The sequence below is a fragment of the Melopsittacus undulatus genome, chromosome 2, assembly GCF_012275295.1.
Source record: "Melopsittacus undulatus isolate bMelUnd1 chromosome 2, bMelUnd1.mat.Z, whole genome shotgun sequence".
Taxonomy (NCBI): domain Eukaryota; kingdom Metazoa; phylum Chordata; class Aves; order Psittaciformes; family Psittaculidae; genus Melopsittacus; species Melopsittacus undulatus.
Window position 1 is genome coordinate 2,911,726 of NC_047528.1, and position 214,932 is coordinate 3,126,657.

Consider the following 214,932-nt stretch of genomic DNA (forward strand, 5'->3'; position numbering starts at 1 on the left):
CCCAGCTCCCTCAGCCCTTCCCCATCACCCTTGGGCTCCAGGCCCTGCTCCAGCTCCATTCCCTTCTCTGGCCCCACTCCAGCCCCTCAAGGTCCCTCTTATAGTGAGGGGCCCAGAGCTGAGCACAGGATTCCAGGTGCAGCCTCCCCAGTGCCCAGCACAGGGGCACAATCCCTGCCCTGGCCCTGCTGCTGCACTGGTGCTGATCCAGGCCAGGATGCTGGGGGCTGCCTGGGCACGAGCTGCTCATGTTCAGCTCCATCAGTCAGCACCCCCAGGTCCTTTTCCATGAGCAGTTTCCAGCCATGATTCCCCAAGCCTGGAGCTTTGCATGGGGTTGTTATAACCCAAATGCACTGGGAGAACCAGTGCAACCTCCCCTCGGTTCCTGCTTGGTGATGCTGCACACAGAGTCACGTCCAAACTCCACAGAGAAGCATTCCCTGAATGCTGGGCTGGGTGAAATCCAGCTTTGCATTTGGAGCCTGCGGCTAACCTGGATCTGAGTAATACTTGGATATTTCCCTGGGGATGAAAACATTGTGGTTGTGTCAAACACCTCCTGCCAACCAGAAAATTCAATTCTGAGCCTGACAATTCCTATTCAGGACTGCAAATTTGCTCACAGCTTTCCTAATTTCCCATTCCCCTCCATAGTCCCCCCTTGCTGTTGCTTTATTCAGCCTGGTCAAAGGCCAAAATTGAAGCTATACACTTGCAACACTTCAACCCCAGTGGCTCTAACCAGAGACCTGTGTGTGCTCAGTGTTGTTACCCACAATAGGAGCAGTTAATGCCACTGTGGCAGAGGAATTAGTGATCCAGCCTGGACTTGTGGTGCTGCATGCATGGAGATGGAGAGGATAATGGAGTCAATGGAGCTGTGATGGATCTGCCTCTGTGGGTCAGTGGGTTACTCCTTTTTGGCTGTGAATCCCAGACTGGTTTGGTTTGGAAGGGACCTTAAAGCTCATCCCATTCCAACCCCCTGCCATAGGCAGGGACATGTTCCACTAGAGCAGCTTGCTCCAAGCATCATCCAACCTGGCCTTGGATGGCCTTCATCTACTGTTAGAAAGCAGAGCAGGTGCCTACAGCTTCAGGTAGGCTCACAGTACATCTGAAGCTGCCTTGTCTAACTACTACTGCTTTTGCAGGTTGCAGTGAGTAAGGACATGTACTTCAAGAAGCTCAAGTGATCTTGGCTTGGCTCTTACCCAGAGGGACCAAGCACTCAACATGCTTCTGTTGAACATGCTTATGCCATCTCTTGGCCTTATGGAAAACAGGACTCGAACTGGCTGCAGGTGGATCTGTGATCAAGTAGCTCTGTGTCCTCAGAGAACATCTTGAGGGCCATCTGCCTCCCCAACAGCTCCTTCTCCAACAGCTTAGGCAAGATAAGCTTGGGTTGCACTGAGATGTAGGTCCAACACCAGATTGGGGTTCAACAGAGCTCCTCTTATGGGTCCTCAATGGGGACAGGACAGACAGAGAACTCCACCACTTGTGCTGGCATCAAGGGAGCATCATCAGAAGCAGGACAAGGTCAAATGTCTGGATTCAGCCTCAGCCAAGAGGGGATAATGTGGTGAGACCTGGACCTCAAGGAGGAACCCTGTGCCCTGAGCATGAACAGACCTGGGATGATGTCCTCATTCACCTTATACCAGCATGGAACTAATGATATTTAGAGCATGATGTGTGATGGATAAAACATCCCATCCTACAACCAGAAACTTCATGGACTTACTTTTTAGACCTATTTTGCAGTCAATGTAGTTAATTCAGCATGCTGGCTCCTAAAGTCCTCACCAAGGTGAGACAGCCCCAAACTGGTACCTCACCTTGCTCCCATCCAAAACCCAAGGGGCTCAGTGCATCACACTTTCCAGCTGCTCCTGCAACCCAAATAGCTCCTGAAATACATTCAACTTCATGAGTCTCCTTCACTGAGACTGACTTGGTCATTTGCATGCAAGAGGCATACTCTGACTTAATGAAATTAGCAGTAATTAATGGCACTGATAAGCACATAGAAAGGAGCAACCGGAGCTTGATGTGTGTGGCTCCTGTGGACCGTGCACCCATAGCACAGCACCTTGAGACACGGAGGGCTCTGAGTGGTTTCTCATCACTTGAGATCAGGTAGATGGATGCTAATGAACAGCAACTAACATGATCCCACAGAGACTGAATTAATTTACTCTGCTGATGTAAACTGATGTCAACCCCCTGATACTGATAGAGCTGCAGTGATTTACGTGGATGCTTAACCTTAGCACTGCTTCTTTCCTCATAGCTGCTGTATTGACTCACTGCTGAACAACAGAACGGAGTAAAGCTGTTGAAATACTGCAGTGTTATAGAAGCCTGGGGACAAGTCCAGCTTCTCAGGTGAGAGAAGTGATGAAGAGGACAGACTAATCCACTCTGCACCCAAACCTGTCCAGTGAGTCATTGCTTAACAGGATTTTACTCCTTTGAAGTCCTCCAAGGGATTTCCTGGTTTTTCCCTTTTTTCCCCTTCTTCTTTGGTGTTTTTTCTTTAATCTTCTCATTTTCAACATCCCACCTGGGCTGCAAGATAAAGTTACACGATGAAAACCAGCGATGAACCCATGAACAAGAGCATCATAGCAGACCTGTTGTAGAAGGGATATCTTATACAGGTGATCTGAAAGGCAAACAAACTCCAGCTGTGTTTGCTTGCTGCTAGCATCAATTGGAGGCAATATGGACTTGTTTCTGCTGAAGATCTCTCAGGTCACTGTCAATCTGCTTTGCAGCCAATGCGCTCATGCAAGGCCCTCCAGAGCAATTGTGGCTCTTCAGTAACACCCAGGACATTTGATACTAGGTTGGTCTGTCAATATGCTCCCATCACATGGTGTTTGTGGTCAGGATGAAGTAAGACCTTTTCCCCATACCATGATCCCTGTTACATCCCAGCAGATCCCTTCCTGGACCAGCAGCCCTGGGTCAGGTTTGCACAACCATCACAGTAACATCCCCAGCCTGAACACATCATGAGACCTCAGCATTGATCAGGCTTTAGGGGAGCTCAGTGTCTAAAGAGCAGCAGCTCAGGGAGGGGATCCTGCCCCTCTGCTGTGCTCTGGGGAGACCTGAGAGCAGCTCCAGTGCCTAAAGGGGCTGCAGGAAAGCTGGAGAGGGGCTTGGGACAAGGGCCTGTAGGGACAGGCCAAGGGGAATGGCTTGAACCTGCCCAAGGGGAGACTGAGATGAGATGTTTTCCCTAGATTATATACAAGCCTTGCCCCTCCTTTGGGCTTTTCTCCTGGTAAGAAGCTGAGTGGGAAGGGGATTTCATCCTCCTCTTCTTCTCTGAACTATTGATGTCACTGAGCTGCATTATTTTAATATCACTGAACTGGATGATAAACACTTCCCCATCTTTCAATTCAGAAATCCTTTTTTCCTCTCTTTTTTGACAAAGACATACAGCAACAAAAGACATTGCATTGCCTGTTTATATAATTAGACCTATTAAAATACCATGTGCAGAGAGGAAACAGTCTGGATGCTTGGGGACGGATTTATATCCTTGGGCAGTGTGAGTTCCCAGCATCACACATAGCAATTGGTCTTTTTGTGCTATATAACCACTGCTGGGTATAGTTTTTCTCCCTTTTTCCCCTTTAAAACACAGGGACACCCATATCAGACAGTGCCATCCTGCTGGGAACACATAGAGCAAAACCAAAGGATGCAGCACCCAGATCAAGCATCCCAAGCACATCCCACTGGCCCCACACAGCAGCAAATACCTCTTTCCACAGCCCAGACCACCTGAGCCCCACTGAAAGCACCATGACAAGCCCCAAGGTTGGATTTAGGCTTCAAACACTCATTGAATCCCAGCCTGGTTTGGGTCGGAAGGGACCTTAAAGCTCATCCAGCTCCAATCCCTGGCATGGGCAGGGACCCCTTCCATGGAGCAGCTGCTCCAAGCCCCTGTGTCCAACCTGGCCTTGAACACTGCCACAAATGGGGCATCTATGATAGAAGAGGCTCTGCTGAGAATTTAAGGCAAAGCTCATCCCTTTGTCTTGGCTTTTCCTTACCCAAAGCTTCACCCAATGCACTTGTTCCCTAATTCACACAGCCCCTTCTTCACAACTGGCAATGAGTGAGATTACTCGAGTTATTAAAGAACTAAGAGCACCTCGGATCATAATGAAGTCCATATCATCACCTAGCTGGCTCCTATTGCCAGCCTGGGGATTAATTGCTTCCCTGCTGATTCAGAGGGAAGAGAGCCAAGCAGTCAATCAGCCCTGCCATGTCTTGCAATACCTCTCTTTTCCCTCGATCTCCTCTCCCAATCCCAGCCAACACTGGCAGTGCTTTGGTACTGGGATCAGGCCTAATCGCAACCCAAGAGTCAGGAGAGAACTGGAGTGACTGCTCTCCCTCCTGCATCCAAACCAGACAACATTAACTCTAAGCTGGGTATATTTTACCCCAAAAGATGGATTAACATTTCCCTTTATTGCAGGATCAAAGGGTTCCTGGGTCCTGCTCTTCCCATGGACTGCACAATGCTGACCCCTTAGGAAAATAACCTAAAACAGGCAAAAGAAGCCCAAATTCTGAGCTCATGGACACTGCCCAGCAGCCAGGACATGCATCCCAATGTGAGTGACAGGAGAGCAGACACAGATGTAATGAGGCAACAGCACCATGGGTCTGCTCAGAGCAGTGCTGTGATTCATTTACTTCACTAATGCAGTTATGCTGTGTGCAGAGCCAAGGAAATGAGGTTTTCAAGCACACAGCTTACTCAGCAGGGTTTGCTGAAGCTTAGATGGGCCTTGGGCATGTCATAGTATTGGGGTTGGTACAGAAGGCTTCCAGGGACACCCCCTGCACTGCAGCACTGTATTCAGAGCATCACAGGGTACACTGCATCCAAATGGACTTGGGACAAGGGGCTGTAAGGCCAGGCCAAGGGGAATGGCTTGAATCTGTCAAAGGGAAGACTCTTCATTAGGGACTGTAGTGATAGGACAAGGGGTAACGGGTTGAAACTTAAACAGCAGAGGTTTAGATTGGATATAAGGAAGAAGTTCTTTATTGTGAGGGTGCTGAGGCACTGGAATGGGTTGCCCAGGGAGGTTGTGAATGCTTCATCCCTGGCAGTGTTCAAGGCCAGGTTGGACACAGGGGCTTGGAGCAGCTGCTCCAGTGGAAGGGGTCCCTGCCCATAGCAGGGGTTGGAGCTGGAGGAGCTTTAAGGTCCCTTCCAACCCAAACCATTCCGGGATTCAAAGATTTGCTCAGGAAAAGCAAATCCCACCTGAGTCCTTCAGAAAGAAGCCACCAGTTTTCACAGTGAGTGTGACTTGAAGGAGGAGAAAGCTGTTATCAAGCAAGGCTCAGTCTCAGCTACCTCAGATCAGCATTTGTACTAACATCAGAAGCTGCTTATGAGCAAGAGCTGTGTGCAAGAGCCTTGATGTGCGGCTCTGCTTTGTGCAGCTCTCTCTGTGTTCTTCAGAGCTGCTGGAAATGGGACCTTCAGAGACCTCAGAGCAGCTTCCAGTGTCTGAAGGGGGCTACAAGGATGCTGGAGAGGGGCTCTTCATCAGGGACTGCAGTGATAGGGCAAGGGGTGATGGGTTCAGACTGAAACAGGGGAAGTTCAGGCTGGATAGAAGGGAGTTTTTTACTGTGAGGGTGCTGAGGCACTGGAATGGGTTGCCCAGGGAGGTTGTGAATGCTCCATCCCTGGCAGTGTTCAAGGCCAGGTTGGACAGAGCCTTGGGTGCCATGGTTTAGTGTGAGGTGTCCCTGCCCATGGCAGGGGGTTGGAACTGGATGATCTTAAGGTCCTTTCCAACCCAAACCATTCTGTGATTCTATATCTCTCTACTGGGAGCAGAAGGCAGAGATGGTGACAGAAAGGGAATAAAACCATCCCAAAGGTGTATTTTTATTGTCTGCCTGGGGTGAAGAAGAGAATCAGCAGGAAAACTGCCTAAGAAGCTCTCAGCATCACTGTCTGGAGTCAGCATTTGTTAGGGCAGCTTCTGACCTGCCATAAACAGAGCAGCTGAGAGGACAGTGATGCCATTTACCCCTTCCCTTCCTTTTTAGCTCCAGGGAAACGGATCGTTGGCAATCAGCTTGTTTTTCAAACCGGCTTGGAGAACCCTATGGAACACTCAAGGTCATTGACTGAACTCCTGTAGTGCTGTCTGCTCCCAAATGGAGCTGCATCCCTGCCAGAGCAGCTGAGCCCTGCTCCCATCCAGCTGTGTGGTGATGGGCAAACCATGACCAAAGTCCTGGAGGGTTTGTGGCCAGGGAATGTGCTGACTTCCAATAGCTCCTATGCTGCTTGTGCCATTAGAAACACTGGGAAGATGGGAGCTCATGGCCAGCACCTTTATCTGTGTCAGGGCTTTGGAAGAGGGCAGGACCCAGAGGTCATTGCTGAATGATACCCACCTGGTCCTGCACTGGGGTGTCAGGAAAGGTTTTGTTCTTTCCAATGGAGGAAGGACTGAAGGAACATGGTTCTAGGAACTGTCATCACCTTCCATTAGAACAGGATGATCCAACCTGGCCTTGAGCACTGCCAGGGATGGGGCAGCCCCAGCTTCTCTGGGCACCCTGTGCCAGTGCCTCAGCACCCTCCCAGGGAACAGCTTCTGCCTAAGAGCTCAGCTCAGTCTCCCCTCTCTTGGGCAGGTTCAAGCCATTCCCCTTGGCCTGTCCCTCCAGGCCCTTGTCCCAAGCCCCTCTCCAGCTTTCCTGCAGCCCCTTTAGGCACTGGAGCTGCTCTCAGCTCTCCCCTTCAGGAGCCTTCTCTTGTCCAGGCTGATCAATGCTCACATCTGCATCCCCCGAGCTGCCCTTTACCCAGGCTGCAAACCCATTGGGGCTTAGCCAGGACTCTTGCCCCAGCCTCATCTCCTTCCATGCAGATAACACCAAGTGCTGCAGGGCTGGGCTGGCACCTTTGGGTTTAACCTTGCAGCGCATCCCTAGGCCAGACTTTACAACACCATCAGCATTTTCCTCTGAAGGCACATATTCATAAGCAGTGCTCACATAGGAGATGGATGGATGGATGGATGGATGGGGGTAGGAAAGCTCTCAGAGTAAGCCCAAAGCTTGGTTTGTGGTACCCAAGTTACCTTCTATAGATATAATGATGTACAACCTTCCCTCTGCTCATTTACCTTGCTGGTTCCAGGAAAAGGCCAATGTCTTAGCATCAATGTGGGACACCTCTCCCAAATCTCAGCTACATCAGCTCCCTGTTCCAGTATAATCCCCTATGTCATGTTCCCATTGCTCTTGCTGTTTGACTTCCGTCTTGCTTCACAGCCCATTAGGAGCTGCCTGATGTGTGGCTGTGCAGAAGGAAGTGCTGATACAGGCAATTAAGTGGAGAATTTAATGCCATGGATTTCCCAGCAGTTATCACTTAGCAGGACCTGTTTCCCAGCCGGATGTGGGGTGGAGCAGGTTTTAATCAGGGCTCATGGTTTACACCTTGCATTATATGCAGAAACAGGGGGGGAAATGGGTCTGCTTATGATGAGATGGATCTTGGGATGGAAAGGTCTCTCTTCTGGCCAGGCACTGCTGCCATTAAACACCTGGCTGCCATCATCATGCTGATCTCCTGTGGGAGGTCATGGAATAAGCTAAAAGGTGTGGATCTGTTTGCTGACAGGGATTAAATGAGTCTTATGAGAAACAGCTGAGGGAGCTGGGGGGTTCAGATGGAGAAGAGAAGGCTCAGGGGGGACCTGATGGCTCCCTCCAAGTGCCTGCAGGAGGATGGAGCCAGGAGGGGCTGGGCTCTGCTCCCATGGAACAAGGGATGGGACAAGAGGAACCGGCCTCAAGCTGCACCAGGGCAGCTTTAGATGGAGCTGAGGAACAATTCCTGCCCCACAGGCTGCTCAGGCATTGGAACAGGCTGCCCAGGGCAGGGCTGCAGGCACCGGCCCTGCAAGGGTTCACAGCCCGTGGAGACGAGGCCTCAGTGCCATGGGGCAGTGCTGGGAATGGTTGGACTGGATGAGCTTAAAGGGCTTTTCCAACCTGGCTGATTCCATGATTCACACGTGCACAGCTTCCTGATTTTCCTGCCTTAGCTGGTCCATGGTAGCAAGGAAATGAAAGGGAGGAGATGACTCTTAGGGTGCCTTTAAACTGTGAGGAAAATGATATTACAAGGTTTAATGGCTGCGAGAAGATGCTGATGGAGTCCAAATGGGAGTTGAAGTACAAGCATTAACAGAAGGGATATGCGGCTACTGAGCTGTCTGCCAAGAGGGGAGCAAACCCTCAGGAAAGGACCCATCTGCTTGAGCAAACAGAGGATCCCATGTGCCCTCTGAGACCTCCACCCCTACTAAGAGCATCCCAGGTTTGTGTGTAAGGAGCTTTGCTGAGTTCAGCCCCAAGATGGGCTTTACAAGGGGGAACTCCCTGGCCTGCTCCTCATGGGGCTCCATGGGGTTTCCATGAGCATCAAATGCTGCCTTTCAATAGCTTCAGCTTCTCCATCATGGAATCATGGAATCATCCAGATTGGAATCCAGTCCAACCATTCCCATCACTGCCCATTCCACCCCTGCCCCATGGCACTGAGGCCTCGTCTCCACGGGCTGTGAACCCTTGCAGGGCCGGTGCCTGCAGCCCTGCCCTGGGCAGCCTGTTCCAATGCCTGAGCACCCTGTGGGGCAGGAATTGTTCCTCAGCTCCATCTAAAGCTGCCCTGGTGCAGCTTGAGGCCGGTTCCTCTTGTCCCATCCCTTGTTCCTTGGGAGCAGAGCCCAGCCCCTCCTGGCTCCATCCTCCTGCAGGCACTTGGAGGGAGCCATCAGGTCCCCCCTGAGCCTTCTCTTCTCCATCTGAACCTCCCTCAGCCATTCCCCATCATGGTCAATAACTACAATTTGCCTTGTTATCCCAGAGCTGCTTGTGCCAAACCAGGAGTTTCTATAGGTCCCTTTTCCATTACCAACTGCTGGTCCTTTGGCCATAATGACCCCATAAATAAAACACCCAACAAATGCCTTTCCCCTCCCAGCAGTGATTGACCATGACCTTGAATGGCATTGCTTTATTTCACTGCCTCCACCATCTATTTCTGACAGCGAGTAACTCAGCATCCTTGTGACCCTGGCCTTGCTTCTCCTCCTGCACTTCCAATGCACAGCAATAGATATATACTTATCTGCAGAGGGACCGAAATGACTCCCATTACTGGAGCATCTAAGGCCTGCTTAAATAAATCAAGTGAGGAGGAGATTATGCTGCAATCATGTGGAGAGGAAAAGGAGAGAATACATTAATGCTATTGCAGAGGCTGAACAAGTTGAACCCAGGAAGATGAGGTTTAATTCCAGTGCAGATGGATGATCACAGGAATCACCATTGGCTCCTTTCTTGGTACCTACAAAGAGGAGCAGAAGATGGGATCAACAGTGCTCAGATGGTTCCTGCTGCAATGGGGCCATTGGAGGTTGTTCCCTGCATCTCCATGGGATGAAGATGAGGATATGGGACCCGTTGCCCATCTGCAGTCATTGTCTCACTTTTCTTACCCATTTTCTCCCTTTTCTCCCCCAAAAACATGCCCTCAGAGGGGGAGATGTGGCCTCATAGAGCAGGGGTGAGCAGTTCTTCACCTCCCATCACCATGGGCAGGCAGACCCTCACCCTGCACCACCCCAGCACCAAACCTCACCTTGTGGGTCCCCTGGTGCACCATAAGGGAGGAAAATCCTCACATCTGCTTTCAAATCCCAGAAGGAAATAGGAAATCCCATTTTGAGGAATCACGGCTGCAGTTTTCCTCCTCTTTGCTTTTTGGCTTATTCCTGCTTATTTTCAGAGCCCAGTTTTAAAGCAATCCTATGTCTTCCTTCCCCCCCTTCCCTGCAGCCCTTGTGTCACCCCCATCACCGCAGCCTCATTTGCACATGGAGGAGCAACACAGCATCATTATAAATCAGATTTACATACTTCTCCTTCCCCTGCTGAGCCTGGAATCCAAACTGCAACCAAAGGCAATCAGGGAGATGTGGGTCTGCAGTGAGAACGGGCTCAGGCTCCACATCCCTTTGGGAACATGGGAACGGCTGCAGACCTTAATTCATCACAGGAGCTTTTCCCTTATGTTTCCCAGCTTTTCCCTAATGCTTTCCTGTTAGCAAAACAAAAGCCAGGCTCCTGCTATTTCATCTCACGGGTGATGCTATTTTCTCTTCTTTTTGGGTTTTCCTTCCTTAAAAGGAAAGGAAAACCTAAGGATTTAGGATTCCTTTCCTCTTTTTAATCACCCATAGGTAACAAATCCCCCCGGTCCCCATGTTCCCAGCAGCACAATGCTCCCCATTAGCAGCTTTGGGCTCAAACAGGTGGAAACCACAACAGGAATGTACTATTTACCTCCAGGGCCGTTGGAGCAAGCCCACAGCAGTGAGCAGGGCAGGAGCAGTGATGGATGATGATCTTCAGTAATTAACACTAATGGAGTGTTACCTCTTTGAAGCACATAGCAAATCAAAACAGGCTCCATGCTCTCCCTGCCCTCCCAAGGAGCAGCAGCAGCAGCAGCATCCATCCCTACCCTGTCTGGTCACTAATGTGGGGCCATTAGTAATGATGTGGGGTCCTAGATACAGGGTCATACAATCACCATAGACTGGTTTGGGTTAAAGGGACCTTAAAGCTCATCCAGTTCCAACCACAGGCAGGGACCCCTTCCACTGGAGCAGCTGCTCCAAGCCCCTGTGTCCAACCTGGCCTTGAGCACTGCCAGGGATGGGGCAGCCACAGCTTCTCTGGGCACCCTGTGCCAGCGCCTCAGCACCCTCCCAGGGAACAGCTTCTGCCTCAGAGCTCAGCTCAGTCTCCCCTCTCTTGGGCAGGTTCAAGCCATTCCCCTTGGCCTGGCCCTAATATTGCAATCAAGGGTTCTTCTCTTGGGCGGTTTTTGATGAAGGGAGAGAAAAGGGGTGTATGAAACCCTTTGTACTGACGTGGTTTTGATCTCAGCAGCCCCAGGATCTATGGGGGAGAAAGGAAAACAAGCAAAGAGAAGGAAAACATTAGAAAATGGCTTTTGCTGCCAAAGAAGGCATTCGTGGAACTGGAGATTTTTAGTTTTCTGTTCCTTCAACTAATAGAGGAATTAGAATAATTGTAACATGAATATTGCAGAAATAATTAAATCATCATAAAATTAACAGGAAAATCACAGAATGGTTTGGGTTGGAAAGCACCTCAAGATCATCCAGTTCCAATCCCCTGCCATGGGCAGGGACACCTCACACTAAACCATGGCACCCAAGGCTCTGTCCAACCTGGCCTTGAACACTGCCAGGGATGGAGCATTCACAGCTTCCCTGGGCAACTCATTCCAGTGCCTCAGCACCCTCACAGTAAAGAACTTCTTCCTTATCTCCAACCTGAACTTCCCCTGTTTCAGTTTGAACCCATCACCCCTTGTCCTATCACTACAGTCCCTGATGAAGAGCCCCTCTCCAGCATCCTTGGAGCCCCCTTTAGACACTGGAAGCTGCTCTGAGGTCTCCACGCAGCTTCTCTTCTCCAGGCTCAACAGCCCCAATGTTCTCAGCCTGGCTCCATACAGGAGCTGCTCCAGCCCCTGCTCATCCCCATAAAACACAAAGGAAACGCACAGAAGGGTTTGGATTTTAAGAAACCTGAGGAAAACTCCGGTCCTAAAGGAGCTGAATCATCCCCATTAGTGCTGCTGACCACATCCAGCTGCAGGTGACCCCTTGGTGGGAACTGGAGCTTGTGCCAGGCCAATTCTCAATCTCCTTTCTAACCTTATCACTGCATCACCCCAGATGTGGTATCCAGATGTTCTTAAGCATCCCCTCTGTCCCTGCCAGGCAACAGCTCCTCCTTAGCCCTGCTTTATCCTGTCTAAAAGAGCCTGATCACCCATCACTTTGGACATGGAAAGTTTATTCCCATCATTTACAATTCCATCATTGCATTCTTTAATTGTTCTTCACTTGCCATCTCTTTTTGGCCCGATTTAGGGTGAACCCTGAATACAGGCATAGAAGCTGGTGCATCACATCCATTACCCGTGTCAGAGGGTCTGTAACACACCACTGGCTCCTTCTTGCCATGGGGAATGCACTTTTGGGTTGGTTTTGTTCATTTTTACCTCTTTGGATGTGTATTTGTGGACTGGGAGTGTGTTTGAAATGGGGGATGTCCCTTTTGCACCCCAGTCCTTCAGGCCCTGATGCTTCTCCCCTGCATCCTCCATGGGTGATGTCCTTATGCACCCCAGCTTCCCTGTGGCCCTGGCATGCCCAGATCCCAGTTTGCCCCATTGCCATCCTGGTGCAAGGTCCAAGGCAGAGCCAGTGGGACCTTGTCCCAGTACCCAGTACCAGGGTGATGCTGGTCCCAGTGGCTGTTCCCAGTTCCCGGTGCCTGGGCAGCCCCCGTTCCCCATCTGGGTGCTTCCAGTCCCCCATTCAAACGATGGTGCCTGGGTGATGCTGGACCCAGGTCCCAGTTCCCAATGGGATTCCCAGTTCACCGGCACCCACCAGTGCCGGTTCCAGTTCCCACCACCGGGAGGTGCCAGTCCCAGTTCCCAGGGCTCGGAGCGCCGCTTCCCGGTGCTCCTATTCCCGGGGCCGCTTCCCGGAGCCTGATTGCGGTGCCGGTCACGGTTCCTATTCCCGGTGCTGGTTCCCATTCCCGGTTCCCGTCCCGGTTCCCATTCCTGCCCCTGGTTCCCATTCCCTGTCCCGGTTCCCATTCCCAGTGCCAGTTCCTGATCCGGGTCCCGCTTCTGGTTCCCATTCCCGCTTCTGGTTCCTATTCCCGGTGCCAGATCCCGACCGGGATCCCGGTTCCCATTCCCACTCCCGGTTCCCATTCCCTATCCGGGCCCCGGTTCCGGTTCCAATCCCAGCTCCTGTTTCCTATTCCCAGCGCCGGTTCCGGTCCCCATTCCCGGGGCCGGATCCCGTTTCCACGGTCCGCTCCCAGTGGCGGTCCTGGTTCCCATTCCCAGTTCCCATTCCCGATCCCTGTCTCCATCCCCGTCCCCATCCCCGGCGCAGGCGCGGCTGCCGCTGCCCTCCCCGTCGGGGCGGTGCTTGCGGGAGCCGAAGCGCTGCGGGCAGCGGCGCCGGCAGCGAGCGGCGGCTGCAGGCAGGTAAGAACCGGGGCTGGATATGGGGGGCAGCGGTTCAGCCCCCCCCATCACTGCCCCTTCTATGGGGAGCGGCTCCGTGCTCGGCCCGAGGGGTCCAGCCCCATAACGGGGATGCTCGGGGCACCTGTGGGACCGGGGCTGTTTGTGTGTGAGTTATGGGGGGGGAACACCCCATAACCGGTCACCAGCATCCATCCTCGCACTGCGTTGTGTGGGGCGTGTTGTGCCTGCAGCGAGCGCTGGGGTGGGTTTGGGGGATGCTGCATGTGGAAGTTGTATCCCGGGTGGTTAAAGCCCCATCGCTGTTCCCAGTGTGGCCGGTTCCTGCTGGTGGAGCCAAGCTGGATGGGAACTTTGGGCAGCGAGGCCTCGGTGCTGGGTGGGAAGTGGGATTTGTGCACCGGGAAGGGAGCCTGAGGTTTCAGTGGTGTTCCTTGATCCATGTTTTTGGGACAAAACCAAAGGGTTTTAGAAAGTCCCATGGAAAGTTAAGGCAAGAGAGAGCTCCTTCCCCTATGGATGCTGCTGGGGCACAGGGCTGATGGGTTTAATGGTTTCCAAGTGGATAAATGGATCTGGATTTCCCATATCCCAGGGGTGGAAGGCACCGTTCCCTTCTTCCTACCCTGAGAAATGTCGTTTTGGACCTGGGAAACCAACCTGGTGCTTCCCAATGAATGGTATCCCATGGGAAGCGGCTCCATCCCTCACCTCCCACTCAGGTAGCTGCTGGGTGAGCACAGGCTGCTCGCCTGGCTCTGCAGACCCACTGTGTGTGTGATGCTTGGATTTGATACCAGGTGTTTATTACCAGTTCCCATCGTGTTCCTGCCTGGATGCTGCGTTAGCTCCAGGCTTGGTGGGGAGAGAGTGCAGGGAAATGGGGATGAAAGCAGGGCAGGAGCATGGAGGATGCTGTTATAAACCCTCAGCTGCTTTTCCTTCTGCATCCAGCAAGGATCTTGCTGCAGACTTTCCCCTCCTTTCATCTCCATCTGCTCCCACATCCCATAGGGTCCTTGCAGGTGCATCTCCCACCCCACATTGTACATGTGGGCAGCTCAAGGCAGATGCAGAGAGCCCGGCTGGACACACTGCTTGGGGTAGCAGTGAGTTAACTGGGGGTTCAGGGGGGACCTGATGGCTCCCTCCAAGTGCCTGCAGGAGGATGGAGCCAGGAGGGGCTGGGCTCTGCTCCCAAGGAACAAGGGATGGGACAAGAGGAACCGGCCTCAAGCTGCACCAGGGCAGGTTTAGATGGAGCTGAGGAACAATTCCTGCCCCACAGGGTGCTCAGGCATTGGAACAGGCTGCCCAGGGCAGGGCTGCAGGCACCGGCCCTGCAAGGGTTCACAGCCCGTGCAGACGAGGCCTCAGTGCCATGGGGCAGGGGTGGCCTGGGCAGTGCTGGGAATGGTTGGACTGGATGAGCTTAAAGGGCTTTTCCAACCTGGATGATTCTGTGATTCCATGACTTGAGGAGGGACAAGCTTATGGATGCAGGCAGGAGCAGGTGTCATGTGTTGGGAGCATCCTTGGGGCTGCAAGAACCAGGGAGGATGAGAAGCAGCAAAGCCAAGCATGGATGGACGAGCACCCTTGTCTCATGCCTGTAGCAAGATGCTGCACCAAGCAGATCTGCCCTGGTGCAATCCACTTCCCTCCTGCCCTTCCTGAGGACATCAGGTGCCTTCTATTTATTCAAGTCATTCTCTAATGTGAACCTTGAGGGGCTCAGCTTCAGCCCACAGGGTTATAGCACCCAAAGAGGACTCATAGGGGCTCTTTTACAGACCCTAAGACATCCTTTGGGGGTGGTTGTGAGGTCTAAATTGCCCCTGCAGTGGGTATCCATGTGCAGATGCTGCTGCGTGCATGGGGACTGCCTTGCTCAGCACCTGGTGCTTGCCAGGAGCCATGTGCCAGAATTGGTTGGGAAAAGCTTTATTGTTGGCAGCAGAGCTGAGGATCAAGGCATTAGCCATAGGAAAAGCAGGTTTTGAGGAAGGCAGCAGGGCTTGGCTGTGGCAGGAGCAGACAGCCCCTTTACATCCCTTAGGGACACCCTGTGTGCAATAATCCTCTCTGCAAAGCAATGACACATAGAGAAGGGGCAAAGTGACAGGATCAATGTGGGAGGGTGAAGTCCAACCCTGTTTTGTGCCACCTGCCCCACATCATTGCCTGCTGTGGTAAGAAATGGCTTAAGTGAGGCTTTGACCTGGCTCTGAGCACAGTGAAATCCCTGCTCAGTTGCTTGTCTGTTCAAGGGAGCTCTTTTGGCTGGTGATGGATGCCCATAGAATCAACCAGGTTGGAAAAGACCTTTAACATCATCAGGGTCTTCAGCATCACCCTTTAACATCCAATTTACCCCAGGACTGACAAGGCCACCACTAAACTATGTCCATGTGGAGAGCATCCCTATCAAATCCATGGACAGCATCCCTATCAAATCCATGGAGAGCATCCTCAGGATGGAGGGAGGTGGAAAACCAGGCTTGTTACCAAAGGGGTCTGTGCTGGACCAACCTGTAGGTAAAGGACCTCAGGTCTCCTGGGTTTGATGTGGCTTCATACTCTTAGGGCATGTGGGAGTGTATCAATGGAGAAGACTTCTGTTGGAGGGGGCAAAGGGACAGATTAACCCCATGCAGAACAGCTTAAAGCCTATGAGGGGAGATCTGAGCCCATTCTCATGCCAAGATTCACCTGCAAAACCAAGCTGAGAGGCACCATCTGCATGGGGTGGATGAGATGCTCTGCTCTGGAATGGGCTGGCCTTGATGGGATGCAGGGTGTGGAGATGTCCCCTAGGACATACATCAGGCCATAGATTGGGGCTTTGTGCTCTGGTTGGTGGTTAAATCACATTGGGATGGTTTTGGTGCTGTGGAAAGGTGGAAAGGAAGCAGGCAAAGGATGCTTGTGGGATAAGGATGTGGAAGAGTTAATGCAGAAGGACCAGGCTCTGAGATCTGGTGCTTGAGACGGATTAACTCAGCCTGGAGCAGGTGCAGGAAACAGGGCTCTGAGGCTGATCAGAGGGATGGAGAGCTATTATGGGAGGCTATAAAAGCCCAGCGAAACAAAGGCAGAGAGGGGATGTGCTCGCTGCCTATAAATACATCCAAGGGGTGAGCACCAGGGAGGCAGAATTGCTATTTCAAGTGGAGGACAGTGTTGGTGTGGGGACAAATGGGTGTGAATGAATTCAGTTTCAGAGGCTTAGCTGGAGACTGCAACTGCATCCCATCGGAGGAGGGGAGGAGACAGGGAACTAGGGCACAGCACCTCTTGTCTGAGGTGATATAAAGAGGATGTGGGGCTTGTTGGTGCAGGAGGTTGGGATTCACTGGTCCAAACAGCCTGAACTGGTATCTCCTTTGGGAAGGGCTGTGTTAGCCAAGCAGGTCTCAGCATCCTCCTAATGGCTTGAAGCAGATGAAGCCTGATCACGTCACCAAGATGATTTTTTGCCTTTGATTATGCCTTAACCCCCCTATACAAATAAATAATCCATCTCTCCCCTCCCTGCTGCACAGATTAGTAACAAAGCATTGATGCTGTAAGAAGGCTTTGGATGTGATCCCAAAGGGAGATTTAGGCAGTGTTTGTGCTGGGGTATGATGATGCTAAGAACGGGCGCATCCTCTAAACCTGCTTGTGCATTCATTACCTCCTGCTCGGTGCAGCATCTTGCTATAGGCACATCTGTCCTGGTGCAATCTGTTCCCCTCCTGCCCTTACCAGGAGCATCAGCTGCCTCCTTCTTAGGTAATTCCTCAATGTGAATTGCCCGGGCTCAGCTCTAGCCCATGAGCTGGTCCACTTCGCTGTAAAACCTAAGGATGCTCTTTGAGATGTGAGGTCTAAATCCCATCCTGCAGAGGTGCCACGTCCCTTCTCCTAACACTGAGTACGAGCAGGGCAGCAGCAGGTTAATAGATGGAGAATGAGAAGGGGATGCAGCTGAGTCTTAAAGGCTGGGATTGGGAGCGATCCCTCCTCATCCTCACTGGTCTCCATAGATATCTGCAGATGTCCAAAGCCTCTTCCTTACCTACAGGAGGGTTTCAGCCCATACAGAGGCACCCATCACCCTTTGCTCATGCCCTGGTGTCGTGGGGCACACTCGGGTACCATTTATTTGCTGCTGTCTTCATGCCTTTACCTCCACCTCCTCTTCTGAGCTGCTCATAGAGCACAAAGGCTCAATGATGGGCTTGCATTGACCTGCTTTGGGCTAGGCTGTGCTCCTCCATCCCCTGGCCCTGCGGGCACCATTGTGGATGGGGAACGAGGTGCAGTGATTGCTATGGCTCTGCTCCCTTCCAGCTGATTACCCAGGGAGAAAGGGCCAGGCCTGGGCACTGCAGGGAATGGACCCATTGGCTTCATGGGGGATGCAGTGGAGCATCTGTATGGCTGCAGCATTAACCCTTCCCCTGCTCTTAGCTCTTCCCTTTGCACCATGGATGAAAATCCATAGGTTTTTCCTGTTAAATAAGCTTATGCTGTAAAAGAGACCCTCATTTTGGTGCCTAAATATAGGGTAACTTCTTGAGGTCATGGTGTCTATAGGAATGATTGCCATGGAGTTTTCCCTTCTTGGGACCAGGGAAGCTTCAGCAGCTTTTGCCTTTCTGCATGATGCAGTTGTTCCCAGCCCATATTGCAGATCCTCCTGCTTTTGGGGATCCTCCTGTGCTGGAGACGTGACAGATGATACCCCTGCAAAGCCGTGCTGGGAGCTTGCAGCATGTAGGTCAGAGAACCAGCTCCTTTGGGCCTGATCCAGCCCTTCAGAAGGGGCTGGATTGAGCTTCTCATCCTCTACCTGCTCCTGCATCCCACAGGCAGCTTTCACATCCCAGTTCAATAACGCTTTGATGCATTTTACCTTAAAATACTCTGCTGGCACTGAAAAGTGCTCCTTGTCCCCTGGTTTGCCCTTGTGCAAAAAGGACCAGTTTTAGTCCTCCCATCATCCAGCCAAGCATCATCTCTTCTCTCTCACATCCTGTGGCTTCAGACAGACATGAATGTGGGTTAAGGGGAGAGGGGATTGTAAAGCATTCAACCACTTTAACTCTGCCCCACACTGTGAGGCTGAACCTTAATGGTTCTGAAATGGTACATGGGATGTGAAATGGTACGTGGGGTGTGAAATGGTACATAGGATGTGAAATGGTACATGGGATGTGAAATGGTACATGGGGTGTGAAATGGTACATGGGTCTGAAATGGTACATGGGATGTGAAATGGTACACGGGATGTGAAATGGTACATGGGTCTGAAATGGTACATGGGATGTGAAATGGTACATGGGTCTGAAATGGTATATGGGATGTGAAATGGTACATGGGGTCTGAAATGGTATATGGGATGTGAAATGGTACATGAGTCTGAAATGGTACATGGGTCTGAAATGGTACATGGGTCTGAAATGGTACATGGGATGTGAAATGGTACATGGGATGTAAAATGGTACATGGGTCTGAAATGGTACATGGGATATGAAATGGTACATGGGATGTGAAATGGTACATGGGATGTGAAATGATGCATGGGCCAGGTCTGCTTTCCCCCATCATGCAGGGACCTCCTTCATGTATTGACTTCTCCTTAGCAAAGTGCCTCCTTGGCTGTCTGCAGCTCATCCTCAGCAGAGGGAGGCTGCAGCCCTGGTTTGTTCCTTCCAGGTTTATCCTGTAATCTGTCCATAACTAATCCAAGAGGACTGTGGCAGCAGAGGGCAGGGCTATGCTATTGCCAGCAGGGAAGGGGACGTGTGATAATGCTTCCTATGGCATTCCAACATGACCGGCAGAAGGTCTCTGTGGTCAGGGGTGAAAAAGGCAAAGGTTCCAGCTGTGCTCCTGGAATATAGAATCATCATGGAATGGTTTGGGTTGGAAGGGACCTTAAAGCTCATCCAGTTCCAATCCCCTGCACTGAGCAGGGACATCCTCAACTCGATCAGGTTGCCCAGAACCACATCCAGCCTAGCCTGGGATGTCTCCACCACCTCTCTGGGCAACCTGTGCCAGTGTTTTACCACCCTCATTGTAAAGGATTCCTTCCTTCCATCCACCCTGAATCTCCCTCTTTTAGTTTAAACCCATCATTCCTCATCCTATCACAACAGGCCCTGCTAAAAGTCTCTCCCCATCTTTCCTTTAGGCCCCTTTTAAGTACTGAAAGGCTGCTCTAAGGTCTCCTTGGTGCCTTCTCTTCTTCAGCCTGAACAAGCCCAACTCAGCCTGGCTCCATAGGAGCCATGTCCCATTCCTCTGACCATATCTGTGGCCCTCCTCTGGACCCTTTCCAACAGGTCCCCAAACAGATCCTCCTGCCTGGCCTTCCCTTAAACCAAGGTGCCACCCCCCCAACTATGTTCTTGTTGCTGCTTTATCTTGTTCTATCTCCACCTAATTCATACATTGAATTCCCTGCATGGGCAAACACATCCCTCCCTTGCATTGAGCATCCCTCCATTCCATCTTCCATTCCATTTCCACTTGTTTGAGGCTCTCTGTCTCTCCTTGGTGCAGGATGCAGGTGGCTCTGCTTGCCTCCATCCCTTCCCAGCCCATCCCGAGCTGTTCCACCACTTCCCCATGCCCCATAGAGAGAAGAAGGAAGCACTCTCTGTTTGTTGCTCAGTGTTTGTGACTGCTTTGGTTTACATTTTGCAAGGCACACCCCAGTAAGCAAGAGCTTCCTATAAGATATCTGCAATGTTGGAGCTCCCAAAGCCTTGCAGAACTGGTCCTGCTGGTTTGAGCATGGGTAAATACGATTAAGGGAGGGGATTTCTCTGCCAAGCAAAGCCTTGCACTGGTAAAAGCTGCTGCAAACCCACTGTTGCAGAGCCAGGCCACCCACTGCTGGTGTGTGTTGGATGGGGATGCTGCCCATGGCTGCTTGCCCAGCAGGGCTTCATGCGGGAGCAGAGAGCAGTGATTTATTGCATCTAACACGGGGCTGTGGCCAGGGCTGCAGCAGGATCCTGTCCTGTGAAGGGAAGTGACACTTGCCCACATCACAGAGTGCATCTCATACATACCCTGGGGTTCAGTGCTCCAGCTCAGGGCTGCTGCAGTGTGAGGGTATCTATAGAGATAAGGAGCAAGGGTTTCCAGTAGGATATGTACTGGGAGAGGAGACAGGCGCTTAATCCCCATCCCAGAGCTTTGTGCTCAAGCCCATGATCCCCTGCTTGTTGTTAACTGTGTGGTAATAGTGTGCCCTGAGCCACCTCCTGCAGACAAGCTGGTGCCCGCTTCGGCTTTGGGCAGGGTTACACAGCATCCCAGACTGGTTTGGGTTGAAGGGACCTTAAAGCTCATCCAGCTCCAACCCCTGCCACAGGCAGGGACCCCTTCCACTGGAGCAGCTGCTCCAAGCCCCTGTGTCCAACCTGGCCTTGAGCACTGCCAGGGATGGGGCAGCCACAGCTTCTCTGGGCACCCTGTGCCAGCGCCTCAGCACCCTCCCAGGGAACAGCTTCTGCCTAAGAGCTCAGCTCAGTCTCCCCTCTCTTGGGCAGGTTCAAGCCATTCCCCTTGGCCTGGCCCTCCAGGCCCTTGTCCCAAGCCCCTCTCCAGCTTTCCTGCAGCCCCTTTAGGCACTGGAGCTGCTCTCAGGTCTCCCCTTCAGGAGCCTTCTCTTGTCCAGGCTGCCCCAGCCCAGCTCTCTCAGCCTGGCTCCAGAGCAGAGCTGCTCCAGCCCTCACAGCAGCTCCATGGCCTTACTCCAGTCTCCATAATGTTGAGCTCTGCCTGCACCAGGGGGTGAAGATGAAGGAGAGAGAAGAAACCCATAACCCTGGGGATGGTGGTGTTGGTGTGATGGGAGCTGCAGGAGGGATGCTGAGGACCAGCCATAGGAACAAGCAGTGCAGTCAGTCTGGGAGGGATGATCCTGTAGCATCCAGCTGCCTCCATTCAGTTACCCACAGTGTAGCTGCAGCCCCGTTATCTGTTCTGCTCCTCGGGTGCTTGTCTCCGCATCTCTTGAAGCTCAATTGCTTTAATTATCCCAGAGGCTGCAGGAGCTCTTGAAGCAGCCTTTGCATGGGGACCTGCTGCATTTACTGTGCTAGTCAGGAGTTTTGTGAATGGATTTGCCTCTTACACAAACCTCTTGATTCAGCACCTCCGTGACCCAGGAGAAAGGCTCCATGAGCTCCCTCTGGGGTTCTTGTGTCCTTCCCTCTCCTGTGTCACAGAGGTACAGATCTGTCATCACTCCATGGTTTGTTTTCCCAGCTGGCAAGAAGACCAGTGCCAGTGTCTTGATGGAGGGCAAAGCATCCAGTGGAGTCAGTGTGACTGGATTTAAAAGAAGCTGGTCCAGACGTTCAATTAGAAGCCCTGCATAAATAATAGGAATGGATGTTCAGTTCACTCCTGCGCAGGCAGCATCCTGGTTTTCCCTTCTTTTTTAGCCAGTGGTGCTCAAAATGGGTGCTGAGAAGGGCACAGCGGTCTGGTAACATCATGGGGTGGGTTCAGTGTGATGCAGATGTGGGGTGACTGCCCTATTGGGAAGACAGGCTGAGAGCACTGGGGCTGTTGAGCCTGGAGAAGATAAGCTGCATGGAGACCTCAGAGAAGCTTCCAGTGTCTGAAGGGGGCTACAAGGATGCTGGAGAGGGACTCTTCATCAGGGACTGCAGTGATAGGACAAGGGGTGATGGGTTCAGACTGAAACAGGGGAAGTTTAGATTGAATCTAAGGCAGCTTATCCCTGTGAGGGTGCTGAGGCGCTGGCACAGGGTGCCCAGAGAAGCTGTGGCTGCCCCATCTGTCATGGTTTAAACCCAGTCAGCCACACAGTCTCTCTCTCACCCCCCCACTTCTTGCTCTCCTCCTGCTCCGGGAGGGATGGAGATGAGAATCGAAGGGATGTAACTCCCATAGGTTGAGATAAGAACAGCCCAGTACCTAAGGTATAACACAAACCACTGCTGCTAACACCAATAATAATGATAGGGGAGATAACAAGGGAAGAGAATACAACTGCTCACCACCTGCTGACCGATACCCAGCCCAACTGAGCACCAACCAATACCTAGTCCAACCACGCAGTGAACCAGCCCTTCCAGGTAACTGCCCCCAGTTTATATAGTGGCCATGACGTGCTCTGGTATGGAATACCTCTTTGGTTAGTTTGGGTCAGGTGTCCTGTCTCTGCTTCCTCCCAGCTTCTCCTCCTCCCTGGCAGAGCATGAGACTCACAAAGTCCTTGGTCAGAGTAAATATTACTGAGCAGTAACTAAAAACATTGGTGTTATCAGCGCTGAAAGTCAAACCCACAGCACTGCACCAGCTACCAAGGAGAGAAATGACTGCTACTGCTGAACCCAGGACCCATCCCTGGCAGTGCTCAAGGCCAGGCTGGACACAGGGGCTTGGAGCAGCTGCTCCAGTGGAAGGGGTCCCTGCCCGTGGCAGCAGTTGGAACTGGGTGAGCTTTAAGGTCTCTTCCAACCCAAACTATTCCATGGTTCTATGAACCCTACCCATGATTCTATAAGCAATCACCATGTGGAGGTGTGTCTATTCTGTGTGCATGATTTGCTCTTCCTAGGCTGTATTTCTGCAGTGCATGAAAACCTGCTCTGTGTGATCAATGCCCTATTTGAACCTAGATCTTGCTCAGTGAGACCAGCCCCATGTCCCTGGGCTGCTCCATCCCAGTTCAAGCTGCCATATATAAACCTGGAGGAGCCCTGGATGAGGTTCCAGCCATCAGGAATGGTTTCTTCTTGGGTTTGGAAGCTTCACTCCTGGGTGAACTGAGGAGCGTTCACTGTTGCTGGTGCTTTGTGCTGCCCCTTGCAATTATTAACCAGGGTCATGGCTGGGGTGCTGGGATGTGGAGGCTGTCTCCAGGGGCTGAGCATTGGCAAAGCCCATTAACTCACCTTCCCATGCTTGCCCTGCAGTCTCTGCTGAGCTACAGGGAGGTTTAACCCTGATATGGCCTGATGAGCAAGCTTGATGTGTCTGCTATGGTAAGGATGGTTTAGGGGTTGAAAAGCACCTGGGGATATATTGGTGGTACCCAAAACGGAGCTTCTCTGTTCTTCCCAAGCCATCAGTGGGTTGGGATGAGCTGGACCATGATGAATGATGAATATCTCCATCTCTCTGTTCCCTTGGCCCATGCTGGTTGCCTGGTGGCATGTTCCATCCTTCCTCTTCCCAGTGCTTTTGGGTCTGTCCTTCTGCCACCTCCTTTTGCTATCCTTCCACCCCTGTCCCTGCTAGTCCTGCATCTCCCCACCCCCTGCATTGGCTGGTCCAGGGGGAGGGATGCTGCCACCAGCTTTGCTTTGAGCTTGTTACTCCTCATTGTGCCAAGATGCCTTCAGACCCGTGTCCTGGTCCCATCTGACCTTAAGATCCATGCTGAGCAGTCTGGCTGGTGCTGCACTGTGTGTGCAGTGCTCTTGCCAGGCAGAGCTTGCTGCCAGCACAGGGTTATTATGGGTTGTGGTGCAGGGCTGCCCTTCCTTCCTGCAGCTCCACCGTGGGCTCTGTTAGCACATGGTGACTCATATCTGCAAGGAATGAGGAACTCCCCAGGCCAAAGGCCTCCCTGTGAGAGTTATCCAAGCAAAAGGGGTGAGTTATCCAAGCGAAAGGCAGCTCCTGGCTATCGCTCCCCCATGGCTCCTGCAGGAGGGGGTTATCCAAGGATGCCTAAACCCTCCCATTAACCCCAACATATCCAAACACTGCCCATCCATGCAAACCCTCTGTCTTTCCCTGTGCTGTCCTGTAGCTGTTAAGCAATGAAAGAGCAATGCTCTGGAGGATAAAAAGCAGAGGAAATAAAGCAAACATGATAAAATCACTGAGCATTGATGAAAACAACATCCAAATGTGACATCTTCTCTGGGGCTGATGTTGTGCAGATGCTGCCGGCCAGGCTTTGGTGGTAGGGAATCACACAGGGATGAGTGACCTTGGCCCTTTCCTTGGCACTGCTGCAAATGCACCTTTTAGTGACAGATTACTTGATGTCTTGAGGTTTCAGCAGTAACAGCCTGGTCTTAGACAGCACCTTCCTCTGTAGGTCTCAGAGTGCTTTGCAGAAGGGACCAGGATCCCTGCAGATTGACAGTGATGCTTTTTCCCACTCTAAAGGAGGACGCATCCACAGGGAGCATTTGCTGTACTTAAGTGCTTGCAAAAATCCCTATCAGTGCAGTGGGTTTGCTCACTCAGAGCAAACAGCCCCTAACCCCATCAGGGTTGTTTTGGAAGCTAAATCCACTACACTGAGGTTTTGATGCCCTATCCCTATGTGCGCACATGCAAAATTAACCCTTCAGCTAAAAGAACATGGAATCATGGAATAGATTGGATTGGGAAGGACCTTAATGGCATCCAGTTCCAATCCCCTGCCATGGGCAGGGATGCTTCACGCTAGACCGTGTCACCCAAGGCTGTGTTCAGGTGTCTGGATTTGGATCCTACCTGTGCTGCAGCAAATCCCTGGCAAAAATCAGAGCTTGACATAAATGTAATTGAGTGAAAATGGTTGTTTCACCTTTAGCCTAGCAGAGTTAGTAGCTTAGATGAGAACAGAGATGCCACCGGATGAAGGGAAGAGATAAAGGCTGGAAAGGGGCACTCATCCTTCCGTTTGTCAATGGGTTTGTTTCAGCAAGTAACCACTTTTAATGCTCTTTAATCTGCATTTTGGCCACAGCAGCTACTCTGGAAGGGTCTCCAGCCCTGCTCAGATGCATCTGGAGATGAGCTACCTGTATCTTCCCATAGGGGCTGGCTCCCCTGTTAACCACAGTCAGGTCTGAGTAGAAATGATGCTTCATTTCCTATGTTCCATCAGTGTAGCTTCAACTTCCAGTCCCTGTGCATGGTGCTAATGCAGGATGCTGTGTGGTGCTGCTGGCTCTGGCCATGCCACTCTTGAGTCCAAAGCATAACTATGGTTGATGCAGAGCTTGGAGTGGGAAAGGGCTTTGGGAATGCTGCTCAGACCTGGTCCTGATGGCCTTTCAATGGGATTATAGCCCTATAGCCTGTGACTTGAGGCTTTCTTTTGCCCATGGAGATGTTGGTTAAGAGGTGTTTTGTCTGTCCTAAAGGCAGACAACTATAGGATCCACAAGCAAGGAGCCCTTTGCTCCTGGCTGGGGTACAGCCTGGTGATAAGCACAGTGATCCCATGCCAGCTCCATTGGTACAGGATCCTCCTGGCTGGAAGTGAAGGGGAGGAAGCAGTTTGTGGGGAGCAAGGAAGAGCCTTTCAGCGAGTATTTGGTCCTGGCCAACACAAGCACTTCCAATCCTTCTCCCCATTGCAGTGCTTGGAATTATGATTGTTACCAGCTGGCAGGAGCTGGATGATGCTGGAGTGAAACGGGGGAGTCCACAACACCCTGAGTCATAACTCTGGCTCAGTCCTCCAAATAAATGCTTTCCTATTTAACTGCTCTGTGGCTGGATTAAGGTTGGGTTCAAACCTCTGTTCCCGATCTCAGCTCTAAGAGGTGTGAGTGCAAGTTCCCCTTCCTGCTCAATGCACGTGGAAGGTTGTTCCTTCCAACGAGGCATGAAAACACCCACTTCTTGTCCTCCTGAAGCATCCTGGCTGGCTGCAAGGAGCCAAAGAGTCATTAGCCCTTGAGCATTTTAATGTGGCAGACCTGATGTTCAGCCTGGTAAGCATGAAATGCTGCAAATTAAAGGGAGTAATGAATTCTAACACTGTCCTCGAAGCACTCCCCACGGCCCCTTCCTTTTAATTATTTCCCAATTAATTTGTGTATTTAAATGATCCTGAACATTATCCCCTCTCTTTCTGCTTGGCATTCCCTCTCCAGCTCAAATCCACCTCCATCATGTGAGAGCAGCAAGGACAGATGGCTCTCGAGGTGATGGTCACTGTATAGTGGATAGCACAGTGAGGAGCTGGTCCTTTTCCCCCAGGCTGGAGCTGCTTGGGAAGAACCATGGTCCTGTTCTCATAGGGATGGATGTTTTGGGTGTCTCATGGATGTCAGTGTTGCGAGGGACATAGGAAAACAGAGCTCCAAGCTGTTGTTGCAGAGCTGGCTGGGGAGGAGCAGGCATTTTATGAATGAGCAGCCAAGTGCCAGCCCTTGGCTATGGGACAGGTTGGGAGCAGGGTGCAGCATCTCCTGCATCAAAGCTGTAACTGCTGCCTTAGCTCAACCGTGGCCTTTAGAAAGACCCCTGCCCCATCCCTGGCAGTGTTCAAGGCCAGGTTGGACACTGGAGCTTGGAGCAGCTGCTCCAGTGGAAGGGGTCCCGATTGGAACTGGATGAGCTTTAAGGTCCCTTCCAACCCAAACCATTCCATGATTCTCTCTGCTCCTCTCCAGGCTTTTCCCCTGGATCTCACTGCTTCTTCCTGCACAACCTCCCATGGAAATGTCCTTTCCCATTCATTTCCCATCTCAGTGAACAGCAGCATCCTTCTCTCTCAGCCTGTGGCATCCATGCAGAAGGCAGCTGCCAACCATCCCTTCCCAGTACTGCCTGTGTCTCTATAGCAGTGGGTGCCACAGCATCTCGATGTTCTGAGCTGCCTTCAAAGGCTCCTGTGTGTGTTCATGCTTGGGTATCAGGCCCTATGCAGGCAAGGTCCTAGCCTTGGTTTCCTAATAGAGTAGGTTATGCAGTACAGTGAAGGCAGAGATGCTCTCCCTGGCTTTGTCCTGCAAATCAACCATCCTGGAGGATCACTAAATGCTCTTCCTCCACACTGGGGATATGGGATTAGAGAGACATTGGAGTCAGTGGGTTGTTGGCCATCCAGTGCCAATGGTCTGCTTGTGGGAGATGCATCTACCTGTCGTCCCAGTCCATTCTATGCAGTCCACACAGTTCAGATCATGTTTAATTAAAAGCACAGTCATTACCAGTCATTGCATCCCAGGGCGTGAGGCTGGGACACACTGTGTGATTTGGGAAGTGCTGGAATCACCATCCCTGGAAGTGTAGATGAGGCCTTCAGTGCCATGGGTTAGTGGTGGCCTTGGCAGTGCTGTAATGGTTGGACTGGATGCTCCTAAAGGTCTTTTCCAACCTATTTGGTTCTATGATTTGGATAAAGGTGGCTGCCTGGCAATGGAGCATCCCAGAAGCTGCTTTAGCTACTGAGACCTGTGGAGCAGCCAACAAGGGGGTTATTTTGGGTTCACTTAAGCTCTGATTGATGAGCCCTTGTGCTGTTAATCAGGCTGATAAACAGCATCAATTAAAACCTGTGCTCTGCTCTCCTGCTTTGCAAAGTGTTTTCATCCCTCCCAGAGGACAGGAGGCTGGATGGTGCTCTCGGAGCATTGCTCTGATAGGCACAGGCATTGGTTGAGCTCTCAAACAACTTCCCTTCAGCTAATCCCACTGATTCATTAACAGGGATCTGACTGCTCCCAAATTGATGCCCAACTGTAAGTGATCATATAATCCCACGGATTTGGGATCTTTACAGATCAGCTGCTTCCAATTAGCCTTTAGTGCAGCATCTGTGCCCCACCATATGTGATGGGATGATAAGCATATGGTTTCTCTATGTCTCTTAGGGAGCAGTGAGAGGTCAGCTTGCTGGATGCACCTGGGGCATCCTTTGTTATACCATGGATGGTGTTGGAGACCACAGCTCTAGGGTTATGTGGCACAGATCTCCACTTTAGGAAACCAGACTCGATGTTTTCCAGCTAGAGTCACTGATGGTCAGCATTTTGGAAAGGATGTCCCATTTTGGGGAGAGGGATGGATTGTACATATCTGTTATAAATACAGAGAAATATAGGGAAAGAGCTTTGGAAAAAGATCTATGATTTAGTAGAATCATAGAATGGTTTGGGTTGGAAAGGACCTTAAGATCATCCAGTTCCAACCCCCTGCCATGGGCAGGGACACCTCACACTAAACCATGGCACCCAAGGCTCTGTCCAACCTGGCCTTGAACACTGCCAGGGATGGAGCATTCACAGCTTCCCTGGGCAACCCATTCCAGTGCCTCAGCACCTTCACTGTAGAGCACCCCTTTTCCTTGTGCCTGCTGTGGGGACAAGGTGACTTGACCTGCAGGGTGAAGAGGTGGGGACCTGAGCAAAGGGGTTGGTACCCAGTGGCCAACAGGCAGCGGTGATGGAGAGGTGATGGAAAGCTGATGGAGAGGTGATGGAGAGGTGCAGCTCTCAATCCAGGAGGCATTTGGGCAGAGGTTTCCTGCTGTTTTCTGGATTGCTAAATGTACATCTGTGCCCAGGCACTGTCAGGACACAATAATTAATCCAGAAACACACGGCAGGCTGCCAGGAGGCCTTCTTTTAATTAAACCCAGATCTGCTAAAGTCTGCTGAGAGGCTGTGTCTGATGAGATCATGGAATGTGTGTCCATGACTGGAAGAGGGAGACTGAGCTGAGCTCTTAGGCAGAAGCTGTTCCCTGTGAGGGTGCTGAGGCGCTGGCACAGGGTGCCCAGAGAAGCTGTGGCTGCCCCATCCCTGGCAGTGCTCAAGGCCAGGTTGGACACAGGGGCTTGGAGCAGCTGCTCCAGTGGAAGGGGTCCCTGCCCGTGACAGGGGTTGGAGCTGGATGAGCTTTAAGGTCCCTTCCAACACAAACCAGTCTCTGATTCAAGGCTGCAGGGTGAGGGTGCTCTGGGTAGGGCTCAGCCCCATGAAACATGTCTTGCAGGGAATGTGTTCTCCTCCTTTGCTTCTGGGGGCTGTGTTTTTCCCAAAGGTGTTACAAATTCACTAAGAGGCAGGTCACTGGCTGTCATCTGCTGTGCCTGTTTTGATGGTGTATGGCCAACTTCAGGGTGAAATAGCAATCCTGTATGCAGGGGACCATCAAGGTATGCTGGGGCTTACAGGAGATATTGGTCCCTCTTCATTTCTATGTATGATTTTCCCTGCCTGTTTAAACTGGTGATGAAGCACTGGGGAGGCTGCACCTCGAGTCCTGTGCTCAGCTCTGGGCCCCTCATTATAAGAGAGACCTTGAGGGGCTGGAGAGGGGCCAGAGAAGGGAATGGAGCTGGTGCAGGGCCTGGAGCCCAAGGGTGATGGGGAAGGGCTGAGGGAGCTGGGGGGTTCAGATGGAGAAGAGAAGGCTCAGGGGGGACCTGATGGCTCCCTCCAAGTGCCTGCCAGGAGGATGGAGCCAGGAGGGGCTGGGCTCTGCTCCCAAGGAACAAGGGATGGGACAAGAGGAACCGGCCTCAAGCTGCACCAGGGCAGGTTTAGATGGAGCTGAGGAACAATTCCTGCCCCACAGGGTGCTCAGGCATTGGAACAGGCTGCCCAGGGCAGGGCTGCAGGCACCGGCCCTGCAAGGGTTCACAGCCCATGGTGACGAGGCCTCAGTGCCATGGGGCAGGGGTGGCCTGGGCACTGGTGGGGAATGGTTGGACTGGATGAGCTTAAAGGGCTTTTCCAAACCAATTGACTCCATGATTCTATGATCCATTCAGGAGTGAGCCAGGGCTGCTTCATGGGACTACAGAAGCGGGGTCTAGTGATGTAGATGAGCCACAATGTCTTGACCCTGCCACACAGATGCTGCAGGGGAGGACTGAGCATCCCTGGGCAGACCCTGCCCCATCTCATTCCCACTGTTCCTGTCCTCCAGGGCCGGCAGGGAAGGATGTTCTCCTCGGTGAAGCCCTATGAGAACCAGCGCTACACCTCCCTGAAGAAGGAATGTCAGCGGCGGAAGCAGCTCTTCGAGGACCCACTTTTCCCTGCCAATGATGATTCCCTGTTCTACAAGTCAAGGATCCAGGGCATCCAATGGAAGCGACCCAAAGTAAGTGCACCCATCCCAACGCAGCCTTCCACCATCGCTGCTCTCAAGCATCCCCATATGCACAGTGCATCCTTCACCAAGGGCTCCAAGCCTCAGCCAACGTTTCCTCTCCCCTTGTTTGTCCTGGTGTTGTGAGCCTTTGGGATGCCAGTGAGATCTAATGCACCCAGGTCCAGGCTGCTCTTCCCCCAATGAGGGCCAAGGGCAAAGGAGGCTTCTCTGTGACTCAGTTTCTCCATGCATAAAACAGAGAGATGGTTTGCAGCCAGCTTGGTGTTGGGTACTCTTGTGAAGCCTGATGGGTCCAGCAGAGCAAAGTGTTATCTATGGATACTCTTGATGGTCCATTTGACAAGGAAAAGCAGATAAGCTTTGGGTAAGTTAGATATAAAACAAGTCAGATATAAGGGTGGATATAAAGGAGCTCTTCCCTGTGAGGGTGCTGAGCGCTGGCCCAGGGTGCCCAGAGAAGCTGTGGCTGCCCCATCCCTGGCAGTGCTCAAGGCTAGGTTGGACACAGGGGCTTGGAGCAGCTGCTCCAGTGGAAGGGGTCCCTGCCCATGGCAGGGGTTGGAGCTGGATGAGCTTTAAGGTCCCTTCCAACACAAACCAGTCTGGGATTCTCAGTGATGTGCTTGGGGGGTCTTTGGGATCTGAGTGTTCTTAACCCATCCTTCCTCTCCTTGTCCATGGAGTATGAGCATCCCACATGTCCTCCATGTGCTCTGTCATGGAGGCAGGTTCTGGGAGCCTGGGGGTAACATTGCCTGTCCCCAGTGCTGCCTGTGCCCCTTCTGCTGCCTCAGTGCCTGCCCAAAGGATGCACAATCAGGTCTTGAGGGCAGTGTGGGGACTTTGCATGTCCTGGCATGGCCATCTGCTTGGGGTTGATCCTACAACCATGGAATCAACCAGGTTGGGAAAGACCTTTAAGATCATCAAATCCAACCATTCCCCAGCACTACCAAGGCCATGAGGGTGTTTCTCTGATTGCCATGAAGTACAACAGCCCCAGAGGGCAATGATAACTGTGGATGGAGAGAGGCAGCATCACCGCATTGAGCACAGTGGGGTTTCCTTCTTGCCTGCAAGGAGAAGCAGTCCAGTGCTGTTTTACATGCAGCTTGGTGGCATCTCAGCATGGCAGGGTGAGCTGCTCTCGTCATCTTCATCCCCTCTGGCAGCACAGGAAAGCATCTGCCCTTTTGCAGGACAGTGCTGGGTCTGTGTTGGGTGAGGGCAGTCTGGGGCCGAGGACAAAAAGCCTTTGTGTGAAGGGAGGGATGGAGCTGAACTGAGCTTCTGTGTGCAGCATCCCACCAGGCTCTGCCTTGGGCTCTCCCTCATCAGCTCTGTGTGGATGCAGGCTTTGTGCCAAGCTCTCTATGGGTTTTAGTTTATTACCCTTATGTGCTGGATGAGGATGCTCCATGCACTGCTGCCTGCTGAAGGCAGGGCCCACCATGGTTTGGTTTCATTGTGGGAGACAACATCAGCACGCTTTACATCCCATTAATATAGCACATAGGTGATGCCTAAGACTTTCTAAACATCTTTGGGACTAAAGAATAGGGATGTATTTGCACCCCCTTGCTGGGGTTTGCATTCAGACAGACACATTCAGACCTATGTCTGATGACAGGGAGTTTGGTTCACTTGTAGAAGGGCAAAGTTTGCTCATCTTCTGCCAAGCATCAATGGCTCAGAGCTGTTCTCCATCTGCTCTTCTGGCTTTCAGCTCACTCGGTGTTCAGACATGTAGCATCCACTCGTGCTTACAAGGACATGAGGTCTGACAGCAAGGTACCATCAGCATGAGGACTTTATAAGGAAGCTTTCTGACCTCCTGGTCTTCACTTGAATGGTGTTGCGCTCATCTAATCCAAGCCCATCCCTGCTGAAGCATGGAATGGATTCAAGCTCTTTCCAACCAGCCAGCTCTGCTGTTTCATAGGCTCATAGAACAGTTTGGGTGGAAGGCACCTTTAAAGCAATGGTTGAATAGAAGCTTCTTCTGGCAGAGGCTGGTAGTAGGAATGGGTGCTGGAATCGAGTCCTACATATAAGCTATCTAAATGCCTTGACCCCAAAATCACCATAAAAACCAGAATGTGAGCTCACATCAGCCCTGGTTACAGCTGAACATTCTGGAAGCCTCTTTCTCTACACATATCTCCAGGTTTCAGTTGTTCATTTTGGCAAAAGTGAGTGAATTTCATGGGGGAAGGACTGCTTTGTGCCCACCAGCCAATGCAAAGTGATGTTTTTAGTGGCTGAACCCAATTCTGACTGAATTCATACCAGCTCTCCGAAGGAGAAAGCCCAGCAAAAGGTCCCAGCATCTTCTGCCAGAGTGCAAATGTGGTGCACCTGGGTGTTAGGGATTTTGATTTATATCCCTATATATGGATATATATATGGGTATATATATGAGAAATACATATATCATATCTATATATGGTATTGCCATTGTATATATGAGTTATACATATATCATATATATATGATATTGCCATCATATATATGAGATATACATATATCATATATATATGTATGTGTATATATGTGTGTGTGTATATATATGTATATGTATACATACATATCATATATATATGATAATCCCATTGTATATATGAGATATACATATATATATATATGATATTCCCATCATATATATATGATGGGAAACACCATCAGCTTCTCCAGTTTAACGCAACATCCCGCTGGGTCCAAAGTGTCCATGAAATTCCAACCAACTGCTCTCTTATGTAGTAATTGGATGGTGCAGTTATTAAGCCACACTTAAGTCCCTACAGCATCCTCCTCCTGTCACAACCAACAAATCACTCCTTAGGCAATCCCGTTTTCTTCTTGCTTATAAAAGCCAAACAGAGGGATGCTCCCAGCTTTTGGAATGTGCTGCATGGGGACTTCCTGACACAGAAATGGAGTGTGTCAGTCCCAGGGATGCTGTGTACACACATCTCTTATCTCTCAGGGCCATGGCCATGGTTTTGGAGAGTCATAGCACACCAGTTTCAGCTGGAAGTGCATGATAAAACACAGGAGCTCCCCATGCCTCAGCTGTGCTGTGAGAGTGGAAGTAAAAGCCCTCAGCTATTAGAAGCACTGTTTGCTGTTGTCGATGATCCATGCTGAGAAGTGGAACATCAGAGCTAAGTTCTTCAGGCAAAGCACTTGGAAAGTAAATGCGCTGAGCTCACTGGTGTGCTGGGAATGAGCTTTGGCAGAGGCAGGATCTCATTCCCATGTATTCACATGGAACTAGTACAGACCTAAAGAGCCCATCCCTCGTGTGTGCATCCCTTCTCAACCAGGACCTGCCCTTATCCCTTCTGCTCCTTCACAAGCTTCCAAAAACTGGGACTGCTTTGGGAATAGTAAAAGCAACTTCTGCAGTGTTCCTGCTCTTGCTTAAGGTCCTTCTGGGCAGGGGGCAAAGGGGATGCTGAAGGGCTTTGTTGAAACAGCTCATGGATAACCCTTCCTAGGCTGTTTTGCTTCAGCCTCTGGTGTTGCAGCCTTTGGAATGGGCTCTCCAGTGGGGTGTCCTCCCTCCTTCCTTCCCTCCCTTCCTCCCCTGGCCCTGAGCCCTGCTCTGGATGCCAGGGCTTTGCAGAGGCAGCAGCTGTTTGAGCCCTCTCATGGGGCTTTGGCTGCAGTGGTTGTTTGCCTTCGTCATGCAGTGCAGGGAAGCCAGAGGACTGATGCTTGAATGCGTTGGAGGGAGGGAAACCATAATATAGAGTTATAGAATCAATTGGGTTGGAAAAGCCCTTTAAACCCATCCAGTATAACCCTTCCCCATCACTGCCCATTCCACCCCTGCCCCATGGCACTGAGGCCTCGTCTCCACGGGCTGTGAACCCTTGCAGGGCCGGTGCCTGCAGCCCTGCCCTGGGCAGCCTGTTCCAATGCCTGAGCACCCTGCGGGGCAGGAATTGTTCCTCAGCTCCATCTAAACCTGCCCTGGTGCAGCTTGAGGCCGGTTCCTCTTGTCCCATCCCTTGTTCCTTGGGAGCAGAGCCCAGCCCCTCCTGGCTCCATCCTCCTGCAGGCACTTGGAGGGAGCCATCAGGTCCCCCCTGAGCCTTCTCTTCTCCATCTGAACCCCCCAGCTCCCTCAGCCCTTCCCCATCACCCTTGGGCTCCAGGCCCTGCACCAGCTCCATTCCCTTCTCTGGCCCCACTCCAGCCCCTCAAGGTCTCTCTTCTAGTGAGGGGCCCAGAGCTGAGCACAGGATTCCAGGTACAGCCTCCCCAGAGCATCAGCCTGAGCTGGGAAGTGAGTTCTGAAGAGCACTGGTTTAGTGCATCCATTTAAGTGATTTGGCTGCTCATTGCTGAGCCAAAGCAGGTTTTGGAGCTGGTGAGGGCAGCATCAGCATCTCTGTCTGGCAGCAGTACTTGGCTATTGCATTAGAAATTAAACCCAGCTTTTTGTTCTAAGCCCAGATTCCAGTACCTTGCTTGAAACTCCTTTCCCTTGGTATCATACAAAGGAGATGGAGATCTCTATATTCAAGCATGGAGAAAGTCTTAGTCTGAACCTCACAGCCCTCCCTGTTTGAGACAGAAATCATGTCAGTGCAGCACAGGAGATGGAGCTTTAGTCTATGCATTAGGTGGGCTGGTTTGGGCTTTTAGGAGCTGGGTAAATGGGAATGAATGGCACTGAGAAGAGGGAAAGGGGATGGATGAGATGCAGTCTGGGTGGCAGAGATGATGGGGTCTGGTACACTCGGTTGTGGCTGTTGATGCCCTGGGGTAAAAACAGTGATGGTCCAGTATTATTCATTTACCCTATGGGAAAACAGCTCTTCTCTTCTAATCATCACTGTCCCAGACCCTCTTCTTGGGTACAGGCTGCTTCCAATGGTGCCGTGGGATTGGTACAGGGATAAATAAGGGTCATTAATATCCCTATTAATATTAATAGGGCTTGTTTTCTCTCTGCAGGAAGGGACAGGGCATATGGTTCAGGTTCAGTCCTTCGAGCAACAACCTGCTGCTGAGACTGATAGCCAAGAGAAATTTGGGCATCACTATGCACCTATGGGAAGCAAATGAAGCCTGGATGGAGGCTTACACCACGTGCAGATGTGATGTTGAGCCATGTGAACTGCATGCTCTGGTCCTTCAGCTCTTCCTAGGGAGCAGGGTTGAGCATGGAGAAGGGTTTTAACTCCCTGTCCTGTGAGGCAGATGGGGCTGTTGTATGCTGAGTGTTTCCCCATCCATAGCAGTGTGAAACAGGACCTAACTCATGGTGTTCCCTAAGGTGCAGAGTGGTTGGGACAAAGATACTTGCAAGGGGCCAAGTGGCAATTCAGTGATGAGCTGCACTAAAGGTGAGGATTAAACAGTGTAAAGGTAGATTCCTTCTAAATGGCAATGTTGCTTTATGTGGGTGAAGGCAATGCCCTTTGGAGGGGAAAGTGATAGAGGAGCTCTGGGTAAGAAAGAGAAGTCAGGTATTTTGGGAAGGGTTTTGGGAAGCAGGAGGACTTAGGGCAGCAGGGCCATGGCATTTTCAAGCACTGGGGACTGATGCTCTCATTCACAGCCCAGTTTTGGGGGTTTTATCCAGCCAGACAAGAGGAATCTTGGTTTAGATATGGAGAAAACACTATTTTCCAGTAGCCACTTTCCTGTCAGTCTGATATAGATCAACCTGACTTCTGTATAGCATTTTTGTCCATTATATCTGTTGTCTCCTGTATCCTATGCTGTTGTGTTTGGAGGATGAGGAGGTGTTGCAGGATGGGAGCATCTCTCAGAGCCTCTTTCCTTTGCGTTATTAAGCACTTAGCTCCTTCCACTTGCAGAGTGAGGGTTATACAGGCATTCCCCATGGGGTTTTCCTGGAAGGGGAAAGGAGTCAATGAACCAATTCACTAAAAGCAAGACCAGGCTCTAAGATTCTGCATTAAAAGGTCTTTTTCTCAGTGCATAGCACAGGCTGGAAGCTGGCAAGAACACAAGGCTGAAGATAATGGAGAAGAGAGAGGTCAAGTCCTTGTGGTTCTTTGCTCTGAGGGCTCAACTGAAGCAGACACATGGAGGCAATTAGGGTGGTAATGGTCATGGGGAGACAAGAACCTTATGGTGCCCTGCTTGGAGCTTCTGCCAGTAATAACAACCTCTGCCCCTTGGCTCCAGGATGTCTTTGCTCAGCTTTTTGGTGTGTCTCACTCGGTTTTGGTCCAAAGGATGCTCATGGTTACACTGATGCTGTGGCTCCTTTGTGCTGCTGGATGGACTGAGGGATCATCTCCTCCGAGCAGTCTGTGATCCATCACAGCAGTCGGAGTCCTTCCAGACCTTTGTGTTCCAAAGCTTAGGAATTTATGAGCCTCTCTCCTCTTAATTTATCTGCTGCTTGCAGGACAGCCTGGAGCTGGTTGCCAGTCTGGTCACTCCTTGCCAAGAACGGATTTGGTCTCCACTTAATGCAAGCTCTGAACTGACCTTGTTTGTGTGTTTCTAAGCCATTCACAGGCTCCCAATTCCCCTCAAGGATGGACAAGAGACTTTTTGTTATCATTTATATGAAGGGGGTACAAAGATGCTGGATGGGGGCTCTTCATCAGGGACTGCAGTGATAGGACAAGGGGTGATGGGTTCAGACTGAAACAGGGGAAGTTCAGGTTGGAGATAAAGAAGAAGTTCTTCCCTGTGAGGGTGCTGAGGCACTGGAATGGGTTGCCCAGGGAGGTTGTGAATGCTCCATCCCTGTCAGTGTTCAAGGCCAGGTTGGACACAGGGGCTTGGAGCAGCTGCTCCAGTGGAAGGGGTCCCTGCCTGTGGCAGGGGTTGGAGCTGGATGAGCTTTAAGGTCCCTTCCAACACAAACCAGTCTGATTCTGTGATTGCATGAAGATAAAACAGGAGGTTTGGTTACACCAAGGGCTGAGTCCGGCTGGTGCAAGAAGTGGTTAAGAGGAAGAAACAAACAGGAGGAAGCGTTGGTGGGAGGACAAAAGCCAGAGCCCTGCAGCTGGAGCAGAAAGGGAGCTGTTTCCTTGGTCTGGCAAATACAAAGCCTGAGGGAAGCACTGTGGATGTGTCAGCTGGTTTCTGTGTAATGAGGTCTCTTCCTTGAATTAACTCCCCATTGAACTAATCCTGACCCTCTTCCTCTGAGCACCATCCAGTTTTGTTCTTCTGGGAGAGGACAACACACTGTGGCTCTGGATCACTTGCTCTAATGATGGGTTGCTGCCTCAGGATGTGCTTTTTTGAGGGTCTGGTGTGGTTTTTGGTGTGAATTGGCTTAGTTTTGGCATACACCCCTTGCCTCTTTGGCTCATGGCTTCTGCATTCCTGTTCCCTCTATCTATATGGTAACCCTGTAATGCATATGTGGTTGAGCCTGAAGGATACCTACACCTGTAAAGAAGCAGGAACAAACCCTCTCTCCATCATCTTTCCTTCTTGCCTCACTCCTGTTCAGTCCAGGACCATCAATGGCTTGACCAGGAATGAATCAATGCAGCTCATGTCTGCCTTTATAAACCCTCCAGGGCAAGGGCTTGTCCTTTCCTTGCTGCCAAAGCGCTTGTCACCACCTGAATTATTTGTACAGAGCAATAAATTCTTCACGTCGTCCTTGTTTAAAATAAAACCCCAATGCAATTTGAGAGGGAGTGCAATGGCACTGGTTCTCCTCTGATAGATATATAGATATGTATTATATATATATAACACAGAGGCTCATGGCCATCTGTTCCCAACCTGCATGCTGTCTTGGTGCCACATATGGTTGTAGACATCCAGTGCATAGCTTCCTGCCATGCCCCAGGCACCCCTATGGACAAGATAGTCCTGAACTGGGGCACATGGAGAAGTGAAGGAGACTCATTGAATGGTTTGGGTTGGAAGACACCTTCAGAGGTCATCTTGTCCATTCCCCTTCCAATGCAAAGCATCCTTGGGAAAGCCTTTAGGTGCTGGCAGTATCCAAATGCACAGTGCTTGGTCCTTGGTGGTTTAGCTCAACAGCTCAATACCCATAATTGGGTATTGGTGCTAACTTGTGTGATCTGTTGACCCCATCACATCCTCATCTGGATGCTCATTTCTATGAACCCACCAACAGGGTCACTTTTAAACTATCCTTGAGCATAGGAAGTGCAGCCAAAACCAGCACCCCAGGATGATGCTCCTATGGGAGCTCTGGCTTCCCAAGTGCCTCAAGATCAGTGCTTCAGCCACTGGTCCTGATCCCTGGGGCTTGTAGTGTCTTGCTTAGATCCCACAAGAAGAAATCAGGTCAGCAAAGACGAGCTGAAACAATCACCCTTTGGGTAATAGCTGAGGCCAACAGGAGCTTCATTGACCAACAAGGCAAGAGACTGCACCATGGGAGGGGTGACCCATGTACTCACATAGAGATGATACAAAGCATCCCATATCTCTGGTGTTTCTGGATCTTTGGGAAGAAGCCACCACTCAGTGATGCATTCTTCCCAGTTCCCCTCCAAGAAGGAAAAGGGTGGACAAGCCATCTTAATGGAGAGTGGTGATGGATAGTTCTTATGGAGGAATTAATGATGGAAAGCTTAAACAGAGTGCTTAATAACTGGAGAAACTGGCTAAAAGTCTAACTATAGATGTTTAAGTTGTTAAGATGTTAAGCCCATGTAAACCAGGTAGTGAGTTTGTGTGGAGACCTTGTGCTACCTACTCCTGGGAGAGCTTGTGCATGTTCCTGTCTTGGAGCTGCTGTATCTCCATTGTTGTGTCTCACTAAACTGGTAGCAAACTGAGCATGAGTTGAAGGCTTCAGTCTCATCTGGAAATGCTGGGCATTGCCTGTTATTGGGAATGTCAGGCAGGTCAGGAGGAAATCACTGTAAGGGAAAGGGATGTTCTCAAGGAGAGATGAAGCTTGCTTGGATCTGATGGCTCTGGGATACCAACACCCGCAAAGAAACAAGGGTAAACCCTCTCTCCATCATCTTTCCTTCTTGCCTCACTTAGCAGAGCCTGAACTCCTCTCCAGGACCATCAATGGCTTGACCAGGGATGGTCATGTCTGTCTCTATAAACACCCCAGGGCAAGGACTTGTCCTTTCCTTGCTGCAGTTTCATGACTGGAGCCCATGGCTTCCTTGGGAGATCCCTGTTGTTAAATGCAGGCGTCATTCTTTTTGGTGACCACCCCATTGGAGGTGGCTGGATGCTTATGGCCAACCCTGCTGCCAAGTTCCTCTCCACTTCCTTCTCTTAACAACAGCAGAGCTCAGCCTTTTCCTGCTGACCTCCTGTTGAATCACTTCATATAAGGCTCCTTTTTGCTCCTTCTCCCAGCTAACGGAAGCTGCTGAGCCCATATTTATAGAGGGTGGTTTCCCCATAAAGCGGGTTTCTCTGTGAAGTTACAGCCAGGGTTTGGATAACCAGAATAGGTGTGGGCTGGGAGTCATTTCTTTCAATGGCTTAAACTCATGATAACCTCTTCATCGTCATTGCATAGTCAGAGATTAACTCGGACTGTGATGGGGGAAAGTCCTGGTCTGGGGTTGAGGTGCTGGTGTGCTATAAATGTGACACAATGGCAAACCAAAGGGCAATTCCTCATTGCTTTAGGGGTGTAGGAGATATCCCCATGGAAAGGTAGTTAGGAAGCTTTCATCTGCGATATGCATGTGGGAAGTGTAGGTAATTTTCCTTTGCAGCTCCAGGTTGTTTTCCCATCAATAACTTGGCTTTTAGGATAATTAAAAACCAAACCAAAACCCCACATGATTTGGATTCCTAAATCCTGTTTAGAAGCTTGGCTTTCAGGGAGGCACAGGAATTGGGATGCAGGGAGGGCAGCATTCAGCAGGCACAAGTGCCAAACCTGTATTACATTGCCTGGAGGCAGAAATGATGCAGCTGAGATTGGGGCCACATCATTTTGCTCTGGGATGTAACAATAGCTCTGTGATGAGAGGGGGGGTTGGGTCATTCCTTCCCAAATACAGTGGTTTCTCACAGCAGGGCTTACTTGAATAGGTTCCTTCCTTTCCACCAATGCATCTCCACCACCATGTCCTCCAGGATGGGGACTGATGGCTCCAAAGCAGTACAAGCGGTGGAACAGCCTCATGTTTGTGGTTCATAGTCCCTCACTTGTACCAATGTGAACCCCAAGAACAAGTCTGGGGCCTGATATAGATAGTTTCAAGCCAAAGCAGCTCCTCTGGCTGAGGTTAGACCCAACAGCTACGAGTGCTGGTGTAACTGAGGGTGCAGGGTGCTATGGTAAGAGGATGGGCTTTGGAGGGTGGGTGTATTTTGAACCCATGATGCTGCTAAACCAGGGTTGTTCCTCACCCTGCAAGTCCTTAGCACCATCTCAAGGGAGCTTGGTCGAAGGAAATCCCTAGGAGAGCTCAAGACTGGGACATGATGGGAGATGGAGGACTCAGGAGAAGGTGGCCAGCAGCACTGTAGTGAATCAGAGGGTGTATCTGTTGTAGGATGTTAAACAAACATGGGAGCTTGGTTTTGGTGTGGCTCCCTCAAGTCCATGCCTCCATGGAAGGAGATCCAGGTGGAGCTCTCTCTGAGAGCTGATGGGTTTACTCCTTCCCGTCTCAAGGCTGTAGTTGTGTGCACTTGAAGGGTCAGGTTGGTTCAGGTGATACAGCATGAAAAGGAGCCAGGTGACACTGTTCCCCTAAAGGAATGATGGTTTGGGTGGTGATCAGACTGTGTTGGGACTTAAAAACAAGAGGGACCCCTTCTGCTTATGGATAGGGTAACCTGGTGCACATCATCACACTGCTCTGAGCATCTCACCCCCAGCTTGTCAGCAAGGCATGTGAAGACTTGGGCACTGAGATCTGCAGATCTGTCAGGATCCAGGGAATGCTTTTCCTTAGCAGCTCTGCAACCAGACACATCAAAACAGCTCAGTGGGAGAGGCAGCCTGGGGGATGGCTGCATCTGAATGCATGGAGATGCTCTGGGGGCCTCTGCATCGGTCTTGGCTGGGTAGAGACTGAAGAAGTCCTGGGCTGAGTAATGAGGAGGCTTTCCAAGAGTGCATCCTTGGGGAATGCAGGTGGGAGGAACGGGAACAGCGGGTCCAAGGTCTCTGCACTTATTCCTCCTCCCCATCCTCCCTCTCCATCTGCTCCTGGCGAGATGCTGCGCTCACAGCAAGTTGTGTCTGTTCACATCTCACTGCTTTAACAGAGACCTCTTTGCTGCCTCTGTACCTTGGCTATGCAGAAGGTAAAACCACAGAGGGACTTGTCAAGGCTGCTAAGCCTGCAAATTGACCTTTAGATCTTGTTTGCCAACGTCCCCTGCTCTTTCTGGTGCCAAAACAAACAGCACAGTGTGGTGCTGAGCTACACGAGCAGAGTCATGGGGTTGGTGGGGAGGGTATTTGTGTGATGCCTTCTTTTACATGCAAGTCCTGTTTGCTGTGGGTGGAGTGTCCAACGCCCTGTGTATGGTGTGGGAGCTGATAACAGATACAAATGTGTGTACATTGAGATATAATGGGTGCATTAGCAGGAAGGATGTCTGACTGGGGCAATAGAAACCATCTCAGTTTTACAGGGTGCAGGTATTACCAACCAAACCTACCCTTCCATGTATGTGATTTTTAGTAGGGGCTGTCACAATAGGACAAAGGGGAATGGCTTTAACCTGCCCAAGGGGAGACCCATGGCAGGGGTTGGAACTGGATGAGCTTTAAGGTCCCTTCCAACCATTCCATGATTCTATGGTTCTATAATAATCCCCCTTTAAACACAGACCCCTGGTTTTCTAACCTCACCCTATTTCCCTTCACCCCATTCCCATCACCCCAGTGCAAAATCACATCCCAGCAGCTAAAACCACCTTTGTGTCAGCACCATCACCATTACCATTGCTCTTTGTGCTTGGATACCTCCTGCTCTCTGAGTTGTGTGAATGACATTTAAAACCCAGCATCCTTCCATTGCCCAGGCTGGGGAAGCACAGCCACAGCAATAGATTGCATTGCTGATATTGCAAGGCTGAGGGAAATCACTGCTCTGGAGTCAGCCAGGGCTCTGCAGTGCAATTACACTCGTCTGCTCCTTGCAAAGTCTTGTTAGCAGGAAACGGTCCTGGCATGCAGCAGATGTTGTCTCTCACATGGTTATTTCCCCCTCTTAGCTCTCTCCCTCCCTGCAGCTGCCTTGACATGATCCAGATCCCCAATGACTCTAAAGCTCAGTTCTGCACTGAGAAACGTTTGTGATAAGCCAGTCACTGCTTATAAAGGCAATTAAAGGGCGATTTGCTCATTACTACCCCAGGTGGACTTGGACTATGAGGAGAAGATGAGGATGATGATGCAGGTTTAAATGCACTTGTGTGTGTTGGGGGCAGAAAGTAGCAAAGGGGAGAAACCCACATGCTGTTTGGGGGGAGCAAAAGCACATCAAGTGCAAGCTAATTGCACTGATTGAGTCTTTTTCTTCCCTTTAATGGACTTCAACAGCCCAAAGCCAAACTGACCTGTTCTGGGCTCCCATGAACCTGGTACCTCTGCATCAGCCTCTCATCGACAGGGATCTCACAGTCCTCTCCCAGCCCTGGCTCTGATTTCCACCTCTGTCCCACATCCCTGGCAAGACAAAGGATGTGGGAAGGAATACATTAATCACCATGGCTTTGAATCATGGGGTTGGCCCTCCCGGTGTTATCAGGCTGTATCTTTTGATAGGACCATCCACACTGGCTTCCTCTAAGCTGTATTTTGCTGCCTGGAGCTCAGCAGCTACTTCAGCAGGGATTGTCAGGGAGGGAAAGTCATCTCTGATGGTGCTCAAGATCCTTGGGATCCTCCAAGACAGGTTCTGCTTGAGGGTAAAGAGGCATGGATGGCTCTCATGGCCAAGGTGGTGCAATGGCTTTTGGCTTTCCCCTACCATTCTTTGCTGTTCAGGGGGTTGGAACTGGATGTACTTTAAGGTCCCTTCAACCCAAACCAGTCTGGGATGCTATGGACTCACTGTTTGCTGAAGCCTCAGGTGCCAGGGGCAGTTTGAGCTGGTTCTGTGGTGGTGGCTGATACCTGAACCCAAAAGGCCCCCAGGCTGTGTGTGTGTTTATGGGTGTTCATGCTGCTCTTTCCTCTTGGGGTCATGGTGCTGGGAGGGTGATGCTGTGTTTGCTTGTTGGAGAAGCACCTGCATGGGTAAACCTCATTGCTCACCTGGTTTCTGTCTTCTGCACAGGAGGGGGGGGAGGAAGCCGAGGTGGTGATATTCTGTGATCAGAGCATCTCTGCTTCCCTCCCTTGCACATACAGACTGCAGCCACTGCAGAACAAGCTCTTTATCCTTATGAGACATCTCTGTCCATAGGGAAAGGAAAACTTCAGTGCTTTTATTAGAATCCCAGACTGGTTTGGGTTGGAAGGGACCTTAAAGCTCCTCCAGCTCCAACCCCTGCCACGGGCAGGGACCCCTTCCACTGGAGCAGCTGCTCCAAGCCCCTGTGTCCAACCTGGCCTTGAGCACTGCCAGGGATGGGGCAGCCACAGCTTCTCTGGGCACCCTGTGCCAGCGCCTCAGCACCCTCCCAGGGAACAGCTTCTGCCTAAGAGCTCAGCTCAGTCTCCCCTCTCTTGGGCAGGTTCAAGCCATTCCCCTTGGCCTGTCCCTACAGGCCCTTGTCCCAAGCCCCTCTCCAGCTTTCCTTGGCTCTTTTTTACCTAGTTCCCACTGGTCCCTAGTTTATCACCCACCCCTGTATGGGATGGGCATGGTGCTCCATGGCTTTGGTGCGCTTTGCACCCTGAAGGTGCTGAATCAAAGCCCAATGTACTGAATGCAGTCCCATGGGCACTGCAGCCTTATTGAAGCAACATCTTGGTCTCTTGCTCTGTAGGGGCTGTACTGGACCAAAAGCACTTTAAAATGCCACATCCAAGTGTGTACCTGAATGGGAAGCACCTACTGCAGCATCTGAAGAGCTGCCTGAGTGAATCCTTCAAGAGCAATATGCCCTTAGGGACCCATCTGGGGTAGTGACAAGAGGAACTGAGGGTAATGAGAGCTGTGATTTGCAGAGGGAGCCTGCCCCTGTTGTTTCCAGCCATAGCACCTTCATTGCTGCCATGGGTGCAAGAGTAGTTTCTAATGGTTCTACCCCTTGTCTATCAATGCAGGCTGCTTTTTGATGACTGCAAAGGGCTTCTCTGTATTAAAATGGGCAACCAGAGTGTTTTAGTTTGCAAACTCTTTCCTGGTGATGGGGAAATCCCAGCTAACTGCAGCTCTGCTCAGGGAGATGGGCCCCTGAACATCCGACATGCTTTACCCTGTGCTGATTTCTGCCAAGCAGGATATGGTTTTCATGCTTTCATGTTCTCCCCTGTTGATCTAATACAAGCAACATCCTTTGTCTACACTGCAGATTCACCTAAAGGTAGAAAGAGCAGCCGTGGTCCTTAGATGGGGCAAACCCAGTGCCTCTGCCACCCACAACAGCACCATTGAGCACTGATCTTGCAGACCTCCCCATCACCAACACACAGGAGGGATGCATCCCCTGCTGCTGGTGTGAAGCAGGAGCTAAACCCCACTGCTGCTCTCCCATCCCTGTCTGCACTCGGATGCTGGGAAGCACTGTCAGCTTACCTCCCTCTAGTGCTTATCCCAACCTCCTGCAGCTGGGAAGGGATTACTCCTCTCCCTTGGGTTTCATCCCTGCCCTGTTTGTCCGGATGGAGCTCCGGTTATCATTCAGGTGTATGGTGCTGGCTGGGTTAGGTGGGAATAACGGGAGGTGCTTGTGAACCAGCAATTCCTGATCCTCCCTGTGATGGGTAATGGCAATACAAACCCCTGTGTTCACAGTTTTGGGGGGAACGTGTTATTCTGGGTGCAACCAGCTTGAAAACCTGGGAGCAGAAGGGAAATCTGCTTTTCCCTTCCCCCCAATACAATTAAATGTAATAACAAAGGGGAACCAATTCCTTCAGCTCTTTGGCCCATCTGCTCCCAGCCTCCAGCTGTACAGGACCTTCCAACCTGGGCTGAGAAGAAGAAAAGCTTAAAAGAAGCAGTGTTTCTCAATACCCTCTGTTGTTTTAGTGCTTTCTTGGCCAGGCTCTAAGTGGGATTGGGAAGGGAGGGCAGCCTGGCAGGAGCTGGATGGAATAACAGGGATGTGATTGGTGCCTTAATGGTTGGAGGGATGAACCCAGCTCTTAGCTACCTCCTCCCCAAACTTCTCCATTCATGGTGCCCATGTGCTATCCACCATCCTGCTTTTGGGGTCACAATGAGCATTGAACCATCCTGGCCCAGCTACAAGGCTTTTAGCTCACTGGATTCTCCCCATCTGGTGTACTAAGACCTGGAAGGTCCTGGGTGAGGATACTTGTCTTCTTGCAGCCAAGACTGAGCCCTCAATGTGTGTTGAGCTTTCCTGGGTGCACTGATTTAGACACTGTGATTCCTCAGCTGGATGCCTGGCTCTGCCCTTCTGCATGCTTTCAGTTTCAGATGGATCCACAAGTTCCAGTATGGGAGATGGTGGGGTTGAGTGATGCTCTCCAGAGTAAGAGAGGGGGAAGCTTGTAAAGCAGTCATGGGATAGAAGAGATGAGAGGCTGATAAGAAATAACAGAGTGGATTTAGAAGAGGAGCTGGAATGGCAGGGGATTGGAACTGGATGATCTTAAGGTCCTTTCCAACTCTATTCCATGATTCTGTGTCCTGGTGAGAGCAGAAGGCAGGACAAGGTCCTCCTGCTACCAACCATGATGAGAGAGGCCAGCAGAAAGCTGCAGGTTTAAATGGAGCCTGAGGAAGAGAAGAATAGAGTTTCCTTTGCCAAGAAGCCTGGATCCTGGTTTCCCTGTCTCCTCCCTTACTCAGTGCATCTGTTTCTGTTCTGTCCCACAGGAAATCTGCAATGATCCACACCTCTTTGTGGATGGGATCAGCTCCCATGACTTACACCAAGGCCAGGTTGGGAACTGCTGGTTCGTGGCTGCCTGCTCCTCGCTGGCATCCCGGGAGTCTCTGTGGCAGAAGGTAAGAGATTCCCCATGGCAGGGGAATGCCTGTTGTTAACACCTTGGCTTTGCATTGTGTTTGTTCAGCTCAAAACCTGGTTCTTCAGGGATGCCTCAGGTTCCCAAAATGGTTCATGTGCAAAACCCTCCCTTAATGGACTGTCCTTCAAGGGGAATCATCATCACTGCAGTCACATCACACTTGAGACAAACCCTTGGATGGTTTCTCTTTAGCCAGGTAGATCAAGTCCCATCTTCTCTTCTAGATCCCAAATCTGGTCCTTGCCACTCCAAAATCACCTAAAAGACAAGAAGAACAGAACTCAGGATGCTCCTCTGCAGCATTTGGCCCTGTTTCCTTAATTCCCATGGTGTTACCTTTCTTTGGCTTCTCAGTGTGTGCCCACCTTGGCAATGAGATACCTTGCACTGGAGGAGGTGGAGTGATTTGAGGATCTTAGCATCTTTCCCAAGGCACAGGTTCCCTAAAGCATCCATCCCTGGTGTGTCCCATGGCTGGATTGCACCTTGTAGCAGTCATCCTTCAGTGTGGTGTCCAAAGGGATTGTGTTAGGGACCAGAAAGGCACCAAAGAGCTGCACTAGATCCAGGGAGCAATTGCATAGGTACAGGGAAGGAGGTGCTCAGTGCCATGTCCCTGGCCTCTCTGTGCCTAAATACACTGTGGCCACTGCTATAGAAGTCAGTCCTGTGAAAGCAAAAGCAGGAGAGCCTCAGACCGTGGTACAGGCATGTTTCCTTGCAGGACAAGAGCCCAGCAAGCTGCAATCACCTTTCCATAGATTTTAGCCCAAAACACCACCAAAGCCCTTCAGTGTGTGCAGACAGCATCACTGCTTCACACACAGCCTCTTGGTGTGCTGCCAATGGACCTAAAAGGGACCCCTCCACCCTACACCTTTGCATCTGCTCTGTGTGCTGCAGTACCTGCAGGCTCTGTTGTGTGTGTGGTTTTGAGATGATGAACATGAAGTTCATGAGTTTGTGTTTGTTGCAGTGTCCCCATTGTCTATTCAACTCGAGGTTTCTCTTCATATGGGAACAGGATAGCTGTTGTTGGTTTCTGAATAAGCAGCGATGTGTGCTCCCATCGTGGAAGCAGTGACTGTTGTGGTACAAGGGGTTGTTTAGCTTAGCTTCTACCTCTGCACTGACACCTCCCAAGGGGGACCAGGCACATTTTCCTCCCTCCTCACCATTCACTTCCAGCCCTGCCTTGGGAAACACCAAGCAAACAGAACTGGGTCCTTTAGGACACCTCATTATTTCCATTTGCCCCCAGCATTGCGTTTCCTCCCTTGGCACTTTGGCTGTGGGTGTTTGTGACCTCTCATTTTCCATCCCTTAGCTCTCAGATGCTCTTCTTTGCCTGCCTCCTCTTCCTTACTGAAAGCCTTGTTTCCTGGCCAAAGCTGCAGCTCTCCCCAGGCCTTCCCTCCCAGTTATGTTCAGTTTGCTGTAGTGATGGAGACCTATGAATTAGACAGGTCCTTTGCTAACACTTCATGTGATGCTCTGAGGGCTTAGGATGAATTGGAAGGAGAAAACGTGGCTGTGAACTGCAGCAGCAACTGTTAAAGCAAAATGGAAGATGCCAAGTGCACAGATTAACCCTTTGGTCCAGGGAGACACCAGATCTGCTGGGATTAGAGTCTGGTCCTTGCTGAACATCTGAGAGACCAGAAGTAACCATAGACTGGTTTGGGTTGGAAGGGACCTTAAAGCTCATCCAGTCCCAACACCCTGCCACAGGCAGGGACACCTTCCACTAGAGCAGGTTACTCAATGCCCAATCCAAGTAATCTGCAAATACCTAATGGAAGGGTATGGGATAAGACGGAGCCAGACTCTTGCTTTCTTGCTTGGGATGCACATTCACAGGACAGAAGATAACGGCAGAAGCTGTAGCTTATCTTCAGCACTGAGCATGGTCAAACAGTGAAACAGGGGGCCAGAGAAACTGTATGGATCTCCATTCATGGAGATACTCAAAGATAGAGTGCACAAAGCCCTAAGCAACCTGATTTAACCTTGAACTAAGTCCTGCTTTGAGCTGCAGGTTGGACCAAACCCTTCCAGAGCCTCCTTCCAACCTGAATTATCCTTCTTTCAGAGAGAGCCCTGCTGCCCAGACCTGTTGGGTCACATAGAATCAACCAGGTTGGAAAAGACCTTTAAGATCATCATCCCTGGCTGCATGCCTTCATTTTGGGATAACGAGCTGTGGTTGTCAGGCAGGTTGCCAGGGAGGCTGACATCAAACATCCCTTCCCTATAGATTACCATGCACGGTAGCACCATCAGTTCCTAATCTGCAAAGAGACACACAGAGGAAGCCCTGGAGGGTGTTCTGCGTCACTGGCCCGGGTTGCTTAGCACCAGTGGACCATGAAGAGGTGGCTTGGCAGCTTTTTTCCCTCTGTGTGTCCTATTGGAGAGCCAAACACAGCAACGGAGCAGCGGAGGTGATGGCAGTGCAGGCAGGGATGCTCGAGCTGCCCTTCATCCATGATGACCAGCTCACCCGGTGCATGAGGCTGCGATTCCAGAGCCTGCAGCAGAAGAAGGGGAGGCCCCAGGATGGTGAGAAGCTGCTGCATCCCAATGAGCACATCTACAGAGTGGATTTCATCCGGCAGCACAACCTGCGCTTCCTCCGCTGGGATATACAGCTGGAGAGACCTGGGAAGGTCACAGTGACCGGTACATCCCAGCACTGGACTCCTGATCTCACCCACCTTATGAACAGGCAGCTGCTGGAGCCGGTGGGTGTCTTCTGGAAGAAGCCAGGGGCTGAGGATGTGGAATGCAATGAAGCAGATGCCCAGGAATTTGGGGAGCGGATAGCAGAGTTAGCCCGCATCCGTAAGGTGATGTATTTCCTCCTCGCTTTCACTGATGGCCTCGAACCAGCTCAGCTGCAGGGCTCCATTGTTTTTAAAGCCTGATCCCCTCCTGCTCTTCCCTTCTCCCTCCAGCTGTGCTTTTGTCTTTGTATTCCTTTTAGTTTGGTTTTCGGTTCAGTTTTTATGTGGTTCTTTATGAGGGATGGCATCACTGAAAAGGACAGCACTTCTGGAGCCTCTCAGCCCTGTGAAACATTCCCATACGTGCTGTCCTTTGGATGATGGGGAGCAAGGGGCCATGAGCTTGCTGCTGTATTTGCTTAGTGTGTGTAAATTCAGCAGGGATCCTTCAGGTCTGACTGGTGCAGGATCTTGCTGGCTTGGAAATATGAGGCTGCTCTAAGCCCTCCAACTGTGGCAACTGCACAGCAAAAACATGATGGAAAACCATGAAACTGCCATCCCAGGAACAGGAGAGAGAGCCTGGAGAGAGCCCTGGTTTCCAGTTTCCATCCTACCTATTACAAAGGAAAAGCTTGTTTGAGATGCAGTGCTTCTCCTTGCAAGGATGCTGAATGCTGCGACTGAGGCTGGTTGGTGTCCCTGAAGACCAGTTCCATGGAGGACCAGCTGCAGTACATTTGGACACGCTGTGTTCTGCAGATGGCAAACCCCATGGACAAACTGATGCAGGGAGGCTGGAGCATCCTTTCTCTGACAGCCACCACCATTTCTGTGGGGAGATGTACTGCAGCACCTTGCTCATCTGGACACTGTTGGTCCTCAGATGGGTTGGAGCAGGCATTCCTGTGTGTGCAACAGCTTGGATCAGGCTGTAGGTCTGTGCCAGCAGTGACTGCCCTGCAGCAAAAGCAATCTGTGCATTGCTGTGGCCTTAAAGCACACATGAATAGGTTTGTTATGAAGCATCTAAAGAGCCAGGAGGCTGCAGGGCACATTGCAAACCACAGAGCAGGAACCTGCTGCTGCTGTCTCCTACCCACTACAGGCAGGGACTGGTGTCTGGGTGGCCATGGGGGTGGAAGGGAGATGCAAGTTGAGGAGCAGGAGGGTGTCTGGCTTGTTCTATGACTGTGAATAAACTGCTTTGGACATTCCCTTTTCCTCCAGCAATAAGGTATTTTGGTGAAGCTTCTTGAGATCCACAGATAGAAATGTCCTTTGAAAGAGTCAAGTATTCCTACAATGGGGTCTTTGCTGGAATTGCACTCCAGTGTGGGTGAATGCTCCTCAAGGTATGGCCTGAGGTTGTCCTATAGAGAGGGCAGTGATGGGACTTTGTACCCATGGCCTGACTTAAGTGGACCATCCCCAATAGAGTCCAACCTTTTCAAAGCCTCCAGGGATGCAGACTCCATGCCCTCCTCAGCACAGCAATAAGGTGTAAAATGATAAGCACAAGCTAATCCAGGCAGAGAGGAGAAGGAAAGGAGGAAGATCAGTTACTAGCTGAGATGCTGGGAGCTTTGAGCCTTACCCACAACCAAAGCTCAGCACCCACCGAATCACACAGCCATGGGCATTGCTGGAGAAATTGATGTCTTCAGTAGACCTCAAGCAATGCTGGACTCAGAGAGGAGAGCTAAAAATGGATGTATCCCATCCCTGGCAGTGTTCAAGGCCAGGTTGGACACAGGGAGCAAGCTGCTCCAGTGGAAGGTGTCCCTGCCCATAGCAGGGATTGGAACTGGATGAGCTTTAAGGTCCCTTCCAACCCAAACCAGTCTGGGATTCTGCTTGGCCATAGCATGGATCCACTATGGGCCAAACCCACTTCTAGGATCCTGTCAGACTTTCCCATAGGAGACCTTGTTTGTGTATCCCAGACTACAAACCACATTAGACCCAACAGCAGGAGCCACTTCCAATATCCCAAGGGGTTTTTGCATTCCAGGTCTCTCGCTATGCCATTGCTAAGCTGCTGGTTGCTGGGGTAGAGTTCTTGCTGCTGATACCTTGCTGGGTATTGATGTACCACAGTAAATAAAAGCCTAATCAACAGGGTTTCCCTTAAGGCCTGAGGCTGTGCATGTCTTCTTATCCTAATCCTGCACACAATAAAGCACCAAGCACCAATTTCAAACTCACTGTTGGTATTTCTGAGCACCTTTTCATCTCCTGTAAGCAGTAAAATGAACATTTACCTTCTGTTTTTGCTTGGTGTGAGAAGCTTAATGGAGCATTTAACAGGCTTGTGTGGTTTGGGAAGGGTTTGAAGGGAAATGATCCTCAGGTGAATCCTCCTTTCCATGAGAGCTGAGAGGTAAATGGAGCAGTGTGATCACCCCTCTGCTGTAGGGAAGATGAGCCTCTTATACCAGCCACTGGAACTCTCCCTACACGGTTTCAGCATCCCATAAAGGCTTCCAGATACACCACTCTGTCCCATCTACCAGGGAGATTTCATCCATGGTTCAGCAGATTGGCACAGGAAGGTCTCTCCCTCCTTTTCCTGAGCTGGTAAGTTCCTAACAGAAGAGCCCTTGCTTGGAGGAATCAGCATCTACCAATTCCTCCTAAGCAGGGACATTTCCCCAGGATCATAGGTGTTTATGGGCTCCCAATTTACCCATTTCTGACCCCTTTCACTGTAAATTGTCCCAGTGAAGGGTGTCACAGCTCTAGATTTGGGAACCCCTAAGCCAAAAGCACAGTTGGGTGAATGAGAATGATGGGGACCAATATTTCCACTGCCTCAGTGTCACCCAAGCAAGTTGAGTCTGGGACTCAGTGGGATCCTGGGATGGGTGGTCCATGGCATGTTCTCCAGCATCCACTGGGGAGGGATGGAGATGCCTGAGGAGGTTTCCTGGGAATGGGTGGGAGCTATGGACCTCAGTTGCATGATGATCTCCATGAGAGCTCCAGCTGCTGCTGGGGTTTGTGGATGTGCCCCATGTTAATCCTCCAGGTAATACACAGTGTCAGGTCACAAACAGGGGTTGTGCTCTGTGCCTTCAAGTGTGGTGTCCCAATAGGCACCACATCCAGTGCTTCTACCTTTCCCCTATAGCTAAGGGAGTCACAGATGCCTTGGCCAGAGGGTGAAGCAACAGGAGGGATCCTTGGCCTGGTTGGGATGCTGTGCTCTGAGGGAGAAACCTGGTGTTTGAGCTCACACCTTGCCCTTTGGGATGCTGAGGACAGGTTGGGATCTGGAGATCAGGCTCCTCTCATTCCCCTTGGGTTGGTGTGGAAGTACATCCAGTCTTGGATCCTGGTCTAGTGGTCCAACCACTTTTGCTGCCTTCGAGAGGATGATGATGGGGACTGCTGCCTCCTGCCACCACTGACAGAAGTGGCAAGCCTCAGACCCAGCCAGCTGGAAGCTGGCTCTGCTGCCTCTAATCAATGCCATCATCATTTCTAAGCCCACATTAATAGCAAATTGATTAGCACAATGGTCCTCTAGGACAATTCATTAGGATGAGCTCCAGTCAGGAGGAAATCGATGGGGACTGATGGAAGATTGTCTGACCATGCCTGGCACTCTCCCAATGGGAGTCTGGGACATGGTTGTCAGCACTCCTGGAAAACACCAAACCCTCCAAAAGCAGCTCTTTTCCATGGCTCTGTCTACTCTTCCTCCATTGATCCAGACAGCTCAGGAGTGCCAGTGAGTGAAGGCATCATTAATATTGCAGCACAGGAGCATTAAAAGCTTCAGGCTGGATCATTGCTGGTAGTTAAGGAGTCAGTGGACTCTCCAGAGGGAAATATATCTGCAGGGTTATGGCTTTGTGACAGCAGCCAGAAGGTAAAAGCTGAAGGTTCTGGCAGCTAGACAAGGGCCAAGGCACAATGAAGGGGGTCTCACCATGGCACAGGGCTTTCTGAAGAGCCTTTTACCATGCAGTGTAGCTGTGTCCTGTCCTATCTCACCCCAATACCCACATCTGTCTCCACAGGACAGTGATTATTTGGTGTATTGGAGCACGGTTTTCCTTTTAGGAATGTTGGGTTTGTTCCTTGCTTAGGTCATGATGCTTTGGGAGCAGGTAAAAAGCCAAGGTGTGGACAGTCGGTCACATTAATGCAGCTGAGTTGGTCAATACTATCGACTACTTTACATAGACATTGGCCTCACAGCCCACCCTGGCTATGAAGTGAAGCCACGTTACCTTCATCCTCAACAGGAGCTGAACTGTGATGGGGCAGTTCCTGGCTGTGTGCTTCTATGTCCTGGTTCTCTATAAAACATTGACCCTTCTAAATGGAGCATCTGTGCATGGCTGGGCCTGTTTCTGTCCCATCTTTTGGGTGGCTTTTCCATCCAAACCAAAGCTGGTGGTGCCTAAAGCCAGGAAGGACTGTGGACGTTGTTACCCCTTGCTCATGTCCCACTGGCAGTGCAGATGGCAGTGACACCAAACCTGCATTCCTTCAGCCCCTCAGCTGCTCTAGGGTTTCTTTCACTCCAGGCTCTCTTTTCCATGTCCTTGCTTGGATGAATATGGTAGCTCTTGATAGGGAAGAATGGAGATGTTGTGGGGATGAGGATCTTGCTTTTCCCACTTTAGCAGAGTATGTGTACACAGTGTGTCTGGTCTCTGTTCATTGCCAACAGGTAGATGAACACAACACTTACTCTTGAGCCCGGTAGGTCACACCAGAATCAAGTAACAGCATCAAAGAAGGTGCCTTCACTTAATGGTACCCTACTGACAATATAGTTAACAAAAATGTGGTCATCAAAATCACCATCCCTGGTCAGACCAAGGACCCTCTGCTCCATTAGCCTGTCTGCAGCTGTAGATGGCAGCAGATGTCCAGGGCAGAGTGAGAAGAAAGAGGAACAAGGATCTTCCAAAGTGAGATGAAGTCTAAGCTATTCCAGTATACATTAATCTAGGATATATTGAAGGAGCCAGGTCCAAAACCTGTTCCAACAAGACATAAGCATGTCCATCCAACTCATACTTTTCCTTGTCTTTGATATTGAGCCCTACAAGGATGCTGGAGAGGGACTCTTCATCAGGGACTGCAGTGATAGGACAAGGGGTGATGGGTTCAGACTGAAACAGGGGAAGTTCTGGTTAGATATAAGGAAGAAGTTCTTTACTGTGAGGGTGCTGAGGCACTGGAATGGGTTGCCCAGGGAGGTTGTGAATGCTCCGTCCCTGGCAGTGTTCAAGGCCAGGTTGGACAGAGCCTTGGGTGACCTGTTCTAGTGTGAGGTGTCCCTGCCCATGGCAATGGACAAAGGAACTGGATGATCTTGAGGTCCTTTCCAACCCTAACTATTCTATGATTCTATATTGCCTTTGTTAGTTCCAGAATGAGAGTCAAATCCACCATGATGCGCATGCCTCCTCTCTTGCAGGTCATCCCAGACTGGAAGGAGCAGGAATGGAATGCAGAGAAACCGGAGAACTATGCAGGGATCTTCCACTTCCAGTTCTGGCGTTTCGGTCAGTGGCTGGACGTGGTGATCGATGACCGCCTGCCCACACTCCACAACCAGCTCATCTACTGCCACTCCAACTCCAAGAACGAGTTCTGGTGCGCCTTGGTGGAGAAAGCTTATGCCAAGTAGGTATCTGAGTGGTTGCAGGACAAACTGGGACCTGGGTACCCTGGTTTTCATCTCTGTTCATTCACCAGTTGGTTTGCACCAATGGAAACAACAGGTTTCCTGGAGGGAAGTAGGACGTATCTCAAACAGACAAAGATTGTAAGGAAAAAGCCCTTCTTGTAGCAAAAGATCTTCCAACTCCACATTAGTTTCAATAATACCTATCCTAGAGATTTCAAGTTCCTATTACTTTGTCCTATGACAACAAGACTGCTGCATGCAGCATGGATCTTACTTTTTTACCCTACTTTGCTATCTTCACCCACTAGAAGTCTTATTACATATCCAGCCTGCCCCAAGAGCTGTCCCAAACCTCTTCAAATGTCAATCCAGTGTTGTCATGCCATCCCTGTCACTCTCTTTCAGGTTGTCAGGCTGTTACGAGGCCCTGGATGGAGGCAACACAGCTGATGCCCTGGTAGACTTCACTGGTGGGGTGTCTGAACCTATTGACCTGACCGAAGGGGACTACATTGCTGATGAAGCCAAGCGAAACCTCCTCTTTGAGCGTGTGTTGAAGGTGCACAACCGGGGAGGCCTCATCAGCTGCTCCATCAAAGTAAGCAATGTTCCTTGCACTGTCTGGGGTTCATGGGAATAGGCATTTGAATGGTCTCTTATACTGTGGGAGACTTCTAAATTAGATCAGATAAATTATGGCCAAGGGTCCCTACTTCTTATGGATGGCAAAAGGAGTCAAGCATGGATGCCAGCCCTCATTCGTGTGTTGAAGAGCCTAGATTCATTCCATCACTCTTCAAATGTTAGGAGGGGATTTGCTCCCAGAGGAAGGTGTTTTGGTGTTTGCATGTGGACATCTCCACAAACACTGGGTGCCAAACCTCCCATTATAACCAGTAGAATGAAATCTATTGGTTGACACTATGAGAGCTCAGATGCCTCATGCAGCAGGTGGAAACCATGAAGGATTTAGCACCTGAAATCAGAATCCCAGACTGGTTTGGGTTGGAAGGGACCTTAAAGCTCATCCAGCTCCAACCTTGCCACTAGTTGGGACACCTTCCACTGGAGCAGCTTGCTCCAAGCCCCATACATTCACATCCCCCTGGTACAGTGTCTATGTCCCCTGCCCAGGCCACCTCAGCAGCAGACATGGAAGCCCGCCTGGCCTGTGGACTGGTGAAGGGCCATGCATATGCGGTGACGGATGTGCGGAAGGTGCGCCTGGGCCATGGCCTCCTGTCCTTCTTCAAGTCAGAGAAGCTGGATATGATCCGCATGCGCAACCCGTGGGGCGAGAGGGAATGGAATGGCCCTTGGAGTGACACGTGAGTTAGGATGGGGACCAGCACCACCTCTCTTCGGGGGGAAAAGTGGATGGATGGGAGCAAGGCTGTGCCATGAGACAGTCTGACTGCGTCCACAGCGATAGGTTAACATCATATGGGATGCTGCTTCAACCCATGTCCTAAACCTACTATTTCATTATAGTGTAGATTCATTCTTTGCCTTGGGGTCTTGGAGGTCAGCAGAAGGGTGGTTGAGCTTGACAAACCTTCTCATTAGTGCTCTGGTGGGTGTTGTGGTGAGATTGCAATCCTGTTGTACTCTACATTCACACTAGTGAAGGATGATTATAGCTCACCTTTCTGCTCCCTGTCTTGTTCCAGCAAAAATAGCACCCAACAGAATCAATCTCTGCCCCCACTGACTGCTGTGGTGTCTGTGGATGGGATGAGGGAACCAAGGGCTGGTGTAACCAGAGCCTTTAGCTAGAGTTCAGTTTGTTATCTTCATTGATAGGGTTGTGATTGCACTGGCCAAACAAAGTCTTGCCAAGCTGGATTCAGGTCCACTGGTTAGGAATCTCCAAGCCATGCTGCACTCCCCCCATGTCTGAAAGATGAGCTAACCAGAGCATGGGGGAACTGGTTTATATAGACCTCGTGCCCTTGACAGACCTGCTGAGGCCAAGTAGCCTCTTGAATTCCTGTTTATCCCCATGTCCTCACAGTAATGATCCTGAACTCTTCCCACAGCTCCGAGGAGTGGCAGAAAGTGAGTAAAAGTGAAAGAGAGAAGATGGGGATGACGGTGGAAGACGATGGAGAGTTCTGGTGAGTCCCTCCTGGGGTTGTCACCATGGATCATACCTACAAAGTCCTCCCAGGGAAGCATGTGGGTCATTTCCATACATACAGCTATCAAGAACAAACAGCCTTTCAAGCCCTAGGATGTTTAGTGATTCCTCCTCTTTGAGCCCATGGGTGTTAGCTTTGAATGGCCATGACCCTAGGATTGCAAGGTGCTCCGTATCACACTGGGTCCAAGCTATTTAATCAGGGTACTTGCAACCTGTTATGGGTTAACTTAATATCCTCACCAGGTATGTTTCAATACAACAGGTACCCATGTGTGTAGGAAGGGCCACTCCTCTGCTTCTCCCACTGCAAAACACATAACTCTACTGTTTAAACTGAACAAGTATTTTCTGCATACATGGAGAAAGGTGTCTCCATCTCTTCCATTATTCAGCAGCCATCAGAGGCTACTCAAACATTGTCTCTGTCTATGATAGGGTGTCTGTGATAGGGTGATCAAGTATTGGAACAGGTTGCTCAGGGCAATGATGGAATCACCATCCCTGCAAGTGTTCACACACTGTGGAGACAAGGCCCTCAGTGCCATGGGTTAGTGGTGGCCTTGGCAGTGCTGGGGTAATGGTTGATGAGCTTAAAGGGCTTTTCCAACCCAACTGATTCCATGATTCTATGATCCTTCAGTGTACTGTTGAGTACAGTATAACCCAGCTCTGCCCTTTCCTGACTTAGGATGACCTTTGAGGATTTCTGCAAGTACTTCACGGACATCATCAAGTGCCGTCTCATCAACACATCCTACCTGAGCATCCACAAGACCTGGGAGGAGGCAGTGCTACACGGGGCATGGACCAGAAACAGTGACCCCTTGAAGAACCGCTGTGGAGGCTGTATCAACCACAAGGACACCTTTCTGCAGAACCCTCAGGTAAGTCATGGAGCAGAGGAACTTCTGGAGCCTCTACATGTGTTTCTAAGTGCTTAAATCTCCTATAGGGACCTAGAAGGGAAAACCAGGTTACAGACCTCTGGTAGATTAAATGTGCTCATGACCATTCTGTGGCTGAGACCTCTGGCACAGCATGACCTGCATCCAGGCCAGCTCTATTAACCTTGTCCCTCTTATGAGGGAGACTGCATCCAAGTGCCTGGTGTAGAGCATCTTGGCACAAGCAAACAGCAAGCTGTGGCACAGGGTAGCGGTGTTAGCTGGTGCCAGTCAAACAGAGCTATTTCCAACAGTATGTATGCCTGAATCATCAAGCCCCAGTTCTTTTGTCCAAATCTTGGTACTATTATATTCATCATGGCAGGTGTAGTCTATAGGGTCATTTCCTTCTAGCTTGGCCTTCAAAAAGGTCCTGCTCTGAAGTTCATCTCCTGGAAGAAGCTCTTCCATCCTGTACTGCTCTGAACTGGGATTCTCAGTAACATGAGACAAGTTCTTGTAAGTCCTTCATCTAACAGGCTGTTAATGTCATGAAGGATGAAGGATGGTCTGGTCCATTGCAAGAGTTGTCACCAAGGATGTGGGACAGTTGTTTCCTGCTTCCAGCTCTGTATTAGTCTTCATCTTAGGTGTCTGTGAGCATAAATTCCTCCTTCCATGCCTCATAGGAGGACTTGTGGCAGACTGCAAGGGGTGAAAGTCTCTGGTATGAGACCACATCTAGACCCCTTGGAATATGATGAGCAATTGAGAGACTGGATTTTCCAGTTTTTTCTAAGATGAGCCAAAAAGGTCTTGGCAGGATGATGCCAGTTCCCAAGAGGAATGGGTATAGGCTGTCAGTGCTGGTACTGAAGCAATGAGGTGGGTGAGGAGAAGCTGAGGTTAAATCTACTCTGTGTCACCCCACCTGTACCCAGTGATCCTATCTTAAAAGTCCTCCCTTACCTTCCTTCTTTTGTTCCTAGTACGTATTTGATGTGAAGAAGGCAGAAGATGAAGTGCTGATCTCCATCCAGCAGAAGCCAAAAAGGACCAGTCGCAAAGAGGGCAAAGGAGAGAACTTGGCCATAGGTTTTGATATCCATAAGGTAGACCATGGTTCCTGCATCTTGGCCTGAATACCCCAGTACATTTGTGATGGAGTAGTACCTCTGTCCTGCATGACCAATTGTTCATTTAAGCTTTATCTGGGTGCCTCTGGGGTGCTTCAGCACAGTGTGCTCCTCTATAGAGATTTCAGAGGTGAGCAGCGACAGCATGGACAAGTTCTCCTTGCTAAAAGCAATGCTCTGTTATCTCCAGATGCTGAAACCCATTAGACTTATGTGTTGCTTGATGGGTCCCCAGTGTCAAGCCGGGATACAAGAGACAAGAAGTTCCTGAGCCAACCGAGTTGGGATAACCACATCCATACTTGTTTTCCATCCAGCCCAGTTGGGACCATTTTACTGGTTGCCTCAACTCTGTCTCTCCCAGCACTGTGGCGTCAGCCCCAAGGTGGATCCAAATCCATTGTCATACACTGTGCTGTCCTTCTGACCATCCCACTGTGGTGTCTTCCCAGGTGGAGCTGAACAGGAACTACCGGATGCACACCCTGCAGCAGAAGGTGGCCAGCTCCATTTACATCAACTCCCGCAGTGTCTTCCTGAGGACAGACCTAAAGGAAGGCCGCTATGTCATCATCCCCACCACTTTTGACCCCGGTCATGTAGGCGAGTTCCTTCTCAGGATATTCACAGATGTGCCTTCAGATTGCAGGTAAGGAGCAAGAGCAGCAATGGGGAGGAGCTGACTGTTGTGAGACATGGTTTTCCTGGTTGGAATTGGTCATAGCCTTGCCTGGAGATGGTGTTTAGTTTCCTTTCAAGAGACAGGAACAGAAGCTCCCACTCTGCTCCTAAGTGTGACATGGGAGAGCATCCCAAACCCCGGTTGAGGAGAGCGCATAGTTAGAATCATAGAATCACAGAATGGTTTGGGTTGGAAAGGACCTTAAGATCATCCAGTTCCAATCCCCCTGCCATGGGCAGGGACACCTCACACTAATCCATGGCACCCAAGGCTTCATCCAACCTGGCCTTGAACACCACTATGGATGGAGCATTCACAACCTCCCTGGGCAACCCATTCCAGTGCCTCAGCACCCTAACAGTAAATAATTTCTTCCTTATCTCCAATCTAAACCTCTGCTTTTTAAGTTTCAATCCATCACCCCTTGTCCTATCACTGCAGTCCCTGATGAAGAGCCCCTCTCCAGCATCCTTGTAACCCCCTTCAGACACTGGAAGCTGCTCTGAGGTCTCCACACAGCTTCTCTTCTCCAGGCTCAACAGCCCCAATGTTCTCAGCCTGTCTCCATACAGGAGCTGCTCCAGTCTCTGAGCATCCTCATGGCCTCCTCTGGACTTGTTCTCCCATCCTGCTAGAGCAAACTCTCTGGTGTGCCCATGGGATAAGACTGGGCACCTCTCAAAGGGCACATGTCTTTCCTTGCAGAGAGCTGACACTGGATGAGCCACCCCATACCTGCTGGAGTGGGATGTGTGGTTACCCACAAGTGGTATCCCAGATCCACGTCCTCGCTGCAGCCGGGCTCAAGAATCAGGACTCTCAAGGAGGTACTGGTCTTCCCCTCTCTATTCCTGTGGGAGCTGGGAGGTGGTTGTTCCAATGGGAAGAGGAGGAGGTGGTTCCATGAGGTGAGAGGTTGCTGAGATTTGTTATATCCTCAGATATGTTTTTCAGTGAACAGGCCTGATTCAGACACCAGGGGAGAAAGTCCATGGAGAATCAATGTGGACATGATCTGGAAGCTGTTATATTTAAGTTGCTGTGTAAGATCCTTGGGAGATCCTCCTGAAACTTCTCCAGTGCCTTTAGCAGTGGTCCTATAGAAATCCAGGCTTTCTTCCCAAGTATAAGTAGCTTTAAAAGTCAGGAATCGTGTTTAGAGGCATTTTACTAGGAAGAACAGAGGAGCAATGGGACAGGCTGATGTGTTGGGGTAGTGTTCATCACCAGAGGCTGGATAAATGTCTATTAGTAGAGGGTAGGTCAAATTTAGCTCTTTCTGGGATGTTGTGGATGGAGAGCTTTTTCCTCTGTTTCCAGTAAGTCCCATTCCATGTATGGCTCCTAGGGCCCTCTGAGATGACCTGAGTTGCCACTAACACAGTGCACTGTATTTTGCCTCCTTGGTCCTCTAAAGGGTCATTTTGATGCTCAGATGCAGTTTGGACATCCAACACTTCTGTTGCATGAAAGGCAGCAGCAACACCATGTATCACCATGTCCTGCAGCCACATAGAACTCATGGCAAGAGCCCCATGCTCAGTCCATCCTAGGGACCAAGAAGCCCAGGGGTAGTGAAGACTTGGACTGGAAGATCATTGAAATAGGGATGAAGGATATAGAGGTTGTGATTAGAGATGCCTTTTCACCAAGGGAACAGATCAGATCCAAGCCTATCTCCTCCATTTCCTAAGTCATCCATATGTTGGATGCAGCAAGGTTTAAGCAGACACTTCCAAGCCAAATTTAAAGTATAAAACTCAAAAACTTAAGATTTAAAAGGTCTAAATTAGAAAGTTATCTTTTTTCATTCAAACATTATTGTAAGGGCTGTGCATCAATAGAGCCCTGAAAGTAAAGACCGGTATCCTTCCTTAGATCAAGGATTAGCCCTATTTGCTTATTTAACACATGCCACAAAGGGAACCCTTCTATCCTGTCTGCTGTTTGGGAAGGGAATTTGACCCAAGGGAGGTTGTTTTCCCTGGGGTTACTTACAACATCCCAGTGTAGCTTAGCAATGGAGGGAATTCTGTAGCCAAAGGTCTGAACTGTTCACAGAAACCAGATTTATTTTGATAATAAGATGGATTCTTATTGAGAATAAGATGGATTCTGGAGCCATAAAACAATATTTTTTAGCAAGAACCCCTTGGGAATAGCTTTTTTCCAGCTGTTTTCCAGCTGTTTTCCAGCTGTTCAGCTCCCACCAACAACAACCTGCATTGTGCTTTCCAGCACAATGGCATGTCTCGCATCTCTCAGCCCAGGCTTCGCACACTAGTTTGGAAGCAGTGATTTCCAGATAGGAATTTGGCTCCGGCTGATGGAATATGAGGATTCATTGGGATATCCCAAAAGACAAGGCCAGTTTGGAACAACAGCTGTCGAGTCCAGCAGCTGTGTCTCCGCAGGGAGCCAGGTCCTTGGAAACAGAAAGCAAGGAGGTGGTCTGGCAATGAGAGATGTGGTTCTTAAATCCCTGGTGCTCCAAAGGGGTGGTTTGTTCCTTCTCATTTCCCTTGGAGAAGAACTTATCCACCTGGTTTGGCTTTCCATTATAGCTCATGCTGGGAGTTGAATTCCCATAGCAATAGCTCATTCTCTATTGGAATTCCCAAAAACAAGTGCTCATTTCTTAAGGGGAAGATGATCACTACTGGGGGACTCTTTCCCTTTCCTGGAAGCTCAGGTACCATCCAGCTGTGGTCTGGTAATCTGTGAACTTAGTAACTTTACTCATCATCGTTGTGGGCTGCTTGTTCCCTAGCACTGTATTTTCCCATCTAGGATATTGCAATAAAATTCCTTTCCCACATCCTCATCCATTTCCCACTCTTTTCCCATGGTTACCCCTCAATGCCCAATCTTTCTCTTCCCCATTTATTTCACTACCACCAATGATCCTTTTTGACATTTTGATGTCCTCTTTCTGAATTAGAATAATGGAATAGTTTGGGTTGGAAAGGACCTTAAGATCATCCAGTTCCAACCCCCTGCCATGGGCAGGGACACCTCACACTAAACCATGGCAACCAAGGCTCTGTCCAGCCTGGCCTTGAACACTGCCAGGGATGGAGCATTCACAACCTCCCTGGGCAACCCATTCCAGTGCCTCAGCACCCTCACAGTAAAGAACTTCTGCCTTAGATCCAATCTAAACTTCCCCTGTTTCAGTCTGAACCCATCACCCCTTGTCCTATCACTGCAGTCCCTGATGAAGAGCCCCTCCCCAGCATCCTTGTAGCCCCTTCAGACACTGGAAGCTGCTCTGAGGTCTCCATGCAGCTTCTCTTCTCCAGGCTCAAACAGCCCCAATGTTCTCAGCCTGGCTCCATACAGGAGCTGCTCCAGCCCCTGAGCATCCTCGTGGCCTCCTCTGGACTTGTTCCAACAGTTCCATGTCCTTTTTATGTTCAGGACACCAGAACTGCACACAATGCTCCAGGTGAGGTCTGACGAGAGCAGAGCAGAGGGGCAGGATCACCTCCTTCGCCCTGCTGGTCACACTCCTTTGGATGCAGCCCAGGATACGGTTGCTTTCTGGGCTGTGAGCTCACACTGCAGCCGGATCATGTTCAGTTTCTCATTGACCAACACCTCCAAGTCCTTCTCCTTGGGCTGCTCTGGATCTCTCCTCCCTGACCACCCCTTTTTCTTACCCCCTCGTTATTCATTATACTGACAGCTGCTGTAGCATTTGAGTCACACTAAGTCTAGGAGTAAGATGGGCCCATGATTTATGCATTGGGGTGAAAGCACAGTCTCTATTGTGGTAGCTAGTCATCACCTTAAAGTAAAACCAACGTCAGGCTGGCTTGGGAGTATACATGCTGCAAGTGGGTTCTTGCTGCTTGAAGGCTCTTTCCTTCCTGGTGTTTCCTTTCACAACCTCTGTGAGCCTGTTTCTCTTCTCCATGGCTTGCTTTCTGCCTGCCTTCAGCAGGGCAAATGCTGAAAGGAGCATTGAGCAGGGTGATGTCTTCCATGAAAGATTTATCCCATAGGTCAGGAGGATTTGAAGTGATGAAAGAGTGTTTATGTAGAATATGGGGTCAAGGAAGAGGCTATTTCATAGCAGTCCAGCACCATTTGTTGTCCAGTGTTGCCTAACAGAAGGAAGCTTGAGCCCAGCAGCTGAACTTCATGGACATCATCTGGGGTGTGATGAGCTCTTTGGCAGATACCCATCTCCTCTGTTGGGTTATGGAGGAAAAGTGTTATATAACAACCCTGGAAAAGGGCTCTGAGGAATTACAGGAGCTATAACAAAGCAGAAATCCCCTTTTCTCTCCCCAGGAGCTGACCCTTACGTGATCATAAAGTGTGAAGGGCAGAAAGTTCGCTCTCCAGTGAAGAAGAACACGGTGTCTCCAGAGTTTGATGTGAAAGGGCTCTTCTACCGCAAGAAGCCAGGACAACCCATCATTGTTCAGGTAACAGTGAGCCAAGGATGGAGACCCTCTTTCACTTGAAACCCATACCTGCCCTCTTCTCATACTGTCCACAGCGGGTCTGTTCCCCAAGGCTGAGCATCACCAGTTCATGCAACTCAACCTCCCACCACCACATGCATAGGGTGAATGCACATCCTTCACCCCTCTCACTTACAGAGTGAACCCCAAACCTTGACCACCTCCATGCCTCCAGCTCAGAGCAGGTCATAGGATCATAGAATCATAGAATGGTTTGGGGTAGAAAGGACCTTAAGATCATCCAGTTCCAGCCCCTGCCATGGGCAGGGACACCTCACACTAAACCATGGCACCAAAGGCTCTGTCCAACCTGGCCTTGAACACTGCCAGGGATGGAGCATTCACAGCTTCCTTGGGTAACCCATTCCAGTGCCTCAGCACCCTCACAGGGAAGAACTTCTTCCTTAGATCCAACTTAAACTTCCGCTGTTTCAGTTTGAACCCATCACCCCTTGTCCTATCACTGCAAGTCCCTGATGAAGAGCCCCTCTCCAGCATCCTTGGAGCCCCCTTCAGACACTGGAAGTTGCTCTGAGGTCTCCACGCAGCTTCTCTTCTCCAGGCTCAACAGCCCCAATGTTCTCAGCCTGGCTCCATACAGGAGCTGCTCCAGCCCCTGCTCATCCTCGTGGCCTCCTCTGGACTCGTTCCAACAGTTCCATGTCCTTTTTATGCTGAGGACCCCAGAACTGCACACAGTGCTGCAGGTGAGGTCTGACCAGAGCAGAGCAGAGGGGCAGGATCACCTCCTTCTCCCTGCTGGTCAGGCTCCTTTGGATGCAGCCCAGGATACGGTTGCTTTCTGGGCTGTGAGCACACACTGCAGCCGGCTCATGTTCAGTTTCTCATCAACCAACACCCCCAAGTCCTTCTCCGCAGGTCCCCAATAAACCCTTCTCCTCTCCAGTGCATGAATCTTGGCTTCATCCCTCAAGGACCTGCCCTCATTTCTGCTTTGTTTCCCCAGATCTGGAACCACAACTTAATAAGTGACGAGTTCTTGGGCCAAGTGGTGCTCACGGGGGACCCCAGTGACCGGCAATCAGTGCACACACTGCACCTCCAGGACAAGGGGAACAAGAGATCAAATGATCTTCCTGGAACCATCGCTCTGAGGCTGCTCAGCAGTAACATCCTCACCAACGTCTGAGTACTCAAGGACTCTTCTTCTGGTGCCACATATGTGGATATAACATGCACACATACATATATATATATACACACACAGAGAGTCTACCTACCATCTGCAAAGTGTATATGAACCATGCATGCATTCCACTCAAAGGAGCCAATCTTGTGTTTTCAATGTTGACAACTGGTGCCTTTTTGAGGAACCACAATGATCCTTCTGCTGGCGTCCTCTCTCTTGCAGCCCCCATCGCCTCCGTGTACCCTATGGGATCGCTGTGTGTCCTGACAGCCAGAGCACAATGCCCTGTTTGTTTACACAGGCTGCACACACGTGTCACCGTGTACCATGGGTACCACCGACTGCTTCAATGCACCTTTGATGTATCTGCTTGGTTTAAGAGTTGTCATCTACCCTGAAACTGCCATTTAATTGCTTGTGTTTGGAGGCACCTCAGTGAAGGAGAAGTGGAAAAAGAGACTGGGACCTTTTGGATGTTCTCTGGGTATGGGTTTGCATAGTGCAGCTGGAAGGAGAATGCACCAAGGCAGTCCCATATCCCAAATCCACATGGGTAACAAGAGTAAAGGCTCCATCGCCTTAGGGACAAGCTGTTTCCTCTTGAGTCTTGTCAATTGTTCAACCCCATGCAACTCTGGATACCAAGATGCCAACAACCATGATGGGACAACTGGAATCGTTCTGGTCTCAGCTCCTGTGTGTGCCTCTCGAACTGCCATGGTGCCTGCTGTCTCCATGTCTTCATGTAGTCCCCATCCCAAGAGCTCATTCCCATAGCTGGGGTGGGTTGTGTGCTGGGGCCATTCAGTGTTTAGATAAGGGGAGATCAATTCCTCTGAAGGCCAGAGCATCAGGTCCAAGGGATGGGGAGCTTTGCTCAGTGGGCTCTATCTTTACCGCTGCATCCTTTCTCGGTGCCTGGCTTTCCCAAATTCCTCTGTAAAACAGTGGGATTTTAGCTTGTGCTAAAGGAGCGCTGCTCCCAGTGCAGCCTGAAGGTGCTGGGAATGTTCCATTCATACCAGTGTCCATCTCTCACCTTTCCTTTCCAGTCTCCTGGCCCGGAGGATGAGTTGCACAGTGCTAGAGCTGGTCTCACAAGCACAACCCAAATGCATCCTCAGGACCGTGGTCTGCTCCTGTTTGCCATGAAGTTGATCTTGATTCCACTGGGTGGCAGAATCCGGCTCCTTATAAACCATCCCAGATAAGCCCAACAGCAAAGCCTTGGCTGGCCTTGCAGCAGGTTTCAAAGCAATTCCTTTTCCCGATGTTTAGGTTGGGTTTGTTTTCTTCATGTGCCTTCAAAATGGGGCAAAATAAGGGGTTTCTCTGTCAGATTTTCTATCAAGTACTCACTTCATGCAAGTGGAAATGAATGCATGCGATGTAATCTTGGTAAGAAGAGGACAAGTGAACAGCAAAGCCTTCTTTTGCCATAGCAAGGAGGGTTTCTGCTTGTCCTACTAAATGCCTATGTTTGTGCTGCAAGCTGGTACAGCTTCATTGAGCTTTGCAGGCCCTTTCTTCATCTTCAGAGTTTGCCTCCCATAGTAAAGAATTGGGGTTTTGACCAAATTGCTTATTTAGGTCTTGTTTTCCAGGACTTAAAGGCAAGCAGTGGCCCAAAGGATGCTCTTTCCAGGTCTCAGTTATTACAGGCTTGCACTGAGCATCCTTCAGCTCCTGGTGCTGGGACTTAGTTTAGTTCAGCATCTTGCAGAATTGGCTCAAACGGTCCTGGTTTAGTAACACTTTGACCCAAAAGTCAAAGCAAATCCTTGAATTTGGGCAAATTCATAGAATCCCAGAATCCCAGACTGGTTTGGGTTGGAAGGGACCTTAAAGCTCATCCAGTTCCAACCCCTGCCACGGGCAGGGACCCCTTCCACTGGAGCAGCTGCTCCAAGCCCCTGTGTCCAACCTGGCCTTGAGCACTGCCAGGGATGGGGCAGCCACAGCTTCCCTGGGCAACCCATTCCAGTGCCTCAGCACCCTCACAGGGAAGAACTTCTTCCTTATATCCAATCTAAACTTCCCCTGTTTCAGTCTGAACCCATCACCCCTTGTCCTACCACTACAGTCCCTGATGAAGAGCCCATCCCCAGCATCCTTGTAGGCACCCTTCAGGGATAGATACCTCTTCTGGCAGATACAAGAGGTAAAGGAGAGCATCACAGCACCATCACAGGAGCTTTGTGCCATCAGCAGCAGATAGGGGATAGCCAGCCTGCCTGCATTAGCCTTGTTTCCTCAGGAAATCAGGCTACTGATAGCTTCAGTGAAGGAGACCCATTTGGCAAGGAGCACCCTGACATGTGCCAAACCACACCATGATCCCTAAGGAACAGCATTGAAGCTTGCTGAGGAGTAGCGGTGCCTTGGTACCCATGAGCAGCCTCCTTCCTTCCTCCAGAGAATCAAGCCATAAAGAGAGGAAAGGCAGCTTTTTAGCAGCTTCTTCTAATGTATAACAAAAATCACACTATATCAGGACCAAAATGTCTTAATATCTGTAATACTTGTTTTTCCCCCATAGACTTTAGGACAGTTAGAGCAGGAGCCTTCATCCCCTTACATTCCAATGGAATAACCATTTGTTGCTTTCTTCCTTCCCTTGTTTGTAGCGCAGATGAGGGAGGGCAGTTATTGAAATGCCATTCCTAACACTGATGCCTTTGAATGCAGTAAAGAGATGTACTTTATATCTGAGAGGAGGGCAGGCCCAGGAAGCACTTCCCAGTCCCTCCCAGGTGCTGCAGGGCATATCCATGATTTCATTCCCATATCTTTCATTAATCATTTCAATGGTTGCAAGCAGCCTGCCCTTACACTCTATGGAATCCATCCCTGTTGGGTGTCTGCATGTTAAAACAGGCTGTGACTTGTCTCCATCCCAAAGGCACTGGGGTGTCACGCTGCACAGGTTCAGAGCGTGGTCCAGCCAGGAAGCCAACGTTGTACAGCTGTAAACCTCCTATAAATAAATTGTGTATATTTTAATCAGCCTTTAAATCCCTTCTGTTTCCTCCTGAATGCTTTGGATGGGCACAAGGTGGCTCCGTGGAGCCGTTTGCTGCTGCCTGATTCACTGAGCTCCATTCACATTCCTCTCAGGACTTTGAGACCGAAGCAAAGTGATCTGCATGGAGGCTTCACGCAAGGTTACACTCGTATTCCTTAGGAAAAGGCATGGAGGGGAAGGGTGGCCTCCTTTGGTTATAAACCCTTTGCATCCCATGCCACAGAGTCAACACAATGCAGGGAACTTGGGGTTATGGGCCTTGCTTGCTCTGTAGGATGCTAAGAAGGGGAATATGATGGGCAGAGCAGCAGGAGGATGTGATTTGTGGATGGCTTTCCCTCAGGGAACAAACCTGCACATTGGGAGCATCTGAAAAGCCAAAAGCCCATTGCAACCCTTGGGAGTCTCCAGTATTGCTGCTGTATCCCAAAGTGCTGGTGCTGGCATCTTGTGTCCATGCTCCCATCTTAGCTTCCAGCTCCCAGTGCTCCAGGTCTTGGGAGCATGGAGGAGCTGTGTCCTTCAGCAGCCCATCCTCAAAAGCCTGGAGCAGTCTGGAAAAAGACTTCTTATTGCAGGGTGGGATCATCCCCTGGTGCAAAGTGTGTCTACCAAGTGCTAGACATAGAAGGGAGCATCCTAATCCTCTGCATCCATCACTGTAATGGCTTGCAAGGACCACTCTTCAGGGGAAGGCCTTACAAGCATCCTAATACCCTCCTGGAGGGTGTCATGAGCAGCAGACATGGCTGAGCACCTAAGGGGCTTTGATACTTCACAGAATCATAGGATCATGGAATGGTTACTATTGGAAAGCTCATCCAGCTCCAACCCCTGCCACGGGCAGGGACCCCTTCCACTGGAGCAGCTGCTCCAAGCCCCTGTGTCCAACCTGGCCTTGAACACTGCCAGGGATGGGGCAGCCACAGCTTCTCTGGGCACCCTGTGCCAGCGCCTCAGCACCCTCACAGGGAAGAGCTTCTGCCTTATATCCATCCCTGCCTGTCCCTGTGCTGGACATGGACACTGACATGGGCTGGCAGCATGGACCAGGCTGCTGGAATTGCTGGGGGACCCCAGCACATCCCAGCACATGGGGACTTGGTGCATGTTCAGAGACAGCAGCAGGCAGTAGAGTGATGCTCAGCTCCAGGCAGGATCCAGCCCAGGCTCCTCGAGGGTCCTGCAGCATCTCCTCATGCCTCCAGCACCGCTGTCTGCAAGCAGTGTCTGCTCACTAAGGTTAAGGTAACTAAACTGACACTTCAGAGTGTCCTTTACACCAGCAAGAGCATCTCCATGGAGAAACAGGCATCCCACCATGGACACAAGGTGATGCTGAAATGTTTCTCCTTTGTATCCTCTACAGCCTGCAGTTTCCCACCCTAATGGACATTCCCAATGTATGGATATGAGCTTCCTGCTCCTCAAAAGGACCATGGATTATTGACAGGTAGGTTAGGACTAGATGATTTCTAAGGTCCCTTCCAACCCAAACCATTCTATGATAACTCATCTCTTGAGCTTCAAGTCAATGGGGTCTATTCAAAGCTGGCTCCCACAAGAGGACTGGGCAGGAGTGGGATGTTTCTAAGGACTGAATAAGGGACAGAGTGGCTGCGCTGTGATTTCTCCCCCATTCCATGTCCCCTGGCATGGCTTTGGAGGGAGCAGGTTCTCTCTCATCACTTAGTATCACCAAAACATTCAGCCATCCCAGTGCCCAGGAGGGTTTCAGGCCCTTTGGTCCAAAGCAGAGCTTAGGAACACCTTGTATGATCACACTGCAAATAAAAGGGTGTCTTTGGCACCATTCTCTATCTAAAATGCCTAAGGAAAACCCCTTTGTGATGTTTCATAGCACAATTAAAAGCCAACCCCACCTTTCTCAGCAGGAAGGAGGAAAGGCACTGGCTCAGATTTGGGCAGGGAGTCACCAGGTCAGAGTTAAGCTTCTGGGCAAAGCCTCAGCTTTGAATTTCCTGGTCCTCGAGTGTTTTCCTGTCCCAGCTTCACATTTACAAGCACAGTGTGGTGCATTCAAAGCAGAATGCTTGTCAGCTCCTGGCCCCATCCCACACGGCATCAATATGGTCCTTTGCACAGCACTGAGACCTCTTTGCATGGGGTCCTCCCAGCCATCCCTTTGCCCAAGCAGCCACCAGGGCTCTGCTCAATGAAGGCTTAAAAATGCAGCATAACTTGTACCTGGGGTCTCCATGGGTACCATGGTCTGGGGCAGAGCTGCACCCCCAGAGCGTGAGCAGCAGCTCAGGGAGGGGATCCTGCCCCTCTGCTGTGCTCTGGGGAGGACCTGAGAGCAGCTCCAGTGCCTAAAGGGGCTGCAGGAAAGCTGGAGAGGGGCTTGGGACAAGGGCCTGGAGGGCCAGGCCAAGGGGAATGGCTTGAACCTGCCCAAGAGAGGGGGAGACTGAGCTGAGCTCTTAGGCAGAAGCTGTTCCCTGGGAGGGGTGCTGAGGCACTGGCACAGGGTGCCCAGAGAAGCTGTGGCTGCCCCATCCCTGGCAGTGCTCAAGGCCAGGTTGGACACAGGGGCTTGGAGCAGCTGCTCCAGTGGAAGGGGCTGGAACTGGATGAGCTTTATGGTCCCTTCAACCCAAACCACCCTAGTATTCACCCCATGCCCCTGCAGTGTCAATGCTGCAGGTGTCACACGCTCATTCCCACACCCCCCTCCAGGGCCGGCTCCATCCCGGCTCCTCCCCCATAAGAGGCTCAGCGCAGGGCGGGCTCTGCCTCGCTTGGAGCCGGAGGCAGCGCGGCTCCGTACCGGGCACCAGCGCCCGTTCCCCGGCCATGCCCCATTGAGGTAAGGCGGAGGGGACCCAGGCTGCAGCCATAGGGACCCGCTGAGCGCTGGGGGATGCTCCGAGGGGCTGCAATGGCTGCGGAAGGGGGTGCGATGGGGTGGGATGGAGCGGGGATGCCTCCGATGGATAAAGCATAGGGAAAGGGTTGGGAAGGTGGGAATAGGGGGGGGACACGACCGCAGACGTGCCAGGAATGCCCTGCAGCTCCGAGCCAGCTCCTCGGATTAGCGCCTAGGTCGTTTGTAGCTGCTGCTTGATTGCGCTTGGCTCAGCCTGCAGGGACTGGGCAGAGGGTGGGGGTCAGGTCCCCTCCTCGTTCCCCCCTCGTTCTGCTCTATGCAGCCCCCGACCCCTTTGCTCCATAGCTCTTTCGTGTTCAGGAGTTGCTTAGGGATGGGGAGAGGCTGTTGGGATGTGTCTAATGCACGGGTGGTGGTCCTATGGGTGTCCCCCCAAGCCCGTCTCTACTGGGACTCCTTTAGCCTCTCCCTGCTCTGCCCCAGCTCCAGATGCACCACTCAGGTTGTTAAAGCACAACCTGCTCCCAGGAAGCCGGTGCTGCTCTTCAGAGAGCAGCAGGAGTTTCCCCTGCTTGCAGAGAGCATTGCTTGTGTCCAGACCTAGGATCATGGAATACTGCGTTGGAAGGGACCTCAGGGATCATCTGGTCCAACCTTTCTTGGCAAAGCCTGACTTAGACACGATGTCCTTTTGCAGCCCAATCTTAACAGTGTCCAATGCTGGGGAGTCACCACTTCCTTGGGGAGGTTTATTGTTCCCATTGTGAAAAATTCCCTTTTGTGCCCATCACCCCTGTGTTCTGGTGCTGTGTCCCCTGGCTCACACCAGTGCTGGTAAGCAGTGTCCAGGGCAATTATTAAGACCATCCCTGGGTGGGGATGGAGAACCACCATAGGGCAGGTAATACCCACAAAGGAGTTTGTTGCATCCTGCTGCCTGCTTTGGGAGTACAGTGTTGGGTGTATGGGCTGTGCTGGACCAGCTGAGCACCATTCCAAAGAGCAGTCCGAGGCTTTCCTAGGGTAGTTATTGTCATGTTATCCTAAGGAAGGTGGAAGTTGTGTCTCTTGGTGTCTCTGGGAAGATGGATGTACAATAGAGAACCTGTTTCATAGGCAACATGGAGGGAGACTAAAAGGCAGCAGAGCAGTGGGTATAAGATTGCCTGCTTGCCCCTGGCTACTAAATCCCCCTGCAGAAGGAGCTGGAGGTGGAATCCCACCCCAGGCTGTTGTGTTGGTGTGAGAGTGCTCCTCTCCATAGGCAAAAGCATGTCCAAGAGCCAAACTTATGGGATTAACCTGCACTTTACCTTGTTGAGGACATGGATTGTGTTGTGAGCCAGCTCCTTTCCTGTCCACTATATGATGCTCTGGGTCCTATATCTTCTTCCATGATGGGAGGGACCACAAGGTCCTAACAGTGGCTGGGTGAAGGTCCCTATGAGACCCTGTACAAGTGTCCCTGCTACCCTGTGCCTAAACTATCCCAGTGTCAGCAGGATAGGGACAAACATGGATGATGTCCAGGTCAGCATTTCCCTCCTGTTGGTTGATGGTCAAAATTGCTTTCAGGTTTGGCTTTGCAGAGTCTGAGCTGTACCCATTTCCCAGTGTAAATCATGTTTAATGTTTGAATGGTGGTGATGGGCTGGACACAAACTGTGTCTTGTTGAAAGCTTTGTGCCTCTGTAAACCCAATATACAAGGACCAGAATCTCCTCTTGAGCTTTTTGGGGTGAGACTGGAACAACTTCATGAGCTACAGCACCTCCCTATTGACATGAACATGAGACCTGAATCCTGAGGGATGAGCCTCTTTTCCAAGGCAATATCATTCCCAACTCATTTCCCCTCCTCAGAGCAGCCGCTTCATGCCCCTCACTATTAAGTTTCCATGGGCCGGGGAGTGCTGCGCAGTGTTTTCTGTCTTACACTGAGCTAACTTGTGACTTCCCAATCCTCGGGTTGCCATGGAAAGGATTATGCTGTGATTAATGAAGGCATTGTCAGCTCCGAGGTCTTTTCAAAGCCTTTCCTGGAGCTGCTGTGAGCGGCTTCCAAGCCCAGCAGAAAGGGGCTGGCAGGAGAAGTGGCTTCAAGCCACATCCTGGGCAATGGTTTGGGTGGTCAGCACTGATACCAAGCTCTCAGATAGCAATTGTTGCCTCCATTCCCTGCCACATCAGTCCCATTTGAAGGGGAGAGGAGGAATGGGGACCTTTATTGTTCTCTTGGGGCAGAGCCAAAGCTTTCTTGCTCCTGTGGGACAAGTGTCACTGTACCAAGGGGCTGGCAGGGTGTGAAGGCAGCACGTAAGGGAGCTTTGCACCATGGAGCACTGCTCTCTGCTCAGCAACATGCAAGGAGAACCTGGTATGGGCTGAGCTGATGTGTTTGTGACTCTCTGGTCTCACAGATAAGCCAGAAAGCTTCTTAGGACAGGGCTGCCCCAGCAGTGCCCATGCTTAGGGTGTGCATCCATCTGAGCCCCTGCTCTAACAACAGTCAGGATGCTGGGATAGAGCAGAGTGTGTGGTTGTTCCCACTTCACAAGCAGAGAGCAGTGTGTGGAGATGCAATGAAAACCAGACATTGAAGTAGATTGAGTGCTGGATCAATAGACACGAGTTCAAAATCCAAAGCCAAAAACCCATAGGGACCAGAGATTCATTTCTCCCCAGCATAAACATCTAGGTCTGACCTCCCACCTCAGCCTATCTGGGATCCTAAAGCTGAGCGCTTGATCCCATTGGCAGTCTCAGAGCACTTGCAGAAAGGCATTGAGCTATCACTGGACCTCAGCCCTTCCAAGTTCCTTCCAGAGTGTGTTGGTTCAGCTGCTGCCATCCCCATCATTTAACCTGGTGTAACATCCCAGTGTTTGCCCTGAATGCAGTTTCCACATGCATGAAAGGAGTGAAAACTTACACTTTAGGTTGATTATAGACTTAAAGGCTGCCTTGGATGGAGGTTTCCACTGCTCTTATTGCTGTGCAAGCAGCCTGGCCTCCAACTTTAGGAACTATCTGATCTTCAGGTCCTTTCCGACCCTATTCTATGATATGTGGAGGAAGGAGGACTTGCAAAAGAACCTGCCTCAGGTTATGCTGAGTGTTGAGAGAGCCGAATCTCTGAATCCTGCTCTTTCCTATGCCTGTCCAACAGTATGGGGACACTGTGCTGAGAGGGGGCTTCAACCTAGGAGACAAAGCCCCTCAGTGCAGCAGTTCCTAACTTGGATATGGAAAGATAAACCTGGGATGATGGCAGAGCTGGGGAGAGGATGGGCACCACAAGAGGACAAATAGAGGAGGATATCAATGCAGGTGGCTGGCAAGGGCACCATGTAAAAGTTAAGACTTCCAGGAATGGTTTAGTGCTTGCAGGTTGCAGCTGTGAAATACCTTTCACCTAAGAGAGCTTTCCAGATGCTGAGTAGGATTCACCTGCCCAGCACACTGAGGCATAGGGAAAAGGTGCTCTGAGTGCTACCTGGGCAGTGCTAGACTTGGGAGCAGGACCCATCTCTTGAGACCAAGTCCTTGTGTGTTCCCAGGGTATCTGTCATTGTCCAGAGAGCACATTTCACTCCTCTGTTGACTTAACTCATAGAACCCAAGACTGGTTTGGGTTGGAAGGGATCTTAAAGCTCATCCAGCTCCAAACCTTTGCCATGGGTAGGGACACCTTCCACTGGAGCAGCTGCTCCAAGCCCCTGTGTCCAACCTGGCCTTTCAAGTAATCCAGAATGAAAGAGGTACAACATATACCTGCAGAGGAATGAGAAGTGAACCAGCATTACACCATTGCGAGTCCCTGGTGTGTCTGCCACTGGAATACTGTGTGTTTTCTGGTCCCTCCATCCCCAAAACAACATACATCAACTGTGGAGGGTTCAAAGGAAGGATAGTCAGAGGGGTGGAACAGGTTCCATGTGAGGAGAGGTTGTTTAGACAAAGACTCCAAGCTGAAATGAGAGGGAAGCAGATACGTTATCGATCCTGGAGGATCATGCTGTTGTGGTGAAGGCAAAAGGAGGGTTTTCCTTAGTTTTCCTTTGTAATATAAAAAGAAGGGAGCAGCAAGTAAAGCTTATGGAGAGCAAAAAAGGGTTCACACTGACTGGCAACTGTGATAACTCTTACTGGAGGAGCCCATGGATCCTAAAAGTAATGGTAGGTTAAAAAAAGCACTCAGACAAATTCATTAATGGAAAGCCACTCAAAAGCTATTAAATACATATATTAAATAAAAAAGCTACCTCTTTTTTGGTTTTAGAAGTTCCTGAGCTGCAAATTATTAGTGTCTGGGGGACTATTATAGAGTAATGTCACTAAACCTTCACCCTGCTTTTATACTTCTCCCTAGGCATCCTCTGTTGTTCACTGTCAAATACAATAGATGGGGAGCCCACAAGCTAAATCCAGTATGGGCTTTTCTTATGTAGGACTCCTGAGCTTGTGCTTCCACTCACCAGGAGTTGCTCATGCCCTGAGATCCTGCTTGGAATAGTTCTTCTGGGATGTTTGTCTTGGAGAAGGTGTCAGCCTCATGGCTTTAGCAGCGGCACCATCAGGGTGGAGGAAAATACAGCCTGTTCTCTTCCTTCTCCATTGAAAACACTTCCATGCCAGCAAATACAGAGAGGAGCTTAATGGGATGTATTGCAGGCTCTGTATCAGATCTCTCGCAGGCCATTAGGGAATTGCCATAAAGTAATGATCAGCTAGATCACTGCTAAATAGGCTGTGGTTTCCTGTGGATCCCAATGCTGCTTTTAGGCTGAGGTTTGCTCTGCAAGTCAACAAGATGGTTTTGTATGTGCCCAGGTGGGAAGGGGGAGAGCACCCACAAACCATAACACCTCCCATCACTAGAGGTAGGGACCCTTTGCTTGGCTGAGGCTGTTGGGAGGACACGTAAACCCCTTGCATTAGGGGACAGGGTACAGCAAGTGCTGTATTGAGCTGGAAGGAGCCCTGCAAGCCTAGTGCATCACTCAACACACTGATGGAGTGCATCAAACTGCACCGGGTGTTTTCCAGCCTCAGTGGTGCTTGCTATTACATTGTGTTCCCCCAGCTATTTCTGTCCTGCTTCCTCTCATCCCTCAGCTTTGCGGGATCAGTGCCACCAAGGCCAGCAGATTTACCCTGAGCTGAGATGAACTCCACACACACACACACTCATAGGGCTTGTCTCTCCTACAGCCTGCAGGAGGTTTTGATCTGGAGGAATAAAGGGGGTGCTTATTTCACCTGTAACCTCCATTCAAAAGCCTCATTTGAGCCCATTGAGAAGCTGAACACAGAGGGCTGTCTGGTGAGGAAGGTGATCCCCCTTTGCTCTTCAGCTTGGTGGCTGCTTTTAATCCCGGTGGAAAAGAGTCAGGATAACCCAAACTTCTGTGGTATCTCTTTGGAATAAAAGCCCAGGAAAATGGGAGGCATAGGTGGCTTGATGTGGATTTGGTGTGGGTTTTGCATGCTGGAGAGCTACAAGGGCACAGAGCAACCTTTGGCACTGACATGAGAAAACATTGTATTGCTGGATTTACTTCAAGCCCCCATGGGGTACTTCAAGCCTACCTGTGTTAACACCTCCCAAAGATGCCCCTGTGCCAGGCTGGTGGTGATACAGCATCCTTGATCCAAGAAAAGGATGGATAAAGCTTTCCTTCCTTTCATTCCTACAGGCTTTCAGAGCTGCCCACTATCTGAGGGTGCTTGGGGTACCAAGACACAACCCACCTGTGGATCAGGATCCATAGCAGGAACTATTAGATCTTTCATGTAATTCAGTAAAGCAATACATGGAGACTTATAAAGTATTAATGAGTATGTCAGCCCAATCTGCTGTCACACCAGGGAGGTCTCTTAGAGCAGGGATGCTGCAAGGACACCATCCCTCCCATCCTCCAGCAGTGATACAAGGGATGCTTTGCCCAGTGCTTGTGGGTGATGGAGCAGGTCCTTGTCCCACAGTGAAGAGAACTTCTGAGGTGTGAGGTTCAGATATGTTGTACTGAGGTTTTGCTTTCTCCATTGCTAAATGTCATGTCTGCACCCAAAATGAGGAGACAAGAGGGTGATCTTGGCCAAAACACTGTTGAGAGCCATTTCACCTTGGGATACCATGATGGAACAGATCAGGACCTGATGTTCATTCAGGTTAATTATACCAGTACAGGGTGGTGGGTAACAGAAAGCTGCTTGGGCAACCTTTTACTCTGAGAAATAACCCTTTGGATCTCCCCCAGTGCCCTGTTATATCTATTATACACCAAACATCACTGCTTGGGGTAATCGGATCCTGTCCTCCCAAGCACTGAGCTCAGCAATCAGGGAAGATGTTGGGTAGAAAGGGCTGGAACAAGAGTCAAGCTTTTCAGGTGGAGCTGCACTGTTGAACTCAGCACAGGGACTCAGTCCTGTCTCCAGCACAGATTTCCTATGGGGAGCTGAGAGCAAATCACAACGGCCACCCCTTCCCTTGGAGGGATACCTCAAAACCCTGCAAACAGGGGTGGGAACAGGCTTGTTAGAACTGGAGCAAGATGAGTACCTGTTGGAGATGACTCATCTAGTCTGATTTCCATAGGAAACCATGCTTGTGTGGCCACACTGCCCAGCTCTTTGCATGTGTCACCTCATCACAGGAGTTTGCTGAGCGAGTTCAAGTCAGATGCAGCAGAGCTGTAGCAAGGAAATGAAGTTGTTCATCACTTCATGAACATACATAGGAGAAATCCAGTGCCCTGCAGCATGATGCCAGCTCCTGTTGGACACCGCATTGCCCAGGCTGGGTGAGAAAGCTGTTCTGAATGCTCCGTCTGCAGGACAGGCTTCTTGGGGGGATTATGCCCTATTGACCATCAGGAAATCATCTTATTCTGAGGTTTGTGGTTAAAAATGAGACTTTGCTCATTCTGCCACTCATACAGGGACTTCTATTGTTATTTCTGACTCTGCTCTTCACAAGATGGGAATTTGCCATGGAGCAATGGCACTTCACCTCCTGGAACCTCTGCTTCTTCTGCACATCCAAGCTCTTTGGGGATGCAAAGACTTTGTGTCTGTAACAGCTAATATCTGATAGAATGGTTTGGGTTGAAGGGACCTTAAAGCTCATCCAGCTCCAACCCCTGCCATGGGCAGGGACCCCTTCCACTGGAGCAGCTGCTCCAAGCCCCTGTGTCCAACCTGGCCTTGAGCACTGCCAGGGATGGGGCAGCCACAGCTTCTCTGGGCACCCTGTGCCAGCGCCTCAGCACCCTCCCAGGGAACAGCTTCTGCCTAAGAGCTCAGCTCAGTCTCCCCTCTCATATGCCTTTAGTTTAGCTCTTCTTTGGCAAAGACCCATGACTCAACTCAGCCAGGTGATCACAGAGCAGCTCTGCACACCACCAGAAGGTGAAGAGCAGCAGATGAAGCAGCAAACAGCCCCTGTGACTCAGCTCCCACAGCTGAAAAGCTCCTATAACCTTTTACATGTGCAGCCAATGAGTCAGGGAGTGTCCATCCCCCTCTCATCCAGGTTATTACAGATGCTGCCCTGAGGGATGTGATGGTGATTGCACCAAAGGCACCCTGGAAGCACAGGGCAGAGTCTCCATTTAATGTGTACAGTCCCTGTTCAAACAAAACACCCTTTGGAGTCAGCAGGAGACTCAGCAGGATAAACCAGGGCTGGGATCTTCTGATCTGAACCCACTTCATCCTACTAGTCCCTGTATTTGGAGGCTGGCCCCAGCCTCTAAAGGGCCATCCTGAATGTCTTCAGGTCCATAAGAGGATAGTGTTGGGGCAGCAGAGGGAGGATTTCATTGAAAATCACAGCAAAGAGATTCCTGCTGAGAAGAAAACTCATGGGATTATAACAGCTTGGAGAAGTCCTGCTCCTGCCAGCACTAATAGCACTGAAGGGAGAGATTCCACACTGCCAAGGCCATAAGAGACCAGCAAGAGTAGAGGGTGAGACAGCTGCTTATTAGGACAAGTTAAGGACAGAGAAGAGCACAGGAGCTGCCTTTATTAAAGGCATTTTGATCTGGAGTCATAGGCACAGACTTGGGTGTCTGCAAGAGGCACATAGGGTTGGGAAGGACCTCATCTCACCTTCCTTGTTCTCCTGTGTGACCTTGGGAGAAGCCACATCCTCCCTTCATGCCTCAGTTTCTCTCTGTGTCAAATGTGGATAACATCCCCTCCTCTGTAAGTAGGCTGGGATTTGTGAGGGAATAACAGAGCATCATAGCTCCCTGGAGTGATTACTAATGGTGGCTGTAGTAAAGACTCTGTTTAATGAACCTTTCCATAGCAGAAAGCAGCAGTGGGTTAGTAATTGTGTTATTGAACTGGTTATCAATCCAGCTAAGTTCAGATCTTACCTATGCCATATGTCACCCATGGTGATGGCAGATCATCTACAGACTGTTCTAAAAGGCAGCCCTTGATGGGACTTAGAACCCAAGTACCTAAGTCCTCCTGAAACCACTTCAGGAACAAGCTCCAGTGTGTCACAGGAGACCTGACACCCCATAAACTTCATTTTGAGGCCCTAGTCCCATCCTGCACTGGGTGCAGTGCTCTTTCTCCTGCCCTCTGTCTTGGAGCAGGGCCTGTGGGTTTGTGTGTTCATGAGATAGAAAGCTCAGAGGGCCAAGGAGATGATCCAGTCTAATCTCCTTCATAACATGGCCCAGTTATTCCTAACTGGAGCCAGTAATATGGGATTGGCCAGAGTATATATATCTAGGGCATATATGTATCATTCTATATAGTATGTGCATATATATATATCTATAGAATCATAGATGTATATACATGCACACAAACTTTCCCTTGGATCTTCACGGAGTTGTTATCAACCTATAGACAGAGTCTTTGTGGCTGCCTGAGCAATACAACCAAAGGGCCAGTGTCTGGTTCAACTACAGGGCTAGCAGAGCCTGGATGATTGAGGAGGTTGCTGCCTCCCAAACCTGGCCCAAACCAGGATGTACCACACATGGATTTCCTTCTGAATCCCTGAATTCATTACAAAACCTTGAAAAGCACATCAGCCTGAAGTCAATTACCACCTCACCCTAACTGTTCTATGATCTACGTATATACCTTAGAATCATAGAACAGTTAGGGTTGGAAAGGACCTTAAGATCATCAAGTTCCTTGCTCTGTCAATGGCAGGGGCTGGGCAGCCCATGAAGAAGCAGGTCTGTGGCTATGCCACCAACACTTGTTGGTCTATTGGGAACTAATTGAAGTTCCCTGAGCATGAATAGGCAGGATCTGAGCTCTCATCCTGGTTGTGTGCACATCCCACGAGGATGATCAGGGGCTGGAGCAGCTCCTGTATGGAGCCAGGCTGAGAACATTGGGGCTGTTGAGCCTGGAGAAGAGAAGCTGCGTGGAGACCTCAGAGCAGCTTCCAGTGTCTAAAGGGGGCTACAGGGATGCTGGTGAGGGGCTCTTCACTGGCAACTATAGTGACAGGACAAGGGGTAATGGGTTAAAGCTGAAACAGGGGAGGTTTAGATTGGATCTAAGGAAGAAGTTCTTTACTGTGAGGGTGCTGAGGCACTGGAATGGGTTGCCCAGGGAGGTTGTGAATGCTCCATCCCTGGCAGTGTTCAAGGCCAGGTTGGAAAGAGCCTTGGGTGCCATGGTTTAGTGTGAGATGTCCCTGCCTGTGGCAGGGGTTGGAACTGGATGATCTTAAGATCCTTTCCAATCCTAACTATTCTATGATTCTATGATCTTCCAGTACAGCCCAGCATTGTGCAGAACATCCCTACTCCAAGGAGAAGAACATCCTCATGTTCTAAACCACCCTCCATTTCCAATATAGACTTTACTCCTAATTGTTCTTGTCATGTGCCAGGCCCCATCTGTAGACTTTAGCAAGACTGGGAGTTCACCTATGGATAAAATAGAGGTGAACGGAGACCGCAAGCACCATTTGCAGGAGCAGTGTTTTACCTCAGCCCTTGAGCTCTGGATTATGCTGAAATTACAGCTGCCCTCCTTGCAAAAGGATACTTTATTTGATTAATTATTGTGGCTGTTGAAATAGGCTCAGGAAATTGCCCTCCGCAGGATGCTGTGCTGTGAGCTGGGATCGGATGCCACAGTGGTCCATTGTTCTGCTCTGCCTACGTGAAAGCACAGGGAGGGAGAAGAGGTCAGGTCCTTTGTTCAGGTTCTCCACCTGATGGGCTTTTTAGGGGATTGAATGCAGAGCAAATCTATTGAACCTCCTGCTGGAGGCTTAAAAAATTGATGTCCATGTCCTGGCTACTCTCAGATGAACAGAAGCATCAGATTGGTTCTCTGGACTTGCCAGAGGAGGGAGTTTTCTGTGGTTTCTTGCTTTAAGGTAGCTGGTTTGGCTAAGATGCATTCAGTTGAGGTGTCTCTCTCTGTGGTACTGCTACCGAGACCCTTCAGATGGAGATCTGAGGGCAAAATCAGTCCTACAGAGTCAGCTATGTGGTCTTTTGACATGTTCCTAGCTGGTCAGGGAACACAGGGATAGGAGAAACAAACGGGATACAAGGATGCTGGAGAGCGACTCTTCATCAGGAGCTGCAGTGATAGGACAAGGAATGATGGGTTCAAACTAAAATAGGAGAGATTTAGGTTGAAGATAAGGCAGAAGCTGTTCTCTGTGAGGGTGCTGAGGCGCTGGCACAGGGTGCCCAGAGAAGCTGTGGCTGCCCCATCCCTGGCAGTGTTCAAGGCCAGGTTGGACACAGGGGCTTGGAGCAGCTGCTCCAGTGGAAGCATGGCAGGGTTTGGAACTGGATGAGCTTTAAGGTCCCTTCCAACCCAAACCTTTATGTTATTCTATGAGAAAGGAGAGGACATACAAATGAAACCAGTCACCTCAGTCTTCCTCTGTAGTCTATAGACAGAACTAATGCTGACTCCTCCAGCAGATGGAGTGAATCAGGCCTTGGAAACAGTTATTTGTCCCTATAGTCATGGAGGTGATTTTGGGAGGGGTAATGGTTTTAAACTGAAAGAGGGAAGATTCAGGCTACACATGAGGAAGAATTCTTTTACCATAAGGATGGTAAAACACTGGCACAGGTTGCCCAGAGAGGTGGGGGATGCACCAGTCCAGGCTGGATGTGGTTCTGGGCAACCTGATCTAGTTGAAGATGTCCCTGCTCATTGTAGGGGTTTGGACTGGATGAGCTTTGAGGGTCCCTTCCAGTTCTATGAATCTGTGATTCTATGCAGATGAACAAAAACTCTGAGATCCTCCAGCTTGAGTTGAATTTCTGTTGTCCTTTCACTGTCCTTTCACATAGCAGCCTTCCAGTATCTGAAGGGGGGCTATAGGGATGCTGGCGAGGGACTGTTCATTAGGGACTGTAGGGATAGGACAAGGGGCAATGAGTTAAAACTTAGACAAGGGAAGTTTAGATTGGATCTAAGGCAGAAGTTCTTTACTGTGAGGGTGCTGAGGCACTGGAATGGGTTGCCCAGGGAAGTTCTGAATGCTCCATCCCTGGCAGTGTTCAAGGCCAGGTTGGACAGAGCCTTGGGTGCCATGGTTTAGTGTGAGGTGTCCCTGCCCATGGCAGGGGGTTGGAACTGGATGATCTTAAGGTCCTTTCGAACCCAAACTATTCTATGATTCTATGGCCAGTGCGATGCTTTGCAAAGGCAAAGAGAATGTCCAGTTTGGAGCTGTCATCATGGGCCGTGATTGATGCCTGCAGGTCCACTTAAGTCAGTTGTATCTCACCCATTTCATACTGTTGGAGGTCTGGCCAGGGAGGTTTTTTACCTGGGTCAAAAGAAACAACAGTGATTACGTTTTTAGCTGGTCCATGGTCAGTCTGACTGATGAGGAGAGCTCAGGACATGGTTTAAGTGCTCACTTCTCAGGGAGAAGCCAGATTCTTCAGCAGCTTTCAGTTCTATCTGAGATCTATTGAAAATCAGGCCCTGATTTTGGGGCCTGAAGTCTTTGGCTGGAAACTCTACCTACTGCACAATCCCTGACACCTCTTTGTCAGTCATCTTAGTAGATTCAGTAGTCGATTACACCCTCTTTATTGGTGGTTTCAGTTACGAGCATCACTTCCCTGGGTTCAGTTGCACTTGCAGAATGACAGGCTGCAGTGCACATTAGCACTGCACTTTGAGCTCCTTGCATGAAAGAAAACCCAACAACTAATGCACAGAAATGCAAAGTTCCCATCCAATGCATCAATATTGCTCCCACCCTGGGTTATTTCACTACCTTGGTGCCTGCAGTCTGATCTCCCTATAGTTATTTGGCTAAGCAATTAGCAGGTTGGCTGTGTTCTGCTGGGTAGGAAAGGTTGGGTTTACATTGAGTTTTCTGGGAACAGCATCCTGCCACCATAAGGAGAATCCCAGCGGGGGTACCCTCAAATCTAATTAGTCCCTAATCCTGTGGCTCACATCACCATAAAGCTGAATTCTATGGGAATAGCTGGAGAAAAAACTGCACATTCCCTAATACAGGGAATACATCCTTTTCAGGCTGTCATTTAGTTCAACAGCATCGTGTCCATGATTAAATGGAGGAGCCTTTCTAAGGATCCAGGGCTTTATGATGGACCTTAACCCCTCCATCACCTATTCCTTTACATATCAGCTTGTAGGTCCACCTGAATCTCTCAGAGCTGGACCCAGAGCTGATGGGGATGTAACCCTTTACACTAAAACGCACCTCTTATTCAAATCAGTTATTCCTATATATCCTTACACCAGCATTCCCTGGAAAGCTGGTGGCCCCTCAAGGTCTGACACAAAGGTTGTATGAAAGGTTTTCCTTGTCTTTCAATGAGCTTGGATCAGCGTTATTCCAGGGAATCACACTGTGCTGACCACCTCTCAGGGCATACAGACCTTGCATACAGGCTGTGTCATGGATGCAAATGGTACTGCTGCTGCTTTCTGCAGTGTGTTGCTGTGGTGACCTGCCCTGCTGAGGTGACAGCTCCCTCACACTACTGATGTCACCTGCCAACATGACCTCAGGCTGATCCATCCATGCGGAGGTGGCAGTTAAGGTGTCCATAAGGGACCTTTCCCAGCATGGAGGCAGGCAGCATCGCTCAGTGCTGCTCGCTGTGTCCTCACGTCTCCATCACGAGAGTCTCTTACTCTTTGTTCATAGTAAAAAGTCATGGAGTGTCATCCTGTGTGTAAGAACACAGGGAATGCTCTGGGTGAATTCCTGTTGCTGTTGCATTTCAGACAGTGCTGTTGTTTTTAATGGGAATGCATCTTTGTTCCATGTAAAAAGAGAGAATGGGAAAATGGGAAGCTGCAGCCTAAGGAAACAGGGATATCCCAGGCAGCACTGAGTGGCAGATCAGACTTACCTAAGCTTTATTCACAATGGGCTCAGACACCATGGCAAATGATCTGAAGTTCCTACTGAGAGAGCCTGAGTGTTTCATTGAAAAGTGGAGTGGGAACTGATGGGAGTTATCTGTAAGTGCTTTTCCAGGGAACAGATACCAGATCATAGAATCATAGAATGGTTTGGGTTGGAAAGGACCTTAAGATCATCCAGTTCCAACCCCCTGACATGGGCAGGGACACCTCACACTAAACCATGGCACCCAAGGCTCTGCCCAACCTGGCCTTGAACACTGCCAGGGATGGAGCATTCACAACCTCCCTGGGCAACCCATTCCAGTGCCTCAGCACCCTCACAGGAAAGAACTTCTTCCTTATATCCAACATAAACTTCCCCTGTCTCAGTTTCAACCTGTTACCCCTTGTCCTATCACTGCAGTCCCTAATGAAGAGTCCCTCAGAGTCAGCTACCAGATGCTGAAGCTCAGACAAACCAGTAGATACAGGCCATGTCATAGAGAGGACCCAGTCTGATTTTGCCCCTTGCAAAGAGGTTCTCAGCCACAGGTTATCATCCTGTTGTTCCTCCTTGATCACCACTCCAGGCCAAGTGGTGCATGAGACCCTGATACAAGGGAAGTGGAGGTGCAGCAGTGAAGCAGAATCCTGCCATGTGGGTCTATCTGCAGGGTCACTTGTGGTTGGTAAGATATGCCTGGCCTCAGCTGGCAAGGCAAATGTTTATGAGAACAAGATACTTCATTTAGACACTAAGCATGATTTGACCTTTGGAGCTGATTTGCTGGAGTAATAGTGGTTTGTTTCTGTCGAGAGCTTGCATCTTGATCAGGCTTGCAGGGAAGACACTTGTTAGTCAAGAAGAAGGTGGATGATTATTATCAGACTGAAAGCCCTGGCTCTGATTAGGGGGCCTAGGAAGGATGCTTCCCAAGCATGGACAAAGAGTTGAAGGACTGGTCCGTAGTGACAGTCTTCTTCCTCTCTACTTGGTGTCATGCACATTGAGCAGTTAGAGAACCTGAAACCTAATGGGTTTGTTAGTTTAACCTCATTCAAGGACCATCATTCTTCTTCTCCATCTAAATCCTGCTTTCTGGTGAGGACAAAGGCGTTTGTCTCCAATGACCTTTTCCTTCACCATTACTCAGATGAACAGTAAAACACATTGCAAAATCCTTAATCTTCCTCGGATCCCTTGCTGGAGGGCAGGAGGTGAATGCAGCAGTGTGCAGAGAGCATCGATGTGTTAAACCTCATTGCTCAGCTAAGGTGATATATTAGGTTTCTGTCAGTCAGCTCAAGTAGATGTAAGGTGAATGAACTCTGGGGTTTATTTACACCATGAAGTGCCCAGTGTTCTCTTTACACCAAGCTGGGTGCAGAAGGGGACAGGCTGTGACTGAATGTGGGTGTGAATGAAGTACTCATTTACTTCACTGCATTTACAGGCAGGAAAATCACTTGGAACATGGAAATAAGGAGAAAGAAGCAGAATTTGCATTTAGAATGAAATAGCTGAGTTTCTCCTAACCTTAATGGCCATGTGCTCTGGAGGATTAACACTACCCCAGGCAGTATGGCCAGTCATGTGGCTGGACTCTGGTCCTAACGTGCCAACAAGTGGTGCAGAAATGCTAGTTAAAGAGATTAGACTAGCAACCCCCTTCTTTGCAGCTGCAGGATAATGGCTTCATCCGGGTTCCTCAGACTTTCCCCTTCCAGAGCTAAGATCTGTCAGGTTCCTCTTGCATTTGAGGTGTCTTCAGAACCAAGAAAACCATGGGGGAGGTCACTCTGGTGGAGACCTTCTACTGAAGCACTCTTTGGCTTCTGTTGACCACTGCTTGCAAGCAATTGGCATGTATAGTTCCATGTCACACATCATTCTGCATCCAGAGATAGTCTAAAGCCCATTCAGCCTCATCCACTGGCTCCTGCAGATGCTCTGTTCAGATGATGCTCAACCAGTGATACCCAGGAAAGCTGTTAGAAGAACCACATTTAGCATAGAAAATACAGTTTCCAGAAGGGTGTCTTTGTGAGCTTGTGTTGATAGAACCATAGAATGGTTTGGGTTGGAAGGGACCTTAAAGCTCATCCAGCTCCAACCCCTGCCATGGGCAGGGACCCCTTCCACTGGAGCAGCTGCTCCAAGCCCCTGTGTCCAACCTGGCCTTGAGCACTGCCAGGGATGGGGCAGCCACAGCTTCTCTGGGCACCCTGTGCCAGCGCCTCAGCACCCTCCCAGGGAACAGCTTCTTCCTTATATCCAACCTAAACTTCCCCTGTTTCAGTCTGAACCCATCACCCCTTGTCCTGTCGCTGCAGCCCCTGATGAAGGTCATGTTATGTGTGAGTGACCTGGGGAAGGTGCTGGGTGCATTTGTTTAGCCCAGCTCATTTCCCATATCACAAGCAGCTTTAGAGCTTCACAGAGGAGATGAAGGTGGGATTGAAGTGCCCTATGCTCACCTGCCAGTGAGGGATGCAGGGTCCAGATGGCTGTTTTGCTCTACCAGGACTCCCATGAATAAGCAGGTAGCTGATCTCTCTGGTGCTCAAACAAGCCCAGTCCTCCTGACTGATCCCTGTGGGAAGAACAAGGCAGGCAGTCTGCTGCTGCCCTTCCCTTTTGGGGTTTTCCATGCTGAGCAAGCTGTGGGAAAAGCCAACTGCCCGTTATGTACAACACCTCTTGCAGCAGCATCACAAAGGGACTTGCAAAGCATTGAAGGAGAGCAAGTGTGGTGGCTTAGGCTCAAGACTAGACCTTCAGGAAACAGATAACTGAAACTACACAACAGGCTCTGGGTACCAAAGTCCTCTTTAAAAGCAGAGTGTGTTTGGTATCTAAATACTCTTCCAGACCTGGCACAACACTTGATCAACATCACCACAGGCTGGGAGGAATGGGATCGTAGAGTCAGAGCATGGTTTGTGTTGGAAGGGACCTTAAAGATCATCCAGTTCCAAACCCCTTGCTGTGGGAGGATGTCCACATACAGGGTAGTTGTTATGCTGGGAGCCACAGGACAGTGCTTTGCTTCAGCAGCAGAAGGATGAATGCCTGAAGGAGCAGTTCTGAGACCTGAACCTGTGGCTCTGGTCCAGCCAGAGGGAAGACATCTCCCATGCCACTTGGACACCCAATGGGACAAGCTCACCTAGGCCATTTGGCTGATTAACAGGCACATAATGACTGGAATACTTAGGGGCTCCCCTCTTGGGTGAGCGCTCTGTTTTCAGAGAGGGAAGCTGAGGCAGGGAACTGTAAGATGACTTATCCATAATGGATGTCCTTTAACCAAGGAACTGAAACTGCTTCCCAATGCAGTGTTCAATGCTGCCTTTACAATCATCATGCCACAGAACTGAGAAGGACCTATGGAGAACCTCACCCATTGCTGGATTTGAGTCAAGCTGAGCTTTCAGTGACTATTCCCAGTGCAGGAGACTCCTCAGCATCCTTGGCAGTCTGTCTCAGGACTCACAACTTGGCAGGGTTAGAAAGTCATTTTCAAGCCATATGAATTAAGAGGAATAATTTAATGTGCTCCAGAGGAGATTCTCAGACTGAGAATGAGGAGAATTCCTCACAGCCTTTCAGACATTAAAGTGGGTGCATGATTTTCCACCAGTTAGCTATGTGAGAGCAAAATGAATCCATCAAATACAGTCTGTGGCCTGTATCTGTCTAGTGAGTATTTCCTAATGACCAGTGATGCTTTGGCTGCTCTTAGGACACCAGTTCCTTTTCTAAGCAAGGCAGAGAGATCATATAGATCATTCAGCATCTGTATGTTTTCATTAAGGGGATGAAGGCACTTAGATGGCAAACTGCTACAGCTGTCAATGGGGTAGATACCTGCCTTCAAATATGTGGTTGGTAAAATGCAGAGGTGATGCAGGCAGCGTGGCAAGGGAAAGGGGAATAACTGGTAATACTGTCGAGCCTCTGCAGTCCCTGCAGGAGATAATAGAGATAAATCCTGCTTTTCTAGAAGCTAGGATGTGGTTCCCACTGCAGCTGAGAAGCTACAGAAAGCTCAGCCAGCAGGATCAGCACCAAAGACTAAGTCCTACATGACTGAATGGGACGAGTGCAGTTGCTGCTGGTGGGGAAGACAGATCAGTCTCCTTGCCATCAGTAAACTGTGCTGGGACACTGGCACAGGGTGTTGTCAATATTCTCATTATTCTGTTATCACTATTATCATTATTATAAGTCATAGAATCACAGAATTGTTTGGGTTGGAAAAGACCTTAAGATCATCCAGTTCCAACCCCCTGCCATGGGCAGGGATGCCTTAAGCTCTGTCCAGCTTCGCCCTGAACACTGCCAAAGATGGTGTATTTACCACTTCTTTGGGCATCTCATTCCAGTACCTCCCTGCCCTCACAGTAAAGAACTTCTTCCTTATATCTGTCCCATATTGTGTCTCTTTGGGACATTTTACCTGGAGACAGTTGAGGGGAGTGGAAAGACTTTGCTATTCCCTCCTGTCCCTGAAAGAACAGTTCTTGATACACTGGAGGGAAGGAATGCCATCCAGAATGACCTTGACACACTTGTGAGGTGGGCTGATGCCAACCTCATGCAGTTTAACCATGACAAGTGCAAGGTCCTACACCTGGGTCGGAGCAATCCCAGGCACAGCTACAGGTTGGGCAGAGAAGAGATTCAGAGCAGCCCAAGGAGAAGGAATTGGGGGTGTTGGTCAATGAGAAACTGAACATGAGCCGGCTGCAGTGTGTGCTCACAGCCCAGAAAGCAACCGTATCCTGGGCTGCATCCAAAGGAGCGTGACCAGCAGGGCAAAGGAGGTGATCCTGCCCCTCTGCTCTGCTCTGGTGAGACCTCACCTGGAGCATTGTGTGCAGTTCTGGGGTCCTCAGCATAAAAAGGACATGGAACTGTTGGAACAAGTCCAGAGGAGGCCACGAGGATGAACAGGGGCTGGAGCAGCTCCTGTATGGAGCCAGGCTGAGAAAGTTGGGGCTGTTGAGCCTGGAGAAGAGAAGCTGCGTGGAGACCTCAGAGCAGCTTCCAGTGTCTGAAGGGGGCTCCAAGGATGCTGGAGAGGGGCTCTTCATCAGGGACTGCAGTGATAGGACAAGGGGTGATGGGTTCAGACTGAAACAGGGGAAGTTGTGGTTGGAGATAAGGAAGAAGTTCTTCCCTGTGAGGGTGCTGAGGCACTGGAATGGGTTGCCCATGAAAGTTGTGAATGCTCCATCCCTGGCAGTGTTCAAGGCCAGGTTGGATGAATCCTTGGGTGCCATGGTTTAGTGTGAGGTGTCCCTGCCCATGGCAGGGGAGTTGGAACTGGATGATCTTAAGGTCCTTTCCAACCCCAAAAAAATGTGATTCTATGATTCTTTTAGTAGGAAAAGCACAACACCAAGAGGTATGGCTAAAACCTGCAATATAGTATTTAGGTTTGTGTGATGAGTCTGGACCACCTTGTTACTGTGAAGGGGAATATCTTGTGTCCTGCAAGATCATCCTTCACCAGCCTTCACATCCCCAGCATCTCATAGGGATTGTGTCTCTCAGAGTGCCCTTTTGCTGCTTCCCAAGGCATTTACGATAGCATAATGCACATCATAAATACAACCATTCCTGATTGTAGCAAGGATGACTTGGAGATTAAAAGCTGTAAAACTTCAATCCTTTGAAAGCATTTTCCATTCATACACACTAAACACATTTAATGCTTGGAGCACCGTGATGTGGAACAAACCCTGGAGCAGCGTGGTACTTTCCCATGTAAATCCCACACAGGTATGATGTGCACAACAGGCAGGAGCAGAGTGTGGATATGCTCATTCCAATCCAGGTATTAGTTGCAGTTTGTTTGGGCTTGGCATTTCCCTTCCTCTCCTGAGAGCAGTTTTAATATCAAGATGCTAATCCACCCAGTCTTGTGAGCTGTAAGGACAGGGCTCCCCTTCTCCATGCGCTTTAATCCGTACCACAGGACCCGATGACACATGTGATAAATCAGTATCAGTCTGGTTGTCAGGTTAATCCTTGGATAACTTTCTAGGACTCAGTTTACAAAATATGACTTGTATAAGCAGCTCCAGTCCCAGCCTCACCGCGGTGCAGGAATTAATCTGGATGTATTAGAGGATTGTCTCTCACTGTCTGGAATTAGTATTACGAAAGCATTGGGAATACAAGTGCTCCCTCTTCCACACTTAGGGGCTGCATCTGTCCCTTTAGGGTTGGGGCAGAGCCTGAGCTTGGGTCTATGAATAAAGATTTCAGTTCATTAACTGCTGATTTCTTTTGGTTCAGGTCCATTCCTGGTGATTGCTGATGTGTTTAGACAAGAACCATGGTTATTCTACGACAGGTAAGCAAAGTGTTCCTCTCTTTAGGAAGGACTAATGAAAGTCTTTTATTTCTGGGTGGTAAGGGTCACGTCAGGCTATTTTTATCCTCTTCTATTTCCCTAAAAGGACTGTTACAAGATGCAGAGATATTCATTAGCCTTAATCCTTGATTGGCTTAGAGGCAATAATTGCTCTGTGTGAGGAGTCCAGCTTAACCTCATGTAATGTTCCACTTCTATTCTCTTATCTGTGATGTGCAGAAGAATAACACAGCTTACTGCCTGCCTTGATGAATGATGTAGTACAGGAGTGGTTTTCAGTTTCCAGGAACAGGGCTGCTTGGGCTGTGTAAAACTGGAATCCTTTTGTGCATTTAAGAAGCAATTGAATTGATAAATTGAATGTAAAGTCTCATGTAGATTCTGAAGTAACTTAGGGCTTTGGATCTTAGTGTTTTCCCTGTCTCTAGGCATAACTTGTCTCACTTAAGCTCGGCTTCTGGGTTGTCTCATTGCTATGAGGACATGGGAGGACTGAGAGTGCTGCCTCACATCTTGGGTTGGGGCTGCAGATAGAGACATCAGCTATGTCAACACAGTCAAGCACTGAGGTGATGGAGCAAATCTGCCCAACACACCTTGATTTAACTCTGTGCCTGTCTTGGCAAAGATGCTTTTGGCTGCAACTGGGCAGAAAACACTGGACCACTGAAGCCCCTCAAGTGGGACCAGTTTATACCAGTGACAAGGAGAGCTGAGGATAGCTTTGAGCATGGAAGTAATGCCCAAGATCTCATGGAGCAATGAAATGCTCTTTACTCTGTTGCCCTGACCTACCAGGAGCTGTGGCCCAATAAAAACAGGCTGTATTTTGGGATGGGTGATTAGGAGCTTGGTTCTCCTTCCAAAAGGCTCAGAGGTGTTTGTTGGCTCCATGTCACGAACTCTGATGCCAAGGAAAATGGGTGTGCAAATTAAAACAGAGTTCATATATGAGTTGGAAAGCTCAGAATGACAGTTGTGGCTCTAAGAAATACCCTGTAACAACTACAGCATCACTCCAGGCTACCTGTAATATCTCTCTGTCAGTGGTTACCTCTCTGTGTTTCAGGTTCATAGTCTTCCATGTATTGATCTGAATTCACCCTTTGCAGACCTTGAATCTCACATACTATACTCCTATTTATCTAAAATCAAAGTGTCTTGTCTAGTAAAGGAGGATTCTGAAGTGATTTCCTTCCTATCTTTCAGAGTGTAGGATGGATCTCCTTTCTGGGCATGTGTTTCTCCATCCTCTACCTAAGCCCTAAGCACCCAGGGTAGGTGCTTAACATAGAGATGTGAATGGAGAGCTGTGATGCAGGGACATCAGTCTTTTCTTCCACCACTTGTGCTATTGTGAAAATAACTTACAGTAAAGGGGACAAGGTGATGGCTCCGATAACATCCACAAAGGACTTTATGCCATCTGTCTAGATGCTAATTTGCCAGTGCCAGGATCTAGTCTGGGATTTGGATCCCTAAAACCTCAGGATGTGGTTGTTTTGGTGTGAAAATGGGGCTGAGTTCTTGGGCTTTTAGCTGTAGTGTTACAGCAGTAAAGCTGGAGCAGAGCAGGAGTGATGCTGCCCCTGTGTTAGCACATGAGGATTATTTCTAGAGCTAAAGCATAGGGTTATTTCTGTACTGAATGTTGGATGCTGGAGAATAAACCTGGAACCATTTGTGATTGATGTGCTTGTAACACCTGAGTGTTCACAGCCCATCACCTCTAGGCAGGTATTACAAGAACCTTTAACAGCAAAGCCTTAACATTCAGTGTGTGTGTGTTCAGCTTCCTATAGGCTTTTTAGAGAAGATACTCAGTTGTTTTCTATACATAGAATCATAGAATGGTTTGGGCTGGAAAGGACCTTAAGATCATCCAGTTCCAACCCCCAAATCAGGGAAATAGGTTGTGTAGAACTTGTTGCTTACTGCAAACATCTCTCTGCATGATGGATAAGGTGATCAAGGACCCCTCCATAATGAAATAAGGTTTCCCAGTTGTTGGCAAATACAGACTCTTCCTGAGGTCACTTTATACCAGTTTACCCCATGTAAAGGTCCAAACTGAGTCATGCTTGAACCACTTTGCTCTCTGAAGTCCAAAGAGCTGCTGTTTATGGTGGTGCCCAATTGCAAGTAGCAGGAATAGATGTATTCTGTCCCCCTTTTTCAGCTATAAACCCAGGAATTCTGAAGGTTATCCTGTGGCTTCGCATCCCTTCCCCTCTCCCATCAAACCAGCTCACCCTGGGATGTCCCTCAGGGGCTGGCTCTGGGTAGCTGAGCACAGTGGGCAATGCATGGATCCAAGCAAGGGGAAAACACACAGAGCTCCTACCCTGTGTCTTCCACCCAGTAACTCAGAAGAAAAGCCAACATTGTTCCCCAGCAGAAGCCTGCAGGGAGCCAAGCTTATCAGCTTTAGTTACTAGCAAATTGCTTCTGGCAAGCCCATTTCCATGCACAAAGGAAGGGAAGATGAAGAAGGAGGGCTTCCTAAATTCCTGCCTTGGCAGCATGACAAGTCATTTGGCTGCCCAGCTCGTTCCTGCATGTTCTGCCTGTTATTTAAAGGAGAGATGGTTTTAGTGGAGACCAGAAGGATGTGGTGGCCCTGGATGTAGATGACCACATAGCCTGGTGAGGGGCACATCGCTGCTCCAAGGCTTTGCTGAGGCCACCATTGTCCTGATGGTGAATCATAGTCATAGAATGGTTTGGGTTGGAAAGGACCTTAAGGTCGTCCAGTTCCACTCCAATGCCATGATGCACTCTGGATGAATGAGACTGTCCTTAACGTGTTCATGTCTGTGCTTTCTGAGGGTATTTGTGGCTGTCTTTTAGCTAAAATTGTCCTTTCTCCTTCTTGCCATTTCTCAGGTGTTTGTATAGGGAACAATCCCTTTCCTTACTACTCTTAGGAGTGACCAAAATCCAACAAAACCCTTCTTTTCCTCATTGTAAACTGAGGTCTGCAGCCCTTTCATGCTGGTGGCAGCTCTTTCTTCACCTACTCCAGTTTAACTCTTCTTTCTAAGACCAGAATCTCACATTCCACTGCAGGTAAAGGGATCTGTGCAGTCCATTAATAGATGTTGCGACCATTGGCATTTACAGAGACTTGGGTTTGATGCTCCAGGAGATGTTTTCCCTTGCTGGGACTACGAATAGCAGAGACTATTTCAGTCCATTCACAGCCATCTCCCCGCTGGGCTTTGTGAGCATTGAGTTTACCTGGACCTGACATACACTGTTAATGGATAACATGCATTCAGCTTTGCTAAGTGATTCGTTGTGCTATATGTTTTGTCAGCAAAGAAAGGGAGGGGAAGGAAATCAACGTTCCTGTAGGTCTTCCCAAGGGCTGATCTGTAATCATGTTAGTCTAAAAAGCAAAGTGTAAGCCCACTGTTTGGATTCTCTTTCTCATAAACACTGAATAATTAAAGTCTTCTCCCATTTATGCCTTGTATCTGCCTGATCTACGAGTCTGAGGCATCCCTGGATAGCTGTAATGCAGCAATGAAAAGTCCTGCAGAAGCCAACCAAAGGGCACATTTGCATATAGATTGAAACAGGAATCGTTGGGAGCCATTCATTAGTTGCAGTGCTCAAGACATTTGGCTTTTTAACAGCTCTTTGCATCAAATCCTTTCCATCAAGTTTATGGGACAATTAAAGTGCTGGGGGAGCTGTGTGCACAAAATGAAGCTGCAGGCAAGGGAGATGTTCTTGCAGTGCTATGCCTGTGGAATATAAATTGCTTGATGTCAACTAAAGGTAGAGCAAGCAATCTTGTGGCATAGAGATACCCTGCCCCAACAGAGCCTGTCTGAAACATACTCGTTCCTGCTTTTTGATACCTTAGGATCTGAAGGGCGCTACAAGGATGCTGGAGAGGGGCTCTTCATTAGGGACTGGAGTGATAGGACAAGGGGTGATGGGTTCAGACTGAAACAGGGGAAGTTTAGATTGGAGATAAGGAAGAAGTTCTTTACTGTGAGGGTGCTGAGGCACTGGAATGGGTTGCCCAGGGAGGTTGTGAATGCTCCATCCCTGGCAGTGTTCAAGGCCAGGTTGGACAGAGCCTTGGGTGCCATGGTTTAGTGTGAGGTGTCCCTGCCCATGGCAGGGGTTGGAACTGGATGATCTTAAGGTCCTTTCCAACCCAAACTATTCTATGATTCTATATGCTTTCCCTGATGCATTTTAGGTTTTGGTGAAATGACAATCTCAAAGGAAGGTTTCCAATCAGAATTCTGGAGGAGTAAATCTATTTCTGGTTGGTTTATATATGTAACAAAAAACCAAAGGAGGATTTAGATGTTTGCTGGAATACACATAAGGAGACTGTTCTGATATGAAAATCTGTTTAAGAGCAGAGAAAATGTAATACAATGTGTGAAATAGCCTGAGATAAGCTGGCAAGGCAGCCAGCACTAGAGATACCTCTACTGGGGCTTTCAGCATGAGTAAGTGTGGACTGGGATTTGGGAATGTGTATGCTGATGCTTTTGTACTTCCATTTTGCCACTCCTGGGTATATTCACAGATGATGCTGTAGTTATCAGCAGTACAGACTGCCTGGTGCAGTGGTTGTGCAGGTGTAACGGAACTGTCCTTCCCCTGTTGACCACATCTGTGTGGATGAGAGTTTTGCAGCCATGGGATGGTGATATGGTGAATCCATCCTCTTCTCCTTCCCCAGTCACTCTTGTTGGTTACTGCACAAGGAGGTGGCATTGTCAGAGGAATGCAGCCTTGGGAAAGATCTGTTTTAAAGGTTCACAAGGATTTCATTCTCCATTAGGCACCTTTGTCAAAGGAGAAAACTTCACCAGCAATAGATCAGGAGGACTTGGGTTCCTGAACAGTTATTATACATTCCTGAGTGGAGTTACAGTGTGCTTAAGTTGGGAACATACATTAAATGATCTGTCCCATCTGGTAGTGTTCTGTTTCCAAACTGGCTGCTGGTGAGCACCAAGGGACTGTGTGACTTCACTGAAACAGGGGAAGTTTAGGTTGGATCTAAGGAAGAAGTTCTTCCCTGTGAGGGTGCTGAGGCACTGGAATGGGTTGCCCAGGGAGGTTGTGAATGCTCCATCCCTGTCAGTGTTCAAGGCCAGGTTGGACAGAGCCTTGGGTGCCATGGTTTAGTGTGAGGTGTCCCTGCCCATGGCAGGGGTTGGAACTGGATGATCTTAAGGTCCTTTCCAACCCAAACCATTCTATGATTCTATGATTTCCTCACAATACTTTCCTATCCTTCAGCTAATTTCCTTCATAAATGTCACTTTTGGTGATTTCCCAAGCCTGATGTGTTATGTTTTGTTAGTAGCCCCTAATGTAGTCCCTGCTTTCCAAACACTTGTCCATCCAGGCCTCCCATCCACCTCCACTCTGCTGAACCCAGTCCCTATCAGATTTGGTTGATGTCCCCTCATTTTTGGACTGAAAGAGTATTTCAAAGAAGTATCTCTACAGACTTGTCCATTCTGCCCTAGGTATCCACATAGGCCCCTGATGAATATAGGATGCTATCCTAGATGGTCCTTAGGTGTGCCTTAACCTTGCACATCCATTTTCATGTCCTCTCTGAGGCAATTCCACTTACATCCTTGTAGTATTGCTCTTGCCCAACTCCTTTACCAAGCAGCAGATGCCTCCATCCTTTCCCCAGAGCAGTTTTACCAGAACCCAGGCTTATTTTCCATGCTGAATCAAAAAGAGCCAAATGCTGATGCTTTTAAGATTGGGAAAAACACCTATTTAGGACACAGCTTTGTCAAGGATGTGCACATCACAACTCGGAAGCCTTTTGTGCAGTCAGTGTTAATGCAATACAAGCAATTTATGTGCATCTCCTACCACCCAGCCAGACGTTTTATTGCCAGTACCATTGCTGGCAAATGACTCCTAAGGTCACACACTGCATTTTCATGATCTGCAAATCGCTTTGTAAAGGCATTTTACTGCCCCTTGACCCCATAAAATGGGAAGATTTGGTGTGAGACAGACAGGCAGCCTTTATCATTAAGGAGATGCTTGAAGTTAAACAACATCTGCCTCCAGCAGAATGTAATTCAGGCATTAACCGTATTTCCAGGCTGATTTCCAGCCCATTCCTTACAGAAACACAGGGATAATTAAACTATCTATGTGATAATACTCCTGTAGTCTCAAAATTAAGGCTACATGGCAATTATTGAGCATTCTTCACATGGATTAATTTCCCTTCATACGATTTAGGTTTTGTATGAACACCAACCTGTTCTGTCTGTTGCTGGACCAGGATCTCTGCTATGCTTCAACTTGCAAACCTACAGCAGAACTGAAAGCAACCTTTAACAAACCCCATATGTAACTCAACCCTTTTCATCATCAAATGGATAAAATGTGAGATAAAACCTCTCTGGAAGCCACATCTCCCTATGCAACATATGAAGAATGGACTGTCCATGTAATTAAATACCCATGAGGAAAACAAGTACCAAGAAAACAGGAATTATTTGCTGTGCCAAAATCATGTAGAGCTTATTTCTTTTATAATTTTATTCTTTTAGCTACTGTCTAGTTAAAGTCTTATTCTATCCTATCTAGAGTTCAGGACATCCATATGAAAGCCTAATCCCACTGGCAATCTTACCACCCACCATTCCTTGATAGTTTCATATAAGAAAGCATAGACTCATATCACAGAATGGTTTATGTTGGAAGGGAACTTAAAGCTCTTCCAGTTCCAGCCCCTTGCCACGGGCAGGGACACCTTCCACTAGAGCAGCTGCTCCAAGTGCCTGTATCCAACCTGGCCTTGAACACTGCCACCCCATCACACTAAAATAGGTCCATCTTGCTTTCTCAAGCTGTAGCTATTGCTTTATTTGCAGTGCCAAGTGATTATGTGGTGGGATTTGGATTTTGAAGCTTTCTGGATTGGTGTGTGTGACAGGAATTGATGTTCAAGGTCTGGCTTCTGGTTACTTTCTGGGGGCCAAGTATCTTCAATGTGTCCCCAACAAGCTATAACCCATTAGCTGTAATGGCATCCCAAGCTCACAGTCTGAAGGCATCCACAGTGCACATCCGTACATGTCCTGATCCAACAACTGTCTTGGCTGGGTCTGCAGCTACAGCTGTGATTTGAGCCGTGACGATTGTCCCTATCTCTATCATCATGTGTCAGCCTAAAACCTCCACTCTTTCTGTTTGCAACCTGTAGGTTAGGGTTTTTCTAGCCAGACTTGTTGAATGGTTGTTTAATGAGCCCTGTTGTCCTTTGAGGTCTCTAAGTTCTAGGCCCTTCTAGAACTTGACCTCTTTGATGGTGTGAAATTTGGGATTTAATTGCACACTCTTGTCATTCCCCATCCTGCTCACATTAGGTTGTGAGTTTAAAATCCATGGAGAAACCATCAGAAACAAACCTCCCGATGCACTTGGTAATTCCAGAGAGCTACAGCAGATGGGGCTGGTATTGTGCTGCTGGGAGCTCATGGTGTAGCTCAGAGGTTGGTCCATCTCCCCTCTCAGAGGGACCCACCACCAGTTTGGATGGATCCAAACACGATAGGCAGAGGGGCTTGAAGAATCCAAGCAAGTGGCTGCAGTTACCATCCTGCTCCGGGTTTCCCCTTCAAGGATGGTCTTGCATGGAGCCAACCCTGGAGTTCTCAAAGCCATGAAGCCATGGGATATGGATGATTTACTGGGTTTGTAGGATTCATTGCCCAGAGAAGCTGTGGCTGCCCCATCCCTGGCAGTGTTCAAGGCCAGGTTGGACACAGGGGCTTGGAGCAGCTGCTCCAGTGGAAGTTGCCCCTGCCCATGGCAGGGGTTGGAGCTGGATGAGCTTTAGGGTCCCTCCCAACTCAAACCATTCCATGAATCCTTTTGTTATCTGTTTCCTGGTGACAAAATAATTCCAGGTTCATGTTCTCAAGACTGTTTTTGATACCCAGAGTATGTTTTCTCCTTTTGGAAGGATGCTACTTGGATGTTGCTGAAAACATTCTAACACCTCATGAAGTCCAGCAAAGGGAAATGCCAGTTCCTGTCTGTGGGGAAAGAATAACTCCAGGCACCATGATAACCTGGGTACCAACCAGTTGGAAAGCATCTTGGCAGAGAAGGACCTGGGGTTCCAGAGGGACACCAAGATGACCATGAGCGAGGAATGCACATTCATGCAAAGACACATAAACCTCATTGACTGCAGTAGACAGAGCATTGCCAGCAGGTTGAAGGAGGTGATCCTTCTTTTTTTGGCTACTACTTTGATTTGGCTGTACAGGGTGTTGGGACATCATGTCTGGGTCATGCTTTGTCAAGAAAGGTTGGACCAGATGATCCCTGAGGTCCCTTCCAACATGGGATTCTATGATGCTATGATCCCAGCATCTCTGTACCCTTGTGGCTGGCACCCAAGTAACAAAACTCAGTATCAAGACATTTTTGATTGCATCACAATCATAGCCAGATCTTTTTGTTTTCCATTATACTTTCTCCTGTCATCCATTCCTCCCAGGAACTGGCTTTTCCAGCACATACCCTTGGAGCAGCCCATTTCTCCCTTGAGCAGTCATATCACCAACTCCCTCAAGATGCTATTGACTGAGCTGCAGAATCACTTTCCCTCAGCACCCCTTGCCTCAGTAACCAAGACAACCCTCAGTGTGTAAGCAAAGGCAGTGTGTAAATAGGGCAGTGCTGCTCAGATCTGGCATGGCAGTGATGGAAAAGCAGCATTATCTCCCTTTCATTCAATATTTCTGGAGATGAGACATGGTATTTTAAGTAGTAGGGCTTGTCTGGACCTATCGCTGCCACTTTGGCTAATGCAAACCCTGAGCACAGGCAAGTTTCTGCTGGGAAAACTGCATTTACAATGAGTATAGATCACTACTACATGGGAAAATAACACATTTTTACTAGGATTCAGCACTTCTTTGCACTAAACCATTTCTGTTTATGCAGGAATAGGTGTGGAGATTACAATAGTCCCATGTCTATTTGCACAGAGTTACTAATAGCAGACTAGCTTTTGGTGAGGTTGCAATAAGGTGGATAGAGGAGGAGCCTGAAGAAACAAAGCACGAAAAGATGATGCTGAAACTCCAAAAGAGAATTTGACAGCTTGTCTATGCAAAGTGAAGGAGATTTTTATCACAGATGGTGGGAAAATCCTGCTTTGTTTCCTCAGGAATAAAAGCAGATAAAAGAATTCAATCCATGTGATTGCTTTTAGGCTTCTTCAAACAGCCTTTGTGAGCCAGGCTGACAAACATCCCTTATATTTGTGTGTATGGTCTGGGTTGCTATTCTGCCCTTCATCAGCACTGTGTGTTGGCATTCAAACCGTGGCCTTCTGTGGTCTTGAAAAGGCTGCATGCCTCAGGGGCAGAAAACATTGAGTGGAAACACCTGATTACCTCCATCTGTTGTATAGTTCCGTAGCTCTCGTGCTCATCAGCTGGGGCTCTTCTTTCATGAATCAAATCCAACACCTTTCTGCCTTCAGCAGGGGATAAAGCTGCTGCAGAGGCTAAAGCAGCAAAACACTGAGAAACCCCCATGAAACTGTTGCTGCTGAGTTAATTCCCTGAACTGCTTCATTGTGGGTTCATAGAATGGTTTGGGTTGGAAAGGACCTGAACATCATCCAGCTCCAACCCCTGCCATGGGCAGGGACACCTCACACTAAACCATGGCACCCAAGGCTCTGTCCAACCTGGCCTTGAACACTGCCAGGGATGGAGCATTCACAGCCTCCCTGGGCAACCCATTCCAGTGCCTCAGCACCCTCACAGTAAAGAACTTCTTCCTTAGATCCAACCTGAACTTCTCCTGTTTCAGTCTGAACCCATCACCCCTTGTCCTATCACTGCAGTCCCTGATGAAGAAGCCCTCTCTGTCATCCAAATCCAAGAAAGGGATGGGAGCACACAGCTTTGCTATGTTGTCCATCTATAGCGACATGCTGGAACCAGCATCCCTCCCAAGCTGTGCTCAGAGAAGATGTAATTCCCTTAGTCCTGTCTTCCTAATGCATAACATACGGAACATTTAAAGGGAAACACCCAAAACCTTTGCTTCTGGGTGGCTAAGGGCAAGGGGTTTCCATTGTGCCTCTTATTGCAAACCAGGGAGCTCTCAGCTGCACCTTCAGGTGCTTTTGGAGATGGGATTGACTGTTGTTGACAGATTTAGAGTGGTTATGGGAGCTCCTCGTGTGGTACCACTGCAAAATCCCTATTCCTAGGAGCTGATTGAGTACGGCTTGTGTGACAGCACTCAGTTACATTCTCCCATCCTAAATCATTTCCCCATTAATCCCTCCTGGTTTTATTTTCCCCCTCCCTGGTTTTCCAGATTTGTCCATCTCATGATGGCTTCGTTGTCTTCCTTTGGGTTTGTTTCATTTGCATTAAGGACAGGACCCAGCATGGGGCTAAAAAGGCTCAATCTTCATTTCTTGTCCCATTTCTTCTGCATCTTAGTAGATATTTAATGACATCCAAGTGGTGGCCATCAGCTTTCTGTGTCAGAGCTGACACTCAGTGCTCTGGTGCAGCATTTGGGTGGGTGATGCTCATATCTACCCTAATCTACTTGTAGTGTACATGGATTGTGGCACTCCCCACTTCCTCCTTAATGTTAATGCTTTAGGGGTCATGGATTAAACCTTCTATATAAATGGTTGTCTGCTTAAAACCCATTTCTGGGCCAAGACATCCCAAAAAGTCAATGACAAACTCCTTGCCAAAAGCCAGAGATGGGTTTAGACAGCACTGGGAGCTGAGCCTCATTGCACCACACTGGATTGTGCCCCTGCAAACCTGATTAAATCCATCATTTCTACTCCCAGAGCCTCTGCCTACCCCTGAGCCCTAAATAGGGTAATGCTAGGATGGATGCCTCACTTGTGGGTTGTTTTTTCCCTCCTGTCAGTATCGAGGTTGCAGGATGAGCAAGCTGTGCATTGATTATTGAATTATTTAAGGATTCCTCTTGCATCTCTGCCTTTGCTTCAAAAAGCCTTTGTGTGGAGCACGTTACCTTGGCTGACAGCTGCTGCCTGATGTGCTACAAGAAATGGGGAAGAGAATCTGATTTATTTATGAAACAGGAGAATTATGAGGGTTACTCACTCCCAGCATGTGCATCTCTCACACTATGATTTGTATTTAAGTGGAAATTCAAGTTTTTCCTTCCTTTTCCCCCTTTTCTTGATGCTGGGACAACTGCACAGCTAAAGAGGAGGCTAAGAATAGAGATGAGCAGCCCTAATGCTCCCATGGGTTGTATAGCTGTGGGTCCAGGAGAAGCTCCATTAAACCGAGCAGGTATATCCGTGTAATGGAGAGCTGAATTGAATCAGACAAGTGGTATCTAGAGGTGAGGATATATGGGTTTAGTGCAGCACAGACATTATACTGGCCAAAGGATGCGGGTAGCTGTCAGAACTCTGCACTGGCATAATCTGCAATGCACCAATGCTTTTAGATTTCAGTTTAGTCTGCAAATTACATTGGAATTCGGAGCTGGGGGAATGCCTGTGTTTGCTCTTGTGGCTGTGTGCACCGAGGGTTTTCTGCCACAAAGACAAGCAGTGAGGAAGTAAAGGACCCGGCTTGGCTCTAAGCTCTCTGGTATGAGACCTGGGTATGAGATTGTGCCTGTTGCCATAAACATATCCAGTGATTTTCCATATCCTCAGCAATTTATCTTACAGCCCTTAGGGCCTTCTACCTCCAAACTGTCCTCTTCATACACTCCTTTAGGCCAGTATAATCTGACTTGGTTTTATTGCCTGCTTTATGCAGAGATGACCATAGAAGTGTCTCTTTCTTTCCCTTGAATACAGGAAAGGAATTAGAAATAGAAATAGACATAGAACAGAATGGTACAGAATGTAATACTATAGAATAGTACAGTAGAATAGACCATTTCAGTTGGAAGGGATCATGGCAGGGGGTTGGAACCGGATAACCTTTAATGTTCCTTCCAACCCAAAACCATTCTATGACTCTATACAAGGATCACCTAGCAAGGATCTGGATGTCTTGCTCAGAGGTGCACACATGCACTGCTGAACCTAGGACAGTTAGTTGAGTCCCCCATGATCTGTGCACTGAATAACTCAGCTTTGCAGTGATAGCTGCAAAGTAACTGGCTCAGGAGCCCTATATCAGCACTGGCAGTGCCTGATGCATTGTCTTTAGGTCTGAAAACCAGACTGGGGCAAAGAAACCCAAGCTTGTATTGAACTAGGTGATTCACCTGCTGTGAGGGTGCTTCCTGCAGGAATCATTCCCCATTCTTCTCCAGCAGTGAGACCACAGCATCACAGTAGCGCTTAATGGGGGCTCAGGTCTCTGCAGCAGCATAAACCTATTACCCAGGTCACATCAGTTCCTTAGGATAAGAATTTACCCCTCACTATGTGTGTGCACAAAGTGTGTCAGAGCAGGCCCAGGATCTCGGCTGTGCTGCTGCTGCAGAGGCACAGTAAATCATCAGATCAGGGTCCAGCATGGCTCTCGTGGCTCATAATTCCATCTCTGCAGTGAAGAGTCTAATGTTACCCTGGGGAGCTGTAATCTAACCCTGCTGGCATTGCTGACGGGCTGCCAGCCAGATGAAGGTTTGCTTTCCTCCACTGTGTCCCTCCCCTTATTGTCCTAAGTGTGTTTGTTTGTTTCCCACATAAGGATAGCACATTCCCTTAGAAAAAGCATGCTGATAGGAAGCTTAACGCTGTTGCTCTGCCCCTTGATGCATACAGAAGAGAGGCCAGTTTCCAAGCCAGGTTATCCCTTCCAAGGGTTGGGATTTCCCATTTGCAGGAGGCAGCAGGCTTGGCCATTCAGGCAGAAAACACTGCAAATGCATAGGATAGAGCCCTCAGATCTCCTTCAGCAAATCCAGCATCAAGGGAAAAGTAAGCACACTCATATAATAGGACTGCAGAGACTGGATTCACCCCTCTGGGCTCCCATCTTTACATTGCTCCGAGGATAAACCAGGGCAAATCATTGAATCATCATAGAGTTGTAGAACAGTTTGGGTTGAAGGGACCTTAAAGCTCATCCAGCTCCAACCCCTGCCATGAGCAGGGACACCTTCCACTGGAGCAGCTGCTCCAAGCCCCTGTGTCTAATGTGGCCTTGAGCACTGCCAGGGATGGGGCAGCCACAGCTTCTCTGGGCACCCTGTGCCAGCGCCTCAGCACCCTCCCAGGGAACAGCTTCTGCCTCAGAGCTCAGCTCAGTCTCCCCTCTCTTGGGCAGGTTCAAGCCATTCCCCTTGGCCTGGCCCTACAGGCCCTTGTCCCAAGCCCCTCTCCAGGTTTCTTGTAGCCCCTCTAGCTATAGGAAGGCTGCTATAAGGTTATAGGTTTATTCAGTCCTTCCTTCCCTGTGCATCCTCTCATTCATTATCAGCTTTGATTTATCTTGCTGTTTCTATGGCAGTCAAAACGCAGTCATTTACAGCACTGTGTGTTCAGGTCATACTGGAGGTAGACATCTCCCATGATATTGCTACATTTGAGCTATGTCTTCTTCTCCTTGTATTATTACTGCGTCTCATGTACATTTTTGCTTGCTCCATTGGTAGACATTCATCTCATTAATCTCTCACCTGGCTTCTTATCCATGGGACTTGACCTCTTCCTTACTTCACCTGCACAGCTACAAGAATTAAACACCTTATTGTTCCAGGGCTTTGTAATACAGCTTAAGCTGACCTTTGGGCAAGGATTGCCTCATTGTTGTCACTGCTGTTCCCTGATGGGCAGAAGTAGCTTGGTATGAGTTTGATGTACCCATCCTCTACTGCTGTCCTTGGTGACTGTGTCCCATCAAGGGAACCTGTAAAACCTTCCTTCACCTAGAAAGCTTTCCATCAGGAATATGTCCTCTTTGTCATGAACAAATGGGGTGAAAACCTGGTAGAATCAGGTTTTGCATTAAAATCAGAGTTTTGCGTTAAATCAGAGTTTTGCATTAAAATAGTGATAAATGAGAACAGTGTGGAAAGCTTAGCAGCTGCACCATTATTCTGTCATGTGTTGCTCTGGTCTGTATAAGTGACACCAGTTTGGATTCAGGAGCTGTATAGAGGAGATTGGGACCCAGATAGATTGACCTTAAGTTCTCTAAATGATGAGAAAAGCCTTTCCTAGATGAAATCTCAAGTGTATCTAAGATAGAACAAGAAAAAGCAAAACTGAGGGGACTGTGAAATGCCTTTCACTCTTCTGGTTAGTCCTTACTAGACCCCATATAAGGTCTTCTTCCTATATAGAAGGAGAGATATCAGAAGTTTGAGAAACTGAACATGAGCCGGCTGCAGTGTGTGCTCACAGCCCAGAAAGCAACCGTATCCTGGGCTGCATCCAAAGGAGCGTGACCAGCAGGGCGAAGGAGGTGATTCTGCCCCTCTGCTCTGGTGAGACCTCACTTGGAGCATTGTGTGCAGTTCTGGGGTCCTCAACATAAAAAGGATATGGAGCTGTTGGAACAAGTCCAGAGGAGGCCACGAGGATGAGCAGGGGCTGGAGCAGCTCCTGTATGGAGCCAGGCTGAGAACATTGGGGCTGTTGAGCCTGGAGAAGAGAAGCTGCGAGGAGACCTCAGAGCAGCTTCCAGTGTCTGAAGGGGGCTCCAAGGATGCTGGAGAGGGGCTCTTCATCAGGGACTGCAGTGATAGGACAAGGGGTGATGGGTTCAGACTGAAACAGGGGAAGTTCAGGTTGGAGATAAGGAAGAAGTTCTTTACTGTGAGGGTGCTGAGGCACTGGAATGGGTTGCCCAGAGAACTGGTAAATGCCCCATCCCTGTCAGTGTTCAAGGCCAAGTTGGACAGAGCCTTGGGTGCCATGGTTTAGTGTGAGGTGTCCCTGCCCATGGCAGGGGATTGGAACTGGATGATCTTAAGGTCCTTTCCAACCCAAACCATTCTATGATTCTCTGACTCTAAGTACATCTATAGAGCAGCCAGGTGTAGAATCAGTACAACCTCATTATCTCCATGGTCCTCATGTTGAGCACATCTCTCTTCCCAGCCCAGGCTCTCCTCTCACCTACAGGCACAGAGGCTGTGCTGCCCCGCACACCTTCCACTCAATTATTTACCATCCAGTTGCTATGGATCTACTGGAGGCGATCAGTTGAAAGAACATGCAGATGGCCTCTGGTTTTGAGTTCCCGCTGCGCTTTGCTTAATTTGGTATGTAAAGGTATTAGGTTAATTAAATGCCATGTGTTGCATGGGCACCGACTGCATTTGTGGATTAGGAAGTACCTGAGTCTGCTTCTGTGCTGGAAGTCCTCAAGCTGGCAGGTGGTTATTTCATTGAGAAAGGAAGGTAACGGAGAGGAGTCATAGGGAAATGGACAGTTTTCCCTTTAATCCCACAGTCGTCTTTCCAGAATGGGTGGTTGTGTCCTTCACTATCACCCCTTAAGCTGGAAGAACTGAAGAGAAGCAAAGTTATCCAGGTGGCTTTAAGACTCCCACAGTTGTATGGAGTGAGGATGCTGGGGGACCATGGCTGGTGAATGGAAGCTTTGCTCCTAGAAGACCTTTACCAAGAGCTACGTAGTGAATCAGGTCAGAGGATATCCTACAGGCAGCAGGCATGGTCATGCTGGAGGTCTAAAGCAAACCAGGCAGAGCTCTCTGGCATTCGTGGTGGAATACATGTAGGAAGCAGGGGGACAGAGCTTTCTTTGCCACTGCAAAGCCTTTGGAGATGCTGAAGAGGAAGAAGGTTGTTTTTGTGCAGCCATGCCCTGAGGTGGTGGAAGATCAGGAGAGGGACCAGGGCAAATGGACACTGCTCCGCAACGTCAACCAGGCCCTGAAGCCCACCACCATGTTAGCGGTAAGACAGGGGGTCCCAGTCTCTTACCATGGCTGGAAGCCTTCAGAAATCAGCCTTGCTGCTTTGGTGGGATCTTCATTCTGCTTGTGGCAGCTTCTCTCACCTTCCTCCTGAGTCTTTGCCCTCCCAAGCTCTGTAGCATCCCTGTGGTGCAACCTTCATTCCCTTGCATTTGGAAGTTCCTCCTAAAGATCCTCTTCATGAACTGTGTTGATGTGTGTGCACCCATGGTGGTGTTTCCCTCTCTTGCACCACTGTTTGGTTATCAGCACCCATAGCATTTGAGGTCCTGAGGGTCTGCCCCAGACCCTCTGTTTGGAAGGACCCAGAGCTGTGTTAAGGAGGAAGAGTTGGACCATGTTGATTCTGTCGCATGACTGGTTGATCTTAAGGTCCTTTCCAACACTAACTATTCTATGATTCTATGATTCTCACTTCCCTGGTACTGTCATGTGTGTTGGAAAACAAACTGCATCAGTTTAGGCATGAAGCAGGTTATGCAACTCATAAGCCCGTCTGCCCAAGCTGGTAAATGCATAAATCACCCCAGTTTACCCTGAAATCCCCAATATATCTGCTGCTTTTGGGGCTGACCTGATGGTGATTGCATCAGTGGAAGGCGTGTAACTGACTTCCATGGGGTTTACATCAAATCGATTACAGTGAAGGAAGAAAACAGGTCGTCACTCTTAATAAGTGATGTTATTTGTTAACACCCCCCTGACCTTTCTGAGCTTACCAGCTTAGCCCATCCCATAAGACTTGCTTTATTTCACCCGTATTAAGAACCGGGCTTTAATGTGTTTAGAAAGAGCATTGTGAAGGGATGAGCACTCTGTGCATTAGGCAGGGAAAGCACAGGAGTTGCCTTAGTGTTAATACAGTATCGCTTTACCTTGGGAAGAGCAGAATGCCTTTTTATCTCAGCTCAGTGCTAACAGCACATACAAAGCAGGCTGCATTTACAGCTATTCAGAATCAAAGATTAAACCCCCCCAAGCATTACACTTCTTGTTTTCTTGGTCGAGAGCAATCTCTATGAGGTGTCAGAGGGGTTTTCTGCTGAGCAGGGGCTGAGCAACCTGGTTCTCCTCTTGCTGACACCTCGATCATGTTACCCTGTGCATGAATTCACCTGCTATGCAGCCAGGATAACGGTGCTGAGCACTCTGAAGTGCTTTGAAATCCTTGGGTTAAAGGAGCTAAGAAATGAATATTCATAGAAGTGGATTTGTAATGTGTATCTGTGTGTGACTTACTGCATTCGCTAGTTGTTTTCTTCCTTTTAACTCAGTTATGAGATGTGAGGATAAGGGAGTTAATGAGAGAAAAATCTGAATATTGTATTTTGATGAGCTGGGTAATGATACTTACAAGCAGTGCTGTAGCACAGCCCTCTGAGGAAGTGAAAACCCAACCTCAAGGCCGGATCCTCAGCTCCATGTAAGCAGGATGGCTTTGTTGGTATCCTAAGTGAAACCTAGCAAGCAGTTGCCAAGGGTAGAGCCTACCACAAAATGGCCAGGGACTCCTTATCTGTAGTGTTTCTCCATGAGCAGGTCCATAGGGATAGCCTTACATCCCTGTGGAATGCACTGGTTGGTATCAAAAGTCCTGGTGAACAATGGCATGGATGATGAGGGTTTCATCATGCTTTATAGTGCTACCTGTCTGGTTCCCACCATCCAGAGGACAGCTGAAGGTTGTTCAGAAGCACATTAGGTCAAACCAAGTCTATAAATACTCTGTCCATAGAAATGGTCAATAGTGGTTGCCCAGGAAAGGGGTTCTATAAGAGCACACAGAATCATGGAATGGTTTGGGTTGGAAGGGACCTTAAAGCGCATCCAGTCCCAACCCCTGCCACAGGCAGGGACACCTTCCACTGGAGCAGCTGCTCCAAGCCCCTGTGTCCAACCTGGCCTTGAGCACTGCCAGGGATGGGGCAGCCACAGCTTCTCTGGGCACCCTGTGCCAGCGCCTCAGCACCCTCACAGGGAAGAGCTTCCTTATATCCAACCTGTACCTTCTCTGTTGAAGTCTGAACCCATGCAAAGTGATCCCTCTTATTTTTCCCTTTCCCTCTTCCCAGCAGTTTTTCAGGACTTCCAAAGGTAGATGCTGCATTTGCACTGTCTTTAATAGACACCAGTAGAGCTGGCCCCAGGAATATGGAATTAGGTGGAGCTACCAGTTCACAACATTAAACTCAGCTGCATGAAGAAGTACATTTACTTGCTTGATGCAAACAGCCAGCCTAATTTAGCTAGATGCTTTCCAGTTTTAACACCTCTTTGCATTGATAATAGGGGAGGTAAATAACTCTGCTTGGCTTCAAACAGTGTGGGTCCTGCTTGGGAGTTTAGCTTGGGGTTATTTGAGGGTTTGCATTTGTATTGAGGGAAAACAGCTTCTTTAAAAGCCCTTTTGCATTTGAGTAATTTAATATCCACAGAGCTGATGGGCAGATAGTCCCTGCCCAGCAGGACTCACAGAGGTCTATGGCATCACACCAGTGACATGGAGCGAGTGGATAGGGGTCAACTGCTTGCTGTGTCTTCCAAAGTGAAAACAAAAGGGTCTCAAATGAAAGAGGTGAAACACATGAAACATGTAAAAGGACACAGCTTTTTATGCTACTTGTAGCTAAACTTTTCCTTAGACATTATGGATGTTCAAACTTTGCACAGGTTCAGGAAGCAATTGGATGTAGTCACAGTAGATAAAATCCACTGGATTAAATGCAAAGAGCCCACCCACAAATCACTGTAGCTGGGAGACCTGCAGAAGAAGTATATATGTCTACCTCTCTGGTATGGTCTTAACCCTTCTTTCATCATCTCCTTTCACTAATGTCCAAGGCACGAGAATGTATATTTGATAGTGTTTATATGGAAGGGAAAACTAAGCCTCCACATAAGGCTTTCCAGAGCTCAAAACCATCTCCTAAGTGTGACTTTCTAGTCTTGTACGTTACAGAGGGGAACTTCTGCCTGGGTGGGTTTTTTCTGCCTGTATCACTGCTCTGTAACCTACAGGATGCAGTCTGTGACCAACAATCACTCACAAGCTCATGAAATACAGGGACAGTGAAGTCATTTGCAATGGAAGTCATTTGACTTGCACCAATGATTTGAGTACAAAACATCAGCAACTTGTACCCCAAGGGATACTGAAGCTTCTGCAGTGCTGAGTGTAACTGTCCTCTCTTTGATTCCAGGGGGATTATGTGTGGATGGACCTCAAAACCGGACGGGAATTCGATGTCCCCATTGGAGCGGTGGTTAAACTGTGTGACTCTGGACAGATCCAGGTTGTGGATGATGAAGGCAATGTATGTACAAAGGGTTGTAAGGACCCTTCTTCACCTCTTCTGGACAGGCCAGGGATCACAGGAACATGATGACTGACTTTGCCATAGACTTCTCATATGTCTTTTGAACTCAACTCTGCTATAGTTTTCTATCTGTAAATACACTATAATATTGTGTTCCTCTTTTGAGGCTGTTTTGGGACTCACAAGCCAAGAAGCTTCTTGAGTCCAATGATAACAGAAGCCTCCAAAGCACATTTAGATAGTGCTTTGAGCAAACCCACCTCGACCTGTTGTTCCTCTGCTGTTACCCAGTCCTTCCTGGCCTCCTACCAGCACAAGATGTACCCAAACACTGGTTCTCCTTCAATTTCCCACCTCTAATTCTGTGCAGTGGTGGCTGGTTTAGAGTAACATCTCTATCACAAGCAGAGGGTGGTCTCAGGAGGTTCTTTCCATTGTTTTTTGCAGCCTGAGATCACAGAATCACAGATAATTGTATATTCTCTCATTCCCTTCCAGGGGTGATAGAAAGAGATAGGGTTCAGCAGGGTCCTTGTGTCCATTTTGTAGTAGCTTCTGAAGCCCTTTAGAAGAGGGCTAAACAACACTCTGCCATCAAAAGCAAGACTTTGCCATCCATCTGTATCCCTTTTTCCTTCTCTAAACCATCTTTTCTCTGCCCAACATTATGTTGTTGCAGAGGGCTAACCAGGGATGTGAAAATGTAGTTGTGTGAAGGGAAGAACGTATCTGCTATTTGTTAGAAGCTTCCTTAATGTACTGTGTGTCCATGCTGTCCTGGATGATGGTCCTGCTGGTATGGCTTATGTCTCATGTCTCTTTGCTGCTCCAGTAAACCAAAAGATGCTTTCCTTTCTGCCCTGAACCTGTCCAATAAGTCATTGTCATGCCTTAGGAACAGAGGTTATGGCCTATGTGTTTATGCTCTCCTGTGTATGTTGTTCTGTTTCATTTGGGCTGTTTCTGTCTCTCATCCTAGTGATATCCCATTTGTGTTATCTTTATCCTCGCTCTCTTCCCAGGAGCACTGGATTTCCCCGCAGAATGCCAGCCACATCAAACCCATGCACCCCACCTCCATCCATGGAGTGGAGGACATGATCCGCCTGGGGGACCTGAACGAGGCAGGAATCCTCAGGAACCTGCTGATCCGCTATCGGGAGCACCTCATCTATGTGAGTGTCCTCCCACCTCCATCTCTTGTTCTGTACCTCACCCTCTGCTCTCCTTAGCTCTGGGGAATCCACATGGGGAACCCCCTGATGGAACTGAGCATCTGGGTTTCTACCTTCACCTGGAACCAAGTGATAGAGGGTTTCTGCAGTGTAGAATCATAGAATCCAGGCTGGTTTGGGTTGGAAGGGACCATAAAACTCCTCCAGCTCCAACCCCTGCCACAGGCAGGGACCCCTTCCACTGGAGCAGCTGCTCCAAGCCCCTGTGTCCAACCTGGCCTTGAGCACTGCCAGGGATGGGGCAGCCACAGCTTCTCTGGGCACCCTGTGCCAGCGCCTCAGCACCCTCCCAGGGAACAGCTTCTGCCTCAGAGCTCAGCTCAGTCTCCCCTCTCTTGGGCAGGTTCAAGCCATTCCCCTTGGCCTGGCCCTCCAGGCCCTTGTCCCAAGCCCCTCTCCAGCTTTCCTGCAGCCCCTTTAGGCACTGGAGCTGCTCTCAGCTCTCCCCTTCAGGAGCCTTCTCTTGTCCAGGCTGCCCCAGCCCAGCTCTCAGCCTGGCTCCAGAAGACACATTGCAGAGTTTATGGGTGCCCCAGTGAAAGACCCCATATGTGAGGTAATGAGCAGTCTCTGCCACCTCACTGTGTATCCCCTGTAGAAGTTTTGGGGACATGTATTAACCTTCTGCACTCAATAACCAGTTCAACCCAGGCTGTGTGCATGCTGTAGTAATCCTAAGACAAAAGCCTTTGGCAACTGTAGGCTGAGTGTGGCCTTTCTGCCTTCTCCCTCTGAACCATTAACTTGTTCAACCCAAGTAGGTGAGCACTGGAAAGGATGAGAGAGGTGGGAATGTTCAGCCTGGAGAGGAGAAAGCTCAGGGGAGACCTTATCCCCATGTGCCAGTACTTAAAGGGTGGCTACAAAGAACATGGAGACTCCCTTTTGACAAGGAGTCCCATGGAAAAGCCAAGGGGTGATGGGCACAAGTTACTCCTGGGGAGATTCCAGTTGGACACAAGAGGAATTTTTTCCCATTGAGAACAAGCAGCCATTGGAATAATCTCCCCAGGGAAGCGGTAGATTCCCTGGACATTGGGCAGTGTTAAGATTGGGCTGGACAGGGTGCTGGGATATCTAGTCTAGGTCATGCTTTGCCTACAAAGGTCAGACCATATGATCCTTAAGGTCCATTCCAGTCTGGGATCCTATGATTCTATGAATTGCTGGAGGTGCAGAGTGTGGAGAAAGGATGAGGAAATGCATGTGTGAACTAATTGGGAACAATGAAGTGAGCAACTCCCAGAACAGCAATAAAGCACCTTCCCCATTGGTGTTTATGACTACTGGGTTGCCTGGGATCCTGACCGCTGTTCTCTTGGGAGAGCAATGCCCTTCCTTAGGTCAGCTCAGTTGTGCCCAATGGATCCAGTGCACCCTTTCCAACCCAACCAGACATTCAGAATCGAGGGTTTCACATGGAGCCAGCCAGAGCTACATCTCTTTCCTGCAATAACCTCACAAAGGCCACCTCCCAGCAGGACAAGAGTCAGCATTCCGGTCTCTGTGCTGGTTTTATCAGTGTGCTATAGGCTGTGTAGTCTGGTGCACACTCTTGGGGCAGAAGCGCAGAGTACATATGTGCATTTACCATTAGCTTAATGTACACAAACAGCCTATGGATATATGGAACATTTGGTATTGCCCTCAAATCCTAGTTTTCACTCAGGTAAGTGCCTGCTGTGCCTTTGGAAACCTTTGCAAAGCCATCTGGCAATCTAATTTCAAAAGGCTATAGAGACCACTGGATTTTCAGGCAGAGGGAATTGCAGTACAGACTTCCCAGATAGGATAAGCTGACAGACCATATCCAGGACTTTATCTACCAATTCTGCTTCTTCTGCTTGATATCCAGTGCCTTTTGATAGGATGGTTTTGATTTGGAGCTGGGCAGTGATGGAGAACACACCACTTATATGTAGGCTGTTCATATGGTTGACAAGTTCCTAGTGCCAGCTCTGGAGGATATTCATCTCTTCTTTAAAAGATGGATTTCCATCCTAGAGGAAGGGGATGGGGCTGCTGGAAGGACACCCCTAGATCCACAAAGCATGGAGGAGAATAGAGACCCCCAAATTCACACACATTATTGGCTGTGCACGATGCCCAGGTATTGTCCATTTAAAGTCAAGACCAGAAAATGATCTACACATCAGATGAACTGAATTACCCCCTGGAGCTCCTTCAGGAAGCCACAGCCATAATGATACACTATCAAAAGATAGCAGCCCAACTTCATCCTTGAGGTGATGCCTCCATGTGCCCTAAAGCACCCGTGGCAGTCACCAGAGTGATCAGTAGAGCCAACAGAGCCAAGGCTGCCTTTCAGCTGTGCAAACATAGGTGCCTGTTGGGTGATGTGGTTGCTTCAGAGCTGGCTGGAGATTGGGTAGAAGAGCTTATGTTAGAACCTCAGGTTGGAAGTCTACAGTCCAACCTCCTTCAGCTCAGAGCGTGTCCATTGACAAGGTTAGATGTGGTATGTATAGGGATAACTCGATCCAAGCGACCTGAATGCCATCCATGAAGTACTGATAGCAAATAGCTGGTTGGCTCATCCAGAGAACATGTATTTATCCATTGCTTGTGGACACCCTGCAGTGGTGCCAAGTGGATTCCCACAGCTTTCTCTGGTAAAGCTGGGATCATGTTGGGTACTTCCGCACTCCTGTCCATGTGTCTCCCCTGTGGTCTCCATCAGACAAGTGCCTGTTGTCTCACCAAGTGAACAGAGGTCCTCAGGTAAGATATCATGTGTGCAATACCGGATGGTGTGTGAATACACCCAGCTCCTTCATGGAAGCTCTGCCTCTGTGCTCCCTCACCAAGCTGTTCACAGGCATCCAGGGAGGTTAGGAACACAAATGGATACTGTGCAGAGCGTGTTTGGCAGCATCATACTAATAAGGGCTAATGCAAAGGGCAGCTTCTAGCCTGGAGGTGAGTGTGGGCAGTGATTTGGGCTGAAATGAGTCAGTAACCATGTGGTTTCTCTACTAGTTCTTCGGGTCTGATAATGACAGTGCCATGTGTCCTACAGAGCTACTGCATTAGGGATGGCCACATCCAGCAAAGGGATTTGCATCACAGAGGTTCCAGGTTACTGTGCTTGAATTGCTGCACACCACTAATGGCTTTGGAGCTCCAGCCCACATCCTGGGCACAAGGCAGCAGTTAGTGCAATCTCAAATCAGAATGACACTGTCATAATGACATAGAGCACATAGCTTGATAGAGAGGTACATAAACCACCTCTGTTTACACATGTGTTATTGAAGGTTCAGGATCTTTAGATCTCATCTTACAAGAGTGGTGGTGCTAGGATAGGTAGATTTGTATTGAATGTGGTGATTAATGGCAGTTTTGCAATGCCAAGGTATCATATGGATGCCATATGGGTAGGAGATACCAAGTGCCCTGAGGTGTTTTCTTCTGTGGTATGAATTAGTCTGTCTTAAAGATGATGAAGCTCAGTGCGACTTCACCTTCACTGCTCAAAAGGGTATCTGGGCATGCTGAGTAAAGGACTTCAGTCCCTCTTGTTTCCTCATCATCTTAGCTTTGTGGAGGCTTTAATCCTGCTCTAATAAAATACCCTTTTCCTTTTTCTCCTCCCTCATATTCTACTCATAAGACAAACTGCGGCGGGAGGGTAAGTATGACTCTTGGCACTGTCATTGCCATCACTGCTATGCCTTACACCAGACCACTTGTTTCTGTTCATCACTGTGGCATTCTCATTGACTTTTTGCATTGCCATTGCTGCTGCTTCACAAAGGCATTGAGAGCATCATCCCCCTTGCTGCATCCTCATGGTGAAGCTGTGGTACCTTCCCCAGAGTTGGAATGTCCCCATCCTTTGAATGTAGCTAAAGCTGTAAATGCTTCTAAGTAATGAACTTAACCTGAAGGAAAGAACCTTCTGCAGCTATATAATAAACCCTTAATCAAGAGCTTACTGCCACTGGTTTGGCTTGCATGCACTAAGAGAAACTATGCTGAATAACCAGAGCATCTGGTGGTGAGTTTGGACTCATGAGTAAGGTTAAATATCTAGAGATGAAACCAGTGCCTGCTGCTGCTCTCCAAGGGTTGCCAAAACTCAGTGATATTTGGTAAAGCTTTAACCCCATCAAAATCCAGATGAAGTCAGCCATGGTGTGCTGGGTAGTGAGGGCAGCAGGCTCAGGAGGGTAAAGCCCCTGTTTGGGGCTTATTAAAAGGTAGGTCATGAGGCATGAATTTGTTAAGGTGGTGAGGCACTGGAATGGGTTGCCCAGGGAGGTTGTGAATGCTCCATCCCTGGCAGTGTTCAAGGCCAGGTTGGATGAAGCCTTGGGTGCCATGGTTTAGTGTGAGGTGTCCCTGCCCATGGCAGGGGGTTGGAACTGGATGATCTTAAGGTCCTTTCCAACCCTAACCATTCTATGATTCTATGTGGTTCCTGTGGTCAACTATGGCAGATCCTCTGCCTGTTGATAGAGCTTTATTTTCCCAAGAGAGGAGGGCTTTGCCTTCACTCAGCCATAGAAACCAGAGATAATGTTTCCTTGGAGGTGCCCTTTGGTCCCTCATCAGCAAAGTGGACAAAGTTTTGCATTCCATCAGCCGTGAGAAGGGGGTAAATTGTATTTATCAACTAGGAAAACCTACAAAAACAAGAGTTCATGCTGACAGAGTATTTTGTGGATCACAAGGGAAGGGTCAGTGAGAGCATCCACATCCTGCACCTAATGGTTAACTCCTTTAAAAGCCTCACTGGCTGCATTCGGGACAGGGCAGGGCAGTGTGACTGAAGTGCAGGGATTTCAGAGGCCTCTGTGAAGTCTTGGAGAAGGAAGATTAGAAATGTCCCTAAAGTTAACCTGGTAATAAGCTATGAAGTGGAAAAGAGCCTTCCAAGTATTTCACCCAGGGCTGGAACTGGGGTTCATTGGGGATTGTGGTGACAGAATCCCATTCAGAAAGTGAGCTCACTCCTTTGAGAACTAAGTTTCCCTGCTCTGGCCCTGTTGAGGCTGCTCTGGGACTTCTTTGCTCCATTACTTCAATGCCTTCCTCCTCTTGCATTCAGTCTACATGATTTCACAGCCAATTTCTACCCTTTGGATTTGTGACAACTTAGTCTTAAGTTTAAAGAGATCTTTTCCTTTACTGACATGTAACTCCCTATTGCAGGGGATGCTGTTGTGCCCTTTCTCATCACTGTAAAGTCAAACCTCACCTGGGACTGAACAGAAAGTTGCTCTCTGATGTTGGCCATGAGGCTAGAAAGCAGGGATCCCTAAGGGCTTTCAGCATCCCTACTATGGGACACAATTGCCACCTACTGGCTGCCCTTCCAGAAGCCTGAACTAGTGGGAAGTGTTGCATAGGTGGTGGCAAACAAATTACGATCTCACTGCGCTCAATCCCTTTCCATCCTAATTGGGGGATACTGGGCTTAATGGGAGAAACTGGGGCTGTGTGTCCAAGTCTACCTTCGCGCTCACCAGCAGTGGTAGTTACTTTGCTGCCTTCACAAGTGAGGAACAGCTCAGCCTTGTTTCATTCATCAGGTTGCAATATGCACAAAAAGAGGCAGCAGAGCATGGAGAGGTCTTCTCAGTTCACAAACCATCCTTCCCTGTGCCGCTTTGCTGCTTTGTCACAAAGGATTATTGTCAGTTTTAGGCCACTCACATTAAAACCCATAAGGATCATTTTTATGTTGAAATGATTTTTTTCCCTGAAAAAATATATAAAATATATCCATATATATACAATATATATGAAAAGAATGTATAAAAAATGAATCTTATAACTTTACTTGCCAAAAGTTAACCTAGAGAAGATGACTTGGCTCATTTGAAGTCATGGAGTGAAAATAGCCTTCATCTCATGTGTCTTGGTTAGCCCGAGGTGGGTCCCTGTTGACTCACTTGCTCTAGACACTAACTTCTGGATAGCTAAAATAGAGAAATGAGATCCTGATTCTCTGCCCTGGGCTTGGGATGTGGCCAAACCTCCAACATTAGAGCTGCATCTGAGCAAGGTGACAAAAGCCCTTTGGTGAGAGGCTTGAGGGAAATGATTCCTGGAAGGGCAGTAATAAAGGAACAAGACACAAGAGAACTGACTAAGACTGGACAGAGAACAAGCAGCCATTGGAATAACCTCCCCAGGGAACTGGTGACTTCCCAGTGTTGGATGCTGTTAAGACTGGGCTGGACAGGGTGCTGGGCATCTAGTCTAGGTCATGCTTTGCCTCGAGAGGTTGGAGCAGATGATCCTTGAGTTCTCTTTCAATCTGGGATTCTATGGTTCTATGACAGCTTTTCTCATTTGAGTGCCACAGAGATCATGGGATGGACCCAAGACCATTTCCAGTATGTCAAGACTTTGTGGGACAGGACAAGGCTTAAAACTGCAGCAGAAATAGGTTTGGTTAGGCAGAGATTGTAGAGAAGAACATATTGCAAGGGGCAGACTTAGGAATCTGTTGTGGATCTATCAAAACAGGTTAGATAGACATCTGTCAGGAATGGTTTGGATCCAGCTGGCCCTGCTTTGAGATACAACAATGACCTTAAGATTTCTTCCATCTCTAGTTTCTCATGATTTGTGGGATGCAGGAGGTATGTATGGATATGTGCTGGCTTTGGAGATGTATTTGGCAAATATAAGCTTGACTTGAAGCTCTGAATCTTAACTAAGGAGCATCCAAAGTATGAATTAAGGCTTGAATTCATGCTGTGCATGAGCAAGGCTGAGTATGAACCGATTTACTTTGGGACTTATGTTCCAGTTTTGCTCCAGGCTCCATCCTGCATCTTTGACTTGACCGTCATCTCTCATCCAGCTTGTGAAATGCCTTGATGCTTCTGGCTTCCACACTCCATCCAAGCAACCAGAGCCTCTCGGCTACCTCTCACTGTCCCTATAAACCTTCATGTGCTTCTCCTGCAGACATACACTGGTTCTATACTGGTGGCAGTAAACCCTACCAGCTCCTACCCATCTACTCACCTGAGCAGATACGCCTGTACACCAACAAAAAGATTGGTGAGATGCCACCACACATCTTTGCCATCGCTGACAACTGCTACTTCAACATGCAGCGCAACAACAAGGACCAGTGTTGTATCATAAGGTGAGTTGTGAACCTCCCATGAAAATGGATGATGAGCACTTTGCAGTGTGGTTGATAGGGAAGAGCTTATCAAATAGAAGCAGAAATCTGAGTGACCCATTAGATCTTCCATTCCAGTGCAGAGTTGGCCTCTGTTTGTAGTCACTGCTCCTAGTAAAGATGCTTCATCAATCCTTTGGTACTTCCTCCACAACCCAATAGAACTTATATTCATCTTTAACCTCCCCTTTTAAATTTAAACTCAATACTCCTGCAGACATCAAAGATGCAAAGATCTACAGATTCTGCACAAGGAAGGATCAGAAATAAACTTGATTTCTGGATCTGTGGTTCTCTGCTGTCTTCCTGCATGGCACTGCTCTGGACTGTTCAACCTTAAGCATCTTATGGCCAGTATTTCAGACACATGAAACTGAACAGGCCATGCAATAACGATTACTTTGCAGGGCTAAAGATGCTTCATATAGGAGAGTCAAGGCTAGATATGATGCAGTGGCCAGCCAGCTCTGAGAAGTGAGGCTGTTAAGCCATGAGGACAGGGATAGTTACTGAATGCCAGGAAGGCCCATTTCAATCACTGGTATTTGCTACCCCATATATCAGACAGGCCATAGACTCACACCAAGAGATTTCTGCCCAGCCCTTCCTCTTGTACCATCACAAGATTAACAGAAGTTATCTCTCAGTGAAGAGAAAGCTTTGAGGAGTAGCTCCTGCTTCCTGCCCCATGATCTCCTCTCATACCCATACCCTTGGTAGGACAAGTCTATGGGACCTGTGAAAGTGCCTGCTGATGAAAGGCAGCATTTGCACAGTCTGCTTTCTAGTGCATTTTGGCAGCCAAAAACTGATGATGAAGAGCAAGCTGCTCTAGTGGAGGGTGTCCTTGCCTGTGTCAGGGGGTTGGAACTGGATGAGCTTTAAGTTCCTTTCCAACCCAAATCATTCTATGATTCTAAGATGCCCCATGGCACCAGTTAGCCCCTAGAGCACAAGCCCATGGTCTGCTGATCATACCCAGAAAATCACTGCCTGAAAATAGTACATGCTCTTCTTAGTGCTGATTGAATGATGGTATTTGCTGGAGATACCCAAACCCAAGCAAGAGCTTGGGTTAAATATACTATACAGCAAATCTGGATCTTGGCTGGAAGCTGTGTCCTACCATTTGTCCCACAATGAGTCCCTAAGATGCTAGAAACCCATCCTTAGTGGCCTCATCTTACCTATGCAGAGGCACGGATAGAGCAATCCCTTTGGAAACAGAGAGAGGATCATTGGCAGGGATGCAGCAGGGCTCTCACTGACCTCAATTCCTGTTGTCTTTGCAGTGGTGAATCCGGAGCAGGGAAAACAGAGAGCACAAAACTGATCCTGCAGTTCCTGGCAGCGATCAGCGGGCAGCATTCCTGGATTGAGCAGCAGGTCCTGGAGGCAAATCCCATTCTGGAAGGTGAGGCCTCGGATGATGTCTAAATAAATTGGGGAATAAAGAAACCAAACCTGATCCAGGAAACACATTTTCCCCATGGCAGGGGTTGGAACTGGATGATCCCAAGGTCCTTTCCAACCCAAACCCATTCCATGAGTCTATAAGAAAACCAAAGCAGCGATGTGACCATTTGTTGAACGACACATTGGCTTTCTTTCTGTCTGAATTGATCTTTCACAAGACTGATGTTCTCTGATTTGCCATGCGTATATTTGACAGCTCTCATTGAAAGTGAAGCATTTCAGCTGACCTGAACTTCTTTTCGATTGCTTTGTTCACTTAAAATTGAAAAATGTGGATTTTTTTTCCACTTAAATCAGTAATTTTTTCCCCAAAAATTTCAAAACAGAACCTTGAATTTTCCCTAATTCCCTGTGTGTATTCTGGGATTCCAAAAATCACCAAATCTTCCAGTGCTGGAATTTAACTGGATGCAGAGAACCAATACCCTGTAGATGCTGCATTGAACTAATAGTTTCCATTTGACCACAGCTGTAAAACTCCTATTCCAATTCTTTGCTGGTTCAGCAGAACATGAGATTAATCTGAGCAGAGCTTCATAGATTAAACACTTTATGCTGGCAACACACAACAGCAAATCCCACCTTTTCCTTCCAAGACTGGTAAATGGCAGCAGAATGCAGATAAGAAATTAAGGCAGCTCAAGAACGAACCAGATAATGAGAATCAGCTCATGGCTTTAATAGACAAGCTGTTACTGTGTTCAGCCCCACTGTTTTAATGGGATGGCTGTAAATGAAAGAGGTGATCTCCCCCTCTGGCCCCAGCGTGATGCCAGATGGACTTTATACACTTAAGTGGGAAAATAGCATGTTCCTTAATAATAACATTATTTTTACCTCCCTTTCTATTTACAGTGATCAGAAGTTTGCTTGGTAAATAGTCCCCTAGGAATCAATGTGAATGTGAATATCCCAACTGCTTTCCAAGCATCATATTAGCAGAGCAGAGAAGAAAGTCACTGGCTGAGCTGAGCTGAGCTTCACTATGCTCTGTTGGAGCTTCCATCAGTTGTGACATGGGGATGCAATGAGGCTCAGGGTTGCCTGACCACTGGTGCTGTAAAGCACCATGGTGTATGGCAATCACACAAGGTGGTTTTGAACATGCTCTTCATCACTGAAAGGATGGAGGGGATGTGAGCTCTGAACTTCAAATGCATCTCCATCAATCCTGGAGTGTAAATTCCAGGGCACTTAAGCCTGTGGTCCAAACCCACACAGAGGATGGATGTGGGTACCTTTCTCTGCACAGTCTATTTGCAAAGAGAAGTCTCCTGCTGAAGGCTGGCTTAGGCTTCTGTATTCCCCCAAAGAACAAGCTCTTTCCTTCCCTCTCCATCACCAAATCACTCACCAGCAGCTCTGTCATTTCCCATTCACTGCAGCATCCTCCACCGACCTTGCTCAACCCTCTTGTGTTTCATCAGCTGCTGCCAAAATCCTGTTGTCCTAGCCCTTCTTCCTGGATAAGGTCATCCCATTCCTATACCTCCTCTGTGCTCCTCTCTGTTTCCGAGGTCAGTGATCTGAGCTGTATCCTGTTTCCCCACACTAAGATGAAATTGAGCCAGCCAAACTCCAGTGAAAGGCATTGGGGCTGATTTTTACCCTCTCAGCCTCGCTCTTTTCTTGCCCATGAGACCAGACCCATGATCCTTCCTACATCAGCTCCTCTCTAACCCACTGCAATTCTTCTCTGCAGCTTTTGGGAATGCAAAGACCATCCGGAATGACAACTCCAGCCGGTTTGGGAAGTACATCGACATCCACTTCAACAAAAGGGGAGCTATCGAGGGGGCAAAGATTGAGCAGTACCTGCTGGAGAAGTCCCGGGTCTGCAGGCAGGTGAGGTGATAGATCTACAAGGTGGCACTGGGTCTATGAACCTTTGTAAGAGGCTTCTAATACCTAAAGGGGCTGCAGGAAAGCTGGAGAGGGGCTTGGGACAAGGGCCTGCAGGGCCAGGCCAAGGGGAATGGCTTGAACCTGCCCAAGAGAGGGGAGACTGAGCTGAGCTCTTAGGCAGAAGCTGTTCCCTGGGAGGGTGCTGAGGCGCTGGCACAGGGTGCCCAGAGAAGCTGTGGCTGCCCCATCCCTGGCAGTGCTCAAGGTCAGGTTGGACACAGGGGCTTGGAGCAGCTGCTCCAGTGGAAGGGGTCCCTGCCCGTGGCAGGGGTTGGAGCTGGAGGAGCTTTAAGGTCCCTTCCAACCCAAACCAGTCTGGGATTCTGTTACCTTTGCAGTAACATTCTCCAATTGCAGTGCCATTCTCCTCCCAGAGCTGACTCTTCCTCTCCTACTACAGGCCCAGGATGAGAGGAACTACCATGTGTTTTACTGCATGCTGAGAGGAATGTCCATGGAGCAGAAGAAGAAGCTGGGTCTTGGGAAAGCCACGGATTACAACTACCTTGCCATGGTGAGAGCAGATGTTCGGTGGGCTGATGTGGTGAGAGCTTGTTAGCAAGCAGGAAGAGAGAAGTGCTGCTTCATCCATAGCCAAGAGCTGCTTTGTAGGACTCCTTTGTCCCACCACCACAAGCCTCACAGTGCAAACCCTTAACCCCTTTGGATAGACTGGGTTATTTCCACTCTTCCAGTGGAGTGGGCCACAAACTTGGATGGTTTTGATGTTTGGTGCCCAGACCACTTGTTTGGAGATAACCAAGTTGTTAGATATAACCCGATGCTCTTGCAGCAGTGATGGGCAGGGAGGAGGAGTGCATGGCTCATGGTGCATTCTCAGCAGCATAGGGTGCTCTACTCCACATGTCTGAGTGATCCAGCAATGTCCAACCCTACTCCCTATACACCAGTATTTCAATCCAGAGGAGCTGGTAGAAGCAGTTGTAACTAAGGCTGGTTCATCAGCATCAAGGCTGGGACCCACCTTTCTAGCTGCATCAGTGAAAGCCTCCAGTGCATTTCCTTCTTGCTCTTTATCCCCATCTCAAGGAGCTTTTCCTCCTCTGCTGATTGCAGCCAGACACAAGGTAGCTGGGGACAGTGGGGTAAGTGCAGGCCACGAGGCTGAGCATAGGATGATTGTGTACATCAAAGCACAGAACCAGATCCACAGGTTCAACATCATCTTTTGCTTATTCATCCCTTAAACAATATATCTACTGATTTAGGGGGATGGACAGCTTAGGGTTATACCCAGATGCTCTCTGGTTTACCCATGCCCTGTGTCACCTCTCTGCCTGCCCAGGGTAACTGCACAACCTGCGATGGCCGAGATGACAGCAAGGAATATGCCAATATCCGCTCTGCAATGAAGGTCCTTATGTTCACTGACACGGAGAACTGGGAGATCTCCAAGCTGCTGGCTGCCATCCTGCACATGGGCAACCTGCAGTATGAAGGTAAAGGGACAAGGGACGTGGTCCAGCACACTGCTGCTCTTCATTCTGCATGGTGAGAGGAACCCAAGCTTAGGGATTAAGGGCTGTATCCAGACCACTTGCCAGGGTGCCATGCCAGGGCATCAGCTGCTGATTGTGGTGTGAAAGGACAAGAAAGGAGGAATCAATCCACTTGCCCACTCTGCAGAGCTGCCAGACTCCAGTGTGCTCAGTGACATCCACCTTTTCTGGATGCAGGGAGATTGAATATGGCCACAGGCCATTTAGTAGACTCAGGTTTTGCAAGGAGAGATTAATGGAGTGTTTGACAAGTGCTTGTGTGATTCAATATGTCTTTGTAAAGGTACCAAACTGCTCTGCTCCCAGGAGTGACACTGATTTAAAAAGCCTCTTTGGAAGACAGAAGCCTAAAGCACTTACATGCTAGAAGCATATTTACCTCATCAGTCATTTAGGGTGGTTAACACAGCACAGTACAGGTCCTTTGCAGCCAGCAGGACTCCACAAACTGCATTATTCTCTTTCTGATGGGCAGATTTTGCCTGCCCATCACACAGAGGCAGTGAAGAAAGACCCATTCCCTCACCCTATCCAAGTCCCTTGCTGATGGCTTCCCCTCTGCCTTCCTTCCCCCAGCTCGGACCTATGACAACCTGGATGCCTGTGAAGTTGTTCAGTCAGCATCACTCATCACTGCAGCATCATTGCTGGAGGTCAGTGGTTCTGCAGTGTTGCTGTCCCCTTTCCGGCTTGTTCCTGTATTCCCAGTGTTGTGTCAAAGCTCTCATTGCACCACCAGCTCTATGAGGCTGAAGAGGCCTGGGTAAGCCATACTTTGCCATGCACTGGTGGAATGAAGGTGGATGTCTCCATCTAAGCTGGGGATCTGAGTTCTCCTTCATGCTAGTAGAGAGAAACAGACACTTTGGTGGCACATCATCCTGAAAAGAACATCCAGAATAGCTCAGCCCATGAAATAGTGTTTCCCTCATTGACAGAGAGTTCAGTAGCTGCAATGGAGATGTCACACTGTTTGTATCTGAGGTGAGATACAGCCAAACCATCCATTCTGGAACATTCTTCAGAAGGTAACAAGGCTCCCTTAGGGACACCATCTCAGCTCCATAGGCAGTGCTGGTCCCACAGTGTGCTCCATGGCTGTCTGCAAGCTGTTTCCATGTACTTTAGGGAGTGGACATGTCCCTGGCTTGATCTTTCAAGTATGAAAAGGAGTCAGGGGGATGCAAAGGAATCATGCTGGCAGGATACAGCTTTGTCATCTTCCCTCCCCACTCCTCGTCAACATCTCACACCAAGTCACAAGAACACTTTCCACAGTAAAACACTGTATAAAAGTGTTAATTACTCTCTCTGAATGTGCATTTAGCATCATGGGAGATACTTGCCCTGTACAGCTAAGAAAAGTCACCTGCACCTATGGGGGGCTGCACTGTTCCTCTCTGGCCATACACATTCAGGCCAGTAGCCCAGACCGTTGTAAGGACACCTTGTGAGATGAAGTCAGCAGCTGTGTTCCATGATGTCCTCACCAGGTTGAGCCTCAGGACGTGATGAACTGCCTTACCAGCAGGACCATCATCACCAGGGGTGAGACTGTCTCCACTCCTCTCAGCATGGAACAAGCGCTGGATGTGAGGGATGCTTTTGTAAAGGTAAGTCTTAGGGAATTCCCTTCTAATTCTGCTGATAAACTGAAGAAATCTGCATCTTTTGAGATGGAAGCATCCAGTGCACGGAAAAGGTGTCTTGCTTGGTTCCTGTGTGAGCTCAGTGCAGTAGATGGCCTTGAAACTGTTTTCTCATTGGGATGCACAAAGAGTTGCGATGGAAAGGGTCTAGATAGCCTGGTCTTCATGGGATTTGTAATCTGGACTTGAGACTGTCTGTTCTCAAAGGTGACCTATGGAAGGAGCCAGCAATCTGGAATCACTTCATCTGAACTTCAGGAAAACATCCCAGCTTGAGCCCAGGGTTAGATCCTCAGCTTCTATAAATCAGAGCAGCTCCTATAATACCCACACCTGAATTTGGATCTGGGCACGTCTGCAGCAGTGAATAAAGCTGAACATCAAAGGAACAGGAATAGGGATAGAGCAGTTCAGCAGTCATCAGAGCATCTAGAGAGAGCATCACCTGAGGCTTTGGGGTGAGGAAGGTTGATGGGGTGGGTCTGCATCGCTGCTGGGCTGTTGGTTGCCCTATGTAAGGCTGTAGAAGTTATGGTAGCCCTATGTAAGATTGCTACCTCAGTAGTATCCTTTGGCCATCTTGGGCCCCACAGTCTATTTGTGGGGAGCTGGTAGATGAAGCTAGCTAGTGTGATACCTAACTAGTCTCAAATCCAGACAGTGAGTTTTCTAGTGGTGATGGGCCTTTGAATCAGACTTCCCTCCTGTTAGCACTGCTGTAGCTTATCTCTAAGAGATTAATAGCCCTGTAAAACGTGGAGTTCTGGAATTCCTGAAGCAGCAATAGCTGCTTCATTGAATCAGCAGGCTGTTTAGCCAGTGCTGCATGTAAGTCAGCAGCTTGCAAGGCACCTGCAAGGACACCCAGGCAAGATGTCCTTGGCTGTCTAGGAGTGCAGCATGCATCTGCTCATCAGTAGAAAGAGCTGTTTAGAAAGCAAGGAAAGGACTGTCTGGCTTTGCAGTGAGCCCATAAATCCAAAATGTAGGACTATCAAATCTGGGAATTTGCTTTCAATTATCTTTAAGCTCTCAGGTCCATTTTCCTTGATCTACATAACAGCTCTTGAAGCTTTAAACCATGCCTAGAGTGTGGCATAAATGGTGAGCATGTCCTCAGTTGCGGGCCATGCTTTAGGGGAGCCTGTGCCACAGTGAGTGAGTTGGTGCTGCAGATGAGCAGGGGAACTGCTAAACTCAGGGACCCCCATCTTTGGTTTAGTGTGAGGTGTCCCTGCCCATGGCAGGGGGTTGGAACTGCATGATCTTAAGGTCCTTTCCAATCCTAACTATTCTATGATTCTATGTTTCAGGGAATTTATGGGAGGCTTTTTGTATGGATCGTGGAGAAGATCAATGCTGCCATTTACAGACCTCCTTCCCAGGAACTCAAGAGTGTCAGGAGATCCATCGGCCTCCTTGACATCTTTGGCTTTGAAAACTTCACTGTGAACAGGTATGGAGGCTGCAAAAGGAGAACCAGGTCTTAACCTTCCTTCACCATCCCAATGTCTTGCAGTTCTCCCACTTCTCCTGAGATGAACAGGACTGGTCTGGGCAAAGCCTTTTTCTATAGGAGAGATTATCAGAGCTAATGGGGCTTGGAGCAGCTGCTCCAGTGGAAGATGTCCCTGCCCATGGCAGGGGGTTGGAACTGGATGAGCTTTAAGGTCTCTTCCAACACAAACCATTCTATGATTCTATATCATCACTTTTGTGTTCCAGCAGACAACGTTTCATAAACTCATTGGCTTGAACCACACACATAATGGTTATGGCCATATATACTATTATTATAATGATATATATATTTGTATTATTATAATTTTGGTATATATATATTGTCTGCTGGGAGAAGAAGATGATTATTTAAACCATATTCTCACCCAACAGCAATTTGACTGAGTGGTTGATGTGGTCTGAGAATATTGCTTCAAGCATAGTGGGAGATGGAGAATCATAGAACCATAGAATAGGTAGGGTTGGAAAGGACCTTAAGATCATCCAGTTCCAACCCCCCTGCCATGGGCAGGGACACCTCACACTAAACCATGGCACCCAAGGCTCTGTCCATCCTGGCCTTGAACACTGCCAGGGATGGAGCATTCACAGCTTCCCTGGGCACCCTGTGCCAGCGCCTCAGCACCCTCACAGGGAAGAGCTTCTGCCTTATATCCAATCTAAACTTCCCCTATTTCAGTCTGAACCCATCATCCCTTGTCCTATCACTGCAGTCCCTGATGAAGAGCCCCTCTCCAGCATCCTTGTAGCCCCCTTCAGACACTGGAAGCTGCTCTGAGGTCTCCACACAGCTTCTCTTCTCCAGGCTCAACAGCCCCAGTGTTCTCAGCCTGGCTCCATACAGGAGCTGCTCCTGATAGATCGCAATGGATCTAATGTGGCTTTTCCTTTACCTTCTCTCCACAGTTTCGAGCAGCTTTGCATTAACTTTGCAAATGAAAACCTGCAGCAGTTCTTTGTGCGCCACGTCTTCAAACTCGAGCAGGAGGAGTACAACCTGGAGAACATCAACTGGCAGCACATCGAGTTCACTGATAACCAGGATGCCTTGGACATGATCGCCATCAAGCCCATGAACATCATCTCCCTCATTGATGAGGAGAGCAAGTTCCCCAAGGTGTGTTTTGGGTTCAGCCCTGCTGCCAGTGACCATCCCCTTTGCACTTGCATGCTGATACCCTATGAGAGGTCTGATCACCCCAAACACACATTCAGCTTTCACTGGTTTTATTGTTCTATCATATATTCTTCCATGAATATCACAACCATGTTTAAAATGAGTGTTTCTGATGGAAGAATGTAAGTGCAAGAGGATCAAGAATAACTCTTGACAATGTCTAAGTGAAAATAATGTTCAATGCACTCCCTTTGGAGCACTAGCTTGAATATAGCACAACATATCAGTCACATTTAATCCATTCTTTAATTTGTGCACTGGAGATCTCCCCTCCAACACATCTCAACATCAATACAAAATAAAGACAAACAAGAGAGGAACTATTGATTGGAAAATAACTTTCATGGGACAAGCCCTAGTTAAATGTCAGATCTCTCACTGCAAGAGAGACATTGAGCGGCTGAAACAGGGTCAGAGAAGGGCAATGGAGCTGGAGCAGGGCCTGGAGCACAAGGGTGATGGGGAACGGCTGAGGGAGCTGGGGGGTTCAGATGGAGAAGAGAAGGCTCAGGGGGGACCTGATGGCTCCCTCCAAGTGCCTGCAGGAGGATGGAGCCAGGAGGGGCTGGGCTCTGCTCCCAAGGAACAAGGGATGGGACAAGAGGAACCGGCCTCAAGCTGCACCAGGGCAGCTTTAGATGGAGCTGAGGAACAATTCCTGCCCCACAGGGTGCTCAGGCATTGGAACAGGCTGCCCAGGGCAGGGCTGCAGGCACCGGCCCTGCAAGGGTTCACAGCCCGTGGAGATGAGGCCTCAGTGCCATGGGGCAGGGGTGGAATGGGCAGTGCTGGGAATAGTTGGAATAGATGGGCTTAAAGGGCTTTTCCAACCTGGTTGATTCTATATTCTATGATCTTTTCCTGCATGCACAGGGTACAGATGCCACCATGTTACACAAACTGAACTCCCAACACAAGCTGAACACCAACTATATTCCTCCGAAGAACAACTATGAAACCCAGTTTGGCATTAACCACTTTGCTGGAATCGTTTACTATGAAACAAAAGGTATGGGGCAGCTCATGGGGCACTGCAGGTATGAAGGGATGTTTGGAGCAAGGTGAGATGCTGCTGCATTGGAGCAGAGCAGGATGGTAGCCCATAGTAATGTTGCTGTACTCCTTTTCTGGCTGTGATGGCTTGGCCCTTCAGTGGTGCCTGTGAGCAGTGTTTGGTGCTGTTTTGTTCGTGCATGTCCATGACAGAATTGCAGTGCTTTGCACCACTTGCATCTCTGAGATGTGCCTCTGTCTTCCTCCTATTGGTTCCCCTTTCTCTGCCCATTCATTCCTCCTATTACATCCCAAGGAACAGCCAGTTTGTCAAACCAGAAGCTGCTTGCAGGGCACGTACTGCCCACGTTGCACTGTGTCATCTATGTGTTGTCCCATTATTTCTCTAGGTTTCTTGGAGAAAAACAGGGACACGCTGCATGGAGACATCATCCAGCTGGTGCATTCCTCCAAAAACAAATTCATCAAGCAGATCTTCCAAGCAGATGTGGCAATGGTTGGTAATGGAGGCTGGAGAAGGCCTTTAATCACAAGGAGGGGTGTTTCTGGAAGGGGTGGAAGGTTTACCAAGAGTCTCATTGCTCTGATGCTCTTGGGGTGTTTCAAACCAGAAAGTGTTGGTGCAGTGTCATGGGTACATTCACACTCATGCTCCCAGTTCACTGCATTTGGTTCACCAAGTATTACTTTGTGCTGTGATTGCTCCTCTCCTGATTGTGTAGGGATGGGGACAATAAAGTAGATTATAAGGGACAATAATGTGATTGTAGAGAGATCTGAGAGAGGAGGACCTAGAATCTCCTGCTGAGTAGTGGAAGTCTGTGCATAATGGAGTGAGAAATGAAAACCAAATGGTTGTAGACCACAGCAGAACAAAGGGACAATCTGCCTGGCCCTTAATCACCATAACAGGACTGGGATGGACCAGTCATCTTTTGCCATTATGACAGCAGAGAGAGAGGATGTCAGTTATGAAAGCTGAACTTTAAAGCTCCCCTTTCCACATTGGAGGCCTCCAGGAAGATATATGCTTACTCCATGCTCAGTGCAGAAGACACTGTGTGCTGGAGCTTTGGAGAAATGCAGTTATTGCTTCAACTCTTCCCACTCTATTACTGGGATATCAACTTGAATGCTGAGATAAGTGACTATATCAACATCAATAACACAACTATATGATGGTTTCTTAAGGTGAACATCTGCATCTCCCCACTAAGACATCACAAACCCTGCTCCCAAAATCAAAGTAGAAACTGGTTTAAAATATCAGCCTAGCAGAACCTGGAAGTCTACCCAGATGGGTCATTGTAGCCAATGTCTTTCCCTAGGCAAAGCCATAGGGACTGCAGAGGATGTGGGGATAACCTTTTCCAAAGCAACCAAGTGTTTCAGAAGAGTCCCATTTCCAAATGCCATCCAATGCCACTGATGGTCCAAGGGACTTAGGGACTTTCAGGAGTGCCAGACAGATTTAATGATGAATTCCTTTGCCTGAAATGCATACGTTCCCAATAAATAACTTTAAATAGGCTACATACATGCAAGCCTTTGCACTTGAGCCACTCAGTTTTGCTCCTGCTGAAATGAATGATCAATCCTTTTGACTTCATTAGGAGCAAAATAACCTTGATCAGCCCAAATTAACTTCCAATGGACATGATGCTGCCAGTGGGTTCAGAGCTATCCCCAGATGTGGATACTCCTGCTGAACTAGACGCTAACTCCCTTAGCATCAGTGCTGCCATTTACCTTGCTTTTTATTGCTTATCCCTCACTGCTTTTTGGTTTTGGTGCAAGCTTTGCAGTTCTGGGAGCAAACACTGTGTCCCAGCTCCCCTAATCATGCACAACGTAAGTGTGAACTGGGAGAACACAAATCCCCTAAGCACCATACAAACGAAACTGTTTAGAGAAGCAGGATCCAACATCATGAGATGATTTTCCCATTGCTTTCCACCAAAATCTGGTATCTTGCAGCTCCTTTATTAACACACATTTCCCGAAAGGAGGAGCAGATGAGCCTGGGTTGTGGGAATTGAATGCATGTACCAAAGAGCTGGGCCAATGGCTCCTCTTGGAAGTCTACATATCTTCCCTGAACATCATTGTCTATGGAGAAACCTTCCAGAGACACTTAAGACAGGCCAACCAAATGAAACATCTTCCCTTAAAATGAGATAAATGGTTGCTTTGCTAAGAGTTACATTGAATAAGGAGGCATTTTACTCAATAGTATCCAGTCCTTGGTCCTCAAGAGCTTATTGATGAGCTTGTAGGAGTCAGTGAAAAGCAAGTCCATACCTGCTGTACATTCAGTCTTTCAAATGGGACCCTTATACGCCAGAAACTTGAGAAAGCCACAGATTAGAGAACCTTGAAAACCAGTTGAGTGCATATTTGAATAGTGTAGTAACTGAGAGACCCAACATGTGTGTGCAATGGAACCAGTGTGGTGAACTGGGTATCTCTGGAGCACGCAGGGCTGTGAAGCCTGATCAGTTCATGTCCATCACGGAGGTCTATCTGCATGTATCTGCTGAATCAGAGCATTGCTTTGAACGGTGCCAGGTGGAATGATGGATTCAGTGGGAATTGTCCACTGTTCCTCTGAGGAATCAGCTGGTGTGGTCTGACAGTGCTGCTTGCTCAAGGAACAGGTAGAAGGAGTGGTAGAGGATGGAAAGTGGTGAAAGGAAAAAGAAATAGGAAATCTGTGGGCTTTTCCCTTGGTAAAAATTCCTATTTTATAGGATATATCTGATTTTGATTTAAATTAGAGAGGAAAGGAGGGATTTCCTAGGAATTTTTGTGGAATTTGGGGTTTTTTTTCCCTGGCATCTTCCCAATTGCTGTGTATTGAGAACAGCAGTCACAGGAGAGCAGGGATGTGTGAGGGAAGAGCTGGGATAGCTAAAAACATATGGATAAATGAGTGAGGTTAAGAGATGTAGAAGACTTGTTTCCAAGAGGCAAGATCTTCAGGGATGTGAACTTGGAGACAGATGGGAAAAGCCAGGAGGGGGATAGACAGAAACCTAAGCGGGGGGATAGACAGAAACCTAAGCATTATTGCCTTTAATCTGGGAGCTATTTTAGCACCTGGGCCTCTAACACTAAACAATATCAGGTGCCCATTTCAGTTATTCCTTCTTTTCACTGTTTGCTCTTCTCTGTCTCTGTTTTGTTTTGTTTTCACCTGTGCTTCATGTAGTTTCTCTGTGGCTATGCATCCAGCACATTTGGCCAGTCGCCCACACCCACACCAAAGGTAAACTGAACCCATGAGCTTCCTCTGTTGTGTATTCACCTCTCCTTGGCAAGGATTGTGCTTTGCACTTGTGGGTTTATTCCTCTTCCTGTGCTATCTATAGAGGATCCATTTCAAGTGACTGATGTGATAGCATCCTTATGGCGTGCTGAATACATGCAGGTGTATGACTGTGTCAGTTCTATCTAGAATTCAACTCAGAAGAGCTTTGTAATGATGGGAATTTGGTTTGGATAAATCAGAACCAGCCCAAGGCTAAGTTTTGAGGACTCATTTCAATAAATTCCCAATGGATCATCTGTGGGATTTGGCTGTTCTTTATCATGGTGCCACCATTGGCTTCAGTGGGACATTATTCCTCCAGGCAACAGCAAATCTGGCCATATTCTGCCCCTTTTTTGGGGAAGGAAACTGAGAGTTCATGTGCTAAGAGAGACTCCTGGATTGCATTTCTGGGTTGCTTTGAAATGGCATCATTCTCATGAGGGATTAGCTCTTGTTCAGGGGAGAGCTCAAATCCAAGCCTTCAAAGACATAGTTGATATTGAACTTTGCCATGATCATCGAAACAGGCTCTTGGCACCTTTGTAAGGTCTTTTCTGTTGCATCTCATATCCAGACTGGTTCTGATAGCTTCCCAAACCTTTGTTACGAGATATTTGGCCATAGGGCATCATACTGTGTGGTAAAGGTTTGTGATGTTAACTCTGCAACTGCTCACATTTCCACAACAGTCTTTCAATAGCCAAAGGGTTATGTTGGAGACAGACCTGACTTTCAAATCCAGATCCTTTCATGGGGCTGAATTTCAACCCTTCTTACCTCTGCAGTGTCTTGGATGTTTGGACTTGGAATTCCAATGAGGGGGATCTGACCCAAAGTGATCCATTCATTCCAGATCTGGAGTCCTTTCCCCTCCGAATCATGATTGCAAATGGTTTGGATTGCGACATCTCATTGGGGCCTGCTCTAGAGCTGTAGCAATGCTACACACAGAGAGAGAAATAACCCTTCCTGTGTCAGGGTATGGTGGGATTAAATCCAGGAGAGAATCATTGTGCAAAAGCTGTCAGAGATGCCCAGAGTGGTCTTTTTGTTTGAAGGCAACAACAAGAGATAATGGGAAATGGAGACCTAATACTGATGGTTTCTAGTTTTGTTGTTGTCATACTTGTTCTCATATGTTTTATAGGTTTTCTAATGAATAATAATTGATGTATTTGTTAAGAACTGAGGCAAGGACAAACACCCAAGCCAAAAAAGGTGTTCCAACTATACCAACATCAGGAAGCTTTATAAAGTGAGGCTGTAGTTCAAACCAGTGACACTTGGCACCACTATGTAGCCCATGTCAACTTTGCATCAGAGGTTACCTTCTAGGCTGCACAGCCTTTAGGATAGAGACTGTCTCTTCACTATATGTCACTGCAGATCCTGCTGTGAGAGGGGCTTAATGTTCAGTGGAGGCCACCCCAGTGACATTTTACATAATAAGATAACAAACAAAAAGCGTATTTTTTCTCAGAATTGATAAAAAAGGCTGAGAAACAACATCTATGATTCTATGTCATGTTGCCATGGCCCATATGAACGACCTTACAATCCTAAAGAGATGGGAGGATGGTCCTTTGTTCAGAACCTTTCTCCAGAGTATTGCTGGTGGTACATGCTTCTATCTCCTTCCTATATCACCTTAAGTAACCCATCTTTCTGCATTTCCACTGAAGCAGGTTGCCATCTCCCCAGCAGACCTAGTGCTGATCATGGCCTTCCTGGTGCTCCATGCAACCTTCACCTTAACAGAGAAGAATACAGCAGGAATAATTCCTAGCATTTCTGGCTCAATGACATTTCCCCTTGTACTTGCCTTTCTCCTTGCTTCTTCTTACTTGGTTTCAATGTCACTAAGAAAATAACCTGGTGAAGGTCCTATCTGGAGCTCCAGGTCTGTATTAACACCATCCTACCTAACATAACTCTGTGTCCACCTAAATCCACTGAACGGAGAGGGTGCAGATAGGCTTAACTTGTATTTGCTTTCTTATCCCTGGATATGTAAGTACCTAAACGTGTCCAGGACACCAAAGGAAAGAGTCTGAATAGGTCCCTATGGAGTTACAGCTTCCCAGAGATGCTGGGAAATGTCCCAATGCTCCAGCTATGCTGGTGGGGGTCTCAGACACCCCATGTTGGGGGAACATCCCCTTGTGTTCTGACTTGACTTTAGTCTTTATGTTACTGCGAACAGCCCCACACGTGTCTGTGCCTTAAAGCTCAGGCTTTGAGATGGCAGAAAGAAGTGACACTGAAGCATGTTTGAATGTCTTGCTGGTCTGCACATCTTTATGAACTCTCTTCTGGGATGATGCTTCTCTGTAAATCATGTAATTATCTTATTTTGCTCATTTTTCTCTTCTGCTTTTTCTCCTTTAATGCTGAGCACAGGCTGAGTCATTACTCAGTGTCCCAGTCTGAACTACACCACCAGTGAATCCCTGCCCATGGCAGGGGGTTGGAACTGGATGATCTTCAGATCCTTTCCAACCCAAACCATTCTAAGGTTCTATGAATCCTGCTTGTCCTTCCCCATCACACAGAGGTCACATCCTCCCTTGTGCTAGGCTCTGTATGGACACCAGTGAAGAGATAGTCACAAAAGATGGGACCTTAAGGGCCCCAAAGAGGTTTCAGTCTTGGAGTTTGAAGGCTGTGTCTGGCCAGAAGGAAAGCAGGATGTATTCAGTCCTTCATCCTTCAGGCTACAGGGACTGATCCGGTTTTAGCTACAAATGCTTCTCTTTCACTATGTGCCCCATCCCTGTGAGGGTGCTGAGGCGCTGGCACAGGGTGCCCAGAGAAGCTGTGGCTGCCCCATCCCTGGCAGTGCTCAAGGCCAGGTTGGACACAGGGGCTTGGAGCAGCTGCTCCAGTGGAAGGGGTCCATGCCTGTGGCAGGGGTTGGAGCTGGATGAGCTTTAAGGTCCCTTCCAACCCAAACCATTCCGTGGTTCTATGATCCTCCCCTGCAATAACCCCTGTATTTTCAGTGCCTCACTATGCTGTGTTGTCAGGCTGCTCCACAACATTTTGGGACCATTTTGTTGGAATAAGGGAAGAGGTGTGATTGTCCCCATGCTGGTGTTGAGGTGAGGCAGGAGGAGCCATGGTGACTTCCATGGTGTCCCTGGAGGTGCTGATGCAAAGCAGCCATTTGAGTGTTCATTGTGTATCTGAGAGCCCAGTTAGTGCTCAGACTTGTGGTGTCCCTCATCAAGAGGACTCTGTGCACAGATATCAGGCCCAGGAAGCACATGAATGGATGGGATGGTGCAGCCTTGACAGGAGGACCCCAGAGAATCTGGATAGGAAGACCAGCTGCTTTCTGGCCACCATTCCTCCCTTCAGTTCTCAGGTGTAAGGATGGAGATGGCACCACTGCCTTTCACCAGAGCTGGATGCATGCGAGGCATCAGCAGCCTAGAGAGGCAGGTCTTGCTGTTTGAGGGCAAACCACTCATGCACTCCCTTGTAGACCCTTGTACAAAGCCTTGCACCCTTCCTACCACCATGGCTGAGAAGTGACCTCTCCCAGCTTGACCATCAAACCCCAGTTTGATATACCTGGCTAAACATGCAGTTGCTTCCAACTTCCAGCCCTGCTCCTACATCTGTGCTGCCTCTAACCCCTGTGGCTATCCTTCCACTTTCCAGAGGTGACCCTTTGCATGTGATTAGTAATGAGAAAACATCAATCAAAGCTATCCAAACCAGGATCCTTGGTGAAACAGCCTATTCCTCATTGAATCCTTGACAGAATGTGAGCACCAGACTCTACATCCATTAATTACTCTGGATTTGCTAACAGTTTGTCCTTAAGGATGTATGTTTTCTGGGAGAGATCCTTGATAGCCCCTATGCTCAGCAAGCAGGCCAGGTTTTCCTGGTGTGTGCATGAGCTGGGTTTTCTCTTGTTGGAATTCCATGATGACATTGTGTTTCTGTTGATTGAGTTTGTCTCAATGTCATATCCAACCTGAGCAGTGCAAATAACCTGCCTATGGCAAGAGGGTTGGTCTAGATGATATTGATAGTCCCTTCCAACCCAAATTATTCAGTGATTCTATGAAATTCCTCAGGTTTGGGGAGTGGGAATGTTATCTGACAGGTTATTCATGCTATACAATGAAGTGCACATAAAGATTATAACAAAGGTAAAACTCATCACCTTGAAAAACATAGCAGCAAAGCCAATGCAAATGGGGACTTTGTGACTCAATACATGGATTGACCATCTGCAGAGGATGTTTGGAGGAAAGATGCATTAAAATCCTGCTGGAATCCTCCATTTGGGAAATCCCTGTCCATTGGTTCATGGCACAGTTTGCCCTGATTTGGACTCAGAGGGAGCAGCATCCCATTGCCCAACTCTTCCTCCACCCCACCAGCAGTACTTGCTGCCCCACAAAGGCTCCATGAAGACCAGACCCAATGAGACACACACAGCACCACTGTGACCAATGTGTAATGAGCTCAGGTAACAGTGACTGTCACTTAAAATGAGTCAGGGTCTTCGTTTAGGTTGGAGGTGGTTTAATAAGGTCCTCCCAGGGCAGGGAGAAGACATCTCCATTCTGCTTTAGAAACACTTGTCCCCAGCTGGAGCTTGGTTTATTAATTTAACCAAGGGACCTAAACCAAGCAAAATACTCAAAATCATCCTGATTCACCCTAAATACCCACCTTTATTTGCTGTTCTTTTCCAAACACAACTTGAATCATGCCTGTAGTACAGGCTGAGGAATATAGACCTTACCAGAAGATTCTAGAGCTGTTGCCCCTGGCTTGTTTTTTACCCTATATGGGTCATTGGTCCTAAACTCTATGGAGCAGGAGGCACTCAGCCTGACATGAGGAACTAGGACAGAGGCAATACATGGGTACAGGGAATACTACGCCATCCCCAAGGAGCATCCTTTGGCAGATGCATTGCCCCATGCTACAGTATAGGGATTTTGATGCCCCAGAAGCAGCTGTTTGCTCTCATGGGCAGATCTCCTTCATAGCTCTGTATAGTGCAGATGAGACCTTGAATCACATAGGGAGGTTTGAGCAGGAGAAATCAAGTTATAGCATTTTTCCTCCTTGGATAGAGGCATATGGAGCAAGTTGACAGAGTCTGGCCATTGTATGCTCACCACCTTTGCCCCATTCCTGCCCTGCTCCCTCCTCCAGCCCTGGCTGTCACAGGAGGTTCCAGGGCCGTGGCCAGAGGGGAAAGGCACTGTTATCCTTTCATTTCCTGAGCCTGCTCCGCTGTGGTTTTGCAGGGAGCAGAGACAAGGAAGCGCTCACCAACACTCAGCAGCCAGTTCAAGCGGTCCCTGGAGCTGTTGATGAGGACTCTCAGTGTGTGCCAGCCCTTCTTTGTCCGCTGCATCAAGCCCAATGAGTACAAGAAGCCCATGGTAAGTCCTGCTTTACTCTTCTGGTTGCTTTTCATATAGTACTGCCTGCAGGACCACTCAGCCCTGGAGTTAACAACACAATTCCTTCAGGCATCAGTGGAGGCAGGATCAATCCTCAGTGCTTAGGAAACCATCCCTAAGGGATGACAAAGGCTTGGCAAAGTCAGGCACTTGCTTTGTGATCCAACAGCACCCCAAAACCTTTTGCAAAAGGGAATCTCCTGCCCCTGCTCTTTTTCCCAAGGGTGACCTCAAGGAATTCATCCTGCAGCCCTTTCTCCTATAGGAAATGCCTCTGAATTTCCTACATCCTTACCAGAGACATAGGCTGAGATGCAGAGTACTGGGTTTAGTCCTATGGCAGGGTTCAGTGCTTCTTAAAAGTGATTCCAGTTTCCATGGGTGTTGCCTACAAAATCTTTGCTCCCAATGGATCTCAATGGCTTCATCCCTGTTTGATTCTCTCAATTGCTTTTCCTTTGCACCAATGGCAAAAGCACAGTTCTAAAAGTAGAGAAAAAAGAAGCAAAACAGCGGAAGGGAAAGGTGAGAGGGATTATTTTGCTCTGATTCCCAGGGATTTGCCTCAAAAGCAATGAATATTCTGGGACAAACTTTAAGGAGCAAATGAAAGGGAAGGGGGTGGCTGTAAATCCCCCCACCACAAACTGCTCATGGAGGGGACCCCAAGTTTAGCAGCAAAAGGTAGAGGATGAGGTGGGCACTGAGTCCGACTGTCAGCACCTTGCAGGATTGGACCCTGGTGCTGTAAGCACTCATTGTTAACTGTTCACCACTCCATGGTGATACTGCTTAGGAAGAAGAGCTTTATTTAATCATGATTTCAGCTGCTGGTTTCTGTGAATCAGTTTGTTTCTGCCATTGCACTTCAGTAGTGGTGAACCTCACCAAAGCTGGAGCTTTATGTCAATGCCTGTTAGCAAAGCTCACCTGAGTGCAAAAAGCATAAAATAGCTGTTTTCAGAGATGTTGCATACAAGGAATGTTTGCTTGAAACCTGGTTTTGCTGTTCAGGGAACAGAATGATGCTGAGTGAGAGTTTTGGTGGGTCTCAAAGCAGCTTGCTGTGCCCACCTGGTTTTGGTGAGCATAAAAAGGCACTTAATAGCATCCCGATGGAATACTTTGGTTTAATATTTAGCAATATGTCTGATCTGAGGTGATTATCTGAGCTGAAATCAAAGCAAGACCTTCTTTAAGTACCAATGCTGAGAAATAGATGGACATCCTGAACTGATGTTAACAGATTATTCCCAATGCCCTGACTGAGCTGTTTTTACACATGGATGTCTGGGGATCGTTCTGGCACTTTGTGTTCTGGATAAGAAGTCTGTAATTCATCAGCTCTTGCAAGCACTAAGTCTGTGTCCAACCCATTTATCTACAATGCTTTTAGTGGGACATAAACCCAGCTATAAGCTTGAAAGAATGGAACAAAGACAAATCAATCTCCCCATTAAAGTAATGAGTAGATGAGCTAATACTGAACCAGAGACTGGAGCGCTGTATGATATGAAATGTCATTTCTTGCTGCATTTATTTTTTGGCCTTGGTTTAACAATACAAAGGAAAAGAAAAACCCCAGATAACAGCAAACAGAGCTGTGCAAAAGAGAACATGTTCTGGGAGTTCATTTTGTGTCCCTGGCTTTGAAGGAAAGCGTGCTGATAGTGATAGGAAATGGGATAGCGGGAAGTGAAAGGTCAGTGGAAAGTCCTGGCTGTTATTTTGTGTTATTTTAAATGTTTGCTTCCTTCTAAAATGCGTTTTAGGGGGGGAAAAAAACATTGTTTGCACTGGGAGCCTGGATGGAGTTCTATGGGTCTGGGTATGGTCCCGTGCTGCTGTTTCTGAGTGCTGCTCTGTTGTTCTGTGGTCCAAGAGAAAAGCAGGGGATGAATTGAGTAACAAACCATGCAAAGAAAGTCAGAACTGTCCCCATTGCTCTGTGCTTCTTCAGGCCCTGATGCTAGGAGCACATAATCGAAGCCTTACAGTATCTAAAGGGGACATATAAGCATCCTGGAAGGGGACTCATCATCAAGGACTGTAGTGATAGCATAAGGGGGAATGGGTTAAAACTGAAACAGAGTAGATTTAGGTTGGATATAAGGCAGAAGCTCTGCCCTGTGAGGGTGCTGAGGTGCTGGCACAGGGTGCCCAGAGAAGCTGTGGCTGCCCCATCCCTGGCAGTGCTCAAGCCCAGGTTGGACACAGGGGCTTGGAGCAGCTGCTCCAGTGGAAGGGGTCCCTGCCTGTGGCAGGGATTGGGGATGGAGGAGCTTTAAGGTCTTTTCCACCCCAAACCATTCTGTGATTCCTTGTTTCCATGACTCTCTGTGCTCACCATTCTCTCAGCTGTTTGTGTAATGTGTAGGATGCATCCAGTCTTACAAGTAGCAAGTAAAGAAGTTGAGTGAATCAAACACATTCAGAAGCTTGTCAGATCAGGCCCATGACAACCAACATTCCTCTGGTCCTCAACATGAAGGATTTGGATGGACACCTGACTTGCTTGTCCCACAACTCTTTAGAGTCCCCACTGTTATGGCAAATCCATGCCAAAACGTGCAGTCAAACCACTGTGTCCCATACCCTCCCCAGCTGTTTGACCGGGAGCTGTGCGTCCGTCAGCTGAGGTACTCAGGGATGATGGAGACCATCCGGATCCGCAGAGCCGGGTACCCCATCCGCTACACGTTTGTGGAGTTTGTGGACCGGTACCGGGTGCTCATGCCTGGGGTGAAGCCAGCATACAAGCAGGTGAGCATCTTCTTCCGTGGGTAATGGTTGCTCTCTGCTGGGCTCTCCATTTATGGGTCTGCATCTTCTCCAAAAGCATTAGGCAGCATTTGGTGCCCAGATGTTACAGTGGTGCTCAGGGCTTTCCGCATGAAGGAAGAACAGGTTGGCAGGGGCAGGCAGCTGTATTGAGCCTGTTCTACTCACCTTGAATGTGGTGATAGTAAAGATCTGGGAACCTCTGGATCAGGGAAATCCCAGGCACAGCTACAGGTTGGGTGGAGAAGGGATTCAGAGCAGCCTGAGGAGAAGGACTTGGGGTGCTGGGTGAGGAGCAGCTCCCCATGACCTGGCTTCAGTGAGCACTGGAGCCCAGAACCCCCCTGTGTGCTGGGCTGCACCCCCAGAGCGTGAGCAGCAGCTCAGGGAGGGGATCCTGCCCCTCTGCTGTGCTCTGGGGAGCCCTGAGAGCAGCTCCAGTGCCTAAAGGGGCTGCAGGAAAGCTGGAGAGGGGCTTGGGACAAGGGCCTGTAGGGACAGGCCAAGGGGAATGGCTTGAACCTGCCCGAGGGGAGGTTGAGATCAAGCTGCTCCAGTGCAAGGTGTCCCTGCCCATGGCAGGGGTTGGAACTGGATGAGCTCTAAGGTCCCTTCCAACCCAAACCAGTCTGGGATTCTATGATTCTAACCTCATTACCCAAACTTCAGGAATCAGGACCAGAAAAGATCCCTACTGGACCTGGGAGGAGCAATGGGTGAGATGGGTCCTGACTGAATCCTACCCCCTCTCCTACCAGGGTGACCTGCGTGGGACATGCCAGCGCATTGCCGAGGCAGTGCTCGGGAGGGATGATGATTGGCAGATCGGCAAGACAAAGATATTCCTGAAGGTAGGTCTTTCTCCACATCCCTCCTGCCATCCTGAGCCCTTTGCCTGTGAAGGAGCCTCCTACCATTCCCTTTCCATAACAAGACATGACCGTTTCCCATCATCTGGCATGGCACTGGGGAGAACCTGGACCAAGACCAGTGTTAGGAATGGGTGGGCAGGAGGAAGTCCTGACACTGCCAGCACTGATGCACGCTCACACCCATACAGGTGCAGGGATAGTCCCATACAGATCATGGCTTTCTCCCTTCTGGGTTGAGTCAGTTATCATCTCTTGCCATCACCCACCAAGCATGGCAGCAGGAGGGATGTCCATGCAGAACCCTGCAGAGAGAGGGACTGATAACACAACAGGCTCACTTTCAGCACATCCTTTCACAACACAAAAGGTGCCTACAGCCTCCCTTTCTGCATTGGTCTAGCTGATACAGAGCAGCCCAACACTGCAGATCCCCTGCAGCCCCATTTGCACTCATATCTCCTTACAAACCCTGTGCTGCTCTGGGAAGAAGAGGCTGAGCTGGCCAGGAACCAGGCTGGAAGCAAAGGCTTCTCTCGAGCTAAAATCTCAGCCATAAACCCTGACCACTTACATCTGAATTCACCCCCATCACCAGCACAAACACCCCCATCTCTTCCTTAGAAACCATTCCCACTGGTTGCTCTTTCCAGAGCCTGTTATCAAGATCTCACAGCTGTCAGGGAAGGAAATGGGGAAACTGGGAGGCCCCATGGGGCTGTATGAGGTCAAGCAAAGCAGGAAACGTGAGGTTTGCTGCACCCACCGCGGCAGGGCTCAGTGTGCCACAACCAGGAATGAAAGCAGAGTTACAAACAGCATGGGAGGAATCAATAGAAAGCTTGGATTGGAGCATCTGAAAGCCTCAGGGCAAGGAAATTCCATGTTTCAATGAATTTTGTCCTTGGTGTATGGAGGGGTTCCAGTCTTGCCTAAAGGGAGTGATGGGACCCAGCAGCCTGAAGTTTGTTCCCAAACCCCTCTAGTGCTCCTAGGAACTGATTCCATGTCTGAAAGCACTAGCAGGGAGCTCTGTGTGGGAAAGCAATGTCATTTGGTTGTTTTGAGACTATAAAGTATTGCATAAGCAGTTCTGGATGCTCTGGTTTGTTTGGGAACAAAGGTAGATCACCAGGGTTTACATTAGGATTTCCCCACTGAGTAGTAGATGGTTGATGCTGTGGATGTAAAATGTCCCATTTTCAGCTTATTTTGGCCATCTCCTCTGGGGAAGGGCCTTGTATCACCCTTCCTGCCCTGCCAGGCAGATGAAGAGCTTAAGGCATGGATGCTGTGTTGCTTCCTCCCACAGGACCACCACGACATGCTGCTGGAGATTGAGAGAGACAAGGCCATCACGGACAAAGTCATCCTCATCCAGAAGGTGGTCCGTGGGTTTAAAGACAGGTAGGTGTGAGCCCCACTGCCAGAGGGAGGTTGGATGTGTGGGATGCTTCACCCAGCAAGTGGTTCCTGAGGGATGCATCTAACCTGCCTGCAGCCAGAGAGATAGGAGCTATGATGTGTTGGCATTCAGGTATAGCAAGTATTGGAGGAAAACAGCAGAGGAAACAAGAGGAAACCTGTATTATCTGCCTCAAACATGGACAGAATAGGACCTTCTGCCCTTGTTCAGTGCTGTTTCAGGGGAGATGTTTGCTATGACAAAACACCAGTGGGACTCTGAGCCTGCTGAAGGCAATGCTAAGCTTCCAGTCGATGGGGATCCCCACAAGACTGCAATGGGATCACTGGACCATCACTGTGACTACAGTTGCTCTCCCCAAAGCCCAAGGCATTCAGGACTCTTCCCTTTGCAACCCAGTTGCCAGACTTGGGAGGAGGGCAGGTAGCCCATGGGGAGCTCATGGCATAATGGAAGAAGAGGGGGAGCCATAGCCGAGGACAAGCTTCACCCATGGAAGAGGGATAGTTCCTGGGGCTTTGTGCTCTTTGGCTGTCCAAGCCATGGCTGTGACTCAGGTTGTGCCTTAGGCTTTGTGCAAAGGGCATATGCTAAATAACTCATCACTCTTCCCCACACTAACCCTAGTGAGACCCCAAATACAATTGTCCGTGAGGTGTCTGCATGTAGGATGCAGGCCAGAATAAGAAGGACAGAAGGAACAGATGAGGGTACTGTGGTGGTGTTGCTGAAGTTTGCCTTCGATCATTCGGATGATGTTAAATCCATTCTCAGGTGCTAGGATTGAAGTGGGGGGAGCACAAACTGAAGGGGTTTCAGATGCAGAGTAGGGTGCAGGGTGGGAGGAAGGAGCAGATGATTCTCAGCATCTCCTGCTCTGCCCATTCCCATAACCTGTAAGCATCTGCCTGCGGAGACCTTTCATCATTTTATGAAAGCAAAGAGATGGGGGAGAAGTCTTTTTCAGGCCAAAAATGCAGCGTTTGCTCCTCCTGGCTGCTCAGTTTCAAATCTCTAAAGAATGATGCCCAGGAGAGGATGAGATGCAGCCAAACCACAGAGGCAAGTGATGGAAATGCCTTTGCAGGTCCAATTTCCTGAAGATGAGGAACTCAGCCCTGATGATCCAGAGATATTGGCGTGGACATAACTGCAGGAAGAACTATGGTGCTGTAAGTACTGGGGTGCTCCCTCACACCTCTGTCTTCCTATTTCTTTCTGGGACATACATAAGAGTTTCTGGGCTCAAAATGCCCCTCTGAGCTGGGTTGGCTTTTGCCAATGGAGTGATGAATGTAGGTTTGCTCTTGCTGCTTTACCTGAAGAGGGCACTTGACTACCTTCTAGCTGTCCTTTTCCCTAAGAGTTAGATATGCTTTGTATCAAATGGTCACTTGGGGTTTTAAGTCTTTCCCTAGTTTCCAGGTGACTGAAAACTCAATATTAGCTTCCTCTGAAAACCATACTCTGTCTCCAGAGATATCTTGGTTTCTCATCAACCCCTTCCATAGCCCTCTTTTATCCCTGTCCCAGCTGTTTATGACCCAAAAGCAGGTCATTTGAGAAGTGTTTTGAGGTCTAAAGTGTCTCAATATCATCCTAAAAGCCTGCAAACCAGTAGGGATAGCCACTTCCAGGCTGGTCAGGATGCTGCCTCTTGGTATGAAATAGCACCTTGGCTTTCAGGCAGGAGGTCTGCAGATGCTGTAGCTCTATGGGAGTAATCCTTATGGATTGCAGCTACCTTAAGATAACCAACCAGCCCTCCTGAGGCCTCCCAAGGGCAGGTACTCTGTAGGACTCAATGGGGAAGGAAAAGTCTTTGTCATTCCCAGATTTTGAATCAGTGCAGCAGCTGGAAGGCTGTGTGGAGACCTCAGAGCAGCTTCCAGTATCTGAAGGGGGCTATAAGGATGCTGGGGAGGGACTGTTCATCAGGGACTGTAGTGATAGGACAAGGGGTGATGGGTTAAAACTTAAACAGGGGAAGTTTAGGTTGGATGTAAGGAAGAAATTCTTTACTGTGCTGAGGTACTGGAATGGGTTGCCCAGGGAGGTTGTGAATGCTCCATCCCTGGCAGTGTTCAAGGCCAGGTTGGACAGAGCCTTGGGTGCCATGGTTTAGTGTGAGGTGTCCCTGCCCATGGCAGGGGGTTGGAACTGGATGCTCTTAAGGTCCTTTCCAACCCAAACTATTCTATGATTCTATGATTTCTTCCCCTTCTTGGAGTATCTCCCTCCCATAGGCTTGTCCTAGAGGGGACTGATTTAGTGGCTCTTACAGCAGTGCAAGGACATTAGCAATGGATATCTGCCTATGGTGGGCAAGCCCCTGCATGATGGGCTCGTTTCATCCCATTCCCTCTTGCAGATGCGGATTGGCTTCCTGAGGCTGCAGGCTCTCTACCGGTCCCGCAAGCTCCATAAGCAGTACCATATGGCTCGCCGGAGGATCATCGAGTTCCAGGCACGCTGTCGGGGCTACCTGGTCCGTAGGGCTTTTCGCCACCGCCTCTGGGCTGTCCTCACCATACAGGCCTATGCACGGGGCATGATTGCCCGAAGGCTGTATAAGCGCCTCCGAGGGGAAGTAAGTACGATGGAGGAGAGGTCAGTGTGGGGAATGGAGGTGGGGAGAGAGGGAACAACATGCTTCTGTATCATGGATTTGGGTTTGGATGGGGTTTGGAGCAACCTGGCCTAGTGGAAGGTGTCCCTCCACTCATCCAGGATGGAACTGGATGAGATTTGAGGTCCCTTCAAACCCAAACCTTTCCATGATTCTATGGAAAACCAATAAAGGGATGCCTGTTCAAAGGGGTTCTTATGTTTGTTCCTTAAGTACCATCGACGCCTGGAAGCAGAGAAACTTCGCCTGGCAGAAGAGGAGCGACTCCGAAAGGAGATGAGTGCCAAGAAAGCCAAAGAGGAAGCAGAAAAGAAGCACCAAGTACGTGGGGACCAAGCTCTTTCTGGGGTCCTGTCTCTGTTTTCCAGCACTTGTTTTGTTCCTTTGAGGGGAAATGCCCAAAATATCTAAGGGATTTCTGCCCTGCTTGAGCAGTTTGTATTCAATTCATGGCATGATCTGTGCTCTAGTTTGGAGCTGCTCCAGAATTTCTGGTCTGCTGCAAGGAATGCCAGAGATTACAGTGACTATTCACTTGCTTTTGCTGTTGCATAAAGGATGATGGAGGAGCTCAGGGCACTCTGTGTGTGTGCACATATATTCTTGTTGTCTAAAAGAGAGAAATGAGCTTAATGAGAGGCTTTTTGCATGGATAAAACCTTCTAAAAAGGCAGTAAGTAAGGTGAAAATGGTATTGATTTGTTCTTCTCCAGCTGGGAAATGGAGGCATGGATATGAAACTGATTTGCTTCAAGTCACGATGCTGACATAGTGCCCAAGCACTGAGTAGTCTTCTAAAGCCATCACTTAGCACTAGCTCTTAGGAGGAGCAGTTCAATCAGTGTATTTGTCCTCTTGCAGGTACGCCTGGCCCAGCTGGCACGGGAGGATGCAGAGAGGGAAGTGAAGGAAAAGGAGGAAGCACGTCGGAAGAAGGAGCTCTTGGAAAAGATGGAGAGAGCTCGAAATGAGCCAGTGAACGACTCGGAAATGGTGGATAAAATGTTTGGATTCCTGGGGACCACCTCCTCTCTGCCTGGCCAGGAAGGACAGGCACCCAATGGCTTCGAGGTACTGGACACACACATGAGCCTGGCTATCACATGGAAAGCTTTAGCAACACATGACTGAATCAGGGGAGAGTACAGTGATACAGAAGTGGTCTCTGAAGCCTTCCTTCAAGACCAGTCTCTTCTACAGGGCAAAGGAGGTGATTCTGCCCCTCTGCTCTGCTCTCGTGAGACCTCACCTGGAGCATTGTGTGCAGTTCTGGGGTCCTCAACATAATAAGGACATGGAACTGTTGGAGCAAGTGCAGAGGAGGCCACGAGGATGAGCAGGGGCTGGAGCAGCTCCTGTATGGAGCCAGGCTGAGAACATTGGGGCTGTTGAGCCTGGAGAAGAGAAGCTGCGTGGAGACCTCAGAGCAGCTTCCAGTGTCTGAAGGGGGCTACAAGGATGCTGGAGAGGGGCTCTTCATCAGGGACTGCAGTGATAGGACAAGGGGTGATGGGTTCAGACTGAAACAGGGGAAGTTTAGATTGGATATAAGAAAGAAATTCTTTACTGTGAGGGTGCTGAGGCACTGGAATGGGTTTCCCAGGGAAGCTGTGAATGCTCCATCCCTGGCAGTGTTCAGGCCAGGTTGGAGAGAGCCTTGGGTGCCATGGTTTAGTGTGAGGTGTCCCTGCCCATGTCAGGGGGTTGGAACTGTTTTCAACCCTAAGTATTCTATGATTCTATATGGTCCAAGAGGGTTACTGAGCTATGGCAAGGGACAAGCAGGCAGTCTGAAGCTTTTCTCTGAGGCTCCCAAATGGAGGAGAGCAGTATCACTACGAGATCACTGGCGACCTGTGGCCTTTGGGATGTTTTTCCTCATGGTTCCTCATGGTGTTTAGCTCTTGGATGTGCATTCCCTATGCTAGAAGTGAGGCCATGCTTGTTGCTTCTCCTACTGCTCTCCGGAACATTCCTAGGCACAGGCATGTCCTTCAGGACTTGGGCTTTGCATGGGCTCCGGAGTTCTGTTTCAGGTGTTTTCCTCCAGCTGGTTTTTCCTTTTGGAATGGAAATCAGGCAAACAGAAACACCAGATCCAAAGGGAAAGGGTTATCCTAAGCCATGCTGAGTGCCTGATCTGTCCTTCCCCACCAGGACCTTGAGCGAGCCCAGAAGGAGCTGGAGGAAGAGGACCTGGATGCAGCATTACCTCTCCCTGAGGAAGAGGAGGAAGATCTCTCCGAGTACAAGTTTGCCAAGTTTGCTGCCACCTATTTCCAGGGCACAACAACAAACACCTACATCCGCCGGCCACTCAAGCAGCCCCTCTTGTACCATGAAGATGAAGGAGACCAGTTGGTGAGGCAGGAGATGGAAAACCTTAATCAGGGCAGGGTGGGCTGGGGAGCAAAAGGGCACCAGCAGTTTTCCATTGGGATGCACTGCTGTGCTTGTGGTTCAGTGGAGAGCATAGCCCTGATCTGCTGCACATGTAGATGCTGTCCCACCAGCATGCTTTGAGCAGTGACAAGACAATGAGCATCAGAGGGATGTAACATTATAGGGGTGAGTCCATCTCTTTACAATTATATCTGTGTTAAGGCATTAATGAACTGCTCTTGGCTTAAAGCATGGACAATGAAAGCAGTAGCAGCTGGAAAAGTTGTTTCTTACCCTGTTGTATGCACCACTGTAGAGCTGACAGAAAAGAAACACTTGTCCAGTAGCCAACAGTACAAGGACTGTATTGAACCTCCATGGCTATAATGAATATTAGATTGGCCATGAGCTTGCCTACACTAAGGTTGTCCTTCCCCTCTGCAGTGGGTTATGAGCTGCCAGTCGCTGTTCCCCTATAAGTTGGGCATCTCCTAACAAAGAACCAAGCTTAGAAGGCTGTGTGGAGACCTCATAGCAGCTTCCAGTATTTGAAGGGGCCTACAGGGATGCTGGGGAGGGGCTCTTCATTAGGGACTGGAGTGATAGGACAAAGGATAACGGGTTGAATCTAAACAGCAGAGGTTTAGATTGGATATAAGGAAGAAGTTCTTTACTGTGAGGGTGCTGAGGCACTGGAATGGGTTGCCCAGGGAGCTTGCGAATGTTCCATCCCTGGCAGTGTTCAAGGCCAGGTTGGACAGAGCCTTGGGTGCCATGGTTTAGTGTGAGGTGTCCCTGCCCATGGCAGGGGGGTTGGAACTGGATGATCTTAAGGTCCTTTCCAACCCAAACCATTCTACGATTCTATGATTCTTGTAGGGTGCACAAACACTCTCATGATGGCATGGACACAGAGCCTGAATTTGTGATCCCAGCCATGAGCCTGCCCAGCTTGCTCAGATGGAATGTGTACTGCAGACAAAGCTGTTGGGTGGCACTGGAAAGTGTTTTATATACAGAGAAACCACAGTAATGACCCTGATGGATTCAGCATGGCTTGACCATCTCCTGGTGTGAGCTAATGGAACGTGCCTTTCCTTTCAACAGGCAGCACTTGCAGTATGGATCACCATCCTCCGCTTCATGGGAGACCTCCCTGAGCCGAAATATCATACAGCCATGAGTGATGGTGGCGAGAAGATCCCAGTGATGACAAAGATCTATGAGACTCTTGGGAAGAAGACCTATAAGAAAGAGCTGCAGGCCCTGCAGGGAGAAGGAGAGGTAACTAGAGATGCTGTTGTTAGGTGTTGGGTATTGAAATGTGTTGGAAAGAAACAACTTTTGGGGTTTGATGTAGACAATTGGTTGTCAACTTCATTTACAATTATGCCATGAAGGAAGAATTGCCCGTGTGTCAAGTGATGATCTTGCCTCATCTTCTTCATAGGGGTAACTGGGTGTCCCCATCAATACAGTAAGGGAAGTGCCCTGATATCTATACTGGGGCTTTGATTTCTCTGCTCCACCCCACAGGGCAGAAATACATGGGGGGGAATGTAATGTCCTGTGTCATCGGTCTCTCATTTGGGGACTTCTTTTTGATCTGCCCTGGATCAGAAGAGACTAAATTAAAAGTGTGCCCTTAATCTTGGAGCAGGAAAGGAACAGTTATCAGGAGATTAAGCTCTGGAAATCCCTATTGCATCCTCAGTGTGTTCTGGGATGTCACTGAAGAACTTCATCTTAGGACCATTCCCAGATAAGACATTGCTCTGGATAAATTGTTGTCTGTAGCACCAATATGCTTTCATCTTTGGCAATTGCTTTATTCAGTAGAACAAGATATTATCTGGTATTTGCTTCTGGGCAGGCTGCTGGGCAGCATTTGCAGATGAAGGAGGATAAATCTCCTAAGTTTTAGAGATGGTTGATATCATTCAGCGCTTCAGTGAATTACGTGAGAAGGAAGGAGTCCTCATATGGATTATAATCCCTAAAAATACACAGCAAGAATCACCTTTCATTCTTTCTATCCATCATTTCTTGCTTGTTTATCACAAAAATAGTCTTTGAGCAGCCTTGTCCAGTGGAAGATGTCCTTGCCTGTTGCAGGGGTGGAACTGGATGAGCTTTAAGGCCCCTTCCAACCCAAACCATTCTGTGATTTTACAAAAAAAGGTATTTTTTGGCCAGTTAAGACATCAAGTAATACAGAAGAGAAGGAGGTTTTAAGCTGTCATTTGTCTCTGTGGTTACACGAGCTCTGTGGTTACAACAGTGCAGAGAGATGTAGGAGCTGACCCTGACCATGATGATATGGCAATTCAGGTATATAGTACCAGCTTGGCTTTATAATGGATATAAACCATCGCAGCTGCAAGACTTGGAGTGTTGATCTGGTATCAAATCACAGTCTTTCAAAGCTGTTTAAATGGGAAGAGGTTAACTGGCTCAAAAAGTGAATCCATGTCATTTTAACCCCACAACTGACATAAACTGGTATAAAAGTAGAAAGCCAACAGTTGATGATGTGTAGGCAGTGCATGGGTCTGTCCACATCACATTTATTCTCCTGGGAAAGCTGATACAACACAGAGGTGGTCAATGATGAGGAAACCACAGTGGGTAATTACCTGTCCATGAATCTCTGTCTAAATGACTTCCAGCTCACAAACCTGCCATGTAAAGGGCTCATCACAGAGAATGGTCTTGCTCATGCCATTTGTGATATAGGAACAAGCCTGAATGGCGTACAGCAGAACTTGCTGGACCTAGATGGGCCAGAAATCGGTTGTGTATTCAATATAACTTTCTCCAGACACCTCTAATATGTAATTTGGACCTGAGGGATACTCATTGATTAGAGAGTATCTACACATTTCAGAGCCAGACGTGATCTATTGTGGGGCACAGGAATATGGGTCCATATTCCAGGTTCTCCCCAGCCTCTGAAATACCTCCATTTCTGGCCAGCATCAATGGTCTTCTACGGGAGCCCAGGGAGGCAGGGAGAGCACCTACTCATCAGGGCTCTGTATCTCAACACATTACATCCACGCATCGTGCTTTGCAGAGTACTCACATTGACGGGCATGGGAAGAACAGTGTATTCAATTGCCTCCATGCCTCTTGATTTGCAGAGTACTCACATTGACGGGCACAAGAAGAACAGTGTGCGGCACAAACTGGTCTCCTTAACCCTCAAGAAGAAATCCAAACTGACCGAGGAGGTGAGAGGAGACGCTGGTCCGCCTGGCAGCACAAGTGCCGTTGGATTGTCTGCAGCCCTCTCTGACTCTCTTCTGCTTTTCCCTAGACAACATAGAACCAGCCCTCCTCTGGGTTTGGCGCTACCTGTCTCTCTGCCTGAAAGATTTAAGGAGTGTTTAAGGGGAAAGGTTGGCTTCCCGTGTCTCCTTGAGTCATTCCGCACCTCGCGCCGGCCTCCCCTCGGCTCCCGTTCTCCATCCACCCAGCACCTTCCCTCCCCTCTTTCACAGCCCTCCATCCAGCTGCCGATACCTCTCGCCACTCTGTGATGGTCTGAATGTTATCCCTGCTTTTAGCTTCCTGCCCTCCACCATGGCATAGGTAGCAGTAGTTGGAGCTCCAATGGCACTCGCCCATCCTCTGGGTAGAATTCCACATGGGAACAGTTAGCCCAAGCTGAGAGCTTTTGAATATCCCATCTCAAAAGAGTGAGGAGCAATACATCTTTGAGTGGGATGGGAATTAAAGCAATGCAAAGACATGGGTTCAGTCTTCTTTTACACATTGCCATGTCCACTTCTAGAGCAGGCACCACCTCACCTGTCTGTAGCTGCTTGAGAGCATGAAGATGCTCTCTGAGATAGTCCCATTAGTGTCAGTGGGGTGACCCAATCCAGCTTACCCTAATATAGCTCTGAACACTCCCTAGAAATAGACATCTTTCTCCATTGGCTCTAAATGGAGACTAGGTTGGCTAGCTGGGACAGAGAGCTGGTAGGTGGAAGGATGCCATCCCTGTTTCCACAACCAGCACCATGCTGATGCGCTTTTGGTCGCATCATTAGCATGGGGAATGGGTCCATTTTGTTAGTGTTTTAATGACTTTAATGACTAATCAGAGCTGAGGTGTAAGGATGTCATTGTTGAAACCCTGGGCAAAGAGCAAGCAGGTGGAAGTGTGACTAGACAGGACCATTTTCAGCTTCACCCATATGTGATTAAAGCCAACAAAGTCAAACCCTCCCATTGCTGTGAAAGTGCCAGATTGAACTTCTGAAACCCCTCCTGGATGGTGGAGGGAGCACTACACATTTGGGATGGGGGGTAAAGGGGGGACATATTAGCCTGCTGTACTGAAAGAGAGCAATGTGTCTGGTTGGCAGGTGACAAAGAGACTTCACGATGGTGAGTCTACGCTGCAGGGTAATAGCATGCTTGAAGACCGACCCACCTCCAACCTGGAGAAGCTCCATTTCATTATTGGTAATGGCATCCTCAGGCCAGCCTTAAGGTTAGAAATCAAGACAAAGGCATGAACATGCCATTCTTTCCATTTCTTCTTCCTTGAACTATACTTGAAGCATTCAAACCATTTTGCTACTGGGTGTAGCTTTACAAAACCTTCGTTGTAGCATCTTTTTGGGTTGTGTTGTATAATATGGGCTGGGCTGGATCATGTTCCTTATTGTCCATATCAGGCCTGATGGAAAGAGCATGCAGAAGGATTCAGATGCTTCTGAAAGTGCCAGTGGCTACTGGGTTGTTTTCCTAACACTCACTTTTGCTGTTCACTACCCTTTGTTTTCTGTGTTTGTGTGAATATTTTTAATGGTGTAGTAATGGAAAAACTCAAGTTGCTAAATCAAGCATTCATAACTGGAAAGTGCTAAATTAAGGCCAACTCCACATCTTTGGTTCACCCCATTTATGTGTGTGTATTATGAGACAGTCCTTGTTCACGTAGTCTCATACTCTTTCCACTCACACTCACCTACTCATTCCAGGTACAGGGTGATCATCCTCATCTGATCACCAGCTTCTCTCATTTTCATTTTATCCTCCCAGTTCACCATTAAATCCTTGTCATTATTTTCCTGCACAAAGTCTGCTCTGAAGGCAGACCTTGTAGTGTCCCCTGGGCTTTTCCATGGAGTTTCTCAGTGTAAAAATAAGCTGACACTTTTGTTGCCTCCCATGTAGATGAGAAATATTATTATCCCTTATTCTGAATGTAGAAAACTAAGGTTAAAGTCAAAAGTGGACATTAAATCCCAAATTGAGATACTTGTCCATGTACATGCCGTCTGGACATCAGACCTTGACTTATGTCCAAGAGCTGGTAGTTCCCAACACTTCCACAAAGCAAATTCAGGTGTCTCAAGAGGAACAACCAGTAAATGAAGATTCCCAGCTGATGGCCCTCTACAAGAGTTAGTTTAGGTGATTCTGTTGATATTACTGGGAATTCTTTGTAAGAAGCCAAAGCCAAAGCAGACTCCATCATCCAGACCCATGCAGACAGAGTCTGTGTCTCTCTGTTCCTGTTGAAGACCACCACTTCATTAACTCTTCATTCCTATTGCAGGGATGAAATCTATTGTCAAATCTGCAAGCAGCTGACCCAGAACCCATCCAAAAGCAGCCATGCCAGGGGTTGGATCCTGATGTCCCTCTGTGTGGGATGTTTTGCTCCTTCTGAGAAGTTTGTGAAGGTAAATTGTAGATGGTGTTTGTCTCATTATGAATTATCTGCCAACACGTTTTCCATCCATGGGACCAGTTTTCCTCCCGTGTTTCACACTAGATGGAATCCTGGTCTTTGTCTTTGCCAGGAATGGAGATTATATGAAGTTCTTAAGAAAAGTGTGCATGATCTCAAGTTCAGTGTCTAAAATGGATCAGATGAGTGAGTCCCTCCTGAGAATTTGCTCTCTCTTTCTTGTGACTCTAAAGGAAATGTAGACAACCAGTTCAGATGATGCCTCCTGCACTGTAGATGTGTTAAACTGGGATTAAGTGACTTCTGGCAGGGAAGTTGATTGTAAGAGGCTTCAAGTGGAAACTGCACACCCCAAATAGCCCACATTTCTCCCCTGTTTCTCACATTCAAAAGTCTATGCATTCAATCAATCATCTACTGGCTTTGACAGTATGACCTCAGACATATACTTTAACAGAACTGGCAAGAAATAGGACTACACAGCTCATTATAACTATAGCTTAATATAAATGCACATAGAAAAGGTTTTAATTTACCTGGTACTATGTTTGCATAGTTGCTGTCTGCATGTACAATTTGCCCCTCCATGTGCCATACTGAAAACATCTTCAACTGTCTTCCAACTGAGTTACACACCCAGAGCCTGACTAACACCCACTAAAGCCAATCCCATTCCTAAGAGTCTGGCTGGCTCAAGGTAAAGGGCTCAGCACTGTGTCTTTGCTTTTCCATGGTATAAGAAGTCCTTTGTCCCTCTCAGATCTTTGAATACTGGAGCCTGGACCTCCTCCCAAGCCTGCTGGAGATAAAGATGTTCCATTAATTCCCATAAATATCAGGTCAGGTACTGGGTCCTCAGCACTGAAAGAGCTGAAGCCAAGAATAGAAATCCCTCCTTCATCCTTGCCAGTAGGAAATCTAATAAAGGAGATGAATCACTGGCAAAGTGGCAGCAAATGGAATTAAGCCTGGAAATGAGATCTAAGGAAGTGTGCCACAGGAGGCTGTGTGGGTTTAAATCTTTAATAGAGGAAGATTATTTGAGGCAAGTTTAGCACTTCTCAGAAATCATTTATGGGCAGCTATGGAGACTCACACATCGAGTCATAGAATCATCAAAAGTTTAGGTTGAAAGGGACATTTAAAACTCATCTAGTCCAAACACTCCTTCAATAAGCAGGGACCTCTTCAACTAGATCACATTGCTCAGAGCCCCATCCAACCTGACCTTGAACATTTATAGGGATGGGGCATCTACCACCTCCCTGGGCAACCTGTGCCAGTGTTCTTCTGCACAAACTTATGGTCCATACTGAAATACATGGTAATATTCCCAACACCTTTGGAAAGTGTTTATACTAATTCTGAGCTTATTCATCACTCTTTTGCACCTTGGGCTGTTGAAGGTGATGAGCAGCCTGTACTGACTGAAGCTCCTTGGGTATGAGGGCAAACAACACTTGCAGCAGCCCACACTGTGGTTACCTTTCAAGGCTCCAGTCCTGCAAACAGCAGCACACAGGCAGCGACTTGAGGAATGTCTCAGAGCTCCTCTGAAGCCATTGTGGTTATCCATGGGGACATCATTGACACATTCCAGCTTAAAATGTTATGTTGCACAGGGGCTTGGAGCAGCTGCTCTAGTGGAAGTTGTCCCTGCCCGTGGCAGGGAGTTGGAACTAGATGAGCTTTAAGGTCTCTTCCAAACCAAACCATTCTGTGATTCTATGATTCCAAAGTGTCAATTAGAACTGAACATTTTGGGAGGGATTAAGCTGAAAATGAAGCAGTCTTTGATATCTCTCCTGCTCCCAAAAATGAAGGTCACTCTTTGTATCCCATTAGATACTTTTGTCACTCCGTATGCAAAGCATATGGTGTCCTGCATTCAGGACAATGGGTCAGGACACATTAGCACTCCTGTTCTTTGTACTTTCCTTTCAAATAATACAGACTTTGGTGGAAAGGTTCAGTCACAAGGAAGAAGAAATGCAGAAAGCCTATAATTACATAGTTCATTATTAACAGCATAATCGAAACAACATTTTTACACACCAGCTGCTTGCAGTCATTTACAACAGCTCCCATCCATATAACCTGGCTGTATTATCTTATTTCAGAGTATTATAAAAGTTAAGATTAACAGAGATATCTGTTTCTCTATCCATGTTATTTATGGACTGGCAGTGTGATAGAGCAGTCTGTGTGAGTGAAGGACCAGGTACATGTTATCATGCAGAGAGTTCTATCTTTCTATCAGGTCTCTCTGAAAGACATGATTTAGAGAACTCTTAGCTACCTTTTGGCCAAGATATCTATTAAATGTGTTAAGTCTTTCATATTTTGGAAGTCACTGGTTTCAACTTTCTCTACAATAATGTGGTTGTATTTTTAACATATAGTGAAGTATTTCAAACTCTGGTTTAGAATCTTTTAAAATGACTAAAGAAGCATCTCTTTAATGACATTGTGAATATCTTTTTTACTGGCAGCTAAGTGTTCTGGGTGGCATTTGCTTACAATTCCCTGGATCATTCCCATTCCCCTGGATCATTATCTTTACATGTCTTTTTCATTCACTTCCATCTCTTTGGCCAACACTCAATAATGTTTTATAATACATCCTTACAAGACAGAGGTAGGAATCAGTGGCAGCAAAAGCAGGAACAGAAACTGCTGCACTGGCTTCAATCAAAGGTCTGTGTAGGCTGGTTTCTTATCTCCACAAGGCCAGGAATGCACCATACAAGACCAAGATGAGAGTGCAGAGTGTCCTACGTCCTCTCAGCTTCCAACAATGTGATGTAGGAGCATCCTGAGCCCGAGTGGTGACACTGACATTAGTCCCAGATGGCTTTTCTCCAATAAAACATTGCTTTTTAACCTTTGCAAGTGCTTGGCCTCTAGAGCCAATGTTCTAACCAATGTGTTCCTTGCCACCAACAGTATTTAAGGAACTTCATCAATGGAGGCCCCCCAGGTTATGCTCCCTATTGTGAAGAGAGGCTGAGGAGGACGTTTGCCAATGGGACAAGGACACAGCCACCCAGCTGGCTGGAGCTGCAGGTATGATCCCCTTCATCCCCTCCCCAGGCAGCTGGGAGTCAGGGTTTAAGCCTTTCACTATCCAAAGAGCCACATCTTAAGCAGGACAAAAAGTAGGGCAACGAAATGACTATTTCTCCCAAGAACAGTCAAGTATTTCCAAGGTACTGCATTCCCCATGCATCCTGGCTTTGCTCCAGAGTGTGTTTTAGATCAATCCCTTTAGCTACATCAATACTTGTAAATGAAATGTGCTCGAGAGTGCTCTCAGGCATTGAGGCCAGCTGGCACAGAGCAAGCCCTTGTGTGTGCTAGGAAACAGCCCTGCAGATGAAAGTGGCTGCTGGCAAACAAACTGCCTACTGAGAATGGTCCCTGGGACTTGTTCGGGGATAGCTGGAGCTGGAACAGGCGGTTTGTGCATTAATTGCTTATTTGCTATGCTGGTTTACCAGCATAGGCAGCTGTGCTCCAGTGCCCAGGAGCATTCCCAGGCATGCAAGGGCTTACTGGATTAGGCACTTTGATGACTGAATGTATTAAATTAGAAACCTGTGATTTCCAAGTGCTTTCAGCACCTGACTGTACAATATCATAGAATTGTAGAATGGCTTGGGTTGGAAGGGACCTCAAAGCTCATCCAGTTCCAAGCCCTGCCATGGGCAGGGACCCCTTCCACTGGAGCAGCTGCTCCAAGCCCCTGTGTCCAACCTGGCCTTGAACACTGCCAGGGATGGGGCAGCCACAGCTTCTCTGGGCACCCTGTGCCAGCGCCTCAGCACCCTCACAGAGCTTCTTTATGCCTACCCTGAACTTCCCTTGTTTCAGTCTGAACCCATCACCCCTTGTCCTATCACTGCAGTCCTGATGAAGAGCCCCTCTCCAGCATCCTTGTAGCTCCCTTCAGACACTGGAAGCTGCTCTGAGGTCTCCACGCAGCTTCTCTTCTCCAGCCTCAACAGCCCCAATGTTCTCAGCCTGGCTCCATACAGGAGCTGCTCCAGCCCCTGCTCATCCTCGTGGCCTCCTCTGGACTTGTTCCAACAGCTCCATGTCCTTTTTATGCTGAGGACCCCAGAAACTGCACACAATGCTCCAGGTGAGGTCTCACGAGAGCAGAGCAGAGGGGCAGGATCACCTCCTTCCACCTGCTTAAAAGAATGTGCTGGTAGTATTGAAAAGCAGCTGGTCAGTGGGAATTAGAATCAGGAACAAGAAGACTGTTACCACGGTTGGGTGGAAGAGTACATAGGAAACTGTCAATGGAATTGAAATGCACATGCCCTCATAAAGTCTGACTTTAATCCATTAGGCAACCAAGTCCAAGAAGCCAATCATGCTGCCTGTCACGTTTATGGATGGGACAACAAAAACACTGCTGACCGACTCTGCAACCACTGCTAAAGAGCTCTGTAATTCCTTGGCAGACAAAATCAGCCTGAAGGACCGGTTCGGCTTTTCGCTTTACATTGCACTTTTTGACAAGGTATATCTTATCTTCATGATTAGCTCTATAAAAGAAGAGGGAGGTTCTTGCCATCACAGATCTTCCAGAGGGCAGAAAGGGTATTTCTAGTGCAAGTTCAAGCATGATTTTCACAGTATGAGTAGTCAAATGCTGGAGCAGACTGTAGAGACACTATGTAGAGACTCCTTCCTTGGGGGTATTCAGAGTTAGGAGAGGGTACAGAGCAGCCTGACCAAAGACAGATCTGTTCTGACCACTGGGAGCAGAAACCTCCAGAAGTGCCTTTCAGCCTGTGTTATTCTATGATGCTCTGCTCTTACTCTCATTGAAGCTACTTCAAGGTGAATTTGCAGTCAAATAGCCAGGTTTTGTATGCAAAGGAGCAACTGCATTTCACTAGAAACCTGTTGGTTGAAATGAAGCTTCCAAAATGAGCAAAATTCCAAACTTCCATGCCTGCAGTGACATTTAAATAGGATTATTTGACATAAAAGTGTACCTTTTAAAGAAATTCCATAAAAATAAAAGGGAGCATAAATGAGAAGGGAAAACAGAGCTACGGTAAAACTCCATCAGGTCTGACAGCAACTGCAACCCAGTGAAACAGAATTACTCCTAAGAGAATTAAGTGTGTTCTCACCTACAGATGTGGCCACTTCTGCCTGTGAGTGGAGAATAAAATGGTTTCTGGTCCATTTTCTTTATCTTTTTGGAGGGGAGATTCATCCAGGGATGTTCACTCTGAGGATGTGTAGTTCATTAGGGCTTCATGCCAGACCATATTATGAAGACAGAAGGGATGAGTCTTTTGCAACAGGACAGGCTTTTTATTCTGTGTTTGTTTAGTATGGTTGGATCCAAGTCCATGACTTTGATAGAGGGACTTTCAATGCACAGTATGAATAAACAATGCTTTATGTCATGATTGTTGGCTTTGCTAACTCACGTTGATGCTCCCCTTTCATTCTGGGTGGGAAACAGGCTGAAAAGAAAATAGCTTGCCTAGCGATGTTGTAGACCTATTTAATCCTGGGTCGTTAGTGGGGGTAGATACTTTGATTTATTTTGATTATAGAGAAAGTCTGGATGAATTACCCAAAGATAGATATCTTTGCCTAGGAAGGTCAGAACTAAGGTGAATCATAGAATCATATTGGTTTGAGTTGGAAGGGACCTTAAAGCTCCTCCAGCTCCAACCCCTGCCACAGGCAGGGACCCCTTCCACTGGAGCAGCTGCTCCAAGCCCCTGTGTCCAACCTGGCCTTGAACCCTTCCATGGAATGCCAATTTCCCTGTGCCCTGTCTAGGTGTCCTCTCTGGGCAGCGGCAATGACCATGTGATGGATGCAGTGTCTCAGTGCGAGCAGTATGCCAAAGAGCAGGGAGCGCAGGAGCGCAATGCACCATGGAGGCTGTTCTTCAGGAAGGAGATCTTCACCCCATGGCACAACCCGAGTGAGGACAATGTGGCCACCAATCTCATCTACCAACAGGTCGTGAGAGGGGTCAAGTTTGGGGAGTACCGGTGCGACAAGGTATGTGGCCTCAGCTATCGGTCTTGTCCTATGCGCATCCTCAGTATGGTAGAATAGGTGTCACCAAAGAGAATGAGAAATTCTCCTCTGTGAACACCTACTAGGATGGGGATTATGGTATTCAGTTGGGAAACCGTAGGCAGAGCAATCAGATCCTCTTGGCTGAGAATGGACTAGATGCTAACATGTACTGCATGAGCACCCTTTGTTGGTGAATTTTGGATGGGAGAATGAATAGCTTCTTCATCCATCAGCCTCTGCTTGGAGGGCTATGGGTAGTCTGTAAGAGGATCAGCAGCTCAGGAGTACACAGCAGGATCCTGTTTGGTGAATCCTGCTAAGCCTTAGATAATGAAAGATGCTTTACACACAGTGTGCTGTTTTCACACACAGACCTTTGCCATGCAATACAAACCCAGTAATGCTGAGGGGACACTGGCAGCAGAAAATGTATGCTTGTAGAGTCTCTGGGAGCTTACAGAATTGTTCCAGTGTCACTGAAATGAGTGACATTATGTTTGGAATCATCCAGGTGTCAAATTGAAGATCCAACACCAATCATTCTCCTGTGGCCCAGCAGAGTCCTGTCACCTTGGGAACTAAATCATCTTTTCCTATCTATATTGCATTAACTGCAGCTCTTTTATCTGACCCAAAGTCCTGCTCTTTCTTCCTCATTTTCTCTTGCTCCTGGTCTCCTGGTGCTATTATCATAGAATCATAGAATGGTTTGGGTTGGAAAGGACCTTAAGATCATCCAGTTCCAACCCCCTGCCATGGGCAGAGACACCTCACACTAGACCATGTCACCCAAGACTCCATCCAACCTGGCCTTATCATCTCAGTATTTCTATTATTTCACCCCAAAAGTGCTTGGAATGTAGCTGCACCAAAGGAAGTTTGACAGCTCTGCATCATGCATGGTTGCTTCAGTTGCTGGGGTTCTCAAGTATGAGGAATGATGGATACATGCAGAGTTTCAACCATTAAACTCTGTCTGCCATAGCAAAATCACCCATTGCTGAGTACAGGCATCAGAAATAGACTGAACTTCAAGGAAAGGCTGCAATGAACACGTTCACACACTGTACAGGGTTGCGTGGTGCTGGTCAGTGAACATGTTATGGCTTAATAACAGCTTTTAGTGGTCAATCTGAATTTTAGATGTGCAAAAAGCACTGGTGAAGTTCTACTGAAGGAAGCATCCCCACGTCATGCTGACAGAGCAGTACTTCCAGTCTCCACAAAGAGCTCCTTGAGTGCCAGAAGATGGTTGTTGAAGTGATGTCCTGGTAATAGCATTAACTTGGCTTGTTTGGCTCCCATAGGAAGAAGACCTTGCAGAACTGGCTTCCGAGCAGTACTATGTGGACTATGGGTCAGAGATGGTACTGGAAAGGCTGCTAAATCTAATTCCATCCTACATCCCGGACAGAGAGATCACAGCTTCCAAAACAGTGGAAAAATGGGCTCAGCTCATTATAGCTGCACATAAAAAGGTGGGTAAAGTAGATCACCTATTGGCAAGGACCAAGGCATGCTTCAAGAGCTTTGTCAGGCATCATAGCTCAGCTCTTAGCCTGGCCTGAAGATAAATCAAAGAGAAAAGGCAGGCTTTGTACTAGGTGTATTCAGTTCTATTACTGGTTTTGAGGCAAGATCTGACAGAAGAAGACAACCTGCAGAGATTCAGTGTGAGAATCAAATGATATCTATGGGGTCTTGTACCTGTTACACAGGATTGTGGTGTTACTGGTTGCAATACAGTGGGGTCCATGTCACCAGGCAATGTCAGGACCTTACTGTGCTAGGCGTTCTATAAAACCCCCTGACTTCCCTTAGGACATTTGTGACACCTTCCATAACTCGTTACCCATAACCCATGACCAGTCATGAGGGTTACATCCAGGCATGTGACTCGGCATTTATTCAACAGCAGGAACCAGCTTCAGATTAGGACCCCTAAAATGTAAGCATCTCCATTGTGTGTTAGAGTTTTACCTCCATTATCATTAGTGGAGACCTAGAGATGCAATTCAGTTGGATCTTGCAGGTCCTTCATCAGCCTGTCAGCTACATGCAGAAGTGTCAGGTATCTGAGGATGTCCTAAATAAAACTAAATGTCTTTCCTTAAGGGCTGTTGAGTGTCTTTTTCCAGATAAAGGAATGTCAAGCTTAAGGCAGACACCTACCTTAGGAAAACCCAGAGTTAGCTGACATGAATCCCACCCTGACTGATCACTCCAGATGCTTGCCCACCCTTCTCAAAGTCAAATTAGTCCATGAAGTGGGAACCAAAAGCCAGCACTTTGTCCAAACTACCATTTGCTCCTGCAGGACTTTGGCCCTTAGACACATTGAGGCCTCAATCAATATTAGTTCCAAGATCTTCTGGTGACATGAATTGGTTCAGTTTGCTCTCATCCTAGATATAACTGGATTTCTTTGCTTCATGTTGGTTGTGGTTTGCTTTGTCTATAGGGAATTTATACTCAGAAGAGGGCAGACCCCAAGAAAGTCAAGGAAGAGGTGGTGGATTTTGCACGTTTCAAGTGGCCTTTGCTGTTTTCTCGGTTCTATGAAGCCTTCAAGTTCTCAGGTGAGTCAGTAGAGCACGTCCATAGGGCACAGGATGCTCCATAGTGAAAGGAAGGAGAGATAGGGGCTCCACAGACAAGAAGACTTAATGGTCTTTTTTGCATCCTGATTAGCAATGGCTCCAGCTATGAGTCTATTTCTCTTACAGAAATAACCAAGTTCTCTCATCATTTCATCCTCCTTTGAAATGCACAGATTTACTATATCCTAAAACACTTCATGAACTGATTGTGTGTCCTTGCCTCTAATCCAGGGCCAAGCCTGCCTAAAAACGATGTGATTGTAGCTGTCAACTGGACAGGGGTCTACTTTGTGGATGAACAGGAGCAGGTTCTCTTGGAACTTTCTTTCCCAGAGATCACAGCTGTGTCCAGCAGCAGGTAAGGAGGAATAGACATAGCTGGTGATTTCCCCATAGACCAATCGTATTCCAGGCTTTGCCTCTTGATGCTGTTGCTTTTTGGTTTCTTATGTCTCCTATAAAAACATATCCCAGAGGAGGAAAGCTGCAAGGGCAGAGTTTCACCTTGGCCACTATTAAAGGTGATGAATACACTTTCACCTCCAACAACTCCGAGGATATTCGGGATCTGGTAGTGACGTTCCTTGAAGGACTAAGGAAAAGATCCAAGTATGTGGTAACTCTCCAAGATAACCCAAACCCTGGTGAGTAAATGGCACAGTAATAAAAATAAAGGCAGATTAATTATTCACAAGGGATTAGGGAAAGTATAATCAAACTAATGGCTGGGTTTTCCCTTGCAGTGGGAGAAGAATCTGGCTTCCTCAGCTTCCTCAAAGGAGACCTCATAATTCTGGACCAGGACACAGGGGAACAAGTGATGAACTCGGGTGGGCTAATGGGTTCAATGAAAGGACCAAGCAGAGAGGAGATTTCCCAACTGATTCAGTCTACGTCTTGCCCACAGTCACCATGCCTCCACTGGAGATTGTGGTAAGCTGTCTTAGAATGGCATCGCTTCATACAAAGCCCAAGGAGGTCAAAGCCTTCCTGTAGAGCTTAGATCTGGACAGCGTTCCATGATGATAATGTGGAAACCAAAGTAGCTAAGAGAGGTGAAAAGGCATCCATGGCAGAAGTGATCTCAGCCTTCCCTCAGTTCTTGTTGCTTTGAACAGCATGAGATTGTGACTTGGGATATCCATGCATCATGCTAGAACCCTCCAGCTGGTTACTAGAAGATGTATTTGGGACTGGAGAATCATACATGAATGTAGGATCTGAAGGTGTATTTGGGATTGGAGAATCATACATGAATGTAGGATCTAAAGTGCATTATCTTCATTAGGAAATGATCCACACTATGGAAACATTTGTTATTCCTTGCATTGATAACTGAGAATGGCACAAAGAAATGACCATTGCACAGTTCTTAGTATAATGTGTACTTATTCACTCTCTGTTCTTCTTTCCATTTTGTACCTACTTCCTCTCTCTGAATACATCAACTATATCTTACATCAACATACTGGCTGACAGAGACCTTTTCATCCCACAGGCACTGGTCACGATGACCCCTGACCAACGCCAAGATGTTATCAGGACCTCTCAGCTGGCAATTTCAGACAGTGAAGAGAGAGTAAAGCCATACACCTTGGAGGAATTCTCCTATGATTATTTCAGGTGATTTTGTATCCATCTCCCAAAAACCATAGGAATAGGAATCCACCCCCAGGTAGTTTGGGAATCAGGAAGTTTTTGGCTACAGGAGAAGACCCTGAATATCTCCTTATGTGACTTTGTACAACTGAAACCTCCTGTTTAGGTCATGGCATTTGAGCTGTAGGTTTCCACAGACAAGGTTTTATGAAGGATTTCTTCAGACTGGCTCCACACATGTATAAGAGAATGAAATTTAATATGTGGGAAGCTGTGCTTAATGGTCTGATATTCCTTTCCTATGATCCCATACACAGCCTCAGACTATACAAGCAGTTGACTTAGATGCAGGCATTTCCATTTCAGCCCCAAAGGTTTAAATGTGCACCACTGCTGCATGCAGCTGAGCAGACTGATCCCTAAACTCCCCCTTCTGTTCAGATGGGCTGGCAATCCAAACAGGCAGCCCAGATCCTCTGGGATGTCTTTTGTTCTGGTAGGCTTGTTCTGCTGGGTATGATTTTCCCAGTGTTACTGCTCTGAGCATCCATTGCCATCATCTTTCTTGTGGTGAGAAGCTTTTTGGGGTAGGGAAGGTTGTTTTGGTGTCAGTAGGTGGGTATAGTCCTTAAGGGACTTTTTGGAGCCCTAGTAAAGTACAAACAGTTATCTTTGGACAGAATGGAGCTGGATACTTGCTTAGCTGTGTCTCACCAAAATGCATCTACTGTGGAAGGCCCTTATCAGTGGGGATGCAAAGAGTGAAGTCTCATTAGGTGTAAGAGCACATTAGAGTGTTGTAACCAACCTTCCTAGGTGAAACGTTAGCCACAAGCTGTCCCTTTTATCCCTATAACCTCACCAATGTTCCTCTTGCTTTGCCTTTGCCACCAGGCCCCCTCCCAAGCACACCCTGAGCCGGGTGATGATCACCAAGAGCCGTGGGAAGGACAAGCTGTGGTGTTACACCCGTGAGCCCATTCAAACAGCCACTGCTGAAGAAGATCCTGGGCAGTGAGGAGCTCTCCCAAGAAGCCTGCATGGCCTTCATTGATATCCTTCCACTGCCCATGAAGCCCTTGAGCACCAGGTTTGACAGGGAATGGACTAAGCAGGCTCTTTAGGGCCTCAAGCTGAGCCCATGGGAAGGTTTGTGGTCCCTTTTAAGGGCTTTGGGACTATGTTGCAGGCTCAGAGATGGATTTGATCCTGAAATCTATACTTAAGCATCCTTGAGATCAGAGGGGTATCTTAATAAATGAGGGGCAGGGAACAAGTTATTGAGTCCAACTGGTCCACACTTAGTGGTTAACCCAGCAGCTCTGTTCTGGCTTGTTTCAGCTGTGTCTCTCCAAAATGCACCAACTTTGGAAGGCTGTAGCCTAGTCAGAGTGGATGCAAAACAGTCCACATGGCCTCTGGAGTAGGGTTTGATGCCTGAATTCCACCTTACTAAGCAGAATTACACAGCATGGGAGAGATGAGCTGGGTGCAGACATAGACCCAATCTGTTGAATAAGCTTTATGTTTTGGTGAGGCTTTGCTCTATGAGCCAGACTTCATGGTTTGAACAGTTCTGTTGGTATAACCCTGTTATTGATTATTATTACACTATTGCTGCTACTACTGGGTTTCCTCTTACTGCAAATAATAACAGGAGAAGGAATTAAAAGAACTGGCAAAAATTGAGATTACATTTGCAGTTTTATCCTTTTCTTCTTACTGTGTTGTATATCCTAATTCAGAAAACTATGGCCTGTTCTTATGTGAAATAGTTGGCATGATGATGAAGGTCATCACTAAGGTTTGGTGGACGTGGCAGTCCTGGAGTAAAGGTTGAACTTGTTGATCTTAAAGGTCTTTTCCAATCCAGCTGATTCTATCATTTGGCTTATGTTACTGCAGCTCCATTGCTGGCTGACTGGCTAAAATCTGGTCTTTCACAGTTGATACCTGTGTTTGTGATCAGGTAGCCCATCACCACATGCAGCTTTATTAGGTCTACATATCCTGACCCCAAAACAGTTCCTTCAACCTGATACATGATAAAGGGAAAGAGTCTGCTGCACATCTCCTAAAGCAATTTACCCTCTGTGAAACTGCAGCCACCTCTGTAGTCATGTGTAGGATATCTTTATTACCATCATCAATAGCTCCCCCAGTATCCCAGTTAGCTGCTCCTTGACTCCTCCTACCAGTGCTAAAGTACATGGGTGACTACCCATCCAAAAGGACCCGCTCTGTTAATGAGCTGACAGACCAAATATTTGAAGGTGCCTTGAAAGCTGAACCCCTGAAGGATGAAATCTACTGCCAGACCCTCAAGCAGCTCACAGACAACCACATCAAGTAAGAGCTCTGCATCCCCCTTGGCTCAAATACACTCTTGCATGGTGGGTAAAGCATATCTCATCTTCTTTCCTCCTGGGTTTCTCTTCATGCAGGTACAGTGAAGAGAAAGGCTGGGAGCTGTTGTGGTTGTGTACAGGCCTTTTCCCTCCAAGTAACATCCTCCTGCCCCATGTCCAGAGGTTCCTGCAGTCCAGGAAACATCACCCCTTGGCAGCAGACTGCATCCAGAGACTGCAGAAAGCCCTGAGGTATGTCACCAAAGGACCTCCTCGCCATGGTGATGCCACAGCATCCAACTGTGTGTCAGGAAATGAAGTAGGAGATACATTGGTGGCTGGGGGGCAATGAAAGCTCACAGCCTTTATGTTCAACCAAGAGCAAAAGGAACTTTGTGTGGAGGATAACTGTGTGAGAGAAATAGAACTTAAGATGACTTTGTCCATGTCCAGTTCAGTCACCTACAACCAGCAAATACACATTCCCCATTAGTTTTTCTTTCTTCTTTTAGGAGAGAAAATAAACTACTAAGTAAGAAAGTAGCTGAAGTTGCTCAGAAAAAGAATATGCATTAAAATGGAAGGTTTAAACCAAAGCTCTGATGCTGTGACACTCATCACCCTCTGTTTTATAGGAATGGATCCAGGAAGTATCCACCCCACCTGGTAGAAGTGGAAGCCATTCAACACAAAACCACCCAGATTTTCCACAAGGTTTATTTCCCTGATGACACCGATGAGGTAAATGGGGGAGAAGGGAATTCTCAGTTTCTGACTGGATGGCTCTCAATTTTCTTAGTAAGATCTCAAAAGAGGTTAATGTTGATTCTGATTCAGGAAGTTTCAACCTTTCCAGAAGACTCTGGATGGAGCAGTGTAAGGAAAACCCATCCTTATCTACCCCAACCAGCTCAGGGGTTGATTTACTGTAATTCATGTGTTTCAAGACCTGGGTGCTCTGCTGGGGTTCACTTTAGGCTTTATAGTATGACCCCAGAAGGAATGAAAGTGGGTGGTTCACAGACCTTGGGTATCAGTTATCTACAGCCTAGACCACAGACATTGTCCACCCAACTACATACCCAACAGAGTACAATGATGGGGCTCCCTGTGGACTGAGCAGGCTATGACAGCACTGGCAAGCAGGTGACTGAAATGATACCTTCTGACCTGAGATGCCACAGAAATCATCCCTTTACTCTAGGAACCTCTCATTAAGCATCCTACATGCTAATAAAGCAGCTAGTTCTGTTGATGGCAGGGTAGACATGCATGTCCTTGCAGGTACTGCTGTCTCATGCTACTGATGTGGGGTTTGTGTCTCCTTTTCCCCTCATGCCTTTGGGCACAACTAAGTTCTTGTATTTCAGAGTTGGTTTCTGTATAAAGCAGTGCACACCCATGGAAAGAAAAGGATGATTCTTCTCCTTGTTTACCTGTAATGGAGAGTTAAACTGCTGAGATTTGAGTACTCTTTTTTAGATGACCAGCAATAACCATTACACTGCTTTGTAGACATGCATCTGTATGAGAGCCAGAAGAAGGGGACTGCTGCACTTGGATGGGTTTGCTGTGATAATTTTGGCTATGGCAGTCACCCAGGTGGACTCTGAGTAGCATCATTGCAGTACAATATGTATCCACACTAAGGTGCTGCTGAACAGCAGCAGCACTGAGCTCCAAGCTGGTCTCTCATGGGATGTGGAACACAGGTCCTGGTGGTTTGGTGGTTTTGGCTAACACAGTTGTGCATTGGGTTGTCAGAAGCTTAAATTCCTTAAGCTGAGATAAACTGAATCTCTTTAAATGGGCAAAGCAAAACTGAGGTGATGTAAATACTGAGCACAGAAATAAAGGCAAAACCAGGACTGGAACCTGCATGTAGGTGATCAGACCTTTAGGTATCTCATCCTCACATAAAGCAGGAGTCATCTCCTGCCCAGCCATCTAGAAGTGATGTATTTGGTCTAAACCAGACATCTGACTTCATTATCATCAGTGAAGAGACAACTGAGACAAAGCAGCCTCGAGGTGTCTTGGTGTCTCTATCCCCTCAAATAGCTCTGATAGCTCTAAGACCCAACTGTTGGATCAGAATAATCTCTTACATTGCCTGGGGAGCCCTGGATAAGCCAGCACAGTGTGACTAAAGCTGCGTGGAGACCTCATAGCAGCCTTCCAGTATCTGAAGGGGGCCTACAGGGATGCTGGGGAGGGACTATTCATTAGGGACTGTAGTGATAGGACAAGGGGGTAATGGGTTGAAACTTAAACAGCAGAGGTTTAGATTGGATATAAGAAAGAAATTCTTTACTGTGAGGGTGCTGAGGCACTGGAATGGGTTGCCCAGGGAAGTTGTGAATGCTCCATCCCTGGCAAACAATCCTTCCCTTGTTCAGTCACAATCCTCAATGTCAATGGTTTCATGGTGGTGGGCATCTAAACCCCTTTGTGCATCTGAGCTTAGAGTTCCTCAAAGACAGCACAGAGTGGAAATGAACCTGGAGGTAGCAGTGGTGAGGATCTTCCTCTCTTTGTAGGCATTTGAAGTAGAGTCCAGCACGAAAGCCAAGGACTTCTGCCAGAACATCTCCAACAGGCTGCTCCTGAAGTCCTCTGAAGGCTTCAGCCTCTTCGTCAAGATCTCCGACAAGGTGAGTGACCCACCTAAAGCACTCAGGGAGACCCATGTGCTAGTGGGTAGACAAGGGGGAACAGCTTTAACCTGCCCAAGAGAGGGGAGACTGAGCTGAGCTCTTAGGCAGAAGCTGTTCCCTGTGAGGGTGCTGAGGCGCTGGCACAGGGTGCCCAGAGAAGCTGTGGCTGCCCCATCCCTGGCAGTGCTCAAGGCCAGGTTGGACACAGGGGCTTGGAGCAGCTGCTCCAGTGGAAGGTGTCCCTGCCCATGGCAGGGGTTGGAGCTGGATGAGCTTTAAGGTCCCTTCCAACACAAACCAGTCTGGGATTCTGTGATTTTATGGTTCTATGAATCATCCCAAAGGGCTTAAAACCCAGACAGGTAAAACTCTTCTGGTCTGTTGTTGAGGTGGGTTTTTAAGAAAGGATTAAGGAAGAAAAATACATGGCTTAGAGCTGCTCCAGACAAAGGGGAGAAACACATGGAGGTAGTCATCATGAAGGGAAATGAATGGCTCCAGTGAAACAGGAAGCTACAATCAGGAGTAAAGGGAGAAATTAGAGGCAGAGCCTGTGGCAAGGTGCTGGTAGTGGCTTCCTCAAGCCAGCAGTTTATAGCACATCAGTGTAACCAGGACAAAGCAGAGAGCAACAACTACAGGAGATGGGGCAATGGCCAACCCTTCCTTTGGCCTCTTGCTGTTTGCTCAGGCTTTGTAACTCTGTGCTGTGCCCCCCAGGTCATCAGTGTGCCCGAGGGAGATTTCTTCTTTGACTTTGTGAGACACCTGACAGACTGGATAAAGAAAGCAAGACCAGCAAAGGATGGTAACAGTGCCTGTTCTCCATTGTGGGTCACACTCTGCCCTCCTAGAGCCCTCCAGCCCTTGCAGACAAGGTTGACCATGCTGTTGTAGGGGTGCTGGCTGCATAGCCTTGGGGACATCACTGGGAGATGATCTGCCCAGGAGCAACGACAGGTCTGCTCCATAGACCTTGTCCCTATGAGGAGCATCTGCATGTTTGCAATGGTTTCAGTGGTGGGATTCATCTCACCTCACTGCATATATCCACAATGGAGCTGACTGCATGTATCAGTGGCTGCAAGACAGCGGTGCCTCCAGGGTGCAATTCCTCTGTCCTGCATTAGGCATGAGCATTAGCATTGCAGCGCAGTCATGCAAATGCATCCAGACACTCTTTCTATTCTATTAAAGCTTTGCAAGGGAAAGATGTGGTTTTCTCTGCAAGATCAGAGCCCATTTGGCCCTGCAAGTGTGCTTGCAGGTTGTGATGGCACATGGGCACCAGTGCCTTGTAGGGATACCAACTGATAGCTGGTACTCATATCATTGCTCTTACATACCTGCTCCCCTTGCACAGGTATAGTGCCTTCTCTCACCTATCAAGTGTTCTTCATGAAGAAGCTGTGGACCAACACAACACCTGGAAAGGACTCAATGGCAGATTCAATCTTCCACTATTACCAGGTACTGGGGAGCCTGCAGTAGCAGTGGAGACCTTGGAGGAATTAGGAATGGGTTATGAAGACCCTTTCCATCTGCAGATGGATGAAGTCTTGCATTAACTTTTACCTTGAATGGTAGCCTACAAAGGGCACTGTTGAGTTGCATGGCAAGGAGCAGCCTTTGTGCACTATGGGGTATTGAGCTCAGCTGGGATTTAGGCCAGCTCTCTTGGGTGGGCATGAAGAAACAGTAGAGAGCATGTCCAGCCTTGGCAAGGAGGCTGAATTCAGAAGCATTCTGAGGGTTTTCAGCCACTTCCAGTCATGGAGATGAGCTGAGATGGTCCCAGTAGTCAGGTAAGAAGTTGCAGTTCTAGTGTTCTTGTTTCTTCTGGGATGGAGAGACACTTCCATGTCCCAAAGCTCTCTCACACAGATACAATCCCTGTGTTCTTGCCTGGATAAAGTGGTTATTCCAGTCTGACCGTATCCCTTAGTGCTTGAGTTGGTCACATTTTCAGACACTTGGAAAACTCATTCTCTTCCAAGTGGCCATTATTAGGGGTGGATTTCCTAAGATGAGGGAGGGTGAACAACGCTGTAGTTTCACACACCTGACAGTTAACATGAGGACCTCCCTGTTTCACCTAACAGGAGACTGGTTTAGACGAGAGAGGATCTTTCATGTCTAGTATGGTCTCAATTGCCTTTCCGCTACACTCAACACAACTGCTATGAGTGTTCCCAGGGCTCAGCCCCTTAACCAGGGGCCGGATGCCCCCACAAACTCCATTTAACACCTGAGGGTGAAGGTCCATGGTTACTCCCTCTGTTCCTGAATCATTCCTTCCTCCATGCAGGAGTTACCAAAGTACCTACGTGGCTACCACAAGTGCACACGGGAAGAGGTCCTGCAGCTGGCAGCTCTCATCTACCGGGTGAAGTTTGAGGATGACAAGTCCTATTTCCCCAGCATCCCCAAGCTCCTGAAGGAGCTGGTGCCTCAGGACCTCATCCGGCAGATCTCTCCAGATGACTGGAAAAGGGTAAAACAGCAGCTTGGGTCAAGCACAGTCTCTTGGGTGACTTGTTTGATGTGCATTGAAGGGGGGATATCAGATTGAGGTGGCCCATGGTCCTTCTTGAGCCTTAGCAGAGCTTCAGCCTCCCTAGCACCAACAGCAGGAGGAATTATATATGTGTGTTCATACATATGTGCTTTGCAGTGGGTTTTCTTTGTGATGCATGTGGTTGTGGTGGTGGATGCAACACCATATGGACATGTGCTGGTGGATGCAACACCATATGAACACGTGCTGGGAGATGGTTTCATGTAGAGATCTGTTGTTTAAGACAAACTACTGAGTAGAGGGGTAATTCTTCCTGCTTTACACGGTGAGGACTATGGCATGGGTACACAGGTCTAGAGCCATAAAATAACAACAGTGTCTCACTGCCAATAGTCATATAAGTCCTTTCTGTTTCCTGGGAATTGACCTCATCCATGTGCCCAAACAGTGAGCTATCAGCTTCTCTGGTTGAAGGCCTCTCAGTCTCCTCTGCTGCTTAAATTAGAGGATCGAAGCTTATAATCCTTCTAATGGAGTCACAACTTACCTAAGAAAGAAGGACTTGGTTCCATGTCCTCTCCAGTGAGCAACCATCACTTCTGTGAAGTGTTCATTGGAGCAGAGATTAGAACCAAACCTCTTTGTGGGAATGATGCTTCCTCTCTGCAAACACCCCTGGTGCTAGGTAGTGTGAGCCATCCAGCTCTGTTGTGTTTTCTGTTGCAGTCCATTGTGGCATACTACAACAAGCATGCAGGCAAATCAAGAGAAGAAGCCAAGCTTGCCTTCCTAAAGATTATCTTCAAGTGGCCTACGTTTGGATCTGCATTCTTCGAAGTGAAGGTACCTGCCCTGCTTAGGGTTTTCTCTGTCTCTTTAACCAAGGTCAGGAGCCCCATTACACAGAGAGGTCCCAGGTAGGCAGGGTTGTCCCAGTGTCTGCACCAGACTGGGACAAGCCTGATGAAGCAGGGAAAGAGTGTGAGACTCTCCATCAGTACAATACACTCATTTATTGCTGTCCTGCCTCTTTGCACAGAGGCATTGTAGGGCTTCAGTGTATCTCAGTCATTGGGTCTATATTGTGCTGCTGAAGAGCCAAGTGCTATTCTCTTCAAAGGGGATGTGGTTTTCCAAGGGAGTTGTCTGCACCCACCACAAACCAGATCCAGACAACCCATTACAGCACCAGACTCCCATCAAAGACAGAGAGGCCAGAAGTCTGTCCAAGCACTCTGGACATCCAATTGCAGCTCCCTCTCCTCAGTAACTACACAGTGAGCCTGGCTTGAAACAAGTTGCTGGAATTACTCATCAGTTACTTGAGCTTGGGCACCCCATTTTCTGTTGTGTCCATCATAGATGGAATAAGGAATCCAAATACATCCTATGATTTTTCCTCCAAAAGTGACTTGGTAGCCAAGAAAGATGTGACAGAGCAGGAGCTGACCCCATCCCCTGTGCTCTGCCTCATCAATCCAACTGGAATTCCTCATGGTACAGGGCTGGGAGAAGGGTTTACAGCAGGAACAAAACTGAATGGAAAGATCAGAAGGGGACAGAGCAGTGCAGTCTTGGTCTGGTTGTCCACAGAGTGGACATGAGGAGGAGCAGAACACCAAGCAGATTGGAAATGGAAACATCTGGGGTTTGCCAGCTCTTCCTTGCCAATGGCAAGATGACCTCACTTCTGAGATGCTACCAAAGGGAGCAATGAACTTAATACTATCAGCAACTCACCCACTCATTATCATGCATTTATGAGATCTATGCTTAACTAGACAGCCCTGAAATCACTGATATCTTAATGAGCTCTGTTTATCTTTAAAGGATAAACTGGGTGACAGTTAATGGTCCACCAAATACTGGCAGAAGACAGAGAGAGAGGAAAGAGGAAGGGGTCAGATTTTGCATGATACACCTCCTAACTGGTTCATCTCATTCCCAACAGCAAACTACAGAGCCAAATTATCCAGAAATCCTTCTAATTGCCATCAATAAGCATGGAGTCAGCCTCATTGATCCCAAAACCAAGGTAAGCAAAACTGATATTCCTGAGTTCACTCCCAGACTCCTCACAGAAGTTATCCCAAAGCACATGTTATTCAGGTGTTCTCCTTAAGCCTAATTAGAAAGGGTGTATAGCCAGAAAAGTTTCTGGAGGCAGAAATTCAGTGTTATAGAGACCCAGCCCAGCCTTTTTCTACAGGAGATGGGTCGAGACCTTCACCTTTAGGGGCATATAACTAGAGAATGCATACTTCTTCCTTAATCCTTTCATAGACATTAGGACAGGAGCTGGAGTAGATGAGCTCCAATTGGTTGTTTCCACCAGCCAGAAGGTAATAGCAGTACAACAGTCTTCCACCAGCACTGGAGGATCCAGAGTCTTGCACCTCATTGCCATTCCAATGAGGCCATAGTACAGTCTCCTCACGGTAGACGTCCTTGGTCTACTTCAATGGCAAGTGAAGGAAGAGACTGAAGGTCCCCAAAGCCTTTCATGGAAGTTGAGGCTCTCTTGTGTTGAGTGTCAGTCTTCTTGTTCCCACCAGGATATCCTCATCACTCACCCCTTCACCAAGATCTCCAACTGGAGCAGTGGCAACACCTACTTCCATATAACCATTGGCAACCTGGTGAGAGGAAGCAAGCTGCTCTGTGAGACCTCCCTGGTAAGGAGCGCTAAAGGTTATTGGGCACAAATAAACCAAATCCTCACTTTTTTGGGTAAAATGAGATGCTTTCAACAAATTGTGTCTCGGGGATATTCTGTGCTGAAACCTGTCCCTTAGAACAGTCAACAGTGTGTTTTTCTTACTTCTGGGTTTCCCCTGGCTCTGCTCAATGGATCAGGGCTATCACTTGGTCCATCACCCACTTAGAAGCAAGCCTGATGGATGTTGCTATCTCATGAGCATGAGGCACTGCTCTCTGTCACCAGACTGGAAAGAACTTTAAAGCCAATATGTTGGTTTTCCAAGATCCTTCTCCCAGCTTGTCCCTAGTAACAGTCACAGCAACGATAAAACCTTAGAATTATAGGATCAGCTGGGTTGAAAAAGACCTTTAAGACCGTCAAATCCAACCATTACCCCAGGACTGCCAAGTCCACCACTAAACTTTGTCACTTTGTTATCTCCACATTAAACCAAAAGCACGAAGGATAAAAGTTCCTGCTAGATTAATTGTTATTAATCTGAGGCATTCATTATTTTGTTGACCATTTGAGAACTGAGGCCCCATTCAAGGCTCAATAGCATCCTGGTATGGTGAGTTCCTCCACCTCAACACTGCAGATTGTGTTTGGACTGTGTTCCTTGTGATGGTGTCTTGTCATAGAATCACAGAATGGTTTGGGTAGGAAAGGACCTTAAGATCATACAGTTCCAATCCCCTGCCATGGGCAGGGACACCTCACACTAAACCATGGCACCCAACATTCCATCTGACCTGGTCTTGAACACTGTCAGGGATGGAGCATTTGTCACTTTGGGCACCCTGTGCCAGCACCTCACCACCCTTACAGTAAAGAACCTTTTCCTTATCTCCAACCTGAACTTCCCCTGTTTCAGTTTGAACCCATCACCCCTTGTCCTATCACTACAATCCCAAGGAGAACTGTTGAACAGGTCAAAATGTACCCAAAACTTGAAAGCCAACAACTGGAAGTCAGTGTGTTCAGGAGGCACAAGCTAGACCCTTGAAACTATGCAGTAAAAAGGCAGGTAACCTCTTCTCTCTCCTCCTCAGGGGTACAAGATGGATGATCTGCTGACCTCGTACATCAGCCAGATGCTAACAGCCATGAGCAAACAGAGGAGCGCCAAGGGTAGCAAGTGAACTGCAAGAAGCCACTGGCACATGGCCATGCGGCTCATTCACCAGCTGAGGCCCGTGGGATACCCATGCAGCTGGGGCAGAACCTTTGCCTCCCAGATGTGGAAGATGAGCCGGACACCATCAGGGAGCTCACTGGACTCTGACCTTGAGGGCTCCAATCCCACCTCCCCTTCCAGCGAAGATGACTATCTCTGACCTTCCTCCTCCTTCACCCTGCACCCCAACACCATCTTGCACCTGAAAGCTTTCCAGTGGACACCACTGCTCTCAGTGACCAAGCAAAGACACTCGGGCAGGTGGTTTGCCTGAACCCAATGGTTGGCATCACAAAGGCTCTTGAAAGAGGATTTTATCTCTGTGTGTGTGTGCGTGTGGTTTGGTTTGGTTTTTCTCTTAAGAAAGAGCTATGGGGATGCTAACAGCTTTTTGGTGAGGTTTTGGGCATTTCAGGCTTGAAGAGGGGTAACAGAGCCCTGAACCATGCTGGAAAGGTGTCCAATGAACACTGCAGGGCTTGGGTTTGGACATTACAACAGAATACACTGTGTTCTTATGAAGGACAGGAAGACAAAGCAGGGAGGAGCATTTTAACTAGGAATCAGAATAAACCAACTACTGATGGAACAGGTTAAAGTGCTGTCTGTGCAATGCTGGAGGTATTTAAAGAACAGATTTTAAAGTGTTGTTTCTTCTTCTATTTATTTTTTAAGATATTAAAAAGGAAAAAAAAGAAATCAAATCCTACATTTTGTGCTGGTATCTGGACACTGACTCGGGGCTGAGGGTGACCTGCAGGACAATGTCTCACCCAGGGATTCCCCCAGAGCCAGGAACACCAGAGGATAATGCACATCATTCCCAGCTTCTGGGATCAGCTGGAAGTGAAGCTTGGAAGATGAGTTATCTCCTGTGCCCAGACAGAATAACCCTGGGAGGATGTTTACTACAAGCTTCAATATGGATATAGGGGTTTTGAAGGCCCCGTGCTTGGAAGACTTGAGGCTAAGCCTGTGTTGAGCTGTAATTCAAACACGGACTTGGCCATTGGGGATGGAAACAGTTTATGATTCTATTATGCTTTTGTGTGTGTTGCTGTGTAAAATGGCTCTCAGCTGGACCTGAACCACTCTCACTGAGGGCAGACCCTTGATTTTGGTGGGCTTTTCTCCATCTTTGGTTGGCTGTGCTAATCTGCTCTTTAGAAATGGTTGGAAGATGAAAGATGGTTGTCCCATCTTCCACCCAACACCATGTAGCATGGACCAGGCTGCTTTGGGGCAGAGATGGGACCTGCCAGGAGGGAGGATGCTGAAGCCATGCTGTGTCTGTGGGGATGCAGGGGAAGGAAACTGGGGTGCCTTTCCAAAGTCAGGCTTGAAAGGAACGTGTACCTGGGTGTGGGGCATCAGGAGGGGTGACAGTTGTCCACCAAGATCTGGTGCTGGCATCACTAACACTGAGTGGATCTCAGTAGATATGGGAAACCTCTCTTGGTGCCAGGTATTGGGCTGAGTTTGGGTGTTTCATGGAAGTCCATATGGTGGGGTGTGTTGTTCTATTGAGCTCTTCTGGATGCCAGAGAGGGACTCTTCATCAGAGACTGTAGAAATAGGACAAGGGGAATGGCTTGAACCTGCCCAAGAGAGGGGAGACTGAGCTGAGCTCTGAGGCAGAAGCTGTTCCCTGGGAGGGTGCTGAGGCGCTGGCACAGGGTGCCCAGAGAAGCTGTGGCTGCCCCATCCCTGGCAGTGCTCAAGGCCAGGTTGGACACAGGGGCTTGGAGCAGCTGCTCCAGTGGAAGGGGTCCCTGCCCATGGCAGGGGTTGGAGCTGGATGAGCTTTAAGGTCCCTTCCAACCCAAACCAGGCTGTGAACCTGTGATTCAATGACCTTGGCTCAGTTCTCCAGCACCATGGCGTGCCAGGCAGAGGCAGCAGCACTGCTTACCAGACCTCAAGTACTGTAACATCTGACTGGGAGGCAGCAGTGGTTTTGGACCGTGATTGCTCCACCAAAGAGAATGAGATGCTGCACATCTACCAGGGCTGGTGGGAGATTGCCTTTCTCCATCATCCCCTACAAGGTACTTTGGTAATGGGAACATGGTTACACCAGCCAAGGCTACACTGGGAGTCAAGCTGCCTTCTCACCACCCATCTGATGCTTCTCTCCCCTCCCCAGCTGCCATGATCCAGCTGTCCCAGGGATACCACTGTCCTTAGACATGTGCCCATCATCATCTCCACCACCACCACTGCTTCCTTTAAGTCTCCCACAACACACTCAGTAGATGATGCAGCACAGCAATGATCTCCAACACTGTCCTGGGCCAGCTTTTCCCCACCACCACCTTCATCCCTCTGCTTACAGCTCTGTTGGCCTCCCATGCACCCCATTGTTATGAGGGGTGCTGGAACTCCGTGTGCGTGTGCCTGTGTGTCATATGTATTAGCATCTACTGGCCTCTTTGTATCCACACCAAGCAATGTAACATGGAAAACATATGTTCAAGTGAACTGCTCTGATTAAAAAGCATCAAGTGGTTTGTGGGAGGATGTTCCATGTGGTTGTGATGGTGTTTCCATAGGAAAGGGTGGGCTCGGGACTTCAGGTCCTCACTGAGGACAAGACATCTCCTTGCAGAGTCGGGTTTTTGGTGAGTGTATCCAGCAATGGGGAGCAAATCAGTGTGTCCGGACTGGAAATGTGGGGATATACCACTGTGTATGGACCAAGCAGCAGGCAGATACATGGATGAAGACACAGTGAGGTGGCTTTTCCAATACATATGCACAGCAGTGGTTGGGGGACCATAGCTAAGTCCTTCACCTGGCTGAGGACCCCATGGTACACACCACTGCCCAACTCACACACTCTCCACCTCCTATTTTGTTGCTCACGGGCCTCCACATGAATGGTACCCAAAAGAAGTGATGAACCAGCTACGAACGCAGTGCTTTGAGAGGTAGTAAAACCATCAGTAGCATCCTTTCCCCATGCTGCTTAGATCTGGACCTGTTCTACACCAATCTACAAGCCCTTTGGCCCATTTTCCAAAGGATGATTCAGCCTTTTTACATTTATAGCCCCCAAAATACACCAGAGTCACAACTTGGAAAGGTTTGAGTGCTTCTCAGCACAGTTAACTCTGAAACCTAATGGTTCCCTGTCACAATTCACTTGTGGTAGCTTTATTTAGTAAACCCACCAAGCTGCATAAGGCTCATATATGAGAAAATGTCTATAGCCTGATGCAGGTAAAGATGACTATTTTCTTCTTCTTTCCCACTTTGCCAAAATATGACCACAACAGGACAGGAGAGCTAAAACATATTTAAAACAGCATTTAAAACTTACAAAAGATGTGTTCTTCTTACCTATTCAAGTAGAAATGTATGGCTTAAACCTGGGAGATGCTCACACCTCCCTTGCAAAACAAGGCATAGACCCCTCTCCATGCTGTGTGCCAGTAGCCACTGGGAGAAATGAAAACAGGAATCGATCCCAGGGTGCAGCACAGGTTATACAGACCTTCCCAATGGAAAAGCAACCAGGATACTTGGTGGGACCGATTCACATGCAGCTCAAGTCTTCTGAATAAAAGAAGTGGTGTATTTTTGGTTATAGACCCAGTAGCTACATGGCAAAGGCACCAAAAAGTCCTTCAGCACCCATGGAGAGGTATGCCCTTGGCCACAGCTAAGGGGAAGAGGCTGTCCTGTTAGAATCTGTGGCAGGGCAAGAGCAGATAAGAGGAAAACCTAAGTGCCCTTGTCTGTGTTATAGAAAGGAATGGATCTTAATGATCCAGGCAGCAGCACTTGACCATCATGGTGGGGCTTAGTGTGCCCGCAGGCATGGAGGAGACCTGCAATGAAGGAGGGAGGGAATGTGTGGATAAGAGATTGGTCTAACATGGAGAGGACTGGATGATGCCCAGATGTTGCAGCACATCTGCAGCACACAGCTGTGGAGACAGAGGGCTTGCTTATGCACAGCAGGAGGGAAAACAGGGATTACATCCCTATGGGATGCAAATGGGCTCAGAGGTAAACGGTGGCTCTCATGTGGTTGCTGCATCTCATCACAGTGCACAGCTTCTTCATGGCTGCAGCTCTGTCCCCCCTGCATCCCAGGCACGGATTGAAAGAACAGCTATAGGAAAGGAAGTTTGATGCTCATGTTCAGCAGAGTCACAAAGGCAAATGGCTCCTTGTCACCAGAGATGCGGGTCCCCCTTGGCAGGTCAGTGTTTGCATTGCAGGAAGGGCATTGTCTGCTCTCCAGTCCTCATTAAGGTGACAGGTCCACATCCCTCTGTGCTTGCTGTCAGATACTGATGTTAGGCATGCTGTTGAGCTCTGGAAAAGAGGACACACAGGGAGCTGCTGAAACATCTGCATCTGTTTTACTAACCATTGTGAGCAAACAGGACCTGGCTGAAAATGTGAACAGCCCAGGCTGGGTTATTTTATGTGCATGATAGCTCCATGGGTGCAGAAACCTGGTGCAACCCCAGCCAATGCCACTCAAGGGTGCAGATCCAAGAGTGCTCAGTACCTCTTTCCACAGCATCACAGAGTGATGCATGTTGGAGGTGACATCTGGATGCCTCTGCTCCAATCTCTGCTTGAAGCACGGCCAATTAGATAGGACTGCTTAGGGCTTTGAGCAGCTCTGAGGGTGGATATTCCCCACTGTCTGGTCCCTGTTCTGGTATCTGATCACCCTCATGGGGAAGACTTTCTTCTCTTTATATCTAGCCACATTTTCCAAGGTTGCTCGTGGTGTTGTCACTACACAACCAAGAAACATCTGGCTCCATGTTCTCTACACCCTCCCATTAGATGGTTGGAACTGGATGATCTTAAGGTCCTTTCCAACCATGGCCATTCCATGATTCTATGGCTGAAGACAGTGATGCCCCTTGTTTTTCCCTCCCACCATGCAAACCCAGATCTCAAATGCCCCATCCTCCAGCTTAGTGGCCCCATTGAGTTCACTCCCATTTATTACAATCTCCTTGGTACTGAGGAGCCCGAACTGGACCCAGTGCCTAGATGTAGCCTCACCAGTGCTGAACAGAGGGAAGAAATCACTGCCACCTGCACTGAGACTGAAACAACCCGGGATGCATCCATCCTTCCCCACAGCATGGACACCCATCACCATCCCATCCATCAGGACATCCATGCCAACCATCAGCGGATCCCCTTGCCCTGCTCACCTGTCTTGAACTTATTGTAGGTGCCGTTATCCAGCATCGGGTCATCATCTTTGGCACAGCAGGAGAAACTCCGCTCTCGCCACCTGCATGGGGCAAAGAACCTGGGTCAGGCCAATGCTTGTTGTGGTTCCCCTCCCACCTCCTTGATGCCATGGATGCTTGTTTCTACTTTGTCAGGGTAGGAAATGCCCTGGTATATTGGGGTTTGCTCAGGTCTTTTCATAGAGGGGACTCCAGTGCATGACTGATGTCTAAGCATCCACACTTCACGTGTGCAACAGCATTTTGAAGGCAACTTTGTGACTAAACCTTGTTGTGTAAAAAATAGTGACGAGTTTAAAAGCCAGGAAATGTTTGTGGTTTTGCTAAAGAGAAGCTGCGTGGAGACCTGAGAGCAGCTTCCAGTGTCTGAAGGGGCTCCAAGGATGCTGGAGAGGGGCTCTTCATTAGGGACTGCAGTTATAGGACAAGGGTGAATGGGTTTAATGTGCTGGAGGGGAGATTTAGGTTGGTTATAAGGAAGAAGTTCTTTACTTCTTAGAGTGCTGAGGTGCTGGCACAGGGTGCCCAGAGAAGCTGTGGCTGCCCCATCCCTGGCAGTGCTCACGGCCAGGTTGGACACAGGGGCTTGGAGCAGCTGCTCCAGTGGAAGGGGTCCCTGCCCATGGCAGGAGGTTGGAACTGGATGAGCTTTGAGGTCCCTTCCAACCCAAACCATTCCATGACTTTATGATGTGTTCATAAACCTGACAAACAGGACTGTGCAGGGTCCTCAGGCACTGCTTGGCCCTTCACTGCCAGCAGGGCTGGGAATGCCCTTGCTGCAATTCCAGCCCAGAAAAGAAGCTTCTGCAGGGCCCTTGGAAGTGCACACACAGCATGGAGGAGACAGGCACAGGAAGGTCAGACCATGGTGGTGTGAACCACGCTGCAAACTGCAGCCTGGAAAGCAAGGTGAAAGCTTTCCTCCTAAGTCAGTCCAATGCAACAAAGTCTAAATAGTAATACTAGAAAAACCAGTTCCTTTCTCAGCCCATCAGCTTTCATAACTGGTTTATGATGCTGCCATAAATCTACAAGGTCTCCATTGAATCCTGAGGGTAGGGAATGGCTGAGCTTTCAAAATGGAAAGGGAAAATGAGAGCAAGCAGGAGAAGCAGAGAGGTTTTAGGAGACTTTCAGGACTTTCTTCTCATTCCTGAAGGGAAAAGTGATGCTCTCAAGAGCAGCTTTAACCCTTCAGATCACCTGAAAGCATCCCTCTTTCCCTCCACCTGGAGCAAAAGATCAGGTCAGGACAGCCATTAGCAACTTGGTAGTTACCAGTGCAGAGCAAAGATGAGTGAGATGAGGAGCATTGAGGTCAGATCTGTCAGGATCCACATGATGTTGTACTGCTTCGGAGTCTGGAAGAGAACAACAGAGGATGTGTCCAGCACCAAAGACCTCGAGGTATGCAAAAAAGTTGCTAAAGTTCTTTCTTGTTCCTTGAATATGGAAGTGTTCAAGGCCACGTTGGAAGGGGCTTGGAGCAACCTGCTCTAGTGGAAGGTGGTTGGCACTGGATGAGGTTTAAGCTCCCTTACAACACAAACCATTCTGTGATTCCATCAATCTATGCCTATGGCCATTCAGATGCTTGGTTTGCATGTGCAGTAACATCCCTCAGGTGTTTAGGCTATTTGGTTTGGCCACTTCAAAGTGGCCACTCACTGATGGGTGTTGGTGCTAAAGCATCACCCTTCATAAAGACCTGTGGTGTGGCCAAGTGGATTGAACTTTATCACAGTGCATGTAACAGGGACCTCCCATTTGTATAGGCAGTAGTTTTCTCTGCTTCTCCCCAACATCATCATCAGCTGGGCTTGATGCTCAAAACTGTCCTTAAGCAACCACATGAAGTGTCTGGGGTGGCTCCTGCTTTAAGTCTAAGGGCATTTAAGCTTTATCCTGAGACTGGACCTTCACCCTCCCTTGGAATGCATTGAAACACTGTAGCTGTCTGGATGGGAGCATCATAAAACCTACTTTGAGAGTGTAAAGGCAGTTGTCCAAACTAATAGCCTTAAGGCTGCAGGGGCTTTGGTGGGACCCAGGTGATGCTTAGCCCTGCAAGTTGTCCAAGGCAGAATAGGGAATAGACAACTTATGTGGAAAATCATTTCTCAGGGCAAGGAAGGGTTATTTCTATGGTTGTTACCCTTGGGCTTGTGGAACAAGACCAGGTTTGAGAAGGGCAGTGGGAAGCCCTAGGAAACTAGGAACTTCTGACATACATAAGGTGCTTCAAGGGCTTAGAAATGGAAATCCTTGCACATTTGTGCCCCCAAATGCCCTGCCTTTCTTCACACACATCTCAATATGACTTCTTTTCCCTCATCTCAAGGCCTAAGTTACAAATCCTAACAAGCAGGATGCTTCTACCTCAGCAAAGTGCAAAGAAGAGAAGGGCATGGTGATACATGGGGTGGCTCAGAGGATGCAGGTAAGCCAGGCTTCTACTCAGGTCCTTTTCATGCATAGGGTCCTTTACCCATGCATGAACTGGCCTATGGTCTCCAAAGGTAACATGAACATCCCAACCCTACTTCCTATCCCTGGGATAGGGAATATTTTCACTTACCATGAGGAAGAGTGGCTGGTTGAGGTTCTTCAGTGTATGGACAGCATTGGTGGTCACAGAGTGTGCTCCAGAGCACCACGCCAGGGAGAAAAGCCAAGGCTCACTGATCACATAGAAGTTGGTGGTGATGTTTGCTTCAGCGTATTTCCTTTAAAAGACCAAAGGCAACAATGGTTTACATACACAATGCCTTTTGATATGGTTTAGTGGTGGACTTGGTTGTCCTGAGGTAACGGTTGGACTTGCTGATCTTAAAGGTCTTTCCCAACCCAGCTAATTCTATGGTTCTATGAATAAGCCTTAGTGCTTCCTTTGGGCTCAATCAAGGAGAGGCAGCAATGTTCTGTAAGAAAGGCTTGCTTTAGGACCTAGGTAAGGAACAGAAAGGAAAGCCAACCAGCCAATGATTAGTTGTTCACAATTGGTTAATACAGAATTGCTGATGTGTTGGAAGCCAACACAAGTCAAATGTCAAAACTTTGCTTATCCTTCTGCTGTATCAATCCATGTAATGATGTGCTTGTGATCTCCCAAGAGTGTGTTCAAAACCAACTCAAAGCTGGCTACTCATGTGTGCTGCATCAACTCATCCTTTCCCAAGTTCTTATAAGCTATTGAAACTTACTGTGAAGTAAGAGCAGGCTCTGTATAATGGTAATGGAATGCATCATGGGTATGTGTTGTGAATCATGGTCTATGGTTGTAAATCTACCTAGGATCTATCCAGGGTTTACCCAAATGGATCTAGGTGGGATTTTATATCCTGTGAATATTATCATTGAGGAAACACCAACATGGATTTCATCCAAAGGATTAAACCTTTTCTGTTCCATTGGGGTTTTTAGTTAGATTTCAATGTGTTTGTGCACTGGAAGGAGCAAAAAAAACCTATTTACAAAAGGAGGGCTGGACACATAAGGCTGTTATTTCTGTTTTCTTTCATATGAGAGGACCATTTGGGAAACTCCCACTATGACCATGGAGCCTTCCACTGGAGAGATGACGTTTTCAGTGTATCACTAACAGCAGAGTATTGGTAGCAACAGAGACAAGAACTGAACTCTCCACAACACCAGCTACAGGAGGGTGATGGACTCTCACCATAGTGTTATGTGCTTACACTGATGTCTGTGGAAGAGCCACCATGGTTAAATGGTTGTTCAATCTCCATGATTCAGTGCTGGTGGGACTGAGGATGGCATGGATAGAAAGACAAGACATCAGAAGACAGCTGTGGTGTTGTACCCAGAGAATCCTAAGGTCTCAGTCAAGTAAATACGGACTTAGGGCAGCGGAGGTGTAATTACATATGTCACCTCTTGGCCATACACACGGTCAACAGTAAGCAACCACAGTCCTTCACTCCCAAAATGCCATCATGGGGGTGACCGCTTGATCTAAAGGGGCTTTTCCTAAAATGCTATCGATCCTAAGGCTGGTCACTGGAGGGAGACATTGCCACACACATGAGGCAAACATAGTCCAGACGCAATTCAACTGTTCTTTGGGTGAAACTACAACCTACCGGATATCTTCACTGGACATTTCCTTGTAGGCCAGATTGAGTTTGACAACATTACTCATCAATAGGTCTTCGACTGGGGCCTTGCTGCCACTTGTCTGCTGAAACCCAGGAGCAACAGAGTGAACAAAGGACCTCATGCTGTTCTCCAGCCATAGGACCTGCAGGCAGCAAGAGGATACTGAGTTCACAGCAGACATACTAAAATGCCCTGCCTTTGATATAAACCCAGTAGAGATAATATCTTGAGGGGCTTAACCCAGCCTGTCGAACGACATGGTTCTTTCAGGGATCAAAGGATATTTGGATGCAGGCTTAAAACTTGCAAGTGACTTTCATCAAGACATAAGTATTCATTGTTCCTTGCTTATCATCTTTAAATCAGTGAGTACGTTGCACACAGCACAACAAAAGATGTGATGTTTGAAATGGATGAAAAGACAGCTTGAGTTTATGGGAAAGGCAATGGAAAACATTCCCCTGTTCTCCCAGCATAGGAGAAAAGGCTTCAGCAGGCGCAGATCAGAGTAGCAACCCAGACATTGACCTAACCCACAAGAGTTTAGCATTCATCCATTGCTGGAGGAAGGCAACAAAGGCTTCAAACTCCATGTATTTCAGTTCAAGTCAGGAATAAGGCAATGAAAGCTCCAAACTCCATGTATTTCAATTTAAGCCAGGAATAATGTAACGAAGGCTTCAAACTCAATGTATCTCGGTTCAAGCTGGGACTTTCTATGCAATATATAAAATAAGCATAGGTAGCAGGGTGTAGGCTGCCAATTATTACAATGATGAAAGGATGTCCTCGGGGGGCTAAGGCATCAGCTGGTACATATATTAACTTATTTCTCTGCTGCTGTAGGGTTACACCATTTTGTACCTGCTGAGGAACCAATCATAGCAATAGAGTCCAAATGATGCTTCTTAAAACAAGCCAAATACAAGGACCTTATGCAGGCAAAATCATATAGGGAATGACCCCAAAGTTCCAACTTGGAGAGCAAGGAAAAGGGATATGGTGAAGTGAAGCCACCTTACCAGATGAGGTCTAATCCCTGACTCAAAGATGACTTCCAGTGTTCTGTTGACCCAGGAGTTCCTGTAAGGATGTTTATCTGGAGGGCGGTAGAGGTCAAATATCACATATTTATCGTGACTCTCAGCAAGGCGCAAGAAATCACTTAGCTTGTAAATCGTCTGGTTCATTGCCCGGTTTTGGTCTGCCTTGGACAGTAAGCGGATGGATGAGAATGGTTTGTCCTAGAAATAAAGAGATAAAGAAAGGAAATCAATCAGGATGCTGCCTCTGGGAGTTGGCTGGATCCAAAATACTCTTGTCTCTAAGAAGGAAAAAGGAAAGCTCAGCTCAGTCTCCCCTCTCTTGGGCAGGTTCAAGCCATTCCCCTTGGCCTGGCCCAACAGGCCCTTGTCCCAAGCCCCTCTCCAGCTTTCCTGCAACCCCTTTAGGCACTGGGAGATGTGACAACAGCTGTGATGACACTCATCGCTTCTTCTGAGACCTATATTGCATAGTGCACAGCTAGCTCTGCTGTGCTTCTCAGTCCTACTGTGTCAGCTGTGGCTCACATACACAGCACCTTCCACAAGTAGTTCTCATCTTCTTCACCCAGCCCATGTGTTCTGCTGCTGCCATGATAAGGAGCCACAAGAACACCCACCAACCAACTGTTAGGGGTCTCCTGAATCCTAAAGGCCAACTGGACAAACCAAGGAGACACAAAGAATTCCTACTGACTTCTTCAAGCCCTGGCTCAACCAGTAGTTCCTCTCTCAGCATTCATGCTATTAAGTAGTAACCAGCTGGTGTCTCTTCCACATCCAGTTGATGATAGTTCTTTATGGTGCTTACCTTAAGGAACCACTTCCCAGCATTCAACCTCTGCAAAGTATCCCAAGAGAAGAACGCAGCATTTTCAGTAACGTTATTGGGGTAGACCTCCTTGATGTTAGTTGTCCTCCTCAAGCTTCTATCATGCATGAGGAAAGGAACTCCATCATAGCTGTTGGAGAGCAAGAGTTCAGGTCATCTGCGGTGCGGGTTTATCATGGTATGAGCACTACAGCCTCCCTTGGTGCATAGGGTTGGGTAGGGAGGAAGGCTCAAGACACCAGGTTATTCCCAGCTTAAATACTGCTGGGTGACCTTGGAGAAGCCATGTCTGTATGTACCTCAGTTGCTTTAGGGCAAAGAACATAAAAAGGACATGGAACTGTTGGAACAAGTCCAGAGGAGGCCACGAGGATGAGCAGGGGCTGGAGCAGCTCCTGTATGGAGCCAGGCTGAGAACACTGGGGCTGTTGAGCCTGGAGAAGAGAAGCTGCGTGGAGACCTCAGAGCAGCTTCCAGTGTCTGAAGGGGGCTACAAGGATGCTGGGGAGGGACTATTCATTAGGAACTGCAGTGACAGGACAAGGGGTGATGGGTTCAAACTGAAACAGGGGAAGTTTAGATTGGATATAAGGCAGAAGTTCTTTACTGTGAGGGTGCTGAGGCACTGGAATGGGTTGCCCAGGGAAGTTGTGAATGCTCCATCCCTGGCAGTGTTCAAGGCCAGGTTGGACAGAGCCTTGGGTGCCATGGTTTAGTGTGAGGTGTCCCTGCCCATGGCAGGGGTTTGGAACTGGATGATCTTAAGGTCCTTTCCAACCCTAACCATTGTATGATTCTGTGCAATTAGTAGACCTTTCTGTAAGACTTTTCTTACAGGAAGATCCACATTAGTAGAACATCTAAACATCAGTATTTTCCTCATTCAATGCCTGGAAACTGCTCATCCATACAAGCATGTTAGCAACTCATGGCAATGGGTCCCCCAAACAAATGCACTTACAGGTCTAACAATTAGGACAATGCTGTCACAAGTCTGAACACAACTTTCTGTTGGTCTGTAGGCCTGATACAACCCTCACTGTGACCTGGAAGTCAAACTAGGGTAGGGATTTGTCTTTAAGCTCTGCAAAGCATCTAAAACACACTGCAGAAATAATGGTTGCTAAAATCAATGGTTACAGCTTATTGACTTGCCTGAGAACAACCATGCCCTACAGCCCCAATCATCACACACCAACATGCGGCACCCTGTCTCAGCCATCAGTAAAACCTAATTGTCTGCAGCTGCATGTCTCTAAAGGCAACTGTTAGTAGAAGGATCATAGAATGGTTTGGGTTGGAAGGGACCTTAGAGATCATCTCATTCCAGCTCCCAAGAAGCATGTATTTGGTGGGATGGGATGTTTTCCCCTTACCTGATGGTGACATCTGTTTCAAGACCAGCCCCACCGTGTTCAATTGTCTTCTGAAATGACATCTCAGTGTTTTCTGGTGCCAGCTAGAAACAAACCAAAAGCACATGAGCAGATCCTTTTCAAACACACCCTGCAGGTCTCTGTACTTTCTGTCTCTTTGTGACACCTCTGGTTTTTATTAAGGGAACACCATTATCTTGTTAAAGCCCATTGTTTTCTCCCACTTTAGCCACCAAACCCATCTTATCCCTCAGGGACAGTGTTATCCTTGTTAGGAACCCCATGCAGTGAAGCCTTTGGCATGCAATTCCAACCAGGAATGTCTCCCCCTCCACAGATTTCATGGGATGAAAACAGAAGATGATGATGAAGGATGAAGAAATGATGTAAAATAACATCTCCAGACCTACCATTGGTGCTCCACGGTGTCCAATGAGGTCTGGCTTTGGTCCAAGCGTCCCCGTCTGTCTGATGCAAGGTGAGTACATCCCCAGAGGTATCAAGAAAAGAAAGAGAAGGATAGCCAGGTACGGACCAACAATTATCACCTGAATAACTGAAAGAATCCAAAGGAGGAAGGCTAGAGTTAATCCATGCAGTAACATACAGGTTTGCCTTGACTTTTAATGCAGCCTTGCAGCTCAATAGCTGTTGGGCTTTGTCACATCCCTTTTTCCATCCCTTCTTCCCACTAATATTCACTTTCTCTCCAATGCAACCAGAAAACTAACTGGTCAAAGCAAGGACATGAGCTAAGTCAGGACTGCAGGGTTTGTGCTTTCATTACATCTCACTGTGCCTTATAGCAAGGCATGGCTCTACCTTCCCTTCCTTTAGAGGTGGTGTAATGAAATATCCCCCATGCAGAAAAACAACCTTCAAGAGGAGGATGCTTTTGGTTTTTATCTTACTTAGATAAGAACAAGCAGGATTTGAAGTTTCACTCACAATGAAGAAGAGCCCCAGGGAGCATTCACCTTGAGGAACAAAACAGCTCCTCTATGAAATGAGCATCTATGCATCATCTTTCTTGAATTGGTACCACTACCCCTCTGCACATTGCACCAGTGGCTCTGAAGGAACTTGGGCTTACATCAAGCTGATGTATTGAGCCAGGAGTCCATTAGCCATGGTGGAATGTAATGTCTGGGGTCCCAGCATATTCTCCCCAGAAAAATCACAGACAAGAAAAAATCCCTGTTTTCACCATCCCATACTGAGGTTTTTATTATGAATCAACACCTGCAGATAGGTGTCATGTAGATATTTTTGGCTATATGGAGAGCCTAGGTCAGAGAAGAGCAGCCAGTCCCAGGGCCAGGTTCTTCTGCAGTTGTTGCCCTTACACTGCTTGGTCCCATTTGTTGGGGGTAGACATGAACTCCCCATGAGATAACACTAGGAACTGATTAAGAAGCTCTTTCCCCTCTCTATCTCAGCTGGCTTCTCCTGAGATGCACTGAAGTGGATTCATTGGACTGGAGATGCCTTCTGAGATATCAAAGCTGAGTACAGCAAGCAAAGATCAGGCTGAACAAGCCTCCATGCATGACTCAGAACATGGGCATTTCTGCTGATCTCCTTCATCTCAAGGCAGGTCACTGCCTTGGCATAGGCCAAAACTGTGCAATGGGGCATGCAAACCAGTAACACACAGCACAATGCACAGCCCAAGTGCCACTAATTTCCCTGGATACACAGAAATTCAAAGTCTCCTGTATATCTGTTTTCCCACACTGATATATGTCTTTTGTCATACAGAGAATAGGAAGAACTACTGTACCTTTCCTATCTGCTCTGATGGCATGAAAAGCCACAGGCCAGGACAGGAGGACCATGATGGCTATTGCTCCTATGTGGAGGTAGGGAGCTGTGATCTGGCAAGGAGAGAAAAGGAATTTATTCAAAGGATTAAGCAAGAAAACATATGGAAACAAGCTCCACCATGGTGAAAGCTTTCCACCTGATGGGTTCCTGATGGAGACAACCACCAGTTCAACCTCTCTCCTGCACCTGAATTGGATGCACCAAACACCTCTGGAGTTGGAGGAGAGATGTATGTGCCTCTAACCAAGAAAAGGGGTGCTCCTTACTCTCCTGTCAGCTGAAGGGGACACCACTGTCCTCCTCACACAATTGCCATCACTGTTATACCATAATCTGTGAAGCTCTTCCAGAAGGAACCAGTTTAATTCAATCTAACCCAATCCAGTCTCATCCAGTTAGTAGTCATCTCCACACCACTCTGCAGCTAAATCATCAAACTGATGCTAACAAAACATATGGAACTAAATATTACAGTGTAAGAGAAGTAGATATATTGCTTATTACAAAGAAGAAATGGCTTACCACTTGTACAGATACCAAATGGATGTTAGTATGACACATTTCCTAAAACTAGGCAAATCTATCAAAGAAACCAGTCCATCATTTTCCCATGTGCATCAGAGCTGAATGGTTTCTGTTCCAGCTAGAACTAAATGTTATTAAGGTACCATAGAACCATAGAATCAGCCAGCCTGGAAAAGCCCTTTAAGCTCATCCAGTCCAACCATTCCCAGCACTGCCCATTCCCACCCCTGCCCCATGGCACTGAGGCCTCATCTCCATGGGGTGTGAACCCTTGCAGGGCTGGTGCCTGCAGCCCTGCCCTGGGCAGCCTGTTCCAATGCCTGAGCACCCTGTGGGGCAGGAATTGTTCCTCAGCTCCAGTCTAATATGTGCTAAGGCATAAAGCTATCCAGTTGTGAGCCTTTCCTTTTGCTCAGTCCATGCCTGACCCTCTAAACCGGAAGGCTTGGAGCAAGCAGCAGACATTTAGAGCTATTGCATATGATACTGTCTGCCCCAGACACTTGATACCAACATCGTTCCACCAGAAGCAGGTTTCAATTGTGTCAACAGATGTGCCATCTCAGATGTCCAGGATACTTGAGATAGCTTAGCAGGGCTAACGGACATGACACAGGATCAATGAGAGATTGCTGTCCTTTGGGAACAGCAGCTGGAAGCCGTGTGAAGCATCCTAAAGGGCATTAACAACACTTGTAGGGAACCCAAAGGCTCTTGTGTCTCTTTCTCCTCATCCACCTCTCCTGGAGTCTGTAATGGGAAGGGAAAGATGCTGGTTTCCCATTCCCTTTGCCAGCACATAGCCCAAATGGCTACCAAACTCCAGAGCAGGAATGTGCAATTGAACACACACTACAAACATCACACCTGTGATTCCTCTTCCAGGCCATGTGCATTGCTCTCCCAGCACTCACAAGCAATAAGCCTCATGGTGGAGAGGTGACAGGCACGAATAACGTCTGAAAGGTAGGTGTGTAGTCAAATCCTATGTAATTCCTTCCAAATACATGTGGGGACATGGATGCTCAAACACTAAACACTGGGCAGCTCTTGTCCCCATCTTCACACCCAGAGAGCTGAGGAGGCCACCAGACCATGCACTCTGAGCTCTTGCATCCAGCATGCTATCCAACCTGATACCTTCGTGATTCCCCACATGATTCCCAAACACTCAGTGCTGTCCTGTCCTCAGGAGATGGAGCTCTTCTGAGTCACAAAGCCTGAAATGTGCTAATGCTGAAGCTGCTGAAGTGGCAGGATCGGGTTAGGGAGAAAACCCTTGTACCAGCCAAAGGGGTCTGATTTACGTGCCCTGGGCACCTGCAGATTAACAGTGCCAAAAACCCCTAACAACCAACCTATTGTGAGTTCCCAAACTGAGGCATGTTACATCACACAGCTTGAAGTTCAACCTCAGATCTTGGCTTCCTTTCTCCCAATAGGCAACATTAAGTCATAACAAAAGCTTATGCGACAGCACATACCCTGCCAGGAAAACCCATGTGAAATACACCCACTGCATGGAATATCTGCTGCCATTTACCACTAAATGCTTCTATCACCAAGCTGTGCTTTCAAACAGACCTTCCAGCCCCTCTTACCTGGAGAGACAGGTGGACAGTTTTCCATTGATCTCCCCAGAGTATGGATAGTGCAAAGAGGGCTGTCACAGAGCAGATCAGCACAATCAGTGTCCCGATCTGGGGAGAAGAAGACATAATTCAGCTTCATCATTTCTGTGCCATCCATTTGACTCACAAGTTATATAAGCAGCTTGGACTGGATGAGTTTAAGATGTATGAGACTGACTATACCAGTTAAGAGACAGAGATCCAGTGGGCCTAAAACCAGATCAACAGTGCTATTGATCAGCTTCTCTGTATGACAAGATATTAATAGTTAGGTACCCAACTATGTCACCGTAAGGGCTCCCTCTATAGCTACTGGAGAAAGAGGAATTTCCAGAGGCAATCAATTCCTGCTTCCTCTATGATGGAAGATGCCTCTCTATCTCTCTGTTGTTGCAGATGGAGCCTATAGCTGATCAGTTCACATTAAATGTCTAACAGATAGATAATCTCAGTCTGGGAAAGAGAAGACTGCATGGAGACCTCAGAGCAGCTTCCAGCATCTGAAGCTATAGGGGGTATAACGATGCTGGGGATGGATTCTTCCTTAGGGACTACAGTGATAGGACAAGGGGTGATGGGTTCAGACTGAAACAGGGGAAGTTCAGGTTGAAGATAAGAAAGAAGTTCTTTACTGTGAGGGTGCTGAGGCACTGGAATGGGTTGCCCAGGGAAGCTGTGAATGCTCCATTCCTGGCAGTGTTCAAGGCCAGGTTGGACAGAGCCTTGGGTGCCATGGTTTAGTGTGAGGTGTCCCTGCCCATGGCAGGGGGTTGGAACTGGATGATCTCAAGGTCCTTTCCAACCCAAACCATTCTGTGATTCCATGAAGATAGCTAAATTTAGCAGTGATGTATCCCACCTAAAAGAAACACCAACACAGCTTCCTTATGCTATGAGCTCCTTTACACAGGCTTCAGCAACAACAAACAGTCCCATAACAGAGATGGGAGTTTACTTCTCAATCAAAGAAGTGAGGATGTAGCTCAGTCTGTTCCTTAGCTCCTTGCTCAGTTTGGTACCAGCACAGTGGTCATGGCAGGCTCTGCTTGGTACATCATTTACCTACTGACAACTAAGTGCAAGCAGAAATTGCATCAAGGCCCCAGCCATTCTTCAGGGGTATCCTACAGATCAACACTTTATTAATGATAGAATCCCAGAATGGTTTGGGTTGGAAGGGACCTTAAAGCTCATCCAGCTCCAACCTCCTGCCATGGACAGGGACCCCTTCCACTGGAGCAGCTGCTCCAAGCCCCTGTGTCCAACCTTGCCTTGAGCACTGCCAGGGATGGGGATGCACCACCTGTTCCAGCATCCCTAATCTGTTCCTGGTCTCTTCCACCCAAGGATGCATCCTCAGGTTTTGTTACAAACTGTTCTACATCTCTCTAGTTCCTCTGGAAGCCAATTTTCAGTAGTAAAATAACTGTATTTCCATTACTTAAATGAAGAAATACAGGATCAAGTACCTGCATGTTCAGCTATTCCCTTCCACTGCAAGATTTGCAATCACATTATATTTGCCCCAAATAATCTCAAGAATTTCTTAAGGAAGGTGATTCTAATGCACCATTTTGCAGCAACAGGTCTGATGTTTTGTTTCTGCACCATCGAAATTCCATGTGGCATTTCCCAAACCACCCAAAGACCAAGAGGCACAAGGTGCCAGGATGCCTTGGAAAATCCAGGTTTCTTCTTCCACTCCTGATGGAAGCTGCTATGAAACTTATGTTGTGCTTCTCATGACCACTTTGCTTTCGTCTTCCTGTTACCACATGTAGAGATGTCAAATATGGACAACTTCACCCAAATGAGTCACTTCAAGCTCCTTTTAGAGTCAGTGGGGGAAAAAAGGTACTTTGAAGTGTGATTCATCCCATCTTAATTTAGATGTCTATGACCAGTTTGGATGAGTTGCATCCTCAGAGTATTCCTTTCCTTGCACTGACTGCAAAAGGAGTTTGGGTGATCAGCTCAGGTGGAGATATCGCTCTTTTGGGTATCTAAAGCCTCCTAATATTAACCTCTTCCCTCTCTTGCTCCTATTCCATATCTTCTTCATGCAAGAAATACCCAATTGATTTAAAGCATGGATTGGAGTTACCAGAAACCCATGATTCTCCCCACCTTGTGACTCCAGTGCAGGTAGAGCTGCTGGCCTTCTGCAAGCAAACACAGCGCCAGGACCTGGAGAATCAAGCAGAGATTGTTTGCATCCTGGTAGGAGATGATGACCTGGGTTCAGTGAGGTATGAGGTATTCCCCTTTTGCATTGGGAAGTCACTTCACACTAGGTCTTGCTGCCCGATGTGAAGGCTGTTAGCAGGACAGGTATATGGAGATAAGTGCTTCTGAAATGGCCTAGCACATATCTAGGCTGCCCTGTAAGATCAAAGCCCTCTCATGGGTAACACATAATTGGGTACTTTGGTACCCAAATCCACCAATTGGGTGAGTCTACACTCACAAAGAAGAGTCACTGAAAGGGTGCAGACTCTGAAAGAGGAGTGATGGCCAAGGTCAACTGCTATGGTATGAACCAATAAAGCATTAACTTCACCTATTTCCTGTGCATTTGTTGTGATTAGAGGCATATCAACCATGGGGGAGAGGTCAGGGAGTAGAAAATGCCTCTAAAGCATCACAAAAACACAGAGCAGACAGCAGAGGAGGCAGCACTTCCACAGTAATAGCAGGAAACACAAGGAAAACTGCATTGGAGATTATAGGACTCTGGGTTTTGGTGGCTGGAATGTTCCTTCCCTCCCATAGCAAGTTGGAGTCACTGGGGAGGGTTCTTGAGGCATGGTGTGAACCCCAGCCAGGGCAAGGAGAAGCCTTGAATGCCAAGAAGCAAAGGATGAGGAAAGCCAGTCTGTGGCTCTGATGGAGCTTCTTCAAGTTATCCCAGACCTAAGCAGCCAAGGAACATGGTGATGAATTTTACCAGGAGAAGTACTTTGCTGCTGTGGAAACACACAGGTCTATGTGCAGTCATACAAGTGCTTGGGGTGAGCTTCCCCACCACTGTACGGGACAATCTGGGGACCAATATCACCAGATATCAGTGCTTAAAGTATCTGTTAGGAGGTGTCAGTTAGTAGGCATCAGTAGCCATTAGCAGGCATCAGTTAGAAGGATCATTTACGGTGCAGACTGTAGCACAATGGGATTGTATGAAAACAGGACATACAGATTTAGGGGAAGAGGCTCCTCTCTCCCGTAATACAGCCACAAAGGCATGCACACTGTTTCCCATCCAGCTACAAACACAGTCTTTTCAGGATCATGCTGATTTGAAACAAGCTATAAGCTCAGCCGAGAATACAGATCAGCTTTTAAGTGCTTCTTGACACGTTAGCCTCCTTTAATCAAACCCTACACCCAGTACATGACAAGTAACCATGGGAGCAGCTCGGAGAGAATTGAATTACTGCTAAAGATCTTAAGCCAGCCCCATTTAAATAAGCTATTTCAGAGAAGGGAAGAAAAAAAGACACTTTGCCCCTTTTCTGCAAGCAATGGTATACAAAGACCAAAGGTCCTTGCCTAAGGTGCAGCCAAACACTTATATCACAGGCCATGTCCAACTAGACTCTCCCTGGCAACTTCAGTATGAATGATGCATCCATCACCTCTGGGAATGCCATAGGAGGGTGAGCTCATCTTTATGGACGGAAACAACATCTCATTGCCAGCTTACAAGAAGAATAATCACCAGGTTTCACCCTCAGAGGGTGAAGAAGGAACTCTTGCAGTTGCACCACTGGTCACCGTAAAGAACACATCCTTATGGACCAGTTTGCTGATGCGATGTGCACTGCTGGAGCTTAACACCTCAAGCCAAGCTCACTTAGCTTCATCCTGCTCCTCAAAGCTGCCTCAGGACGTGTCCCAACACTCCTCCACAAAGAGCAGCTGCCTTTAGCAATGTCCCACATGTTTGCACCTAGAACAGGACTTCCTTGGGCAAAAGGACAACCAGCACCAGCAGGTCTGTCACCTTCAAACTGCTCCATATATACCCTGGGATTGTCTAATTCAAGTACCCAGACATGTGGGCTTAGGTGACCAATATGTTTCTGACTAGTACTGCTGAGGCTAGAGCCAAGGTCCCATCATCTCCTTCAGTCTTACATCCTCCAACACTTGAATTCTTCCCTTCTTTAGTATGAGATGTGGAAGTGTCTCCCATCCATCATCTACCTGCAAAGTGGTACTTAAGGGATGCTTACAAGGGCAAGAGAGATGGATTTGCCACAAGGATTGCACCTCTGCCTCCCTCTTTCTGAGTGGATGCACTGACCCCAAGCTCCTCCTGCCAAAGGATGGACAATAGATGCTTAATCCACTCAACTTCAGCGCAGGAATGACCTTGTACTTAGTGCTGCTGGGGAGGCTCAGGCAGCCTCTGAACCACCATAAGGACATGGAGACAGGCATTTAGACCCTCATCTCACCTAAAATACCTGCTCACTTTGATGGCCACAACAAGAATTTAGGTCCTTACATTCACCTACTGGCAAAATGCAGCACCTCAGAAGTTGGCTGGTACCCTACACTGTTAGGGATGGATGTTTGAGATCACTTTTTGGACCCCAAGTCCGACAGACTGTGTGAGTTGTCTCAGCCTATGGACGGAGAGGGCACAACACATCAGAACCTCTTTACTCTGTAGAGCAACAAGTCACCTCCCCAAAACCCTTAGAACAAACACGGTTGAACTGCAGAGAGGGAAATATTATCTGTTAGGGTTTGAGAGACTGAGCAAGATCTTTCTCCTCCACTGAGCACAAATGCTCCAACAATTAGACACCCTCAGCCTAAGCTTTCAGCTCTAATGGGGAGGAGAAAATTGTCTTAGGAGTAATAACAGTTGAATTAATTGAAACTGATTGTCTGAATGAATTATAGTGATGCCTGTGGACAAGGAGCATCTTTGAGCAGGCAGCAAGTCAGCTGCTGGTGGCCAATGGGAAGAGTGTTTGCTTCAATGGCTCAAAATAAGATCATGGTGAACATCTGTAGCATATGTAAGGATGTCTCCATTCAACACTGTTTAACCAGATCATGGGATGTAATTCATCATTGGAGCAGCCTATCTGGCCATCAGTTGTCTGAAATGTATAAGGGTCATTCAGCTACCATATAGTACACACACTGATAGGTTTATGAGATGTGGAAGGGCTGAGTTGCAGTTGTGGCCCTGTGAGGCTCTTGTGTTTTGCTGGGTGGTTCATCAAAGGCTGCAGTGAAAGGCCAGATGCTGTGACAGGGAAGCCCTGCAGTGATGGAGATGTGATCCTTGGTAGAGCCCTTCTCTGAAAGGAGCCCTGCTGGGATGAGCATTGCTGAGCCACAGTTGCCATCACAAGACCCTGCATGCAGCTAAGGGACCATTGTGTGACCCTGCTTGATTTGAGAGAGTGGAAGCACCAATGGTGGCAGTGACTGACAGAGGGGAGACTGAGCTGAGCTCTTAGGCAGAAGCTCTTCCCTGGGAGGGTGCTGAGGCACTGGCACAGGGTGCCCAGAGAAGCTGTGGCTGCCCCATCCCTGGCAGTGCTCAAGGCCAGGTTGGACACAGGGGCTTGGAGCAGCTGCTCCAGTGGAAGGGGTCCCTGCCTGTGACAGGGGTTGGAGCTGGATGAGCTTTAAGGTCCCTTCCAACCCAAATCATTCCATAATTCCATGATAACTTTCCTTACACCCCTTTCCTTCAAGACCTAATCCTATTTAGGAAACAGCTCTGACAGCGTGGGGTCTCACGTCTCCCACTGCTCACTGCTCAAAATAGATGCATGCAGCTATCTTGTCATATGAGACATGGTGACAGGGGGATGCAATCAAACTGGGCAAGGGCCCTTAGAAATACCCATCTTTAGGTGGGTCACTCAACAGCTCCATGAAAGCAAGGAGCAAATGGACCCTCACTGCAGGGGCTGTCCCTAGAGCAGGAGAACCTCTGATGTGTTTCTCTTGTAGGACTTGTCTGGTAGCATCCAGGCTACTTGTATGTCTTCAGGTTTATCCATGCTCACCCTGCTGAGGAAGGCAGATGTTGTTATCCTCAATAGACAGAACTGAGCTGCTGTGATGGGGAGAAGGATGTGTCTAAACAGTGAAGAGTGGGACTGAGACTGAACTGAACCATGTAAGACACCAATTCCCCCTCGTATTTTCCTTTGCCCATCACCTGCCCTGATAGTTCATGGTCTCACATTCACACTGCCAAGGACATGACACCCCTCTAAGAAAATCCACTGCTTGGATGCTGGCTGGTGTTTGGATCCAGTCAGCATGACCAAGCTGACACACCAACCCCAGGGATCTCCAGCCTCCTCAAGCCAAGAAAGTCCTTTAAAGCTCATTTCTAGCTATGATGGGTTGGTCTGATCCTGAGGTTGACTCCAGATCCACAGCCTGCTGAGGTTAGGATCTCAAAGATATCCATATCAAGTGGGCCAAAGCTCCCAGTTGCCCAAAGTATCATTGCAACCACCAAACCACCCATAGTACTCCATGGTCAATGGGAAAGCCACATAGGCATAAACCTGAATAGCAGATATTGAGCCCTAGAGTCACAAAGTCCTTGTAATCAAATGCTGTCATTTGTCCTGCTCAGAGCACTGTCAGTACACAGCTTTCACGATGCTATTGATCACTGTGGGCATGACCACGCTGTCCTATTTATCACTTTGGGGTTTTGATTGCTAGGACTAGAATAAAAACCACTATTTATTTGTCCCCCAGCAGGAACAAAGGACCCCAGGAACCTATTGTGTTGAGGCACTGCATGCACAAAGCAAAGAGAGATTCCCTGCCATGAGCAATTTACAGACGGCCTCTATGATGACACATGGGGGAGCAGGTAAGAACAGCAGGAATCGATGATAAAAGCTGGTTGTCAGTCACTAGGGTGAGTCAAAGCCATAACCTCACTCTCAGCACCTGGCATTTCAAAGTGGAAGCTGGAGCAGGGATGAGACTGAATGTGGACTCCAATCCCTGCAGTTAAAGTGATTACTTAACCTTTAGCTATGGATGCAGAAGGAGGAAACAGAGATCATAGAATCATGGAATCATAGGATCATAGAGTGGTTAGGGTTGGAAAGGACCTTAAGATCATCCAGTTCCAACCCCCTGCCATGGGCAGGGATATCTGTCTTTATTTGGGGGGGTTCCTCATGAAGGAAAGGACAGAGAAAAATGATGAATAGCTAGAACTTTTAGCTGCCTTTGCTATGTTTCCATAAGTGGGATTCCATAAAGTATGTTTCCATAAGTACGATTCCATAAAGTATGTTTCCATAAGTAAGCAAAGCAAGGAGCAGATCAGAAGTCCAGAGAAAATGGCACAGGATTTGGAAAAGTGAAGATCTCAGGAATATTACCTCTATAGGAATAGAGTCATGCTATAGGAATAGGCCAAAAAACAGTGTTTTGTGGCCACATCTGTTGTCTCTATGCAAAGAGAAGCCCTCCAGCAAAGCTGAGTGAGTCAAGGCAGCTTCACTGATAACGTTCCACTTCTTCTAATGAGCTTCTTCATTCAGGATTAGAGGAATAACTCAGCTTTGATGACATAGCATCACTACATGACTCACAGCCCCGTACTTCCCTGCTGCTTCCCCTCAGTCTAAATCCAGCCACTGCTGGCACAGCTCTCCTTGGGTTCAAGGAGAGATTGGACACACTCATTGAAGGGAAATCATAGGGCGAAAACTAAGTCTGGTTTAGAGACCCCTGAGCTGAAATTGGTCATCTGCAAGGGGACATGGGGAGAAGGAACTGTTAAACACTTACTGTGTTCCAAATCTAGCCCAAATACCCACTGTCTGTGGGGCTAGGTTGAGCTTCGGTCCGACACATCAAAGCTATTCTTATATCTGCTATTTAGGACTACAAATCACGGTCAGCTTACAAGGAGCATCACTTACCAATAGCAGTGTGATGTATGTGAACAAGAGTGCAGCCACACTCAGGAGTACCAGAGACCAGAGGAACCAGAAGCCCAGGGCCTCGTAGTTGTACCTAAAAAGCAATGAAGTATTACAACAGAGGTTTGTGTTTAGCACATGGAGAGGAACAACAGCCCTGTTCCTTGAAAAGTGACATTTCCCAAGCAATAAAACAAAGAAGGAAGGAAGAATAACCTATCCTATAACATGCAGAAAGGGTTAAGAGCCTCCTTACCCAAATCCTAACACCCCAATGTGTTGGGGTGGTAAAACACAGGACCAAATGGATGGGCTTGCTCCAGAGAGCTCCCAGTCTGACAATAAGACACAGCACCTTGCTGCAGACAAGGCAGCCTGGGGGAACAGGAAGAGGACATGGCTCAGGCCAACAGCACATCTTACTACCTGTGGTTGTGTAGGGCATCCCAACAGGAGGGAGATCTGAAGCAGAAAACACCAGAAAGCTGGATGGATGCAGAGGGATTGCCCAGGGAGGAGAGAGGGAACCTTTACTTTTACCCAAAGGCTCAATAAAGATGAATACCATTACCCCACCTTTCCTCCCCATAATATTTGAGCTGGTTTAATTCTAGGGGCCAGATTTGCATAACTGTTGTCTACGTAACTGCAGAAGGAGAGGATTTGCATAAATCATTGCTGGTTGTTCCTTACTTTTGAGCTTAGGAACACACCATTCTCTTTGTGTAGAGAGCTGGTGCAATGCCTCTGATGCCAGCCACTACATGTCCTCAGAGGAAACAGGAGGAGGGGGAAAGACTCAGAGAAGGAAAGAGGCATTTAATCCACTCACAATTCAGTGCTGATGATTCTCTCCTTTCTTCCAGATTCCCACTTACAGGTAAAAATTGCAGCCAAGCAAAAGGCAGAAGCCTCAGCACCTCTGAAGTCATTGACCACTCAATTTGGATGCTGTAACCAAGAGCTTAAGGAGCCATATCTTTGGCTCATGGCTGAAGCTGCTGGGGAGGGTGCTCATCGCTTCCCAGCCACCCAAGAGACCTGCCCAAGGAGTGAGAGAGGAGAACAAGGTGGTACTCACCAGTCAAAGTTATTGTAGTCATTTTTCGCTTCCCCACACATGTACAGAAAGACCAGAGAAAAAAAGAAAGCTCCAACAAGCAATGGGAAAAACATGCATTCCCGCTGGAGAGGGAGAGGAAGGACAAGTGGTCAGAGCCTTGCCTGCCCCGAAGCAATCAGAGCATGTAAATACTTATAGGGTGCTCTTAAAACACGTGGGTTGGTGTTAGATGTCCTGGAGTAGGTATGGAGAGGACTTCCTTCCCTGTCCCTTGTGAGCAGGGGAATGTCCTCAAAAGCATACTCTGCACTATTTACTTTCAGAGGCAGCAGACCTCATGCCTTCACAAAGGAACAGGGTTTTAAGCACCTCACATGAGAGGGAATTGCACCATGCAGCAGCCCTCTTTGCAGTTCTTAACTGCACACCCATCCTAAGCATTATGTGTTTCACTTGATCCTATGGCTTTGAGATGGTGGAAGGGTTTGGTCCTTTCCTTTGTTATAGCTGTGTGGTGGCACAGAAAAACTGAGCTTGCCACAGAAACACAGCAATACATAGAATCATAGAATGATCCAAGCACTTAGAGCAGAATCTAACACCTAACACCCAGCAGGTCTCATTGGGCCCCAAACGATGCTGGGCAGGGATGCCTTTGGCCCATAACATCAAGCACATGTCAGCTTGGTTTGTCCTATCCCTAACACAGAAATGTCTGCTGGTTTTGAGCTAATTTACCATCTTGCAGCAGCATTGCCCAGGCTCAGCCCTGCTGCGCTGGTACCGCTTCCATTGGCAGCTGTAGAAACCAGCCAGGCAGGAGACGAAGGGCTGATGCTCATAGCGTTGCAGCAAGCGCTGGCGAACCACCTTCAGCTTCCCAAACTTGAGCTTCTTCAAGCTGCTGGAACCGGCCTCCATCTGAGCGGCTTTATCTCATCTTCCTCCTGGAACAAGGCCATGGTGTTATGGGGATAACCCTCCTTCCATCAGCTTTTATATCAGCAAACAGGGAGGAAGTTTCCTCAAGAGGATGCTGAGATTGGTAGGAAAAGGTGCTGGGGAATCTCAGCCTAACTATACAGACCTGAGATGCTAAGCAAAGAGCATGGACTTTCCAAGTCCCCTCAGCAGGCTGTGCTGCTCCTGGTGGTAACTTAGGTGCTGTGAACCATGGAATCCTAGAACAATAGAATGTTTGGGCTGGAAGGGACCTTAGAGACCATCTAGTTCCGCTCCCACTGCCGTGGGCAGGGACATCTCTGCCTCCTTTTGACTATACAAAGAGCTTTGGGTAATGAAATCACTAACTTAAGCACTCCATGCAGATTCTCAACTTATGGTCGATGAACCTGAGCTTAGGCTTAGCCATAGGAACCAATTCAATGTCACTGCGACCTGTCTACAACCTGCTATCAGTTTAAGTAGCTTGTGTAGGAAAGGGACTAAAACCCTCCAGGTACACAGCTCTTATCCTGGCAAAACTACACCACTGCATGGTCTGATCCCCACAGAACAAATGATTTCCTGTCTGGACTAGCTTTATGTGGCACAGGTTTCCAGGGGTAGGAAGAGAAGCAGTAAAGATGCACACAAACAGGATCTGCACACAAACAGGATCTCTTCATAATGAAGCATTTAAAGAAACAAGCTGGTAGTAAATTGCAACCAATGTGGTTAACAGTGAAGCAAACAGCACAGGGGTTGGTGCCAGCAAAGAGGCCTTTACCCAGCAGGGCACTATAAATACTGCAAGGACAGATTTAGGAGCAAAAAGTCCTGTGTGGCCAAGAAGCACCATTATCCAGCACTTTAATACAGAGATGATTTCTGTTGCATTATAAATGCCATCGTATCCTTGAGTCCATACCAACCATGACATGATTTAGTCTTAAGGTGGCCCTGCCCATGCCAACTGGATGATCTCAAGGTCCTTCCCGACCCAAACCATTCCATGATTCTATGATTCTATATTCAAATCCAGGCCTGTCTGCTGCCAAGTCCAAACTTAGGACTCCCGGTTTCCTTGCTTTATCTTATAACAGTCATTTAAGGACCAGACTGAACCATTTGCTGCACTATACACATGGATGGTTTAGTGTGAGGTGTCCCTGCCCATGGCAGGGGGGTTGGAACTGGATGATCTTGAAGGTCCTTTCCAATCCTAACTATTCTATGATTCTATGATTCTATGAAATAGAATAATACACATAAATAGTTTGTAAGTCAGAGCCCAGCATGTCTTTGCATGGATAAATCCATGCTCATTGATGCTTCCAAAAAAGCCAGCTCAGTTTGCAGAAAGCACAAGTAAAACAGAGCCATAAGGAGCAAGTTAAAACTGAAATGATGCCTCCATAAAGCCCTTTCCAAATGTCCCAGCCTGCTGGCAAATGGGGTGCAAGGATAAGGGATGGAAGTGAGACAAAAGGGGGTTCAGTTTGGACCACTATGAATTAAGCAGGCCCTGAATGCCCTCCTGAGACAGACGTGTCTGTTCATCCAGCACAGTCACAGGGAATCGCACACTCTTGGATACAGTGGGGCCAAGCCATCCCTAGCAGCTCAGCAGTATCAGATCCTGGCACCAGCAGGTCACCCCATAGTGAATAATTGATGCCAACCTCATGTGGTAAGGTGTGATCCTGCTCTTGAATTACCCAGAGCACAGATGGGGGATGTGGGCATTGTGCCATTGGCAAGTGGTGTACATGACATGTATATATGATCCTGCTGTCCCTGTCAGCTCGCATAAACCCTGCAATTACCAAGTGACCCCAGACACCTCTTTTGAACACATTTAAACCTTCAGAGCTCTTACCAACCCATGCCATGGGGCTGCAGTATTTGTTATGCCTTACAAGGATCCCTAAGCTATGTGTTTAGTTTCCCTATCACCAAACCACAGCATCTTTTTTGGCCAACCCTCCTCCTTCAGCAATAGGAATCCAGGACACTGGACCAAAACCAATAGTTTTGCTGGCAAAGGGCCATGAGGTTTGTTACTCACATTCCTGCTGTGGTCAATATTGACCTATGAGCACACAGGATTTGATAGGAAAATAGAGATTACAGAGACCTCCAAACACTGTTCGCTCCATCTGCCTGGCTACAGCTGCACATTAGGTGTTAAATCTAGTGTTAGTCTATCCTTCAGTGATGGAGATCCCACCAGCTCCCAAGACAGGATAATGCAGTCCTAACTAGCTTACTGCTAAGAGCTGGAGGGGTTTCCCTCATGCTTAGTCTCCCATTGTACAGGTTAAGCACATTACTTCATGCCCTGCTCATGGTGGATGTAGAGAACAGTTTAAACTTTTCCTCTCTTTTATATTTCACATACTTACATTTGGGCATCACCCCTTAAGCCTCCTCTAGCCTGAACAACCCCAGCTTTTGGGGTCTTTCTTTGTATTTCATGTCTTCTTCTCCCCAGATAGCAATGGTCACCTGCTATTTGGGATTTTCCTTGCACTTCCCATGGGGTTTGGCACATGGTAGTGGTACTAGGATGTGGTGAACAAGCCACAGCCTCCCCAGGCAGACCTGTTCACCCATAGCACAGGCTACTCGATACCTGGAGCATCCAGTTTGTCTCAGGTATCAAACATCACCCAGTCTCGTCTTCTGAATCCTTAATTCACCCTGGACTCACTCCCTGCAGCAAGGGAATGGTGTTTTCAGCTTTATGCATCACACCATTATGCACCAGGGATAGCTCACCAAGTATTCGAACTACTTCACTCTTCCTAAGAGCTCATCTCCCTCCGCAGCTCTGCAGGATGCAGGTACCTACAATGCATTTACACTGTGTTGGTATCAACAAACACTCCAGTGGCAGCTCCAGAAACCCCTCTTAGAGGTGACAAGTCCCATATGAGGGTAAGGAGGACAAAGACATGGACACCCAGAAGCATCCTTCTCAGCTCAAAATGCACTCAGAGCTCCAAACACTCCTTTCTCCTCTTCATCTGTGTCTTTCCACACAGGCATCACTCCTTCCCTTTTACCTTCACATCTTCTCCTGGCTTCCTTTCTTCAGGTGCATCTAATTCTGTTTAACTCAATGCAAGCTCCTCCTTACATCTGAGCCACCCTGCAGGTTCTCTATGAGCCTCCATCCCATGGTTTCACCCGTGCTCACCAATCACTACCCTGCTGCTACAGCTGTGATGGGGCATTCAAAAGCCATAACAACATCTCCACTAATATCTGAATCTGCAATGGTTCAGACCACATCAAACACTGACACGTTTGAGTTCACAGGCATCTGATCCTAACAGAGGTAATATCCCAACATCCGGACCCAACAACCACCTTCAGGGGCAAACAATACCACAACATATGGAGGATGCAGAGGCCAAAAGACAGATCTGCATTAGGATTTGGAGCACTTCAGTCATTGCCAGGATGCAGCAAGAGACCTGACAGCGCTTGCATCTAGGTCTGATGCAGTGTTCCTAAGATGCAGAGGTCTTCTGCAATGCTTCCTCATCACTCATTCACTGGGAAAGCCACAGGAGCAAAGAGCAAGCAGGAAAACATGAATCAGGAGAGCAAAGTTGAGGACTCCTTGCAAGTGAGCCATGAAAGCAGTAACGTGTGTATGTTTTTCAGCTCCATAAACCCCAAAACCCTCAGGTCTTTCCTTTGCAGAGACTTTGCTTGCTCGCAGATAAGAGTCCCTGTAATCACAGGCAGTTGCTCAGAGCTGCTCATTTCCCACTGCTTGACAGACAGTGAGGAAAAGCATGAGAAATAGCCCAGGGAGATGATGGAGGGAAGAGAAGGAGAGAAAAAGTAGGATACATTCAGCCACATGGCCTGAAATCAGAAGGTGCTGCAAGAGGAGCTCAATGGAGAGGCCAGTGCACAAGCAAGGAGAAAACCCCTTGTTGGTGCTTTAGAGCTGAGGCATTCATCCTTCAGGGCTTAAACAGCCAAATTTGGCATTGTCCTAGAGCTTTTTCCTTGGGCTTTTGAAGTATTTCTTTCCTTCCCCCTGCATCTACCCAGCTTTCTCCAACACAGCATCCTACAATGTACAGGCAGTTGGGTGCAGGGACCTTTCCAGGTGTTGCAAACACCCTTCACAGTGTCCACTGCAAGAAGAGGGTTGGATAAACCATTACATGGGTACCAGAAGCCATGTGAGGGATGTGGAGATGATGGTTCCTTGGCACCTGAGCATGGCCAGCTTGCCCTCAGCACATTGGTGGTGTAGGAAGTTAGCAGATAGGGGTGATGCCCACTTTGCCCATAGAGCCATTTCCAAGGGATTTGGGGAGAAAGTGGTGCTTGGTGAAGCCTTAAGCCTGAGTTGAGCTTCTCCAGTACCTGCAGCTCTCTTACATGGAGATCATGCAAGATTCTCCATGCAAGATCATTGCATGGAGATCACCATCACCATTGGTCACCATCACCGCAGACCTTGTCCCTGGCCAGAAAAGCCCTACAAAGAGCACTCCTTAACCCTGCATTTTCAGTCTATAGAACCTGCCTAAGGCTCTGGATCACAGCCGGGGACCTCTTTTATTTCACCATCACCTGCCTTCAGTTTCTTTCAGGGAATTAATGAGGTTTAACACAGGAAAGGAAGCAGGATCAAGTGAAATAAAGCTGGTCATAATCCCCCTGTGAGAGGGAATATGTATAATTTCCTTTCCCTGGCAGTCCATAATTACAATTTATCACTAAGACATTCAACAGTTTCTTTTATAAGCCCTAATTATACCTTACTCATGTGTGGGATCCCAGGGTGAATGTGCAGCCTGGGACAAACACGTGCAAAGGATGTCTCATGAACTGATTGGCTTTAAGGTGGAAGAACACAGCCTTGAGCACAAAGAATAAATGGGGTTTGATGCAGGAAACAAGGGATGAATGTGGAAGTAGAAGGGTTTAACAAGGAATAACTGCTCCTATGGCTGCAGGGACTACGTTTCTCCATTTCATGTGATGTAGTACACCCCCAGTGTTCAATGGCTGTGGTTTTCAGAGCTATGGAGAGGGTTAAACCATGGTTAATGGCCTGTGTTTTGTTACATGCCACCACACTTTGAACAGACCAAATAATCGAGCCCATTTCAAACAAACTAATACAAATATAGCCCAAATCCTGCATCTATTAGGGTTGCAGAGAGGCTTATCCCTATCACAGGGGACTCTGCTCTGGTGACCTGGTGTCTAAAGGTAAGCTACAAGGCCAAACCTGGATCTCCATGGTCCTGAGGATGCTCCAGTCCCAAGAGAAGGAAAGGGTGACCCATGTCCAACCCAAGGTGTCCCTTAGCCTCAAGCAACAGCAATGACTGTCAGGTTTATAGATGGGAATGGAGGAGAGATGATTCTGGCTGAAGATGGCAAAGCAATTCCATCCTCTGCCATCAAATGTTGACCTGAACACAGCAGGTTTTTGTACTTCCATGTCTGTTTTCCATATTTTCCTCCTCACTAAAATGTAGAGAGGGCCCAGTTTGGCCATAAAAGAGCCTTAAAAATGCTGGCATATCAGAAGTCTCATTTAAAAAGTAGATACCCACCTATATGAAATGGCTCAGATGATGCGTTTTCAAGTCTTGCTTTCCCTGGGTGTATTCATGTGGTTCCACGTGTGAGAAGGGTCTGATCCGAGTGTTCTTGAGCCCATGGGCACTTTCCCAGCATCATGGAAATAGGCACAATGCGAAGGTAGCTTTGGTCCCCTCTGGTTTAGATCCTGAGCTCCTCCATATAGCTGATATATAACCCCTAAGTTTGGGTTGTAACCCTCCTTAGCTCAGTCTTGGATTCCCCTTGCTATAGGGACAACCAGCCCTTTGGGGAAGCTGGCATCCTTCCTTTGGCCACTACCAATGCAGAAATTAGCCCCAAAAGGATGAAGAACAGCATCTTTCCAGCTGTGACCACATGGAGATTCCACCACCCATCATGTATCTAGGTGTCATTTTGCTCACCCAAAGAGGGAACCAAGAGCATCAATGAGCTCATACACCAGATCAAGACTGAAAATAGAGACTCAGCATGACTAATATGGGGCGAAATGATGTTCCACACACTTCAGCATGGTCAGTGGGAGAAAGGAAGAGTTTTGTCCCCTTGTGGATGCACATCACTGGCAGTAATGGATACATCCACGCTCAGCTCAGCCCCATGCATCACACAGGGCACAGCCCTGAGTGGCCATCGGCTTTCTAAGAAGTCACTCTCCCTCCATTGAAAAGCCAATATGGGGAGGCAAAAAGTGATTCCACATCTCAAAGCCTGTCTGGGGGAAGGGAAAGAGGAGGAATAAATCCCTTGTAGAAGGAAATAAAAGGAGCTTAGAAAGGGGGGAAATATTTCTTTGAAGATAAATCCTACTGTGTGCAATCCAGCATGCCCTGGCTCGGGTCCCTCTCTGCTCTTGTGAATGCCTAAGCAGCTCTTTGTGCCCTGTTCTTAAGGGGAAATGAGGAGATTGGGATTTGAAGGACTGTCTCCAGCCCCATAGCCCCACCAAGGGCAACACGCTGCCACGAGCATCGTGTCCAAGGGAAGACTTTGTCCATCAGCCAAAAGAAGGGAAGAAAAGAGGTTTGTGGATCACATACACTGCACTATTCAGCACAGACAAAGGACAGGGGCATTGCAATGAAGCCCCCAGTGTCGGATGCGGGTGTTAAAGTTCAGTCCTTGGAGCAAAACACCCCTTCAAGGAGTGAGGAAAAGGGAGGAAAGGATGATTTCAGTGCTATCCATTGGAGGTTTCTCTGTTTAGTTATGTACAGTGTCCAAATGCATCAGGACTGGCTCAGTTTGCATCCTAAGAGTGGGATTCTGCTGTTCACAAGGGAAATTCCCTTACAGGTAATTAACACTAACATTATCCTGCAGAAAACTGTTAAGCCCATTTGAGGGCAAAAGGATTGTTTGACACATGGGATCCATGCTCAAATCCCCTGACCCAACAGCAATGGATGGATATAGTAGAACCATCACCCAGCTGAAGGCTGTGCCAACAGTGCAACAAGAACAGCAGACGAGGACTGCATCCATGTGCTGGTGATCCATGGAGCTGCTTATCAAGGCAGGAAGATCAGTGTAGACAACCCATAGGCAGGACCTTGATGGACCTCCATAGGACCCAGGATATCCAGCACCCAGCAGCGCTCACATCCCAGCAGCCTGGAGGAAGGGAGTCATTGATTTCATTGCAGAGCTTGGGGTTGGTGTTTCCATCCTCCCTTGGCCATATTGAAAGAGTGGTTGGACTCATGTCCTTTGTGTTTGAGTGGTCACCCTGAGCTCCCATTAGTGCCAGTGGAGAGAAATGGGCACAACTCAGCTCATCCAGGGGCTATATAGGTTAGATGAGCCAGGTCAGAGGTGCCACATATGTCCAGAGTGCCAGGATGAAGGCAGAATACAAGATGAAGGAGCATCCATCACTCAACCCCAGCAAGCCCAATTCAGCCCTATAACCATTCCAGCTCACCTTCAATGAACATCTATATCCTGGGCTTCACAATCTGCCTTGATGTGGGCACCAAAGCCCATGGCTACCTGGAAACCACCCCCATAGAAAAGGTCAGAGCAGGCAAACATCAGCTAATGAGATGAGGGAAGTGTTTTCCAGGATTAGGGAAAACCAGGCACCGCCAAGCACACCATAGACCTTGCCCTGCTTAGTTCAGCTCCTCAGTGCTGGAAACCAAACCTGGCATGAGGGCTCTGTGGTTGCATCTGGCAGTGACAAACATGCACCAGCTCAGTGCCAGGAGCCAGAATGATGCCCCATAGAGACTCCTGACACCAGCCATGGGGAGCACTTCCAGATGATAACACTCTCTGGATTAGTTAAATCCCTTCTCACCTATAGATTGTGTTTCACCTCCTTCCATCCCATTGGGTACCTCTTTCCAAACAGTGGGTTTGGCCTCTTGCATCTCATCCCTTTCTCCATAGGGAACAGAGGTGGTCAGGGATGCTTGCTGTCATCCGGCCAGCAGCATGGAGAGGACAAGGCCACCATGGCCAGGGGGGTGTCTCCTCCTTGGCTGTGGGTCTATCCTTGCTGCTGTACAAAGGGCAGACACAGAAGGTCTCTACATGGGGATGGTCCCATGGGTAGGACCCCATGGAAGACACCAACAGACTTATTGAGGGGAGGGCTTCCCAACATTGTAGTGCATCGTTCTCATAGAAGGACTGATATTAACCCAAAACCCAGAATTCCCCATGGATTGCAGAGGAATATGGGGCAGGCTTAACTTGGTAGCAGGTTGCAAGTGAGAAAGGGAAGTAAGAATCCACAGTGGTGAAGCACAAAGATGGATAATCTGGGAGATGGAGAAGGCAAAAGGGTTGGTGTGACTCATAGAACCACAGAATGGTTTGGGTTGGAAGGGACCTTAAACCCCATCCAGCTCCAACCCCTGCCATGGGCAGAGACCCCTTCCACTGGAGCAGCTGCTCCAAGCCCCTGTGTCCAACCTGGCCTTGAGCACTGCCAGGGATGGGGCAGCCACAGCTTCTCTGGGCACCCTGTGCCAGCGCCTCAGCACCCTCCCAGGGAACAGCTTCTGCCTTATCTCCAACCTGAACTTCCCCTGTTTCAGTCTGAACCCATCACCCCTTGTCCTATCACTGCAGTCCCTGATGAAGAGCCCCTCTCCAGCATCCTTGTAGCCCCCTTCAGACACTGGAAGCTGCTCTGAGGTCTCCACGCAGCTTCTCTTCTCCAAGCTCAACAGCCCCAATGTTCTCAGCCTGGCTCCATACAGGACCTGCTCCAGCCCCTGCTCATCCTCGTGGCCTCCTCTGGACTCTCTCCAATGATTCACTCGCATTCCTTGCAAGAATTAGGTTTCCCTCAACCAAAAGAGCTTTGCAGGGGAAAAGAACACTTAAGAGAGGAACCACCACAACCCCACAGAACCCTCTGACTGCTATGAGGAGCATGAATCAACCAAAGCAATCACAGAGCAAAGTACATCTTAAGAAGTCCTTTAAGAAGTGATTCCTTTGCCCAGCTTTCCCCCTTTTCTGAAGTGTCCTTTATTTCCCTGACCCTGGAGCCCTTCCAAAACCAGCTCCATGATTTAAGAGCTGCTGCCAAAAGGATGGGACTGAACCGGTGGCAGCAGCCGGGGCCATGGGAGCAGACAGGACCCGACCTGTGTCTGTCACAGAGGCTCAGTGCTGGGTGAGCATCTCAAGCATTGAAAACCTTCCAGGGGCTTCCAGCTTAATTAGAGCAGATGGAGGCTGGAGAAACAAGGGATTGCTCATAGTCACATTGGAGAACACAGGAAATGAAGCAGGAGAGTAAGGAAGGGACTGGTTCCAATGCATTTCTACACAAGCAGTGGGGCTCCAGCAGTGTGCGGGCACACAGCGATGCTTCAGCCTGCTCCCGTGCTGTGCCCTGCTTGCAGATATGTCCTGCTTTCCTCTTGCATCCAAGTGGAGTCGGCATCGAAAGTGCCCCCATGGGCAGCAGCCACAACCTCATTCACACATGGGCACATTCTGCCTACCAAATGCTGCCCTATCTATCTCCCTGCCTGATGTTGTTATGGAGTATCACTTTCATAGAACCATAGAATCACAGAATCATAGGATCATAGAATAGTTAGGGTTGGAAAGGACCTCAAGACCATCTAGTTCCATGAGGTGGCCCCAGGAGCATCCCCTTGGCACCAGACCTGCACTGAATGAGTCCCAGGACAGGGTTCCTCATCTCTGCCTTGCTACAGCATCGTATGCACTCACATAGACTATAGCAGCCCAACCACCAGAAAGGATGTGGTCCAGGAGCATGGAGAAGCCATCCTGACCCTGAGAGCAGGTCCTCATCATGCTTCACACAGCATCTTCCATGGGGGCAGCACAAAGGCAAGGCAAATGACAGGAGAACAGGACAGTATGAGACCAGGACTTGAGCATGGTCAATCTGTTCAACCCTCTAAAGTATCCACTTCTTGTTCCAGCATCCAGTTATGGTTGTTCCAGTAGTTAAAGGGTGTCTACAAAGAAGATGGAGACTCTCTTTTAACAGAGTCACAAGGGAAAGATGAGGGGTGATGGGCACAAGTTACTCCTGGGGAGATTCCAGTTGGGCACAAGAAGAGATTTTCCACACTGGGAACAACCAGCCATTGGAATGATCTCCCCATGGAAGTGGTGACTCCCCAGTGTTGGACACTGTTAAGGCTGGGCTGGACAGAGGGCTGGGACATCATGTCTAGGTCATGCTTTGCCAAGAAAGGTTGGAGCAGATGATCCCTGAGGTCTTTCCAACCTGGAATTCTGTGATTCTATGGCTCTATGCACCACTGCTTCTTCTTCCCTCCTTTCACAAATGCACCAGATGCCAATGTCCTGTGTATGAAGAGAGTAATGGGGGACATGAGCCAAGGCCACCCTCCATTTACTGGGACCTTATAAAACACCAACCCCTCAGGCACCACCAAGCAGCCAGCCATGGGTCCTCCTCTAACCTTGCAGTGTCCAGCACATGGAGAACTGGATGAGGACAAGATGCTGAAGAGATGAACACCTTCAGGCAGGGTGCTGAGCTCTCACACAAGGTGCCCACAGCTGGAGCAGATGTTGTGCATGGAGCCAAGCTTATGCCTCCTTCAGGGCTCATCCTGCTATGAAGGCATGGTCCAAGGTGCACCACAGGTCCTGTCTGCAAGCTGTTCTACCCACATTGGCTTCCCTTTCTTTACTTCCAATAAGATCTGGAGCCCAAAATTCCCAACTTCTTATCCTATCCGCCCTTCTAAAAAGCACCCCAAGACCCCCATTTATCACACAGCACAGAGGTGCTCTATAAGCCAAACCATAGGTGGTCCCTCCAAGATGAGGTCCAGACCTCCTTCCAGTGATCCCAGGACTGAGGTCCGGACTGAAGCCAGGCTTATTGCTGCACACACACAGAGCATTCCAATCAATAGGAATCAACCATTGCAAAGCTGTCCCACACTCAAAGCCATGGAGCTGGGACTTGGCCACCGGGCAGGATGCTCTTCAGGCTGTGAGGAGGCAGGAGCACACGTGTCTCAGCTGATGGGACCATCTGAAGCCATTTGCACCCAACAAGAAGTGTTTGCCTTCTGGGCTTCTGGGCTCTCACATGGCAAGGGAATGAGGAGCATCCCATCTAAGCTTTGTCTTGTGTCTTGGCTGGGATTTCATCATGCTAAGCAGGACTCTAGGGTTGCAACTTGTAAGCTGCAGGTAGGCTCACCCCAAGCTACCACCACCAAACTCAACAGAACTGCCTTTTCCTCCCCAGAAACAAATACAAAGCTCAAAAGACACCATTCAGTCACCTCCTCAGTCCAATGTCATGGTATAAGAAAGTCACATGAAACCCATGTCATGAAACCCAGCCTTGTATATCCCATGCAAAGACTTGGAATTGCCCTGGAAATCTTACCCAACTTCTAAGCATTTCCATAGCAAAGCTGGAAAGGAAGCGACAGCTTTGGCTCCCTTCACATGCAGAACACTTTTATTAATTAAAATCCAGCTGGTCCCATGGTATTTTATGCTTCCTTTTAACTATTATGTTACTAAAAGCAGCTTAAAAGCTTTGAGCAGCTTTAGGAAGTTCTTTCCATTCTCTCTTGTGCTTCCACTTGGTCTCATGTCCTGGGGGATGCTATGGAGAGATCATGATTCCCAATGAGAGGGTGTAAGTGAGGAGGAGGTGATGTGCATCACAGGCTGGACTTCCAGCTCATCCAGGTGAGCACTATCCAACCCAAAGTTGGCCTCATCCTGATCCCCAGGTTCATATAAGCTGAGTGCCTGACCCTGAATTAAAACTCAGGAGTGAAAATTCCCCCATTCCAATGCTATATTATCGTTATTCCTACAAATAATGTGGAATTCTGACAACAGCAAACAGAACAAAGTGAGGGTTTAATCCTGCTTCCATCTGCAACATAGTCTAGTGTGAGGCATCCCTGTCCACAGCAGGGGTTGGAACTGGAGAGTCTTAAGGTCCTTTCCACCCCAAACCATTCTATGACCTGGGAACCCATCCACTCTGAATCACCCATCAGGACCCCCAGGGTGATGTGCAGCACCGGGACACACACTGGACCATAGGGCTGCTTCCAGCCTTCCCAACCAGGTCCTGCTTATTTACAGCTGTTCCCAGATGTTGGCCATTCCCAGCTTATTTGTTCCCGAGCTGCCTTCCCCGTTCGCACGCCAGGCATGCTCAGGGGAAGAAAGAGAGAGGCTCCTTTCTCCCTTTTACTATGGAAACAGCCCTTTATCCCAAGGATTGCGAACGCTCAGCCGCCGTTTTCCTCCCACCATCGCCCCGGCTACGACGACCCCACAACCATCACATCTCATCCCAGCTCCTCTTTGTCCCCTCAACAAGTCAATGCCAACTGATCCGATGAAGACCCCAGGAGTGAATCAGGATGCTGAGCCCCTTCTCCTTCCCCACAGAAACAAACATCCCCCATTCCCAAATCACCCCCTTTTGTTACCACTTCTCCCCATTCTCCGGCTCTTTGGGCTTTGTTTCATGCTGTTTCCCCCAGGCAGGATCCGGGTCACTCACCCGCTGTTGTATCCCAACCAACACGCTCAAAAGTCCAAAGAAAGAATAGGAAAAGGCAAAGAAATCCCTCCCCTTTGGTGCTAACTTTTAGGGCAGGCAGGGAAGAGCAGGCAGAAGTGCTTTACACCACACAGGAGCATCTTTAGGAGTTAGGAAAGGGGAAGGAAGCAACTTACCTTATGAGGATGCACATGCAGGGGTTATCTTCTCTGTCTGCTGCACTTGGGCTGCTGTGTCCTTTGGTTGTGACACTCCAGGACCCGAATGGTGTCACTGCTGTGTGACACTCACTATGAGAAAGGCTGCTGAGCCGTCCCTCCCACAGTAGGAGGGGCCAAACGGGCTTAATAAACCCAGTCCCCAAGGCTGGAAATACCCAAATCCCATCATGGGATGCAGGCAGCTGCTCTGGGAGATGCAGGGTGAATCTGGGTTTGCTCCATCCCTCACCCATCCGGAGCAGGAGAGGCTGTGTTCAGATCCTGGGCAGGATTAGGTGTCCAAAGGATGGGATACACGGGAATATCACACAGATTTAGGCAAGATGTTGTTGATTCTCAGAATTGAAACTCTTAAACCTCCTGCATGGCTGTGATCCATAGGAATCCACTGCACCGGCTTCCTGAGCAAGCCCAGATGCAAAACCTGCTTATTTTACTTATCTTTTGCATGGTTTTGAGCTTTAATATCTAAATCCTATTAGAGACATAAGTTCCTTTGGAAGGGGAGATGGAGATGGGGCTGGTCGGTACAACAAAAGCAGTTTGTGCTTTATAACCTCCAATGCACCCTGGACTTCAGATCGATAGGGTTGGAAAGGACCCTGAGATCATCTAGTTCCAACCCCTTTGAGAGAGGCCAAATCCATCCATAGAATTCCTAAGGCCAGGAAGGGACATAACAAAGCTCCTCCTGCTCCTCAAAAGCCTTTTGCTGCATGAGAGGCTGAAGGAACATCCCCTCCAGCTCTCTGAATCACTGCTCTTGTACCAGGTTTCTCATCCCTATGGTCTCTCACATTGGGAT

The 214,932-nt window shown here is 48.4% G+C and overlaps 4 protein-coding genes across 4 annotated transcripts; 3 read left to right on the forward strand and 1 right to left on the reverse strand.

The window, feature by feature from the left end:
* The first annotated feature begins 13,150 nt into the window (after nt 1-13,150).
* On the forward strand, nt 13,151-64,976 carry CAPN5 (calpain 5). Its single transcript, XM_034060132.1, has 13 exons — nt 13,151-13,216; nt 29,876-30,052; nt 45,970-46,101; nt 54,294-54,502; nt 54,912-55,104; nt 55,641-55,834; nt 56,546-56,623; nt 57,338-57,533; nt 58,523-58,645; nt 59,122-59,318; nt 60,057-60,178; nt 63,651-63,787; nt 64,794-64,976. Exons 2-13 carry the CDS (start codon nt 29,891-29,893, stop codon nt 64,974-64,976), a joined length of 1,926 nt encoding a protein of 641 aa, XP_033916023.1. The 5' UTR covers nt 13,151-13,216; nt 29,876-29,890.
* OMP (olfactory marker protein) lies at nt 47,181-49,051 on the forward strand. Its single transcript, XM_005144772.4, is given in 3 exon segments — nt 47,181-47,216; nt 48,424-48,521; nt 48,523-49,051. Coding segments are annotated over 3 exon segments (663 nt in total).
* Nucleotides 64,977-70,774: 5,798 nt separating the features above from the next.
* MYO7A (myosin VIIA) lies at nt 70,775-175,330 on the forward strand. Its single transcript, XM_034074426.1, is given in 52 exon segments — nt 70,775-70,831; nt 90,533-90,590; nt 109,730-109,843; nt 110,869-111,021; nt 118,030-118,057; nt 118,060-118,213; nt 119,545-119,666; nt 121,431-121,573; nt 122,034-122,147; nt 122,940-123,093; nt 123,730-123,806; nt 124,647-124,766; nt 126,116-126,258; nt 127,230-127,440; nt 128,374-128,509; nt 128,904-129,010; nt 137,110-137,247; nt 139,873-140,031; nt 140,808-140,900; nt 142,231-142,325; nt 143,432-143,516; nt 144,716-144,934; nt 145,187-145,294; nt 145,835-146,044; nt 147,131-147,334; nt 148,463-148,639; nt 150,499-150,588; nt 151,732-151,859; nt 152,934-153,060; nt 156,015-156,134; nt 157,426-157,599; nt 158,889-159,116; nt 160,445-160,615; nt 161,599-161,716; nt 161,969-162,095; nt 162,134-162,381; nt 162,481-162,561; nt 162,564-162,670; nt 163,236-163,360; nt 164,231-164,318; nt 164,320-164,389; nt 165,532-165,685; nt 165,781-165,936; nt 166,320-166,425; nt 168,225-168,338; nt 169,062-169,149; nt 169,705-169,811; nt 170,650-170,835; nt 171,586-171,702; nt 172,811-172,894; nt 173,415-173,534; nt 174,613-175,330. Coding segments are annotated over 51 exon segments (6,606 nt in total). The 5' UTR covers nt 70,775-70,831; nt 90,533-90,572; the 3' UTR covers nt 174,703-175,330.
* A 3,480-nt stretch (nt 175,331-178,810) lies between these two features.
* On the reverse strand, nt 178,811-214,139 carry GDPD4 (glycerophosphodiester phosphodiesterase domain containing 4). Its single transcript, XM_005144777.2, has 16 exons — nt 214,083-214,139; nt 201,069-201,277; nt 200,349-200,452; nt 199,268-199,361; nt 193,455-193,514; nt 191,298-191,396; nt 189,128-189,221; nt 187,755-187,900; nt 187,345-187,427; nt 185,948-186,098; nt 185,116-185,337; nt 184,078-184,235; nt 182,553-182,700; nt 181,253-181,335; nt 179,930-180,012; nt 178,811-179,063 (listed from the first exon to the last, which is right to left on the reverse strand). Exons 2-16 carry the CDS (start codon nt 201,249-201,251, stop codon nt 179,032-179,034), a joined length of 1,740 nt encoding a protein of 579 aa, XP_005144834.1. The 5' UTR covers nt 201,252-201,277; nt 214,083-214,139; the 3' UTR covers nt 178,811-179,031.
* Between the last annotated feature and the right edge of the window lie 793 nt (nt 214,140-214,932).

Coding starts and splice junctions, on each gene's coding strand:
- CAPN5 (XM_034060132.1), top strand. CDS start 29,891: ATGTTCTCCTCGGTGAAGCCCTATGAGAACCAGCGCTACACCTCCCTG. Junction 56,624..57,337: donor GAAGACGATGGAGAGTTCTG/GTGAGTCCCTCC, acceptor TTCCTGACTTAG/GATGACCTTTGAGGATTTCT. Junction 57,534..58,522: donor CCTTTCTGCAGAACCCTCAG/GTAAGTCATGGA, acceptor TTTTGTTCCTAG/TACGTATTTGATGTGAAGAA.
- GDPD4 (XM_005144777.2), bottom strand. CDS start 201,251: ATGGAGGCCGGTTCCAGCAGCTTGAAGAAGCTCAAGTTTGGGAAGCTG. Junction 199,362..200,348: donor GACTACAATAACTTTGACTG/GTGAGTACCACC, acceptor ATTGCTTTTTAG/GTACAACTACGAGGCCCTGG. Junction 179,064..179,929: donor CTACAATAAGTTCAAGACAG/GTGAGCAGGGCA, acceptor CCTCTTTTCCAG/AGCTCAACAGCATGCCTAAC.